The sequence below is a fragment of the Lytechinus pictus genome, chromosome 14 (genome assembly GCF_037042905.1).
Source record: "Lytechinus pictus isolate F3 Inbred chromosome 14, Lp3.0, whole genome shotgun sequence".
Classification (NCBI taxonomy): Eukaryota; Metazoa; Echinodermata; class Echinoidea; order Temnopleuroida; family Toxopneustidae; genus Lytechinus; species Lytechinus pictus.
In genome coordinates, this window is record NC_087258.1 from 16425520 (window position 1) to 16694419 (window position 268900).

Below are 268900 nucleotides of genomic sequence, written 5' to 3' on the forward strand. Positions count from 1 at the left end.
CTATGGTTGGGGTTCATTTTTGCACCCTGCGGGTTCAAAACTGCGCGGGGTTCAATTTAAAATTTAGGGGTTAAGGAATAATTAAGGAATACAAGAATGAATAAAATAGATAGATAACGGAATAATTAAATGATTACAGACAAATTGAAATGAAGAAATAATTATATGCGAACATAATGAAATAAAACAAAAGCATTCGAAATTTTAAAAGGGGCAAAAAGAGTGAAGAGGTGGATGTGCAGGGATATGAAATGATGTTTCTTCGAATTTAAAAGAAGTTTTTTTTATACGGCACAAATATATCTGCCCTTTTTTTTACTGAGCTGCTTGTCAAAATATTATTAGTAATGATCGAGCTGATCAAAGTGGTCCAGTAAACTATTGGGAGTGGCGACATAATATTGATGGAGTTTGCCCTATATCCGACTAGGCAGAAGCGCGCAAATTTGGCATTATCAATTCCCGGTATCAATTCAGTTTGAAAAAAAAAGAGAAAGACGTCTCGTTTATTTTTTTTTCTTTTGAGAAAAAAAAATAGGGGAAAATAACTTTTAGAGCTACGTACCTTTCTCCCTCCCTTAATCCTTTTTTCTCCCGCTTTTTTCCCCAGTTTCTAATCGATCATCTCCCCGTTTGTGCGGTCAGTATTTTTTTATCTGGGTGATGAAGTCGTGAGCTAAAAACTTCTGACATATGGGCCGGGGGGGGGGGAGAGGCATATGGGGAGAGGCCCTGAAAGAGCTAGATTTCAGGTGCGAACCGGTGCGAACCGGTGCGAACCTCTACTCGAGGATTGCGGTCTGAAATGATAGAACCCCGAAGTCTGAGGGCGCGGCGGATCCCTCGACGGAACAAGCTTTTAGAAAGAGCTATAGGGACTAATTCCGATCGACCAAAATGGTTTGACCCATATAGAGTTAAATACGCCATACAACTCTATGGTTTGACCCCAGTGGCGTAACTACGGGGGGCATGGGGGGGCACGTGCCCCCCCAATCGGCTGACCAAAAAAAAAAAAAAAAAAAACGGGGAAAGGAGAAAAAGAGGGAGAAAGGAAGAGAAACGTACTGGGGTAAGAAGAAATTATTGTTCATTATGATGTTATATTAAATTATAATTATGTTATATTACATTATATTACATAATAAATATTTTTTTCATAACTTTATGAAACATAATTCACTCAGGACCTATGTAGATCTTCATTGTTCCTGGTGCTCGCATTGACTGTTTAACGAGATATATAATCCTGTTGTACTGAAACCTCCCGTTTTCAAGTCAATATACACCAAATTTATTTCCTCGCACTTCGAGATATTATTGTTTTATGTACAAGAGTATGCTTCTTTTTCATGACTGCCCCATTTTAAGGTCTTAATATAAAACATTTCCTGTCCGTGCTAATGTTCGCATTAGAGGATTGGTGAGATATGTCTGCTCTCCATGAATTCCTAGAATCAGTCCTTAAAATGTCCCTTTTTCTGATCTGAATATCAAAAAATTTCAGCTGGCGCTTCGCGCTCGCATCATTTGGTTAGTGAAATACGTATGGTCTTAGTGAATTCCTACAAACAAGCCTTAGAATGCCCCTCTTCAGGACTGAATTTCCTAAATTTTAAGCTCGCGCTTCGCGCTCGCAATATTTGATTAGTGAGATGCGTATAATGATTATTACAATTACTCCAAGTGCTTAATGCGTTTAGATGTAATTCTAACAAAATCAGCAAGAGTTTGGCACTTGCATTAGATGACTATGGTGAGATATGTATACTCTTAATGGATTCCTAAATTATAGTCCTTAAAAATCTCCCTGTTTGAGGTCAATATATACAAAAATTTCAGCTCGCGCTTCGCACTCGCATTGTATAGTGAGAGAGGTACGTATCATGATTACAAAAATTTGATTATAATGTCCCTTTTTAGGTCTGAATATCAAAAATGTTCAGCTCGCGCTCGCATTATTTGATCAGTGAGATACATATCCGTTTAATGACACTGTCCTTAAAATGTCTCTATTAGGCCAGTATACCTGTCAACTTAGCGCGCTTCGCGCGCTCACTAAGTGGCTCAAAATTTTTGCTGGTGCCCCCCAATGCCGTGACCCACGGTACGCCACTGTTTGACCCAATCAGACGTGCCAGAACTTATTTCCTAATTCGCTAGCTCAACCGGAAATAAATATTTTCCTATTGAGCCTCTTTCTTTGCAAAAGAAACATATGTACTATACAGTGCGTCCCAAAAAAAACTATACACTTTTGAAATGGCTGCCAAATAAAAAATATATCACTTTGGGGGAAAACACTTACATATATGGAAGCCAATAAAGTCAACTTTCAAATGATACCAAAAAGTTGGAAAACTATTCATGCTTGAGCGAGCACTGCCCACTGAAACAAAGGGTATGAAAATTAGGGTGGGCAGGAATTAGCCTTCCAATTTCTTTAGTTTTTTTAGATGCGAGTCCCTTGGAACTTGCAAAGTTGAGGATGTTTTGATAAATCAATGATCAAGCATTATCAATTTAGGTTTTTAGAGCAAATTTTAAGAATTATTAAATTGAAATTTAATGTATGAGTGAACATGAAATACAATTTTTCACTTTTTAAGTGGATCTCAGCAATGTGTTCATGGAAGTCAGAATAGGGATAGGACTTAGGTGGGGGGAAGTAGGTTGACGGGATATGGGTCAACAGAACACTTAACCCCCCCCCCCCTCTCTCTCTCTCTACCCCTTTCACCCCTCCTGAGAGACTAGCCTTTGCTAGGGTGAGCAGGAATTAGCCTTAATTCCATTTTTTTTTAGAGGTGAGTCCTTTGGAACTTGCAAAGTTAAGAGTGTTATGCTAAATTACTGATAAATGGAGATCAGTTTTGGTTTCTTAAGCAAATTTCACGAGTTGCTAAATTGAAATGTAATGCATGAGTAAACAGGAATTGTAATTTTAGTGTAGCATTTTTCGTTTATTATGTGGATCTTAGCAAGTGTGCTTGTGAGAGTCAGAGTAATGTGATTCTACCTGTTACATGCAAGGGGGTGAGATAGGGTAAGACTGGGTTAAAGGGGCATTCTTCTTTGTGTTCTCTTACAAATTACATGTCATGTACTCACCCCCGCCCTCCACCCCTTTCTTTCTCTTGGTTGGTATTTAAAACTTAAAATGCCAAGTGACTGATGGTTGATGGGTCTTTCTTTTCCATTGAATGATTTATTAAGAACTTGACTAATTATGATAATTTATGAAATCATTTATTGAAAAAGCTGAATGTTTGATTGATAATTTATTGAAAAAGGTGAATATTTGATTGATGACATTGATTGAGTTTATTTACTAACAGATTGTTGATTGAATGATTGATAGATAAAAGTTGATGATCTAATTTTCAGAATTTATTATCAAATTGACAGTCCGCTTTGCACTTAATGCGTACATGTAATAGTAATCAGTCTCAATCTCAACAGGAGGGGGGAGGGACGGACCTGTAGGAGGGAGGCTAAACGTTCTGTTGACCCTTTTCCCATCAGCTTACTTCACCCACTGAAGTAATTTCTTACCCCTATTCTCCTGACTCCAATGAACACACTGCTGAGACCCACATTGTAAAGTTAAAATGCTTCACTAAAGATTGCAATTCATGCTCACTCATGCACGGAATTTCAATTTGATAATTCATGAAATTTGCTCTAACAATTTAAATTGATAATGAATGACCATCAATTCATCAGAACATCCTCAAGTTTGCAAGTTCCAAGGGACTCGCCTCTCAAAAACTGAAAGAAACCGAAAGGCTAATTCCTGCCCACCCTAATTTTCATACCCTTTGTTTAAGCGGGTAGTGCTCACTCAAGCATGAATAGTTTTCCAACATTTTGGTGTCATTTGAAAGATGACTTTATCGGCTTTCCATATATATAAGTCTTTCCCCCCAAAATGATATATTTTTTATTTGGCAGCCATTTCAAAAGTGTATAGTTTTTTTTGGGACGCACTGTATAATTAATAAATTAGAATTATATTACCTTGAGAGGCACCGTACTTCAGCTGCAGGGACAAGACATTTTCTCTGCTCTCTCTCTTTCTACTTTGACTTACATTTGTGATAAAACAGGAATCAGAAAAAGGAAGGTATATACCTGGATTGTCAAAATTGGTTAATTGATAGACATAAACTTATTAATGTTCTTGACATAAAAGTTAATATCCAATTATCTCAAACGAAGAAGTCATTCGACACAGTGTTTAGACTCGTTCATTTATCCACTATACTTTGTGGAAAATTGCATTTAAAGTTGATTTCAGCAGAATAAAAAACCACGTAACTGCAATTCATCAATGATCACTTAAACATTGTGAATTTCGTGTAAAAACTGAAGGGCAAATATAAATGAGTTTTTAGAAGCGTGACTTGTCCACTGCGTGCTGAAAACGGTCAATGATTCAAACGACTCTTACATGACTGCACACAGTTTAACTTTCCCGCCTTTCCAGCTGATTTGCATACTTGAAATGCAAAGCACGTAACCAACAATAGGAAACATCATTCCTGTTTTTTTTTTGGGAGGGGGCGGGGAGGAGGCGAAATTCAATTTTAATTGAACAGTTGGGGGCACAAATAACAGTGTGAGACCCGAGGTAGGGATATAAGACTATAAGAGTCGCCTTTACGGGCAAACTAGTAATATATCTCTATTGTTAAAAAAACTCACTGCGAAGGACCATTCATTTTACTCATTACGAGGACACTGGGGCACATTGAGCAGTTTTAAAAGAATAGAGGTTATTTTGGATTTTATTCAACAAAACTTGAACTATATCAAAATACAATCACAAGCAGTCAAAGACTGAAATGTGCATGTGACTGTTTACATGTACAAATAGCCCAAATAGGCCTATAGAAACATAACAAAATATAAAGTAAACATTATAAATAATTAAGTACAATACAGATTCATGCAGATGGAAAAGTAATGTATCATATAAGTAAATGCCAAAAGCCATAACATCATTACTACAATAGGTGTCACCAATGATAGGGGGAGTGAAAGATTAGGAAGAAAGAGGAGAGAGGGGAGGAGGATGAGAAAAGGGAAAGAAATAAGGATAGGTCAAAATAAAAGGGAAAGCTAGAGGTGGAAACTGGAAAAAGAATAAGAGGCAACCTTAAGAATAATAGTTTGAAAAAAGAAAATGATTTTAAGTCGCAACATGTTATGTGGACTACGAGTACAAAAAATTGTTTTTCCTTTTCAATTTGTTTCTTTTTTGCTTACCGTACGTTGGTCGATCGCACATTTCTAGGAAAATTGGTTTGTGCTGCGTGGTTGCTGTCGACTGTCGTGTCCTGTCGCAAACTTTTTGTTATAACTTATGATAAACCAATTTTAGAAGCACAAAAACTTCATCACTTCGTTTGGTAAGTTCTAAAGAAGTGATATTTTGTTGTTGCTGGGGGGGGGGGGGGGGGGGGGGGGGACAAACTCAGACGATTTGGTTGATCGTGTACGGTACCGGGCGGGTCGGTAGCTCTGCTCTGCGGGGGTACGGTACCGTACCCTACGCGGCCGCGGGCCGGCCAAGCCAGGCCAGGGGCAGGGGTCGGGTAGACCAAAAGCTTCAGTCTCTGTATTTTGGTTGTTCCGCTGAACTACGTTGGCTCCACTCACCAATACATAGACTGAAGAGCTTGGAGGCCCGTACGTACAGCCAACGTATTAAGTGAACTAACGTTTTATAGGTCGCGATTTAAAACTGTTTTTAAGCGAAATTTACAGTTTCATGATCAATTCATGGTTTCAATTATCAGGGAAATATAAATAACTTAAGTAATTGCGTACCTTGGACAGAAGTTATTGAAAAAAAATCCTCTGGATGATTGAGAAATCTTTCATCTAAGACATTTTCACCTGAGCTGAGGGTTTTTCTTGCAAGTTGCCATCTTGAATGACGTCATTATTGTTATTAACTTTTTAATGTCTCGATATATCGAATGTCGTCTGCTACCTGTGATGGTAGCGGTGTTTTGGTACGCTCGCCTATGGAGCAGATCGTATAATATCGAAAGCAATATATCGATATCATATTCGTGATTGTTGACGCCCTCTCCGTTCGTTTGTAAATATTTCATAGTTTGGCTGCCATTTTGACCATTTTTATCGTGTTCGACCCAATTAAACATCGGTAAAGTATAATTTTCATGCCTTTTTATCTATATCGTTTAAAGTATTTTAATAATGGAATATCAAGTTTTAAAAGTTTGTTGTTTATACATCCTTAGAGTCTAAATTCGATGTGTAAAATTACATCAAACTTTGGACTGAATTGACAAAAGGGAGGGAGTGAAAACACATGCGAGCCCACACGAACACTCTACCGTCGGTAAATGGGGATTACAGTAAAATGTCAGAAATTGTTGAATAAATCCCCAGAAACGACGGTTATTCCTCCACTCACCAATACATAAATGGGGTAAATGGGGATTACAGTAAAATGTCAGAAATTGTTGAATAAATCCCCAGAAACGACGGTTATTCCTGTCTAGGGTCGGGATGCGCCACGAAGTCAGCTCAGGAAGATGGCGGCGCTATAATAATGAGTGAAAACCAGATTTTGACTATCACTGATATCAGACTGGAGCAGGCTGCCAATGGCAAACTAAATTTGATAGTGCTGCATTATCGTGGTTTAAGTCACCAGTCCATTAATTTCGTCAGCGCTGGTCCCAAAATAAAGCCTTTAAAGGCAAAAAGCACGACCCCAAAAACATGTAAAACTAAGGATGTATTTTTCAAGATATGGCACGTTACGTACGTAACGTAATGAAAAAAGGGTATCTATTTCGCTAGGAAAGCACAGTGGCAAATTGTCCATAGACTGTGTACAACGGATAGACTCGGCTCAGCGATTCGGAGACCGCTGATTGGCCAATTACGCAGATCATGTCATGACTACGTGGTCGCCAAAATAATTCCTTTGGACTGCGTGCGAAAGTATCGATACAGACGATAGCGATAACGATATCCGGTCACATTGTCTACGCGGGAAATGGTCTTGGTTTGTGATCGGATCGCTACAGTATCGATCGAAAATTATTGACTCAGCAATTCCATGCATATTCACGCGACGCTCCGAATCGTGGAAATCAATTGACTTTGTACACGTTGCGATAGACTCTACAAACTCCAAAGAACACGATGCCATATCGACGCTAATTCGTAAGATTTTGACCGAAAAAGCAAGAAGTAATCGAAATTCGCTTACCTGTGCGGTATCGGTGAGAAAATAGATCCTCCGAAAATATCTTTCATAATTCATATGAAATATAGGAAATTGAAATTCTAGGTCGATTTTGGTACGAGGTGATAGAGAATCGCATACTTGTTTTGGTGGAATACTGTGTGGGGCAATGGAAGGCTTGCACTGCGCATGCTTACTATAATTTCATTCATAAATTGGCTCTCGGCAGTGGCTGGATGACGTCATGTAATAAGCAAAATGTACACGCCCGCTAGCGTTGAACGCACCGCTATCCGTTCTATACAATTTGCCACTGTGGAAAGCTGGTCGCATGTCATAAGAAGTTCAATTTCGCGAATGGTAAAAAAATGGTCAAAGTTATTTTTTATATGTAGGGTGTCTGAAGCCACACTGAAAAGTGTCAGCATAAAACAGGCTGATCTAGGGGAAAATTTGGCACATTTTTTCGGGAAATTCAGGCTGCTAGAAAAATGTGATCTGAATTGGTAATGATCTTGTGTTTGGCATGTATGGAAAGAGAAAATTCAGGGGCTTCTTTTGACAGGACAATTTTATAGGATTATTTGAAATAAGGATTTAGAGATAAATTGCAAACCCTTATTTGTGTGTGTGTTGAGATTGCCATTTCCTCATTCGTTTTCTATGGGAAAATGAAATTTCTGTTTTGCACAATTTTTTTCACTTTGTCGCAATTTTTCTGGTTTCCAAATCTTTATAAAAATCATACCATCTGAAAGAGCATAAAAAATCCTATTGGACTCTTTATGGACAAGTGTTTGGCATTAATAATAAATTTATAACAGCTCTCGGAAGCTAAAAATTTGGATTTGTGTGTGTCCATTTCTTAACTAACTGTTACACAGTCTATGGCAGAGAAATGCTTAAAATTGACCTAATTTCATTCTTCTTTTTTGCAGCCAATAATTTGATTTTTAGAATAAACGTTACATTTCTGTCAGTCTGAAGGTCATTTCTCTTCAAATTCACAAAGAAAATGTGATATTTTCTTGAAATAAGAAAAATATTTTTTTTTCTCCAGACATACTATTATATTGTATAGGTATTACCATTCTTCAAATAATGAAGGAGGATTTTATCCTAAAATACCTTTATTTTTTTCATAAAATGACTAATTTATATCTAATTAATACATTGACGTCGATGTAAATTTGAATTTTCAAATTCGTTTTTCTCAAATTGGACCTTCTGCACATAAAATGGTGTAAAACATTAATGCTACATTGGATCACCCTAGCATTTTGCAGTTGTATCATTTAATAATGCTTACATCCATAACAAAAAAAATTGTTATTGCATGCATATTAATTTTAATAACGATGTTTTATTTTACAATTTTTTCCAAAAAAGTGACTCTCACCCTTTATACATGCCTTGCAAATTCACTACACCATGAATAGATAAAAAGGTTTTTTGCAATGATACAAGACTTTAAACAAGGCTCCGCATTAACTTTGTTTAGTGGGCTAATATTAAAGTTTGGTGGCCCGAAAATATAAAGAAAAACATTAAAAATGAATAAAACAAACTTCTGAAATATTAATTCTGCAGCCACTACCACTAAGTTACATTCACTTGTACATCTTGTATATGAACCTTGTTTGCTGTTTTTTTACTTTGCAAATTGATTTGTGGTAAAATAGAAATTGTTCTATCATTGTAAATATGAATAATTGAAAGAGAATAAATGAATTGTATTGTTCCCAGGTTGTGTGGACTTTTTTAAATCTCCATATAGACACACACTCATAATGGTAAAGTAAGAAAGTTCTGCCCGATTTGATTCACCCCGATCAGGTAGCATTTATAAAGGACAGATTTATTGGAGAAGCTGTCGGGACAGTTAAAGATGCTCTTTTCTTTTCCGACTTGAAAAATATTCCCGGAATATTATTAAGTTTGGATTTCCAAAAGGCATTCGATTCACTACACCATTCTTTTTTGTTGAACGTCCTCCGATCATTCAATTTTGGAGAAGGATTTTGTAACTTTATTAAAGTTTTATATACCAATTTAGAAAGCGCGGTAATGAATCAGGGTCTGTCATCGGGTTATTTTCCTGTTGAAAGAGGTGTTTGGCAGGGAGACCCATTGAGTCCTTATTTATTTGTTTTAGCTATAGAGACATTTGCCATAAATATTCGTAAAAACAAGACAATACATGGTTTAAAAATATCGGACAATTTAGAATTGAAATTGTCGCTGTATGCGGACGACATAACGGTTTTCCTTTCAGACAATATTTCATTTAGACACCTTTTGAATACACTTCAGAATTTCCGAAAGGAATCATCACTCTCTATCAATATTTTCAAAACAAAGGCAATGTGGATAGGAGCCTGTAAAGATAATCAACATTCACTGGAGAATATCCAGTTTGAGAAGTCTTTGACAATTCTTGGGGTAGTTATAGCTTATTCACCCAATGTTTTTTCTTTACAATTGCAAAGAACACTTGATAAAATTAGAGTACAGTTGAATTTATGGAAATCTCGTCATTTATCTTTAATAGGCAAAATACAAATTGTCAAAACCTTTGCCTTTTCGCAATTACTTTACCTTGCAAGTTTGTCAAAAATCCCAGATTATTATATAAAAGAAGTTAATAAGTTAGTTTTTGGGTTCATTTGGAACGGCCCTGACAGGATCAAAAGGGAGATACTTGTTAAGCAGTATGAAGATGGGGGGCTCAAAATGATATGCTTAAAATCTCTTCTACAAGTGCAAAAAGTCAAGTGGATACAAAGAGTTTTTACATCCAATTCAAAGGGATGGAAGATTATCCTGTTGACACTGCTTCAAAATGTAGGTGGTGACTTTATATTCCATTGTAATTATGATCTTAATATTTTAAACCTGACAATTCCTGAATGGTATAAAGATGTCATGGTTAGTTGGAGCACAGTATTTCAAAAAAACATAAAAATATGTAACCAAATGCTATGGAATAATAGATGCATATTACAAAATGGAAAATCTCTTTATAAGCCAGAGATAAAAAACAAAGGTTTTGTTAAAGTGTCACATATGTTGGATGAGTATGGCAGACCATTAAGATGGAAAGATGCCAAAAATAGAGGCTTAACATTTGTTGAATACTTTTTGCTTCTTGACTGTTACAAGTTTATGCCATCAAAATGGAAAGTATTTTTTCTATCTCAAAACTTTCATCCCATTGTCGACAACATTTCATTGATTCCAACTTTAACTATTGATGGCATCACTAGAGAAGTAACGGGTGTACCAAAGTATATTTTTTACACATTTTTTATGAATGAAAATAACCCATCAATTTCGAATATATTTACACGTTTAAAAGACACTTATGGGTTTCAACAAGAAGAAGTAAGAGAACTCTTAAAACTACCTCTACGTACTACTATAGATATGAGACTTCGAGCTTTACATTTCAAGATTATTCATAATAATTTGATTCCTACCAAGGTTTGATTATTCCGTATTAACAAGGTAACTGATACACTTTGTACATTTTGTAAAGTATCACCAGAAACTCTAGTGCATCTTTTTTATTCTTGCCATGTCGTTAACCAATTTTGGAATAATGTTGGTACACTTTTTGCTTCACTAGATCTTCCTGATTTCCTCTCAGAAAGATATGTTCTTTTTGGTATCTGTAAGCCTCAAATTCCCAGAAATATATTTATATTGAACTTTCTGCTCCTGTCAGGTAAACAATATATTTTTAGATGTCGATGTGACGAAACAAAACCTACTCTCCCCCATTTTTGTAACTTTCTTTTTTCATTTGAAACTGTTGAACATACCATAGCACAAAGGAAATGCAAATTAGAAAAACATGATGGCAAGTGGGCTATCATTCTGAATACTTTAAAGAGGCGATAAAGCAGAAGGCTGTTTTTGTTAGGTTTATTTATTTTTTTATATAGGCCAAGTGCCTGATTTTTTTTTTGCGTTGTTGTAAACAAACATATATGTTTTTTTATTATATACTATTTTGTATGTTAGACATGTTATTTTATATGCGAATGTCATCTGAACTTTTATATGTGATCCATTATATCATGAATGTTTTGTTATGTATATTTTGATGAAAAGGATCAATAAAACATGAATTACCAAAAAAATAATGGTAAAGTTAATTCATTTTGCATAACAAACTCAGATGTACAAAACAATGATTTTTCCTTTCTTCCTCTTTGAATCCTAAAACCTAGATTATGCAGGCCCCTAATCCGGTTTATTTTTGTTTTCTCTTTTGCAGCATATTATAGGAGGAGGAAATCACAGAAAAATATGCTGCAAAATTAGAACAATGCATATAAAAGGGGAAACAAACGAAAATAGTTTTCAAAAAGTATATTACAAAAAGACAACAAAAATAATAAAAGAAAGAAGTGAAATAAAAATAAAACAAAAGAAAAAAATGAAAGAAAAAGAAAAGGAAAAAAAAGAAAAGAAAAAATTTAGAGAAAAAACAAAAAACAAAAGAACATGAAAGAAAAATGAATAAAACAAAATTAATATAGAAATGGGGAAAGGGGGAAAAATTAAGAAGCCAGTCATTACAAATATTTTTTTTTACAGCTGTGGCAACAGTCTATTCTGACTGGAATATAATTAAAAGCCAAGCAAATAATGTTCACTTACCTTTTGGGAATGGCGCATTTCTAGTTTTATATCCTTTAGTTTGTATTCTTTTTTTTTTCAGTAGAAACATATTCTTTAATCAGGCATATTCCATGGGAAGGGGTATAAATAGTTTAACCACTGTCAAAAAAATGACAGAAAAAAAAAAAAAAACTGCAAAATTTATATCTGGAAAAAAAAAGTGTGAGAAAAGTCATTTGTCAAATATGTTTGAAAAATTCACATTTCATATCAATGAAATACCTTCCCAAAGTATTTACTTTCTCAAGAGTGGTTTAAGAAGTCATTTATAAACAAGAAAGAAAGAAACTGTCTGTTTTTTTTTGGCTGGAAAAGACACAGCTTCGAAAATATAATAGCTACTGTATACTATAGCGGTACGTAATGTCATGACTATGCAAACTTTGTGTGTAGATCAGCGAATAGGGCACTTGACGAACTGGCTTGCAATTTGAACTGTAGAAAATTGATAAATGCATGCAAAATCGGGGGAAAAATTGCACTACTTTGAAAATTATTGGTTGCCCAATTTGGGCCACCAAAACTTAGCATTTTTTTAATAATGGTTGCCCGAGGTGAATTTCTGGTGGCCCCGGGCCACCGCCAATGTCGAGCCTTGCTTTAAAATAGCATTAATGAAGTTTACAAATTAAATGATCAACAATTTTTTTCTAAAATTTACTAATGAGATAGGTTGTGGATTAGAGCTAGCATGCACATGTAGCTAATTCCTGAATATTTTAAAGTTGTCAAATTTGAATAAAACTTAGTTGTTCTTAGCATTAAATCTGACAGTCAGTGTACATGTACATGTACACATTATGACATAATAGAATATATCATGGCATGTTTTAGTTGTTATTTAAGTTAATTGACTTAACATAATTTACCTGCATGCCTATATTACTATATTCATTCGTGCCTATTGTCTTTGAATAATTCTAAAGTGAAATTAGACCCAATCTGTATTGAAATTAAAAGAACTTGGGGAAAAAAGGTTGTTGAATGTATATATTGGCTAACTTTTTCCTACTTTTATCAAGTACCATATATTAATTAGGCAGATCATTAACAATTTAACTGTATAATCTAGTGACATTGAAATAGTTCCAAAAGTTTGTTTTTTACAAATAAATGAACTTTATTTTTTTTTAAGTAGTGTCATTTTACTCAAATGCTTCAATGAACAAAAATCACGAGTTAAGCATCACATTTCAACATACTATCATTCACCGCATCCACCGGCTCCACCACCCCTGTAACTTCAAACTTAATGTGCTGTAGTTTTTGTTGCTGATATTTTATTGCTCTAATTTATAGTAATATATTTAGCCTATAGTTCTAGCTTCGAAATGAAACCTTGCACACAAATTTGGCCATGGGGCTGTGATGTAGCTACAATTTATCCACAGCACTGCGTGGAAATTTGTTCATCCGCCACCCTTTTTGCATACCCAACTCATGAAATGCGACCAGCTATGTGTTTAGGGTCAAATTTGCGAGGGTATAAAGAAGACTAAAATGTTTTATAAAGGATGTACTTTTTGCCCCAACAGTGTTTGGAGTCTGGTTTGCGAGAGGTTGGGGCAGGAGGTGGAGCCGTACTAAACCCAATGATGTACATGTAGGTAAAGGTAAAACCCACGTCCGTGACATATAACATTTAAAATATCACTGTACTTGTTTAGGGGTTCAATTTGTTTCCAATACTTGTTAAGGGTAGGGTTTTACACGCCACTACTTGTTAATGGGTGCATTTTCAGAATATGGAAAATATTTATTTAGGGTGCTTTTCGAGACCCCATGGTCGTGCATGCCTGGGCGCTGGTCACTTGCTCACTGCAACCATCCTCCCTGTGGGGAATTTACAGCCTATGGTATACCAATGCAATACACAACACACACTTAAAAAAAAATCATTAAATAACACTATTGTGACCAAAAATACTATTTTCCATACATTTGCAAATTTATTTATCATTAGTAACATGGAAATAATGTTTGTATTCACCAGAGCGCTCTAAAACATGAATTTGGGGCATATTTTTGTGTACGCCCTCTATGGTGGAAAGTAATATGGCAAAAAAAATTCATATTTTAATCTATATTTTTAATTTAGAAAAAATAATTAAAAGAACTTAAGGACGTTCCACAGTTATGTTTGTGCGCATCATGATCTGCGCATATTTTACACTCTGCGCGCTGACGTCACAATGGATGAACTGGCGATTTAATCAGCTGTAGGTATTGTGAGCTGATTTTTTTCCTTATCTGCATGCACTAACTGCAGATCTGATGTGTTATTTTATGAAGCTAATAAACTGGAATTATTCCATGGACCATTTTTTTTTATTCCTCTACAATTTCAAAATAGTTTCTCTGTAGTGCTGCAAAGTAAGATGAATATGACCCTGAATAAATGGAAAAGTAGTTCGGAATTTTCCCTCACATAGATACTGCTTTTGGCGCGTTTTCGGGTGTTTTAAGAAGCAATTTTTTTCTAATAAGAGTGCTGATAGTTTGAAAACAAGCACATGAACCCATATTTTTTTAATGTTTGCCCCTCTTAGGTATACCTTCCTGTACAACTTTGCAAAGTTTGGTGAAAATGACATGGGTTTTGAATAAAGTGCAGCATTTCTTTTACTTCTCAAGTTTGTTATTGAAATTTGAAATTTTTGAGGTTGAGTATCTTTCCCGCAATTTATGTGAACTGAGAGTGTTGTTAGACTTAAATGAGCAAACAATTGACAGCAATATAGATAGATTATCCATCTTACGGATACAATTATTAAAGGAGAAATATATTGAAAATCGTAAAAATGGAGAATCATATATCAAATCAAAGGAGAAAATAAGGAGAACACGATGGTGTACATCATTTATCATGGAGACCGATGGAACTCAGTTAATTGATAGTTTAAAGTTCTCTCTCTGAATGCTTCAAACACGCAGAATTACGTCCGCGAAATTGGGGATTTTTTTATGACGTCACTTTCTGTACGAGAGGCGTGATTGGCTCTCCCACGTGAAGCTCCACTTGCATGCAAAACCTGTTGCGAGGGTACGTTTTCTCCACATTATCACTGAATACTTTGATCCCGATATGAAAGAAAACCAAGAATTTTATCTAGATTTGGATTTTCAAATTGATGATTTTGAAGATGAAGATAATGATGATGAAATGAACAACAAAGTGACGTAGTTGGGGGTTAATTGGGGGAATCGATGATGAGGAGTCGGACAATTCAACTTGCAACGTACACGATCACATGCCGATTCGCTACCAACTCATGCAGCTGCTAAGTGCTAGCTACACCGCGCGTGCCAAATTGAATTCACGAAAATGACTTACCACACTGTCCAGACAGAGTCTCTTACTTCTGTGACTATGAAGAAGGAAAATAATGATAAAACTGTACTTACAAATAAGTGAATGTAATCCGAACCTGAAGGCAAATCAACTCAACGAATAGCAGCAGACGATATGCACCGATGATAAACTTCATGTGGCTGGGATAGATTGTCACTCGTTCTGTTAGATGTAATTTTTATCTCATTAATTTGACAAAATTACGAAACTCGGGGAATTATTTATCTATATAAAAATATAGTAACATGTCATATAATTTTTAAATTACGATAAAATGTTTTTGGAAGGAAAACGTTGAGGTAATTAAATTAAAATTAGATGTAAAAGATCCCCAACATGCGTAGCTTGATTGAGAGCTGTGCAACACGTGCATAGATCTACTCTCTCAGCCAATACGGCATGTTTGTGATTTTGATTACGATCACATATACGAGCTTTTAAAAGGTTTTATCGTAATTTAAAAAATAATACGAGATGTTACTATATTTTTATATAGATAAATAATTCCCCGAGTTCCGTAATTTTGTCAAATTAATGAGATAAAAATTACATCTAACAGAACGAGTGACAATCTATCCCAGCCACATGAAGTTCATCGTCGGTGCATATCGTCTGCTGCTATTCGTTGAGTTGCCTTCAGGTTCGGATTACATTCACTTATTTTTAAATACAGTTTTATCATTATTTTCCTTCTTCATAGTCACAGAGGTAAGAGACTCTGTCTGGACAGTGTGGTAATTCATTTTCATGAATTCAATTTGGCCCGCGCGGTGTAGCTAGCACTTAGCAACTGCATGAGTTAGGTAGCGAATCGGCATGTGATCGTGTTGCAATTAGTTGAATTGTCCGACTCATCATCATCGGCGTAATTCCCCCAATTTACCTCCAACTACGTCACTTTGTTGTTCATTTCATCATCATTCTCTTCATCTTCAAAATCATCAATTTGAAAATCCAAATCTAGATAAAATTCTGGGTTTTCTTTCATTTCGTGATCGAAGTATTCAGTGAAAGTGTGGAGAAAACGTACCCTCGCAACAGGTTTTGCATGCAAGTGGAGCTTCACGTGGGAGAGCCAATCACGCATCTCGTACAGAAAGTGACGTCATCAAATTCAAGTCAATTCAGAGACCGATGCGAGGCATATTTCGGAGAGGCATTTTGAGCGTTTTTTAATCGGCGATTTTCACCCTATGTATTATTTTCGTTATTTCTGAATGACCCACTGATAATCCCCACATCATTACCTTTCCATTGACATATAATAAGACCACATTCATAATCAATATAGTTCTCCTTTAATCATATTGCAAATTTGATGAAATTTTCATGGATTTTGACTGACTAATAGGGCTTTAAACTCATTGTTGTGATCTCGTGAGGTCTAAAAATGCCAAATTCTTTTGGATGCGCAATTCTTAAGAACATCATCCATTTTGGGTAAGTTTGAAGCTCTATAGCAAAAAATCAAGCACATGGACCCATGTTAATTTTTGCATATTTGGAATATTCAGGTGCTAAAGTATCTATGTGCAAAGTATGATGAAAATGACATGGATTTTCAATGTTTGGGAGCTAGACTACGGAACCACTCGCATTTTAGACGGTATTAACAGACTTTTGCTTGTTTTCGGCGCATTTTGGGCTGTTTCAAGCCAACTCGCAACAGTTTCGACACTGATAGTTTAAAAACGAGCACATGGACCCCATGTTTTTAATATTTTAACGTCATCAGAATATATTCCTCTGCAAATCTAGAGAGTATAATGAAAATGACATGGATTTTGAGTGTTTGGGAGCAGCACTAAGGAATCATTCGTATTTTAGACATTTCGGACGGTATTATGAGACTTTTGCTTGTTTTTGGCGCATTTTGGGCTGTTTCAAGCCAACTCGCAACCGTTTAGACACTGGTAGTTTAAAAACGAGCACATGGACCCCATAGTTTAAATGTCTTAACTTCTTCAGAATATATTTCTCTACTAATCTAGAGAGTATGATGAAAATGACATGGATTTTGAGTGTTTGGGAGCAGCTAGCACTAAGGAATCATTCGTATTTTAGACATTTCGGACGATATTATGAGACTTTTGCTTGTTTTCGGCGCATTTGGGGCTGTTTCAAGCCAACTCGCAACCGTTTAGACACTAATAGTTAAAAAACGAGCACATGGGCCCCATATTTTTAATATTTTAATGCCTTTAGAATATATTCCTCTACAAATCTAGAGAGTATGATGAAAATGACATGGATTTTAAATGTTTGGGAGCGAAATATGGAACCATTTGCATTTTAGAGGGTATTAAGAGACTTTTGCATGTTTTCGGCGCTTTTTAGGCGATTTTCAAGCCAACTTGTCACACTTTGGACACCAATAGTTTAAAAACAAGCTCATGGACCCCATATTTTTAATATTTTAATGTCTTTAGAATATATTTTTCTACAAATCTGGAGAGTATGATGAAAATGACATGGATTTTGAATGTTTAGGGGCAAAACTACGGAACCATTCGTATTTTAGACGGCATTATTAGACTTTTGCACGTTTTGGGCGCATTTTGGGCGATTTTCATGCCAACTCGCATCACTTTGGACACTCATAGTTAAAAACGAGCACATGGGCCCCATATTTTTAAATTCCCTTCACCTTTGATATGCATTCCTCTACAATTTAGCCTAATTTGATGAAAATGACATGGATTTTGAAAAAAGTGCAGCTTACAAAATACTTTTTTAATTTTTGAGTAGATTCACGTTTTGAAGATTTGTTTTTTCCGAGTTTTTGCACCATTCTTGCCAAATGAGGGCGCTGCTGACTCCAAATGCATATAGCTTTACCAATTAAAAGACTTTTTCTTACTTTAGTATACACTTTGTTATATATCTTGAAAATTTGATGAAGTTTGATGCGGTATCCACTGAGTAAAGATGATTTAAACTCATTTGGTGAATTCGTGAGGTCTAAGAGAGGCATAATTCTCTTGATTGCGCAAGATTGCATATCATTCAAATACGGCGACTTTGAAGACCCGTAGAAAAAAAATAAGCCCATGAACCTATATTATTTTTTGCTATTTCATAATACATAGATACCAAAGTAACTCTCTGCAAAATTTGGTGAAAATGACATGGACTTCATTTTTACTGTGGAACGTCCTTAAGAGACAAGTTATATGGCAAGGCTCGACATTAGCGGTGGCCCGGGGCCACCAGAAATTCACCTCGGGCAACCATTATTGAAAAAATATTAAGTTTTGGTGGCCCAATAATTTTCAGAATAGCGCAATATTTCTCCCAATTTTGCACGCATTTATCAACTTTCTACAGTTCAAATTGCAAGCCATATCGTCATGCGCCCTTTTTGTTGATCTACATGTACACACAAACACACACACACAAAGTTGGCCTACCGCTATAACATTAAGTAGCTTTTATCCAGCCGGCCGGCTGGCGTGAGCTTTGCATGCTTGAGGCAGCTGTGCGTTAGCAGCCTATTCAGACTCGGGGAGCTGCAATACGAAATGTTGCTGCTAAGAAATCTTCCATAGAACTGTGAAAATCCAAGTCAAAGTCACATTTTACACCAATGTAATGCCCTTCTACAGACCTTTTTGCTAAAATCTGGTGTATCCTGATTATTTGCAAGCATTAAAAAGAGGAATCATGACCTCTCTTTTGACTAAAAAAGACCGATTTCCAAATGAAAATAATACACATAAAAACACATAGGTGAGTACATCACAGTCCCACATGTGCATTTGTATGTATGTTGTTACTTGGTTTCTTTCGAAGCTGTGTCTTTTCCGGTCTTTTCTAGCCAAAAATAAACAGACAGTTACTTTCTTTCTTGTTTATAAATGACTTCTTAAACAACTCTTGAGAAAGTAAATACTTTGGGAAGGCATTTAATTAATATGAAATGTGAATTTTTCCAACATTTTGGCAAATTTAGGGAAGGAATTTTCTCACACTTTTTTTGCCGTCTTATTATTTTCTTTCATTTCTTTGACAGTGGTTAAACCATTTATACCCGTTAATTCATTTTTAATGTTTTTCTTTATATTTTTCGGGCCACCAAACTTTAATATCGGGCCACCAAAAAAAATTATTTGAAGGTTTTGGTGGCCCGAACAGGCCACCACCAAAAAAAGTTAATGTGGAGCCTTGTATATGGTGATTAGCTGTAATGGCCTTGAGGAACCCGTGATGATGTCTTTTAATATAATTTGACAATTACTATACTTACATCACGGAGCCTTGACACCCTGCCCCTACGGTCCTCAGCGAGACATCAAAACAAAGATGGATTTCCCTAGGAAATCCGTCTTTGCCACAATAATTGATGGAAAAACATGTAATTTTTCCATTTCGTAAGCCTTTATACTCTAAATGCACGTGAGTGCCTTAAAAAAAAAGGACAAATAGATAAGGTGAAAATTCGAAATTTTCTTCCCAGAAGGTTTCCTCGTTTGCAGTTTCCACATGTTAGCACAATGACATGACCTTTGACTCGATAGTGATGACGTACGTACATGCAGGTAAATACAGAGACAATTGATGCGCATGGGTAGCTAATTGTGCTAGTACAAGATTCTAGGCCAACCTAGTGTATATTTTGGACGTTCTTATGTCAATGACAAGTTTAGAGTGCTAATGCAGTTTCGCACCGGCCGATCTGGCGATGCAAATAAAATAATTTCAGCTCAAATTTTGTCAGACTTTTTTGCCAAATATCTATCTTATCGATCCCTAAACCTGAATTTCAGCCATATCAGGGATCGGGATCGACATTAAATTTGAGTCCAGCTGCCGCATGCTTTGGAATGATCAGGGTTTTTTTTTTTCAATTTCAGAGTGGTTGGTGTGTCGAGTTCTTCACTTACAGGAAACCTCTATCAACGCCATGGCAGATGATGAACCTGAGAAAGGATATACGTGGGAGGGAGATTATGAGAGAACTTGGTAAGCTGAAAATTAAAAAGTTGATATAGGCCTAATAGATTGGAAATTATACTTGAAAATTTTGACAAAAATTATTTGTGTTCACTTGCTCTGATTCTATTTTTAAATTGTGATGAAGTCTATGATTTTTTTGTGTAAAATTCATGATACCGTGTGAGTAAAAAAAAACTTGACACCTCACAAATCTCCAATTTAAGAAAAAATATGTCATAAATGCATTATCATTATATAGGGCTGGAAAGAGTATTTTCTCCCAAATAATTTGATACCATATGTATGTAGTATGTCTTCTCGCTTGGATCATCAGGAGATATTCTTTGCAGTGATGTCAATTTTGATTTGCGTCAAAGTAAGGCGGGACTGCAATGAATGAATCCAGATGCCAATGATGTCATAATCCTACATGAGTTAGTAATCATATTTGCAAATCCCTTTTCAATGAAATTAAGTTGAGAATTGATACTAAAATGAGTTTGTTTAACAATTATAATGTAAATTAGTGAAAAGTTGTTTTGAAATTGACTTTAATGCAATCGTTGTAGGATTATGACATTATCGATCCTTGGTACAATTACAGGGAAGCACTCCAAGAGGATGAAGAAGGGTCGCTTCAGGCCACTGTGGATGACATCATCCAGAGAGCTAAGAGGAGGAGGCTGGAAGATAAACCCAGTAATGTCAGGCTTGGTATGGTAAGTCCAGAGGTCGTACAGTTTGTTTCACAGATTAATTTTGTTGTATCCTGTCAAGTTTCTGGTGGTGGTGGTTTTTTTGTATTGTTCATCATCTCTATTCTCGTCATGCTACTGTGAATGTCATCTATAGTGCATATGGAAATACTGGAAGTTAGGCCCAGTAATGTCAGGTTTGGTGTGGTGAGTCCAGAGGTCATAGAATTTGTTGCAGAGTCTGTTGGGTGTTTTATAAAGCTATTCGTAAGTTACGAATGACTTTACGCACGAATGGTGACCCTTTCTTGTGCTAAATGATGTCCCTATGTAGCAGACTTGGCTCTTAAGAACATGTTCCAGTCCTGGGTAAAGTCTTCATGAAGTACTCACCCGGTGGCTTTGATGTTGGAATTGTTTATCATCCCTACACCCTTCAGGCTACTTTGAATGATATCATCTAGAAAGCTAAGACAAAAATACTGGAAGATACTAGTACACCCTGTAATGTCTGACTCACCTTGGTAAAGCCTGGGGAATGTTTCACAAAGATTTAAGTATGACTAGATTCGCACTTAAATGCCTCGTTGCGTGCGGTATAAAAGGCATGAACACATTGGTCAGATCATGCGAAGAGGACGCGCACTACTACGTTTTGATCAATAAGATTGCGCGTTGCATATCTTGTACGCGTCGGTATTTAAGTGATACTTAAATCATACCAAGTCATACTTAAATCTTTGTGAAACACCCCCCAGAAGTCATACAGACTTTAGTTGTTTTGATGTACTGGTCATTCATTTTATGTGTGTTTATACTTGTAATAAGGAAATTCATTCTTATGTTATTCCATAATGATTTTTGTCTCACCTGCGAAGCAGAGTAAGACTATAGGCGCCACTTTTCCGACGGCGGTGGCGGCTTCAACACCAAATCTTAACCGAAGGTTAGGTTTTTGAAATGACAGCATAACTTAAAAAGTATATGGACCTAGTTCATGAAACTTGGCCATAAGGTTAATCAAGTATTACTGTACATCCTGTATGAGTTTCAGGTCACATGACCAAGGTCAAAGGTCTAGGGTCAATGAACTTTGGCCAAATTGGGGGTATCTGTTGAATTACCATCATAACTTTGAAAGTTTATGGATCTGATTCATGAAACTTGGACATAAGAGTCATCAAGTATCACTGAACATCTTGTGCGAGTTTCAGGTCACATGACGAAAGTCAAAGGTCATTGAACTTTGGCCATTTTAGAGGTAATTATTAGTGGATCGTCGAAGACTACGAAATAACAGAGGCTAGGAAAGCCGCTTTAAATTGGATAGTTAGGCAGGCTCACTACCGTGTATTTTTCAATCTGTATAAACATAAGAAAACGAAGTGGATCATAAATATATGTCCAATGCTTTGACAAAAATAAATGTTTTCATAATATTCCCAAAATTGTCATCTCTTTTAAACAATAAGGAATATAAATCTAATTATCATTCATATCAGGTGTATAGAACGAATATATATAAACAAATATCCGAGTTTTCCTCGATAGAAAAACCAGTTTAAAATTTGTCCATTTTCTTTAACGTCTTGAAAAAGACTAACTTAAATACATCCATACATATTTGCAATAAATCAAAGTGAACTGCTTAAATATATACCTTTAAATCAACTTTGCGTTCCCACTTAGTAATTTCTATATTCTGAACAAAATTACCTTAAAAGGTAAACAGACAGCAAACTTGTCTGCTAACTTCAGCTTATATCCAAATAAGTCCGGTAAGAAATAAATTACCAAGGTGTTTCATTATTATTTATCCCAATTTTGACATTATCAGAAAAATCTAAAATATAGACCGAAAGCTTTCTTTAGCTAGCGGTTGCACACTAAAATTGAATGTGCGAAAAACGGAACGAGTGACCCTGACATGACCTTGCACATAATTAAGCCTCGTTCGTATGAAAAACTTCTGACCAAAAATTGTCTTAACAAGTCAAAATTATTTTGGTTACAAACGCACAAATTCTTAAAGTGCTTTATAAATGTTTACTCAAATATATCTGACTGAATATAATTAAATGTAAACAAATCATGCAATTTAAAGACCACGCCCATACACGCACGATTCGTGCCCATCAAACTCCTAAAATTCACCTTTGTTCATTTCATAAGCTTAATTTTCCTTTAACTCATACTACTTTACTTTTCTTGAAATAATCTAACAAATCCATTAAAAGCTTTTATTTAGTTTCACAACTTCACTCTTCTCATAAAGTACAACTAACCTCCTAATTAAGTGTGCATAGCTAATCGCGTTCATTTCACATCCACTGATTGTACATTACACAATCTATGGCGTTCATTACACATACTGCGTGTTCATTACAGTTCAAGTATCTGCATACGATTTTTAATGCACTTTTTCTGCTCATTCACTGAAAAATATCTCTAGCTTTTAGCACCTCCAAAAAATATAACATTTCTGTCATCAAACTTACTTCTTGGGCGGCATTTCCCAGTCAACATCAAGTAAAACAAGATAATTTCATTTTCAAGCATCCCTTCTCCCTGTTCTCTGCAAACTAACAACGTGGCATCTGCGAAATGCATATTCATGAGCAGAATTACATTACTTACGAAAGCTTCAGGGTAGCACCAAAGTGACAAATTAAGCCTTGAAAATACATATAATAAAAATGTGAAAGAAAAAGACAAATTCATAATTTTAAGGTTTGTTCAGCAAACCATCCTCCCCCCGCCAACAGTAGCGGAAAAGAGCTAAAATTCTCCTGACTGAATGAATTCTGTAATTATTATTTTATTTTATTTTTGTTTACAGACCAGATGAAAAATATTCAAGTTTTGCACCGACATAAAATTCAGGAGTATCAAAAGCAACTTTCTTTCAAAAATTCAAATTTTGCACCGACATAAAATTCAGGAGTATCACAAGCAACTTTCTTTCCTCAATGGCATTGAAAAACCAAAACACAATTTATGAACTCCATATTGTCTACTCCTCATACCCTTCTGCCGGATATATTACAACAATCTTCGAAATCGGCCGCTTATAATCAGTACCTTTAGATTGTACTTTAACTGTTCGAACTTTCCCATCAGTCCCAGGATACACTTGGATAACTTTACCCAATGTCCACTTTCCTCGAACTGCATTAGGGTCAGAGAGTATAACCACGTCATCGATTCGGACGTTCCTTCTGTCACTGTTCCATTTTCGTCGTGGCACCAGTAGTGGAAAGACGTCACGCATCCAACTCTTCCAGTACGCGTCGACGATTCGCTGGACAAACTCAAAGCGATGTCTCGGGTTCTTCGTCTCTCTGAAGGGTCCTTGAGGGACTGCGCTCGAAGATCTACCAAGCAAAAGATCGTTTGGACACAGATATGCTCCATCATCGGGATCATTCGGAGTTCTTCCGATAGGGCGCTGGTTGACGAGATTTGCGACCTCTTGGAGACATGTATGCAACTCAAAGGGTGTGACCAGTTGATCCCCGACTGCTTTCTTCAAGGCGATCTTGCAACTTTTAACTAACGCTTCAGCACATCCATTGTGATGTGGTGCAGATGGAGTGGTGAACTTCCATGTCGTTCCTCTCTCGGCGCAGAAGTCCTTTAACTCCTCATAGCTCCAACCTCTCACCATCTCCCGTAACTCTCTTTCTGCCCCTACGAATTGTGTACCGTTGTCACTTAGCAGTAATGCAGGCTGACCCCGCACAGCAAAGAATCTTCGTAGTACCTGCATGAACTCCATGGATGAGCAATCAACGGCCACTTCAAGATGTACCGCTCTTGTATTCAGGCAGGTGAAGAGGACCCCATAGTGCTTGGCGGTCTTGTTCCTTCCAATTTTGACTGATATCGGTCCAAAATAGTCGACAGATGAGAAGTGAAACGGTGGTGTATATGGGGCAACTCTCTCATCTGGTAGATCAGACATGACTTGTGACTCAACCTGATGCTCCATGCGTCGGCAAATCACACACCTATACTTTACAGTCTTAGCCAGTTTATGAATTTTCAGGATCCAGTATTGACGTCGAACCTTCGCTGCAGTAGCTGCCACGCCTCCGTGTCCTAGCTGATGCATATGTCTCGTTATCAGCACTGATACCCAAGCTCCATGTGGCAGCAGAGCAGGGTGTTTGTGCTCATAAGAAATCAGAGCCTTGTCTAATCGCCCTCCAACTCTGATAATTCCCTCGTTGTCTATAAAAGGGCTGAGAGTCTTGAATTCTCCATTCTGTACACGTTGATACAAGGAACTCTGGGCTTCCTTAATTAGAAAGTGTTCAGCTTTCTGCAACTGAGTTGTCGATACGTTTCCATCTCCAAGATTGACATTAGACTTTGCCCGAAGTACAGCTTTGAGCTTGTCGATGAACTTTAAAACATAAGCCGTTACTCGGATCAGTTTTTTCCAGCTGGAGAATCTCTTGACATCGATCACATCATTGTTCTTGACTGAGATATGATTAACCCTTCGTCGTTCTGCTTCAATCTCAGTCTCTGCTTCTGGAATAGCCTTTTCTGACGGCCATTCCTCGTAAGATCTGTACAAGAACGCAGGTCCTTGTTTCCATCTTTCTGAGAGCTTCCTTACTGGCAGGCCCCTGGAGACGTCATCTGCTGGGTTCAGCTCTCCGGGAACATACTTCCATTGTGCAGGGTTGGTATAACTTTGGATTTCTCCAATCCTTGCTGCGACGAATGGCTTAAATCTCCTACCCTCACTTCGAATCCAGGAGAGGGCAATCATGCTATCAGTCATGAAGATGATCTTTTCAGGCTTCAGACTCAGTTCTTTCATCACTGTTGTGTAGACTCTTGAAGCCATTACTGCCGCCTGAAGTTCAAGTCTAGGCACAGTCATCTTTTTCAGGGGAGCAACTCGAGATTTGGCAACTACAAATCTAACAGCATATTTACCATTTTCCAGCTTCCACTGCAAATACACACAGACTCCAAATGCTACCTCAGATGCATCAGCAAATATGCACAGTGAAGGGTGACCAACAGCCATTGGTGGAGTCAGGCATCTCTCATATTTGATATCATTCAAGTCCTGCATCTCTTTCATGAATGTCACCCACCACTCCTGTAGATCGGGAGGCAGAAGTTCATCCCAATCATATCCTCTTTGCCACAACTGCTGCATTCCAATCTTTGCACGAACTAGAAAGGGGGCAGCAAATCCTATCGGATCAAATATTCGTGCAATTCTACTCAGAATCTTCCTTTTGGTAAGTACACTCGATTCTTCTTTTCCATCATTAGGAAAACTGCTGACTGTGTCCTTCAGTTTGTAGAAGAACATATCTTGCTGGTTGTCCCATGCTATTCCCAGCACTTTGTCTTCCAAGGCGGCTTCGAGGATTTTTGTTTTACCTTCCTTCTTACTTTCTCCTCTCAAAGCTTCGTTGCTGGTCCAGCCTTTAACTTTAAAGCCACCTTCCAAAAGTACTTGATCAATTTCACTTGTCAGCTGCTCTGCTTCGCCTACATCTCTCACCGAGTCACATATGTCGTCCATGTAGACACTCTCCTTCAGTACCTGTGCTGCTTTCGGATATCTAGCCTCTGCTGCTTCTGCTGTCATCCTGAGTGCCAACTGGGCCATAGCTGGTGCTGGCTTGTCGCCAAATGTAACAACTTTCATAATGTAAACATCTGGCTTTTTATCAGTCTCCATATCTCGCCACAGGTACCGATGTACATTCATATCTCTCTCAGGAATTGAGACCCTGTGATACATCTTAGAAATGTCACCACAAAATCCTACTTCATACATCCGGAATCTCAGCAATACTCCAAGCAGATCATTGAGAAGATCTGGACCCTTTAGCCAATAGTCATTTAAGCAATGACCCTGATATGATGAAGACGAATTGAAGACGATGCGTACAGGGGTACTTCTCTTCTCAGGCCGGAGAACAGCGTGGTGGGAAATGTAGTGAACAGGACCCTCGTACTGAGCTACTTCATTCTCTGTTAACTTTCGTGCAAATCCATTCTCTATCAGTTCCCTCATTTGTTTTCTATATGCATCTGCATGGTCTGGGTTTCGAGCTAGTCTTTTCTCAGTCGAACACAGTACCTTCTCTGCTTGTGCTCGATTGTTAGGAAGTAGGTTGGGATCCTTTCTCCATGGATAAGCAATCTCCCACTTGTTTCCAACCTTTCTACTAGACTCTCTGATAATCTGCTCCTCAACCTTCTCCTGCTTGCTCAAAGGGCTTGGCTCACAATGGCAGGAACTAGACTGCACCCCCATAGATTCTGAGCTCCAGAAATCGGTCAAGTCAATTGGGGATGTCAACTTCACATGCAGCACATTCATCCTATCATTCCTTCTTTTGGGAGCACCAAAGATGACCCAGCCCAGTGGGGATTTTCGGGCTGCTAACTGTCCCTTCTCTCTCGTTTCACCAAGATGCATCTTTGGGTAGTCAATACCTATGAGAAGATGAACTGACCCACTTCCTCTGCGTAGATCCTCAGACTTCAGATTAAACTGCTTGGAAATTTCATTCATCTTCACTTGTGCAATATTTTCACTGATACAGGGTAATGCCACTGCTGCTAAAGAATGAATGGCATTGGTAGAGAGGGACCTCACTTTTATCTGATACTGTTTGGTTTCCATCTGCTCTTGCTCTCCACCAACCTTAGTGATTGTGATATTTATGTTGCTTCCCTTCAGATTCATCTCCTTAGCAACAGACATCTTGATGAGGCTTACTTGAGCTCCAGAGTCTAAGAGCACATTTCCCTTACAGACTGCTCCTTGTTGCCCCAGGATCTCCGCTGTAACTACGGGTAACAGTGCCTCAGAGTTGCCCGCAAAGGCGACATCTACATTTCCACCTCGGACCTCTGTTGAAGCATGAAGGAGGGGGTGGTGGAAGTACTTGCATGGTTCTCCGGCAGTAGTTTCACTACATCGACGTTTCCGTTTACAGTTTGACATTCTGTGATCCTTACCAGCCTTCTTTAGACAGCTAAAACAGGCATGATGATCCTTGAGTAGCTTCAGTCTCTCGGATTGTGACATGGCTAAAAACTTACGACACTGATCAAGCCAATGTGATGATGTTTCACAGAGCCAGCATTTGTGAAATAACCTCTGGACTTTGTTTTCCTGGCTGGCTACTGTCTTCCCGACTAGATGTACACCACTTGACTTCGAATCACTTCGGACTGGGGCCGAAGCTCTCATCCTTGACTTCAGTTCAACTGTAAGCCATGTCAGAAACATTTCAAAGCTTGCCTTGCCACTTGCCTCTTGATGCCTAAACCACACCAGTCGGTCTTCCGGGCTTAGCTTCCTTTCCATTATGGCAAGCATATGGCTATTGTTCAAATTTCCTGGCTGGTTGATTTCCATGAGGGTATTGTAACTCCTCCGAACGAGATGCACAAACTCACAAAATCTTTCATCTTCTCCGCTTTTGAGTGGTTTGACTTTTGAGATGTCATTGATTATAGCGTCGGCAACAAAGCGCTCATCTCCATATATCATGTCCAACTGTTCCCATGCTGCTTGGTAGTTATGCCCAATTCCTTTAATCAACTGCAAGGGTTTGCTCTGTAAACATGACCTCAGAATCATTAGGGCATCTCTATCCTCATACTGTCTGCCAACAGCATGTAAAAAATCTGCCTTGAAAATGCAGTAATCACGGATGTTGCCATCAAAGGTGGGAAGTTTAGGCCTTTCCATCCTATAAACAGATCCTGACATTCTCCTTCCTGCTTCAGGAGGCTGATTTGTCTGTCTTGGTGACTGATCTTGCTGTTCATCTGCTGATAAAGTTGTTTCCATACTCTGATGCAACCAAAAAATTACTTTTTTTCTTTCCAGGGCTCTTTTTGGAGAAACTTAAAAATTTTCCAGGGCTACTTTTTCATTTTCCAGGGCTCTTTTTCCACTTTCCAGGGCTACAATTTCTACTTTCCAGGGCTACAATTTCTGGAGCTATTTCGCGGCTTTTTTGCGTTTGTGTGTGTGTGTGTGTATATATATATACACGGTAGCTAGCATATACCAGGGAAGTATAACACTTCCCTGGTTTGACCTTCGCATTGTTTCTTCGAAGTGATTGTTTATGATTTTAGTGTTGTGATGATAGATGGATTTTGATGCTTGAACGATATCTGAGTTGATTCATGGACCTAATACAGACCTATTCAGATTAAATCATGGAGGTAGAACCTCCATGAATTAATCCAAGTTTGAATGTTTGATACTTGGTTGACGTGAGCTTTGCGTGTTTACTATTTAGTGTTATAGCCCATTTGTCAAATTAATCTAGAAAGATCTGTATTCGTGTCTAAAGACAATGTAAAAGAAAAAGAAAGTTCTGAATTTGTACAATTCTGAGGTAATTTATTTTATCATACAATATAGGTACCTGCAAATGTTATGAAGTTGAACAAATATCCTTCGTACATATTTGACTGAAAGTTATTTAAATGACACTTTTTAAAAAAGACTTAAAATTATTCATACAAAATAATGATATAAGTCATAAAGGTCATTGAATTGTTGAGCGTTCGTATCAGTTACACAGATTCATGACAAAAAGGCCTACCAGAACGTAAACTGGCAATTTCCATCATCCATCATGAATGCCTAGCCTTGCACAGCCTCTAATTGAAATGAACTTATCCACGTCTTTGCAAATTTTACCTGACCTAATTTCTCCACACAGTGAGAGAGGCCATGTGGCAGCCAAACCAAAACAGAATGAAAAGGGCGGCAATCTCGTACCCCCCCCCCCCACCACCACCACAAGAATATCAGATTTCCAAACATGTGCTTCTCAAGATTGTGCAATACATGACGGAGACAAAGAAAGTTATGTAAACAAATTGCCGAGGGTTGATGTCCCTGAATTAAGGGGCTAGTCTACGTTTTCAGTCACTTAAGAAAATGGCGAACTGGCCAAAGGTGAAATACATCATTGAAAAAAAATGAATGTTTGGATTAGAATAACGAAGATTAAATGAAATATGACTGAAAAATATCCATAGTTGAATCTCTACTTTTATTACTGACAGAACAATAACATCATTTTTTTATTAACTTCTTGCCAATATTCCAATAAGGCAAGACTCCCATTTAAGACTAGAATGAAAGAAAAAAAATCAAAGCATGATTTTTTTTAAAGGGATAGACGAGACTCTTGTTTTGAACAGAGATATAAAAATATTTAAAAACAAACAAGAGGTGATAAACACTTCATTAAAATTATAATGAAGTTCGTAGTGAATTACAACTTGTAAAAGGAGAAATTAACAAGAATAATAGGGAAATAAAGTTTGGAAGAAAAGAAGGAATGAGGAGAGACAAGCTTTGGGGGGAAGGATCAAGATGGGTGGCTGCAGCTCGACATGGGGCTAGATAAATGGGAGGGGGGGGGCAATCATCTATCAAGTCGCCCAAAATCTTACACCTTCACCAAACTTCTCACACAATCCACACACAAATCCCAGTTCATGATACAATCACAAGTGTCGCTCAACACATGCGCACGTGGTCTCTACTGGCATTTTACAGTCACACACACAGAAATACACACTACACACAATGCACACGATGCATCCCCATACCACATGCAGTCACACTGAGCCTAAAGCACACAAGCAGAGAAACGTTCTGCTCGAAGTATATGACTCCTCGGCTCCAAATTCTACATTTATTTTATCTCAGTGCTTGGAGTCGGCGCTGGGGCCGATTTTCGTCCATGAATGAGAGAGCATGGCAAAGACTTGAGTCCCTTTATCTCAGAACCGCCGCCGCTTGGTACTCGAGTCTCCAGAGATCAGGGTCGACTCCCCGACTCTGGCATAGAGAATCGGGTAGACTCGATTACCCGGCGCTGGCTCCCAAGCCTAGTTGACGGGGGCGATTATGAGTTTTGCAGTCGCCCTTGTGTGAATGTTTTTAGCCCTTTTCCGGGGCTCTTTTTGGACTTTCCGGGGCGAATTCGCCCGCCGCCCCCGTGTAATTTTTTGGTTGCTCTGATGGCTTGTCGATGCTCTAAGATGATGCTCTTGGAGCTGCTGTGCTTCTCTGTGGCTCTCATTATCTTTGCAATAGTCTCTTTCAAGGATCTGCAGCTTCAAAAATGAATTGTGGCACTCTTCCATCCACAACTCTTCTCTTTCAAATTCCTCGTCATCCTCTAGCACTTCCGAATAACTGTCATGCTTATTTTGTAAATCCTCAAAAGCACCAGCATACTGTGCAAACGATTCCTGAACTTCTGGAACAGGTCGCTCTCCATCGATCAAGCTCTGAAGGGCCTTTCCAAACCTGGACAACTTGGCTTTTGCCCCTCTCCGCTGCAGGCGCAGATTCTTAACCTTCTCGGCTGACATATTTCTTAAAGACTTCTGATCCCTGATGTAAAGAGTCGTCAGATCCAGACAGCAGACTACTTGTGGTGACCATCAGACCTCTTCCCAGATGAAAGAAATTGAATTGTTGGATCGTCAAAGACTACGAAATAACAGAGGCTAGGAAAGCCGCTTTAAATTGGATAGTTAGGCAGGCTCACTACCGTGTATTTTTCAATCTGTATAAACATAAGAAAACGAAGTGGATCATAAATATATGTCCAATGCTTTGACAAAAATAAATGTTTTCATAATATTCCCAAAATTGTCATCTCTTTTAAACAATAAGGAATATAAATCTAATTATCATTCATATCAGGTGTATAGAACGAATATATATAAACAAATATCCGAGTTTTCCTCGATAGAAAAACCAGTTTAAAATTTGTCCATTTTCTTTAACGTCTTGAAAAAGACTAACTTAAATACATGCATACATATTTGCAATAAATCAAAGTGAACTGCTTAAATATATACCTTTAAATCAACTTTGCGTTCCCACTTAGTAATTTCTATATTCTGAACAAAATTACCTTAAAAGGTAAACAGACAGCAAACTTGTCTGCTAACTTCAGCTTATATCCAATTTAAAGCGGCTTTCCTAGCCTCTGTTATTTCGTAGTCTTCGACGATCCAATTAGATTACTGTCATAACTTTCAAAGTGTATAGATATAGTGTATAAAATGTGGATATAGGGGTAATCAAGTATCACTGACAAGTTTTAGGTCATATGATCAAGGTCAAATATCAATGAACGTAGTATTGTATCATTATATGAATAGTGTTTTTTGTGAAGAATTATTTTATAGTAGTTTTCAAAGTCAGCACTGCTGCGATATTGAATCGCGTCATGCAGGTGAGACCGCCAGAGGCATTCCACTTGTTAGTATACAGGTGCCAATCCCTTCTGTCGAAAGAGCAAATTCATGGTCTGAATTTACAGACTACTAGACTTGAATGTGAAATGTGTATTATAGCCTGAAAGTGGGATCCTGTCCTGGGCTGTCAACACCACTTGTTAATTCAATTGCCAATGACATTAGGGTCTTCACCTGAAGACCAGGGGCCCGTAACACAAAGCTTGGCAATGATCGTAGAACATTTTTATACGATTGATTGCATTGGCTACAATGTACAATCAATCGTGAAAATCAAGCGTACGATTAATCACTAACCTTTGTGTTACGGGACCCTGATAATTTGTACCTCATGGATAAAGTACTTTATATATGTTTTAAATCATTTTGATTATACGTTTGAAATGTTCCTTCTTTCAGATGCGTCATCTTTTCATCCTATTGGACAGCTCACGTTCTATGGAAGATCAGGATCTGAAACCTAACAGATTAGCTTGCTGTTCAAAGGTAGGTTACTTTCATGGAATTATTCAAATAATAATAATAATAACGGTTATTTATATGCGCTATACACAAAAAGTATCACAGCGCTTACAATTGTCAGAAATAAAATATAAATGTAAATCTTAAGTAACAAAAAAGTATAGAATTGTATACATTAAATTGTATACAATTAAACTATTGGTGTTCTCAACTGCGCCAGATGAGGCCTGGTGGCCTCTTGCTTGCTGCTTCGTTCACCAACAATTTAGGGGACAAGCCCGGTCAGCACATTCACAGAAGCTCTAGTATAGCACTTGAGGCCACCAGGCCCCAGATGGGTTAGCCAAGTCAAACCAAACAGTGATAGCAAAAATCATCAAAACAAATACATATTAAAGAAATGAAAATAGAAAAATAGCTATTTGGAAAAAGATATGACTTGATTTGTTGTTTGAAAGATGATATGGTACCCATCAGCATGAACTCCAAACCGAATATCTTTCAGTTGCTCTCTACAAAGAATATCAAAGCGATGGAGTCCCACTAATTTTACATCATATCAATGGTTCCATGTAAAGCCCCGTGCAAACTATGCATTAAGTTGTGATCTGTATTTCAAAGAAATTGTAGTAACAGCTGATATGGACATCCAAACCAATGAAATCTTGGCGATCGGAGTTCAGAATAGTGGTAGGACTACTGAAATCGAAATTCAGTCTAGTTCAAGCCTCCCTGTAGGAATAAAACAGGCCTGAGATTCTCCCGATATTTATCGGGTTCCCGATATTTTTTCACCAACATAGGTGGTCTCTGAGATCGATGTAAATCCGGTGTAAAATTAAGGGGAGTTAGGGTGTCTATTTTCAATGCCTTATTCGCAAAAATTGCTAGATAATGAAGGGCACATTGCGCCCAAATTCACACAAAGTTATAAGTTCTGGCAACTTGCTGTCGTTACTTTTCATGATTCGTGATTTTCATGGCATTCGTTAGCAATTATTGCAATCTGTAACAGTCTGTGGTAGCTTTTCTGTGCTCTTCACTTAACACAATGGGGGATTTCAAGTCCGGTGTTGGTGTTGGAAGCACAATTTGGATTGCGTTTTTCAGCTACAAAACCTATTCAGAGTTTACATAAATGATCCAGATCACAATATTGACAACTCAACACGTAGTGAGTGACTATCAGGCCCATCTTCATTTTATGTTTGGTGTTATACTCGTGTAAAAAATTGACCCAACACCAGCACCAAAAGGTCAACACTAAACTTTAAATCCCCTAATATTGCAATCTAAAGCAATTAGGATTGCGTTTCCTAGCTCCAAAACCTATTCTAAGTTCACACAAATGATACAGATCACAGTATTGACAACTCAACACCTAGTGAGTGACTTTTCAGGACCTACATCATTGTATATTTGGTGTTATACTCATGTAAAAATTGACCTAACACCAACACCGAAAGGTCAACACTGAACTTGAAATATTGTAATCTGAAGCTGATGGCATCCTGGAATAATCATTGCCATTGCATGAAAAAATATAATAATTTAATACTTACCCCTTCTAATCATGCCAATAATGAAATGTTTATCACTGACACTTTCCTACTTCTCCTAATGCATCTTTTTAAATTTCATTTTAGAAACCCCTGTCTTTAAAATCATATCCAATTTGATTTCATTAATGATTTATAACATTTGTTTGTTTATTTTCCAGTTGCTGGAGGATTTCATTGAGGAATATTTTGATCAGAACCCTATAAGTCAGGTAAGAGATGATATGGGTAATGAATGAAATGGAATGAAATCAATATTTGTGAAAAAAAATACAAATTGAACATTGTTATATCTTATTATTCTTATCTTATTGTGGAGGTGGTATGGTCTAGTGGTTGTGACTCTTGTCTTTCAATCTGAGGGGCGTGGGTTCGATTCCCAGCCATGGCTTGTTTTTCTTCAGCAAGAAATTTACCCACATTGTGCTGCACTCAACCCCGGTGAGGTGAATGGGTACCAGGTAGGAAGAAATTCCTCAATGCTTGAGGCGGGGTAATAATTGCAGCCCATTTGTATCCTCGGGCAATTAGCGCTTTATAAATCCAGATATTATTATTATTAGAATTCATACATGTGTATATGTCTTGTAATTAATATATATTGGCCACTAATTTGAAACAAAATGAGAGGTAATCATAGTACTTACGTGCAATTCTAGGCCATTTTTAAATTATTATCAGTTGGGAAAAGCTCTGAGGAAGCTCAATAGATATTTTACATGGAATTTATATTTCTTCCTCCCCCTTATAGGTTGGAATCATCACAACCAGTAATATGAGAGCAGAGAAATTGACGGAACTTGGAGGTAAGAAATAATTCCCTTCTCTTGTATAGTTTTGTCTTTTTTCACACTTTGCTGATAAAAACCTGACGAAGGTTCATGCTTATTATCTTTTTTTATTTCATGCCGTTTGATTATCTTTTATGTAGAGATTTTAAAGCTTTTTCTTATCCTAAATCCTTTTTTATGAAGCTGGTTATTTATTATTTTATCAATGACGTTTACACAACATTTGTGATAAGCTACCCAAATCCTGTTATTTGATTGGCTGAAAGCAAATTGGATAAAGAATAGCAGCTTTTGTTTGGGACAACAAGCTTCATGGAAAAGTAGCTAGATTTCTTACAAAACTTGAGTGATTGTTTAACTCTAATAGAGCTGGGTTATTTAGAGCTGTCTCATATCCGGATGGGGCAGATTCTGCCCCCCTCCCAAGGATTTTGGCTGTCCACAGTACATTTTCAATGAAAATGGCATGCCTGTCACTCATTACATAATACATTTTCTCAAAATAATGTCTCAACTAAATAATTATGCTAAAATGAAAAAAAGGGTTAAAACTGAATTCCTACAAACTTGTATGAGTTCATATATGCCATATGAAATGTTAGTATTGCATTGTTAACTGCATTTGGTACAAAGTAGATATTGTTGGACTTTCTTTCAGGGAATCCCCAGAGACATATCACTGCATTGGAGAAGTGTAGTGATAAACCATGTGTGAAAGAACCTTCTCTACAGAACGCATTGGAGTTGGCCGCTGCAACCCTAAGGTAAGTTACAAACACTCGTGGGAGAAATTTTGTCTGAAAAGTTTTTTTAGTTGCTGTTCTTCTAAACTTGTAGATTTTGTTTTATTGAAAGAGTCAGAAAGAAGCAAGTCTCTTTAATGAAATATACCTAAAAGCAAATTTGTAGCATGTTCAGATTCATGTTTTAACCCTTTTTGCCATTCGCTTGTTCATCAGGGTTTAACAGTAGCATAGTTTGAACATTTAAAAACATTAACAATTAAGATTCCTGGATTATGAGGAATCACAAAAAAGTCAACCTATTTACATGACGCACCAATTCGGTGGATTCACAATATGGTGCGCCATTTCTCGGTTGCAGTGAACAGGCCAAACTTCTAACTTCAGGGTCGACATCGCGCGCAGGTAAGACAATGTGCTAGTGTACTGTGATGCTTAAAAAATGAAAGTGATTTGGCAAAAGCGGAGGAAGAATCCAACGAAAATGGTCTGAATTATTCCAAAGAAATATGCAGCAAATTTCTCTCCCACCTGGACCCAAGTAAACAGCAAATGCAAGCCAGTTGAGCTGCGTCGGCCAGCACAGCATAATGGTATGAATGCACTAGCATGCAACGAATGCCAACTTTTTGCCATGAAACATTGCGGATATCGGCCTGTCCGCTGCAACTGATAGACGACGCACCGTATTGTGAATCCACTGAATTGTTTGAGTTTTACTACCTGGCCTGGAGATGGGATTCCTTTGCATTTAAAAAAATGAAAATATTAATTTCTTTTATTCTTTTCAGACACATGCCTGGTCATGCTAGCAGAGAGGTACTTGTTATCATGGGGAGTTTGACTACATGTGACCCTGGAAACATTCATGATACTATACAGGTATTAAACAACTGTTTAACCAATAAGTATTTGTTGAAATGCAATCCACATTGGTACAGGTCAGCTGTTCAACTATGCCCCAACAAAGTCAACTGCTATATTATATTTGCATAGGTTAAAGGTAGAATGGAGTATTGATCTGTTATATACTTGTGAAATAATGTTTTAACATACCCCAAAAATGGTTTTATTACTTGAAAAAAAAATAGCTGATGTGGGTATCTTATGCTATTTTTTAGGAGTCTGGAATGTCTGGCATGAATTTTCAGCGAAATCCTTCAGTTCATTTCATTATAATGTGTCTCTTTTTGACAATATTTCATATCATTCTCTTATTATATGAACACATTGCTATATTCTCTTTTCCACAATTTGTGAATATTTGATTTAAAAAATATTGTGATAAACCTGAGACACTGCATGATATCTATAATTTCCATTGTAATTCATGTGATTGAACCCTAGGCCATGAAGGATCATAGCATATGTTGTTCTGTCGTTGTTGTATGCTATTTTTTATTTCCATTGTAATTCATGTGATTAAACCCCTAGGCCATGAAGGATCATAGCATACGTTGTTCTGTCATTGGTCTAGCAGCCGATGTAAGAGTGTGTCGAAAACTAGCTACAGTTACACATGGTAAGTGATTCATGTTTATAATACCTGTTTCACAAAACATCTTGTAACCCTTATGGGGTGTTGCAAGATACCTGTGATCAATCGCAAGTCTATTTTGGTCCCTAAATCAATCATATGTCTTGAAGTTAATTGCACATTAGTGATTGATTGCTAATTTGCTCCTTGAAACAAGAAGTGTAATCTAATTTGCAACAGCTAACGTTGATCTATCAGTTGTAAAATTGCAACAGAATATTTGCAATTGATCGCAAATATTTTCTTGCAACACCCCCTAACTCCTTTTCGTGCTTTTTAAGATGAATGGCAGTTGTGGTAATGATTTTTAAAAATGAGTTCGTACTTAAAATGACCACACATGTGTCTGTTGACATGAATAAAATTTATGTGCCAAAGGATTCTGGAAGATGTGTAATTGCTGAGAAATTAGCAAAATAAGCATGGGATTTGAGCCAAATGCAGGGTATTTTTCCAATCAATAACAATACATTGTCACACATGCTTTTCTGTGTTGGTTATTTTCAGTGTGATCATTTTGGAGCTTAGATTACAATAAGTTCTACTAATGTAACTTAATCAGATCTAGAGTCTCCATGATAAAGTGACAACTTTGAACTCACTGACTTTCTCATGAAATCAGCGTTCACTACGACTACTTTCACTTATCATCATTAATACTATGAAACTATGCCTGTTTTATTACCAGAGTTACATTCCAACATTTGTCTACTTACATTTGTACTGTCGTAAACCTTCAGAACAGAATTTCTTGAAAATGGAGTCGTTTTCGTAGTTCAAAAATCTCTCAAATTGATCATGCATTACACAAATGCTGACTTCAGAAGTAGTATTAATATTTAAGTTTTGTTTGATTCAAAGATTAGGACCATTAATATGTTGGTGGTGTACGTTTTTACTTCAGTCATAAGTCTGAAGTGAGCTGTTTGTTTTTCTCATGTGGAATAATTTTATAAAACATGCTTTTGTCCTCTGCTCCTGAAGGAAGTAACCGCATTTTCTTTGATGTTGCAAACTACATGTACGGTTGTGTGAATGAAAGTGATTTCTTTCTTTTATTTGTTTCATTATCCTGATAGGTACATATGGTGTGATCCTTGATGAGACTCATTTCAAAGAACTTCTAATGGAACATACCATACCTCCCCCTGCAAGGGTAAATATCACATTTATCATAAAAATCATTAAAATCATCCTAACTTCTTGGTGGAAATTATGGTGAAGCATCTTCTGTTATCGATCAATAATATCACAATCACAAATCACATTTTGATTCATCTTGATATTTGTCATTTTTTCTGAAAATGTCTGTGCAAATCCTGACTTCAATTTTTAATCTATGATTACAAATAGCTCCGAGTGTAATACATACATGAACCCCTTAGTGCAGAATAATCCTTTATCTTCCCTATATTTGGAATACTATCAGGGATCAATTTTTAAATGTTGTTGGTGTAATAATAATATAGGATTTGTATAGCGCACGTATCCACCTTGCTAGGTGCTCAAGGCGCTCCTATATTACCCCGGCTAAGCTAGTCTACCGATTCCAGTGCGCACAGCTTTTTGAGGAATTACTTCCTGCCGGTACCCATTTACTCTACCTGGGTTGAGTGCAGCACAATGTGGGTAAATTTCTTGCTGAAGGAAAACATGTCATGGCTTGGAATTGAACCCACGTCCTTCAGATTGAAAGTCGAGAGCCTTGACCACAAGACCAAGACGCACCCACAGGTACCCCACCCCCAAAGAAACCATTTCGTAGACCCATATGGTCTTTCAGATTGACCTGCATTCTTGAGACATCAGTTCTGAATTTCAACTCTTGTTGAAGGATGTTAATATAGTTGGATGTATTTCTTATTCTTTATTTGAGTGTGAAAAGTAATTAAATGATATTTTATGTTTCTGAACACAGGCCAACACAGAGCCATCACCTATTAGAATGGGTAAGTACAGATGGATCTCTATTCTGCATTTTCTGATTCTCTTTGAGACAACAAAATTTGTTTGGCTAATCCAAAAGTCAACTTAAAAATGTTAATGATTACCATAACATTTTAATTAGATATGCTTTATATATTCTGGTGTGAAAAAACGCTTTGACTTACGCAAGTTTTTGACTTATAGAGGCTGACTATTGAAGACTTATTTGTATTTGTATTTGTATAATTATTGCTCTCTATCCTATGTTAAATTTTTAAGGACAATTTTGAAGATAAATCTTGAAATTTTAGTCACTAATATGCTTTTCACACTGCATTTCCTTAACCCCCGACTATCCTTAACCCCATACGATCTTTTTTGTTTGTTTCACACTGTCTTTCTAAACCCCATACTATCTGCTTAGCTGGGGTTAATGCCTTAACACCGGACTATCACACAGCTCACGAATATTGATGATTTTGCCTCACAGAGTGTGATTAACATGTAATTTTGACTTCTGTGATTGGCTAATGCTTAGCCCCACTTTTCTGTAGCCCACTTTCGTTTCACACTGCATCTCTTAGCACCGCAGTTGTGGTGCTAGAACCGCAATAAGCTGGCTAACCCTGCTTTTTTAAAGGGCCAGATAGTACCATACTATTTACCGTGCTAGCCCACTTTGCTAAAACATAGTGTGAAACCAAAGTGGGCTAAGCTTAACCCCTGGGAAATTGGTGGGCTAAGACCCAGCCCCTCCAATTTCCCAGGGTTAAGGAAAATATGTGCAGTGTGAAAAGCATATAAGTGCATTAGGAGTAGCAAATATCTTGAAGAAAATGAATGTGTGAATAAATTTTTATTGAGAGTGATGTTCAATTGACTTTTGATATATGAAATGGTAACTCCTATAAAACATAAATAAGATTAACTCCGGGGGGGGGGGGGGGGGGGCACTCAGTATATAATGCATAGTGGGTATGTGCCGCGGAGGGGACCCCCATTTTTACACTCAAATTTCCGTTCCGAGGCATAGCATTTTTGTCTTGTTGAGAAAAAGAACAAAGAAAGCCGCTCCAGAGCATAGCATTTTCTTCTTCTCGAGAAAAAAGAAGAAAAAAAATCCGCTCCAGGGCTTCGCATATTTTCCGTTACGCCGTTCCGGTCGCAATTTTGGTGAAAAGCGGCCGCAGCTCGCTGTCCGACCATCGCCTCTGCGCTAGCGCGCCCGTCAGTCGTGCCGCCGGGCTAGCTGCAAGTACGTTCCATAGGGATGCATACGCACTCGCACGCAGGCGACCCGTTCCAAGGACCCCCGTTTTCACAAACATTTTTAGTTCCGAAGCCCGTTCCGAGGACCCTCCTTTTTACAATGAGCCCGCTCCAAGGCCCCCGTTTTTTGTCTCGCCCGCGGCACACCCCTACCACTTTTTTTGTCGAGTGCCCCCCCCCGGGGATTAACTCCTACAAATTGTAGATGTTTATTTAAAACCTATTGTTCCAGGAACTTTTTTACCATTGTGTTAAAGATACATACCAGTTGTGGTAACGATCTCAAAATTATTTCGAACAGAATCCAATGAAATTACCTCCCAAAGTGTTTGTATGTATAAATAAAAAATGTTTGCCAAAACTCTGGAAGAAAACACGTAATTGCTGAGAAATGAGCAAAATAAGCACGGAATTCCATCAAATGTCAGGTATTTTTCAAAGCAATATTAATACACTGTCCCACATATGCTTTTCTGTGATAGCGATCATCAGAATTAACAATTTTGAGCTAAGATTTCATGATTTACAAAGATAAGTTTGCATTAATGTACCAGACCTAGATGTATGATAATATTTTGACTATTAACCTCGATTTAAAAGACTTCCTCATGAAATAATTGTTTGCTGCAACTACTATCTTTTACCTTTAAACTTAATTTAACCAGAAAATCTTGTATGGAATGGGCTCACAGTGATTCAATATTTTTGTTCCAAGGAAAGTTGAAATGAGAAGTCTAAGATGACATTTGTGTGCTCTCATTGTATGATATTCTTTCTGATTAACAGGAGTGCAGAAGAAATTTAAAAAAAAATAATTGACTCAAATGATTTCTTTTCTTCCCTTTTGAAATTATGTTATTTTATATCATTGTTTCGTTATTTTTAAAGAGTATTGGATAAAATCATCCTGAGATATGATATTTTTTTAAACAAAACAGCAATTATGTTTTTTGTATATAGGTTTTCCACAGCATGTGCTTCACACAGACAAAAGCAAAGTCAGTGCCCCATCTATGTGTATGTGGTATGTATTATGATTACTTACTAGTAGATCTCTCTTTATTATCTTTTATTAATTCATCTTCAATTTAAAAAAAAAGGATATATAGAATTCATTTATATATTTATTTAATTGAAAGCATTACTTAAATTCAACGTAATCACCTTAATCCTAATTCAAAAGTCTACTTCAATCTCAAATCATTCAGTTAAACATTAAATCAGATCAAATCATATTTGAAATTAGTTTTGCATATAATCAGCATGCTCTTCAAAAGTTAACTCTTCTCATTTACAGTTTACTAACATGTAGCAGCCTATCATATTAAGGCACTTATAAAAATACAATTCATTGTAAAATGCACATCAGGAATATTCATTGGTATGAGAATTGAAATATTTGTTTCCATTTTATTGGTTGACATTGTACTGAAAGCAAACATGTTTTCATTTCAGCCATCTTGATGGTAAAAACTCGGAGGGCTTTGGAACCGGTGGATATTTCTGTCCGCAATGTCAGAGCAAGTACTGTGAACTGCCGGTCGAATGTAGAGTGTGCGGTAAGTCAACATGAAATGCCATTCATTTTCATCACAATCATGTCAGCATCCAAATCGTTTCGGCCAAATTTTTTAATAAAAAGACTTACAAATTCTATTATGAATGTACTTTACATTTTAATAATAGACTTGTTACAGTGTAGATGAAATGTCTTGCTCAGCCAACGACTTTCAAGTCTCTAGCTAGGCATCAAGAGATAATTTTGTCACATTTTCACACGCCTTCCCCTCAATATTGATATAGTGTAGGTCCTGTATGTACTGCATATGAAGAATCCTTTGGCATTTATCTTTTTATTCATGTACATTCAGACACTTGGGTGGTTATTTCATTTTCTTGGATTCTGTACAAACTCCTTTGAAATTGTTACCACAACTGCTGTTTATCTTTATCTCCATCTGTTTCTCCTCCTCAGGGTTAACACTTGTCTCAGCCCCTCACCTTGCTCGTTCCTTTCATCATCTCTTCCCGCTGGACAGGTTTGAAGAATTTAAGAGAGAAGACCATGTTCATCCAGACTCCCTGTAAGTTCAAATAATTAAAGTTGGAACAACATCTCTGTGCTTAAAGGCCCCTGCACACTTTGTGATTGGTCCGCAACTTTTTTTTAGAATAAATCGTAACATTTCTGCTGGATCTCTAGATATGTAACAAGGTTTCTGTTGTAACCTTGACTTTTCTGCAGTCACTGTTTGTCAGTTCTATGAAGGAGTATAAAGTGTTAAGGTACTAGTATCTGTTGTAACCTTGATGTTCATCAGTCACTCTTGTTGGTTCAATGACAAGTGTCAAGGTGCTTGTTGTAACCTTAACGTTTCTTCAGTCTGTTCAATGATAAAGTGTCAAGGTATTTGTTGTAACCTTGACTATACTTCAGTCACTGTTTTTGTTTCAATGATAACGTGTCAAGGTATATGTTGTAACCTTGACTATTCTTCAGTCACTGTTAGTTCAATGATAGAGTGGAAAGTGTCAAGGTATCTGTTGTATCCTTGACGTTTCATCAGTCTCTGATGGCGGTTCAATGACAAGCGTCAAGGTATGTATTATTACTGACAAAATGATCGCTCATTGGTGAGTTTTCAGTTTTCAACATTGATGTTCTGTTAGTCAGTGGACAGCTTGTCCAAGACCAAGAAGAAAGCTGGAGACTCCACAAAGATATCTGTGAAGTCAGTATCGGAGTGGATGTTGACAAGTACTTAGAATTGCTCTCTTTCAAACAATCCAGACATGAGAAGGATTTGTTGGTCAGTGGCTTGCTTTCTCCACTGACCTACTGCATTGATTGACCAATGTAGTTTTGTTGGTTAGTGTTGAGCTTTCTACGCTCACCATCACTGGTTGCTTTTAGACCACTTCTTTTTAGCTCAAAGTTCACTGTTGCTGTTGTTTCCTCCCCATGTAGTAGAGTATGTGAACATGCATGCTGCTGTCCCAGCGAACTTGCATTGGCATCTTGGAGATATTGATTCAATGCAGTTGAGTTCAATTTATTTCCATTCTCAAAAAGGAATAGAAAAACAATAACAGATATACATAAAAAGATAAGAACAGAGCAGTGTCTAAACATAGAAAATATATTGTGAGAATGAGGGGTCAACAAAAACAAGTATATAGCCGGATAAAATGTTGACCATTTAATTCAGAGCATATAACCATACATACAATGAATCTTAAGTTAGATTGAGATTACCTTTAATCTGTTACATTGATTGATTGATTGATTGGTTGGGATTTTTTACCTGATTGTTAAGAAAGCATGAATGCTTGTAAGCAAGCAACCAGAGGACCGACGGCTTAAGGTCCTCTCCGAAGGACCTGGTAATGAGGATTAATGCCTTACCAAAGGGCAATAGCGCACCAAGTGTGAATCGAACCCGGGTCACCGGAATACGAATCCCCCGCTCTACCGACTGAGCTATCGCGCCTCCTTTACTGAGCTATCCATTACAACGCTTTTAAATAACAGGAGCTACCATTTCTTACAGCAGGGTACTTGATTTTGTTATTGAGTATGTGGTCCTCACTGTTTAAGAAATAAAAATAACCCATGAAGGCAATATCCTGTTTCAAGTTCTAAAGACCAAACATTGCAAGGATTTTTATTTTAAAAGTGTTGCCAAATTGACCTTGTTGTGATGTAGTTCAGATTCCTTGAAGGTATATTGTCTGCCGTGTTCAAGAAATAAAAATACCCAAGGAATTCTGTTTCCTGTTTTGTGTTGCGATCCAAGCTTGACAAGGATTGGGATTTTAGTGGTATTTCCAAAGTAATTTTGGTTCTTATAAGTTCATCTTCCCATATAAGATTCCTTGAAGGTATATTGTCTGCCGTGTTCAAGAAATAAAAATATCAGAGGAATGCCATATCCTGTTTGGAGTTGTACGATCCAAACATGCCAAGTATTTGAATTTTAAAGGTGTTGCCAAACTGACTTTGTTGTGATGGAGGTCATATACCCATATAAGATTCCCTGAAGGTATATTGTCTACCGTGTTAAAGAAATAAAAATATCCGAGGAATGCCGTATCCTGTTTTGAGTTGTAAGATGCGAACATGGTAAGGATTTTAATTTTAAAGGTGTCAATATGACTTTGGTATGATGTAGTTCAGATTCTTTGAAGGTATATTGTCTTCTGTGCTAGAGAAATTAAAAACCCAATCAATGCAATATCGTCTTTCGATTTGTACGATCCGAGCATTGTGGCTAGCCAGAGGGGACACCATAAAAAAAGCCATCTGAATCAAAACGTCTTAGAGCTAATTACTTGCCGTAGGCTCGAAAGGAGGGTTAGCTAAAGAGTTGAGGACCTCAGGAATACTCCACGATGGAGCAAGCTTATGACTAGGAGGGCATTTGAGAAAAAAAAATCTCAAGAGCTAGGTAAGTAAACTTGAGTTGGAGACAAACGAATCATTAGGGAAGCCTGCAAGTTTCGCAGCGAAAGCCGAGTGGTACCCCTGATGGTTGTTAAAGACTTGCCTTTTTCAAAATACCAAACCAGGAAGTCTGTGATTCTACCCATCGAAGCCTGTCTCAGCTCTTTTGAGCAATCGGGGCGCCACTCTAAGAATAAACCGAGTCTAAGAGTGACAGTCCACTGACTTTCGGCCACAAATTTGGTTGCCCGGTTGGAGAGACCTGGGGGCCGTTTCATAAAGTTGTTCCTAAGTTAAGAGCGACTTTAAGAACGACTGGTGAACCTTTCTTACGTGCTAAGCCATCGCCAATGGTTTATACCATTTACCAAAAGAAAGGATCACCAGTCGTTCTTAAAGTCGCTCTTATCTTACGAACAGCTTTATGAAACACCCACCTGGGCCCTGGCATTTTCCCCGGGAGTGGCTATGCAGTACCAGAGAGAGGCTGCGAGACTAGTATGTCTGGCCTCAAGTGGAAGTGGAAACGATAACCCGTCCAGCAAGGGGAACTATGGTTTTCTCAGCCACCTTGGGGCTATCAGGAGGACCCGTGCTCTGTCTTCCTTGCTATTCCATAAAGGTCCCCAATGAAGGGGGAAGGGATCCAGAGCAAAGGCCTCTGGCTTCCTCACCAGAGAGAAAAACCTTGGAAGCTTGTGATTGAGCGAAGGTGCAAACAGATATATCTCCAGCGGAGTCCACGCGGCAGGGAGAGATCGGAACATTTCTGGACGAAGAGACCATTCGGATAGAAGGCGTCATCCCCGAGAGAGGAAGTCGGCAAGCAGATTGTCCCTGCCCTGGATGTAAGAAGCAATGGGAACGATTGCTTTGCACCGACACCAATTGATTGTATTTCTAGGATATTGTCTTCTGTTCAGCAAGATACTTGATGGTTTAACTCAGTAGGTTGTCTTCCGTTTGGCAGGATACTTTATGGTATGATTCAATATATTTTCTTCCGTTCAGTTCAGCAGGATATTTAATAGTATACTTCAGTATAATGTCTTTGTTCAGCATTGTTCAGCAGGAGACACTATTGTGTAGTTAAGGATACTGTCTTCCATTCATCAGGATACTTAATGGTATAGTTCAGGATATTGTCTTCCATTCATCAGGACATTTGATGATATATTGTCTTCCATACAGCTGGGTACTTGATCGTATAATTCAGTATATTGTCTGAATTATCTTCTGTTTTCAAGAAATAAAGAATAAAGTATTTGTCTCTTTAGTTTCCACCATTTGTAGAAGAGTATCTGAATATACATAAATGCAGCTGTCCAAGCGAAGTCAAAAAGGTTTACCCTCTTGAGATATTACTTTATTTGATTACATTAATTTTCCATTCTAAAAAAAAAATACAGAAATACATAAAATATATAAACAGAGCAGTGTCATAAAATATGAAACTTAATTATTAGAATGAAGGGTCAACCCCCAAAAAAGGATGTCGCCTTATAAAATATTGACCCTAACATTTAGAACATACAAAATATATACATATTGATCAACTAAAGACGTATCACATTTATTAAACAAAAATTGAATACATGAATTTAAAAAAGTACATACTTGACATGTTTTACTTTTCACTTTCATTTCTTTCTCTTATGTTTCTTTTTTATTTTTGACTTCCCCAACTTGACACCAGTGCATAGCTATTCTGCACATCTTTCCTCTCTTTTCAATTGACTAATTTCAAACACTTATATGGGTCTTGCTATATGTGTAAATGAAAACTTCCTGTGTAAGTGCATTTATTATCATTACTGCATATTCTAATATGTATACCATTCTTTTAGTGTATGATACCCAAGACAAGCTATGTTGTATTAAAAGTTTGATTTTTTTTCCCTTTTAGATTCTGTCATGGCTGTCAATCTCACATCAAAGACCAAACGGTAAATATTTCATTTTAGGATATCATTAATTTGAAATGCCCAAATTCTCTATAGCACAATATTTCACTTTTATAAATCTAGGTTGAAGTATTTTTGCTCATTGAATATTATATTTATGTTTGATAGAAAAATAATTATAGATGATCTTTGTAGGTTTGCATGGTGGAGTTTATAATGTGGCGATGGTTTACGGTTCACCATGTGTAATAAGAAGGGAAGGAAATGCAGGCTGAAAGATTGAAATGGAAAGACGAGATAGGATGAAAAGAGAAAATTAGAAGTATTCTTTTCTTGAAAGTGAGTGAAGTCCTGAAAAGGACTGTAAACCAGATGAGATGAGCTGAATATGGCTTGAGTAGTGATGGTTTGAGTAGTAGCAGGATGAAGTGAAGAGAGGTTACTCTCTTCACTACCTTTTCAGGAAAACAGTACTTTCAAGAAAAGAATACTTCTAATTACCTCTTTTCATTTCAATCTTTCTGCCTGTATTTCCTTCCCTTCTTCATATTACACATGGTGAACCGTAAACCTTCTCCACGTTAATATAATTATAATTTCAAACAAATAAGTTGATTATTTTCTGGAATTCCCCATAAATGTATAAAGGGCATTTAAATGTGTTTCTTGACAAAAACTGACTCAAGAAACCAATCAATTAAATGTTTAAGAAAAAATGTTTAAGAAAGGGTAGTGCACATCGGTGCCAACTTGATATTTTCTATCAGGGAGTATTTCATGACAAATAGGGAGGCTCCCCCTATAAATCTAGACAATCAAGGTAGAACTCCATGCAAACAGTGAGAAATTGAATATTAATAGTTTACCAAGGTAAACTGTGGCCTACTGGAATCAGGTGGGGAGTTTTGTGTTTGTAAATTAACGCGTGACAGGTGATACTTTTCTTGTGCTTGAGCAGATACCATAACATTTCCGTTTTTACGTAAAAGCAGTGAACTTTCTAGGATTCTCATCAAATCCTGATAAGTAACAAACTTGGAATCCCAATGCTTGTTAACAAAGATAAATTCAACCTATAAAGATCAGAATTCAACTTATTTAGATTATGACTTCGCGCAAGAAAGGGTCATCAGTCACTCATGAAGTGGTTTGCAGCATATGAACAGCTCTGTGCAACACCCTCCTGGTACCTTGCCTATTAAAGAATTCGCTAATCTAGTCCTTGTGGAATTAGTGATTTAATTTTTTTCAGAAAAGTAAAAAATTGTTGATATAGTGTAGCTTTTTATTCTGTACTTGTATGTAGCCATGAAAATCTGGAACTGAAAACAATGAAAATGTTTGTAGTATGTTTCATCTATTCATCGTCTAGTCTCTACTACTAAAATAAGTGTTTTTGTGTAATTTGTCAACATTTCTTTCTTTCGTTTCTTTTCCAGGCATTTCGATGTCCCAAGTGCAGTAAGATATTTTGTCTCGACTGTGAGCTGTTCATACAAGAGTCTCTTCACTCCTGTCCTGGCTGCGCTAGTACCAGACCATCGCAATCTCTACACCACCAGACCAATGGAAACAGAATTCTGCACAGCTGATAAAGTTCAAGATTAAAACCTGGTGTGAACGCATCTGACTGACGATAGATGGAAATTGACATTATATTTTGCATCGCAGAAACAGTTCAAGGTTAAATCTTGGGTGGATGCATGTGTGATGGGCCATCAAAACATGGAAACTGTCTTTTCCTAAGCTGATAACGTTCAAGATTAAACCCGATGTGAACGCACATGTGACCAGCATTAGAAACTTTATTTGGAATCGCAGGAACAGTTAAATTTTCAATCTTGTGTTGTGTGGATGCATGTGGTGGTGATTTTTTTACCCGATTGCTAAGAAAGCATGAATGCTTGTACACAAGCAACCACAGGACTGACGGCTCAAGGTCCTCTCTGAAGGACCTGGTAATGAGGATTATGCCTTCCCAAAGGGCACTAGCGCACCAAGTGAGAATCGAATGCGTGATGGACCATCAAACCATGGAACCATTGCTGATACATTTTGGGATTAGACTTTGTGTGAACGCTCATCTAAAGGGTCATGAACGCAGTTCAGGATTTAAATCTTAAATGTGAATGCACTCTTAAGTGCTGAATCCAACTGACTGGCCAAGGTACCAGTGGAAACTGTATTTTACATTGCTGATACAATTAAAGATTAAATCATGTGTGAATGCACTCCTAGTGAAACTGATCGGCCATGGTACCAACGTAAACTGTACCATATTTTGCATTGCAGTCTTAGTTCAAGATTAAATCTTATGTGAACACATAATAATAATAATATAGGTATATTTACCCAGGGAAGCCACTTCAGTTCTGAAAACTGTTCTCCCAGCGGGCCCTGCCATTATTACCCCGGCTTTAGCTGGGCTGCCGAGGCGCTCAAGCATTCAAGGAATTTCTTCCTACCGGGTACCCATTCACCTCACCTGGGTTGATTGCAGCACAGTGTGGATAAATTTCTTGCTGAAGGAAATTACGCCATGGCTGGGAATCGAACGCACGACCCTCTGTTTCAAAGTCAGAAGACTAATCCACTGGGCCACAACATATCACCCAATTGCTTCAAGAACAGTAGGATAAACACAACAGGAGAGGAAATTAAATTGGATTATGTATGGGCTTGGAAACATTTCATGAAAGGAAATAAAATACTAGAATACAGTATTTTGGTTGTGTACAGTTCTTTATTTAACAGACAGTACTTCAATACAAAAAAACACAGACCACATAGAAGAAGCCACTCCCAGAACCACTTCCTCAGTACATTTTAATTACAAAAATGCAGGACAATAACTTCTTGTATCATTCTCTTTGCTGAAACCACGAGGTACATTTACTTCTATACCTGTTTGACCTTCCAGTTTATTTTTTTTCTAGTCCCCCCCCCCCCCCCCCCGAGACATATTCATACCAAAAGCACTCAACCATCAAGGGTTTCGTAACAAGAGCTTAGCCTTTGATCATGTGATCAGTTTTACAATTCATTACAGATTACGGTCAATAAAATCAACCATAAAATAATTATTCTACGATGATTGCTAAGCTTTACATGACAGGGCCCAGAGTTCAGGGTCCTGTTTCACAAGACTTGTTATAATAACAAATGCACTGTCATCCAATCAAATCAAATGATTTCAGTAGCTTAAAACTGTTGTTGCAAATTTTTTATTATAACAAGTTTTATGAAGTGGACCCCAGATCTTAAATACATGACCAACCTCGTAGAGACCTGTGTGGAACAGTTACTTGCGAAACCTGAACATGGTCATGATTCTATTCATAAATCATGAAGTAATTAATTCATGTAAGCTGAGCTGAAAGAACACAGGTTTGATCTTCAATATAATAATTATACCAGTACCAGCCGCACAGAAACGTTGTTAGCGCTAACAGAGCACTAACAGTAGGCCCGGTCGCATCTTTCAGATTGCGATGTCTTTAATTCAAGATGTAAAATACATGTTGTGACATTAGGCATCACTGCGATATTAACGGTTGTAACGGTGCCTCTGTTAGTGCATTGTTAGTACTAACAACAATTTCTCTGCGGGGCTGGTACTCGTAAGAACCTCCAATGTTAAATGCAGCCAATGAAGTTTAACCCCCCCCCCCCCTCCAACTAATCTTTGCATCTATCAACATAAATAATACACCCTACACAATAACTAACCCTTTATAAATAAATGAGTTTTCGTAATATCAGGTTATATATATTCCACAACGTGAATCAGCACCATAGATGTTATTTGCAGATGACAAAATCAATGAATCCTAGCAAGCTCAGTTCTCCTAGGGTGCCCTCACCTCACCGCGTCTTACATCACGAATCCCGTCTCTGGATTCCTACATGAAAGATGCGGCTCTGATTTCCGGTAAGGCACCTAATTACATTGTAAACAGTAGATGCTTTTTTTTTCCTCCAAATTCTAGACAGGAAAAGCTTTGAAGCATTAGGGGCAGTTTCACAAGCAAATACTGCCCTCTATCCCTACTACTTCTATTTTTTTATCTTGTCTACATTATTTAGGAGTGCAGCATTATCATGATCTGCTTTTAAAGTCATTTTAAAGTACAAGGCAAGTACTAGTAATACAATCCTACAAATTGCTATGCGCATACATTGTATCTTTGAACAAGCCAAGCTCTAGCAGACAAGATTATATCACCTAATATGCCTAATGTAAATATTTGTCAATATCCTACATGCAACTCTCTTTTCTTTCCATCATCACCTTCATATGTCAATAAATATATACATGTATTTAAGCTTCCGCTATTGCTTTGATGCGTGACAATTGCTTCTGATATCCACGCTCATTCGACCTAAAAACAAGTTAAACATTCAGAAGCCTGGTCAAAATGATTTGCTTGAATTCTGCCCTTTTCCTCTTCCTCAAAATATGTCAGAATGCCCAAAGTATATAAAGATAAATACATGCACCGTATCACAGAAGGATGAAGAAGTATTTATCTTGGCCCTGCCAGTTGCAACACTTCATTTGGACACAAGTAGTCACAGGCAAGATGCCATTCAACAAATATACCTCAACCGTACGTATCAAAATTTCCTAGTAAAAGTATTCCTGTTCTGGTCAGTGCATATTCCAAATACAACAATTAGGTGTTCTTTTATAAAATTATGCAGCATTTGTAATAAAACCTGAGGTGTCCTTTTCTGTTTTGTTAACCAGCATTTCAAATGCCAATGAGCGAATGTTGTGAGGTATGTAAGGCACCAATGGCGGCCAAGTTCTGGCATCGAATAGTAACGATATAAAAGACGAAGGCGATCACACATGGTAATAGTGCTTACACGATAATGAAACCACAGTGCAACTCGTTGCTACTTACGTCTAAAAGTATTGAACAAAATTTACATATATATATGATTATGTGGGAAGAACTTGGATTGTGAAAAGCATCTTTTGGTAGACAAAATAGGTTAATCTGGATTTGCAGCACCTCATAAATCTCAAGGCACTAAAATCTAAGGCAATTGGAGTGTGAACAGGGCAAAATCTGTTGTAGTGAACAATGAAGTTTATCATTCCACATTATTATTATTAAATATCTACCACCTTGCCCGCATTGTTCAAGAATTATCCAACTGCACACAAAATATATCTAGAATAATTCTTCTTTGATTAACCAATGACTCCTTCATTTTCAAGATTTTACCTACCTTCAGTGACTAACATAGTTAAATATTGATAAGCATTGCATCAGATTTAAAAAATAATTCAAGTATCTACAGCAACATCTAACAAAATTGTCAGTAGTCATCTTGATTTTGAATGCCTTGAGCTCCCCCCCCCCCCCCGACCGCTTCCCTCTTAAATTTCAACCATAATAATTCCCGCATACACACACATATAGTACTTAACGATAACAGAATATACAAAATACATACATTAAATAACAAGGCAAATATTCAAAGATGAAACACAGACGAGACGTGTATATATGTTTTGCAATCCATTTCTGCTTTGAATTTGTAAGAAAAACAACGTAGTAGTTGCTATATACATTGTACATAGAGTATAAAAAACATTCATATAAAGGACTTTCACATGTCAATCGTGATGGGTTTACGATAATAAATTATATAACAGCACCAGATTGTAAAAGGTTTTTGTTTTTAATCTAATGATACCCTTGCTACCTACTACAGCAAGTTGCAATCAACCATTTAGTACCTGGTATGAAGTCAAATCACTTATTACATATTTTGATCAAAGCAGCATGAAATTCGACTTTCGAGGGTTTCCACAAGCAGCAACGTTGGAGGATGAAAAAAAAAACCTGTGAATCAAACTGATCAATCATTGTTTTCTATGATCTAATGAACATGTTTCTAACATTTCAAGCATTAAATCAAACCTCCCATTATTAATTCCACGTTTAAAGTATAAAGGTATTTGCTTCTGCTTTCATAATGAGGTACTAAATGGTTGAGAAAGTACTTGCAGCACATGCAATATGAAGTCTTAAAAATCAGATAAAAAACACTTTTTTTTAAGAATGATATAAAAAAGGTCAAAGATTGAAATAATGCTGAATGTACCAAATTTGTACATTTTCAAGGTCAGGGCGAACATAAAATGCTGATATTAAAATCCATGCGGAAATAATTTTGAAAATGCTGATCACAATTTTTTTTTATATTAAAGAAATATTTTGATACAGTTTTTTTTTAAATAATAAGCCAACAAAAGTTGTATATCAAATCTGCAAAAGAATCATCAGAGGAGGGCAAATAAAGAGTATTCCTGAAAGAACACCTAACTTTGGCAGTCATTATCCTAAAACACGAAAATTTGATAATTTCCACATAGTTTTAACTTCAATAAATACGAGCCAATTAAAACCATGTCTACAAATATGTTCATGAAATTCATTATAAAATGGGTCGTACTTCAGGTTTAAAAAATATAAGAACTCCTACATATTCAGAAAGTTTCATATTTTCACATGAATAATGTGGGCAGTGTTTTAATAACATCAATCGATAACCCAATACATATAATCATAAGTTTTGCTATAAAAATGTTGTTCATACAATTTCATATTTTTAAATACACCATGATAAAAGCACCTTCTCAATATAATAGATGTCTCTATTTAAAAAAATGCAAATTTTTTGCCCCAAAATGATCTAAAATAACCATAGCTATAATTACATGTTAAAACACCTGGGACAAAGCTTACCCCAAGTATATAAATACATGATTGTTCGTTAATAAAAAAAAGGGAATTTAGTTTCTTTCAAAAAGCTTCTGGTAACATATAGAGAGGAGTATAAAAGATATCATCAAAATTCACAGTTTTCTACATTAACACCGTCTAGTGCTTGTTGATATAGGTTTATTACAGATGAAGGATTATCGTCTATTTGAATTTCTAGGTCTTTGACACACGCTTCTATTCCTTTGTTGTATTTGGTTCCAGTTAAGATCTCAACATCGGGTGGTGTACCTGTATGTTGAGTAAAAATTGAAACAAAAATAAAATGGATTGAGCGTAAATCTCCATCACCAAAACCAGGAAAGGTTCAATGTTGTCACTACTGTAATCACTAACCATCACAAACGTCATCATCATAGAGCTCTTTTAACATTCAAAATCATAAGAACACCACCATCATCATCAATCACCACCGTTGTCATCATCACCAACACCACCAACATGATCACCATCACAACCACTACCTTTACCATCATCACTAGCCACGGTAATCATCCCCCATTACCACAACCACCGTCACCATGACAATCATCTTCACCACCATCATCACCACCACCAAAGATCATTATCATCATTACCACCACCACCAAAGATCATTATCATCATTACCACCACCACGATCCCTACCCGGGTTGTAGTCCAAGCAGCTGCCGGCCTTGGCCTTGACCTCGGACAAAATTACTTCTACAAAGTCTGTGGGAATTACCAGACTCCACTGCATCCCTGATCTCTACCATCACCATCATCACCACCACCATCATCATCATAGATTCTCAATCTTCAATTTCTTACCTAAGAACAGAGCTCCTTTGACATTCAACATCCTAAGTACTCCAGCAGACTGGCCTATTACCACATCTTCATCATCTACTAGCAGTGTACCATCACGTCCTTGTCTACAAGAAAGAAATCAAAGAAATAATCACCGCTCTGTTTAGAATGAAAAACATCATTCCCTCTTTCAACCCATGAATCATTAACTTACTGATTACCATGAAACATTACATTACCAATATTTCTTATAAGTATCATAAAATGGATGAGATATCAATTGGAAGAAAATAAATGTTAATGTACCCAAATGAATTCAATCCAATTTTAACCGGTATATACCGCATATTTTTATTCAACTATGGTCATCCATGCCTTAAATTTCAATAATTTAGGGGAAGGTCAATTTTCTATAGATCTATTTCTATATTACAGCACAAATAGGAACAAATTGAAAAGATTACAAAAGATTTACAAGACCAATCTTGAGGGTTTTGATGCCAATTAATAGGGCATCCAAGACCTTGGATAAATTAAAGCCCTAGATTTCCATGCGAAGAATGGTCCAAGAACTTTGACATTGGATTAATCCATTTCTTATTGAAATGGGTCATCCTTATGTTAAAGCCTATGGAAATTACGGAGTTCAGGAGTCTAACAGGTTATCCCATTGCCTAGAAGAACTGGGTTGTCCCTATGCAAACCTCTTTAAGAATTACAGAACTTGGGGATTCGGCAGGTTATCCCATTGCCTGGTAGAACTGGGTTGTCCCTATGCAAAACCTCTAAGAATAACAGAACTTGGGGATTTGGCAGGTTAACCCATTGCCTACTGGCTCTGGGTTGTCCCTATGCAAAACCTCTAAGAATGACAGAACTTGGGGAGTCGACAGGTTAACTCATTGGCTAGTAGAACTGGTTTATCACTCATTACAGAGCTCAAAAGGTTAACCCATTTCCTACTGGCACTGTGTTGTCCCTGTACAAAGCCTATGGGGATAAAAGAATTCCGGAAGTCAATTGTTAATAAGTTTCTTCCTACCTTGTAATTGTAATATTATGTTCTGCACCGTCATCTATCCTGATAGTTGATGCTATGTTGGCTTCTCCGCTTCCAAGCTGATAGCTGTATCCAACAAAAAAAAAGCAGACGGCACTATTAAACAAACTGATGAAGACCCCACTGGAAATAAGCTTTCAAGCTATTGTGGGTTTTCCTGTTCAAACCTACTGATTTTACTGTTTGATGTATAAAACCCATTGTTATTTTTTGGTGACTTGGCAAATAAAATAAATCAATGATGAACTCAATAAAGAATCTATGAAACACCTCTGTTAATTCTTTCAATAGAATTAACACTTACTAAATAGGCATATATGGCTAATTTCAAGTTCAATGTTGTTGGTTTTAAAAGCAAAATTTAGATCGTTGTCCCAATATGTTCTCACATATTCTCTTTCACTTCTAATTTTTCAATCTATCCCACTCCCTTCTAAATCTTCTTCATCCTTGATTATGTGATTTGTGTGAGGTAAAACAGCAGATCTTACCTGAAAACAATGTATCCATCATGAAGACCAACAGCAATGAAATCTTGCCTCTCACCAGCAGATCCTTCAGGCTACAAAATGAAAAAAATAAAAAAATACCAGTAATATATCATCTCAACATCAATCTTGAAATACATTAATGTTAAACAATTGTAATTGATACGTAAATAAAAGCAACATTTCTTTTCAGCTATGGGGCAATTCCATTAGAATGTTCAACTACCTATAAGTGGGATCGTCCTCAAATTGTTAGTCAATGTTTTCAAGTTTATAAGGGGTGTAATGCTCTCAAGTTTTCAAGGCTTGGGCAATCGCTAAGTGAAGTAAGAATGAAGATGCGGGTCGGATGAGGTTCCATGACATATGGAAAATCTGCACGTTAAGACCAAAATTAAACCTGACCTCCAAAACTAAACAAACCCTAATCCTAACCCTTACATTGTTCTGAACCAAAAACTTTTGCCCTCTGAGATATTAAGACCTGAGCAAATGCCTTGTCACCGTCGGATGAACAAAAACGTTGATAGTTCCTATATGGGACTGCAATATGGATCATTTAAGAGTGTGGCTGCAATAGATTGATACATACCACTCCCTGCCACATAAGAAGGCCATCAGTTGAATCTGTTGCCATGCTGAAGTTAATTGTTTCGGTTATAGAACTGCTTCTGCAAAAGAAAAGAAATAAACAGCACTTGTTTAACTCTTTAAAGTGCAAGATGAATTGCAGCTAGATGGAATTTATAATTATGTAATACTTGGTGCCAAATGACAACAGCAGTATATTAACTGGTAAATTCAGCTATTACATTGTCCGTGTAACCTTTTCACTCAAAACACATCTTCCATTCTTTATGTCAAATATGAGAAACAAAGAAATGTGACATTTTGTGACGAAATCTAAAAAGGAAAAATCTGATTATTCCCCTCTTGGCCATATACATACTTTCTCTTTATTTTATACTTATTACTTGGTCTTTTGTTTATTTTAACTGCAACCAACACAGGAGCAACACTGTAATTCTTGTCTTTTTTCTCTGTGTGTGTATTGTGTGTGTTGTGTGAGGAGTGTATAGTAAGTGTATTTATGGGGGGGGGGGGGCAAAAAGCAATTTCAAATGCAGTAACTTTTCCCCTTGATTGATGCCATGAATTAATATGACATACCCTCTTCCTCGTGGTATAACTGTCTTTGGAAGCTTGATGTAACTAGAGTATCCAAGAGCAACGCTGTAGCTAAACCGTTCAACTGCGGGGATTAGAAAGATATAAAAATATGAATACATATTAGCAAGAAAATGAGAGAGAGAGGGGGAGGGGGTGTGAGATTGAGAGAAGAGGAGGGTGGAAGTATGAGAGTTGGGGGAATATACAAGAGAAAGGATAGATTATACAAAAATATAACCGAAAAATTCAACGAAGAGGGAAAAATTTATGTATATATATATGGATACAAACAAGTTCACATAAAACAAAAATTGATTAAATGCTGCAAATGAATAGCTCCCAGCAAATTTCAATGTTCATTATACAAATACCTTTATACAAAAACCTTAACGAAAATGTGTTTCAAACAGATATATGTCACCAAATAAATTACTATTAGTCATCTGCTTCATTCAAAGTGATCATTTGTAGTGGTAAGGTGATATTGAAGTAGATAGGTAGAAAGAAATTGTGCAACACTCACCATTTTCACACATATTTCCTGAGAAGCCTAGGGAACAGAGACAGATGTAACCCCCATCGACTGGCTCACAGCGACCTCCGTTCTGACACGGCTGGCCTACACTACAGGACCCAAGCTCGGATTCACAATGAATACCTGAAATTATCAGAAAGAAAACAAAAGAAACATTTGTCATCAGTTCAAACATCAGAAGAAGGTGGAGCCAATCTGCCAGGATCTTCGAACAGCAGCCGAAGCATATGCGAACTGGGAATCGTCAGAGTTCTGGCATTCAGAACATTGCATCTGTCTAAATGTCATATTTTTTTCTCAACGGGCAGCTGGCATCATATACAATGCACACATGTCCAACAGTGTCCTTGTGTATCCCGGGAATGTATACCTCTAAATGAATTGATAAACAAGATTTCAGTATCCTTACCTGTAAATCCAGAAGCACATGTACAAGTGTATTCCAAGTTATCGGGAGTAGGGGTACAGGTTGCTCCATTCTGACACTCTCCCTTCTGGCAGAGTAGATTCTCGCCACAGTCTTCAATGTGATGACTGGCGCTGGCCCCTTCTACCAAATCCAGAGGCTCTCCATCGATCTCAACCTAAAACAAGCGTTCACATTATTGGTGGAGGATTAGTCAATATATATACGAATGTCTCACTGAATTGTAATGATGACCCAGTAATTTCATCTACTAAAATTTATGTAATTGAAAAAATTATGAATTACTCACAGGTTATGGTATTACATACAGAGCAATGACAATTCTTATTGAGCACTCTGTATCGTGGATACGAGTGCTCTATCAGTTGCCTCCTCTTCCTTCTTCGTCCTCCTTTTCCTTCTCTTCCCCCTCCCCCCTCCTCCTCCTCCCCCTCCTCCTTCTTCTTCCATCATTATTGTTATTATTACTATTGTTATTATTATTTGTTATTGTTGTTGTTCATGTTATCATCATAAACAATATGACCTCCAGCAAGATTCCCCTCATAGAAGTGCATCAAGGCTTACCTCTGTAATGCATCCATCAAAACCTTTCGTGACACCAAGCCTCAGTGGTATCTCTTCATACTTGTTAATGCCACCGAGGTAGAGAGGAAGTCGGAGGTTCAAGCCTCGGCTGCTGCCAGGCGATCGTCCCTTGACAGCCTCCTCATTATCCACCTGTAGGGAGCCATCTTGGAGGTTGCGTTCAGCGACGATGGTGTACCATTGATCTGCTTCCATCGTCTTAGTGCTTTCGATGATTGCTGGACCTGTTGGAGAGGGTCAAGAATTATTGAGCAAGGTCAATGCACTTTATGATGAACTAGCAAGTCAAGCAGGAAGTGATACAGGTCATTGCACTTTTATTCTCTATAATGATGGCAAAGTTAGGCTTTAAATAAAACAGATGCCATGAATGCACTAACAGTGTTCATTATTCTACTTTAGCATTGTGCACCACCACCATTACCACCATTGCCATCACCAACATCATCATCATCACTATCATCATCATCATCACCACCACCATCATCATCACCACCATCACCACCATCACCACCATCATCATCATCACCATCATCATCACCATCATCATCATCACCATCATCATCATCATCATCACCATCATCACCATCATCGCCATCATCATCACCATCATCATCATCATCATCATCATCACCATCATCACCATCATCACCATCATCATCATCATCATCACCATCAACCATCATCATCACCATCAACCATCATCATCACCATTACCATCACCATCATCACCATCACCATCATCACAATCATCACCATCATCATCATTCATCTCATGAAATGAAATTCCAAGTAACCTACCACTTCCGCTATCATACTGGAATACTAGCTTTTGATCTTTCAAGAAGAGCGAGATGTAGTCTCCTTTCCCTCTCTGTCCCTGTCCGTTGAAGAGAAGCAGACTATCCTCGATAGACCTGGCCTTGAACATCATAGCGATCTGGATCTGACGATGATTGGACGTCAGTCCGGGGTACGAGAGGAACGAGTCTCCAAGGAATGATGGGTCCTCAACTGGGATACCTTTGAAATGAAATTAGTCAGGTAATGCATTAGGCTACGTAGTATCTCAATCATGTAATCTAATCATTTCTTTTGGGGATTTCTTTTTTTTTCTTCTCGTTATTTCCCTATTTTTTTCAATACACCTATTTGATTATTGTAAATGTTCTTTTACACATATTTGGCTATTGTAAATGTTCTTTCTTTTTATTTGATTTCCTTAATAAATTATAATAATTATTTTTTATATATTTCAAATTTTACAGGCTTCCAAAAATCTAAAAGAACAGAACTACAATAATTATGTTTTGAAATATCAAGAAGCAACATTTATTCTTATTTTTTTTCACTTCTGTCATTATTTCTTTCTTCATTTTTTATTTTATTTTTTTTAAGGGGGGAGGGGGGTAGAGGAGGGTTAAGCTTGTTTTTTAAACTAAACTTCCAACATATAAACTTCTAATAATGAATAAAGATATAAATGTCACAGCAGTGTATTTTTGGCATTTCATTTCACAGAGGACTGTGATGCAGAAAATAATTTCATGCAACTTTGCAAGTCCTTTTTTTCTTCTTCATAACAATAAATAATATTTTATTTAGATATGAATCTGCAGGAAAGTAATGACAATTTGAATCTTGTCTTATTAAGTTTACACTGCATGTATCACTTCTCCTTTTGAAAACAAGATGCATGGATGCTTGATAATGCTGAATGCCAAACTTCCAAATTTTTATATATCCGTAACCCAAGTCAGACTCTTTAAAAAAAGTATCAAAAATATTTCAGGATTTTAAATATGAAGAAAACGGATCGAAACTGTATCTCAAATTTCTTCCTTTGATCGCAGGAAATCACATAAATTTTTATTTATTGGGTAGTTGTGCTCTTTATCTTTATATCAGTGCTCTTATCTTTTTATCAGCATTTTTCTGGCATTTTATTTGAAAGATGAACATGAGAAGTACTTTACATCTCATCTTCATGAGTACAGGACTGCATCTCAGCAATGAGATTATCATTTTAATCTGAACTGGGATACAGTTAATATGATTAAAATGGAAGAAAACCACTGATACACCATTAAAACCAGCCAGTGAAGGTTTGTGAGAAAAAAAAATCCAGAATGAAACCCATCAGTGTGAATGAACCCATGTGACCGATCAAAGAATAAAGAATAACAATGTAAATTGTATTGCAGATAGTATTTACATTGTCTAACTGAAGGCTTATTCAGACTCAGGATAGTAAACAAAACGTTACACATACACAGTCTATAAGTTGATATTTTGGTATACTGATATTTCCACAGCTTTTTACTTATCCTGCATCCCAAATTAATAAGTTGTTGTATTATGGTCTTGTTTTCTTTAGCAGCAATTGCAGTTTATGCACAAAGGAGGAAAATGTTTGCATTGTTTAACTGGCAAAATCAAAACCATGTACAATATCGAAATAATAATTTAAATTGATGATCAATTTAAAAGAAATAAAACCAGTCATGTTTAATAAAACAGTTTTTCATATTTAACGCAAAATACCATACTGTGGCACTTCAGCTTTGAACGTCATGTACAGCCCTATGTATGACTAAGCCTTCATATGCAAAAGAATATTGTAAAATCAGAAATCATAAAAAAATACATAACATAAGAATGGTGTCGACATTATTTTGAAAAGTGAAAGCAGTAAATGAATGTCAAGGAAAGAGAAGATTCTGATTTTGATATTGGAAACAAAGAAAAACAAAATATTAGAGCTGCGTTGCTATGGCAGGCAGGCGGGCATGCACTCTGCGTGATAACATGTAGCTGGCTGTCTGCTGTTTTGGGGAAAATTATAAAGTACAAGTACGTCAAGAAACGAATAGGATGGGATGCTTTCAACTAAAACATACAAAAAGAAGATTGATAAAGAATATGAAACTAACACAACAGAAAAGAATTGTAAATGATCCTATATAAACAAAAGTAAGTTGTCATGGTTACATTTTCAAATAAAATGACAAACATTTCTTCCAATTCAGATCCATGAGAATTAAAGGCTGGGAGTTGGAATAGGTTTCCCTATCCCCCCTTTTTTGTTCCTTTATATTAATAAAGCATTATTATCAGGGAGATTGAGTGTTTTTGTAGATATAAGTTATCTGTTATTTTCATAATGTTTGTTACGTAAACCATGTCTTGTATAATACTCTTCTATTTACACTTCATGTAAAAAAAAAATTATAATGGAAAAAAAATTATATTTATATGGATAAAATTTTCAAAGTCATGGAACAATCTTGGTAGTTAAGAATAAAATAACAAATTAATCAATCATACAATAAAATTATCACAGAAATAGTTTAAACACCACAAGAGGTTTTGATGCTATTAGAAGCATACATGGATATATACATGTACATTTTTTTTACATACACAAATTATAACACAAACAAATATACGTTGAGGACCATCAATACTGACGACTTCAAATTATGATAAAACTACCAAATGTTCTTAGTTTATTATACATATTATTAGCTTTGGGGAATCTATGATTGTACTCTTTAGTTAGAACAGCAATTAATTCAATTTTTAATTATTTTTAAACAAGCATATAAATTTGGGGATTCAGAAGCATTTCAAAACAGGGAGGAATTATCAGAAATTAAATACATTTTGTCATTTTTATTGCTATTCATGCTGATTTAGTGCAATATTAGGGTTACAAATTATAATTTTGCATTGTTTGTAATAGTAAAAATTAATTGTTATCGCAAGTATATTACTCTTCCTTATGACCTTTTCTCCCTGGCTTTCATTTATTGAAGGTGTATTTTCATGTAAATGTTGAAACAGTGAAATGTTCAATTAAAAAAATAAAACTTTATGTAAAACTAAATAATATCTTATTACAAATTAATAAATAAACAAGAAAAGACCACATTTGTCTTCAAACAACACTGCAAAGAAGACAAATGAAAGCAAAATTAAAGAATAAACATACAGCAAAATATTAATTCTCAAGGTAACACACTAGAAAATAATTTTAATGACATGCAAACAAAATAAAATGAAAGGTAAACATCCAAACAATACCTGAATTACACTTCCACATATTTGACTATATATATATGGGCAATGGTAACAAAAACAACAAAACAAATAAAAAGGATAACGGTAATATATATTCTTAAAACAAACACATTAAAATAAAGTAATAACATGTATTAACACAACAATGTCAACAAATAGCCCATTTACAATTCATTATTATGTATTAAGTGTTTCATAAATATGTAGTTTGCTCAGTTTAAGGGTTTTAAAGTTACTTTCAACGAGGGAATGTTATGTATTAATTCAAGTTAAGTTACTGCTCAGGAAGATTAAGCCTTATAAGGACAAATTAGGGGTAAAATTAGTTAACAGGTACTTATATATGTGAAACTTCTTTTCAGTCACAATACAAATTCACACATTAATAGCAATAAAGTACAAACAGAGTCAACAAACTTCAAGAAAATAAAATCAACAAATAAGCTATCATCAATGTGTGTTTCCTTTTTAAAACATTGGTGAAAATTTTTAGAATGTGCAGATGTGTGTAAATGTGATAAATGTTTTACCAGTAAAATCAATTAAAATAAAGGTCAAATTGAATATACTCTGGAACCATGAACCAAATGAGTTGAGAGTTATTAAAACCATGGACCCGCTATATGGTTAGGAATTCTATTAATAAATGAATGACTGGATTTATGAGTTGTGAAATATCCTGGACAGGAATGAGAAGAATGTGGCTCCATTAAAAAAAAAGAATTAATAATGATAAAGGAAATAAAATGATGTAACAAAGTATGAAGGCTGAGCAAAAGAGTGGATTCTTTAAGAGGTAGAAATATATATATGCTTTCTAAGTGGATTTCAACTTAAAAGAAGCTTTCATCTACAAAATTTGAGGTGCGTTTCTATATATTGAATCCAAAGATATATGGGTTTTTTTTAAGACTAAAAAATCCTTTAAAAAATAATTTCATTTTTATGTGAGAATATGTGTAGAGAAATGTTTGAAAATGGGTGATGATTATAGAAGTACTGAGCGATTGGTTGAAACCACTGATCTCTAAAGCATGGATAGCATATCAGCCTGTCCATCCCAGATGAGGTGCATACAACACCGCCATCTTGCTACTCCCATTTCGCGAATGGCCAGATTAAGAAATGAAAGCTTGCAGAACACCACTTCAGTGACCCATGACCATTCACGATAGGCAGAGGCGTAACAACATGGCGGTGGAGGGCTTCATGTGCACAGAGCTGAGAGCCATCCATGCTTTTTTAATGGAGATCAGTGATTAACACACAAATGGGATAAGCCATTTTCAGTAAGGAGAGAGCAACGTAACAAAGTTATTGGCACACAGTGCAGGATACAAAACGCATCAGTTTGCAGCAAAGGAAAACAAAAACAAAATTCTGTCAAGAAGAGGTGCAAATAAAATCATATAAGTTTTATTCGTTTTGATTTCATCAGAAAGAGAAGTTAAGTAATACCATGATCAGCGTAGAGCTCGTCGTTGAAGTTGGACGCCGAATCGATACTGTCGCTCACTGGTTGGTGAAAGGTAAACATGAATATTCAATGACATTAACATGAATATCAGAAGAAATTAATATTCAATGACATTGACATAAATATCAGAAGTAATGATACACTGTACTAACCATATGTAACATTCTACATCTATCTATTAACTAAATTGTAGACTAAAGATTTATGAAAGAAGATCAATGATCCATTAACATTAAAAACAACCCGATGATTGATTATATGTAGATCATGCACAGATGAATTACAGTTAAAAATCTATACAAACTACTGAACATGACTTTCAATGTGACGTTAGTCATAGATGTGTTGATATATCACTCATAAACAGTCATGCCTTATTCATTTTTTCTAGGATCCTGTTGGATTGAAAACTTTAATGGACTCTTGAATTTCATTGGTTGTTGAAGATTGTTACCAGAGTTACCACTGGTTGGCCAAAGACATTATTGTGATACAATTTCATTGAGGAAAACCTACAGGACTATCAAGGGAAAACCCATTCCTTCTACAATGTTGATTCCTTTCATCAGGATTTATAAGTATGTGGCGACCTGGAATCTGTAACACAAAGATTAGCGATTAATCGCTAATTTCAACGAACAATTCTGACTGGTTCCTGGTCAGTCTACTGAGCAAAATGCGCATGCAACGATGATCTTGATAGGCCATTTCATTTAGCGATAACCTTTGTGTTACGGGGCCATGACTCTGTAACATAAATCTTAGTAATTGATCATGGAGCTGATTTGTACAGTTGATTCCATTGGTTATTTTTATAAATTCGATTGTTAAAATCAGCTCCACGATTAATCGCTAAGCTTTATGTCACAGGGCACGGAATCTAAAAAGGAGTACGCACGCAGAATCAGGTCCATGTAACCATATTTCAAACCGAATGAAATCAATCGCAGAAAGAATGCCTAAGTTCTAGTCATTCTTTTGCATACCAGAAGTATTTAATGATTGGTGTAAAAGATCTCTGCACAAAAGACGTAAATGATTCATTATAATTTTTCCTGAATCATGTATTTAAAACCTTTTAACAAGGCATACTATCACTACTATATTTCTTATTTCTGCTGCTGCTGCTACTACTACTACTACTACTACTACTACTTCTACTACTACTACTTCTACTGAAAATAATGTTGCTCCTCTTACTACTAGGTATACTACATCTAGTATCATCTACTTTTACTACAAATAAGAAATAATCATGCAGTTCTCAAGTTCATTCTAAGACTACTCTAATTTTCTAAACTTCAACGGAACAGACCACTTGAAGCATCCTTACCTATTTCACACCTAGTTCCTGTTCTACCAACTGGGCAAAAACAGACATAGCCTAAAAGACCAGACTTTTCTTGGCAGGTGCCTTCTCCGCAGATACCTACAAATAAAGAACAACAGAGAAACCAATTATCAAGACAAACATTAGGCAGTGGTCCTTGCTTTTTGATCCATTCATAATTGGAACAGGCTTCCTCCATCAGTATTTGAATTAACATCTACTAAAAAGATGTAATTCCCATACACTTTTGTACAGGGACCACCCACCGATAACCTGTTGATGTCTGAATTATGTAATTCCCATAGGCTTTACATAGGGTCCACAGTGTTCCAGGATGTGACAGGTACACTACCTACCTGGAGAACATCTGTAGTAGGCCACATCCCTGCAGTTTGTGCCAGTGAAGCCGTAGGGGCATTGGCAGCGGTATCCCTCTTCCGTCCTAGCCTCCTGGCAGATTCCTCCATTGAGACAGGGGTTGACTTCACATGTGGGGCACTGCTCAACGCCAACTCTTGTACGGGCGCTATCGAGCACAAGCTCTCTGTTGCCAATGATCAGCTGACTTACACAACCTAATAAAAAAGAAGCATGGAGATGTGATTACCAACAATGTAATGGAAACAGGTAAGACATTGTTCAATGCCATTTCTTGCATGGGTGCTATGAGCACGAGCTTTCTGTTGTCGACGATCCGCCAACTAAATACACAACCTGATAAAAAGAGAAGCATTTTTTGCCTAGCTTGTATTGGAAAGATGTCTTTTCAGCCTAGAAACTTGATTATGAAACACATTAAGTTGAAAATATGATTGCAATCAAACAGAGTTTTGAACCTCGCAAATGTGGAAATGTTCAACAATGCAATTGAAAAATGCTGAAGATGAAATCAAACATGCAGTAAATTCACATACTTCAGTTTACCAGATCAAATCAGAAGGAATAAGTTTACAAAATTTAGTTTATTATACAGACCTCCCAAGTCATGTAACTGGAAATATGGGTGATTTTTCTCAAAAATAGCGAAGACATTAATTTCTATAGGATTGCACAGTACAATTTACAAGAAAATATGAAATATCATATTGAAACAAGAGCTTACAATGGTCAAAATTTCACATTCTTTCCTCCAACTTAAGAATAGTTGAGAGGTCAGTATAATATAGAATGCAAGGTACTTCTCACCAATAAAGCCCGTTGTGAAACCTGCTGTGCTTGGGATCTCGTCAAAGTTTGGAACGCCACCGAGATACAAGTCCTGGACTAGGTCCAGGCCTTGGAAGTTCCCTGCAGCTCTGCCCTCTACCTCAGGCAAATCATCAACCTAGTAATCAATGTTATGTCCATAAATCAAATTCAATATACTTACATAAATGATAATTTCTTATACTCACATATTTAGTTCCCTTGTTCTTATGTAGGCTAAAAGGTAATTAAGACTGATCCTGATTTTCTTCTCTTTTTTTTACAGATAGACTGATTCACTGACTTTCAGTAAATCAAATTCAATATACTTACATAAATGACCATTTCTTATACTCACATATTTAGTTCCCTTGTTTTTATGTAGGCTAAAAAGTAAATTAAGACTGATCCTGATTTTTTTTTTACAGATAGACTGATTCACTGACTTTCAGAAAATATCACATGGTATATCCATATCCCCACTAGGCCTGGGACTTTCGGGTTTTGTTCTTTTCGGGTACCCGTGGTAATTTTCGGGCGGGTACCCAGGTACCCGAAAAATCTTGTCTTGAAATATGACTAGTGGAAAAACCCCATAGGCGACGTCATCAAGCCAATGCGACGCAAGCCAATTTATGAATGAAAATATAGTAAGCATGCGCATTGCAAGCCTCAGCCCCACGGAGTATTCCATCGAAACAAGTCTGCAATCCTCTGTCACCTCGTAACAAAATCGACCTAGAATTCCACTTTTCTATATTTCATATGAATTATAACAAGTATTCTCAGAGGATCTGTTTTCTCACCGATACCGCACAGGTAAGCAAATTTTTATTACTTCTTGCTTTTCCGTCAAAATCTTACGAAGTAGAATCTATCGCTACGTGAACAAAGTCAATTGATTTCCGGGTTTCGGAGCGTCAAATGCGCCAGCCAATCACGATCGTGTTACCATTTTTGGTTTATGATGAACTGTGCTGCAAAAGAAACATGGCGACGATTGAACGATCTCAGTCACATCATCATCATTTGAAAAACTAGTATATTTATGTATATCTCGAGGGTAATTGGTGAGATTTAAAATGAGACTTGTGTACTTTTGTGATGAATTACAATCATGTCTTACACTACGCAATACAAATCAAATACATGTACGTTATACTGGTGAGCAATTTTCGGGTATCGGGTATTGATTTTTCTACCCGGGTACCCGAGGCTTCCGGGCGGGACCCGGGTACCCGGATTTTAGTCCCAGCCCTAATCCCCACACACACCACTCTTGGCTTTTTACATGAACACTTCCATTATGGCTTATTGGTTGTGTATTACATTGATATGAAATGGATAATTCCATAAAATTATCATTTTTTACGTCCAACCCCCCATATTTCTTCATTTGTACTTCACTTCTTAATCCATAAATTGACAGCACTTTTCATATCAACTCGAAAACCGAGACATATCATTTCAAGAAATCCAACATGTAGGGGGTGGTTTGTATATACTCTTTGCAATTTCCCAATGGTAAAATCCCTGTTTAAACTGAAACTGATAAAGAGAAACTGAAAATGACTCATACCTGCAAGTACCCACGGGTCATATTCCTCCTGATATTGATCGTGTGCCATTGACCCAACTCCAGAGGGCGATCACTCCTAATGAGAGTGGTTCCAGCTCCAAGCTCATAACGGAACTCGCCGTACCCTCGGTGGAGCCCGAAGGAGAAGAAGTCCCCTGTCCCGTCGATGCTCTGACCGTTGTACAAAATAAGACCTACATGTATAACAAAATGATGATGATAATGAGGAAGGAGAAGGTGGCGAAGACAGCAATTCACTGCAAAACTGAAAATAATTGGCACTTGGTAATGGATTGCCAAACTAGCATTCCATAATAGTGTGATCTAAGTTTACCTAAAACAAAATATCCAATTGAGTTCAGTGTCTGGTTCTCATCCAGGGAAAAATAAAACCAACAAATCCTTTAAAGATGTGCAAACAAGGGAATGAAATGGCCGACCCATTAAGAGAATGTGAGAAAAGTAAAGGTGAAAACCAATTTTTACTTCAAAATCACCTATGAAATAAAAACATCCACATGCAATGTGAAAAAAAGACATATAAAAATAGAGTCAGCTCAGTAAACTATCATCTCATCTAGAGGGCGCTGCTCCGTGGTGACCGGTTCACACTTTACACTTGAATTCCAAGTTCCAAACAAAGTACAGCACCTGGGACGCGTTTCATGAAGTATCTTATTGGTCATTTTCACTGACTAACTTGCTCTCTGCCAATCAGATTCAAGGATTTCAGTAGCTTATAACAGTCATCACTGACAAATCTCTTCATGAAATGCTCCCGAGAACTCAGGCAGCTACTCTCACTCATAAAAAAGATTCCTACCTTCTGGGCTTTCAGGCTTGATTGAGAGTTGAACCTCAAATTCTCTGTAGGCGTTGGTGAGTCGAGGATAACCAATGTATGATTGTGGCATCTGCACGAAGTATGGGATCAACTCTGAAAGTAAAGTCAAAGGAGTCACACAGTTAAAGTTAGATCATCCTTTATCATAGACATGGCTTGATTCAAATGAAATTATAATCATGATTTATTTTTAGAAGAATTTTTTTTCATCTGTCTTCAGATGTAAATCACATAATCTAAATGCATGAACGAAGGCAATCTGTTTGATGAATAAAATTAAAGGGACCCAAATGATACCCATTTAATGAAGCCATATACGTATGCGGTATAAAGGGTTGCTACGGTAATGACATGTATTTCACACATTAAATAAATACTTACATTTTGTTTTGTTAAAAAAAAACACTCTTATTGCGATAAAGAAAATATCATAAAGCTCAGCAGTAGTAGGATCTTTCCTTAGGACAAAATGACATGATATTACACTGACATGTTATGAAAAAAAATTCTACTTGGGATCCAGTTTACACACATTTGTTGCTATGTTGAGAAGGTAGTAGCCATGTATTCCACTACCATGTTATGAAAGAATTTTATACTTGGAATCGAATTCACATAACACTTTTGTTGCTAGGTTGGGCAATACTAAGTCAACCATTTCACAAGACACTGATAGTCAGCTTTCTCACAGGTATTCACTGTCATACCTCCAACTACAAGCCTTGCCCGGTATTCCGTCGTCCCTCCTTGGTTGGTAGCTATACAGACATAGGTTCCCTCATCGGCCTCTTGAACGTTGGTGATCGTCAGGAGGCCATTGTCGATCTGGTAGTTATCGGGGAGTTCCCCTTCCTCTTTGTGCCATGTGATCTCAGGAGTGGGGAATCCCCCGGCCAGACAGCTGAACTCCAGGGTAGCACCCACCGGGGCGGTGCGTGTGGCCGGGACGACGGTCAGTTGTGGAGCAGCTGAGTCAGGATCAGAAGGAAGGGGAGTTTAGATCAAGATTACCGTTGCAATAGATTCAACGATTGTGTGATTTAGGAGAGGTTGGTGGTGTCAGACCAAGCGAATACGGTTCCAAATAACTACTTCTACTACAACACCAAACCAATGCCAAATAACACGAAATATACAATCAACCTTACAACTGATATCATTCGATAGGCTTGCAAATCATGTTTGATTTTACTGTTTTTATATCATATTTATATCATATCAATTGTACACTTCTTTTGCTAAGGGACAACAAACCCTAAAATTGGGAAAAAAGGAAGGTCCTGAGCTTCATAGACAATAGTGTGCAATCAATTACCGAATGACTATGGGCAATGAAGATCAATGCTGCTGTTAAAATGGCTGCCAATTAATCAATTACAGCATGATTCTGTTCCTTTCCATTTTGCAGTCAATTTCACATTTTAACACAATGATGGCATGATTAATGCAACACTAGAACTTGATCCATCCAATTATCCACATCTCACCTTGTACATAGAGGAAGACCTGAGACGTCCTAGATCCGACGATGTTGGTGGCCGTACATCGGTAGAAACCAGCATCGGACAAGGACACCTGCGGGATGGTCAACCTTGGACCCTGTACGACCACTGTTATGGGCAGCTCACTGTCCACCTTAGTCCAAGTGATCGTGGGTGTCGGGTCACCCTTGGCCAGACACTCAAAGGTTGTGGATTCACCAATGCGGATGTAGTGGACGGTTGTGTTGACGGTAATTTGGACAGTTGGTGCGGCTGCAAGAGGAATAAGTCAATAGATAACAAAGTCTGGTTATGCAAATGAGAATGAAAATGTATTTAATTAGTAATCAGTGTGATCTGGAAATATGTATAAATTTATGTTTTTTTTTTCATTTCATAAGCTCTATTGAAAGATTGCAAGTTAGAATAATACAAATACACACATGAAATAATCTACCTTTTTGGACGTCTGACCCACATTTTTTGCCATTTATACTTCATTTTATGATCTGCTCGAGCAATTACAATATGATAATATTACCTTTCATACGAATTAGAAAACAGAGACAAATCACTGCAGAAGGGCCACATACAAAGAGCCAGACATAGATACTTTATGGAATTCTCCATTTGTATAAACCAATGGGTTAATTGTATAGGCCTACTGTTCACACGTATATACATGTAAGTAGGGCTTAATACAATGTGTCTCAGTGTTGCATACCCTGGTTTTAGCATAGCTACATGTAACCTGACCAGGCACTCAAGCATTCAATGAATTATTTCCTACCAGGTATCCGTTTGCTACACCTGGGTAGAGAGTGGCAAATGTAGATAAACCGTTGCCAATAGACGCAAGTACTGCAGGGGATTTGAACCCTGGACCTTGTGATTCAAAGTCCAGGGACTTATCCACTGAGCCACTAAACCTCTACAGAATTATTGCTCTTGCAATACAATATTTTCAATTAGACAATCTGAAAGACTACATGTACATGCAGATTTTTAAATAGTTTTACAGTAGAATCTATTCTAAACTCACCGTGTAAGAAGAGCCTGACGTATGCCTTTGAGGAGCCAGCCTGGTTGACAGCTGTACATACATATCGACCTTCATCACCATCTTGAAGAGATATCAAACTGTTGATAGGGAACATTGATGTTATGATGATTAATATCTAATATGACAAAGGTCAGAATGATTAAGATATATTACACTGTTAATGATTTATGACAATCATGATCTTGAACATAATTACTGCAATATCACAATGACTATTAATATACTATTATCATCTTTATAAGCAGCAGCAGCACCAATGTCATTAAAATTTTCATCACGATCATCACAATCATCACCACAATCACCACCATTGTAATTATCATCATCACCATCATAATCATCATCATCATCACCATCCTTACCATCATCATCATCATCATCATTGTCGTCATCATCATCATTGTCGTCATCATCATCATCATTGTCGTCATCATCATCATCATTGTCATCGTCATCATCATCATTGTCATCATTATCATCATCATCATTATCATTGTCATCATCATCATAATCATCATCGTCATCATCGTCATCATCGTCATCATCATCTCTATCATCATCCCTATCATCATCGTCATTATCATCATCATTCTCACCATCATCACCACCATATCCAATCCTTACCTAAGAACACCATTGGTGATGCGGTGTTGGGCTGGCAGTACACCATTCTCCTTCTCCCAAATGATCTGAGGTGGGGGGCTACCGGTCGCTTGACAGGAGAATTCAACGGACCCTCCTATGGCCCTTGTCTCACGGGTCGGAAGAACTGTGACAGTTGGTATAACTTGAGGAGAAAGAACAAAATCATCAAAGCACAAAAAAAATTTAAGTCATGGAAAATAGAAACTGGTAAAATAATCAAGGACTCTCCAACAAAGTTGTGAGGAAAACCACAAAATGAAGACCCTCTGAATGTTTTAAGTCAATTATTGAGCATGGAATCATTATAGATGGGTATGACCTCATTCATACCAACAGGACAATGAATAACCTGGAACCTTATTTCACTTTAACTTCAAACTGGCAACAACATAGATTTTCCTTAAATACCTCTTTTTCTGTTGACGTATCTGAAACAATAAGAAATTGATGAGGAATATATCTTTAGATTAGAATTATGGTGATTAGCATAAAGAGACAGTGATTTCATTATTTCCATTGCATTGCAAATATGCATTTAAGAGATTCTCCTTTCAGTCTTTTTTATTTTTAATATTCTGATGCAATAAAAAATGATTACAGATTTTTCCTAAAATCTGTCTTACTCGATGCTTTTAATACAATTTTGAGAGCCTTGCCTCGAAGTTACTGAATAACAAAATTTGATAATTTTTGTCCCAAAAGGGCTAATAGGGAGTTTTCACTCCCACAGTGCACAACAGATTCAAGAACACAGAAAATGTAATGTCAAATGCCATTCAAGACAATGAACAACCAGGAATCAAAACAGCAGTTTTGCCCTGGACAAACACCATATTTGCAAGTTTTTGTTAGCTCCAAAACTTAGGACACACTTGCTGTTCCTGTTCATCAATTTAAGACAATTATCTCCCAGCTGTTCATTGCCATTTGACAGAATTTTCAATACATTTACTGAGTTCTCGAATTTGTTTCCATGGCAGTGCAAAAAAACTTGTTAATGGCATTATTCCATCACTTACCTTGTACCCTGACAGTCAGGTAGGAATCCCTTGATCCAGCTGAATTGGTGCAGACACACCGGTACTGGCCCGCATCGGCAGCCGTGGCCGGGGAGATGGTGAGGATGCCGCCAGATTGAGAAGCAGTGGGTGGAAGCGACCCACCATACTGTGAAAAACAAGGAATAATTTAGAAACTAAGGGAGGTAAAAGCAAATAGCACCACATCAAGTCCGGAATACTACACCTGTATTATCCGGCCGGGTTCTAACCCATACTGCAACATTCCAAGTAATAAGGTTGGTAAAAACAAGGAATAATTCAGAGATATGGTAGGTTAAAGCAAATGCAAACCAGCAGCCAGGTATACATGTAGCACCACCTCAAGTCCTGAACTACTGGCCAGGTTCTTACTCATAATGAAACATTCTGTGTACCCTAGTCTTGTAATATAGGCCCACTTAAATGATACCACACTAATTCACTACTTGATACATTCATACTGCAGTAATATGTTATCAAGTAGCAAGCAAGTACTTTTCATCTCAAAACATTTTAATTTCTCTATACAAAGCCAAATTATTAGCTAATGTATTATCCATATTGTTACCCAAAAGTCATATTTTAAGACTATATATTTTTAAGGAACAGTCAATTAGAGACCACATACAGTGTTGGCCAGTTACGTACACTTCACCTTTAAAAGATGAACTGGAGTTTTGGTCTTGACATTATTGAGCCAATTTTTTCTTTTCTTTAGAGAGAGAGAGAGAGAGAGAGCACAGCTTGTTATTGAATGTAATAATGTTCCCCAGACCATTATGTGTAATTAGAGTGAGAAAGGTGACAATAATGTTTTCATTACCATTACCAATATCATTATCATCATCATCACCATCATCATTATATTCACCGTAATCATCACCATAATAATTATCATCATCATCTTCTTCATCATCATCATCATCATCATCATCATCATCATCATCATCATCACCACCACCACCACCACCACCACCACCACCACCACCATCATCATCCTCATCGTCATTCCTATTATCATCGTCATCATTATCATCATCATAATCATCATTATCATCATCATCGTCACCATCCTTACCATCATCCCTATCATCATCATTATCATCATCATTATCATTGTCATCATCATCATTATGATCATCATCATCATCATTATCATCGTCATCATCATCATTATGATCATCATCATCATCATCATATTCATCATCATTACCATCATCGTCATCATCATCATCATATTCATCATCATTACCATCACCATCACCATTATCAATATCATCATCACTATTAATACCACCACCACTATTATCATCATCATCATCATCATATGACAATTGGAATTCTCATTAAAGATACCTATTATCACCAAGGATAAAATTAATGTTTCCTGAATGGGGCTTCTGATTATCCCAAATTACATTTTCATATTAAAAAATAATGCTCTATATGAATGGAACTTCTACACATATTTATATATGATAATTTCTAACTCATTATTTTATATTGTTAGTATTACCTTGGACCATTCACATGTGATAGGTTGGGTGCCTTCAGCAATGACTGACATGTAGATAGTCTCTCCTGCAGTAACTGTCTGTGTGGCTGGGCTGATTATCAGACTAGGGGGGACTGTAGACAAAACAACAACAAGTTATTTGATTAAATCACTCTGGAGAAAATGTTGTTATCAGTAAAATTAAATAAATTCACAACATTTCATGTCATTGCATGCCATCTTGCAATCAATAATAATGAATATTAATAAACCAAGAATTATTGATTTATTTTGTTTTATTACAGCAGGGTTTACATGCTTAAAAAAAATCACAAAGAAAAGGTCTTGAAATGTAAAAAAAAATCATGATGCCATGATTCGCCATGATTCCATTGCTTAACATCAATAGTTGGCCCATTTAACACTCGAGAGATCACTTTGCACAACAAAAATAGTTTTAATTTGTGCTGAACATTTCACAAAATTTGTTGCGCCAGGGGAGGGGGTCTTTCACAAAGATTTTGAGTGTTACTTAGAGTCATACTCAATGCCGACTCGCACAGTAATTATTGCGCAATCTCATTGAGAATTACCCAATAGCACAGATCCTCTGAATATGAATTTGTTGATGCGGTGATGCGTTTTATCAGAACACAAACTATTAACTTTAAGTCACAACCTTTAATCACACTTGAATATTTTTTTAAACACCCCCATGATTGAGTGTTTGAAGGCCACCGCACACCTTACGACTGATCCATGATCCGATTTTGGATTAAAACTTGTTTTGCCCATTTTCTGAAAATGTGAATGAAAGGTATCTTTTTATTTGAGGTTCAAATTAACTGAAAGAATACTAAAAAACAATTTGGATGATTGCAAGCCTTTAGTTTGGAGGCGATATTATGTTTCAAATCATAACCAATCGTATGATTGCTATGACGCCATTAGACTAGAAATTTAATTTCGCCTTTATTCTAATAAGGATGATTGCATAGTCACAGATTTGAACATAGGTATTCTTGAAATAACTTAGAACATTACATGTACTTAGTAAGATATTCCATGTTTCAATATTAGCATAAACTTCTACAATGTTTTATTCAAAAATCGGGTCGCAGAGCTATCGTAAGGTGTGATTGAGCATTTAAGCGATAAACATATCTCACCTAACACATAGAGGGTAACCAGATCCTGCGTATACCCATGCTCATTGCCCACTATGCAGTAGTACTGGCCACCATAATGAGCCCGTGTTTGTTGGATGGTCAAGAGACCGTTGTTAATGGACACGGTCGACGGCATCCTCTGACCGACTCGTCTCCAGGTGATCGTGTAACCCGCCGGGGTCCCCGGTGAGGTGCAGCTGAAGACGGCCGTTTCTCCCTCGATGACTTCCACTTCTCTTGGGGATACGTCGATGGATGGTGGCTGTGGCAGGTTGCCGTCGGTTACTGAATAGATGAGAAATAAACGTGCATAATAACATACATTTCACTGGTTACCTTATATGATAAGGAAAATGCTGCTCGCACTACCCACCATTTGTATACTCTATACTCTGGATAAAATGCATACCTGTAGCCCCCTCCCCCCCTTATTCTCAATCTACTCCGTAATTTATCTGACATAGCACTTACCTCTCACAAGCAATTCCTGTTCCACATATCCTGCACCATTCTCAGCCCTGTACATGTACCTGCCAGCATCATTCATTGATACACTTTTGATTAACGCATACTGGTAGCCACCCCCCCCCCCTTATTCTCAATCTGCTCCCTGATTAATCTGACATAGCACTTACCGCTCACAAGCAATTCCTGTTCAACGTATCCTGCACCATTTTCTGCCCTGCACATGTAGCTGCCAGCATCATTCATTGATACACTCTGGATATAATGCATAGCACTAGACTCCTCCTCCATGTTAAAAGCAGCAGCAATAGGTTGATACACCTTCAATACAGAATTATTTCATCAATAATTAAGGTATAAGAAATTATTATATACAATATATATACATGTATGTGTGAGATTATACATGTACAACAGCTTTGGCAACTCTTTTATATAAATATTTTTGTGAAAGAAATGGATAAAGAGAACAATGGTAGGCGTAGCTTAAATCAAGGTTCCCCAGAGCTATCTGCCCTTTGGAAAAATTGACAATGCCGAAAAAATGTCTCTGCCGGGAATCGAACCCAGGCCCCCAGCTTTGAACGCCGGTGCCTTAACCACTAGACCACAGAGACGGGTTAGTGGCTAGGGTGACCCAGATCCGATTGACCGTCAGATAGACAGATTTTCGACACTATACCAATTATAATTTCCTTTGTCGGGTGTAGGTGGGTTTTGAACAATGACATATATATATATATCTGTATTAATAATAATAATAAAATAATTATATTTTCCTGTTATACAGAATTTGATACATCAGAATGATGTCTCTACATGCTTAACATATATATTATTACCTCAGTCATCACATCTAAGGGCTTGATTTGCATAAAGTAAACTTGCAAGTGACAGAATTGCCTCCAACTAATCACGTACTAAGTAAACAGTCAAATGAAAACCTTAAAAAATAATTCCTTAGAATTATAAATCCAATTAACTCATCTATTTGCATAGATAGAATTTTTATAAATTGAGGCTTATGTGACAGGTCTCATTCGATTTCAGGTTTGTTCAGTGCTCAGAGTAGGAATTGAGTATGTATTTCCTCATTTCATTAAATAATAATTCATATTACTAGGTCAGGTATTTACAATCATCAACTGAAAATATGGAACAATCCTCCATGTGTGTTTGAACTGACAAATTCAAATTTAGGTAGATAAGTTTTTCCCAATGGCCCATTAAATACATCGATTAATGAAACTATTCATCATCTTCCATACTGAAACAGTCAGTCCATGCATTATAGACTGATCTAATTCTAGTAACAGGTGGTCGATATTTCTTTCCAATGCCCTTGGTAATATACTTTGTGTGTAATATACCTGTTGATTATTCATGACCATCCACTGGACAGTTGGAAGGGGTTCTCCTGTGGCAACACACTCCAAGACGGCTGTCTCACCAACCCGGAATTCAGCAGGACTCCTTGGTGTAATCGTCAGTTGAGGTAGACCTAGGATAGTAATTTTTAAATATATGTCACAGTCACATAAACAAGTTATTGATAATTTTTTTCTATGAGAACCATTTTGATAATCTCTTGATTATAGAATGTCATCATTCCTTTGCCCTTCATTTTGCAATCATCTGCTCATGCATACATACTTGCATTTCCGATACGCATAAAGAGGAACCGTTGAAAGATAGGACAATCGATATGTCAAGCTCTGTGGTGCTCGTTTGGAAGATGAGAAATCTGACATACTATGGGAGAATAGTTATTATAAAAATGTTACTTGTATCACAGTTAATATACTTAAGCACATGCTACATCATGCCCCAAAATTATATCAAAGAACTTAATAAAATAATTCATTCATTTTTATGGAATTCTAAAAGAGAAAAAGTGAAAAGAGCTTACATTATTAATTCACCCCATTATGGGGGTTTGGGTATGATTGATATAGATTCTAGATTGAAATCACTCACACTTTCTTGGTTACCAAAAATGTAAGAGGTGATGATCCACCATGGAAATATATTTGTGAGTTTTGGTTACATAAATTAGGTGGTATACCATTATCTATTCAATGTAACTGTTCTCCAGTAGACATGATCAAATTATGCAAAAAATATTCATTACCTACATTTTATACAGACCTACTTACTTCATGGGCTGAACTTCACTATCTTAATATATTCGAAGTAACTCAATTTGAAAATGAAATCATATGGAATAATTCAAATATAAAACATGAAAACAAGTTACTGTATTTCAGAAAATGGTACGATGAGGGTATAGTTAAAGTACACCATTTAATTGAAAATGGTTCATGGAAAAACTCTGAAAGTATTACAGACTTACTGTCGATGAATTCTCTTTGTATCTTATTTCAATATGCTAAAATTAAAACCGCTTTTCCAAAATATTGGTTCGGTAAGTTAAACACTGCTCAGCTTGAAAATCAAGATGATCAACGAACGCAAAACGATAAATTTATTCAAATTAAAACCGGTGACTCAACTGACATTACAATATAAAAAACAAAACAATTCTACACATATTTTGTAGATATAAAAAAGAATTTACACCCAACGGTGTTATATTTTTGGCAAGACAGTTTATCACTTGCAGAAGATTATGATTGGAGCAAATTGCTAAAATTTAAGTTTGGAAAATTATTTAATAACAGAGTTAAACAATATAATTTCAAATTGCTGCATCGGATTTTGCCGTATAAAGAGAATTTAGTTCGATGGAATATCACATCAGACATGACTTGTAACCATTGTAAACAAATTGAAACTCTAGATCATATTTTGTTGCATTGTCCACATGTGAATTTATTTTGGCAAAAACTACGGTATTTCATTAAGATCCAGTTTAATGTGAATATTCAGATTAATGAGAAAACATTATTGATTGGCCACGATGTTGAAAATGAAAACATGGCTTTTCTTAATGTAATTTTGGTTTTCGCACAATATACGATTTATAGAGTCTATATGTTGGCTCAGTTCACTTCAAAAAAATTCAGCTATTTTTCTATGTTGTCAGATTTCAAGAGAGAATTAGTCATTAATTTAAGATTTCTTGAAAAGAGTAATAAGATAAAACTAACAGAAAAACAGTACAACGAAATCAAAAGCCTGTGAAATGTGAAACTAATTGTATATATTGTTTGTGTTTGTTTATTGATTTCAATGTAAAAGAGTAACATGATAAAAATATCAGAAACACAGTATGATGAAATCAAAAGGTTGTGAAATATGAAACTAATTGTATATATTGTATGTGTTTGATTATTGATTTTAATGTAATAAATACCTCTTCTGAGGACAAAAAAAAAAAAAAAATACTTGCATTTCCGATACGCATAAAGAGGAACCGTTGAAAGATAGGACAATCGATATGTCGAGCTCTGGGGTGCATTTTCACAGTCCAAATATTTTCATTTTCACAGACCAACTGAATGATTCTTTTCAGAAATATGGCGCTACACAAATGCTGTTTACTATGATTATCATCATCATCATAGTCCAAATTGAGACACTGGAACATATTTTTTACTTTCTCAGAAAAACTGATAGCCAAATAGTGAAAGTTGACATACATGTACTTTCAATTTCACAGGGCAATAGACCTGTGAAATACTTTCAATTTCACAATGCATGTGACGTCATAATCTCACAGCGCCCTCCCTCAGAGGATATAGGAACACATGTAAACAGAGTTGTCAGAGTTGCACCAGCTGCAGATAAGCAATGCATACAAAGCAATGGTTTCAGCCTCTAAGATGGCAGTGCAATGACGACAATGCATATTAAAGGTCTATTGATAGTAAAAACTTGGAGAGTTTAGTGAAATTTTTGACTCCATGAAATGAAGAGATCAGTGGAACACATAAGGTCCATCACCAAAATCAATGTCCCATTCATTTCTACATATTTGACCAATCATGATAACAATAACAACATAACATTTACCAAGGGTAGCCATTTCAGTTCCGATAACTATTCAATTTAACATGATAATGTTATTATTACCCCGACTTAACATGCTACCCTGATCAGGCAGTCAAGTATTCACAGAATTTCTTCCTACCGGGTACCCATCCTACTACACCTGGGTGGAGAGTGCCAACTGTACATTAACAACTTGCCAAAGAATAAATCATCTTGAATGAGGAATATAACATTTAAATCATCAATGACCTCACCTAGATAGATGATATGTAGATTAACGCCTTGACAAAGGACGAATCATCCATCAGAATACTTAAAATGAAAACAATCAGTAAGGACCTCACCTTGTACCCTAATAGTGGCTGTAGCTGTAACAGATCCAGCGGTGTTTGTTCCTGTACAGATATAAGCCCCTTGATTCTCGGATGTTACCCCTATGATGCTCAGTACACCCATCTCATCCTAACAAAAACATACAAATTATGACAGTTGGCATGGCAACAGTTTGGAAAAGCTATATACAATGGTGTAAACATAATAAGTGGGTGATGCAAAAAGCTGTTCATAAGTTATGGATGACTTCACACATGGGGATTGTTTTTCGGGGAGCTAGAAATGAGCTACTTCTGAAAATGTGGGGTCTAATTAGAATATATCTCTATAATTTGGGATATATCATTTACCATAAGAAGGGATCACCAGTTGTATAGTCAAACAGCTTTGTGAAACCAGCCTCAGGGTCTATGTATAGTCTGAATATATGCTAAAAGAAAATAACATAGCTCACAAAATACCAAAATCTAACTTGTTTAAAAGTGTCTTGTGCTCCATTAAAAGCTATCCCTTTTTTTTCTCATGCATACTCTTTAATCACTGACCCACACTTTTACACCAGAGTCATTCTAGTTTGAGTCTTAACTTGTATAAATCATATTTCTGAGAGTGATACATGCTCAAGTCTTGAAAAAATGTTTTGATCAACACTTGCACTGGTACATATCTGATGTTAATGTAATATAAAAGCCTGCTCATTTTGAATTAATGATCTCTAATTCATTGTCTCTTTCATCTGGCGTTAAAGCATCCCTTTTTCATAATTCAGAATGAAGTCAGAATTTCAAAATTTATTCATGAAATGCTTATTCTAGTATTTCCAACACAACATAACAAGAATATATGACTGTCAGCTTGAGGGGAGATACCGAAAGATAGCACACACGTTACACTTGAGGTTTGTAATGCTCACATTTGTATTGTCTTCCAAGGGAGCTCCGTTAGCTCTGGACCATGAAACATTCGGCGTTGGGATACCAGAAATGATTCGACACTGGATCTGGATGTTGTCCCCATCGGTTGCTATGTAGGTGGTGCGTGGTAGGATCTCGATCACAGGAGCTTCCCTCCCTATCAATCAAGATAATTATAATGACTTCTTAGCACTTATTTAAAAGTTACAAAGCACTGTACAAAATGACAAAAAATTAAGATAAAACTGCACAAAATGAAACACTACTTACAGACTTGAGCATCATAAGCATTAATATAAATAAATTTTGGTTTAATTTTTCATTTTGTTCTATTTAATTGGCTGTTAACCTGGATTGTGTTTCACAAAGCCATTCATAAGTTATGAATGATTTACACACGACTGGTGATCCTTTCTTGTGCTGTATGATATATCCCTGTGTAGTTGACTAAGCACCTAAGAACATGTTCCAGTCATGCTTAAAGTCATGCGTAACTTTACGAAGAGCTTTATGAAACACCCATCAGGATAGAGTTTCATAAAGCTGCTCATAAAATTACAAGCGACGTTATGAAGGACTAGTGATTCTATTGTACAAGCTAAATCAAAACCAGTAAAAATTTGTAGTTATCACACATCACAGGAAAGGATCAGCAGTAGTTGCTCATAACTTACAAACTTATGAAACACTCAACTGGACGTTTTAGCTAGTGTATGCCGACAAACTGCATGAGTACTCTTCCCAATTTCACAAGAATGGAATTCAGTTTTCATTATTTCTGACTGTTTAACTTTATTCATTATGTCAGTATTTTATTATTAGTTAATGGGGTATTCAAACAACAAACACAAGCTTGAAACTATCAATTGGTAAAAAATAAATCATATCAGTGAATATCATGACCCTGGTGGGTGTTTCATAAAGCTGTTCGTAAGTTACGAGCGACTTTAAGGACGACTTGAAGAACGACTGGTGACCCTTTCTTAGGAACTGGAGCAACACCAATTGAAATCTGATGTGTATCACTTCATGATCACCAGTCGATCTTTAAGTCGCTCTTAACTTATGAACAGCTTTATGAAACTGATTCCGGATCTGGCAGACAGCACATTGTATAATCACATGAGTACTTGGTATATAATATCACAGGTTGAGAAACAGTAAGTAGAAGTTACAAATTGATTTGAGTTTCATAAAAAAAATCTTGACTTACTTTCTATTTCCACGTATGCAGTTGCTGTGTAGGAACCAGCACTGTTTGTAGCGGTACAGCTGTACATGTCTCGATCATCTATATCAGCATTAACGAAGCGTAGAACTCCATTTAAAGCCTAGAAGAAAGAAATATTTATGATTATATCCCCTCTATGAATATTCATGAACATTCATAAATCAATTCTATGAATATTCAGGAATATTCAATAATTGGTCAGTTGGTGCTCACATGATTGGAAAAAAAAATCGAGCTCGATCTGTTAGTTGTCAGTCAGACCGCAGGTCCCTATGCTAATGAGCAAAAAGGCCAGATTCATCCAAATCATCTCGTGGCTGAATCCTCCTCCTTGCAAAATCTCGTGATTCGTGAGATTTTCTTTCTCTAAGAATTTACCTGTTTTAACCTCAAGTTAAATGAAATATTATTGCACCATCAGATAGAGTAAAGGTTACTCTTTGATATTGGTCATTTCTTTTGTATACAATATTTTGTTAAATAAGTAAATTTCTGGCCTGAAAATGTGCCTCAAAACTGAATTTTCTTCCTCTGTTTTCTTTTGCAAATTGTGCAAAACTTTTTATTTTGAGCCTCAATGATATCTATATCAACATAAAGCTGAACTTCTGTACTTTCTCACAATGCCACTCTTGATATGCGGCACCTTTTAATCGGGTCAAGATCACACTTTTCCCACCAAGGTACAAGACGAGATTTCTGAAATTTTGTACTTGCATGAAATCCAGAGTTCTGATTGGCTGGATAAGGTTCACAGAACAGGCGCGGGGTATTTGAGGAGATTACCACATGGGAAGTGTGACCTTCCCATGAGCCCAGGCTCTAGAACCGTTGGAATTTGCCAGTGTGTGGTCTGTTTGACCAATCAGAGTGCAGTATTCTTGTTTTCAAGCTGCTTTATGTACTTGGCAAATGAAAAGTGTGATCTTGACCCGATTAAACCAATTCTTATTTTGAAACCTATATCATTTTAAAGCATACATATTCAGCTTTATCATGATCTAAAAATCATTTGGGCTCAAACAAAAATAAAGTGTGAAAATAGCAGCTTTTGTCAGGTGAAAATAATTATTTTGTAGCATATTTTAGATCAAAATTTTAACCTATATTACAAAATCTTTGAACAAATCTAAACACATGAGCTGAAAGAATGATTCTTCTTCTTTACAATGATACCAAATTTATGAAATTCGATGCACAATTAGAGCAGCAATGACCGAATGAAAAGAGGTGTTTAGGTCCGCATCAAGCTCATTATATATGCAAAACATCTCAAGTCATGAATATCACTTGGATGAAAGAAGCCACTTTCTTGGGACCTGCCGTCTGACTGTTGTCGCGTACATACAACATACGCTCTGCATGCAAACACGGGTGGTTTTACTTGTGTGGCCTGAAGTCTGCCTGCAGTCCGTCTTGGTGCGCGTGTGCAATGTACAAAATCATATGGATCCAAAATTGCACGATGAATGGATCCAAAATTGCACGGTCGATGACGTCATCGTAAATGGGCTGAATGATCGATATTGAACAACCGATCAAATGACAAGGATCTATCTAGGTGTCATGTAATATTTGCCAGTTTAACCCCAGATGAATAATTCCCCACTATTCTGTAAGCCTGGTATATCTGTATAATGATATTGACTCAATGTTGATTGTTGATTCAATTTACAGGCTAACTACACATGGGTCATACCATTTAGCTCACATGAAAAATGATGCACATGAGGAGAGTAATGTGTCATAAGAATATTTCTTTCTCTCAGATCTTCCAATTTGTGGTATCAAGTTTAAGAAAAAAATTAAAACACAGGTCATGATGTAAATTTTGATTTTGTAATTGCAGGTCGGCTCATGAATTTTACATTTTTCAGGAATCAACTAAATGTTTGTTTTCATAAACATAACTATGCTTGTAAAATCCAACATTTGGAGTGTCATATTGGAAAATAAGTGTACAATTTGAACATCTAACATCAGAATAATCATCATCATTGCCTTTAATTCCAATAAACTAATTATCATACATAGAGTATCATAGTGTGAAGTCACAAAATATTTTTTTGCATTTCTCCAGATTTTTTAATACCAGACCTTGGAGGGGCATGCTGAAATACACCCACAACCCAAAATTCAAGGGAATCTGTCCATGGGGGCCCAATATATGACCTCATTAATACATAATTAGCCCAACTGAAGTCAATGTATTCATATAGTCCTCATACCTTTAACCCCCAAGGACCAGTTCCCACCAAATTTGGGCAGTGGATGTTTTCAGCATGCCCTGCTTAAGTATGGTATAAAAAATGTTGAAATGCCAAAAAAATGTGACTTCATCGCTTGCTTCAGAACTCTTATCAACTGACCTGCTGATTAGGTGACAATGGTCCACTACTTCTTGTCCAGGTGATAGTAGGAGTAGGAACACCGGTGACCAAGCAACGAAGGACCTGGGTGGAACCCTGCGTGATCACGACCTCATCGGGCTCAATACGGGCAGTTGGGCTTCTGTGGCTATCTGTGTTGAGCAAACATCAGTTTCATTAGTTGGTAGGTAGAGAGTTTTCGCACAGAGAAGTACAGAGGGTTCAAGAAACGAGGAAATGTATTGTCAAATGCCCTTCATGACAAAGAAAAACCAAGAAGTCTTTGTCGACAATTGTTGAATCAAAAACAGCAGTTTCGTCTTTGACTCTGGACAAACGACATATATGCGATTTTTCGTCGGCTCCAAGCTTATGGCAAAACTGCTGTTGTGGTTCACTAGTTTTCAACAAAGACCTCCCAGCTGTTCTTTGTCATTTGACGGTCATTTTTCAATTCATTTACTGAGTTCTTGAATCCTCCGTACGTCGCGGAGCAAGAATTTCCCCATTGCTCCTATCATGACAGAATAAACCAGTGTACAGTCCCCAGTCTGTTTACATCATACCATGCTTGGTTGCTATCATGACTTAAAACTTCGCAATGCTAAGAATTTTGTACACTTGCACTCTGACATGGTCTTCTGAGCAAAATAATGTAGTGGAAACAATTATAGGCAATAGGATAAGGGTTTGTTTATGGAATAAGCTTAATTTAAATTTGGTTTTGTGAGTGCATATATTTCATCAAAGCAATGGTCATCAGAGCTAATGCCACAGAATCTAATAATCAATGGTAAATAGTGACAGGTTGTGAATATTACTATCAACAATTGAGTGGCTAATGACCTGTACTGATGGTGACCTGTCCATCGCTATAGTCTGTGCCATGGCTGTTGGTTGCCGTGCACCTGTACGTTCCCTCATCCAGGTAGGACACCGCTGAGATGACGAGGTAACCATTCTCTTGCCGGGAGTTGGCTGGCAATTCTCCACCAACCCGGGTCCACACCCTCTCGGGGGCGGGGTCACCGGTTGCCTGGCAATAGAAGATGACTCGCTCTCCTTCGTTGACCGACTCCGAGGTAGGGCTGATAGTCACAGATGGGACGCGGGAAGCTGCAAAGAGATGTCAAGCCATAAAGCCATCATTTGCTTGAAGGTATCCAATCACGTAACAGAAAATATTGCTTTAAAAATTATTTAATCAGTTTAGAGATGGCAAGAAGAAATGAGCTGTCAAATACATTTAGCAAATGGCACTAAAAAGCACAAATTCTGGAAAATCTTTCCGGAAATTCACTTCTGGTGACAGCGGTGGGATAAATAGTCTAATCACATTGTCCCTATTATCAAGTTACAATATCTCCAATAATGTAGGTGTAGTTTGGAGTGTTAAAGATGTCACTTTCTTTGCCTGCTAGCCACTAATATGTCATGAGGTAGGGAATGATTCTCCTGAAAACCTTGTCCATGATTCAACCGAATGGCATAAGTTCAGTTGTTCAATGAACTCCGAAAGAGTATCTACTTTAGTTGTTAACGCAAAACATCCATCATCTATTTGTTTTCTCTTGTAAATTGCATTTTCTGAAGTGCTAAATGAAATAATAACAACAACAACAACAATAATAATATTAAAACAGCACATCCCAATGCCTACAGAAGAGACATGCCATGTCCATTAAATGATATCGAAGGAATCATCAGGTACACTACTTACGACTGACATAGACCACCGTCCTGACAGTAGCCATTCCTGCAGAGTTGGTGGCCTCACAGTGGTACTCCGCCTCATCAGAGGCCCTGACCTTGGGGATGACAAAGAGACCATCTTGAAAGGTATGTTCAGGGTTCAATACCCCTCCTTGACCACCGGTCCAGCGAAGCGTCGGAGTGGGGTTGCCTGTCGCGATGCATCGGAGCTCGACGCGGTCTCCCTCCGTCAACCGGACGAAGCGGGGCTCGATGCGGACAGTGGGCACTTCAACAGAAGCTGTAAAGAAAGTCACTTTATGTAATCAGCAGAACATTGTGTACTGATAAACAGGTTACTACTGTAAAAAGTTTCTTTTGATTACTGCATGAAGTTGTCTATGGTATTACATAGGATGCAGGAATCATCAGGATTATGAAGAAAATAAAGTAAGAAACTGGTGAACATGGCAAAGGGGCAGCATCATCTTTTGGCCAAAATGCAATCTTTATGTATGCCCATTTCAATCAAAGTGTGACTGAGAAAGTGAACAAGCTCTCAATAATTCAACATAACCAATATTTTTCTTAATCTTAGATCACTTTACAAATAAAATATTACTGCAGGTATATGGGTTCGATAAACACTCAGTGTAACTTATCAAAATACTCATCAATACATAGATCTATGGTTCTTGCAAGGAAAAAACAATAAGCATACGATCTGCAACAAAAATTCAACAACTTAAGACCTTCATACCAAATGATTCACTTACATGTGACGATAAGAGTAGCATAGGCATTAGCAGTATCCAGTTGGTTTGATCCCATACACACATACTGTCCAGCATCCGTTAACCTGACAGAGTCTATCGTTAGAATGCCCATAAAGTCCCTGGCATTCGGTGGCAGACTGCCGTCTGATCGACTCCAGGCAATAGTGTAGGCCGGTGTCTATCAAAGCAAAGGGGAAAAAAGAGGAGTTGGTATATTATGTAAAGTTAGAATACCTGCTTCGAGCAACTATTAGAACTTCTCTCTTCAGGGGGATGGGGAGTGGAAGATTTCATTATCTGGCCCTACTCAGTGTTTACATCTAAACTAGTTATGACCTGGCAGTAGCCTTGACTGTGCTTTAAGAGCTGGTATATAGAGGCCTTGAAATTAGCTATGCTATTTTTTTTCACTTCATTTTTTAACATTGCAAATTTGAAAAAGATTTGTAGGACAATTTATTAATGAGTGGTAAATTTATTCAATATTTCTCATCGTTGATTGCAACTTTCTTTAATCACACATGCAAGGTTTCTATTTTAAAAGAAATCTATTCAAAAATTACAGAGTGCCATTTCAAAATATTACAGAGTAAGAAGTAACAGCCTTGTAGAGCAACACCTTGAGTCCTCAACTACTCAAATCTGGCCATGTTCCTAACCCATAAGGCATCATTCTGAGCAGTGCAGTCTTGCAATATGAAAATAAGCCCGATTGAATGCTAACTCCCAATTTACGACTCAATATATTCATATCACAATAATAATACTACATGTACCATGATGTCCTCTTGAAACTTTTCAGTTTCTCAATACAAAATAACATTACAGGGTAAATTCTTTATCAATAAAATATCTTTAATTTTAAGACTTGCTATCTACAACACATGGGCAATGAGAGACCGCACATGATGTTGGTACATGTAACTTTGCCCCCTCTTTGGCCCGTATTCTGAAGTCGGGTTTAACTTAAACTCAGGTTTAAAGTTGTGGTTTAAGTATGGGAACTCATTCGGCTCTCAAATCATTCATAATTGTGTAGGAAGTATAAATAGATGATTGTCTTCACCATCAAAGAATCAGGAAAGAGCAGAGTAAACATAAGAAACATACAACTTAATAAAAATTGTGATACTTTTGGCTTCCCATACTTAAACCACAACTTTAAACCTGAGTTTAAGTTAAACCCGACTTCAGAATACGGGCCTTTAAGTTTAATAGAGAGTGCCCAGTGTCAATCACGAAATTGTCCTCTTACCTGGCTAATTCCTCGGCAAACAAACTGAACAGTTTCTCCTTCAGGTACTTCTATGGTTTGGGGATCGTTGATGACTACTCTCATTGCTTGACCTGCAAAAAGGTAATAATAAGAATTAAATCAATGTCTTTCATATAATAAAACAAATAAAGACGAGAGAAATTTCACTGAAATGAGCTCAGTCGGTAGAGCGTGTTTTGTATTCTGGTGACAGGGGTTCGATTCCCAATTGGTATGCTAATTCCCTTTGGTAAGGCATTTAAATCCTCATTACCAGGGCCCTCGGAAAGGACCTTAAGCTGTTGGTCCTCTGGTCACTTGCTTACAAGCATTCATACTTTCTTAGCAATCAGTTAAAAAGCAACCACTACCATTTCCTAAAAAACATTCTTGCTAAAAATAAATAGTAGAAAGGAAACAGAATGAAAAATTTAAACTAAGACACACATTAACCAAATACAACGATATATTGATGGGAGTTGGTTTTTTTTTAATGTTAAGCTGACAGTTGAACACTAATACATCAAATATCTGAGCAAAATATGCAATGAATAGAGTAAATGATTACCTGAAAAAGAAAACATAACTGAATAAGATTATAACAAAATATTCCATGCAATGACATCATGTAATCTTCTATTCACACTCACCAACTACTTCTAGCCTGACCTCCGCTGTTCCAGATCCATATCTGTTTGTTACAATGAAGACGTAAACCCCTGCATCGTTAGGCCTGAGATTACGGATCTAGATTAAGAAGAAAATTATTAAGAATTAGTAGTGGTAGAGGTCCAGACCTAACAAGGATTAACCCTATACAGAAAAGCCATTGCATAATCCAGGGGAAGGGGGAGGATGTGAAGGGTAAAGAAGGTTTATAAGGATTCTTAGTTTAGTGAGGGAAAAATCCCTAAATTCATTGACCGTCCTGAAAAGAGAAATCTCAAAATTTTGATTGGATCTTCTGCAAAAACTGGTATATTGAATCCAGACCAAAAATATCTTATGAACCTTCATCTTCTTCTTAAACACTAACCGATGCCCCAGAGTTGGAGCAAACTGGACTGGATATGTACCGATGTAAGTGGTGTTAGTAGTGTGTTCTAGTTTTTGCATTACTTGAGCCTAATTACCATGGTAGTTGCCATAATGGCAAAGTTACAACAGTTGTAAGTCCTTTATGAAACAAGCACTTGAAGTTCTATTCTCTTGGTTTCCATAATTGGGAATGTAAGAGCGTCCAAGTCAGGGATGGTCCTTGGTAAAAACATTATTCATAACACTACTTTTTGTTGGTGGAGATCAGAATGAAGTCTGAGGAGTAAGATTTCCAGAACATCTCTTCATTACCTGTAGTCTGTAGGTTCCTGGTTCCACATAGGCGCTGGGAGAAAGCGGCTGTCCATCGGCCCTCCGCCAGAGTGCAGTAGTGTAGTTACCAGATATCCTGACAACAAAGACGATGGTTCCACCCAAGACGGCCGAAGCCTCGGCAGGTGAGATGACGACGCTTGGGATACGGTCAACTGCAGGTGAAAACACAAAGAATAATAGCAATAATGGACCTTATGCATTGACGTCATCGTGCCGCCATCTTAGAGAATGAAGCCATTGCCTGCCATGCATTGGTGATCTGTAGCAGGCACTTCTGTCTAAATGTATTCCTATATTATCTGAGGGAAGGTACTATGGGATTGATGACATATGCATTAGGTCTATTAACAGTTCTTGCATAGCACATAGCAAATTATGATACAACATCTCCATACACTTCCAAAGGACTAGGGTATTGTACCCCGGCTTTAGGCTGGCAGTCTTTTACAGCACACAAGCATTTCATTTACTTCACCTGGGTTGAGAGCAGCACATTATGGATCAATTTCATGCTGAAGGAAATTACACCATGGCTGGGATTTGAACCCACGACCATCTATTCAAAGTCCAGAGACTACACCATCGAGACACAATGCTCCAGAAAGCACACAGAAAAATGATTGATTCAGGGATGAACCAAGAGATTAAAGTTTTCAAGTCTTACCAGTGCTTCCTTGGTTACATGTCTGACCAGGAACTGTTGGGTTTCCCTCATAACCAGGGGCGCAACTGTTGGCAAGGAACAAAATCAAAGGATTTTATCATTTGAGAAAACTGTTTAAGAATAATTATGAAAAGGTTTTAATAGTGCACAAATACAATTACGTTTGCTGTAAAACAATTTTGACTGCATACACCTTGGTCTCTGCTAACATTGTACACTTCATTTCAAAATTAATGAATAGACTGAAAATAATTACAAGAACATTCTTTAGGTATACTCTCCTTTGCAAATTAACTTAAAATTTCCAAAACTATTTCATTACTTCCTGTAGATTTGACCCTCACCAGATTAATCATATTATGGCCTGAACTCGTGGTTAATTTAGCCTCTGGTCTAAAGTGGTGGCTTATCTATGGAAAGGTTCAAATCATCAGTTCACCTTGACACCCAAATAATTCATAACAGCCTGGGAATAGGAACTAAAATATTTTTCTTCACTGCTTAAACTATGAAGAAAGAGCATGGTAAATGTTAAAAACATACATGCACGATGTAATAATTTGTTGGTAAAATTTTTGGCTTCGCATAATTTCAATACAGAGAGTTAGGCCATAATTTGGGCCTCTGTATTTTTTTTAATCTGACCTTTCACATCTCCTGCCAGTGTATCCCTGCCGACATGCAGTACAGGTCAAACGTCCATCGCTATCCAGGATACAGGTTGGAGAAAATCTACAAGAATGATCAAAACAAACGGTGATGAGCAGTAGAAAATAATTATTGAATGAAGAGAATCCACAAGAATATATCACGAACTAAAAGTAATGGTGGCAAAAGACAATGAACAGTTATAAACATTTTATATTTGGGGGCGTCATGGTCTATCAGTTCCTCTACTAACCATTTTGTCTGAGTGACATTAAGACCATTCATCTTTTCTTCTAATTCCCATTTAGAGTGCACCAATTTCAATAACCCACTTGGTCTATAAACTTAGATTACGACAAAGAAATTAAAAAAAATAGCCAATTGTGGGCACCAGTCTAAATGATAGTTAGCCCAAAGTTTACACCAAGTGATGGTTAGACTAAATGGTAATTAGACAAATGGATAGTAGACCAAGTGGATATAGCCCATGTGGTATTAGACTAATTGAGGAGAAGGCCAACTGCTTGTAGTGGATATAACCAGGGTCCTGTAACACAAAGGTTAGCAATTAATCATACACTTGATTTTCATGATTAATTGTACATTGTAGTCAATGCAATCAATCATAAAAGAATATTCCACGATCATTGCTAAGATTTGTATTACAGGCCCCAGATATAACCAAATAAACATGGTATCTAGAATATTAAACTCACTGGTTTGATGGGACTGAGAGGGGACAGGCACACTGACGGCAATCACCAGGAGTTCCCGCTGTCGCATCGCCATAGAACCCACTAGCACACTGGTCACAATATGGACCAACGGTGTTATGGACACAGTTCTGAAGAAATCAGAATAACAGAATCAAAAGTAACATTTACAATTATAAGCAATAACACAATAATTATGAGAACATGAATGTTTATGGACAACAAACCTCTGTATCAAATGAGCTAAAAAATAAATTAAGGGAATAGAAGAACCCTGTAACTAAATCAAAATCCCTCATTTCTAAACATATTTAGATGGAATTTTATCAATTTCAAAATTTTCAACAACTGCAAGGTGAACAATTAATTTTTCATGTTTCAGAAAAGACAAAATAATTGAAGATGTAATACAGCTTTTCATAACAGTTGAGCAATATACTTATTCTTATTTTATTTTCATTTATTCATTTTCACATGTTGCTACATAAAATGTACTAGGTATAAAAAACGGGGTAGGATCTCAAGAAGCTTACGCTTGTCAAGCAATGTGCTCCCTTTCCAAATACTAAAACAAAGATAACAACATAAAATATTATAAAAAATATAAAATTGTAATGCTGATGAAAATATATTACAATATATAATCATCAATAAAATGCAGACATTGACATAATATTATGAGTGTACAACATAAAATATTATAAAAATATACAATTGTAATGCTGATGAAAATATATTACAATATATAATCAATAAAATGCAGACATTGACATAATTTTATGAGTGTATATTTCAATGTGAGAAATGACAGGAGAAATTAGAAGAAACTTACATAGCAGACTCCAGTTTCGGGGTCACATTGGTTAGAATGGCCGTTACATTCACAGGGTATACAGGTTCCAAGGTAAAGACCACCGCCTGATCGGGTGTAACCTGGGGCACAGTCCTGGAAGAAGTAAAAAAATATATATATATATTTCTTGATTTGAATCATTGGGATGCACTGTAAAATCATAATCATCATCATGCTCATCATCTTCATCATAATAAAAATCAAACTCAAACTCAAAATCAAACTCAATGTCAAAGTAAAAGTCAAAATCAAAAGTAAAAAGTAATTAGTCAAAGTCAAAGCCAAAATCAAAATCAAAAGCAAAATCAAAATCAAAATACGATCACAATCATAATCACCAACATCAACTACATAATAACCATGATCATTTTAATCACCAATTCCACCTTATCACCATACTATTCCACATCATGATAACCATCATCATCACCATCACAACCACTATCACATAAGGTTTTGCTTTATTAACTGATATTTGTGCTGTTTGTGCATTTAGCCACGGTCTACATGAATATCTGTGATTCTTTTTTCAGTTTTCCATAAATGCACAAAACTGGTTAGCAATGACACCACCAAAACCAATATCGCCATACCCATCACATTGTTATGACCATCAGCAAAATTATTGCTCTACTCACAAAACTTTGCACCTTACCTCACAAGAAAGACCAATGTAGCCTTGGGGACAGTCACATCTCTCTACCTCAACTGCCGAATTCTGGCCTGTATTTTGAGCAACTGTGTTGGTTAAACAATAAATGACATCATAAAGGTAAAACATATACAAAATAGTTGTCATATTTTATAAAGGATGTCAAGTGAAAATTATAGAGCAAAAGAATGAGGTAAAATGACAACTAGCAAACAAATAGTGATATTGAAGCCGTACCAAGTGAAGTTTCTTTTCATATTACTCATGATGATAGGTCAGACAGCTTTGCTCAAGTCTGCAGACAAGACTAACTGAATATAGGTATTTCTCATATGTAAATACAGATCTTTTATTTGCATCAAGCCAATAAACATAATCTTTACAAAATATTTCACAAAGATGGGTAGTTCTAAAACTACATCTCCCCCTTATATTTGTTCTGTTGGTTTTAGTCTAGTTAATTAATGGTCTAGCTTAGTGTTTACCCCTACTTGAACGACCAATATTAGCTTGGTCAGTCCCCTTTACACATTGGTTTTCTTCTCTGCAGTCATGTACGTAACCGCTCTCTTATCTTGTATATTTGGGCTCCATCTTAATAATGTCAGGTTTTTTTTTCAATTGGTAAATATAAAATTGAATATTGGCAATTTTACTGCATTATTTAAGGAAGTACCGTGCTGGCTTCACAAACTACAGGTGGGAAAGAAATTATATTACCTGCAATATCCAGTGCAATATCCCTGATACTGCTCTCCTGCATGTCGCTATGGTAGGAAGCACGGATGAGGATGTTACTAACGTCAGCCAGGGCCATGAGTAGGTGCTCCCTGGTCGCTGGGTTGCCGTCCGGACGGACAAAGTTATCCTGTAATCACGATATTGAAGACAAGGAATGAAAGGGAAAATATTCAACAACAATGACGATGACGACAATGAAGAGAGTGGCAAGAAGGGAATGAAAAAGAGAAAAGAAAGAAAGGAAAATGAAGGTAAAGAACAAAAAAGAAAGAGAAGGTGGTGCAGCATTTGATGGAGAAGAAAAATATGGCAAAGACACCAGCTAACAAAAACAAAAGACAAGTATTGTAGATGATGACAGTGACAAACTGGCATGCCAAAAAAAGAGGGAATATGAACCAAGCTATAAAAATAATCAAATTTTGACAGAGAATTGCAAGACGAATCAGGAAACCTGAGCATACCTCAACAATCTGGAATGCTACTGGACGAGCATCATCTGGCTCCAAACCGGTTGGCTGCCTGTACACCAGGACGATATCATTACCCTATGGAATAAAAAGAAAAATAAAGAAAAAGGACTCAAAGTAAAGAAATCCAACTGTAATACAGAACTGATAAAAACTTTTTTACATGTTGATCAAAACTTAAAAGTAAAGTAAGGTACAAATTATACTAGCTTTTAAGTGATTATTTTTTTTCTATAAACCTAAATATTCTTATCTTTTGGATGAATGAGTTACAAACTCTGAATTTACCTTCCAAATGGCATGAATACTTATTTCTAGATGAAAATTATGAAATATAACAGCTTTTGAGAGTTGGCTTGAACTACTGTATTATACACAACGATGAGATGCAGGAAATTTATGATCAATTATAAAATAAATTTCACATCTAAAAATTACTAGTAAGTTTTGTAATTAATTGTACGTGTAAAATAAATTGCTGGTCTGCTTCTTGTAAAGGAAAGTATCACTCCATTCTCTGAAGATAAAGTTGACCTTACTCTCAACTCCTATTTTGCAATTGATATTTGCAATCAATATTTGCAATTGATTCCACAATGTTTCTTATCAAACATTTAAGTGGCACACACAGTAAATGGTTTGGTCTTACAACTTTGCACTAGATGCACATGTACTTACAGTGATCTCGACATCGTTATCAGTGATAGCGTTGCCTCTTGCCTGGGATGTGGAGTAACTAACGGTGTACCTTAGATAGCCACCATACGCAGTGATCTACAGGGATAGGAAAGGAAACAAATGCCAATGATACTTGAAATATTAAAATGATAAGTTTTACCATGCAGTATAACTACATATGTATGCCAGGGAGGGGTCCTGGCACCCAGGAGGCCCTCCCCCCCTTGACGTTTTGTGAAAGTAACGTGAAAAGCTCTATTCCATGTTTAATGCCTTAGATGCTAGGAACACAAAAAATGGTTTCTACTAAAATGGGCAAATTTGGAGCTTTATTCAGTGAGTATGATTTCACATATTGATCATGCATAAGTTAGTGTTGTTATCTAACAATTTTCATGAAAAAAAAAATACTGCACAATTTTGTAGATTAGGTCGCAGGCGACGTGCACGCCAACTTTCGTAGCAATTGCATAGTCAGCGGCCAAGATCTCAGGATTTTTACTGGAGAGGGGAGGGGTAAGGATAAGGGCGGAGTCTTACCTGATTACCCCTAAACTTTGATGGAAGCTCCCAATAATAGACATCAATAGGCATCTGGTTAAACTGAGAGAACGCAATGCTGTTGGACGGGACATTGATCCCGAACCCTGAGGTTATCCGCTGTGTCTGTGCTCGATTGACCAGGGCGACATCACTTGAATCAGATGGCGACTGGAGTGTGACTCGAAGCTGAAAAGTAATAATAATGATAATAATAATAGCCAATTTTTATATAGAGCTTTTCCCAGAATGGCTCAACGCGCTTTATAGCATATTATTACCCCAGTCATTGGATTCATTTCAATCCGCATGAAAAGTGCACAATTTCCACTACCTGGGGAGCATTCCTTGCATTCATGGCAGCCTCATTATGGTGCTGGCAAATTCAAACATACAATATCTTTCGCATCTTACCGCGTACCCATTTAGCACCTGGGTCAAGAGTGGCCAAGTGTGGATTAACGCCTTGCCAAAGGACGCTAGACCGCGGTGGGATTCGAACACACGACCCTCTGTTTACAAGGCGAGAGTCACTACACCACGGCTCTTCCATAAGTAAACAGAGGAGGTAGCTAACTGTTAATAGTAAAATAACTCATTAAAAAAATCTTAATTTTGGTTAAAATTGACTTTAAACCAAAATAAGAGACCTAAATGATAATAATGATAATAAAAATTATAATAATGATGATGGTGTGCATCTATTGAACGCACACACCATCCAAATCATGGTACTAGCTCTGACATACATCTCTTGGATAACAAAAAGAAAATAAACTAAAGTTAAATAACAAGGGATTGATTAATATTTATGAAAATGACTTAACCCCCATTCCACAGAGAGCAAGACCTCTGAAAGACTGCTGTAAGACCATGAAACTTGCTTGACCTTTCAAGGGTCTTTCAACAAACTTTCAAAGATCTCGGAGGTCTTTCATGATTCCTGATGGATCTTTCAATGGTCTTCGTGGTCCTTGTGAGTCCCAAACCTTTCTGAAACGGTTCAAAACAGTCTTTCAGCGATCTTAGAGGAAAATTGTCTTTTGATGGTCTTACAGCAGTCTTTCAATGAATTTTCAAAGTTCTTATTAGTCTTTCCATGATCATTCAGCATTCTCTCAAGATTTTTGCGTAGATCACTGTAAGACTCATGAGAGATCATTGTACGATCATTGAAAGACCAGGGAGAGTCCATGGAAAGAATTCTGAAAGATCACTTGTTGCATAAAAGATATCTGAAAGACCATTGAAAGATCTATATAGGACTAGTCTAAGACCAGTAAGACAAGAAATACATGTATCCATCAGTCTTTCAGAGTTCTTTGAGGGGTCTTTCTGAGCCATTCCACAGAGATGACAAATTTCGGTGATCTTGGAGACTGCTGTAAGACCTTGCCAATTTTTGGTCTTTGAAAGGTCCTTCAAAGGTCTCCCCTCAACAGATCAAGACTAAACTGTACTGTGCTGTGCTGTGCTGAACTGAATTCTGTAGAAATCAAATTCATTGACCTATGCCACTGGCTTGCATTGCACCGTTTCAAACTGTTTCAACTAAAGGTGCTGAAGTGAAAGGCATGAAATCAACTTGAACAGAATTAAACTACATGTAAACTGTTCTGCATTTAAACCACATTGAATTGAAGTGAACTGAAACAAAATGGACTGAATTGACTACTACTGCTGCTGCTGCTACTACTATTCCTACTCCTACTCCTGCTCCTGCTCCTGCTCCTGCTCCTGCTCCTGCTCCTGCTCCTGCTGCTGCTGCTGCTGCTGCTGCTGCTGCTGCTGCTCCTACTACTACTACTACTACTACTACTACTACTACTACTACTGCTACTACTACTACTACTACTACTACTACTACTCCTACTCCTGCTACTACTACTACTACTACTACTCCTCCTGCTACTACTACTACTACTACTACTACTACTACTACTACTACTACTACTACTACTACTACTACTACTACTACTACTACTACTACTACTACTACTACTCCTACTCCTACTCCTACTCCTGCTACTACTCCTACTCCTGCTACTACTACTACACTTCGACTACTCCTCCTGCTACTACTACTACTAATACTACTACTACTACTACATAGAAGTGCTTCTAGAACCTCTCTATCAAGCATGGCTGTCCTCAGTTCATTAATGCTATCAAGGCCTGTGTCTTTCTTCAGAACACTGATATAAGTGGCCCGACATCTCCCCTCTTCTTGCTGTGCTCTGTCCAGGCTCCCAGAGGATGAGGGGATTTGCAGATAGTTCAGCACATCGGACACAATAACCTGCCAACCTCATCCTTCTTGCCACAAACTTTGACAGATACTTTTGGCAAACCACTGTACAGATTAACATTTTGTCCAAAATTGAACTATGATGGAACAAAACTGAAAATAAATTTCCTTGGCCCGTATTCTGAAGTCGGGTTTAACTTAAACTCAGGTTTAAAGTTGTGGTTTAAGTATGGATAGCCAATTCTTACATAAATCCCTAACAGTAGAGATTTCATATTTCACCTCATTTGGCTCTCAAATCATTCATAATTGTGTAGGAAGTATAAATAGATGATCGTCTTCACCATCGATGAATCAGGAAAGAGCACAGTAAACATAAGAAACATACAACTTAATAAAAATTATGACACTTTTGGCTTCCCATAATTTTAGCACAGAGTTAGACCATGGCCTAAGTTAAACCTGACTTCAGAATACGGTCCTTAATGTCTAACCTGTTGTCTGAAGTAGTTTGAGCTGGTGCATGGGACCGACAAACCAGAACAGAAACACCTGGTACATCCTTCAGGGTTCCGGGATGCGAGATTGAAGAAACCTGGCTGACAATAGTTACAGCTTTCTCCTCCAACGTTATCCTAAATTAACAAACAGTGAGAATATTATTATCATTTATTCATTTTTATTCAATTATTCATTTCTTTGCTTAATTTATTCTATTTTTATCATAATTTATAAGGGGGGCCTTCACCGTACAAGCTATGCATTTAACCCTTAACATGCCATGAACACATATCTGTGCATCCACTGGAGTGCCACAAACACATTTTTGTGCAATGGTCATACAGCTATTGTTATGCCTATTGCATTTTGAGGAGTGCATTGCATGCATGAGTGATTTCATCATTCAGTTCAGCTTATGGTCGAGAGGTCTAGCATTATTTTCTCAGGAGTGATTCCCTTTTTTTTATAAATAAAACTATTAAATATAGACCCTTTAAAAAAAAAATGGCACTCGCTGATTACAGTGAATGGCACATTAAGAGTTAATAGTAGTTTTCCTTCCCTCTTGATTTCATGCGGTTAATGCATTACACAATAGATTTAAATGTTATATATTGCACATGTTTAAATCGAACTATCATTGTAAATATGAAATAATTGAAAGAGAAAAAATAAGTGAATTGACTATGGAAGCTTTGACTTTTTAAAATTTCTTTAAAATCGTATGTTTTTTAGATCATTACTTATCTAAAAAGTAGTCACTTAAAAAACATTTATTCCAATTTAGGGCACAGCCTGGATTAAATTCCTTTAAATATGAAATCAATGACAAATCCATATCTCTATCATAGTACTTTTTGTTTAACCTTATTCTATTGAATTATTTTTTTTAATCAAATGGAATGGATAAATCTTGAATTCTAAACTTTAGTATTTGCAGTGATCAATCATATCCCAAGAAAATCTTTGATTCATACATCTAGATCTAGTAAATTCTTTCACAGTCTACATAATCCAAACATTTTCGAATGAGAGAAATTTCAATCATTTGGATATTCTTCAAAGAATTTAAAGGTGCATGATCTCACCTTGCAGTCACATCGGCCATCAAAGCACTGTGATGATCTAGTTCCTCTTCCATCACACTGGCATCCTCCTGAAAAACATAATAAAAGTTTGATTTGATATTTGATGTAGATTTAGGTTTGATTTGAAATTTGGTGTAGATTTAGGTTTGATTTGAAATTTGGTGTAGATTTAGGTTTGATTTGAAATTTGGTGTAGATTTAGGTTTGATTTGAAATTTGGTGTAGATTTAGGTTTGATTTGGAATTTGGTGTAGATTTAGGTTTGATTTGAAATTTGGTGTAGATTTAGCACCAAAGGATCACCAATAATTCATTAAGTCATTGAAAACTTTTGATCAGTTTAATGAAACACCCACCTGAGGGCCATTTCATAAAACTGTTCATAAATTACAATTGATGTTACACACGACTGGTGATCCTTTCTTCTACCAAAGGATATATCCATATATAGCTGACTTAGCACCTCAGAACAGGTTCCAGTCGCAAGGAAAATTGTGCGTAACAAGCAGCTTTGTGAAACACCAAGTATGATGATGTGACATTTGACCCTTGAAAGTAATCACTACTTTATACTTATGTGTACAGAAAAGAATTTTTATAAGAAAAGAAAGAATAATCTTTACCTTGAGATCTGCATGAGTCTCCTTCCCTTGCGGGATCTCCGATATAACCTGGTGCACAGCTTCAGAGGAATACAAGACACAAAACAATTATTTGTTAAATGTTTCACACTGATTTCTTAGCTATATACATGTAATTGATAATTCATGACAGTAACAATAACGAATATGTGGACTAGTGTGGATCAATGAAAGGAATCATAACGATACATAACAAATGAATTGGGCTTTCATCAGGCACAAAATTCAAACAAATTGCACAAGAATTTCTTTGCCTTGATCTAATCCACATAACTATAACTATAATTACAACAACATTATAATGATATAATATAGTTGAATTGAGTAGAATTTATTCACCTCCATTAAAATATACAAAATCCACAAATTACCACAAACATAAAGCATTAAAGCTACTATACAAAGTAAATTCATCATATCACAGTCAAAATCGTTATTGTGAAAAGGGAAATTGTAGACCCATCAAAGCAGTATGTTAGTGACGCTTGGGTCATTTAAGGAAGTATAATTTCAAAGACTGAACTGACCTTTCACATCTTCTTCCTATGTAACCTTCCGGGCAGGAGTCACAGGTCAAATCATTGTCAACATCAAGGAAACATGTCGGTGAAAATCTAACAAAGTAAAACAATAAAAGCAAGCATATTAGTAGCAAAGTTTTTTAATGACTGTAAAACAACCCAGGGAAAATTTTCCACTGAGAAAGGTGGCTTTTACAGACATGATCTATTACATTTGTTTAAAAAAGTAAACAATGTTATATGCCACTAAAGACAGATCTTAACTGTAGAAAAGTGGCCACCAAGACAGGTCTGACTGTAAGCAAGATGGCTTTAAAACATCTGCCATCCATGACAAAAGGAAGCAACTCTAATTTTTTTTTCAAAATTGACTATTTTCTTGCTTTAGGATATATTCTGTATGTTATGCATGATGGTAAATGAATTGGAGTCCAAAATTTCAGAAATATAGACATTTCAAAAGCGAGTAACCAAATATATTTCCACATAAAGCAATAACAGATTCTCCTCATTTACTAAGAAACTCATTCCTCAGAATTGCTTCCTTTTTGTCCAAAGACGGCAGAAATCCTAATGACTGTCAATTTGAGGAACAAACACTGATCAACTTAGACCTAAGGAACCTAGAAAATATCTGTCATGAAGCAAATTACAAAAAAGCTCTGTTTTTATTGACATCATCTGATATTCCTTACTGGTTAGATGGAATTGCAAGAGGGCAGGTACAAGGCAGACATCTTCCTCCCTGGCTTGGGTTGCCATAGAAACCAGGTGCACACTGGTCGCAGAAACGCCCATAGGTATTGTCTTGACAGTTCTGAAGAAAAAGGGTGACGGATTGCAATATGTCATTATTCCATCACCGTACATCCACTCCAAATACCTATTATAACTGGCACATGCATAACTCTAATGGCTAATCGAGATAGTTGTATTGTTTGGAAGCAAAATTCTAACTCTACAAATTTTTGTGGTTGTTCACAAATGCAAGGTATTACAAATTTTTCTTTTTTTAATTTCATTACGTAATCAGTCACATTTCCCATCAAACTGATCAAAAAAATATCATGGATTTTTCTTTGACAGTAAATAAAAAATTATAACCAGATACTGTTATCATAAAACAAGCACAGTAGAGTTAACATGTTGAATACTGAATTCTGAGAATCCCATAGGTTTGTATATAGACCATCCAGTTCCAGTAGACATAAGGTTACAAAGAATAATTACTTAATATAATATCTATACTGGAAATGATGTCTATACCATCCCCACCCCCTCCCCCACAAAAAAATAGCAGAAAACATCTTATTATTAAATCTGTCTCAGAATTCAAAATAATTTCATGCTCCGGCCTACTCACCCTGCACTCCCCCGTTTCAGGATGGCAATCAGTGGAATGACCATTGCATTCACAGCGAGCACAGAAGCCAAGGTAGATACCACTACCTGAACGGGTAAAGCCAACATCACAATCCTGGAGGGACAAGCATTAAACATACAACTCAGATTAAGCGGAAGTGATATGAAAGCGGATAAGGTCTCTCAAAGGGGAATCCAACCCAAATAAAGGGTTATTTTAGAGGAAAAAGACAAATCTGACAAGAAGATAAGTGACAGTAAGCCATAACTATCTTATTGCTTGTCCGATTCATTTCTGTTTTACTTATTTTTTCTCCTCTCTCTCTCTCTCAACATTCATGACTTAGGTTGGATTTCATTTTAAGAACGCAAATTATCACTTGGAATTTTGTTATCATTATAATCATGATCATCACAAATATTTTACTATCATTATATATGATTATGATCATCATAATCATTATCATTTAATTTACAATCATCATCATTTGTCATCAAAACCACCGTCTGCTTTATTATCAAATTCTTCATCATCATTACTATCATTATTACAATCATCTACAATACAATCAATACCACAATCTTTATCATCAATATCATCATAATCAATTCACAACACAACTAAAATACAAAAACATTGATTGATTTGAGGTTTAATGACACTACCAACGCAATGTATCTGAATATTAATCTGTAAAGTTATGTTGTATGGTAGGATTTGTTTTCTTAATATTATTTACATGATCTATGCATTGAATTACAAAGTAAATTGAGTTAATCAATAATGTTAACTACTTAAATTACAAAAAAAGAAGAAATTAAATATAACATTTGGAAAATAAATCATGCTGCAATTACATGACTGGGTAAAGACTAAACACATTACCTCACAGGAGAGGCCTCTGTAACCAAATGGACAGGTGCACTGTTCTACAGCGAATGCTCTACCCAGACCAGTGTTGCGGGTTTCAGCAATATCCATACTAATATCCCTGATACTGCATAACAAGGAAAGATATCAATTTATTACAAAATAAAATATGTTATTCAGTAATTAGAATATGGATCAAAACACATGATGGTGCTTGTTGTTTGAAATTGACAAGAGCAGTTGGTATATGGCAAGGCAGCATCACATCATATCAACAAACACACACTGTAATCAAAGCAATCATCAATACCATAGACATCATCACCAAAGTCATCATCATCATCATCATCACCATCATTATCATTATCATCATCATCATCACCATCATCATCATCATCACTATCATCATCATAATCATCATCATCGTCACCATCACCACAACCATCATCCTCTTTCTCCTCCTGATATCCAACATCATCCTTTCCTTGCTTCTAACAAATAGCATCAATACTTACGCTGCAACACTTGTGCGAGCATTGTACGTTGCCCTGATGATGATGTAATCTAAATCAGCTAGAGCCATCATCAGGTTCTCCCTATTAGCTGGCTCAAAATCAATGCGTGTCCAATATTGCTGAAAACAACAAACAAAGGATTAATATAAATTATACAACCCTTCGCTCATTTTAGACTTGCATACATTTAAAATAAGAATATGAATTATCATAATCACATACATGAATAACAATTTATATATTATCAACATTCCGTCAATGCGTAAATATTCTAAAATACTCAACCAAAAATATAAGCAACTTACTTTATACTGAAATATTTTTTATCATAATCTATAGTTTTGAATGTGTAAAATTTTATGTACATGTAAATAAAAAGACACACTATGCACACTTAGTAATACTTGATTATTTAGGTTCACAAAAAATTTGTTTCAAGTGTTACCTTTCACTGGTGTGGTGGTATCAGGGAGATATGAACTCACACAAATGAAATGACCAATGGCTCGAATCAGAGCCTTTATGAACTTCTGTGATTGAAGTTTTAATGTTTACTTGGGTGATGGCAGCAATGGGATATGAAGTCACACCATTGGAATGATTGATGGCTCAAACCAGACCTTTTATGAACTCACTCCATTGAAATGATGGATGGTCCATACCAGAGCATTTATGAACTACTGTGATTGAAGTGTTGTCTTTTATTGCTGTGGTGGCAGCACTGAGATATGAACTAGCACAGTTGAAATGACCGATGACCCAAACAAGAGCATTTATGAACTACTGTGATTACATTGCTTTCTTTCACTGGTGTGGTGGCAGCAGTTGGATATGAACTCACACCATTGAAATGACCAATGTCCCAAACTAGAGCCTTTATGAAATACGGAGACTGACGTGTTATCTTTTACTGGTATGATGGAAGCAACGGGATATGACCTAACAACATTGAATTGACCGATGGCTCCTACCAAAGCCTTTACTGTGATTGAAGTACTATCTTTTACTTGGGTGGTGGCAGCGGTGGGATATGAACTCACACCATCGAAATGATCTATGGCTCAGACCAAAGCCTTAATGAACTCACACCCGTGAAATGACCCATGGCTCAAACCAAAGCCTTTATGATCTCACACCAGTGAAATGACCAGTGGCTCAAACCGAAGCCGTTACTGTGATTGAAGTGCTACCTTTTACTTAGGTGGTGGCAGCGGTGGGATATAAACTCACATCAATGAAATGACAGATGGCTCAACCAAAACGCCTCTGTGAACTCACACCATTGAAATGACCGCTGGATCAAACTAGACCCTATACTGTGATTGAAATGATATGTTTTACTTGTGTGGTGGCAGCGGTGGGATGACCAAGCCCCACATTGAAAGATTGATTACTCAAACCAGAAGACTTACCTCAAGGAAAGGCACCCTGAATGGTGTCTCTGTTCTCGATGCTACCTGGGTACCTTGACTGTCTCGGTTGTAGATCAAGGTTATTCCATTACCCTGAAAGAGATTAATCAATTCAATTTCAGTTGATATCATTATCCTACAACAAATTAATCAATTCAATGTCGGTAGATGCATTCATCTATTCTTACCAAAGTTTCATACAATAGATCCATTGACTTTCAAAGTTTTAACATTTAAAAACATCACCTTGGTTAAGATTTCAATAATAAGTTAATTGACACTAAATGAACTTTGAAAAGCGCCTATATTCTTGTTCTGCTACGCAGGCGAAAAAAAAATTACACGACCAGGCCCCATTGCATAGAAGTAACTACTAAAGTGACTTTGCCATCCAATGGTTCATCCAATGGTTATTACCATGGTAACAGTGTTCAACAGCCAATCAAAATCAAGGATTTCATGGAAGTTACTATTGGATGGCAGAGCAACTTTTATGCAACAGGACCGTCATCTCAACCAGTCTACTCTACATGGACGTCACAAGTTTGAAAAGCTTACTGAGATTTCAACATCTGGTATGGGCTGCTGGCGTCGTCCCTCTTGGGCAGCACTGTCAACTACGATAGTGTACCTCAAGTAGCCACCATAAGATGAAACCTGATGGAACCAAATCAAGAAGTGAAAAGAAATCAAAGCTTGGAAGTCACTAAAATTTAAGAAAGTAGGATGTATATAGTTTACTGAATGAAAAGAGTACTAGATTCAAACTACTGGTAGATAGTTCTCTAAGCCTGTCGTGATCCAATCCTGAAACATTTGTTTTTTCTCTGTATCTATGAATGAATGACTGTTGCATTGTTCTATCTTGTGAATAAGAAAATAAATGGAAAACTACCAGCTTTAAGCTTTATTCAGATTTGGAGCAAAAAAGCTCAGTAACCTTCTTAAGATATAAAGATTTAAGATATAAAGTCAAAGTGCTTTATATATATCAATCAAACACATTAACAGTGTCATTGTCCAAAGTTGCCGAGAAAAATTCATGACATTATATTTATCTTATCCTTTCTTTACCATCTAATCCATATAATCAATGTTTTGGGAACTGCATTTGTACAAGGCCTCTTGACTTTATTTATTCAGTTCCAAATTTCATTTTAATTTTATTTCTTGCTTGTAAATAGTTTCTTATATCTTGTGTTATGTATATTTTAATCCAGTATTGAAATAAATTTCAAACTGAATTCAATTCGATTGAATTTAATCTAATTTAATCTTTGGAATCATTTTTAAAAAGAATCTGATTGATCCATTGCTCTTCATTGGAAGTCCTACCTTATTCCCCAGGAAGCGGTTGGGGAGAACCCAGAAGTACACATCAGCTGGGATGGTGTCGAAGGCCCCGTAGACAAGCTCCCTCTGTCGATAATTGACGGTCAGTTCCTGCGATGTGATGTTTTCTGTGAAGTCCCGATTGTTCAGGGTTAGCCCTTGACCATCACGAGAGAACTCAGCATTGACCTAGCAAGAGTAGGAAGGAATTCCTTGAATGCTCAAATACCCGATCAGGGTAGCCGTGCTATAGCTGGCGGTAATGCAGCACTTTAGAAACATTTGTATTGAGTGCAATATATAAGTGTTGCATATTACTATAATTAAAAGTGATATAACAATAGAATAGAAAGAGAAAAAATGATAAAAATTCTAGTTTTAACTGATTAGTATATAACTGGGTAGTGTGGTCTCCCTTCCAACAATAAGTTACAGCAATGATTATCTTACATATTTGATCAGTTGTCAATCCATTTTTTTTTTGCTATTGGTGGACAAACTTTGAATGAATAGGATTTTTCATATAATGAGGACTGTATCACCAAAATAATACAAAACATTGTTATTCATTGTCCAATTTTGATGAAATTTTCAGTGTTCTGTTTACGTATGATTTTTCTTTCTCTGTTCAACCAATATTATTTTCAGCCTTAAGTACCCCTTTTATTTATTCTGTTATGATCACTATCGCCGTGACACACTGTCCCCATGGTAACCACCGTCACAACCATAACAAGAGACCAACCTGCGATCTGTACTGAGTAGTGCTATCACAGTCTACAGTTATTCCCATACAGAAGCACCTGATGCAGCCGTACTGGTGATCTGGGGCCAGATTGAATGTTCCAACTTGACACTGGTCACAGAGAACACCTTCAGTGTTATCCTATCAACAACAAAAAAACACATAGATGGAACACCTTCAGTGTTAGCCTATCACGAAAAACACATGGAACACCTTCAGTGTTATCCTATAAAAACACACACACACATATAGAACACCTTCAGTGTTACCAGGGCCCACGGAATGGTTTTGAAAGTGGGGGAGCTGGGCCAAAAGTGGGGGGAAGAGGCTGACCATGCAAAAAATCACAATCAGATGGTCTTTTTTTACAATTTTGTACATGGTCTTGGAAAAAAAAAGTGGGAGGGGGGGGGGGCTGAAGCCCATCCAGCCCACCCATTTTCATGGTCCCTGGTTATCATATAACAAAACAACACAGAACACCTCCTATGAAAAAACACAAGGCAAAACACCTTCAGTTTTATCCTATGAAGAAATATACATTGAACATGTTCAGTGTAATCCTATCAAAACAAAACAGTACAATATCACCTTTGATTTGTTTTTAATATAATTTTGAGTACAATATCCCTCAATAAAACCATAATTCATAAGCACAAACATATAAAATAATATTCATACATCTTCACATTAGAATTTACTTACTTTACACATTATGTAAAAAAGGGGGAATGAGGTGAACAAAGCACACACAAGGCAAGTGAATAAATAATTTATAATAAAATCAAAACAATATGAGAACAGACTCATTTATGATTAGCCAGGAGTTCAACAAGAATGTACAAAGTCAAAACCTCAAACATCGGCAATTCCATAAAATATGTATGTCCAAATCATAAATGTGGGACCTTTCCAAAATATCTCTGAATTTTTTAGCTCGTTAGTAAACTTGTAATACTCTAAAACTATCATGGGTCTGAATCGTTCAGATAGTAAAATAAGATCATAGAAAATTGGGGGTCAGACAAGAAAAAAAATATTGATTACTTTACGGATCTGACAACATTTACTGCATAGAATTGGCATTCTAAAACAAAATAAGGAGTTTGAACAGCAGAAACAATGTGACAAGAACAAAAATAAAGAATGATTAGTTAATATCCTTACTTTACACAGGCATTCTGATCCGGTCCACGCTAGACTTCCATCAACATTACAGTCACCTAGACTATCAGGAACACAGGAATCACCAGGGACCGTTGGGTTGCCTACATAGTTAGCAGAGCATCTGGAGGAATGCAAGAAAATGAAACAAGTATGTTCTTTGAAAGGCAGCAGATTACATGATGTGTGTATGAAGAGCTTAACTCAACGAAATGGAGCAAATAATGATTTCATGAGGATCTTTAAATGCAAGGTTAATTATCACCATTTAATTGCAGAGCTAGATCTTACAACTTATGTATAAAAAGCAAGCGATCTGATGATTGCCAAATATATGAACATGTGGGAAGGTGTATTATTATTGCTTGGATAAAGACCTTTCATTATTATTATTATTTTATTTGGCAGAATATAAAACTAGTCAAACCTTACACCTGACAAGCATGCCATGCTTACTTGACTCCTGTCTCAGCAATTACACATTCCCGACCAGAATCATCAAGCAGATTAAAAAAAATTATACATACTAACACTTGAGTCGTCATTTCATTCGATTCAGTTTGAAATCATTCTTATGGGGTGTTGCAAGAAACTTCCAATTGATCGCAATTCAAATTTAGGTCCAAAAATTAGTTGAAATTTAAGCATTTAACTGCAAATTTGCCTTTAGTTCAAATTATCTATCACTTGTAAATTTGCATGTGAAATATTTTCATGCAACCCCCCCCCCTACAACTGGTATTTATGTGTAACTGGAGTGGGTTTCACAAAAAGACGTGTCTGTCATTTGCTCTGAACCAATCAGCTGTGAGGATTTTCAATAGCATACTGTATAATAGTAGTCAGTGAAAAGTATTGAACAATCTATGAATGAAATGCACTGCAGGTTAACTAGGTGATGCTACTTCTTACGTTTGGCATTGTCTTCCAGCATAGCCTTGTGGGCAGGCGTCACAGGTCACTCTACCATCGGTATCAAGGATACAGGTCGGTGAGAACCTACGGGGACAAAGACAATAAAACGATAGGATTCTGTTTTCAATTTCCACATAAAAAGACATCATAAATAACTGGAAATAGTTGAAAATTGCAAAGTAGAAACTCGCAATAATTGTGGCCACAATGTTTCACCAACTGCTGTTGGCTTCAATAGGCGAATGAACTAAAGAATGACATAACTTTCCACCTCTGGGGAAGCAAGCGATGCTACGGTCTTCTGACTTTGGTGGGAAGTTGCTTGGAAAGACATGACTAGCGTTCATTTGCCTGATGAAGCTGACAGCAGTTGATTAAAAGTTGAGACCACACTGTGAGTTTCTACGTTGCCATTTTGAACTACTTCCAGTCAAAGATTCATAACAGACAAATATTTTCAAGATTATTGGATGAATCATAATATTCATTGATTTATCATATAAGTCAATTGTTTTATATTGTGTGGAGGAGTCATCAAAACCCAGAGGCTAGACAAGGACGACTCCTCTTGTAAACAAAATAAATCAATACATCATCAGTTATGTGATATACAGTCCGACCTCTCTTATCCGGCCTCCCCTTATCCGGAACTCTCTATTATCCGGACGCACACTTGCCGAGATCTTTTTTTTTCAATTCAATCTAGTACGTGAGGAAATGAGATTTTGATCTAAACTCAATCCTATATGCAAACTCACTTTGATTACATATATTTTCCAATATAATCTACATACAACAACATTATTTTTCATGAAAATATCTCACCCAAAACACCGAAACATTTCATCACGTTCTCTTTTTGTTTCCAGGGAAAAACAACACATGTCTCGCTAGCTAACGCTAGGCCTCAATACGGACAGCGCCATCTATCATGTTTGAGCCTACAGAGAGTATAACAATGGCTGACATTGCGAAGCTGCAATACCCGCCGCAATGACCTAATTGTAAAACTTTGTTTCATTGAGTCATTCTCTTCCTTTCGAGGAATGCTCGATGTATACCTCAACCATTTTAGCAGGTAAATTATCCAACAGTTTTGGCCATCGATCGATTTCATTTCCGTAAAAATACCACTATAATTTGTACTAACACTGCAGTAAATACTGTCTGTACTTGCGCCCAATACAATAGATAACGTGTAGCTACCGCCGTTTAGGAGCTGAGGCAGCAGCTGCGTGTATTTAATATTGGGTCTCCCAGATCCGGATAAATCCCTTATCCGGATTGGTGCTGGTCCCAACGTGTCCGGATAAGAGAGGTCGGACTGTACATGTACACCATGCAAGTATGATACTGTTGAATTGGACTTACTGGTTTGGGCCATCAGTAAGAGGGCAGGGACAGGTAAGACAGGGTACACCGTTTGGTGGGTCTCCGAAGAAACCCTCAGCACATCGTTCACAGTACGGTCCGTCGGTGTTTCCTGTACACTAAAGGAAGACATCATACAAAGACAAAAGAATGGTTATAAAAAGCCCATAGCCTTATTTCTTGACACAAATTATTTTGTACTTTTTTTTCATTGGTTCCTGGATCTTCCTTAATTTTTTTCTTGTTGTGCACTCAGAAATATATATAATGCAATTTGAGCCCAGCACACACTATGCAATTCCATAAGCCACGATTTCTTAATAAATCACATTTCGCATTAAATATTGAAATTCCAAGAAGTAAAATTATTTCATTTGAAGTTTGGCATAATGTTAGGAATAATAATATCATGATTTTGCTTTACGGCAAGCCCTGTGGTAGGAGTAAAGTCCAAAGTGGCTTCATGTGGCAGCTGATGATGACATCATTATGATGTGGAATTGAATTTGCTTTATTCCTGGAGGGAGGCTTGAACTAGAATGAATTTTGTTTTAGGTATAAAAGTCCGACAACTATTCTGAACTCTGATCACTATTTTCTTAGTTGGAATGTTCATTGGGCATCAGTCAAACTTACCAGACATTCACCTGATAGTGGGTCACAAGTGTTTGAGGGTCCATTGCATTGACATGGCCGACAAATACCGCGAGCAACGGGATTAAAACCAAGCATATAGAAGAAACCTGGGGCACATCTCTAAAGATAAAAAAAGAATATAGATGTAAGCAATCTAGTATGTTTGATTATTTGAAATCCACAGATTTCACCATCATTGCAAGCAAGTTACATCCTTCATCATGACATCACTCCATTGCGTTAATCCTTCCCTAAAGGAAAGCGTTTCCTTTAGGAGACACTGTACCTGTTTAGTACATATAAATTTGAGTAGGGACCTTTTCTCACTTAAAACCAGAGATTTACTTCAATAATCGTGATGTATCCATCTACTGACGCTAGTTCATGTTTTATGAACTAGCCCTCGAATATATGTACACAAATTTAATGCACAACAGCGCCATCTCCCGGTGAACTAAAGCCATGCACTTCTGTGTATGCGAACCCCAAGTGATCCTCTTTGTTTTTTTCGCCCTCCAGAGGAAAGAAGTCTCTTCTTGAAAGAGCCAAGTACACTTCCAAAATATGTTTATTTTGCATGTTTATATGCATTTTCTTTGCACTAAATAAATACACTGATGCAATCTCTCACCTCACATGACAACCCTTCATATCCAATGGGACACCTGCATTCCTCCACCTCTACCGCTCGATCTCTACCAGTCTCCTCCGGTACGGCTGTATCTAAGACAACATCAGCAAGGCTGCAGGGAATAGAGTCATTGATGAAAGAAAGCATTAAGAAGGTACTACAGGGCCCCGTCTTACAAAGAGTTATGATTGCTCTGATCAATCGTAACTATGGAAAGCAATGTCAACCTCTTAAATACATGTTTGTTCAAAATATATCTATAAAAATGATGTATATTCACACATTCACTGTTTTCTTGACAATTCAGTATGCTTCTCTTTCTTTTCAAGGGACATCGAGCAAATTTCATACAGAGAAAATTATGACATTGATGGATTTCGATATACTTGAGATTGATTGGATCAATCGTAACTCTTTGTGAGACGGGGCCAGGCTATATCTAGGACAGTGTCAGCAGGGCTGTACCAAACAAAATCATTGATAGAAGAACAGGTTAAAATAATATAATTCAAGAGAAATGAAATAAGAAAACCTATACACTAAAAATCTTCTTCCAGGTAGAGTATTTTTCATGCTTTGAGCAGTGTTGTAAAACCGGTGTGCCATGCCGCAGTGTGGACCTTCAGCAATATACTCACGGGTGTATGTACATGTTAAAGGTAAAAGTGCTCCTTGTGGACACAACAAGTAAAAACTAACTCCTTTGCCATCTAAGCCGGGAGCAGTGTCATCCCTTACCACTTCCTCTGGACAAGAAATAACAAATTTATGACATTGGAAAGTTTTGCATCATTTTGCATACCTTCATGGATATGCAGTAGTGAGGGGATGTCATCTCCCTACTTATCCTTTCACATTTCATTAGAGTCGCTCTTAAAAGCCTATTTCCGTGTGGCATAGAAGGCATGACCGCATAGGTCAGATCACGCCAAGAGGACCCACACTATTGCGTATTGATCAATAAGATTGCGCGTTGCATATCATGTACGCATCGGCATTTAAGTGCAACTCTAAGTCATACTTAAATCTTTGTGAAACACTCTCATGAAGACGAACCTGGTTTGATACATGCTGTAGGAATACGTCGCCTTGATGAGGATGTATTCTACATTCTCTAATGCCATCATGAAATCTTCTCTTGTGGCGTCTTCGAGAAGTTCAGCACCGACATCGCCTCGTCCCCCTCCGCCAACTTGGATGACATTCTTCCAGCCAGTCTACATCAAGACAAAGGGTTAAACATAGACATGCTTTCAGGTATCTCCTTAAAATGTCTTTTGCATTTCACTGTTGGAGGCAGCAAAAGCTCATCTAAAAAAGTATTTATTTTCACACTGCTTTAACTGCTGTACACCCAAAAGGTTAATCTTGTGTACTCAATGAATATCATATATCTTTGAAAATTCTGTTATATTAAATCTACATTATTGGCAACATGAGTAATTGGTCTTGAAACCATGTCATCACATTTAAAAGAGGTTTATGTCATGAATAATTCATTTTTTGTTATTAATCATTTTTTATACATTTGTTTTTTGGTGCAATTTCCATCAGAATAATTTTCATTGTAAATGTATTTTGTAACAGTGTACATTGAAATTAATACCAATAAAACACATGTGCGATTCAGTTTTTAATTCAAAACATGTCTTTTTGATAAACCATAAATTGAATTGAATCGAGTCTTCACTTTAAAATGGTTGAGTTATTTTATGGGTTAAGATAGAGAGCTGTGATTCTAGTTTAGAAATACCTTGACAGGTTATCTAGTTTTTAAATCTACGAAACAAGGTCTTGCCGTGGCAGCCATATAATACAAAAAAGATCTGTTGTTTCATATAATTCTGTGTTTTCTGGGGGGCGGCAAACACCTCAGTTTGGAGTTTGAAAATCATGATGCATTTCTGCCAATGGTAATGCACTGATCCTCATCAGAAGGTCCCTCTGAGAGGACTTAATGCCATCAGTCCTTTTGTTGGTTATTTATACTCCATACTTTCTTGTCAGTCAGGGGAAAAACCAGCACTAACCAATAACCTTTCCCCTTTTTTCATACCAGTATGTTGATGATATGGAATATTTACCTCCGTCAATGGAACTTGTCGCAGCATTGGGATACCTGAGACAGGCTCATCTGGTAATTGATAAGACAAGGTCTTTCCACCACCCTGTGAGAGAGAAAAAGAATGAAAAAGAACTTTACCAATTATATACTTATGATATAATACTTGTTCATAGGTAGTTTCCATTGTCATATTTCATGTTCTATTTGTATTATATTGATGGTTTGTAAATTTAAATTGAACCATGTACATTGCTTAAGAATCTCAGAGTGAATTCCATTTAATTCTTAATATTCATTGACATAAACAACTATATCCACAATAAATCTAATAGCTTTCTTTTTAATAAAATCATTTATCAAGAATCTATTCATTCTATTTTTTTATACATTCATAAAATAAGCAGCATTTATCAGACACAAACATGATTCTAATTTTGAATTTTGATGGATGTAACATGAGGCCTACTCTATGCTAATCAATGCCATTATATTTTATCTTTTGAAGAATGGGTCCATATACATACAGGCTGGGATATACGGAAAATGTGAGCTACAGCATAATCAGCCAGTCACCAATGGATTTAAGTAAAGGCCACCGCACACCTTACGATTGGTCTCCGACCCGATTTTGGAATAAAACTTGATAAAAGTTGATGTGAATATTGAGACATGGAAAATCTTACTGTGTAAAGTTCTAAATCATTGTACAAATACTTTTGTCCAAATCTGTGACTATGCTACCATCCTCCGTTTCCGACCTGTTATCTTAATTATTACATATAATAAGTTTCTTTGTTTTATTGATTATATCAAGATGTATGTAACAAAACTTATTGTAAATGATTGTTGGAAATGGAAAAATAAATGAAATGAAATTATAGGAATAAAAAAGAAATGAATGTCTAGTCGTAATGACATCATATTAATCGTACAATTGGATAAGATTTTATACCAATTTGGCATTTACATGTACTCCAAAATAAAGGCTTGCAATCATCCAAATTGTTATATTAGTATTCTTACAGTTAATTTGAACCTCAAATAAGAAGATACTTTTTATTCACATTTTCAGAAAATAAGCAAAATGCCATTGGTTCCAAAATTGGATTGTGGACCATTTGTGAGGTGTGCGGATGCCTTAAGATATACAGTACTTACCTTGATATAAACATCAGCAACTTGAGCGGTGGATGCAATATGGATGAAATTGACCAGATAACGAAGGTTGCCTCCATAACTGGTTAGCTGAGAAGAAAAATAAAAGCAAATGTTATGGGTGACTTCCAACATATTGAGAATCACATCAATTGTATTGGTGGAATGTAGGATAATGGCTTGAATCATGTGTTGAATAGAAATGTACTGAACTTTTTCCTGAGATCCACTGCTATCAATACCAAGAGGATCATAATTGTCATTAATATCATCATTATCACCAATATCAAAGACACCATCATCATCATCCCCATCATTGTAATCATTTCATCATCACAATGATCATCGTCATCATCATTGTCATCATCATCACCACCATCTTCATCATCATCACCATCATTGTAATCATCATCATTATCATTGTCATCACCATCATCATCACCATCACCATCATCAACATCATCAACATCATCATCATCATCATCATCACCATCACAACCATCACCATCATCATAATCATTACCATTATCATCACCATCATCATCATCAATATCTTCATCATCAGCACCACAATAAACGCCATAATTACTACCATCAAAATCATATTCAAGTCATTGCCACTATTACTATTGATTGGATTACAATCATCACCATCACTATCACAGGGGAATGATTATCCTAACCTTCCTCACCATCACCCAAGCATGTCATCATCATAAACTAGAGATTGCAACCATCACTTAATAATCCATACAATCATATACCATCAATACATTTCAGTCAAACCTGTCTTAGCAGCCACATCTCTAGAGATGAAACCCATCAACAGGGGCCATCAAAAGTATATCCCATTTGAAAGCAACCTGTGTTATATATATACTAAAGAAGCTGTCTCTTAATGCCACCCTTCTCCAGTGGCCACTTTTTACAGTTTCCCTTAGGTGGCCGTAATAGAAAAGTTTGACTGTATATATTAAACGTCTTCTAATTCACCACCACATATGGACTGCACCTATTCGGTATATTCTCTATTTCTTTTATCTTCAAGAACTTGTCCAAAATCATAAAACAAAGCATAATCTCCATTCTGGTTCACAAAATCTTCTCTCTTAAATAACTGTCAAGACCAAATAATATGGGAATCAGGCTTTCCGGAAAGCTACACCAGCACAATGGAATTCTCTCCCACTGACTTTACAAGATATTACCCAGCATGAGCAATTCAAAGTACAATTAAAATCCCACCTCATTCAAATTTTTTTACTAAGTTAGGTTCAATCTTTGTTTAACATTCTTTGATGCTTATAAGGTATATATTTAATGTTTAATCTACAATTCTAACCACATTTCCCGCTTTCCTCAAGAGACCTCTACGTCTTATGCGTCTATTAAGAACTATACTATTATAATTATTTTACCTGGTTTCCTGTGAATTGTCCAGGAAGAACCCAGTAATACGTGGACACCGGCAGACGTCTATTGTAGTCACGCACGACCACCTCCCTCTGTGCTGGGTTGATTTCCATGTAGGTATCCTCAAGGACCCGTACATCTGCACTTGGAGACGACAGGTCAGCCAGACGCGTGCCCTCTAAGTTCCCAACCTCGCTGAAGGACAGAGAAGTCTGTTGAAGATAGAAGAGAAGAGTTGGACATTCATGGCTGAGGAATTTAATTGTTGCTGGCAAGCTTGTGAGGAACGAGCGTAAACCCGCGACGTCATGCTATTCAAGTGGGGGGATGGAACAATAGATCATCCCCCCAGAACAATAGGTGTGACGCAAGGATTTACGCCAGTGTTGTGAGCGATTATGTTAGCACTGTCCCATCCCTTCCCGTCAGAGCTTGCGTTTTGAGTTTGCCCGATGATTTAATTGATTATGTTCCATTTCTCAAAATGTTATGTTCTCTTCATCATTTTTGTCTTCAAGTTGATGTCGTGTCGTTCTTTTGGAAATTAATTAACGCTGAGAATTGACTTTAGAATGAATATATTGTTCCCCCACAGTTGTAATCTGATGATAAAGTGATGAGATTAAACATCTAATGTAAAGAGATTTGTGTCACGATGAAATGCTCAAAGGTATATCTTGAATCTTTAAGACTTAAGGCACAGTCACATCAGTGATCTTGACCCAAGATCTTACAAAGACTTGCAAAAGATCCAATCAACCTCAATTATGGAAAGCCAGCAACGGCATCATCGAGAATGCATGTTTGTTAAAAACATTTTCTACATATGATGTATATTAAAAAAATCATTGTTCTCTAGACAATTCAGTATACATTTCCCTGTTTACAAAAGGACATGTGCAAATTTCATGCAGAAAAAATTATGACATTGACAGACCTCCATATAGTTAAGGTTGATTGGATCCATCATAACTCTTTGTAAGACGGGGCCTAGATCAACAAAAGATGTTACCTCATCTCCAATGGCATACCATCGGTTTGTTTAGAGTCCATTTAATTGGTGAGAATGCAGCACTAAGGTAAAACCTTCATTTAGAACAAGGTTAACTGAACTGCAGTATTCGACTCACCTCAGCTCGGTTGTAGGTACTGCTATAACAGGTGGAAGAAACACCAAAACAGTAGCAAGGTATACACTCGGTAACGGTCAGGGCACCATCATTGAAAAACCCACCAGTACATATGCTAGGTCCAGCTGTCAAAGAGTGAAGGAAAAACATGAAGTAGATTATCAATAATGGAAAATGAGTCAAGAAATAATAATAATACAGAGGGAAGCAATGATATGGTAAGTACATTTGGTTCTTTATTGTAGAATTCTAACTATTTAAGATTCACTTGTGTAAAAAAATAAAATAATATAGGATTTACATATTTACAGCGCACGTTCCCACCTTGTTAGGTTCTCAAGGCGCTCCTATATTACCCCCGGCTATGCTAGTCTACCGATTCCAGGGCTCACAGCTTTTTGAGGAATTACTTTTTGCCGGTACCCATTTATCTCACCTGAGTGAGTGCAGCACAATGAGGGTAAATTTCTTGCTGAAAGAAAATACACTATGCTTGAGAATCGAATCCACGTCTCTCAGATTGAAAGACGAGAGTCTTAATAACTAGACCACGACGCTCCCAGTGTAACACTCAGATTTCCGTGAATTACCAGATGAAATACATCTTGTTGAAATGTAAATAACTATTCCTCCAGGATTCATCCTTGGTTTCAGCCCTTTGTCATCATGCAAATGGTACATACTTGTAAAGCTTTTGAATCAAAGTTCATTTTCTCAGAATGGGGAAAAAATCTTGATTTCAGCATTTATATGATGTTATTTGCCCATAGTTCTTAAATAGTCATCATTTTGTAGGTGTATTGCATTGTTATGAAATGTCAACAGGATCGAGTTGATTTTCAACCTGAAAACAAATATTTGTTGACTTACAGATGATGGTGACGATAGCATCTGGTTGAGCAAGGATGTACCCTTGGTTGTTCATGGCCTCACAGCTGTACGCTCCCTGGTCAGACTCCCGTACGTTCTCCAAGACTAGGGAACCACGTCCATTCTGACTGGTGATGATGGCCTGAGAAAGGGTTCAGAACAGAATGTAAAGAATAGTAACAATGGTAGATTGTGTGAGAAGAGGAAGGGAAATAGAAAGAGGAATAGAAAAGGGACTTGTCTCACAATGGATGTAAAAGAAGATGGCAGAGGCATGAGAAAACCTTCTTTTTTCCACAATCACAAACATTTACCTGTTTTTGGTAAGCTTTGGTAAGCTAAGATGGCAAAGGAGAAGGCAATGAAATAGAAAAAGAGGGCAAAGAAGAATAGAAAACAAAGAAGAGGAAGAAGACGACGACGATGAGAGACAATGACCACAGCGACAAAAGAATGCAAAAGAGGAGGACAAGGAGAAGAAGGAGAAGAATAAGAAGAACGATAAAAATAAGGGGGGAAAAAGAACACAACAACGATGATACTGAAGAAGAAAAAGAAAAGGAAGGAGAAGAAGAACAACAAGAAGAAAAAACGAACAAGAAGAACAAGAAGAAGAGGAGAGAATAATAGAATAACAAGAACAAGAATAAGACAAATAAAGATATGTCAAAGGGAGAAAGAGAAAAAGAGACAGAGGAAGAAACAGAGAAATGTAAAGAATAAGAATAACAAGAACAAGAAAAATAACACAGCAAAGAAGAATGTGAAGGAAAACTACAAAGCAAAAGCAATTAGAGAAAAGGACACAATGATGAGAAAAGTAGGAAGAAATAGATGGAATACATGACCTTACCCTTTCTGGGACTGGTCCCCAGTTAAGCCTCCAGGAGATTATCGGTGTAGGAACTCCTTGTGCTTCACAGATGATCTCTACCCTCTCACCTATCTGAACTTGGATGATCTCTACAGGAGCAAGCACTACCAATGGCTCAGCTGGATGGAGGAAGGAATTAAGAATATCAATTAGTTTAACAATCATTTCAATAATTAATAGATTTTTATACTTGCAATTGATTGCAAATGAGCCTCTGAAATACCCCCAAATACTCAGAAGACTTATTCGCATTTTGAGTTTGAGGTTGCTGTTCAGAGGGATAAAGGGGGCAACTGAAGAAGACGCGCAAGAAGCAAGTGGTGGAGAGAAGGATTGGGTTGAGGGAGAAGGATACACGTCGTAAAGTAATGGGGAGGGAAAGAGGGGGTGAGAGTGGGGTGCGAGATGAATCCAGCTGGATTTAAAACCTGGATGACTGCCTGACATAAGAACTTTCTTCGAAGAACTTACCACATGCGATTTCATCAGACCTATCTGTACAGTCGGTTTCTCCATCACACCGGAATCCAAGAGGTACACACTGGTCGGAGGAGATACACTGGAACTCACTGTGTCGGCATGGCGAGCCAGGAGCAGCAGTAGCTGGAAAATAAATGCACATGTCAAAGGGTGATTATCAGGACACATTGGCCAACATTCTGAACTTAAATATGTGGTCAATATCTTTGTCTTTACTATGGATAGCCATATATGACATAAATCTTGAACGCAAAATTTCAAATTGTATAGCACATCAGCTTATAACACACATACCATTTAAAACTGTCTGGGAATTGCAAAATGATAAGATTCTGAACATTATTCAAGCACGGGAAAGGAGACCAAGTAAACGTAAAAATACATGTATGGAAACATAGTTTTGCATTTTTTGTTTCCAATAACTTTAGTACTGACTTAAACCATGGGTCATTGGATATTTTAATGTTTGGAGCCCAATATTACAAAATTGTACATTATTAAAATTGACCTGAATTATGGACAGCCAACTATACCTAATTCGTCATCTTAAACAAATACGTCTAAACATACAATGATGTATTCTCATGCAAGCTTCATCAACTTCACCAATCAGTACGCCCTCTAACATCACTGGCTTTCCATAGTTTCATTGAATAAATCGTAAATGTATACATGGAATGCAGGATTTTGTCACCGAAAGCTAAAAAAGTCTCTTGTGACAATCTTATAATTTTCTGTATTATATGTAGCTTTTGATATGGATATAATATGACAATGTGCAAGTGTAACGTAAGTTGAGTATAAAATGAAAAGGGTGTGAGCTGCACGATTTTCCTGATTTACTGCAATAATGGGCCAAGTCCCATGTGTATCTATTACCCACAGACATTTTGTGTAAATGATGTATAAATCTCCACCAGCCACAAGTGGTAGCTAATAAATCAAGCTTGGCACACTGGGAGAACTTTGACAATTGTCAAAGGTCTCCATGAGGTCATACAAGATTCTTTATCCTATGCAGGTTGAGTTCAATGTAAATGCATACAAAGAAATGATGGAATGTGTGAACACCTTGCACAAAGAACTGCACAGAATGAGGCTAATTAAGTGTTAAAACCATTGGCTTGTCAAAAACGTGTTAACAATCAGAGGTACAAAAGTCAAAACCAAATGATTCACACACTTCTCAATGGAGACCCGTTTGTGTTTAGAAAGCTTTTGACACCTGCCAAAAGGAGGCCAGGATTGCAGCTTTGGAAATAAATCAATCCATCTTCTGCTAGAATGAAAATCATGGGTTCTAATCTTCAGTTGTCTCAGCAGAAGTGGAAATTATATAAGTTTTATTTCCACACCTTAAGAGCATTGCACTTGACCTATCGACTACTCTACTCTGTCTTTCCCTTAGGCTGTATACAGGGAGCTTCCTGTTCCATTACGCATCCAGTTAAAAATATACCTCTCGGAGAATTCCTGGGGTTCTTGCAACAAAATTGATCATAACATTCCCATCCAATGCACTAATCACATTTTGCTATTAATGCAAAACATTGGATTCTTCATTACAGTGGGTTAAATTTCAAAATTTTTAAGAACATTGATAGGTTTCAAACACCAAGATGGTTGTGGGAAAAAAAAAAAAATCTTGATTATACTCCAGTACTCCTGACAAGATATAATTTATCATATCGACATAAAATGAAAAACAGATGGATCAGGAAGTTGTCTTTTAATCAGAATGGTCTCAAAAATATTGTTTTCGAATACTCTTACATAAATCCCTGGGGGTAATATATATAAACAAGTAAATTTCCTTAGATTTTTTTTTTGAGGGGGGATGGTGGAACGAACGTTTCCACTACAAATCTAGTTTTACGGCAATGTCAAATAGACTGTTAAGTACCATGCAAACAACATATCCCAGATAGCAGCAGTAAATCATGTTACGGACTTACATTCCTTTCAATTTGTTCACTTAACCCATTTCCTCCTGGAATGGTATGGTTCCTGGACAAAGTCTATGGGATTTGCACAATTCAGTAGTCATCAGGCTTTGAGGTAGATAATCTCCTAATTAGAGCAACTAGCAAAAACGAAATAGCTGCAAATCCATGTTTTGTACTGGGAGCTATTAACTAAAACCTACAATCAATTTCCAGAAACCTGTAAACCAATAAAATGAACAGGATGGTAGTTTCAACTCAATTCATGTTAAAAATTGATTTTAGCTTTTAGTGAATCACTCCCTGATGTTGAGATACATGTACTTACGACAATCTCTTTCATCCGATCCGTCACCGCAGTCATCATCTCCATCACATCTCCAGATCTTTTGAGCGCAGAGGCGATTGGCACATTGGAACTCATTAGGTTCACACTTTCTGTGTTCTGCAATTAATAAAAAGGTGAACAAGGCAAAGCATTAAGTGATTGGTTCATCGAATCATGCAGATGAAAAATTAAGGATGAAGTGACTTCTTGAATAACATTCATTGCTGTCAGTATATCATCATCATCATCAACTTCATCGTTATTATCATAATCATCATCACCATTGTCATCATTACTACAGCGATCATCATCACAATCATAACCGTTGTTATCACAAACTTCATCTAATCTATAGACACCCGACAAGCTTATTATACTACTGCATCTATATTCAACTAAGCAATCATCACAGTCACTTTGCCCATTATAGAAGTCTTGAGCAACACACTTGATCCTACCATCACCATCACCTTCATCACCTCCATCAACATCACCACCACCACCAATATGATCACCACAACCATTATCATTTTCATCATCATCATCACCATACTCATAATCGAAAGAAACCTGACAAGCCTATCATTTGACTTACCACATCCGTACTCATCCGAGCCATCATCACAGTCACTCTGCCCATCACAGAGGAAGTCTCGAGGGACACACCTGATGCTACCGGACCTACAGTATGCTTCATTGGATCGACACTGTGTACCCGGTGTTCTTGGGGGCACGGGGTCGGTGACCACTGACGAGGTGGTAGTACGAGGAGTGGTGGGGGCGGCAGTCGTGGTTGGAGTGGTGGGCGGGGCAGCTGTGGTGGTGGCAGGAGGTGTTGGTGCAGCAGTTGATCTGTCTTCCGGGGCTGTGGATGAGAAGACAAGCAGATGGCATAAGCAAAATATTCTATCGATTTAGTACTGTCATCACCTTAGGTTTCACATAGACCAATTTGAAAAGTTCTGAAATCCATGTTTCATCATTCAAATGTCTCATTACCATACCTTAACAAAGGTTCTTGGTGATACAACATTTGTTCCAGCAACAACTGCTCCGGTCTTATTACCTCAGAGGGCACAGGATTAGCATTGGGATTGATATAGAGTTTTTGGTTCAGAATAATGTAAAGATAAGGATTAGAGTTTATTTAGTTTTGGAGGTTAGGTGTTATGTTTAGCTTAATAACGTGAAGATTTTCTAAAGGAGCAACTGCCGTCAGAGCAATTGTTGCCAGATCAATTGTTGCTGGAGCAAATGTCATGGAACCTGGTTCTCACCAAACTTTATTTTTAAAAGCTAATTAGCAATATGTTGCAAAATACATAGACTTGTCAAACTGAGTGTGCCAAAGAAACGTTTCTAGGCTTAATGGAAGACATTACCATCAGAATTTATATGTTTGACACGTATAGTAATAGTAAGTACCCAAATATATAATACTAACAGACAGATGTCTTGAAAAGGCAAGAATCATCTGACATAAATAATATCTGTGTCATCTGAACAGGTGGAGCTGTAATTAAACCTTATCAGGACTGAATTGACCTGGGAGTTGAATTACCCTAGTTGGACTATTCTAGTGAAAATGTCAAATTGTCTCTTATGGACCAACTCAGTGTGATGGACTGCACACATCAATGTATTGGTGTCATGTCTCATGCTGCAAAATTTAAGCCCAAACCCCAACACCATCCTCCAAATCTCACTCTCCCCCTCTCTCTTTCTCTTTCTCTCTCTTATCCCTTCTACTACACCAACCAACAAGGTCATTTGAGGTCAATGACCTCCCAGAGGTCATGTCTGTAATGCAGTATGTGGGTCAGTGTCTCTTGGCAGGCATGACACAGAAAGGCAGTGCCAGAAGACATGTCAGTTCACCTTGTCTCAATGGAGAGTCTAGCACGGAGGCTACATTAGATTAGAGAAGGAGAACTAGCCATGTTCACATAACTAGAACGCTTCTTTAACAGGGTCATATAAGTAATGTAGTTCATTCACTTTTGTGGTAACAAGGAGGAATGCTTCCCTAGGAAGTGGTGAATGTCCTTCATTCGCAAGTGCAGGCCAGCTAATTAAATGAGCACTTTCAAATATGATACATGTATATGGTCAAGATACAGTGTGCTAAAAAAGGCAAAATTTGTATTATTACTACTCTTACTCTGTAGTAGAAGTAGTGCAAGTAGTAGATGTGGTAGAAGTAGTAGTAGTAGTAGAAGTAGTAGTAGTAGTAGTAGTAGTAGTAGTAGTAGTAGTAGAAGTAGCAGTAGTAGTAGTAGTAGTAGTAGTAGTAGTAGTAGCAGAAGAAGTAGTAGTAGTATTTGTAGCACTAGTAGAGTCAGTAGTACTAGTTAGTAGTGGTAGTGGTGGTGGTGGTGGTGGTGGTGGTGGTGGTGGTGGTGGTGGTGGTGGTGGTGGTGGTGGTGGTGGTGGTGGTGGTGGTGGTGGTGGTGGTGGTGGTGGTAGTAGTAGTAGTAGTAGTAGTAGTAGTAGTAGTAGTAGTAGTAGTAGTAGTAGTAGTAGTAGTAGTAGTAGTAGTAGTAGTAGTAGTAGTAGTAGTAGTAGTAGTAGTAGTAGTAGTAGTAGTAGTAGTAGTAGTAGTAGTAGTAGTAGTAGTAGTAGTAGTAGTAGTAGTAGTAGTAGTAGTAGTAGTAGTAGTAGTAGTAGAAGTAGCAGTAGCAGTAGTAGTAGTAGTAGTAGTAGTAGTAGCAGAAGAAGTAGTAGTAGTATTTGTAGCACTAGTAGAGTCAGTAGTACTAGTTAGTAGTGGTAGTGGTGGTGGTGGTGGTGGTGGTGGTGGTGGTGGTGGTGGTGGTGGTGGTGGTGGTGGTGGTGGTGGTGGTAGTAGTAGTAGTAGTAGTAGTAGTAGTAGTAGTAGTAGTAGTAGTAGTAGTAGTAGTAGTAGTAGTAGTAGTAGTAGTAGTAGTAGTAGTAGTAGTAGTAGTAGTAGTAGTAGTAGTAGTAGTAGTAGTAGTAGTAGTAGTAGTAGTAGTAGTAGTAGCAATAGAAGTAAAAGAAACTTCTACTATTGCTGCTAATTCTACTACTAATAGGCAAACTAGTAACTACTACTGCTGCTGCTGCTACTACTACTACTACCACTACTACTACCGTCATTATAATCTACTTCCATCAAACAAAAAGAATACAATTGTACAGTTAAAGGAAATGCTCTAACAACTAACAAGACTAATATCATGACACAAATGACATGATATTTCATACAGATCTGCTTCTTATTATGCCACTGTCAAATTAGATTTAGAGTAGTTAAACTAAAATTAGATCAAACCACAAACCTTCATCACATTTTTATGAACTAAAAAACCATTGCCATTTCATTGCACTTTCATCCAGACAAGGGACTTCAGAATGGGAACATGAACTTGCCCCTCTATTGGAATAGAGGGTCGGATTACCTAATCCTTTGGGATAATCCTTGCACCTTGCAGAGGTCTTAAATTACTCTACCCTCCCTCTGGAATATACGTCTACATACCTGTCATGTCTGAGTTGGTATGCTTTCGTTTTGACATTTCAATAGAATTTAGGAGAGAATGCTAAAACGTTTTGAAGATATTTAGTTAATTTCCACAAAACAAAACTAGTAATTCTTACATGATATACTCTTGGAAAATGTTATACATGTCATGTTGATTCATACTTGAGGAAGGGAGAAATTTCAAACCCCCATCCCTCAACTTTTTAGTCCCCTTTTCATTCCCATCAAACTATATACAGTTGTGCTAATGAGTTAGTGAACCCCGCCACAAAATGCACTGCTTCAAGCTGAATGCTGAATGTAGACAACAACATTACAACACTTGGCGATCCCAGACAAACAAACTTTCTTGAATATATTATTAATTACCTGACTTCACAATTGAATATCTAAACATGGCGAACGTGAACACTTTAGATATGTTCACTTTCTGGAGGAGTTCACTAACTTTTGCGCACCACTGTATAATAGCTAGCAAAGGAAGAATTTTCCTGTTAGCAGTTAACAGTTTGCTCCACATTCTTCTTAAAGAAAGCTACACACGCAGTCTTTTGTGTAGTAGATTTTGATTAATCGAATACTTTTATGACCAAAACTGCTAATGTGGAAGGCAACATTATCCCTGGCTAGTCTGAGAACATATCCTTCAGTTCTACTAAAAGTGCAAGAAGAGACAGAACAAGTATTTTGCTTGACATTAAGTAAATAGGTCACACTAATAGCTGGTAGCATCTACAAACAATAACCTTTGATCTGATGGCATGAACTCGGAATTTGCTGGATTTTTGTCAGGTTTCAAATTCAGACATTGTGACTATGACGGTGAAACATTATATGATAATTTAGAGTACATTTGAATGAAATTTTGCCCCCAGACGTAAACGCCTGAATATTTTCATGTGCTCATTTTCAGGATTGTTACAAACAAGTAATGTTGGCTTCTATCATTTTATTTCCCAAGCAAAATCAACTTCACTTTTCTTCCAGTAAATATCAAATTCACTTTCAAACCAAATATCAAATTGTATCCTGAAAGATGCTGAACAAATTGAATGTTGAAAAGTAACAAAGTATTGAAGGGAAAATGAAGGAGTGCATACTTATATTCATTAGATTAGAATCTTTATAAGATAATACACGTATTCTGAACAGATTTACAATCAATTCAGTGAAATACTAGATAAAATCAATCAAGGTTGATTTCAAATTTAATTTAATTGAAATATTGATAAGATTTTAGAAAATCACAATCCAGTGAAACAATTTGCTGAATAGGAGTATACTTTTACAAAACAATATGACTGTAAGAACCATGAGATCTTGGGTCTGTTTCTAACTCGTCATGGTAACTACCATAGTAACAGATTCCAGCAGTCAATCAAAATCAGGGTTTATCTGGTAGTTGTCATAATGACCTTCCATATGTGACAAATGTTACTAGATCATCAAATGAAGGCACAATTACATACTTGAAAAACATTGTTAAAATTTTAAAAATGTTAAGATTAAAATCAAGTCATTCCAATTTGATAAAATCATAAATGTAATATAGTAATTCATTAATTAAGCAGGTTTTATTTCTCAAATAAAAGTAAAAGCAAAACTCTCACTAATAGGATGGATTTGGCTTAACAAGTATATTAAGAAATTAAGCCATTCTCTGATGAAGCAATACAAAAACAACAACAAACATAAGGCAAAAACAAATTAAGCAAAGAAGTTAATCATTCATTCATAAAAAAAAAAACAATCCCTGTGAAAAAAACAATTAAAAAAGGAATGTCGTAAAATGCTGTTGAAATAGTCACACAATGCTGATGAAATTGACAGCTTACATAAGTGTTCAAGACCTTATACAACAAAGTTTTTTTTATCAATTTCCAATAAATTTCCAATAACAGTAAACAACAGAGTATAACATTTCAAATGGTAATTTTACTATGAAACATTTAGTAGTGTTTGCATATGTGCATACTATAATTTGAAATATAGAGGGATATGTTGTGTGCATGTAAGATACATAGTAATGTTTCCTCTTTTCTCTTCATTTGCAAATTTATTCCATCATTTGCAATGTTTGGCATGAAAACAAGGTGAGACCTGTGTACAATGACATGTAGATACAAAATGAAGATGCTCATAATACTTTGTATGCATGGGTGAATGAAGGAGGCATTTGACTCCAGAAGGGATTTTCAAATAGAATGAACCTGGTAGATATATCATGGATTGTTCATGTTGGCATTTACAAGCAACTGCTTTTTTAACTAATTAGTATAAACTCAAAGATCATTCGACTCCAAACCAAGATAAAAGCAGTCTGAATCTTGATTAGATCCAAAAATTCAAAATGAAAAGTTCCACATTCCAAATTCTTCTTTCCAAAATCCAAGCTAAAACAAATTCAACTATTCCTAATTCCAAAATTCCAAATTCAGAAATACAAATTTAATTTCTTACAATTTCAAAATGTCAAAAGTTCAAAATTAGAAAATAAAAAATGCAAATGGAAAAAACAATACATGTTAAAATCAAAATTCTAATTCAAATCAAAACTAAAAAAACATCAAAATTCAATTCTTAATTCAATTCAATTCAATCCAATCCATTTCAATTCAATTCAAAGAAGCATCACCTCCATGCGTGTGTATGAAGACATTGCTTGCTCTCCTTGAGACTGCAAGATGCAATGAATGGGTATATGCATAAAAGATAATTTCAAAAATCTTTAAAATGTGCAAATATACAAATGATCATTCATATTTATTGATATCTATATTATAGGAACAGTGACATGATACATTGTAGGGTGACTTTGGTGCTATAAAGCTGTGAAAAGGTGAACACTCTTTCACGAAGACAACGACATGATATTTGTTTGAGCTGGTAAGTTGTAACAGAGAAATATCTCATGTTCAACAGAATTGCACAGTAAGCTGACTTGCACAGTTGAAATATCCGAGTATGTAGATTAGTAGTTTAACTGAAATTTTTCTAATACTTTCTTTCATCACAGCTGGGAATAAACTGTTTGAAAGTCTAGGGTATCATTGGTTGTTCATTAGATTAAACTTTCAAGGATTTTATTTCCCTTTCTTTTGTTTTTAAGAGTAATTTATCGTTTTCCTCACCCCATGAAAGTGACACTCAAGGGACCGCCCCCCCCCCCCATACTGCTACATGTATATACACTAATATGAATAAATGCAATGACTATAATGAAGTGCTGTTTGTGCTGAAATGGTGTGTGGTACATGGTAAACTTGTGGTTGTGCGTAATTCTGGCAAATAGGACTGGGTCTTGTAACAATGAGATCAATCGGAAATGTGGAATGTGAGCTGTAAAACACACAGTGGGTGGAATTTTAAAATATAACGTCCTTGAGCGAGGAGTACTTACTACAAAATAATTCGTCGGTTTGATCAGCGCAGTCAAAAAGGCTATCACAGACGAGCTCATCGAGAATGCATTTAGTACCACCGTCACATTCAAACTGACCTAAATCACACAGGACTGCGGGACAACAGAGGGCGACAAATAAAATGAGCTGGCAACATGTTCTTTTGGTCAGCCGTGGTGCTTCAAGTCAAAATGCCAAGCCATGAATTCGTGTTAAGACATCTGTTGCCATTGATTAAAAAGCTTTTACGTAGTAAACTGTTTTAAAAATGCAAAATGTGCAACATTTAATACAGCCAAGCTTGTTAACATTAGCAATTAGTGCATTTTACAACAACCAGTTTCTTCCCAGACAAACCAATGATATATTCAGTTTTATTCACAGATATAAACTGAATGTTAGTTTCAGATCAACAAGAACAGAACACCACATAAAACATTTAACATAAAACATTTAACACAAAACAATTATCATGCATATCATTGTACCTCAATTTTTCACACCACACATTTCATCAGGAACTATGCATCACTTGGTTATTTCCTTGTTATTTGGAACAAATCAGAATTTACCATCTTTTTAGACAGTCAAGTTGCTTATTAACGAACAGTGAATGATGTTATGTTATATGTGTGGGTTTTCTTTATAGTTTTTAACTTATTAATTTGTTCAGTTATGGGGGAGGCTGTTAATTTACTGCAATGACATCAATGTAACACATTGGTAAATGGGTGCAAGACCATTTTAATCAAAGTTCCAAATACAAACTGGCATCAATACAGAATGATGGACACATATATCTCAGATAGCAGAAAACACAGGATACATGCACATACTGCATACACTCACATGATCTGCAATTTAATTTGTTAAATAATACATTTTTGACAAACAGGAAAATGTCAAATATGAGTGTCAGAGCAATACAAATTAACATTTTGGGAGGGGTAACAATGGGCAAGGGTGTCTTTCCAAACAACATTTCAGACTAGAGTCTCGATAGCTTCATGCTATTTCAGTAGAGCATGCTACGAGTAACCTGACAAAGAAGTCTTGAGCAAGAGCGCTCGATTGGGGTATCCCTGATTCTAGTGAGGACTCAAAGATGTCAAGCTTTAATTCTTATCGAAAGGAAGAATGCAAGGCGCATGCAAACATCCTCCTGTAACACCCATTAGCTTTAAAGAGCATGTTCACACTTGATAATGGCATATAGAACTTGCACAATGAAAGGTGAAGATATTCATATTGAATCGCACAAGGTGAGTTCAGATTGAGTAACCATATCGCATGAAGAGACAGTTCTTTACATAAAACACATGTTGGAGAACTTCACTTACACAAAAGTCACCAGTCCATTTGTACATGCAGACAGTTGAACCTATCTATCCATGACTTACAAAAGGCTGATTAGACTCTGAATATTTGTTACCAAGCTTTGTAATTATATGAAAATAAAATAATGATACTCAAAATAATACTCTCGTCTTGTAACCAACCCATATTCTGATAAAACTCATTATGTAAAATAATCTGTAACAGAAAGACCTACTTATCTAATCGAAGAGCCAATGAAAAGGGTCTTCACTACCCCCTACCATACCAATGGTGAGGGGCAGGTGAGAATGAGCTTAAGAGCTTTTGACTGGGCACGCGAGACCGTGACCAAATAGAGGAATTGACCGCTAAGTCTAGATGCCTTCCGACATCTCCTGGGTGAAACTGTACCTGCTGATTGTCAGTCTTCATTACCGACCAGCTACAAGTTTTGAGAAGATTTAGATCAAACCAGGGATGGAGATGAACTCCGATCTTCCTGATCTTACGGACTAAGAGAACTCAGGAAGCATGGAAGCACAATTCACCCTGGGATCCAAACACACATTCATATTGAGAAAAAAAATGGTAAAGAATTACATATACAGAATTTGACAACAATGAAAACTTCAGAATAAAGGGAGATAATTTCAGTATCAATATTGCAAATATTTGGCTTCTTTAAAACGATATCTCTGCAGCAACCGGTGCACAGGACACATGCTGTCAAAGCACCATTATCTGCTACAACAGTGTGACCATAACAGGTTTTTGGTGAAGAGACGATTCTCTTTACTAGCCAAGCATGAACATATATATGTCCTACTTCTGATGATATTTATACTGACATGATAAACATGAATATTCTTTTATTCTCTACCTTACTGCGCATGTTCATGTCTCACTAAATCCCTAGCATCAAAGAGATCACCAAAATCATCTACGCATCGTTAATGATAGCATACAAGGTCCCATTAAATGGAAAGACGATCTATCTTCTTCAGGCTAGATGATTAAAATCAATGATGGACTAGTCAATTAAAGTGGGCCGTTAAAATGCTGGCCAGTTTAATGGCATCACATTCTTGCTCTTAAGGTTTGGAATTGTGTGATCTTGAACATTTAATGGGATGTCCTCGAGACATCTTTGTTCTCAATGTTCAAAAGAGGATGATCTTGAACATTAAATTGATGTCCCAAGACTCCTCAGTCAATATAAAGAATTATAAACCTCTCTTTAAGAATCTCGAATAATCCGTTCCTCTGATTGGTCAAAATTGAGGTCATGTAAACGACCATGCCTTCAAAACAACAAACTAAGGTGGTAACCAAGGGCAACGGGCATAGTTAACAAGATTTCTGCCCGTTGCCCCCTGATCCGCCCCTTAACGACGGGCATAGCAAAATTTAGCTGAAATCCTTATTTGATTGCATGCAAAATGTTGCTTTCTGCGGTGATTGCGGATACCATAAATATCCGCGCGATTTGATCGAAAGTTTTAGACAATTCGCGCATTTACGCGCTTATTGCGCAAGTGCGCGCAACGGATATGACATATCGATGGAACAATGCCGATCTTTGACTTTTGCTTGTTAATTCCTGTTAAAATATATGGCATTTATTGAAAAGAAAACTAATTTATTAAGGACATAACGGATGTATCAATCATCAAGTCTTGTCGCAGTTCGCCCAAATGCATGCTCGCAAAAGGTGAGTCGGGTGAAAAGATTAGACGGTCACTGCACTTTCTAACAATAAACGTTATTCGTTCAAATTAACGTTAGGACAGATAGGTATGACAAACGACAGCGTTAGGACGGGTAGATCTAATGTTAATGGTCGTTAGTTAGCGTAGAAGTTAAGTGTAGACTCTAGATCTAACGTTACTAACGTTTTCAGGGCGTACGTAGGTTTAGTCGACTAGATCTAACGTTAGATTACACTCTAATGGAGATTTAAGACTTAACTTTAGATCTAGCCTAGAATCACCCTATTCAGAATCAGAGCCTAATTTGGTAACTAAAATAAAAATATCTAGCCTAGGCCTAGACTAGAGAGTAGGGCCTATCGGTATGAACTGCTTTGATATTCGATTTTGAGATCAAACTTCAGGGTCAGGGCTAAGTTAAGGCCTAGACCTAACGTTAGCTTGGGGCCTAGGACTGGGCCCTGGCAGGCTTTTAGATCTAGACCTAGACTAGGCCCTAACGTTAGATCTAATGTTTAATAATTCGGTTCATAAAATATATATGGACTGCTTTTATATTCGAGACATGGTTGTTTCAATTCGGCTCGCGGGTACCGCATCGGCCAGACCATGCCCTCGGGCAAAGCCCTCGGGCATAGTCGCGTTGCGGTCCCCTTGAGCCTCTAGAAACAACCATGCCTCTCAAAGCAGTCCATATATCTATACTATGTCCCACTATCACTTAGCTTAACTCAATTTAGGATCTTTTCAAGGCTAGAGGATAAAATAAGAAGTAAGCCCTTTAATGATTGATACTAACATCTCATTCTTGGTCTTAAGGCTTGAAAAAGAGTGATCTTAAATATTTAATGGATCGTACCAAGACTTCTTGGTCAATATAAAGAACTAATTCATTTAAGAGATAAAGCTGTCTGGGACAGGGATCTCAACGAGCTCCTCAACTGATTATTTGTACTCATCAATCATGGAAAGTTATTAGAATCAATGAGGATAAGATATCACTGATGATAGTCTTTGTAATTCATATTGGTTCACATGAATCAGACGGATCTTGAATCGGTAAAAACATATTTAAACCCTGACATTTATTTTTCTGAGGAATAAACAAGGGTATATCCTAATCTTGTTTGGGATGAAATCACTAAAATCTAATTGCAATGTCTTAAAACAAAATTATTCAAATTTTATACGCCAACCTGATGAACTAGAAAATTTACCAGATTATTGCATCTTCTTATCATCATTTTACTAATATATTCTAGTTATGTTCATAGGATTAGTTTAGGTCAACTCAAAATAGCAGCAAAATGTTTTAAACTGGATGCTAAAATATTAGTTTAACCAAGTAACCATGGTAACAGTTACTTATAAAAAAAATATTTGAAAATCACAGAATTGAGCCAAACCAACTCTAACCATGCACTACAAATGCATATGAAAAATCCAATTCACAAAATGGACTGTCAAACTGGGATACCTTTGGGTCAAAGGACAAATGAGGTCATCTGATGGGTCAGTTCTCATTGCCTCAAGGTGACATTGATATCATGAGCTCCATTAGTGACTAATGCCAGAGGGAGAAAATCTCATTTGAAAAGCAATGCTAGGAAAAGTTCTTTCAATGCTTCCCGTACAGTGGAAATGGACTGGTCAAAAATTCTTGTCACACTCAACTTATCAAAAATTAACTGGAGCATTTGTTGTGAGCCACAAATGTGTATTTACACAAAACAAAAAAGAACTTTCAGGATTCAAACTACAGTACCGGAGTAGCATGAATATCATTTAAAATATCTAGGCCTTAGCAACGAGAGAACATATCGAATAAAGAATTACTTTCCTAAAAAATCAGAGACAAATTCTTATTTTTGGCTCAACTCCCCAGGGAGGTTTATCTTAGGGAGATGTGAAACAAGTAACAATACGAAATATCCTGAAATATACACTGTTAAAAGGCTGTTTAAGCACTTCACTCTTACAACTATTGATTAAACTTTTAGACAATTGTTTGAACTTTTATTAAACAATGTGTTTAAAAGATTTAGCAATAGTTGTTCAAGTGATGGGCTTAAAAAACGGTGCTTGTAATTCTAAACAGGATTTTTACAGTGAGAGAAAAAAAATAATGTTCTTCTGAATGGACATACAACCCAGATACTTGGGGAAATAATAAATGTAAGAATTCAAAGCATCTGAAAGTTGTAATAGACGGAGGATTTGTTGGGAGGGGGATTCCTACAAGATGAGTAATAGACTGTTGTCTGTTTGTTGACAGATGCAGTTGTGTTGGAATGATGAATGTTCGGTGGCGTTGTTTCGCTAGCGTCCCGTGGGAATGACTCAGTTGAGAGAAGCAAGGGGAGGTTTGCAGGAGGTATGTATCATGGATGGCTACCAATTACGATGTACATCTTTCTAGAAGTCAAATGTTCTCAGAGGCAGATCAAAGTTTAAGGGGGCATAAAAAGTTGGTTGAATTTGTCATAATTCAGGACAATCCCCCCCCCCCTGCACCCTCAAAAACAATCCAAGTTACAGAATTTGTCTAAATTCAAATGGGCACTTCAAAAAAGGGAAGGTAAATTGCCAACTTCGGGAGAAAGGGGCAAAAGTCCTTGAGCCCTCTCTTGTCCCATCAATGCCAGAATGTAGCCTGCTCCACCAAGTAATCCATAGAAATTTCACGCCAACTTTAAATTGGGGATGGTGGTTCAAATCTAGGACTGAAGTCGACACCAAATACCAGTAACTTTCAAAATAAATGGTGACTACACAAAGTAATGGTATAATTTGAAGGGTAAAAAATTAGATATGCTTTTAGGGTTTACTCCAAAGACTGTGAAGGTAGCAATAGCACACATAAAACACTTTTGGCACATAGTTTAAGCGTGTCACTCTAAAAACAAGCTGTTTTAACTTGTGAACAATTGTTTTAAAAAAATTTTAAATTGTTTAAACTTTTAAACAACTTGTTTAAAACTTTGAACAATAGTTGTCAGAGTGATGGGCTTAAACAACATGCTACAAGTTTTAAACAGCGTTTTTACAGTGCATTGAGTCGGTAGCAACGGCAATAACACAAACTCTCCAACCTAGCGTCCTTTTGGCGCTACACATGTCAGCCTTCAGGTGATGAATAGTATGATGGGGCCAATGATGACAGAAGGACTTACATTGGAATGATAAAACTCTTGTTCATGCCTCCCCCTTGAGGTATGTAATCAGATACAGAGAGTGACAGACAATTATGTATCTGTCGCAGGTGCCCCCTTTAAAACAAGCAATCATGTTGTCTACGGAAGATTTGCATTACATTCAAGGGAAATGCTACAGATTTGCCTGGAAAAAGAAAGATATACCATGCTCCATGTTCAGAGAGCAGGACTTCAACCAATACACACCCTAGCAATGGCATGTTTTTCTTCAACAAGAAATTTTCCCAAATTGTGCTGCACTCAACCCAGGTGAGATGAATGGGTACCAAGTAGGGGGAAATTCCATGAATGCTTGAGCGCCTATAGGTAGCCAAGCTGAAGCCGGAGCAATAATAATAGCAGGGCCCATTGGGAGAACAGTTTTTGGAACTGCAGTGGCTATCCTTGGGTAAATATGAAATAATTACTATCATTATTGTATAGTCCATAAATTAATATTCGAAGTTGAGTACTACATTGAGATAACAGCCTTTAACGAGAAGACAACAAGAGCAAAACAAATACCAGTAATGGATTTGATGTTTTATAACTCAATCCTCATCAAAATTCAAACTTCATTGCATGTATATTGACAACTGTCAAACATCAAACGTATCACAAATACTACTTTTGGCTAACTTCCTGATAATATGCATCTAGAACAGAATATATGTAGTCCTAAACAAAGTATAGGGCGTAGATAAACACCACCGGATATTTTGGCCGTGCCTTCCCCCCCCCCCCCCCCCCATCCCCCTTCACTCCCTAACAAAAACAAAATGCTTTCACAGAAACATCAAGAATTCCCACAACATGACAATACTGCCAAAATCTTCTTGTAAGAAGCTCTTTGGAATCAAATTTCTTGCGTTCTTCTGCCAGGGGTTGTGAGGGCTGCAGCTGATACAACCAGGACACTGTTCTCCGTATTTGTACGCCTGGTGACCCTTGACCCTAGAAACAAACATAATTCTGTGTGCATGCCTCCCATCCAATAAATACCCCTAGTTTCAGTCCAGGGAAGGGAGTCACCATCATCATATGAAGAACCAACTTGGATTTTATGCAAGATTGAGAAGTCATACATTCGAACTTGGACAGAAAGGACAGGCTAGCCTTTCATGAATACCGTCCCGTTTCCAAATGGGGACTTGACTTTTTGAGTCTTTGGTATGCCAAATATGGCCTATGTTGTTCCCTTAATGTCAATGTGACTTTGGAAGTTTGATGTGACATATGATTTTCAGCAGGAAGCAGGCATGTTTCATATCTATTTCAAGCTCCAAAAGCTAATTTTTATAGCATGTCCAAACATTCCAATTCCAACTTCAACTGTGCATATCACTATTCCATTTCAATACTAGATTTTATAAATTCATGCAAACATGTGCCCTATAACAGTTATGTGATGGGAAAAAAGTAGTTCATTCATTTAAATAGCTAATAATAATAAAAATAATAATATGCAACATTTATAATTATAGTGCTTAATACAAATGATTTTAAGTGCTGCATACTATTACCCCGGCTTTAGCATGGCTACCCTGATTGGACGCTCGAGCATTCAAGGAACTCCTTCCAAACGGGTACCCAGTTACTACACCTGGGTGGAGAGTGGCAAATGTAGATAAACGCCTTGCCAAAGGACGCAGGTGCTGCGGTGGGATTTAAATCCCGGACTTGTGGTTCAAAGTCCGGAGACTAATCCACTGAGCCACAACACCTCTACAATGATTTTCTCATGTTCATCATTTGATTTATAAAATGAAGCAATATTAATTCACTGCTATTGATGTCTCCAAAAAAATATAAATGGAGAAAAAAAACCAGGACCAGATGAAAATTATCCCCCACAGCAGAGTGGCCCCTCTATCTCTTGGTTTCCATAACAATAAGCTGAATTAAAAATATAAAGCAGATCAAAGATATCTTCTATTGTTACATACATCAAGAGACCGAGGGTGGAGGTCCAGGTATCAAATAGGTACTAATCCTGTAAACAACTTTTTGCACTCTTTCTAAGAAATAAAACATAAAATCCAGACATTCTCACCCAATTCAACCCAATTCGATACAATTGTATCCACATCTGGTCATTTCTCTTTGACACGACATGCTTTGATGGTGCTGTCAGTATTTCATTTTATAAGGCCATATACTTGACAAGTGGAAAATAAATCACCAATTTGTCTGTTTGGTGATACTGCACTTTTGGAATAATTCTGGTATATGAATTGCATTCAGTGTGATGATAAACAGATGAGAAAATGAACTTGAAAGCTTGAATTTTAAGGTGGGCCATAGTACTACTACTAGTATTCAATCATTATTACTGAGATGCCTCTTGACTGGTATCGTTTTGTGCATGAAATCTTTTATACTTGCATCTTTACAGGTAAAATTGAATTTAAAAGCTTTTGAATTACACATGAAAGGTTGGAAATGGCAAAACACAATGGCACTGCATGAGTGACAAGGAGTACACATTTGGCATGTTTTATGAAAAGCGAGCTCAAAGTCAGAACACATAACTATTTTAGGAATTACTACATGTATCTATACTGCAAGTAATAGTAACGACAACATATTTAACAACAACAACTGATGGCTACATCTACAGCTCCTTATGGTTTCCTGTATGAAGCTTTCCTCGTCCTTCCAGTAAACCAAGGTTTATTCTTTAAATCCTTCTTTTTTCGGAAGTACAACCATAACAAAAACATCCAGATATTCTATCCAGCTTCCCCAGCTGCAAGTTCAAGATGGCAATGCTGAGTGAAATGCAAGAAGCCAGCTGACAAATTTCAATTTTGACCACCTTTCTTCGGTTCTGTAGATGGATTGACCTCCCCGACCAATGAAATTTGAAATGTAAATAAAAATAGGATTCAAGAATTCCCCCATGATAACAGGTTGATATTTCATGGCTAGAAAATCTATGAATTGCATAAAATAAGTTGGATTGTCCATTTCAATGGACATGCTTGTTTGTGGCATGTTTGACCAAGAACTGTCTGAAAATTCTGTATTTGAAAGACAATTTACTTCTGGCATATAAACAGTTTTGAAAAGGCAGTTATGAGTATTATCAATGAAGTAGCCATTTTCTTTCCATATTTAAAGGGAATTTGTTTAATTTGGGGTCCCATTTCATAAATTTGTTACAATAACAAATTGGCAATAATATTTTAAAGCCACTGAAATCATTCAATTTGACTGGATGATAGAAAACTTGTTATAGAATCGGGCATTTGTTATTAAAGCAAATCTCTATGAAAAGGTGTTCAACAAATTGTTCACTACATGTTTTCTCTCCTTTTGAAGAACCATATCTATTAATAATAATAGCTTTATTTATATGAAGCTTTTTTTTCAGAGGATACAAAGGGCGATTATCACCCCGCTATCCCTGCTTCATCAGCAGCACTCGGTACATTCGAGGAATTAATCCTGCTGGGTAGTACGGGTACACATTCACCTCACCTGGGTAGAGTGCAACACAGTGTGGTTAAGGAAAATGCGTCATGGCTGGGATTGGAACACAAGACCCTCTATTTGAAAGACAAGAGACAGAACCACTAAACCATGACATGCCCACATGCAATCACCAATAATAAGAATTCTCTCACTTCGAAAAGATTTTCAACAAGAATATTCAGATTTACTTTACGCATTTATTCCTATTCCCAAAGTTGTCCACCCTTTCACATCTTAACTAATTTTTTATTATACCTCAAGCGAGAAAAGAAATGAATAGACTACATAATTCCAAAATATGCTCTGAATGGGTCTGGCTTTACTGAAAATTTATACTTTGATAAAAACACCCATGAACCTTTAACACTTGTTGTACTCTGGAGTCCTACTCCAACTAAATCTGTAAATCGGTTGGCAACTCAATTACATCTCATTTTTCTCTCTTCCCCTCATCCCTTCTGTATCACAATTTCCTATAAGTTCATTTCGACAGCTTCATTGCACTTTCTCTGCACCCATTTCTCAATTTGTAACCGGAGTCCCATTGGGGTGTTGGTAGGGTATTGGTATAAGCCCCTAATCGGATTCCCTTCACCATCCCCATCAGTTATAGGTGCACAGGAGCAAGATGATGGGGTAATGGAGAGTTTTAGGAGCAGTGAACGAGAACGACGTAGCAGTCGTCTGATCGTATGAGTCAACGTCGTCGTCTGCCCTTGTTCACTACAATTGCAAATACTTTATATTTCACTCGACTTGTACGTGTGTACGTCCACGTGAAACAGCGCGATAACCAGCGGGTCATGACACGCTGCCCGTCCCGGAAGATCTGGCGTACCATCGCCTGGCGACCCGGTCGGGTGATGCGAAAGTGCAACTTGTGCACACATGCCCTTTCACTTGCTTTGATTCCTTTTTAATCGAGTTAGGATATATATCGATATAAATTTTGGAGGTCAGAGAGCAATTCCAAATATGATAAACATAATGCATCGTACAACTTACATTAATTTTGTGAAAAGTCATTGAAAACTGTGTTTTAAAAGGGAAAGGTTGATCTTCATGCTGGGCTTGAACAGTCAAAATGACGTCACTCACGTACACGTCCACTATGATTTAGGAGAACCGCAAAATGGATGTGGCGAGGTTCTCAAGTCTGATAGTGGATGTGTGTGAGGACCTGAGGCATATGGAACGCCAAAAAATGACGTCATCTTGTACCAGTCCACTATGTGGACGTACATTTCTAAAAGTGCTCAATAAGATTCACATTACAGGGGGGAGGAGTTGCTTTACCAACAGAACTGCTAGACCAAACTACAAGTGGAAAAGGCCTTTAAAACTTGAGAAAGGCCTACTTCAGTAACATCTCTGATGGGAGACGGACATCAAACAATGAAAAATGTTCAATAAATATATACCAAAAATTTGGTCCTTTTGAGGTCAGTATTGGTTGACTCTGACAGCAGCGTGGCAAGGATAAAAGAAATCTAAAAAGCAACAAAAAATACATACAGATGAAATAATAAGTATGTCCTTGACTTCAATATGCATCATTCTTCTTATACACCCTCCAAAATTAGCCTCTTTTTCACATAAAGGAACGGTTTCAAAACTACTCTTGATCCCACATCATATAATGTCCATGGTACAAAACTTTTTTATATACCACTTGGGAAATTATGTTTTATTACTTGTGGGCACTCCATTAATCAGAGAGCCTAGGGACCGGTATTGAAAAAGAAAAAGATGAAATAAATTCTTGATAGAGATTTACAAATTAGTTCAGCATTTGTGGTTCTAAATGGTCAGAAGTATATGAACTATTTTCCATTTCATTTGGCTCTAATATTTGCTTTTCATCATATCCAGTTATAAATCAAGAAATCATCATCTGCTATCTCAACTGGAAAATTGGGTCACTTTTCTAAACTAGATTCTGGTTGTAAAAGATGCTGACATTATAATGAAACACCTTAATATTCAATCCAAATTCTAAAACTGTCAACCAATGTAATACCAATTTTATTCTCCATTTTTCATTTTTTTTATTGTAATAATACTACCTGGGATTACAGTGTACTAGTATTTATTCTTCCACAATTAATATTTGTTCATCTATTGAATCATTGTTTCCATGGTGATTTATCATTTTCTGTAATATAGGTAGAAAATAGTCTGGTATAAATAGAAAAAGTGAATCATGACACATAAATCTCTCAGGCTCAATCGAACTGTGAAAGGTGAAAAGCGAAAGTGTGTTTTTCATCAAGTACTCTTGTTTTATTCTCCAGCTATATTGATGTCAGAAGTCAAACACATAAAAAAATCTTGACCATGTGTTAAAAGATGAGAAAGGGGTACTTTCAGAAAAAATTATGTGAGTTAGGGACTTTCTGGTGCTGTGAGATGGCAAAAAAATTGTGGGCTCCTCTCAATCCTCAAAATAAGGTCACATAATACTATTAAGGAAATACAGGTAGGAACATACGATTTCTAGGAGTATCAAAACAAACGCTAAACCAGTCGCAGATCCATGGGGACAGTTATGAACTGATGCAGAGGTTTGAGGTCCATGGTTCAAGTCCAAAGTCATGTCTTTCGGTTGATGATGTGAAAGGTCAGTCCCAAATGAACAAAATCATAAATGATTATGAATACACACCTGCATGAACTCTTATACACAAACACACACACTCACGCACATGGCCATTTATATTAGTTGGAATGGCATATTGGTGCAGATGTCTTTCCTTCGAGCACAAAACTTCAAATATAACCTTTGAATTCAATTCATTTGGTGTTAACAGTTACCTCATAATATTACATATCATTTTTTTCTAAATGATCCTCTCTTAATTCCATAAAATGCAATAAAGACAAGAAGTCTTTCAGATTTGTTTATTTTCTTACATCTTTATTCCATTTCTGAACCTCGAGGCATAATCGTAATTAAATAATTAACTTTATGACTGAATGAGGGTTTGGGACTGGTTGGTCAAACTGAAAAGTCAAAGAAAATAAAACCCCTAGATTACAGACTAAGACTGCATTTATCAACTCTTTGCTGAAGCAGAATTAAGGTTTTAAAACATGATGTGGGGGGGGGGGTGAAAACGATAAACGAAAACATGTTTTGATCATGTAGTTCAAATGACTTTTTGAATCACAAAAAAAAATATGCAATCCATATGAGCCAGAAATACAGATCTGCAGGGGAAATAAACACAAACCTGTTTTGAAACATGTTCATACCTAAAACCAGTGGCGGACCGTGACCCTGAGGAGACGAAGCATTGGGGGGGGCACAGCATTGTTCACAAACAATACAGTGCCCCTCCAACGCTTTGTCTCCTCCGGGTCACGGTCCGCTACTGCCTAAAAACACTTCCATCTCTTCCCAGTTTGGGGGAAAAAAGCCCCCCCCCAAAAAAAAAAAAAAAAAAAAAAAAAACTGGATACAAAACACCTAATCCTTGCATCAAACGGCACCAAGCAGCTGTACTGATACAATGTTTTCATGACTGTATGAGAAGTCAATAAACAGAACCCTAGAGGCGTTAAGGTGCATTTGGAAATGCATTTTAACCTGCTACTAACTGGGAAAAGTTGATAAACGCGGCCGAATACTCACAACAAAACGTAGGTTTAGCCGGTAGATCAGGAGGTGAAGAAGTACATTCACATTTGTCACCGTTACGGAAACATGCCTCTGCAACAGGTGCCTTAGTAATAGTGGGGCTTGCTGTTGTTACGGTGGGGCTTGCTGTAGTTACGGTAGGGCAAGCAAAAATATATAAACTTCACAAATTACCTTATTTCTATGGGTGACTTCAAGTTTGGTGTTCACCTATTGGTGTGGGTGTTAGGTCAATTTTAATGTCAGCATTGCACCAAACATCAAATGCAGCTAGTACAGGGATGAATTCCACTAGATGCTAAGATGTCAATAATATCATTTGGGTAATTTTTATAAACTCAGAATAGGTATCGGAGTTTGTGGAAGAAATGTAAATTGTGCTATTGACACCAACACCAAACTTGAAATCACCCAGGTCACGGTCTTGAATACATACAGTAGTATTCATAGACCATAATCTTAATTACATCTCTCTGCCTACTTAGTACAGCCCATGATCTATCTAAATGTGGATTTGCTTATTTCATAATGCCAAGCGAGCATAGCGAGTGAGCAAACAAACAAAAATCTCTTTTTGATGATGCATGCAATTTGAGCATGATTCGTGCTGCTGGGCAGAACTGAAACATATTTCCCTAGCTGGTGGGGGGAGAAAACATCTTCTATATGTGCAGAGGCTATTTCCAAAGTGGGAATAAAAAGTTTCATCATTGCCAATTCACTTTCCTAAAAATTGATATGAAAATTTCAGCTAAAACTATTTTTAAAACAAAACCAACCCTTGTAATCTGTTTTAGCATATTTTTTTAAGGGGGGCAAGGCAAGGGAGTCCTAGTCCCTATGCCCAGTAAATTGCTGATTCGTCTAATGCCAACTCGTTCACTCCCCACATGGTCTACCTTCATTTAGTCTAATGCCTTTCCATCCATCAACACTTCATCTAACAACCATTTGGTCCAATAACCATGTAGTGCAATCATCACTTTGTCTAATCGCCAGTTCGTCTATGACCATTTCGTCTTATTATCAGTTGGTCTAATATCCATTTTATTTTCATTCATTTCGCCCAATTTACACTTAGTCCAATTAGACCAGATGGTATATGGACTAACTGGCTATTGGACCAACTGGTTATTAGACGAAATGGTGAGTGGACGACATGGCAATTATACCATGTGGATCGTGGATGAACTGATGGAAGACCAAATGATAGTAGATGAGTTGGCAATTGGACGAATTGGCAGTAGACCAATTGAAAACAAATTGAAAATAAACTCCTATGCCCCCCTCCCCCTATCTTGGAGCTTGCATTGGGCTCAAAACATTAATCATAACTGATCTTAGAGGTGAGACAGGGTCATGATGACATTTCAAAAGATGTCATCTGACTTAATATGTTTCATACAAGAAATTTATTTGCAAATCCTATCTACTTGCAAAGAAAATAAATCTAATTTAATAAAGGTGAAAGCTAGCACAAAATGTTCAAGATTTTGATAGGCAACTTTTAATGATCTGGAATGTGTACATGACAGAGCTCAGTATCCTCACCTTATATGAAATTGAGAATGAAATGAAGATCGAGTTCTAAATCTATATTCATCGTAAACATACTGTATATGAAAACAAAACAGTTCTAACACTGTATTCAAATGTGAGATATGATAAAAATTAAAACAATAACCTAAGAGAATTGGTGATGCAAGAACTTCAAAACTCCCTTTAAAATTTCTACAAAGACAAAGTATGAGATTTGGAAGTTGTCAGACAAGCTATTTACTTTATTTCAAGGTATCTACGCAAATGGAGTGATGATTGAAAAAGAGTCGAATTCAATGCAATATGGCATCATCTTTCAGTAGCCGCTAATGGATGAAATATGATGAAGTCACTGGAACCATAATAAAATGACCACACAAGTCAATCTTTTACGATTCTTTATATCTCAATTTTTGTTGCCATGTTCAAAACTTTTTAAGCATCTCACAAAACAAGGATTTTAATAGTTGCCTTTTTAATCAAGCATGGGCTTTTGTTCTTTTACGTAAACCACATATATTGCCAAAAGCTTAGTCGGACTTGCTTGAAAATTTCCAAGATAGGTAGGCATTTTGAGAGAAATACTAGGCTAATTAAGAAGAGTATACTGCTCAGATCAAGTTTGTGCAATTATCAACTTTCCAAAGAATGTTTGGATGTAGCAAAGACCATCACAATTATTTGTGATAAACTTTTTCTTTCTCTGTACTTGCTTTTATATTTATCAATGATTTGTTATGAAGACTTATCGGGATATTTTGGGAAAAAATCATGAGATTTTAAACCGGAATGATGTGGTACATTATAAATTATGCAGATAATTTGTAAGTGATGCCAAACTCTGGTTTTGATTCTGGATAATTTATTCATGATATTATTCCATCATATGCTATTTGAACCTGAAACTCAGAAGAGTACATGCTCTAAATCTTGAGCTCAAGCAAGAGTCAGGGGAGGTGGGTCACTGCCTTTGAAGAGTGGACAACACCCATGAAAATTGTATTGAAAAAAGAAACCTAAACAAAGATTCAAGGGCAGGCCACTAAGACACTACAAATGGATTTTGTGCAGTTGTCCCTGATTTGACACTCTAAACAGGTATTTCATTAATTTTTTGTGTTTTTTACACTCCATTAGCGTTCTGCCTACAGTCCAAGCAGGATGTATATATGCGAGCACTCAGCTAGTTAAAGGCGAACAGTTTCATTGGATAAAATTTTTTTTTCAGTGTGCACGGTGGTCTAACTCTCGTTCAATGTCTGGACTGGGGAGTGGCAATGGAGGGGGGGGGGGCAAATACTGCTGTGTTTTATTTTGTTTTGTGTTTGGTATAGTTGGTGTTGGGGATTGAGGGGGGGCTGGATAGGCTTATCATACCATGAATCTGAGTGATATCTACATTTTTGAAAAGAAGAATAGTTCCTTTGGCAATTTATGCCATTCAGGGTGGTAGAGAAAAAGCAATCTAATACTCGATCAATCATTCTTCATATTGGGCCTATATAATGAAGAGCAAGTAAAATGCTATTCATAAACAGGTATCGACAAATATTTTTCAAAAAAAATATAGGTGCGTTGGTATGCTAAGGACCAATCTAGTTTCATCTAATTTGCAGGTGCTTTTTTATTTTTCATATCAAATCAGTTCCACGGAATAATTACAAGGATTTCTGGTTTTATATGGCCAATGACAAAAGACACTGACATCAGTAGAAAGCCCAACCCATAGAAAACAGCTCAGCTGAAACCATTCTGTTCTTTGCAAAGCAAACACATCAAATTTCAGCTCTCTTCTGGATTAATCCTCGCTTTCAAAGTCAAGTCTCAAAATTCTTTTTGCCAACCAACCATATCAAACAGTTATAGAGTGAAACTATACAATCTAATGCAACGCAAACAGACCATAAGTAAGGCTTTTCGAGGTTAAAACCTTGCTTTTAGTCCCGAGCCTTGACTCGATTTTGTGGGGCATGAAATGGCTGCTCTTATAACATATGTCGATGCATGGTTTCTATGGGGGTCGACGCAAAAAAAGAAAGCTTTATTGTAACTTTGTGACATAGATGGATTATTCTCTTATGGTGAAAAGACAGGTGCCAATAAACTGGTGCAGTGGTATAAGGACGCACAAAATTTAGGAGGCTGGTGTACGGAAGTGGTGCACTGCTTTGGGAAATTTTTAAGAGAGTGAAGCGAGCAAGCAAATAAAGATCCATTCTTTTTTGTATAGAACTTAATCTTTCTGTCATTAATTTGGTATGTGAGAAGTTAAATTGGTCAGATATTCAAGGAAACCGGGAATTAGATTGCATTGATTGAATCTAATGACATTATAAAACATATCATTTTTTAAATAAAATATAAGGCTGCCATCCCATCCCTCCACCGCCATCACCCCCCCCCCCCCCAACGCCATCACCCCCACTCAATACACCAGTTCATTTGTCATTGAGGCTGTGACAAATTTACACGGCCAAATATCTCGTCAAGCATTCATTCAGTAGACATACTTAAACTGAATACCTGAAAAAATGGAGCACATTCACCTAGCACAACATTTAAGAATAATCATGCCAAATGACTTTGGAATGGACCTAATCAATCCAATAGTCATTTGATCTAGCACCATTTCCTATTGGTTACAAAGTGCTGCGCACACACTAAAAGGATAAGCTGAACTTTCTATGGGCTGGATTCTAGACAGAAAACTCATTCATATCGGAGCCTACACAAATATTTGTAGGTGGGACAGAGAGTTATGTCATTATGAATATATTATCAGCCGATGTTCTACTCATGCTCTCTCAGAAACTATGTTTTTGAAGAAACATCTGTCAGGCATCACCTTTGTGAATTTGAAATGAGCATTTCAAATTGGTACTTAAGCAAAAATAAGAAAAAGATTTAAGACTTGAGAGTGTAACTGTAGTCTGAATTATAAATGTTTATTAATTGCCTATTCTGGGCCTTTATTCTTAATTTTGCCAGCAGCAATACAGCCTTCTTGCACTCAATTTCCCTGAAACTCCACTGAGAGGTAAACACAGGTAAAGAAAGATGCACTCAACATGAATGCTACACGAGGGCCCATATTCTGAAGTCTGGTTTAACTTAAACTCAGGTTTAAAGTTGTGGTGTAAGTATGGATAGCCAATTGTTACATAAATCACTAACAGTAGAGATATCATATTTCACCTCATTTGGTTCTCAAATCATTCATTATTGTGTAGGAAGTATAAATTGATTATTGTCTACACCATTGATGAATCAGGAAAGAGCACAGTAAACATGTTTCAAACATACAACTTGATTAAAAAAAAATTAACACTTTTGGCTTTCCATAATTTTAGCAGAGTTAGACCATGGTCTAAGTTAAACCTGACTTCAGAATATAAGCCTAGATGTTTAATCTTTCTCTTAATCATTTCCTAAACTTTAATAGATACAACATGTCTATTCATCCTGTCTAGACTTATCAGTGATTTGAAAATGTAAGGAAAAATTAATCTCCTCCTGGGCAATTCCATAAAATATGTATGTCCGACCCCCTAGATGTGGGACCTTCATGAAATTTTCTGTCTCTAATTTCTTGTTCTTTTGGCAGTTTGTAATGTTCTCAAATGACCATGACTTGGTCAGTTTATGGAGTGAAGTAAGACTTGAGAAAAATGGGGGTCGGACGTACAAAAAGTTGATCATTTCATGGAATTGCCCTCTGTCATAAAGCACTATATCGCCTGGAATTACACAGGTCAAAATTTAGATTCAAATTTGTATGTACCATTATTTTTAGAAAGGATTTTTCAATATATTATTCTCGTTTTTTAAAGCATTATGTTGTCTTCAAAAATATGGTCACAAAAATAATCATGATGCATTTATGGTGGATATCAACACTCATTATTCATTCCACATAGATTTATCCATTTTAATTAAAACAACTGGAATTATTAGCAGTGAAACATTTTCTTTTTAAACTTAAAATGCTTTCATTCTTAGTAAATACCTACTTACTACAAATCTCCTAGTAGAAATCAGTCAATCTAGTGTACTATAATTACAGTGAGGGTAAATGCAATTGACATGCATTATTCTTCAAAATATGTGAGAAATAAAAGGTGCAATTGCATCGCTTCTGATTCCTCCTCCCCCCCCCCCCCCTCCCCCATTCTGAGCCAAATTCAAATCCACTCCACAAATTTCTCCTTCTCAATCTCACATTTAATTTCTTCATTCACAAAACACCCTTCTAAGCTTTCATTTTCCAATTGCCTCCTTTCTCCTATTTCGTCTCCTCAATCATTCAACTAGGAAATTGTTACCCATGATTCAACTGTGTTTCCCAATCTTTCTAGACTAGCCACATGGCAAAGGAAAAAATATACCCTTAAAATTCAATTTAATTCCAGCATGTATATCGGAAGTACAAGTCACCAACATTTAGCACAAAATTCAGATTAAAAATACCTGTTCATATACATCTTATACATGTCAACATTACCATATCACTAGATCACTCAATTACACCATAAGTTTGGCTCTACAAAACCTTATACATAGACTTGATGCTATGTCAGGTATACCTAAGAATCAAATCTAAATCAATCAAATTGATTTAGAACAAAAATTATTTGAAGGTCATAGCAACATGATACTCAAATGCACTGGTCTACCAAAACATCTCTCTCTCTCTCTCTCGCTGTCTCTTGTATTCTCCCTCCTCCCCCCCCCCCAAATAAGTTGGGAGATCATCAGCATCATTGAAAGGGCTGTAGTATCTTTTTTTTACATTATATTACACAATCATAACTTATTTGCTGCTATAAACATTCTCGCACTTTCATTCCCAAATGCTTTTTTACATTCCGTTCTGACATTCCAACAATCACTCTACTCTACATTTTGTATGTTCAGGAGAACATTAACCCGAGTTTGGGGATAGCCTGTTCTGGAATAACCTTACACATAAAACATGGGTCATTCTTGCCCTGTGAATGTACAATAGTTGTTTGTGTCAGTACATTTTCTACATTTATGATCAAGACTTAATAAAAACTGCTCAGATGATTCAATTTCTCAAGTACCCCTGAAAATTTTGAGTTAACAAAAACAAGTTCTCCCCCTTTGCATCGGTTTAAATGAATGAAGTTTCACGGGTTGAGAGAGGTTTTTCCTACATGAATAATTGCATTGGGTATCAGGTAATACTCATTACATGGCACTTAGTCTGCAGTCACAGACCCTGATTGAAACTTTAATCAGCAAGTGTGTCTCCACGCAAAGATTAGCACTTACAAAACTTGCTGTTTCAATTCCTGAGCGAGAGGGCCTTCAGTGCGCAAGGCATGAGTAGGCTGCACATTCAGACCTTTAACTCGAGTAAAGGGTTTGCACAGCAGACTACATGGCACTATCGATTCCCAGTTAACCTATAGTCCCAAAAATCAGATGACCAACAGAAAATTAATGCAGCAATTGCTCATAAGAGATATATTGATCACTTTGCTAGCAAAGCATCAAGCATGAATTTAAAAAAGATTGTGAAATCAAGGTAAAGCAAATGCTTTTTAAAAATTGATTTTTGCTGGTGGTAAAAAAAAAATTATCTGCACACTTGGAAATGCTTGTCTTTACAGAAAGAATATTGTGAAGCTGATTGCGGCAGCAAGGATCTTTTGTATTTCATTTACGAACTAAACACCGCAAGTTATTTTGTCCAAAAAAAAACACAGAGGAAAATGCTTTTATGAATGAATATATGTGATTATAAGCTGAAAGCAACACACATTGTGGGCACTTGCTTGACTTTCTAAAAAGCCCATATATTTAAAAAGTATATATTTTCTTTCATGTTTAAAAGGAGTTTACATTGCATTTTAAAAAATGGTAAGAATGCCAACATCATAGATTACTGATGAAGAACACAGATTATCATCAAATATATAATTGCATTTTTTTTTATTTACACAAAAAATATCAAGAAACTGCTACATCACTTGGTTTGGTTCCATGAAATAAATATAGTCAGAAGGAAGTGAAGGTCCAATAGTTTACATTTGAATATTACTTTTGATTATACGACCAAAACCTCTGGCAATGTAATACAGTATTCCACGGGCCCGTCTTACAAAGAGTTTCGATTGATCGGATCAATTGCAACTATGGAAAGCCAGCAAAGTCAACATATAAAATGCATGTTTGTTCAAAAGATTTTCTAGATATGAATGTATATCCATGAATCCATTGATTTCTTGACAATTTGGTGCATTCTCCTTTGTTTACAAATGACATTTTGCAAATTTCCTGTAGAAAAAATTATGACACTGATGGATTTCCGTAGAGTTACGATTGATTGGATCAATCGTAACTCTTTGTAAGACGGGGGGGCCCTGATCACTTGTACTTTGCAACTTGAACTCTGCAACTAGCCCCAATAAGAAACATAGCATCCAATAAGCATTTATTTTCAGAAACCCAAGTCTCCATGGGTCGTTGTAAATAACTCAGTCTTTGCTTCAATCATTCCTATTTTGGAATTCAGGAATCACATTTCCTGGGGGCAATTCATGCTATTATACCTGACCTACTTACCTACTTATTTTTGACAAACATTTTCCAACAACTTATACTTCTCCGAAAAAGCACCACAGATGCCAATTGTCAAAATCATGCAATATCTCAAAGAGTATATTCTTTTTATGAAAACAATAAACAATTTGATGGATTTTTCTTTTCTGCAGGGGGTTCTAAGAATAGTAATATCATTGTTTAATTGACATATTAATTAATTAATTAACGATGATATTCAAAATACAATCTGTATACCCTTTCCCCATCAACATCACAACTTTAGCCAGCCAATAGATGTTTTTATCAGCCAAAATCTATTCAGTAGGCATATTCGGACCAACTCGAAGTTTGTGAATACTAGATATTCTCTGAAATTTACCCAGATCTACCCCGATCATAAAGTTCCAGGTATTTTTGGGTTAGCCATAAACGAAAGCTTCTATTGATGACAAAATAGAGAAAGAAGTTGATCCTAAGTCAATTTATTCATCATTTAGGGCACTGACCCGACCACCATAGAATAAAGAAATATCATATCTATTTTGCTACGAATAATTCTTTAATAACAAGTTTGTTGAAAATATAGCGTTTACTTTTTCCCTTACAAGAAGCTAGAAATCCACCAAATAGCCTTAAGTTTCTGTTGAAAATATAGCGTTTACTTTTTCCTTTACAAGAAGCTAGAAATCCACCAAATAGCCATAAGTTTCTGCATAACAGCTGAAAATTATGAGAAAACATTGTTTTTTTTCCAAAATCATGAAATTTCACCAATTAGCTGATAATATGGTCATCAATAGCCATCTATTCTTTTTGGCTCCTGGCTCGGAAAAAAAAACTAATGCAAGGAACACTTCATGTTCAAGGGCAGGCTATCAGCATATTGACACGTCCATCAATAAAGCTAGTAACAAATGATCACTTACCAGAGTCAAATTTCAATATTCTTTACTTTATTTTCCCTTCTTTGCTTTATTTTCCCTTGGCAGTATGTATCAACATAGTGTCCCAGAAAGGAACCCGAAAACAAACAAAAAGGATAATCTGGATTCTGGAGACAACCATTAAATCCTCAGCCAGACCTCCCAGACTAATAGCTCACCTCAACGGTTACCTGGGTATATTCAGACCGACTCCACCACCCGAGGACCCGTTAAATTACGAGAAATTGTTCAGGCCTCGAAATAACCAATAATTATTTTCTGTATTCGCGCCCACCCGACGCTTTCGCATTCGGAGTAAGTTCTTGAAGCTACAAGCATGTGTAGTATGGTCTGATTAGCAGGCGAGGCGCGAGCAGCCCACAGCGCCCGCACCCAACTTGTTTTAGCAGGTGAGGCGCGAGCAGCCCACAGCGCCCGAATCCAAATTGTTTTAGCAGGTCACACCGGCCTAACTACAACTGGCAGGCCAAAGATATTCATTCGAGCCAACCCATTGCTCAATTTTGAAATTTGATATTGCTGATTGACAAAACTGAATGAATATGATTGACAATCTAACACTGATTATAGGGAGGGTACCTACTGAACTTCCTTTTTCCAAATTGGAAAGATATATCACTACTTTGGAACTATTTTTTTACTGGCGGAAGAATTAGGGCCATTTTACTCCCTCAAGTGATGAATTTGATCCTGTCAGGTGTAGTCTTCATAAATGCCAATTTATTTTTAAAATGAGCCGGTCGAGGTACCCTTTTCTGGTCAGATATAGAATGTCAGACATATATCCTGTCCACTGGTAGTAAACATTCAACCCTCGAATTTCCTCCTTTTTTTAATGAATTTTTTTTAAGTGCCACTTTAACACACAAGTCTATGGGAAATGAATTAGGCCTGTGATACCAGCAGGTGAGGCGCGAGCAGCCCACAGCGCCCGAATCCAACTTGTTTTAGCAGTTGAGGCGCAAGCAGCCCACAGCGCCCGCACCCAACTTGTTTTAGCAGGTGAGGCGCGAGCAGCCCACAGCGCCCGAATCCAACTTGTTTTAGCAGATGAGGCGCAAGCAGCCCACAGCGCCCGCACCCAACTTGTTTTAGCAGGTGAGGCGCGAGCAGCCCACAGCGCCCGCATCCAACTTGTTTTAGCACGTGAGGCGCGAGCAGCCCACAGCGCCCGCACCCAACTTGTTTTAGCAGGTGAGGCGCGAGCAGCCCACGGCGCCCGCACCTGACTTGCTTGGTTGGGAAAGTTTTCGTAATTTGCTTACACACTGCAAGAATACCTGCAACAATGGAAAAATCCCTGCGAACGTTCTCATAATTTTGAAAAATTTTGAAAATTACCTACTAAATGTATATAGCAGGTATTTTCTTTCACGAATATCACAAGTATTTTGCTTTCAAATTGGCAAAAATGGCTGGTATTTTCTGATCAGGGTAGATCAAGGCAAATTTCCCGATCAGAGAAAACCTTGCATTCTCAAACTTGGAGGCGGTCTGAACATGCCAATTGATACACTTCAGCTATATGACATGCTCAGGTGACATACCCTATTCATAATTATATAGATTGATTAATGTAAGGTTCAAAGTCAAAAGATGTACAATTCTATTGTATCCAATCTTATTGCATGTAGTTCACATGGTAGCCTCAAAATAAGAAATATTTATGTTTTCAAAGTTGAATTTATGTCAATAATCAGAATGTGGCAGGCTTTTGAACTATATTTACACACAAGCTCATATCTAACCTCAGCTTGGGAGATGATCTAGAGTGCAAGTGAGAAGTTTGTACTTTCCCACATTTATCACTGCAGAGTTACACTGGTAAATGTCAAAACTACATAAAAAATAAACATGCATTACTTGAATTTGGGATCATTACATGTGGACATTATTATCTTCAACAACTGTGGAGCTACACTGCAAGCTGGCTCCTATGAATATATTTGATGTAGATATATGTCAGGCAAGCCATGTCACATAAATTGTCACAGTAAATTTGGAGCACAGCATGAATATAGATTGCTTTACCAAGAACAAGCAAAATTTTGAGATTGTGAATGAAGATTATTTTCTAATAAATGTAGATTTATTCATGAAATCAGATTTTATGGAGAGTCTACTCTGATATATGAGCAGAAAACGGATAGATACAGAGATATCAACAGAAATTAGGAACATTACAAGCCCTAAACATTAAAACCATATAGTACATCAAATATTGCAGCATGAACATGAAATAATAATAATTCTAATAATAATATACAACATATAGCACTTATTACAATGTTTCTAAGCGCTGCCCCGGCTTTAACCAAGCTTTAGAATGGCTACTCTTATCGGGCGCTCAAGCTTTTAATTAATTTCTTCCTACCGTGTACCCATTTACTACACCTGGGTGGAGACTGGCAAACGTAGATAAGCACCTTTCTAAAGGTTGTGGATGCTGCAGTGGGATTTGAACCCTGACCTTGTGGTTCAAAATCTGGAGACTTATCCACTGAGCCACAAAACTTCTACAAAGATAGTTACTCAGTTCAATGACTGATTGGGTCCATATTCTCTGAAGTTCGGCCTAACTTAGGTCATGGTCTAACTCTGTGCTAAAATTATGGAAAGCCAAAAATGTCAAACTGTGTTAACAACATGTTTCTTATGTTTACTGCACGCTTTCCTCATGCTGCAATGGCGGAGAAAACTGATTCAGTTATTACATGTATTAATAGACTGTTACGAATGACCGGAGTAACAGATGAGCTGATAAATCAAACCTGTACTGTTTACAAAAAATTGCTGTCAGGCCAGTAACTTTTCAGAAATAGCCAGATTTACTGGTCCGACATGACCAGTAAAAAATATATCAAACTGATACAAATGATATTTTCTCCTCTTTAATTTGTGAAATTAAAAATGGCTCTGTTATCTTAAAGAATGGCTCTTCAAAATTGTGAAATATATTGTGTGAGTGTACTATTCATCGTATGTTTTTTTTTGGGGGGGGGCAATAAATTAAGACAGCTAAATAAACTCAAGTCTCTTTTATGTTTTTCTTTATTTTGGGAGACCAGTATAAATTTAGGTTCGGACCAGTAATAAAATTGAAAAACTGGGTAACTACTGGTCCGACATGAACTAGTTGGACCAGTAGAAAAAAGGGTTAGTGTGGAGCCCTGGTTTGACCACAACTTAAGACCAGAGTTTAAATTAAGCTCGAGTTCAGAATAGGGCACATAGAGATTTGTGTCACAATTGGCTATCCATAGTTAAACAACAACTTTAGACCAAAGTTTAAATGAAGCCTGAGTTCAGAATACGGTACATAGAGATTTGTGTCACAATTGGCTATCCATAGTTAAACCACAACTTAAGACCAGAATTAAGCTCGAGTTCAGAATAGAGCACATTGAGTATAAAAATCCATATTCAGTCCAAAAGATATAAAAAGTGGTCACTCATTTGTAGATCATATCTTATCCACAATGTAACCCCAAGAGGCCAATTCTGTGCACAATATCATATTTTAATAATCTTTGATTTGATTTGATTTAACAGTACTGTTCTTCTGCATTCATACAATTCATATAATACATTTCCCATTACATAACAGAGATAATATATTGATTACTGTCTTTTTGGCATAAATCATACAGAAAAGAAAATGGACAAAAAATAAAATCATTTGGAACAATATGATCTACTACCAAATTATTATAATATACACAATTTTGCAGAAGAAGGATTAATATTAGCAGATTGTTTGAAAAACAAATGACAAACCAGAATTAAAATTTATCTTCACTGAGTAATTCATCTCAAACTTTTTCATTTTTTTTTTCTTTTTAACTACACTTTTTTAGAAAGAAGGATGAAAAGAGATGTATATCAGGCAAAAATAATGTGTATTTATCATATCCACGTCAATCTGTCTCCTAGCTTGTTCATTTACCTATTGAGGCATTGAGTTCTAAAAGTATTTTAATCTGTCATAATTTGGAAAAAAAATATGGCAAATCACTTTTAAATTGCGCTTTGATTCTAGGCTGGCCTTGAATAATGAATCACAAATCATCCTGAAAAAATAATGATATAAAAGAAATAATACATCTTATATGAGCAAGCAAGCTGAAAGCCCTCTTTAGAATTTCGTTTTCAATAGAAAAAAGATTTGCCTTAAAAAATTAAGCAAATGCGTTGCTTTGAAACCAGTGGAGCTCAAAATTTTGGCCTTGAGGCTTCGGTCATATAAAAAGAGGAATCAAAGAGAATTCTTTTTCCTCATAAAAAGGTATCTCCCTCGGCGTATTCACACCTGGTCAAGATCAGGCTTGTAAACTATGGAAAAACTGTTTAAAGGAGTGCTTCATGAACAGTTTTGCCACAACAGATAACATAAACAATGTGAGCCTTCCCTTTTTTGCTTTCCATAATTGATATTTAGATTATTTCATGTTGATTAGATAATGATTTTGTATCACCCATATATTATTTACTTTGAAGGGAATTGTGGGTAACGACTTCAGAATATAAAAGGGAAAACAATTGCTTGTTTCACTGAAATTGATAAGCCTATTCATAATTCTACACTGATTGGAATACAAAATTATAATAAAAAAATATTCATTCGATTAGATGATATTATTTTATGAGTCTAGACATGCATAACAACACAATCATCCTGATTATGATGCACTTTATGTACAGGCCTACAGTAATGTAATTAAAAATTATATCTGGATGAACTCCAAAGAAAAACAAATATGTCTCATTCTACAGCCAAAAACAACAGTCTGACATAAACAGACAATTTCATAATATGTTCTATATTTAAAGGACAAGTCCACCCCAACAAAAAGTTGATTTGAATAAAAAGAGAAAAATCCAACAAGCATAACACTGAAAATTTCATCAAAATCGGATTTAAAATAAAAAAGTTATGACATTTCAGTGTTTGGCTTAATTTCATGGGTGTTTCATTCAGCTGTTCGTAAGTTAAGAGCGATTTTAAGAACGACTGGTGATCCTTTCTTGTGGTAAATGGTATACATATACCAAAATATTCATTGGCAATGGTTTAGCACGTAAGAAGGGATCACCAGTCGTTCTTAAAGTCGCTCTTAACTTCCGATCAGCTTTATGAAACAGCCCCCTGGTCTGTATGCAAATGAGGGGACTGATCACTCACCATTTCCTTTGTATTTTATTATATATGAAATATGAAGTATTCTAACTTTCTCCTCATTGTTCTGTGAAATAAAGTTTTATTCCTCCCTAAACATGTGGGATTACCATTGTTTTAACATGTTTTGGTTTGGTCAAGTTGGTCTTTATTGCCAAATCTGTATAAAAAAAAATTGTATAATTCAAAAAATAAAAAAACAAAAGAAATAGTGAGTGAAGGACATCATCAACTTTGTCATTTGCATATCACTGAGTTGGGCATATCACTGTTTTGTGAAAAATAAGCGAAACTTTAAAATGTCATAACTTTCTTATTTTACATCAGATTGTGATGAAATTTTCAGTGTTATGCTTGTTTGATTTCTTTCTATTGACTCAAATCAACATTTTTCTGGGATGGACTCGACCTTCCAGATAGGGTTCAATAATATTACCTTATTTTTTCACAAGCCCATATCAAAGTGTAACAGGACAAAACAAGACCAACATGTAATAGAAAGGGGATTTTTATATCTTGTAAATAATAATAATGGTCAATTGGCCACAAGTTTATATTTAAAATATAGGTAGAAAAACAGTGATATTCAGTGGCAGACAGATAGAAGATATGAACGGAAATACAGAAATACTGGAGGATCAGACCATGGGATGATATGTAATTAAAAAATGAGATGAGAAATAAAAAATGAGATTGACAGCAAAGTGGATGGAGAGAAGGGCAAAAATAAAAGACATATGACTGAATAAAATAAGTTCAAACGTAAGTGGACATATTAAGCATACTAGCATTGGTAGAAGAAAAATTCCTGGCAAAAAAAAAAACAGACATGGCAAAAAAAAATGCAGACTGGATCAACACAATAGTGATATTATTATTTGCCTAAAGCAAACAAAAATACCATGAACCACCCCTGGGCATTTTAATTTCCTTTGCCAACCCGATTTACTTTTTGCTGAGCCGAAACCAATTTTATGTCAAAACAGCACAAAAATTTATGCAAGGCTATTGAGTCATATAATTGCAGATAATTATCAACCGGCATTAATGCATTAGGATAATCATCGGTACGTCTTTGATCTTCCGGCGACCCGATAAGGCCATTAAATACTACTGTAACAATTAGAAACACTCTTAAAATTCTCTCCGACTCCTTGTCAAACATTTAAGGGGAAATATTCGAAGCACAATACTCATTTCAGGAAAGAACAAAATATATGTAGGCCTATATATAAATTGATGACTAAAGAGTATAAAATGAAACAGAATCTGTTTTTCTAACTGACATTGATAAGCCTATCCATAATTTTACAGCGATGAGAATAAGAATTTTTCGGAGGCAACTGATTTTCATCATCAAAAGGATCCACTCTTGTGAGCCAAATTGTTTGCGGGCTTATGTTGTTTACATACAACATACATCTTTGCCTGCTGATGCCTGTAAAAAATGACTTTGTACTCATTTTGACAATACCTGTCAAAGCAAACAACATGAAGGTGCCAATTCAAAACATCTTTATGCATGTAGACCTGCTGTGATCGTGAAGCAGCTCGGCATTGTCATTATTAGGCATATTCAGACTGCCTCAAAAGTTAAAACATACCAGGTATTCTCCGATGGGGAAATTTCCCCTGATCTACTCTGATCAGAGAGCACCAGGTATATTTGCCAATGTGAGAATAAAAAACTTGTAATATTCCTGAAGAAAACACCTGCTAAATAGTAGGTCCTGATAATTCTTGCAGGGATTTTTCCAAGGTCGCAGGTATTTTGGCAGTGTGAAAGCTAATAATGAGAACTTTCTCATCCCAGGAAGTGTTTAGGCGTGGACCCCGTACGGCAGCCGAGCTGGCGATTTTATATATCGCGCCATATCTGCTCACCAGACCATACTGCGCAGGTAATTTTGAGGACTTTAAACCAAAAGAATCTGCATCCGGTCAGTGTGAATGCAAAGAAATAATCAACAGGTATTTCAAGTCCTGAACAAGTTCTTGTAATTTAACAGGTACTCTGGAAATCAGGCCAGTCTGAACACACCAATCGTCATTATTGTCGGCAGAGCTCATTTGGTGAAAACAGGAAGATTCAGTGTTTAAAGCACGCAACCACAGACGTTTCCTAAATCACGCTTTATGAGAGGAAGCAATCATCATGCTTAACTCGTATGTTTCAAGGATACCATACAAAAAAGTGTCAAGTATATGCAGATGATATAGCCGTTGCATGTTTTCTTTTATCCATCAATTCAGCAGATTTTTCCACCTGTATTGATTTCTGTTTTTCTAACCTTCCCTCTGATACATATGCACCTCAATAGGCCTACACATCACAATATCTTCTTCTTTTTTCTAAATTTGAAGCGCAATTGAAACAATATTATAAATTTAGCAAGACTTGAAGTTGCTTAACTCAAAAATACTTTTAGTCATGAAGTCATAGTGAATTATGTTATGGACACAACAGTAATCCTTTTGTACATATATACATGTATGAGTGCCCAGAATTAAAATTTTAAACAAGTTGTTTAAAAATGTTTAAACAAATTTCAGAAAAGTTTAAACTTGTTAGTGGGACAGCTTAAATAATGTCCTATTTTTTTACTGTGTAAAGCAATTTATAATCAGTTGGCAGAAAAGTTTGATGTACTTTAAGGTAATAGGTTTCCTGTTTTATTGATAGCTGTCCAAAGAGCCAAAATGCACTTTCATTACTTTGCACAAAACGAACAAAATGCTGCCCTCTTCACAGTTAGAATGTTGTTTAATATATTCATACACAACACTGTTTACTATTTGAACCTTACACTAGTAGGTAAACAGTTTAAAGTAAACAAGTAAATATAATTTTGAATACAAAAGTTTGATTTTTTTATATTCAATCTTCAATAAATTAAGCTTGGTTGTTTAAACTGTTAAACAGCTACTGTGAGGTTCACTCAGAAAACTGCACTTGTATAAAATTTTGAACAACTGCCTACATTTCAATCAAGTTACAGTACAAAAATTAGAAATTTACACTGAAAAGATATGTTTTTTACATTGTAACAACATAAAGCAGTAAATTGGCAACAAATTAGTTAATCAATTGTTGGAAATAAAATGCCTTTAATAAAGCAGTATTCCATTCCATTGTGCAACGGGAAGGTATCAAAATCAAAATCCATAATTCTGTTGAAATATTGAAATCAGTGCAAAAAATCTGTGCATTTGAACATTAAGAGCATTGTCTGTCCAATTCAAAGCTAGACACATTCCAACATAATTATATGGTGAAAATGAATGTATAATGTATGTATACATCGTAAAATGTCTTCATAAATCATAAAATCTGTCTGCACGAACTCCATTAACTGGCAGAGTGACATTTCCATTTCTATGGCCTCCACTTTGTCATCTGCAAACAAGACATTCTTTTGTATTTTCTTCCTGATAGAATGTCATCCGCTTCAAAAACTCGGAGAAGAGGTAATGAAAATTGGTCTCAAAATTAATACTGTCGGCAAGATCTACTTCAAGTTCACCAAAATGTGATTAGCACACTCTTTATATATTGTCTTTTAAATTAAAATGGATATATGTAGTGTTCTTTCAATCACAGAAACCGTTCAATTGAATAATGCTTGTCGAAGGGAAATAGTGAACCTGATCATAACACATTTATCATGTTCTTAAAGCTTAACGCAAATTGTCATAGTGGGCAATAGTTTCGAGACAAGGAAAATGAGGAAAAGGTTTTCAAAACCATGGGTTAGCTGTTCTGCTGTTCAACTCATTGATAAATGATAAGCCTGAAAAACAGAGTGCATCGAAAATCACCAACACAGATAAGTAAATTGGTACAAAAGACCTAAGTATGCAAATTCTCCTTATTGCATATAGCCAATACTTAGCGATATCAATTATCGAGGTCAAAATTTTTCTAGCATGTCCCAATACGATTACCCTTGTTGTTCATATTGATAGCCGATATCGCTCAATATCGATAAAGAGAGTTGGAGAAAGAATGTAAGCCAAGAGAATTCCATGCTTGTATTCCTAAGCATTCAATCGCTTTCTTCCAAAATGATTTGGCATAAAATTTAGATAGATACAAAGACCCACTTGGGTGATTATTTTGTTGGATTGTGTTCTATTCGTTTTATGATATTCAAAAAACGTGAATTTATGTTTAGACTTTTCAGGAAGTTCAATCTGAATACAGGAAGAAATTAAATTTAGCTACCCGGATTCATGCTTTAGTTTACGACTCCAAAACTGTTATTTTTCTCTTTCATATCATAGGCCAATATTTAAATGCAAAAAATAATTAATTTCCTCATGGAAAATGTTGGTGGAACAATACTTTAAAGATCACACCTATTCTTAGTAGCAAACTAATATTGCTTTGAGCGCAGACATTTTAATATACACCACCTATTTTTGTTCTTTACTCATCTCGGTGAGGTAGAAAATAACATCATCTTTATAGTTGTTGTATGCGGTTTGGGGGCTACTTACTAGCTAAAAGCAACACTCACATTTAGGTCTTATTCAAACTGAACTTGATGTTTGAAGGATAAAGGACAGAATAATAAAGGAAATATTTGATGGACAAAGGAAAGCAGGAACAGATGAGAATGTGAAAACCATTGCATCTTCTTGAAACAGAAAACAACCACACAAGTAACAAGTTGTTAGAAAATATACAAGCAGATGAAAACCTACAATGTTGGACACCATTCTCACTACCATCCTAAAACTAGTTTACTGGAAACTAGTTTAACGTGTAATGAGAACGGTCGAAGCGGTTTTGGAAGCGATCTTCCAAACCGGTTTCGAAAACCACCTCGCGATGTAGTTTTGAAGATCGCTTTGCCTCGTTAAACTGGTTTTAGCGCAAGTGAGGACACAACCGTTCTTCGGGAAGCAATCTTCGCAACTTTTGAGCGCACTACTCCTCACACTGTGTGTAGAATGTCTATGCTGCGGTTTCAAATTTCTCGCGAAACATGTCACCCCCACTGAGGGCGCTCCAATAGCAACAAGGCCACTTTACGTGAAGTGGTTTTGAAAACCACTTTCGACTGATCAAATGGGAACGCTAGCAAAGCAATCTTCCAAACTGGTTTCCTGAACCGATTTCCAGTAAACTAGTTTTAGAAAGTATAATAAGAACGGTGTCTTATACACTTCCTCCAGTCACACCTGTGAAACTGATTCCAAACCGACCAATGATTCGTCATTGGTAATAACGTACACTGTAAAAACTGTGGTGTTAAAACTGACACCAATCGGTGTTAATAGAGGACCACACCCTGAGGTGTTAAAATAACACCCTAGAGATTGAACATAACACCAAAGAGTGTAAATGTAACAACCATAGGTGTTGTAATAACACCTAAAGGTGTAAAACTAACACCACCAATTTAACACCGGTGTAAACTAAGTGGTGTGGTCCTCTATGTACACCGGTTAACACCACAGTTTTTGCTGTGTAATTATAGCTTTGATCGGTCTGGAGTCAGCTCCATTGGTATGACTGTAGCAATAGTGAGCAAGGCCCTGTCTTACAAAGAGTTACGATCGATCCAATCAATCGTAACTCTATGGAAATCCATCAGTGTCTTATTTTTCCCACAGGAAATTTGTAAAATGTCCTTTGTAAACAAAGGAGAACACACTAATTTGTCAAGAAATCAATGAATTTATGGATATGCATTCGTATCTAGAATTTTTTTTGAACAAACATGCATTTTATATGTTGACATTGCTGGATTACCATAGTTGCGGATTGATCGGATCAATCGCAACTCTTTGTAAGATGGGCCCCAGATGATGACATTAAAACTCATAATTACATGCATCGCTTCACAGAAGCAGTTATGACAGCCAAAATAACCTCCCAAACAATACACAATACCAATAAAAACAGTCATTAGCACCATTCCACATGCCTCATTACGTCAGTGATAGCTATTATCGCAACAGGTAAATGATTTCTCAACTTTTCACCCAGTCTTAAAGCAGAAGTTAGTAAAGTTGATTTTAGTGGAAATGCGCAAAGGGATGTGCAGAGGAAAGGTCACATGACTAAACAATTGGGGAGAAGAGTTGCTGAACCCCTCAACCCCCCTCCCCTACCCATGGAAAACAATGGAAAAATGTTGAATAATGAGGTAACATGTTCTCATCAATGACATAAACCCCTTACATCACCAATGAGACTTTTTTAACATCAAAACAGCACTTTTAAAGAATGAAAGGGGATAATCTTTCAACATGAATTCACTGCCCTTTAAATTTTCAACATTAATGTGATAAAAGTAAAACGCCTTTTTGATGAGAGGATTGAACTCAAGCAGTAACCTTCCATAAAAACTAATTGCCCCACACAGACATCCTATCCAATTAAAGGGGAAGTTCACTCAAAAATCAAATTGGTTTTATAAAAAGAGAAGAGATAATAAACTCATTAATGAAAGTTACCAGAAAATCCACAACAAAGCTGTGGAATCTAAACTATTTGTATTTTGTGACGTCACATGCATGGAGCTACCCAATAAAATATAATATTTTATCAAAAGAAAATTATTTCTCATGTGCACTGACTTAATACATCATCAGATATATCATTTCATGTAGGGCCTACATGCTTTTGAGCGAGAAAATATTTCCAGTCATGAACCATTCAAAACTTCATAGGTTTCTTTTACTTTTCTAATATTTGGATATACTTTTTTTAATCTAAACTGACATAATACAAAGATGATTCCCCCACACCTTTAAAGGGGATTATAACTAACACAGTAGGCCTAATCTCTGTAACCTACATACAGTGAAAAGTAAAAAGGTACACTGAATCATCTAAATCATCATCTATTATTTACCTATACAATAAAATTTATGACTAGTCTATATTATCATAAGTTGGTTTTTGTAGTCACAGAAAGGATTCAAGGAACGTTGTGAAGCTTTGATTTATATTACCACTTTGAACCTGGGGGAAGGAATGGGACCTTGGCAGGATAATAAAACCTTTTCCTAGTTAATACTATTTGGATACATGATGACCTGATACTGTGAGTATGGGATACTTCCAAGGTAGTGGTTGTATGCTGGGCCCTACACTGTAAAAATGTTGTTTAAAATGTTAGCGTTGTTTTGATAAGCCTGTCACTCTAACAACTATTGATCAAATTTTTGAACAGATTAAGAAAGGTTTAAACAATAGTTATTGGAGTGACAAGCTTAAAATGTTTAAACAGCAATTTTACCGCATATATCTTTTTAACGGTGCATAAATGAATCTAGCGGCTGGGATTATATAGGCGTATGTGTGGTTAAGTGCTTCATAATTTGTTTGTTATTTCATATATAGCGCTACACCAACCCAGACTACTGCTATTAACAAATGGATACTCAACTAACACAACTTCACACAAAAAACATTCACAACGAGCATTAAAACGAGCATTAGAATAAGCAATTAGTTAACACTCAGCTGCTCAACAAAGCATTGCAAAGCAACATTCTTAATTTCAAATGACTGATTAATCATGAATTAAAAATGGTTAAAAATAAAGTCAAATTATCACATGGCAGACAAATGCATTAAAACAAAGAAAACATCATATAAACATTTACATACAATTACAAACAAAGTACAAATTATTATTTATTTTATCAAAATTTTATATAATGCATCAATGACATTTCTTTTCAAGTTGATTTTTTTTAAACAGAAAGAGATTTTCAATGCAAATATATTCAATCAGCCTTCATGGAGCAAGAGAAATTCATGCATAAGAATATATTCAAAACTATGTATAAGTAACAAATATCCTAGATTTAGGCCTAATGTATCATTCATTGCAGCATAATATCTAGATACAAGAAACAGTGCCAAAAAAAAATTTCATGCATATGTGGTGAGCCAAACTTTATTCTCAAAAGAATATTTAAGAAAATAAACAGAAGCAGACTTAAACAACTAATAAAATGCTTGCATGTCTATAAAATGAATATTAGAAATCAATCAAATTGCTGGTTTAGAGTAGACACAAAGCTGTTTATGCAGTATAATGAAAAATAATTTCTAGCCGCTAACAATGCTCAACATAATCGCAACAGAAATTGACAATGGGGTGCTTTAAGGTGTGTCCTAGAACCTATATCTGCAACAAAAGACTACTATCAACAGCATAGGAGTGGCTAGGACTAGTTCCCGTTGTTACTAGATTTCTTAAATATCAGAGTGTGATCTGTTTCCTTAAGTGCTAACAGGTACAGATGGGATTAAGTAATGGTTGTACTTACAGCATCCAAGTTCATCAGATCTATCGGCGCAATCGTAGTAACCGTCGCATATTTGGGTGGTATCAAGGCAGCTTCCGTCAGGACATCTATCCTGGCCAAACGCACACCTTGGTGGGCATCCTTCCTCCTCGGACGGCTCCGGACAGTGCAAGACACCGTCGCAACGGAGGTTAAGGGACATGCAGATCCCGTAGTAAGAGCAGTAAAACTCTCGACTGAGATCGCATTCCGGTCCTGGTTGGGTGATCGCTTGCGTCGAGACGAAAGGCGTGGTAGAGGTCCCTAGAATAACTGCACAGAAAACAATAGAAATCATGGAGGGCATCAAATGAGTATTCTGATCCATGGTTGGTTGGTTTAATTCTCTTTAACAAAATTCTTTGAGTCTCCTTAATCAAGTAAAAAGGCAACACATGCGCAACTACTGACAAGTTGTTCCACGTTGCGTGTTCATTCTGTTGCCATCACCAAAACAGACCAGTGATGCAAGGGATTCCTTCGGAGCAGCAGATGACAAAACAAGAATAAATCGTGAGGTTTTCCTGGATCAGAAAATGGAAACTGACGTGGATAATCCCGGGGAAATCCGCAAGGTTTCGGTTCACCAACTTGACTTTGAGCTGGAGGTCTGGACGGAACCTAGAAGCTCCCAAGCCAACATTCCAAAGGCTTGGCCGTCTGAGCCCGAGGTATGTATCCTAATCCTCTTTAACTGATAAATGTATCAGTCAATGTTCCATTAAGCATCAGACCATGAAATACTGCCTCCACGGCTCAACAGAGGAGAGAGACCGAGAGAGATGGCGAAAATCAGTATCACTTAATTTTCTTCCAAATCAGCCTCAGTCAGGAAATCATCATCTACAATCTTTTTAGAATAAAATCCACTCTATGTCCATCAACTCCAGTGCTACCCCTCTTTCTCTCCAACTATCCTCCTTCCCTACTGTTCAATCCAGCACCCTCTTCACTCCACGGCGCTGTGCAGTGTACTCCAAAAAAAGTTTTGGCACCAAACTAAACCCCTCGGATCCACAGAAGATTCTACTTTTCCAGACCCATTTCCTCAACTTTGTTCACCATTGTGAATTACTAGCATTTTATGATCTAAGAAGTTGTAAGCGTGGGTAAGAATCACTTCACTGATAATGATTGCCATTATTACAAATACTTGTATACTGCAATTCCTCATGGATATTGAGTTAGAAATATACTCAGAGAAGTGTAGCGAAAGTATTCAGACAATAGAAGGAATGGGTCTGAATAACAAGACTAGCTTAGAGTTAAATTTCAGAGGAAAGAGGGCAGGCTTTCTCTTTGACAAGTTCATAGACCATGGGGTAATGCCTGTCATGCAACTTAGCGACAAGAGAATGGACATGAATGGAATAAATATTTCTTTGCCTAGAAAAAAGTGAGGATGTGGCTTGATGTAAACATGGCGTGAAATAAACTAATTTGACTTGGAGGATGGAGGGTGAGTGGTAGCAAGGGGTGAGTGGTAGCAAAGGTGGAGAGGGAGTGGTAGCAAAGGTGGAGAGGGAGTGGTAGCAGGGTGGTGGGTGAGGGGTAGCAAGGGTGGAGGGTGAGTGGTAGCAAGGGTGGTGGGCGAGTGGTAGCAAGGATGGTTGAAGAATGGAAGCAAAAGGGGAAGGGTGAGCGGTAGCAAGGGTGGAGGATGAGTGGTAGCCAGGGTGGAGGATGACCAGTGGCACTAGCAGGGAGGGACTTAGGGGGAAAATCCTCAGGAGGGGACTGGAAAGAGTAAATAGATAGCTAGATCTAAATAAGGGGTAAAAGAAAGAGGATTTAAATTGGAGGGGAGGGGTGACTTAAAGCAAGGGTGCACATGATTTGTAGGGCCATTTGAGGGCGGTGTAGGGTTCACTCAAGCCAACAAAGTCGCCATAGACGAGACAGGGGTGTAGATAAATAACAACAGGAGAGAGAAAGAATTGTCTTTAGTTCAAGGTGACTGAAAGAAAAGGAGTCTGGTAGGGAAAAAGGGGATCTAGTGTTGGGGTGCCCTTGACCAGTCATCTTTCAAAAATCTATTGACTAAGTTAGCAAGCAAATTCTATGGGCGTATGAGAACTTTTGAAAGAAAATACATTAATATGAAAAAAATATTGTAAATTACAAACCCCCTCCCCTCTCCTCCCTTCCAGCCCAGTTTAAAATCATTCAGGTTTGTCAAAATCCTTTACAGCCCCCATCACACTTATTCGGAATCAGCAGGAATCAAGCAGAAGCTGGAAAGAAAAAAATATTCAAAAAATTTAGAAATTTTTGGGAGGAACTTATGAATTCACCAAACTGGAGTTGAAATTCAGTAAATTGACCAGGTGTATCATCATACACTAGTCAAAATGAACCACAATAGAGTCAGATTGATAATTCGTGCTACGTTCTTGGACATTCTAGGGGCATTCTAAATATCCTGACTGCATTCTGAGTGCATTCGAAATATTTTTGTCATTTCTTTTGGCCGTCCCAAAGGTTTTGGTCATGTTCAAAACATTCGAGGGATATTTTCGAACGGTGTTCGAAGTAGATTTAAATGACCAACTGGTGGTCAAACAATAGTCCTTTCATTCAGGCCAATTCTGCTTGATTCGGAGTAAGTGTGATGGGGGCTTACCGTTTGGAATTAGGTCGGACCTGAACCAACTCTGCCCAGCCAAATTTTTTTGACACAACAGACATTGTGGATGGTCAACACCCTATCACATCTAACTTTTGGCCAACCAAAATATCCATTTGGCTAATCAAAACTCTTTGCCAGCCTAAAGGCTCTAGATTTGAAGTGGGTAGGTCTACAATAACAGTTCATTGAACTACACGGCCCAGGTGTAGAAAGGTGGCAGTGGATATTGGTATTAAATCAAGTCCTGCCCTGGTGTGGTCCCCTGTTTAGTCAGGTGTACCTTCGGTATCTGGTGTACAACTGAAGTATTACAAAGAGTTGCAATTGATCCGATCAAACACAAATACGGAAAGCCAGCAATGCCAACATCAAAAATGAATGTTGTTTAAAATGTTTTCTAGACATGAGGTACATGATACATATTACAATTATCACTGTCTTGACAATTCAGTGTTTCCTCTTTGTTTATAAAAGGATATTGGAAACATTGGAAAAGGAAAAATTATGACAATGATGGATTTCCATATACATGAAGTTGAGGTTGAATGAATGAATGAATCAATCGCAACTCTTTGTAAGACAGGGCCCATGTATCCTTCAGCAGTCTGAAGATGGAATTCCATGTTAACATAATGGATATGATAACACTTTCGGATGCAAACAGAGTTTTAACAGACACAAAGGCCAGAATTCAAAAAGGTGGTTTTGAAATCCATCGGTTTAACCCATGGTTTAAGCAGATTTCCTGTATAAATTACGCTTATTTACCGCGTATATTATAAAATGTCCAATGCTGAAGCACGCTTTTGTCACAGTGAGCAAATCTGACACATGTTGCCATTGTTAAGTACGCTATTTTATTCACGAGTCCACTGTTTGAAGAGTGGACTCATTAATTCAAAACAGTGGACTCATGAATAAAATAGCATACTTAACCATGGCAAGATGCGTCAATTTGGCGCACTGTGACAAAAGCGCGCATCAGTATTTGACGCTTTTCAATAAACGTGGTAAATAAGTATAATTTATACAGGAAATCTGCATAAACCATGGGTTCAACCGATGGTTTTCAAAACCACCTTTGTGAATTTGGGCCAAAGAATATGTTAATTAAAACTATGTTCGTAATACTCTATACTTTTAGTAAGTATCTGTTTAATGATGCTCATTTCAGCAGTATCATAGTCCCATGATACCTACAGAGACCCTAACTACACCCTAACATTAAACCAACATTACAGGTTATTTGAAGTCTCGAAGTCTAGAAGTCTTAGAAAAGTTTGATCATATATATAATAAGTTCTGATTGAGAGACAAAGGATCGTACAGAGAAACAACTTACAAACATGATTTTTAAAAGCCGATTCACAGGTTTTCTATAAAACCAGGGTTGGCCAGAGTGGAAAATACAAGGTGGTTAATACCGGTAAATAATGCTTAATTACCTAAGATAATGTGAAATAGTTTCAAATGCAGGGAAATACTACAAAATATACTTCTTGGATATTTTCAAGTATTGCCCACTGGTGTTTCTCAAGCATATTCTAGCCTTTCTCTCTATACCTCCCTGTACATCTGAAGTACTTCCAAGCATTTACAAGTATTTTCCAGTATTTTCCACCAGGGGGGTGTTTCACAAAGATCTAAGTATGACTTAAGTCGCACTTAAATGTCGACACGTACATGATATGCAACGTGCAAACTTATTGATCAATACGCAGTAGTGCACGTCCTCTTCGCTTGATCTGACCAATACGGTCATGCCTTTTATACTGCGCGCAACTAGACCTTTAAGTGCGACTCTAAGTCATACTTAAATCTTTGTGAAACACCCCCGTGGTGGGAAATCCTGGGAAATTGCCCATCCCGTATAAAACTAAATTTTTACATCAATGTAAAAATTATGAACGCCAAGTTATGAATTACAATTGTAATTCATAATTTGGCATTAACAGTATCTGAATTCATTCCCTGCTAAGATCCATCCATCCACCCTACCCTTTCCTCTTATCCAAATGTGAAAACGGAAAACTAAATCATCCTCTGATCCCAAACTCGACTCATGTTGAAAGTCAGGGATATTATTTTCATAAGCAAGGGAGTATATATGCACGGGGTCACTTGTTCGTCACCTAAACAACAAGGCCCGGAGCTACGGGGACAATTGGGGTCTAGATGGTTCAACATCACGAGGAATGCTACACCATCGGCGCAGACCTTGTTCCTCTCGTGCATGCCTCCGCAAAGACCATAGAACCAAAAGATACCACACTCGAAAGTACGATGTAATTTCATTTTGAGGGTGCAAGGATTCAACTTTGTGCCCAAAATAACAGCAATATTCAACATTTACATAACACTTTCTACAAATGTTTCAAAGTGTTGCAAATCATTACCCCAGCTTTAGCACAGCTACACTGATCAGACCTTTGAACATTTTAATAATTTTATTCCTGCAGGGTAACTTAATTGTTCACTACACCAGGGTGGAGAGTGGCAAGTGTAGATAAATGCCTTAGGGTCATTTGTTGGCTCTATGCAATGTAACTCAGAGCTACAATGTAATGCCACGATCAAACAACATGATGCCGGCATAATTCATTTTGAAAGTGCTTTCTGGGAATCGTATGTGACAGGTGCAACAGGTACATTACACTTAAAATGAGTTTTTAGAGAATCACATTCTTACACCCTACATTTATACCTCTTTCTGATCATAATAACTTTGAATGCAGCCCTTGTGTCCTTTGGCAAGGCATTTATCTATACATCTGCCACTCTCCACACAAATGTACTAAGTAGGTACCCGGTAAGAAGCAATTTCTTAAATGTTTAAGCGCCTGATCAGGGTAGCCATGCTATAAGCAGGGTAATGATATGCCGTGCTTTGAAACATTGTGTATAAGCACTATGTAAATCTTGCATATCATTATATCAAAATTTGGGAAGGCCAAAATCTTCCTGTCAGAGGTTTTTCATATTTGCAAGATTTGCATGGGCTGGCTATGACCTCTATATCTTTTTTCCACCAGTTAGGTCAATCCCGGTCAGATCTGAACCACCTCTTTACCTGGCCCAAATGCATTCTCACCAAGATTTTGACAGACCAAAATATCATGGACAGAGAAAAGAATCTATGGGAAAGAGCTATGAGAAATGGAAATACTAGTATTATAGGCCTATACCATTACTTGCCTTCTTGAGAGAAATGATTTCTAATACACAAACTAATTCCTTCTCGGTGCATAAATGAATAAAAATAACATGCCATGTAATGCACTTATTCAACAAATAAAAATTGTTTTCTTTACAAAAAAAAATTTCCACACACAACTGTTTCCTCACAACAAAAAAGAATGTTTCTTCACATAAATATTTTCTTCCAAAACAATTATCCCAGGTTATACCCCTCTACCCTTTCGACCTTTTGAAAAATCATTTCCATGAGTGAGATATGGATCTTGACATCCAAACAATGATTTAGCCCGAAGGGTTATGTTAACAGTGAAATATGGATGCCAAATGACTTTTCTTCTTCAAAGGCTTAATGCATGTAGCGGCAAAGGAGCAATAACCAAAAAGGAATAAGATGGATCATATATACTGGCTTATGTGTTGAATTTGAACCATCCACGTTCTTGTTACGTTCATTTTTTTTTTCTCTCTTGAAATTTTACAATTCTTCTTATCACATAAATGCACATAAAACTTACCATCCAAATATAAATAATTCAATGCAATTAAAAATATAACAAGTGTAATTAATTTGAATTCAAATTTCAATTTCAACACTTTAACAAATTTAATCAATGAAAAATATTAGCACCTGATGACCATTAAATTAAACAGATCTAATGTAAAAACCTTGGATAAACCTTGGCAGGGTTAATTTCACTGTTTGCTCCATGCACAAGCTAAACATATATGCATGGGTTGACAGGTTTTTTTTTTTCTCCAACTACAGTTTTATTGATTGATTTATGTACAAGCCTTGAATTTTCCCTTTAACTCATAAGAGAGGCAATGGACTTCATTTGTAACTCTGCCTTGTCTTCTTCTCATGCCAATGCCAACATTGCTCAATGTTGGAAAACTTTCAACTGCAAGCATATAAGCTAAGAATAAGAAAATAACTAAGAAATGATAATTGAAATATTCTAGTTCTCAAAGATTTAAAAAAAATTGTATTCAGCTTCTGTGATGGGAAGAAGTAAAGCTGATAAAATCTCTAAAAAATCAATAAGAATAAAGGAAAACTCATTACCAGAAGAAATCAAGTTTACAGAAGATATCTCATAGGAAACTAATTATGTTTATAATGAATATAAATTAGATATAATTATATATATATAATATAAATTATCTGTATATATAACTCCCTCCTCAGGCCCCCCTCCTGCACCCTTACATTACGATGGTATAATTAAATATAATTTGTAATTGTTTTCCGGGAGGGGGGTGCCACAAAGTCAAGCTAAGCTTATATAAAGTGGCAACCCCTGCAACCCTGTCAAACTGTTATGTTAGAAAATACAACCTTGTTTATATAATTTTTATTGTTAACTATTTTAGTATATGCATTTATTTTCTTTGTTTCTTTATAAATTAAAAGTTGCAGAAACAATAAATGAAATGAAATATAGGGATAGTTGAACACTTATTGCAAAGAACACAGCTTCTACCCATTCTTTGCCATCAGAAGAAAAATGCCAAGACCGAGAACAAATACTCCAATTCTTTCTCCTTACTAACTGCAATACTGCCCTCTCTTGTCAACTGTCAGCACAGTGTTCACTTCGGAAAAAGTTGAGGACTGTGGTGTTGTTTATTGGACTTAAATATCACTGAGAACTTTATATATGTGATTTTCTCTTAAAAGGGTGTTTGGGGCTGAAAATAATTATATCTGAATAAATAGAGTGAAATCCACAGAGCAAAGCACTGAACATTTTATCAAAATCTGATGACAAATAACAGAGTTACTGAATTTTAATATTTAACAATAGTTTGTTAAAACAGTTGTATGCAAAGCCATCATGAACATGAAATAGGTGAGCCAATAATGTCATGCCCCCACTTTGTCTTTTCCAATGTTATTACTTGAAATCATACTTATTTCATATTTTCATAAATATATTTACATGTCTCACTTGTAACAATATAAGTTGCAGCAATAATTTGAATAAATACAATTTCATATAACAAAATACAAAAGAATAAATGGGGATATGGCATCATCAGCTTGCTCATTGCATATTCAGGATAAGACTCATAACTGTTCTCACAAAATATTGCCAGAACTTTAAAATTCATAACTTTTTTATTTGTTTTCGGATCTAAATGAAATTTTCAGCGCTCTGCTTAGTGAATTTTACTACCGTATATTGTATAGATATATTTATTTTCAGCCCAGAGTACACCGATTAATGAAAGGAAGCCCAGAGCAATCATCAAGCGACCAACTGTGGACCCCCCCCCCTCTCTCTCTCTCTCTCTCTCTCCATCATAAGAGTTTCCTTGTTCTTTTTGTGCCCATGTGGAGCTACTTGGTAGATTCCTATAAATAGAGTGAGATATACAACGGTCCTACTCCTGGCATTGAAACTTATTTGGTATTTTGAAGGAACTACCTATGGTGTAAGACACATCTGGTTAACATACACCATCAGAAACTGGAAGCCAGACCCGGAATGCTATAGAAAAGTACTACATATTTGTAGAAATCTGTGAAATGTGCCTCGTACTTCCAATGCCATTGCCAGTTTGGATGATCTCTTAAAAACGATATTAAACCATTGCCTTCTGGCAACCTTTACCAAGTCTACTGGGGCTTAAAAAAGTCAGGAGTTAATCAGTGTCTTTTTTTAATGATTCAGTCGCAATACAATGATAAAATAAGATGCAGCAAGGTTTTCCCCTCCATATCAAAATTAATCTCCATGCACAGTATTGGAGGTGAATACATTAATGTTTTATCACTATCATATAAATGGAATATCACTAAATCTGTAAAATCTCTCAGTCAATATTCCCCTTATTGTCAATAGTTTTTGCCATTCCCTTTCTTCTCCCCATTTCTAATCCTCCATCTCTCACTCTTTCCCTCTTAAAATGAACCTTCCTCCCTTCTCCATCTTCCCTATGCTTCTCTATTCTTCCTTGAGCCATCCTTTTCTTCCCTCCATCCCTTTTAATTCTAATCCTCCATCTCTGACTCTTTTCCTCTTGAAAGAACTTTCCCACTTTTTTTGCATTCTCCCTATCCTCCCAAAAATTCCTTGAACCATTGCATTCTTCCCTCCATCACTTTTAATCCTAATAATCTTCCATCTCTCGTTCTTTCCCTCTCAAAATGAACCTTCCTTCCCATTTCCATTCTCCTATCCTTCCCATCATCCTCCTTTTCCCTCTATCGAATCAAATCAAATCCACCCTTTCATCAGCCGCATTCAGTCAAATTATCGGCAACAGTTGCACAGCAACGCTGACAAAATCTGTCACAATTCTCCCCCAATTTTCTAGATCCTCGCAAATCCCCTCACATCAGCAGCTCTCAATATTTTCAGAAGGGAAGACAGGGGAGACCCCCACGTGCTCGCGACTGTCTGTCTCACAAAAGTGCATCCGTGTTGACGAAGGTGAATTCGTTGCAGACGGACCTCACAGCTTGGGAGGTAGATGACTACAGCTGGGAGGAGTAAGGTACATTACAAGTCCTGGATCCACGTAACGAACATTACGCCAGTGACTGAAGTCAAGTCTTGCTCAATATATAAAGATATGAATTAAAATAAAGTATCAAACATCAAGAATGTGATATGAAAGAAATCATACAATGGCAGCCATCCACCAATGATGCAAATACAGATTTCCTCAAAAGGTGGGCTACTTATCAATTTCTCTCATCCATCATTCAAAAACATGGAGAATCAATTTATGTGACAAGAATGAAGCATTCCCAAAAGAGTCACGGTTGTACAAAATAATGTAAGTCGAAAACACAAGGCTTCCATGTAAATTCGTAGGATCATAATTGTAAACACAAACACAGAACTTATGTTACTGCTACAATTATATTTGCAAGAATAACTTAACACAGCAGATTTCTCAATCAGGTTTTTTACGCATTACAACACGTGCCGGGAAGTTAACCACTGGTTGACCTGTATTCTCAAGGTAAAGATGCACTGCGACCAAAGACGAGTGAGAATTATGCAGACAATGACTGAAAAGAGGTTATGCAGAGAACATGGCAAATATATTCACTGCTGAATGATACGTGCCATTAAGCTAAAACAACAACAAACTTGAATCATGGATTCATGCCCATGTTTATGAGATCAAACTTAGAGTGAATGCAACCAAAGACTGGTTCAATAACCTTTTTCTCGCCCTCATCCACCAACCAAATGAAAACAGTATGGTTCTGAGAAGAGGCATCAGTCTTCCAGAATCTCACCGCCATGGGGAGTTCCCCAAAGACTTCAAAGAATGTTGAAAAGAATGTTATTTATCGGCTCAACATTAGCACACATCAAGGAAAATAAAGAGACCTGAACCATGATTAAGTTCTGTCTGGCAACTGAGATCTGGGGGCCTATTTCATAAAACTTGTTATCATAACAAAGTTTTCAAGAACAGTTTAAAGCTACTGAAATCCTCCAATCTGATTGGCTGATAGTAAACCTGTGATAGAATTTGTGCATTTGTTATTAAAACAATTCTTTATGAAAATATAATCCAGTTCTTTTCTTCGTATGCTGCAAAAACACCGGTGTTGATTTAACACCAGCCTGGTATCTATATCGGAACACACCAGAGAGGTGTTGAAACAACACCAGTTTGGTGTTAGGCTAACACCAATTTGGCATTTAAGCAACACTAATTAGTTTTAAGCCAACATTGGTTTGATTCTTAACTGGTGCTATTTCAACACTTCTCTGGTGAGTTTCAATATAAATACCAGACTGGTGTAAATTAACACTGGCATTTTTGCAGTGTAATTTGATGCATAATTTTACAAACAACTTAATGAGACCCCCCGCCCTCTAACCCAGGTTCCGATACCCAGTTGATGCACAAGTGCATTTGTTAAGGTATTTATCCTTATTACCAGGTCCCTCAGAGAGGACCTTAAGCAGTCTGCCCTCTGGTTGCTTGCGTACAAGTACTCATGTTTTCTAAGCAATCAGGGAAAATATATCACCACCAGCCAGCAACACCAATTCCACCTCACAGCGAAATTATATGGACCCAGTACTTTAACAAGATGCGAGAAATACGCTATCAAGATCAATACAATGCTTAGAAAGCCAACAAAAACATGAATGAAAATAAACAAAGAATAACTGTTTTAGAACATTAATTTGAGAGACTTTTTTCAACAACTTTATTCAGACTTGTGACATAAATGCAGGAGGAATTTTCAATAGATCAAAAACATAGTGGGTTTTGAACCCTGGGACTCATGGTTCAAAGTTCACACATGTATCCACTGATCCATAACATTTTCTTCATCACTTTGTCTGAAAACAAGGTTGAATGCAAAAACCGAAAATATTGAGAAAATTCTTCAGCTCAACTTTAGGAGATACAAAGGAACATTATGTCTGAAAATAAATGTGAAGTTCTCATAAAATGTAAAAAAGGGTACTTTTCAAGATATGACGATCCTAGAAAAGTCGAGTGAATGAGTCAAGCCCAGGGGGGGGGGCCAGTCAAATATATTGCTGTACACATGCGTGACCAAAAAAACGTGTTTAAAGAGTGTTTTTTCAGTTTTGGACGCGGGCCGCGCGTGCACTCTTTAAAGGTATCAAAAACACTGATTTTTAAAAAAAGGGGTAGTTTTGAAACACTGGTCAATGGTCATTCGCGGGGTCAAACATATTTAGGGTATGTTTTTTTTCCAAAGCTTTTTTTTAAGACTAGCCAAATGTGTTTAGGGTATGTTTTTCCCTCGGGCTATTATTCTGGCGACAACTTGTTTAGGGGCCAAAATGTGTAAATAAAGTCCATGAAAAACTTGTTTAGGGGGGTATTTTGCACACAGAGAAAAACTTGTTTAGGGAGTGTTTGGAAATCATTTGGTCATTATTGATGTGTACAGCAAAAGATTTGACTGGCCCCCCGGGGAGTCAAGTAGACAAGAAGACAAGACAAGATACCAAGTATTGTCAAGTTTGTCAAATCTAAATCAGACGACCAAAAACGACCATGAGATGGGAATACTCAGGAGATAAGAAAATGTGTCACGACTAGAAGACAAGACACAAAGTCTCATCGAGTTGACTTGGTCAGGACATAAAGACAACAAGACAGGATTCACTGCACCACAGCACAATTACTGTCGGCATGACAAATCTACTGTGTTTGACTGTTATGAACTCTTGGGGTCAATAGAGGAATAAACAATATCCTATTTAGAGGTGTTACTTTCTTGATAAACAAGACAAGGATGTCAAAATAAAGTTATGACATGTTGCACCTGCGAACAAATTGTACTGCCAGGGCTTCGGCAATTACAGTTCTTCAAAATCCAAATGACTTTGCAGAGCAGAAGAATGCAGGTCTCCATAACTCATCACAGGTACAGGGTCGAACAAAGTACAAATTGTCTGCTGAAGGATGTTGATTCCATAAATTGATTAAATTCATTTAAAGATATCTTAAATCAATGATTTCCAATAACTTTCAATTCAAATATTTCTAAATTTCAAAAAAAAATTCCAGGACTTTGCATCTGAAAGATGAATTTTCAAATTCCCATGCTTCCCAGAAATTGATTGGCAAATACGAGCCTTGTAATATTTCAATATATAACCTTGGCTTCATACCACATAGATTAACAATAAATTGCCACTTTCAAACAATGATTCTGATTGGTTGATAATGATCATGTTCTTAACATGCACCTGGTACAGCGATCAAGATTGGCCAGTTTACTGCAAACTTTGCATAACAGGTCCTCTGTGTATTGTAACATGGGTGCTTTTCAAAGCAGTATAAGTAAAAGAGGAAGGAGAAGAATTGAAGTGGAAAAGGAGAAGATGGAGGAAAACATAAAGCGAGGATCATGAAGATAGGTCTATGAAAACACTCCCCATCTTCTACCCCCCCCTACCAACTACCCAAGAGCTGCCCATTCTAAGATAAACATCAATTTTTCAGTCAGTTTCTTTTAATAATTCTGAATATTTTGAAATAAACATAATCCTGAAATCTGTTGCAATTACTGAAATGGAACAAGTTTTATCTCTTGAAAGTATTTTGTTCCCATTTGTAATGTACCCCATCCTCCTTGCAAGTTATGCTTCTCTTGGGGTCCTTCCGATATCTATTTGTAAATTTTGTAATTATTTGTTTTACTTTACTTTTTTAATGGAAAATGAATGTATTGAATAGAAGGCATTATCAACCAATTGCGTGCTTGCTGGAAAAAGATGATCTATGTGTAATGCCTATGGTAATTACAAATTCAGTATTCCATGGGGTATGAGCAAAGTAGAATTTAAGTACTTTTTGTTTCATTTTTTGAATTGATACTTACCTGGAAGGGGTGCGAAATCCAGTTCATCGGGATTAACGGTGAACGATCCAACTTGAGCGCTGTTGACGGCTGTATCTAATACCCTATAGAGGGCGATCTCACTGTAGAACCCGGCACTGCCTAAATCAAACTGTATTACCGTATCACCAGTCCGGTTTCTGTTGGATTAAAAAGAAGAATTGAATGACAATTATGAGAAGATTTTGGAACACCCTTACAATATATTGGATATTTCAGTTAAGAAAACCCATAAAATTTTTGTTTGCCTTCTATTGAAAACACCCTAAAGTACATAAAAGATGACAAATTTATTTTTAACAGATAATTTATCAGACAAGAGTTACACAACTCTTCTGTCTCAGGGTTGTTTTTTTTTCAGGGGAATAATTGTATTTATAATTGATTGCTGAATTGTATAAAATAGGAAAAGTATAATATATTTGCATTTACTTCATATTTATGATTATTATAATACATATTATCTTCAGTTTTTATTCAATTAGGGAGAGCCAGGCATAATTAAAACAAATAAAATATGGTATACAATGCAAATAATGCTATCATTGTGGGTACAAATTACTTTAACAAGTGAAAATTAATAATTTATGCATTTATGCAAATTATCTTATATAAAAGAGATGATACAGGTACTTAAAGTGTGATAATCAGAAAATCTATCCAGTTTATAATTCTATAAGTGTATTCTACAGTATAAATTACTCACACACCAAATTTTAATGCAGATGACACAAGTTTCCATTAACCCAAACCCAAGTTACTACAGCCAAAGATTTTAGTGGTTTAAGAATGGAAAATAAAGTCATATCAACTTTTCATATAGTCATATCTCGCTTTTTTTTTCTTCATTGTTTTACTGCTCATGCTTTATAACTTAGGTCAACTCTATCATTGTAAGGTCAAGAGCGCAAAGTGTTTTAAAGTCCTGAAAACCTAGAATCAAATTACATCACCCATAAACTCAGTGAATACATCATCACCCTTTCTTGTCCCAAAATTACTTTGGAAGCAATTTAGACTCCAAGATTTAACCTCTGTGACCTTTTGGAACATTTTTCAACTCCCACTCACAATGGGGGCTTGTCAAGAGTGATTCTTTACACTCATATTTCTGCAGAATAAAACTTCTTTTTTTTTCATTTTATTTGTTGATTACAAACCCACATAGTCATATACCTCTTTTGAAACAATCCCATAACCCAGATAAAAAAAGGGTTGATCCTTCCATGTGATATCCACGAGCCTAACCTATCCATCCCCACCCCATTCTTGTCTTTAAACCCATTAAGCCTAACCTCAATTTCATCTCAAATCAGCATACATTTAGTCCACCCCCTCCCCACTTCACAGGCATGAACTATCCCTTAACCCCACTTACATCATCTCCAAATCATTTACCCTCATTTTATTCATTTCCCAAACCCCAGCCCCTTGCACAATCCCCTTACTTAACCTTAATGCAAACCCTAGTCAAGACCAGAATTCCCTAGCCTCTTCCACATTTCACTATTTCATTCAGTTTTACTCTTAAAATTATTTTCTGAACAGCACAGTTCACTTCAAAATCAGATGTAGATACCAACTGCCAAAGAAGATAGAAGATAGTTTCAAAAAAGGCCTTAATTTCTTGAAGATAACAACACCAATTAATCAACACATCAATTTATCCACATCCCTCCTCCTGCACCATCCTTAAATGCCTCCTAATTCAGCTGGTAATCCTAAACCCACTTGATACTCTTAAGCCTACTTAAAAAGTTTTACCCATCTCTCAATTTTAGGTCTCCAACATCACACTCCATTTTCTCAGTCATGTAACCCTAGGCCAATCTTAATATAAGTCACTTAACTTAGCTACCTTTACCCCACTGAATTCATCCCCTTAACATTATATAAGTCACTTAAATCATATATCTTTATCCTAGTGACTTCATATCTTTATCCTAATATGAGTCACTTTTAACTTATCTTCTTTTACCCAACAGAATTCATCTCCTTAACCTAATTTAAGTCACTTAACTTATCTTCCTTTACCCACTGAATTCATCTCCTTAACCTTATACAAGTCACATAAATCATATATCTTTATCCTAGTGACTTCATCTCTTTATCCTAATATAAGTCACTTTTAACATATCTTCCTTTACCCAACGGAATTCATCTCCTTAACCTAATTTAAGTCACTTAACTTATCTTCCTTTACCCACTGAATTCATCTCCTTAACCTTATATAAGTCACATAAATCATATATCTTTATCCTAGTGACTTCATCTCTTTATCCTAATATAAGTCACTTTTAACATATCTTCCTTTACCAACATAATTAATCTCCTTAACCTAATTTAAGTCACTTAACATATCTTCCTTTACCCACAGAATTCATCTCCTTAACCTTATATAAGTCACATAAATCATATATCTTTATCCTAGTGACTTCATCTCTTTATCCTAATATAAGTCACTTTTAACATATCTTCCTTTACCCAACAGAATTTATCTCCTTAACCTGATTTAAGTCACTTAACTTATCTTCCTTTACCCACTGAATTCATCTCCTATATAAGTCACATAAATCATACATCTTTATCCTAGTGACTTCATCTCTTTATCCTAATATAAGTCACTTTTAACATTTCTTCCTTTACCCAACAGAATTCATCTCCTTAACCTAATTTAAGTCACTTAACTTATCTTCCTTTACCCACAGAATTCATCTCCTTAACGTAATATAAGTCACTTAACTTATTTTTCTTTATTCTACTGAATTCAACTTCTTATCCTGATATAAGTCACTTTTTCACACAAAATTCCCCTCATACCTATATAAGTCACTTAACTTATTTTTCTTTATCCTACTGAATTCAACTTCTTATCCTGATATAAGTCACTTAACTTATCTTCCTTTACCCTAAGAATTCCTATCCAGAACCTAATATCAGTCACTTCACTTTACTTATCTTCCTTTACCCCACAGAATTCATCTCCTTAACATAAACCACATGTACCATCACTTATCCTCACTTATCTTCCAGTATATTATTCATTCTCAAAGCCTTAGCACAATCCATTAACCCAATTATTCTTCTGTAATATTGACTCCACGTCACTTTGCCACAATTCCTGCATAGCATTATATTGTCTTGCATTTGAAGTGTAAATAACAAGAACTCCATGAAGCCCAATTGTTAGAATAACTTTCTGACCTATTATGACCTATTTCAGACCAGTGGCATATTCACTGCGGATAGATAGGATCAGTGAAGCCCGGATTACGTGAATGATATCAATGATCTTATGTTGATATAAATCTTATCGCCTCATTACGCGGTGAGTGAAGCACAGTGAAATACGAAATACACAGATTAATAACTTAATTCAATCTATTCCTTTACATTATTCTATTCAATTTATCCTCTAAGTGTTGTTCCCATGATATTTTTTGTATGCTGTTTCATATTATTTTCTTTAAAAATCTGTTAACTATAGATGGTAAATATCAAATATAATACTCCTATTTTATACAACATTTTTATCGGATCAATGGCTCTAAGTGTTAGGAGGGTTCTTAAAGAGATATATAAATTTCCAAAACTATTATGAAAATAACCCTCTACTACTGGCTTATTATTCCACTTCCCCCACAGTAAATGTAAAGATGCAGGGAATAATTTTTCCTGGTATTATCGTAATTTGTTCCACATTTTGTATGACTGCTTCACAAAACAAATTTTGATAAGCATTTTTTTACATAGGACTGTACATAATAGAGTTGAGAGATTTTTCTCTCACAACCAGAAATGCTAATCAAATTTAAAGATGAAATAAATATTCCCTGCAATGTATTTCACTATAATAAACTCTCAAGAAACAGTATTAAAATGCATTTATAGTGCTCAAGCAATTTTTGAATTTGTTATCATGTCAAATACGAGCAGAAAATTACTCGAATATAATTGTGTTTACATCGAGCAGGAAAATAAAATTGACACTGCATGTTTTTCTCATGATCGTACTGTCTTATTTGACCAGGGGAATGACAGAGCCATAATGAAAAACAATTATACCAAACGACAGAACGCACAACACAGATTATCTTGTCCGACAAATAGCTTTATGAATAGATAAGAAAAGCTGTTTGCTCTTGCAAATCGATTTGCAACAACGGTTTACGAGCTACAATAAACTTGATTTTGATACTCTCTTTTGATAATTTTTTTTAGATAATATTTCATGGATTCCTGTTAAGGGATTATGAATGGGTACCAATTTCAAGAAATATGAAAATTTCATTTCTAAAATCCTCCCAAACCTCATTACATTGCCTTGATCACGCTCTACCGATCACAAATACCAGATTCAATTGAATTACTCTTTTTCTTTCAAACAGTTATCTGTCGATTTATAGAATTCAGTATTAAATAGCAAGATTTGTGGGAGCTTTCGGTGAGATGAACAGAAAAGAAATTGAGCATGAAACTAGTATTTGAGATAGTGTTAATGTTTTTGAAAGTTTTATTTGAGAGAGCTTGTATATTTTCAATTACATGCATACTACCGTTGATGTGTAGACTTAAGTCAGGTGGAAATCTTTTTTAATCCTTTATAATACATTTTCCATCTTTTTATCCTTATTTTTCCTCATTGTTTCCTAATTTTTGTTCTGTTTGATGAATCTCACATAATCTCACGTAAAAAATAGGAATCAGTTCATTGGGTTAGATAATCAAGCTGAATCATAGGATTATCTGAAATAGAACAGAACAGAAGGATTTTAATAATAATATACAGTTCTTGTATAGCGCATATCACATTATGAATAATGTCTCTATGCGCTTCCAAAGGACTTGGATATTATTACCCCAGCTGTAGCTTGGCAGCCGTAATTACTAAGATTACAGCGATTTTGTAACTTGAGATGACGTGAACAGGTGGTTGTTCAATGCTGTCGTGGAATACTTACAAAAATTGCAAGACTGTTACAAATTGATCACCGGGAAGATCTGCATATAAGGCCTCGACCTATTAGGGATGAAGAATAAAAAAAATAGATCATTTCACCATTCAATAAATAATAATATAGGATTTGTATAGCGCACGTATCCACCTTGCTAGGTGCTCAAGGCGCGCCTATATTACCCCGGCTAAGCTAGTCTACCGATTCCGGTGCGCACAGCTTTTTGAGAAATTACTTCCTGCCGGTACCCATTTACCTCACCTGGGTTGAGTGCACCACAATGTGGGTAAATTTCTTGCTGAAGGAAAACACGTCTTGGCTTTGAATCAAACCCACGTCCTTCAGAGTGAAAGACGAGAGTCTTAACCACTATGCCACGACGCCCCCACGTCGTGTGGGCTTGCTTTTGTATGATGCAAATAAAAGAATTTGAAACCATTCGATCGAGTGCATATCCACTAGTATATCCCATTCTCAGTGGCCACTGTGTTTTTTTTTTTCATATTTATGCTTCAATAATACTTTGTAATGAAACAATATCAACAATTTTCAGTGATATAATTTTGCATCTATATTGGCAGTTTTTAATAGACAGCCCATATTGACCAATTTAAAAAATAAGAGGTGGGTACCCCCTTCCCATGGATTTTCCCTCACAATGTATTTATGGACTACTCACAGTTCATCATTAACACTTTAAAAGATGATTTGATAAATTCAGCATCAAGAGTGTTTTAAACATCCTTTAAAAAAAAATAATATGCAACATTTAAATAGCGCTTAATATTAATGTTTCTAAGCGCTGCATACTATTACCCCGGCGTCAGCACAGCTACCCTGATCAAACACTCGAGCATTCAAGGAATTCCTTCCTACCGGGTACCAATTTACTACACCTGGGTTGAGAGTAGCAAATGCAGATAAACGCCTTGCCAAAGGACGCGAGTACTGTGGTGGGATTCTAACCCCAGACTTTGTGGTTCAAAGTCCGGACACTTACAATATCCACTGAGCCACAACACCTCGCAGATCATCAGAGGACCTCTAGGAAGAACAGATCCATTATATCAATGGCTCTGAATAGAGTGAGCCATCTGTATCTCTTTAAAGTATTTTATATAATGATAACATTTGTAGTTTATTTTTCATATTTGTAAAATATTTTTTGGATTTTTATGAGGTAAATAAGACGAAACCAAACCAAAGTGGTGATTAGCTCCCCCTCCCCCTGAAAACTCTGATCATGGGTACTTACCGCTAACCTAACGCTTTCTGAAACATCCTGAAATTTGGTTGAATTCCTTTGCTGCAGCTCTGGAACAAACTGCACATTTGTGAGGGTGAATCCTGATCTATAGTAAATGACTGAAAGGAAAGGAAATATATCGTGAACGTCAATATCTCCTTATGTATTTTAGAATTTTGTGTCCAAATCATCTTCATTGGCCAAGTCCATCCAATCTAAAATACATTTTTCATATGACTATCTTTATTATGTATATCTAACTTGAATCATAACATAACAGATCTCCATCTAAAGATATAACAGCAAACAACAATTTTTTTTTACTTTACGACATACATTATTTGTTATAAAAGTCCTTTAGATGCTTCACAACTCCAACTTTCTTAACTACATAGTAACATCTTGTTATAAGGGTTATTTACATAGAAAATTATCAGAATTGCAAAATTGTATATTGTTCTAGCTGAAAACAAAACTGAATAGAATTTTTGCATTCGATATAGATCACAAGTTTTATGAAACCAGTGTTCCGTAAAACAGAGGTTAGAGTTTAATCGTACGCATGATTTTCATGATTAGTTGTACATTGCAGTCAATGCAATTAATCGTTGAAAAAAATCTATATAATGATTACTAAGCTTTGTGTTAGTGGCTCCAAGGTCCCATAACACAAAGGTTAGCGATTAATTGTACGCTTGATTTTTACGATTAATTGTACGTTGTAGCCAATGGAATCAATCGTAGAAAAATGTACGACGATCATTGCTAAGCTTTGTATTACGGGCCACAGGTGAGTGTATCTCATGAAGATGTGGACTTACCAGAAACGGGTGGTAGCCCACTCCCGGACCCCTCCACAAGATCCTCATCGTCCGTCGGTGTCACCTGCGTGAACACCAGCCGCGGCGACGTGATGGAGTTGGGATTGGCCGACGTGATGCCACCGGGACCGTCGTTCAACGTTTCGGGTGGGTTTCCCCCGCCGCTGCTACTTGGTTGGTCTGCTTGGTTTGAATTTGGTGGTGGTGGCGCCCCCGTTGCCGACTTGGCCTCTGCGTCACCACTAGAGGGCATCGTGTCCATGTAGAAGTCTTGTTCTCCACCGGTAAGGGGGAGGTAGCCATTGGCTGGTAGGAATCCATCATCCTGGAGCAACGATAAAAAAGATTAAAATGAGGATTAAACTCAAATTGAAAATTCATGGATTTTGCCTTCTTCTCCTTTGAGCATCTTGTAATAATAATAATAATAATATACAGTTGTTGTATAGCGCATATCACATTATGAATAATGTCTCTATGCGCTTCCAAAGGACTTGGATATTATTAACCCAGCTGTAGCTTGCAGTCAATCTAGTGAATTTTCTTCAGGTTAAATCACAAACTTTGAACCACAAATCAATGTACATGTATGCAAAGTCCCAGTTCTGTCTCTTCAGCTAGCTATCGAGTTATATTTTTGATCAACATACAGTGCACACGCATTTCAAGGAATAAATTCCTGCCAGGTACCCATTCACCTCATCTGGGTTGAGTGCAGCACAATGTGGATGGATTACTTGCTGAAGGAAACTACACCATGGCTGGGATTTGAACCCACGACCCTCTGTTTCAAAGTCCAGAGACTAATCCACTCGGCCACAACGCTCTTGTAAGAGTAATGGTAAAACTGTGAAGTGATTTTCAATCAATTTCTTCAATAGATTTGGTCTGTACAAATCATTCAACAGATCTGACAGATTACTACTAGTATAGTAACTGAAAATAGAACGCTCTAGAGAAAATATAATGCAATGTCACTTCCGCCGAGTGGCAGTGAACATGAATATTTGGGGTAATAATCACTGTTTTCACTTTTTAGTCAAATGATTCAGAAAATGTTTTGATCTTTTCAGCTATATGAGTCAAGTTTGCAATCACATTAATCACTCCTAAATTCCCCGGTGGTGCATCCTCTATTCAGGCCGGTGATGGATACCAGGGCCCCTCGTCTTACAAAGAGTTACAATTAATCCGATCAACCTCAAGTATATGAAAATCTATCAATGTCATAATTTCTCTTCAGGAAATTTGCGCAATGTCCTTTGTAAACAAAGAGAGGCACACTGAATTTTCAACCAAAATATGAATACGGTACAGGAATATAAATCATATCTCGAAAATATCTAAACAAACACATATTCTATAGGTTGACGTTGCTGGCTTTCCATAGTTGTGGTTGATTGGATCAATCGTAACTCTTTGTAAGACAGGGCCCAGCCCATTCAACATCAAAGAATGATAAATACTTCACTGACACTGATGCATCACATTCCATAAATAATCTCCAGGTAAATATCACAGCAGAGGCGGACCCTGATTGAGCCATTTATGCCAATTAGCGCTAAACACTGCTGCTGCATCCATGTATTGTAAAAGAGATTGAAAAGCTACGAAGGTCGGTTGTAGGTCGGCCAAATGACCCATGTCTCTCATTTACCCTCCCCCATCGGTCGCCCACAGGTCAACCGCGCCTCGGTAGACAAACCCAATTTAGGATGCAAGACGAGGAACAGAACCTCGCTTGAGGGATATCTGCATTTGGTAACCATTCATAAAATGGCTGAGTGAAATTTGAAATAAACTACTGTCAGAACTTTAACCCTTGTCCAATGATTCATACTCTAGCTGATATAAACACTAGACTGCATGACCAAGTTGTATATTTACGTTGTTCCACATTTATTTCTCAACTTCTAAAATCAGTTTCAAGGTGCTCTTTGCCTGAAACTAGAATAGGGCATCTTCTGAGGTATTGTTCATTTATTCAAATTATTGATTATTTCTTAAATTCATTTGTATCAAACAAAAAACAGATCCAATTGAGTGCTAGTGTAATCTCTACGATTCTAACATTTATTTTTGCAACCAATCTATTCTTCTATCTGTTATACATTATCATGAAACTTCAATGGGAATTCACTGTTGGTTAAAATCAATTTCAAGTGAGATAATATATATTGTAATAGATTAGAATGGTGTAATGCTTTTTCAAAAAGAGATTTTATTTGTTTCCGAAGCACCTCCCAACATCGGAATGATAACGTCCAGATAGATTCATATATAAAAAATAAATAGATTAGGCCTATTGCATTTCAATCAAATACGCATTATCTGGGGGAATATACCAAAACAATTTTTGTAAGCAATCCCTATAATATCACTCAATTGAAAATCCCCTCGGAGCGAAATTTAATTGCTGTGAAATGATTTCCGTTATTTAGTCATAACGTCACTCATCACAATCATTGGGACTAGATGGTCATCAAAAACCAACAATATTCTGGGTCCTGTAACACAAAGGTTAGTGATTAATCACACACTTGATTTTTACGAAAAATTTTACATTGTAGTCAATGCAATCAATCATAGAAAGATGATTGCTAAGTTTTGTGTTACAGACCCCCATTTCATTGTTTGTTTTTTTTCACCCCGAAAGTGCTTCAAATACTATGAAATCTAAGCATAAATGCAACCTAAATATATCACATCTCTTTTTTCAAAATTTACAAGTAATGAGAAATACACAAGTCTGGATCTTATACAAATGGATACAACACTGGAACAATTCCAATAAATGCATAATTTCCTTAAATAACAATCCTATAAAATCTGCAAAAATGTGATATTGTTAGACCATAAGAGTCTCTTTGAAGTTTTGTAATAACTTTCAGTACATTTGGATCTCTAAATGTTTGTTACAGATAATTTGCTAAAATTTTAGTTGAGTTTCTTTTCGTGTACACATAAAGGAGTTTGCAACTTTGGTATTCTGATTTAATAAGTACCTTACAGCATTCAACACTATAATTAGGCCTATATTCATTAGTTGTTTCTTTGATTCGGAAAATATCTGATTTCTGACAGTTCAAAATTCACAGCTCTCAATGATGCACTACCTTTGTGCCCCCCCCCCCCTCCCTCCATGGGAATCTAAAAACCATTATCTGTCACATAAATGAGTGTAATGTACCATGAAATAACATGTAGCATGTTTTTATAGGTACATAAAAACACATTGTAGGATGACAATGATCCATTTCTATCAGCAGGTTCCTCCATTCATTGCACCATGGACCCAGGATTCATACAGATCTCAATTCAAGACAGTTAAATAGCATTTACAAAGGAAGAGCCACAGAGAAACATATTCATTCATCCAACTAAGAGTATGATGGAACAAATGAAAGAAGCATAAATATGCATGTTTAAATAGTAACTTCAAGGATTAATAGATAAAATAATAGTATTCAACATACATCAGGACAACAACTGTAAGTGGCGTTTTACAGATGCAGTCATCGGATTTTGGCATGCACGCACACAATGTATGCACTTTCTCCACTCCCTAGGGAGCATTCCAACAAGAGTTCCAAGACTCTACAGTGCGTCCCAAAAAAACTATACACTTTTGAAATGGCTGCCAAACAAAAAATATAGCACTTTGGGGGAAATAACTTATAGATATGGAAAGCCAATAAAGTCAACTTTCAAGTGACACCAAAAAGTTGGAAAACTATTCATGCTTGAGCGAGCACTGCCCATTGAAACAAAGGGTATGAAAATTAGGGTGGGCCGGAATTAGCCTTCCAATTTCTTTCAGGTTTTTTGTTTGGTACTTGCAAAGTTGAGGGTTATTTGGTGAATTAAAGATCAGTTGTGATCAGTTTGTTGTTTGTGAAAATTTAATGCGTTATTAAATTGAATTTATTACATTGAAATTTAATGCATGAGTGATCGTGAATTGCAATTTTTAGTGCAGCATTTTGTCTTTTTTCATGTGGATCTCAACAATGTGTTTATGAAAGTCAGGAGAAGAGGGGGTAATATGACTTAGGTAGGTGAAGAACGTTGATGGGAGAAAGGTCAACAGAACATTTAGCAACCCCTCCCTCCATCCATTTCCCAGCCCCCCTCTCTGTCTCCCTTCCTGGATGGTAGCCTATTCAAAACTTAGCTGCCAAGTGACCGGTGGCTGATGGTCATTTTTTATTGAATTATTACCAAGAAATTTAATGATTATGATGATTAATGAAATAATTTATTGAAAAAAAAACTGAATGTTTGATTGATCACATTGCACATTGAATGAGTTGATTTACTGATAAATTGTTGATGAAATGATTGATAGGAAAAAGTTGATGCCCCAATTCAGAATTAATCATTAAATCAACATTCCGCTCTGGACTTCACGCGTACATGAAAATAGCCATCAGTCTCTCAACAGGAGGGGAGGGCGGGAAAGAGGGAGGGGGCGGGGGCTGAATGTTCTGTTGACCCTTATTCCATCAACCTACTTCTCCCACTTAAATCCTATCTCACCCCCTATTCTCCCGACTCCCATGAACACACTGCTGAGATCCACATGATAAAGTTGAAATGCTGCCCAAAAAGAGATCCATATGATAAAGTTGAAATGCTGCCCAAAAAGTGTAATTTGTGTTCACTCATGCATTAAAGTTAAATTTAATAATTTATAAAAATTTGCATAAGCAACCAAAACTGGTCACGGTTGATCATTAATTTATCACAACGCCCTTAACTTTGCAAGTTCGTAAGGATTTGCCTCTTAAAACTGACATAAATTGAAAGGCTAATTCCAGCCCACCCTAATTTTCATACCCTTTGTTTCAGTGGGCAGTGCTCGCTCAAGCATGAACAGTTTTCCAACTTTTGGTGTCATTTGAAAGTTGACTTTATTGGCTTTCCATATATGTAAGTCTTTTTCCCCAAACTGCTATATTTTTTATTTGGCAGCCATTTCAAAAGTGTATAGTTTTTTGGGGGGATGCACTGTATAGCGAGGCATACTATGCTTTCGCATCCTACCCGGTAACCCTTTAAACACCTGGGTGGAGATTGGCAAAGAGTGGAATAAGTATGGAGTGACGCCTTGCCAAAGGACGCTGGGCAATGGTGAGATTCGAACATATGACCTTCTGCAGGGAAGAGTCATTTGGTGAAATGCTACACTATGGTGCTTCCATATGATATAAATGTATGATGATAAAAACATTTAAAAATGATAAAAAATAATTTTAAAAAATTATAAAAGCATGATAAAAACATGATATAATAAGTACTGGAGTTGTACAGATAGCTATGGATTGTTTGTGAAATATACACTATTTTACACAATTGCACAAGAACAGTTAATGGGATATCTATGTTTTTTGTTATCCAAATATCTTGTAATAGATCCCAACTAGAAGCAAATAAAAAGGTTAGTAAGCCTATCCAGCTATTAACTCTGAAAATGCAGACAAATTAAATGATCTTCATTGCCATATTAAGGATTACAAAATCAAGCAATTCTCTTGTGCTTTGATCTAACCGATAATTCATTCATGTAACCTACAACAGACCAACATTCGAAAATAAATCTGGGTTTTTTCAAGTAAAGATCTTCACATAATGTACTTGCAACAACAGTAACAGTCAACAAAGATACTTGAAAAGGGATTAAATAAGAATTAATGACTCAATTCTATTATAAACTACATTTGTCCTTCACATAACAATATTCTTATTAAATGAAAAGGTAAATTGTTGATCTTTCAATAAAAGACAACAATAATGATAACAACATGATCACAGCAGACAGATTACAGCTCTACTTTTCTATCTATTGATTCTGGGACAGAGTTATTGAAGGTTGTTATTTGTCTGTTGAATATTTGATGGACAAGAATGAATTTTGTCCAACTATTGTGAAGAACATTAGACTACTGGCGGGGAATTTTAAAGGTTGAATTGCCATGAGGTCTTGAAGGACAATAAATTGATCAGATTCTAGATAAAGTAAATAAAGTTACATAAGTGAAAATGAGATTGAAAAATGAACATCTAGCAACAAACTGAAAAAAAAATGGTATTAACTCAGGATTACATTTAAAACTACCAAATAACCAATATTCTCCCGATTTTTTCCTAAATTTTAGGGCCTTCATCAATCTGGAGCCGGTTGCAGACAGAATCGTGATCAAACGTATCTCCAAAAATCAAATAAAATTTGATTTTCAACCAATGAAACATGTGTATTGGGGACTTGCGCTTGATTTTTTTTTTTGTTGCAATGAGCTCCAGGGCCCCGTCTTACAAAGAGTTGCGATTGATCCGATCAACCACAACTATGGACGGCAAGCAACGCCAACATCTAAAATGTAAATTTTTTCAAAATATTTTCTAGATATCATGTATATTCATACATTTCATCATTGTCTCGAAGATTCAGTGTGATTCCCTTTGTTTGCTATGAAGGAGAATGTGCAAATTTCGGGAAGAAAAAATTATGGTATGGATGGATTTCCATATAGTTCAGATTGATTGGATCAATTGTAACTCTATGGAAATCCATCAGTGTCATAATTTTTTCTACAGGAAATTTGAACAATGTCCCTTGTAAGCAAAGAGAAGCACACTGAATTTTCAAGAAAACAATAAATGTATGAATATACATCATAGTCAAAAAATATTTTGAACAAACATGCATAATATACATTGACATTGCTGGCCGTCCATAGCTGTGATTGATCGGATCAATCGTAACTCTTTGTAAGACGGGGCCCTGATCAACACTATTACTGCTTTAGTCACACCTTAGAAACCAACTAACATCCAAAAGACTGATGGTGTGACTGCAACACAAGGTAGAATTGAGATTGATTTCATTTCAAGGTACTAAAACAGGATAAACAAAGGCTTAACAAATACACAATTCTGATTGACAATGAAAATAATCATCTGCGAAGAGCATGTGTGACTTTTCAATATTTGATATTTTGGTATATTAATATCAAATATACAACAAGATATGGGCAAAAATTGTTTGTTTTTTTTGTCTGAGTGTAGGTGCCTGCTCAACTGCCCCTCCTCCTCTTTTTTGAAGCAATGGCCATGACTTCAAAAGTAAGTAATTAACAGAGTATGCTGTCACTTTGACTTCAGCCTTTCTCTATTATCAAGCTATCAGAGATTGACCTTAGCAAGGTTATGTCAAGAATGCATTTCAATTACTGCAGTTTAATCCTTTAAAATAACCCTCTGATCCATTTCTCTCAATTCACATATCTAAGCCATCAAATCTTTTAAATTGGTAAAGACAACCTAATTGTTCGATATCTCATCTTCCTTGCGGTCCTTGGAGGAAAGATCTTGATTTCCTAGATGGAGATCTTTCCTGGTCTTCCGAAACTCAATCCCCAAGAATGACCGTACATGTAGGTGCCTGGTGACCAGTGACAAGAGGTTTCATGAAGCATCTTGTCATCAAATTTCACTGACAAATTTGCTCTGAGCCAATCAGATGCAAGGATTTCAGTAGCTCATAACAAAAAATCAGTCAAAATCACTGACCATTTGTTAGGTGAAATGCTCCCCGTTTGCGATTGACAGTGACCAGGAGATGTTTCACTGGATTCGAACTGGAGAAGCTTGAATGGACATAGTAGAAATACTGCACATAGCATTGTAGATACAGTGATGATAGTATCAACTCATCTAATTTACAATTTATATCATCACCTGGAAGCCAGGGCCCGTTTCCACCAGTCAAACTCTGAAGTCCATTATTTGGTTTAATCACTCTACTACATTTGGTTGAATGATTTCCTGGGTTAGTAAAAGTGGCAACATAACTCAATGACATGAACTTGAGCTCTATCTTCAGCAGATTAAGCTGGAACAATCCTCTAATTAAAGATCAAATAAAATGGATGGGCCATGTCTATCACCTAGACTTTGAGGTGCATTAGAAAGATGTAGCCAGATAGCCCCTACAGTAACATGAACTTCAGCCAGTATGTCTTCTACAGCTCACAGGTTTGTTTGAATATGGAGATTAATCTTGAAGATTATTATGATAGTTTTCATTTTGAGTATGCATAAATAGTAGCAATTGCTTTTTCTAGGCTTTTGCTTGATTCCGTATCCAAAAAAAATGAGCTAGCAAATGCTTTTGCTAGTAAGTTCAAGGTGTACCATAGCCTAAAGTGTACATGTTTTCAGCCTAAAGTGTACATGTTTTCATCTTAATAAGTGCAAACCAAATGCAAAATATATAAATTTATCAAAAAGAAACAAGTTAGTTAGACACCACATCTGAGGAAAAGATGTTATATGAAAGAAGCAGTAATTTGCACTGCCAGACCTTTGCGTTTGAGTCCTGCCTTTTCTGTGAATCGTGTACGTACCAGCGTGCCATCACTATTGTTCAAACCGCTAGCAATTGCTTTCTGAAGGCAAGAAAAGGGTTCAAGCAATATAGCAAAGGATTATGCATATGAAATAAAGCAATTGCTGAAGTATGGTATATTGCTTGGCTAGCTATTGCTTGTGCTTGAAGCAATTGCTTATACCCAGCTTTGGAGGATGGAAGGGACAAAATACCAGCACTTGCTCCAAGTGCTTTTCCCCCTAGATATGCCACTGGGCTGATGCAGGCGCGTAGCCAGGGGGGGGGGCGGTGGGGGCGGTTGCCCCCCCCAAAACGTCCCCAAAAAGAAAAAAAAAGAAGGGAAAAAAAGAGAGGAGAAAAGGAAAAGGGAAGGGAGGAAAGGGAAGAAAAGAAGCTTTGTGTTTTTTTATTCTTTATTTTTTTCTCAAAAGAGAAACTCCTTCACTCTTGCTCTAAATTTGTATATGAATTTTTCATTTTGAATGACACTTAAGTTTCTTTATAATTCAAAATGAAGCGCTTCAGGATAAGTCAAAGAAATTAGGCATCCTTTTTTATATAATTTCAAATTCACAGAAGTTTCAACTTTTTGCGCACTATTTTCCTTGTAATGAAATTCAATAATCTTAGAAAATCAATTGAATTAGAGCCGATGGGGTATTAGAGATATCTGCATTGGATGAAACGTCCGCTCTTTGAAATTCCAGAGTTTCATTGCTCTGCGCGGGGAGGAATATCTTCCTCCCGGCATATACACTTCTTCTCCTCTGTTTTGCGAGTTAAAGATATGCACTGTCGCTAAATTGTTTGTAATCAAATCTGATCTTTCCAAGGGAAGTATTGAATATATCATTGAGAATACCCTTTTCTCGGGACCCTTTTCATGGCAAAAAAAATTGATAAAACGCTTCAACTCCCGCGCAAACGCGGGGTTATTATTAGGCTCCATTGTATTCCTTTTTTGTGCGTTCACAATCACTTTTGAAAACAAGGTTCATGAAAACAAGGTTCAAAATCACAATATAGTCAACTGAATTGGAGCTGATATAGGTACTAGAGACAAGAGAGACGGCTCCTTTTCATTTTAATTTATGAAACACCAAAAGCTTTGCGCTTCGCGCCCCCAAGGGAGCGCGCTTCGCGCGCTCTGTAAGTGTTTGCACGCTTTGCGTGCATTTACCGCCCCCTCCAAAATGAAATCCTGGCTACGCGGTTGGGCTGATGGGGAGCATCTTTCTTGCTACTGGTATGATAATCTGGACAGCCCACTAGGCCTTACCTTGAGTGACCAGATTAAGACCTGGAAGTATTCCGCTTGACCTAAAAATGTAGCTGAACTGACCTTGAACATGAATGAAATCTAGGCTAGGATTGTGATTAGTAAGATAGACTCCGTGTTCAGACTGTTGTATGAAGGGAAGTGACAGTCTCTCCCAATCTTGCGTTTTTTATAAACTGGCCATTCACACTTGCAAGTACAAAAGGCCCACGTCAAAGCTGAAATAGGCTTTGTGATCAGCAGAATGTGAATGACTCTTTAGGTGGTTTCAGACCGCCTCGAAGTTCGTCAGTTCCAGGTATTCTCTGATCGGGAAATTTACCCCGATCAGAAAATACCAGGTATTTTGGTAATGTGAAAGCAAACTACGCGTAATTTCCCCGAAAGAAAATACCCGCTAAATAGTAGGTACTTGGCGAAATTACGAGAACTTTCGCGGGGATTTTTCCAAGGTCGCAGGTATTTTGGCGATGTGGAAGCAAATTATGGGAACTTTTAGCCCAGCGTGTCGTTGGGTGCGGCGCCGTGGGTGGCTGCTGGGCTAGTAGTTTTGAATCTCGCGCCTTGCCTGCTTATTAGACCATACTGCGCATGCTCCTAACTTCAGGAATTTATCCCGAAGTGTATGTTTCGGGGCGGTCTGAATGCAGGAATAATTAATGGGTATTTTTTAGCCTAAAAATGTTCTCGTAATTTACGGGAATTCTTGTGATCGAGGCGGTTTGAAACCACCTAATGTTCAGACTGTTGTCCAAGGGGAAGGGATGGTCTCACGACTCTCTTCTAATCTAATCTTTTATTAACTGGCCATTCACACTTGGAAGTACAGTAGGCCCACGTCAAAGCTGAAATAGGCTTTGTGATCAGCAGAATGTGAATGACTCCTTGTTCAGACAGATGTCCAAGGGGAAGGGATGGTCTCCTGACTCTCTTCTTATCTAATCTGCTATTAACTGGCCATTCACACTTGCAAATAGGCCTACATGATGCTACAGCTAAACCCAGGCCAAGTTCCAAGAAGGCCCATGGCAAAATAATTTAACCAAGTTTATTATCACCTATGAATCTGTTAACATAACATTTTTTTTTGCTCTATTTGAGAACCATTTCAATGATATTTGCAGCTATTGATAAAAAATAAATAAATTGGGAGAGTTTTGGACAAGGATGCTATATCCCCTTCCCCAATTTCTCATGCTATGTGTGAGAGCAAGCATTTGTAGTTATATTTTAATATCATTGACAGCAATCATGGCCTGTAAACATGTTTTCTTTTCATATGAAAATTTTATTCATGAAAGTCAAAGCATTAAAGAGGAAGATGATGGGTGGTGCACGGAATCGAAAAAAGGGTTCGCTTGGGCCTTCAAACATTTCTTTTTCAAAAGTACAATTTCATCACTGAAAATCAAAGCATCGCATTAAAGATTAAGATTCTACAAGATGATGGGATTGAATGTTATTTCACCTCAGTTGAAATTTAAGGGCAGTCTGCACCAGCCCAAGTTTTTAAATAATCGCGCTATTTCTGATCTGGCAAATTATCCCAATCTCAACAATCACAAGATTATTTGTAATGGAGACGCAATCATCACGATAGTTCGCTGGATTAATCTCGGGATTGCAATCCTAAGTCAAGGATCATTTGCAAAATAGTGTGCTATTTACGAATTATCCCGCTAATTCGCAGGTGCAGACGCACTCGAGATTTAACTCGGGATTATTCATTCACTGCGTCGGATCATAATGCATTGATGCTTCCCTCTAGCACGAATTACTCTTCTTGCGCTGGTGGAGATGAGGTTTCTTGAATCTCGAGATTAATCGCAAAGAGGGCTGATCGGGCCAAAATCTTGAGATTGAGCAAAACTTGGGCTGGTGCAGCACCGCCTACTGTTCCTCGCAGTCAGCAAGAAGTACTAAAGGTCAGAAGTAATAGAGAATTAATTCCTTTAATAGGAGATTCACAACTGTTGACTCACAGCAGAGACAGCGGGATTGATAAACATGACACTGCGAGGGAGAAGATGTTCTCTCTTTTTGAGGTGTCTGCTGGGATTGGAGTTGGCAGATGTCTGCATGCTGTTGCTAGGCAACGAAAGCGACATTAAACATTCATCCTTCTCTGGAGTATTTGGGTCAATGGAGTTCATTGGGAGGTCGTCATGGGAATGACTCATTCCCTGGTCTGGCAGAGGCATCCTCAAGACTTGAAAGACAGTATTACCATGAAGCTATTAAGAGAATGCAGGAACAGTAATGTTCTTAGTGGTGTACAGGGATGACAACTCATATGTTGGTGATGCCATTGGCAGTATTGATGGTGGTGACTGAGATGTTGGTGATAGTGAACAAAATGGTAATGTTTGTGGGTCTGTGAACATTGGGCATTCATTGATGAACAAGTGGTGGTGTTTGTTGGTAGTAATGGTGATGGTTGTGATAGTTGTGTTAAAGGTTGTGGTGTTGATGGTGGAGGAGGAGGGGTGGTGGTGGTGGCAATGGTGAAGCTGTTTGTGGTGTATTTATGGTGGTCCATCATGCTGATTAATTACTTATCAATGTGATGATACTGGTGACTAGATGACAATGAGTGCATAATAGTAGTTGTAGCAGCAGTGATAATGATGGTGACAATAATTTATATAGCGCCATTTATCTAGAAATATTTTATTCCGAGGCGCGTTATTATTATCATTACCCAGGCTTTAGCTCGAGCTGCCATTCAGTGCTCACGCATTCAAGGAATTATCCTGCCGGGTACCCATTCACCTCACCTGGGTTGAGTGCAGCACAATGTGGATAAATTTCTTGCTGAAGGAAATTACGCCATAGCTGGGATTCGAACCCACGACCCTCTGTTTCAAAGTCAGAAGACTAATCCACTGGGCCACAACGCTCCACAATGGTGATAATGGTGATAGTGGTGGTGGTGATGTGGTAGTGATGATGTCAGTGTGTGAGTTAAGATGTATATTATTATTGTGATTTCTATGATGGACTATTGGTCATGATGATGAAGATAAAAATGATGGTGAAGTAATAAAATACAAGCAGTATGAATGATGGTAGTTAGGATGGTATATTTGGTACTAATCAAATTACTTTAATGAAATAAAGATAATAAACCTAATCATGAACACCAGAAGTACAAATTATTACTCCATGATTTCTCTCCCTTTCTTTATAATTTGATCAACAATAACCTTTACTGCAAGTTCATAAGGCCCAACTGAAATATGTACTTATTGTCGAAATATAAATAAAGTTTACTACTTAAAATAAATTATACCATCATAAGAGTGTATAAAAATGAATGATCTTACAGTACGGAGAAAGACGGTACATAAAGATATCAGCACCTGTTCATTCTTTCAGAGAGCATCTTTTGGTACCGATATTTTTTGTGAAATTAATGAGAGGAAATAGGGATTAATGATGAAGGGGTACATGAATAAAGAACTGTATTTTAGTCTGCAAAATAACATAACGCTCCTCAAATTTGCAGCGATTATCTCTTTCCTCTTATACACAGTCTAGACAAAATTAGAATGTCACATGAATAAAATTTAATTAAGACCATCTTAGGACCTGAATCTGGTAAAAAAAAATAATCTGCAGTGAAAACAAAATATAGAGGCGATGAACACATAATCATATTCCTGATTTGTTCCTGCTCCAACATACTTTTTCAATGTTTTAAAACAATTATAATCACATCTGTGTTTTATCAAGAGGAATTCATTAAGTTAAAAATGTCTTTAATTGCTTATCAAACATTAAAGGAGAATGAAACTCTTGGAGCAAGTTAGCTTTTGTGAAAGCAGAAAAATCAAAGAATAAGATCAACAAAACTTTGAGTAAAATAGGACTAGCAATAAAAGAGTTATGAGCATTTGAATGTCGAGATCACTAATGCTATGGAGATCCTCCCATTGGCAATGCGACCAAGATCTGTGATGTCACACACGTACAACTCTCCCATTCGGACACTGAAAATATACCCCAAAACATCTCTTTTTGCTCATTCTAATCATATGACAAACGATTCATCAATGATATAATGTTGTGAAACCTCTGTACTTGTCATCTCATAAAGAAAACACATAACCTTGTGATAGACTCTATAAAAGTGAGAATATAAGTGAAATAAGTACTAAAGTAATGAGGGAGTTGTACGTGTGTGATATCACAGATCTTGGTCGCATTGCCGATGGGAGGATCTACATGGCACTAGTGATCTCAATATTCAAATGCTCATAACTTTCTTATTATTCATTCAATTTTCCTCAAACTTTCAACAATATGTTTCTTTGATTTTTCTCTTTGATATGGATTCAGCTAGTTTCAAGGGTTTCATTCTCCTTAAAAGGATTACTTGATAGGAAATGTAAGTGTGTTTGGGGATGGATTGATTAATTGATAGAGGTTTAGCAACACTACCAACATAATTGTGTTATATAGGCCTTGGTGTCTACACATAAATCTGTAAATTTACATTAAATGGTAAGATTCATTTTTTCAATGTTATTTTATCTAATCTATCCATGGATTGATTTACAAGTAAATGGAGTAAATGAAAAGTGTTAACTAGTGACTATTTCACAGGGGGGAAATCCATACTTTTTTCGAACAGAGAAGTAGGTTCTCTTCAACATGCAAATGGTGTAACTTACCCTTACATGGGATTGGCAATTTTAAGTCTCCTTCAAAAGACTGGACAATTTAAAAAAGTAAAATACCTTGCCCAAGAGCAGAGGTTTTGTGAATGGAACAGTTTGTAACCTAAATGGGAAGTTCAGCCTGAAGAAAAGTTTGTTGTAAAAATAGCAGAAAATATAATAAAAAATATTGGCGAAGGTTTGAGGAAACCCAATAAAGATTAAGAAAGTTATTAGAATTTTAAGTCTGGGATTGTGACGTCACTAACGAGCAGCTGCCCAATTTGTTATGTAATATAAAATGCATAAATTTCAATTTTTTAATGATTTGTGATGACTTATTTTTGTTTTCTTTTTAGGAATAGGTGTGAAATGATTTGTCTATTGATATACTTAAGGTACAGTAAAATCCATTTTCAATTTTTTGAGGATATGGCATTTCTTTTAGTTTTTACCATTCCATATGTAAGAAAGCTGTTCGAATATGACGTCACAAATCAAATAATTAAAATTCTAATAACTTTTTTATTCTTCGATGGATTTTTCTAAAACCTTTGGCAATAATTTTTCATTATTTTTTTGCTATCTTTACAATAAACTTTTTATCAGGGTGAACATCCCCTTTAAAGTCTAATGAAAAGATGGAACAAAGATTAAATTCCTGTCGGATATTTTGTTATATTTCCCTTTTCCCATTGCACATTTCTTCCTGTCTCCCTCGGCCGGCCAAGCTGTGCAGAACCGGTCTCATTCACATCTTTGAAACTCATCACGACGAGAAGGAGGCGTGAGGAGGAGCTGTCAATGGCAGAAATTTAACCAACATCCTAATCTTCAATCTGATTAATTTAACCAATCACTCCAATGGGAGTTTCGGAACAAAAGAGAACAGAGACCGAGTTGTCTCCTGGGGTCAGAGTGGCGTTGCGATGATGAGGGAAGATGCGAATAACAGAAAGATGGACAATGATGTTGTGGAAAAGAGAAAGTGAAAGATTATGGAATGGACATCAAAGAGAGGACCAAAGTTCATCGCACCTTGTAAATTACATGATTACACTTTGGAAGTGCTGGTTAAGTTTTGTGTGCTTTGTGTCACATAATGATAAAAGGATGCCGCAGCGCAATGAAGTGGGCTAATGTGATTTGATTTGGACCAATTAAGACTATTTTGATAACAGGTTGATGTCCATAACAACTGCATTTATGTTTGAGAGCATGTTAAATTTTCAATATGTGAAACATCTTAATTTCAGTCATCACATTGAATTGTTGGGATTAATTTTTTTTTCAAGAAAATTTCTTTTCTGAAACAGCTACCAGGGGTCCATTTCATATAGACTTACACTTTGCTACACTTTAAAAATGCTGTTTATGAATGCAAAGTTTTAAACAAGTTGTTACAGGTTGCTATTAGAGTGAAAAGCTTAAACAATGTGCTTGAAATTTTAAACAATGTTTTTACAGTGCATTAGTGTAAACTCTGATTTTGATTGGCTGCTGAGCCCTGTGCTGGCAAAGTTTGAACCAATAAAATGTCCCTCTTAATTGTGTCTCCATTACAAAATAATCTTAAGATTTTTTTTATCAAGATGAATATCAGAATTATTTCAAAACTTGGAATGGTGGCAACCCGGGGGGGGGGGGGGGGTACTCGACCTAAAACGTGGTAGGTATGTGCCGCGGGCGAGACAAAAAGCAGGGGCCATGGAGCTGACTTATTGTAAAAAGGAGGGTCCTCTGAACGGGCTTCGGAACTACAAATGTTTGTGAAAACGGGGGTCCTTGGAATGGGTCGCCTGCGTGTGCATCCCTATGGAACGGGCATACATGGATGCTGCTAGCCCAGCGGCACGGGCGGCAGGTGCGCTCGCGCAGAGGCAATGGTCGGACAGCGCTCTGACGCCGCTTTTCACCAAAATTGCAGCTCATTGTGGCAGATCAATGCGACCGGAAAGGCGTAACGAAAAATATGCGAAGCTTTGGAGCAGATATCTTTCTTCTTTTCTCTCGATAAGAAAATGCTTCGGAGCGGCTTTCTTAGTTCTTTTTCTCAATAAGACAAAAATTGGAACAGAAATTTTAGTGTAAAAATGGGGGTCCCCTCCGCGGCACATACCCACTATGCATTATATACTGAGTGACCCCCCCCCCCCCCCCCCCCCCCCGGGTGGCAATGAACATGGCCTAGTTTCATCTTTAAATCTAAAGGATACTTTCTATTTCTTTCGCATGCAAGAGCTACAGATGGCTTGTAAAGCAACCCTAATAAGGTCAACAAGTGACCTGAACATAGGGGAACAACTCAGGTGCAGACAGCTATATTAATCGATTCCAACAGGACCTATCACTGTTGCCCACAACTGGAAACTTCTGTACTACACATTTTGTGGAGAGAAAAATCCACTGCAGGATATGGTTGAATCAATCATTCAATACACAAATTCTATCAATTTTCACTCCATACTTGAAAGAAAATCCTGTGAAATGGTTTTAATTTTTGATCAAACCCACTGACCTAATCGACTCCACTGGTACTTTCAGAAATGCCCCCCCCCCCCCAATGAAAAATACAATTTTCAAGCCATCCCTAGCCAACAGTTCCGACCAGAAAACAACTACATTGTACTAACACACATAAGTTCCGGCACTGTTTTGCTATGGAACGCTATGTCAAGGTCAATTTAATAGGAAATTCAACATGTGTAGGCCTATGTGAGAATGGTAAACAGAACCTTTCCCTCCAAAACAAATTAATTTCAATAGGTTCCGACCAATACTATGACATAAACAGATTCTGTTTATGATGTATGTAAGATATAGGCCTACTACTGACCTTGTGTATGACATTCACCATCTCTTAGGAGTAAGAAAACACAAAGTGTTAAGACTACTAACAAATATTTGAACCAAAATAACCCAAAAATATAGTTTATTTCATTGCTGTATAAGTAAAAATAATCATTGAAGAGAACATAAAATCGTCATGTTGGTGCAAGAACACCCTTAACACCACACTTTCGTGCATCACGTGCGTGCAAAATCGCCCTTAGAAGCATACATGTACATAAGTGCATTGTGTAAGGGCATTTCTGCACCAATGCAGTGCACGAAAATGTTTTGCTAAGGGCGTTCTTGCACCGACACAACAAAATGATGGATCCTATGGTCTTTGAAAATGTAAAGATGGGCAACTTTCTATGACATTGTGAAAAATAGATGTATTATCTAATAGCACCAACTCCTTCCAACACCCATCCCCAACCTAATTTAGAAAACAGAAGGAATGGAATATTTATAAAATAAAAATATAGGCCAATATCAGCAAAAAGCAATGTTTACTTGTTAATTTAAATTATGTGTTGGAAAATTTGTATCTGAATACCTCTCATCCTATATCAAATGAGAAATATGATTTACCCGGTATCTTGCCCAGGCCTGATCTTGCCGGAAATTTGGTCTGTCGCCCATATATTCTTTTAAAACTTAAAACGGGCAAAGACATGAGTAACATCACTTTTCTGATAAACCAAGAGTAATCCTTTGCATGATCATGTGCCAAGATAAAGGATAGTCTGCTGAGCATACCCTTCACTTGAGTTAAGGGTCTGAATGTGCAGCCTATAATGCCTTGTGTACTGAAGGCCCTCTCGCTGAATTGAAACAGCAAGTTTTGTATGTGCTAGTCTTTGCGTGGAGACCCACTTGTTGATCAATGTTTCAATGAGTGTCTGTGCCTGCAGACTAGAGAAAGGATGCCTGGTAGATGTTTCATAAAACTGTTCATAAGTTACTTACGATGACTTTATGAATGATTGGTGATCCTTTCTTTAGTGCTAATCGATCAACATCAATGGAAATTGTGTGTACATGTATATCACTTACCACTAGAAAGGATTACCAGTCGTTCGTAAAGTTGCTCTTAACTTAACTGTACGATCAGCTTTATGATACACCCACCTGGTGACTTTTCTTGAGCAAAGCCAATAGACCTACACTCAGCATGAGTAGATGCAAGCCTTCATAATACTTTCTGTGAACTTTGAATGACAGCTGGGCTTGAGGCTTGTGTATTTATAGAGCTTGGCTAATGATTCTGATTATTTCATACATCCACACTTAAAGGCTCAAGTTAACATTTCCTTCAAATTAATGTCAAGAAATCAATGAAAAGGCAGGTTGATAGGTTGCAAGATCATCCAAAGCGAAAAGAAAAATGTTGAAATATCAACTTGTGTATGGCTATGAACAGTATGTGAATTTCTGTTTTTAAATGACATAATCAGCTGGCTTTTTCACAGTCGATGACAGATTTTCACAAAACCATCCTCGGCGTTATTGATCACATCAACTGGGAACCGTTTCAGAAAACAATAACATGACATGTGGGGGCATTGTGGTCTAGTGGTTACGACTCTTGTCTTTCAATCAGAGGGACATGGGTTCAAATCTCAGTCATGGCTTGTTTTTCCTTCAGCATGATATTTATCCACATTGTGCTGCACTCAACCCGGGTGAGGTGAATGGGTACCCGGCAAGATTAATTCCTTGAAAGCACCAAGCTACTTAAGCAGCTGGAGCCACAGCTGGGGTAACAAATAGTCACCATTGAATAGGAAACTAGATAATTGGCGCCTGCCTCATACATGTAAATGCTATATATTTTTATTAACAAATTTACATTCATAATAACAAATTTGCAGTAACAGTTAGAAGCACCTGAAATCAGGTAATTTGCTTGGTTGATAGAAAACTTAAAATTGTGTATTTGTTATTTCAACAAGTCTTCATGAAACAGGACCCTGATCAAGAATGAGATCTAGTTCGAAAATTTTAGTTCAGTATCAACATCTCACCTTGGCCTAAACTGAATTTCTGCACCAGCCCAAGTTTTGCAAATTAGCGCGCTATTTCTGATCCAGCAAATTATCCCGATCTGAACAATCTCGAGATTATTTGCAATGGAGACGCAATTATCGCGCTAGTTCGTAGGATTAATCTCGAGATTGCAATCCCAAGTCAACTTGGGATTATTTGCAAAATAGCACGCTATTTTACGAATTATCGCGCTAATTCGTAGGTGCAGACGCACTCGGGATTATTTATACACGGCGTCAGACCATAATGCATCGATGCCTCGCTCGAGCAGGAATCGCTCTTCTTGCGATGGTGGAGACGGGGTTTCTTGTATCTCGAGATTAATCGCGAAGAGGGCCGATCAGGCTAAAATCTCGAGATTGAGCAAACTCGGGATGGTGCAGCACCGCCTTACAATAACATCTCACCTTGGAATTAACTTAATTTAGACTAAGTCTACCTAGTTAGGCTTATAGGCTAATCAAGACTAATACTGATCACTTTTGGTCCAGTCTCCATCTAAGTCCATTGTAATTCCCTATTCAATTTGTTTGTGATGGGGTTTGTCTACTTCAATCTATTTGTGATGAATTTGTCTCCACCCATTGTCGTTTTGGTCAACAATCGAATGTTTCATTTACTTGATGAATTGGGGTTTGCGATTCTGAACAAAAGGGGGGCCATTGTAAGTGGGGGAAATTGGTCTATTGGTAGACTACCCAAACATAACTCACTCAATTCAAACAGGTCTGCTTCTATCGCAAACAAATTACCACCAAAAGGAAGTACTGCAGTCCCACATAATACACTTTTATGTCGGCTTCAAAAGGTAAGGCCATTAGCTTTGTTGCTACTGGCATGCAATGGTAAGAACACAATGGTTCTTCCTCTAATATTTCATTAACAAAGAAAGAGATAAGATACATGTACCATACGAAACATTTAAGAGTGTGAATGAATGGACATGTACGTTTGAGGACCAATTTTTCACATTATCTAGACGGCAAAGAAAGTATATTGCAATTTTAAAAAACTTTTTTACTGTTTGTTTTTTCTTGGAGGGAATTATCTGCGGCCTGAATATGCCTAATTATTCTTATCAGCTTTTGCCATTTTATTACTGATTGCCAGTTCAGAGCACCTATGAATGTCATACCATATAATGATGATGATGGATACCAATAACACAGCAGCAGTAAAAACATGATCAACAGCAGAAATATAATTAGGGCCTAACATTTCTAATGATTACATTTTTTTATGCAACTGTTATGGGAAAAAAAGGTGCAAGTTTTAAACAACCTTTTAAACTTGATGTATAAAAAAACAATAAATAAGGCACCTATGTACTTAAGTATAGATAATTAGGGAATATCGGATGGCCTTGAGAGGGATGCGAAGAAATATTGTACGAGCTGAAGAACAATATTGGATGAGTCGAAGAAAATATATATCTAATAATGTTCTTCAGCGAGAAACAATATTTCTACTCATCCCACGAAAACTGGTCATCCAATATTAATATCATTATTTAGATACCCCCACAAAGCTAAACATAAAGTAATGAAGCAAAAAGCAAAAAAAAATTGTTTTTAGTTACCATCATTTATGGCAATCCTGTAAATCATGAGTATGGCGCCTGAAAGTAAAGATGCGCTAGCGTATAGTGCAAGCGCATTTGAATTCAATACATTGACGCCCCTTTACCACACCTGGCAACTAATACGCAATGCAATTTCATTGTGACGTAACAATATCTTCAGGCGCGCAATCATTTATAAACCAATGATAATCTTGTGGGCGGGGCAAAATATTCATTTCGTCCAATATTTTCAATATTGGATGGTTTTCATGGGAAGGAACGCTAAAAATAAGTTTTAATATTTTGTCTCTTTGAAACAACCTCGCCAAACGTCAAAAAATATCTGCGCCTCTAAAACCCTACATCTAAATAATAATATGGCATATTTGGGGCCTGTTTCATAAAGACTAGCAATTATGTAATCTTTGCCATAATGGCATTTACCATGGTAACGGGGATCAGCAGCCAATCAACATCAAGGATTCCATAGAAGTTGCCGTACCAAAAAAGCTACCAATAAATCTGGCGGAATAGTGCCCCGATACTCAAAATGTCTGTAATCTCAGAACGCCAATATTTCGGGTATTATCACAGAATAGGAGATATGCAACGCTAGTCATGCGTGTAAGCAGTCATTAGCAGTTTTCTCCTTTACTTAAACGGTGTGTTTTGTGGCTTTGTTACAATTGCACAAAACAGGGATTTTATATCCAATTAAATCATTGAAGAAATGGCAGTTGAAAAGATTATCCCTTCCAGCCATTTCTGAGCGGCAAAAAATATTGAATTAAAATCATAATTCAATGGATCTGTTCTACACTATCCGGTATTCATACAGCACCAATATTTCATAACCACATAAATCATAAACAAGGGCCCATTTCATAATGATAATAAATGATAGCAAATTTGCAATAACAGTTTGAAGCTACTGAAATCATTCTGTTTGATAGGCTAATAGTGAACCTGTTACAGATATTGTCCAGTTGTTATTATAACAATCCTCCTTTATGAAATGGGATGGACCCACAAGTGCAGAGAAAATGGGGTATGAGACATGTCATCACATAAAGTATTTTAAAAAAGTGAAGATAACCAATAGCCACATCCCTAGCAAGAATTATAAGGCATAATTCAACATCTTAAGATTATCATAGTTTCCTTAACTTACTGTACAGATTTTGGGATGTTAAGCTCTAAAAAACAATGTTCAGAGCAAATACTGTTGCCGTGCCCCCTTTACCTAGAGCATGTTATGACATCTCATGATGTAAAAAAAAGGCTTCTGTTCATGTTGATCAAATAAAATGTTTACAAAATCATGACCAATATAACTGCAACCAAGTTTGCTGTTCGTTTCTGTTCAATAATTCTATCAAAAATACATAGTACAACATACCTTGCAGGGAGCTAAAAGGTAGAGAATACAAATTTCTAAACATAAATATTTTACAAAAGAATGTTGCTTACCTGTTTGCATAGGTGGCAGGAATAGGTTGAGAGAGCATGAAACAAAAAGAAAAAGATTAAGTATTATTAATATGAACAATTATGCTTTAAATTTCACCAAAACAACATGAAAATAGAGAGTAACACAAGTGGAACTATTCTTGTATCATACAAGGATAAATGGGAAGAATTATTTGTAATAATCAAATATGAAAACAAAAAAGAGAAATTGGGGAGGTTGGTCATAGTAATGTTGATGGTTGTGGCAGTGGTCGTTGTGGCGATGGTGGTGGTGGTGATGGTAGTGGTGATGATGGTGGTGGTGGTGAAAGTGGTGAAAGTGGTGAAAGTGGTGGTGGTGGTGGGGGTGATGTGGTGGTGATGATGAAAGCTACGACAATGATTTCAAGATGATAAGTGTTATCACAGTGTTGATTGCCTAAAGAGAAACACAAATTCTTAAGAATTTCCACCAAAAATTTCCCATTGATATGATATACTGTGCTAGAATATGTATCAACCACACGTTCCACACATCAATATGAAATTCATAGACTTGCAGAATCAAGCCTCCCCCCCCCCCCCCCCCCAATAGTGCTTTAAACTCTTTCCACAGTTCAGGACAAAAAGGGGGTAATTTGCACCCACATCTGGACCTTATCACCCCATAATTGCTTGGATGAGGAAGCTTAGGGGTGCATGCTGGTTACCATATGTTTAGGAATTTGATTTCATAATTTTCAACTAGAAAATGAATTTCATGAGGTTTTCACAAAGAGTTAAATCTCATAGTGAAGATCTCATAATGCTGCCTACAAAAGTAGTACTGCATGCTATCTCCTGCAATATAAAAAAACAAACAGATGCATTCATATCGTTTTCTAAACAAGATAATTGTCAATATACCAAATGCAGATCGTGGGGGGGGGCAAATGGGCTTCGAAAAAGTTGTAGTGACCTTTAACCTCTGTTTTATTTTCTTCTTTTTTTTTGCTTGTCACAAATCCCCCCCCCCCTGGTAATTCCTGGACCCATCCCTGATCAAGATGAATTCCTCTAAAAAACAAACGACTATTGTTTGGCACGTGGCAGGTAACAGGTGCCCCTTCCCCCACCCTGTGTTTTTGAAACATAAAATGGTGGTCTCAATTTTCAGACTACTTGTTGCTCAAACCAGAAGTTACGCCTTGTGCACTCTACCTCCATGCTTCTACCAGGACCATCTTTGTGATTAAAAGGGTCTGCACCTGGGGACCATTTTTCTATTCCCATTTTTACACTTGTGTTACTTGAGTATGAACAGCAAGCTTCTCCTATCTTTAGCATTGTATTTCCACCATATTCTGAATATGTGATCGGTATTGCAACCAGTGGATTAAACCCAAACCCTTCCGAAACCTCTCACGATGGGGCAGAATGCAGCGCCCCACAAAATGGAATACTTGAAGGGATATATAATCCTGGAGAAATTTTTGCTAAACTTTCACTGCACACATGCTCTAGCATGCCAGTGAGGACTTTCAGCAGGCAGAATTCGGGAATAGATCTTGGGAGAGATTTCACGAAGTGCCTTGTCACTGATTTTTTACTGGCAAATCTGCTCTCGGCCTATCAGATGCAAGGATTTCAGTAGCTTGTAACATTTCAAGCCACTTCGCAGAAAGCTCCAATCGTGAAAGTTGGTAGACATCAATGCAATGGAGAAAGCAGATCTTTGACAGTAATCTATATTTTGTGGTTCTGAAAAATGTTGATGAAACAGACGAAGAAGCCGTCTTGGCAGAACTGGGTCACTTTTTAAATCACTCCACCAATTCAGATCACTACATGACAGAAATCATAGTTCGAGAAAACCATTTTTTTTTTCAAAAGAAATTCTACATAAGTTGAAGGGAATCAAACACAAATGAGCTTCATATTTCAAGACGAATTGTATGGTAATCGAATGTCAAAGGGTTGGTATTCTTCATAAGTTTTCAAAGGGTATAATACTATCATTTACAATACTACTCTACCCTGGAGAAATCTCCAGCACATTATACTTTGCAAACATATAGGCTTATATGTGGGCATGTGTACATTTAATATTCCAGGATAGACAACCTGTTATAGAAGAAGATAAAAATATGTTTGGAAGAGAGGGGAAATAACCTGCTATTACGGAAGGAAAGAGGTTAGACACAGCTAAACATGGGTGAGATTAATAGCAGGTATATCAGATCCTGTCATAATAAATAATGGCTGACATTAGGTACGTTCACATTTGAACAATACAAGAGGCCTTGTTCATACTGCATGGAAAGTTCTTAATCGTATTCATCTGGGATCTTCTGGTGGTGATGATGATAAAGGCCAGAAAATATGGATAAAAACTTGCAGAGAAGAACAAATGACAACTCTGAATCGACACCAATGAAAATATAAGCAAGTACAGAATTCTTGGTATAATGAAAACCTACCTATAAAAAAATCTATTAGTCATTAGAATAACATGATGATGAAAGTGACAACAATGATGAAGATAATGATGGTGGTAATAAATGTTATCAAAGTTGTTGCTGCTGCCAATGAAGTTCTATTATTTCTGTTCTTTATTTGTTATGATTTTTTAACTTTTCGGCCCTTATATTCATTCAGATCACCTTGTCCATTTCCAATACCCGCACTTTGGAGTTAGACCAAAACATTTTATACTTGAATGTGGCAGCTCTGGGGCCCATCTTATAAAGATTTGCGATTGATCGGATCAATCGCAACTATGGACGGCCAGCAAAGTCAACATATGAAATGCATGTTTGTTAAAAAAATTCTAAATATGAATGCATATCCATAAATTCATTGATTTCTTGACAATTTGGGGTGTTCTCCTTTGTTTACAAAGGACATTTTGCAAATTTCCTGTAGAAAAAAATATGACACTGATGGATTTCCATAGAGTTACGATTGATTGGATCAATCGCAACTCTTTGTTAGACGGGGCTCTGGAGAGAATTTCATAAGAGTAGTAACAGACCACAAGAGCAAAAACGCTTAATTAATGTTCTCTTGCAGGCCAAGCATATATTACACTAATTTACAACCCTTCCCCACTTGATAAACCCAGACATTATCATTAATATTACCCTTGATACAATTAATTAAGAGAGCATGAACGAAAAATGCAGGAAAAATTTGGTCGATCTTTAAAAAACATAGTTGAAAGAAAAATATACTTTAAAAAAGTACATATGTTGTGTGACTGCACCTATCCATATGAACACGCTGTAAATTCATTACAGTATTTTGACACACTGATCACTTATACTTTTTATAGGTCATGTACAAATAAGGATCATGAAAGAAAAATATACAGATGCACGCGAGTGAAAGTTGAATCACAATTAGATAGCCTTCTTTGAATTTATTTCCTAATTCACCTTGATATTGAAATCATTATCAGCTATTATCAAAAGTGAAAAAAGGGAACATCAACAGAAGTAATCAACAAAACATTTCCTGTCAATGTGAGCCCATCTGTGTTTGCTGAATCACTTAAAATGGATTTAATATGTTTCTCTAAATCAATGTTGTTAATACATGGCTGAATGTATAGTGGACCACCCCCCCCCCCCATTTCTACATGTATACATACTGTCTTGATACATATCAATTTACAATGTATGCCATGCTTGTTTATTAAATTAGAATATCATTTCACCTGGGTTTTTTTTTTCTTACCACATGATATGAGGATTTTGAATATTTGTTTCTGTCATAAATCTATAAGTACAAATTTTGGAAATTAAAAGAGAAAATGTACCAAAATATTACCGACTGATGAAACTTTTGACTGAAAGAAATTCAGATCTAAAAAGAATATATAAATGTTCAAAAAGTTATTAAGATCAAGATCAGATCTGTTATGCGAAGATTGCTATCTTCTACCTGTTGTCCAATAAATTCCATTCATAAACTGATTCACAAATATCTCACACTACACATCTCTTTTTCAACAAACAAAGCCCAATTTTCCGACCTTCGATCAACAAGAACTTGACAAAAGTGACACGGACAGGATGAAAAGAGAGGGAAATATGGTGGTCGGTTCGCTGCCCCTGAAAGAGCTTGTTATTATGGTTCATCACGGTGAAAGACGGGACGCAAACCGTAAATAATTTTCGTAAAAATGATCGCTGTTTGACCTAGGAATAAGTATTGTAGCCAAATACATTCCAATGAAACTTGTTAACATTACATGGCATGAAGACCCACACTCCGTACATTTACATATATAGGTAGCCTACTGCCGTTTCATAAAAAATATCAACAAACATACTTTACTTGTGAGAGAAACTTCTAAATTGTAAATCATGACTCCCTTGTATTGTAATTTAGAAAATCCTTGTTGTGAAAATGAATCACAACCACTACACTACAAAACATATTTTGCTTGATCAAAAATGTTATTACTCTAAGTCTAAACCCTGGGGCTGAAGACCTATTTGATGAAAAGGTGTGGCCTATATTTAAAACTGAACAGAATAGAAAAGGCATACATTCAGACCACATTACTACAAAACCAATCATCAGTTCAGTTTTTACTTGTTTTATCCACTGATGATTCAACCAATACAAATTATAACTTTTCTAGTAATTATTTTTGTTCTAGTCTACGCTTGGTTAGCACCTGGTCCATGTCACCATGTGTTTACCAATATTTTTCTCTAACCTTTCTGACCATTTCAGTAATTCAAATTTTACAACTGAGCATGGACCCAACCAGAGTGAATAAGTGATTTACTTTATGGAGAATCATTCTACGAACTGAAGATAGAATGGATGTTGAGAAAAAATGTTTGAACTTTTAGTCCATCTCCATGGATTTTAGCAGTGGCCATGGATAGGAAGAGTCAGGCTTACAGAGAGTCACAGACACTGCCAAGTCATTTTCCACTAATCCATCATCTAGTGGCTGTTTTTATTTGTCTTCTTGGCTCCATACATCATTTCTTCATATCTCTGACCTATTCAGCACTGCCTGAGAACAAGGGATTTTCAGTCAATTCATAAAGTTTGATGTCTGATCTCGATCACATTCCAGACAGATGACATCATCAAAACAACAGCTTCTATGGGTGTCCCCAGAGGAACCCAAGATGGTTTCCATGGTGATTCCATGATTACCATCCTCTGTAGTTTATTGCTGGCCATCCATCATTATCAAAATGTCAATTTAAAATAAAGAAGGTTAAACACAATCAATCAGATATTGTAACATAAAATGGAACAATACCCCCCCCCCATCCCATTTATTGACTGTTGATGAGTGATTAAACCAATAAATGTTAACAAATTCAAATACTAGATATTTTCTGACACGTCACCAGATTCTAGGGCAACAGAGCTTGCAAAAAATGTTGGTGATGGACTGAAGCTTTACAAATCTGAAGCCAAAACTATAGCCTTATAAAGTATAGCAGGGTTTTTTTTCATTTTTTTCATACATGTTACCGGTTTCTAGCAGAATTAACCCTACTAAAAGAAAAGAATGAGCTTTCAAAACTGTGTCTCCATCAGCCACAATTGTAAGAAACCTTGAGCAACAAAGCTTGCTAATGGTAGTTAATTTTGTAAATTTTTTACCTGAATTTTTGCAAGGATATTTTTCTTCATTTTTTTTATTTATCAGGAGCCAAACCATATGTGATTTTTTTTAATGAATTGGTAAAACAGCTACATTTTACACAACAAAAATACATATTGGCTATGGCTTGGTATCTCCTAAAAACTTCTATTTAGAATTATCTCACACTTTGTCTAATCAGGAGGAGGTTTTGCAAAGATCTAAGTCTGACTAAAAGTCACACTTAAATTCTAAGTAAGGTACGGTATGAGACATATCACTGCTTTGGTCATATCATGCTCAGGGGACACAAACTTTGATATATGTAAAACAATGAGACATACTGAAATCTTTTGTGAAACATATCCCGTGTTGGGTTGCCAGGTCAGAAATAGCAAAGATATTTTGACAACTAAATGCTAATGAGAACTGGCTCACAGAAAGTCTTGTTAACATACTATTTATAGGCAACTGGGTCATAATATCCCTGTTCCGACCCAGTTTGGGTTAAGTCCCTATAATCTTCCACCTGCCATCAAGACATTTCCTTTGAAAAACTCAAGAGACTCCACTTCAAGTCAATGACAAATCCACTAAAAGAAATCATGCATAATTATGGTGCCCTAAGCCCAGCGCACTATGCGATTGCATAAGGATCCGATTGCAAAAAGTTGCCAATCGCATCTAGTGCAATCGCATCGATGGCCAGCACACACATTGCAACAGCTCTGCAGCACGCTACATTTCATGGAGCCTTTTATTTTGCATGTATGTTGTCTGCACTGCAGCAGCGCAGCAAACTGGCCATGACATCATCGTCTAGGACAAATCTGATTGGCTGAAATAAGCAAAATCACAGAAAATCGCAGAAAGACTGAGATTTGGTCTGAGATCCTACTGCAACAGAGCGGGTAGCAGTTGCGCGCGTTGCAGGTTGGCGGACATTCTGTGATTTTGTTGCAATCTGATCTTGGTGCGATCACGGCGCATAGTGTGCACTGGGCTTTATGAGCAAAAGAGATCATGCAAGACTCCATTCATAATTTGGGAGATATTCATCTGCACCCGACCCAGGAGAGGTCCATAGGATTTATTCTGTGAATGCTTAGCACCTATATGGCAGCTCAGCTATTACATACAATATACACTCTAAAATGACAGGGATTTTATCATAAATCCATTACGGTTGAGAATAGTGACCAGATGATATTAGGATTCGAAATTAATCCCTAAAGATTTAAATGTAAATCTTACAGATTTATTTTTAAATCCAAATTTATCATTATTTAAATCCTAAAATCGACTGGTCACTATTAATAGCCGTAATGGATTTATTTAAAATCCTTGTAATTTAGAGTGTAATGTGCATCATGCCCGATATTAGGATCTCATCTCCCCCCCCCCTCACTAAACTGCATGTGACAACAAGAATTTCTACTTTAATCAGGTTTTAGATCTGTAAAATTATAACATTGCTCCATACAAAACAATGGACATGAATTGTTGAATTTTGATTGTTGAATTTTTCATATTTTCAGAGAAATTGTCAGTTGTTGTCCTACTGGCCTTGCTAACGATCAACCAAAACTGAACGCTAAGAAATGAAAACTAAGAAATCATGAAAGATGAACTCCTGAAGGCCTACCAAAAGTGCATTAAAACCTTTAACATAATGTTAAGTGTAATTTTAACCTCCTAAATACATGTGATGACCTATTCCAGTTCCTTGAAAGAATCTCCATAAATTTCTTTGAACAAGTTTTGCAAGAATTCCCTCTGGGCTGACCAGACTTTTTAATCTATGAGAGGCACTTTGGATTTAATTGGGCAAAAATAAGTTTGATAGGGGCCAGTGTATGAATCAGCTCTAAAATTAATCATGGATGGTGGTAACAATTACTATGGGTTCTCTCTCAAGGGGGAATAGATTATTCCAATTATACCTAAATCTTGTACAAAGGAATAGCATTTAGAGGATCGTTTTAAAATAGTGTATTCACTGCACAAAAAGTATAAAGAAATTATGTATTAAGCAATTATTATTGACGAGTTCAGTCGAATGGCCAATCATTATCTGTACCCAAATACAGTCATGATTTTGTCATTTATATCCAATTTATCCAACACTTTAGACTAGAGTAAGACAGTGATGCATTTCAAGATTTAATTTAAAATAACGATGAAGTCTTCAGTTCTCCTAGCATTTCATATTAAGAGATGCTCCGGGCAGAGAATAATATGATTTAAATAGATTAAGAAAAATCAGACAAACGAAACCCTGAAAATTTGATCAAAATCAGACTAGGAATAACAAAGTTATGTCATTTCAAAGATTTGCATTATTCTGATGAAACAGTTCTTCATGAATATTCAATGAGCAACTTGATGTCATATCCCCACTTGTTCATTTGTATTTTGTTATATGAAATTAGGTTAATTCAAATTTTTTCTACCAAGAAACAAAAAAATTGGATTGACAACTTAAACTTTTTTCATTATATAAAGGAGACACATTATTCACATATGTATGAACAAATGAAACAATTATGATTTCATGTAATAACACAAGTAAAAGGAAAGTGGGGATGTGACATCATCAGCCCATCTAATGAATATTCATGACGATGTACATTTAACTGTTTTAAAAATTATTGCTAAACTTTGAAATTCAATAACTTCGTTATTTGTTATCCGACTTTGATAAAATTTTCAGCATTTTGCTCTGTGAATTGTACTGTATTCATTTAGATATGAATATTTTCAGCCCGGAGTACCCCTTTAAAAATATACCAGAGCCCTACGGCAGAAAGCTAAAGTCCCTGTCACATACAGCCCAACGAATGGCCAGCGCATTGAAATTCAGCCCAAAGTGGAAAAAATTATCAGTGTGTCGTCGTGCGATCAACTCCTGTCAAGATTCGGGAAAGGTGCTAGCAAGCTTGCAACAAATGCACAACCCGTTGCTGACGTGCTACGCATATAAGTGGGCACATAGATACCATACATAGATCTCATATATATTAAACCTCAATCACAGAGAATCACCAAGCTTTGTGCTACAGGCTCTAAGGCTGTTTCATAGTTTGCTTTTTATATATAATTAAGTATTTTATTGCTTTCATGATCAATGTAACAAACAAAAATATGCTTACTTTCACAGTAAAAAGTCACTAATTAATATTTAACTCAAAAACATGCAAAGGTCTATGGGACCACCCTTTTAACGTTTTTCACAAGTGTGAACGAGGGGGTAGGTCCGCAGCAGAGTTGGATCATAATGAAACCTATAGATCCCACCCTTTTAACGTTTTCACAAGTGTGAACGAGGGGGTAGGTCCACCCTTTAACATTTTTCACAAGTGAGAACGGGGAGGTAGGTCCGCAGCAGAGTTAGATCATAATGAAACCGACCAGGATCCTAGACAGGTGCAGGTAGGGGGTTAATAAGAATGGGGTACCTGGGGGTTCGTAGACCCGGTCCTGTGCCAGGAACCGTCCTTGCTCAAGGCAGACTCCCTATAATTACCACCCCATTATGAGGAGCTAAAAGGAGGATATGTTTCAGAACGGAGCTAAAGGTTAATTCATTGTCAGTTCTTGCCTGAAGTTTCTTGGCATTAGTTTTCTCACTTATGAAATAATTTGCATGATTTTCTATTGTATTTCTATAATTTACAGCAATGTCTAAGTTTCTGATTTATATTCCATTCTAACTGGAAATCACCTGTATGCAAGTGTAAAGTAAATTATAAGAAGTACCATACATTCATGACTTAATTTATTAAATGTCTATAATCTCACAAAATATATCAGAACCTCACTTGATTCCTTGGATATTCTGATGGATGGTATTAATTAAATCCAATCAAACATGGCTAACTCTCACAAAAAGCATTTTAACTCATTCATTGCCAAATAATTCATTCATTCTTTAAAATTCATATTGCGGTTCCTGAAAAGGGTGATGACATCAATATTAGATTCATTTCATTGTGTAGCAAAAACTCAGAGCTTCTCAGCTCAACTGACAATTGTATCAAAGGATGCTTTTAATTTCACAACATAAAATCTGTCACTTTGTCTCATTTCTAAAGGTTTAAAAATCGGAAAATAATTCATAAAATTGTAAGAATATAGGTTATTATTCTCACCAGTGTAAATGATCAGTAACCTACTGGTATAAGCCATAAAATATTAACTGTTTCTTGATCTCAATTTGGTTTCAAGGTCAATAGCAGCTGGAGCCCATTTCATGCCTAAATCATTTAAATCTTGACCTTTAACCTAAATATTACATACTGATGTTCTAAGGTCAAAGATTTCCACTTTCTACCTGTAAATGGCCCATTTACAACAGGGTATTTTACCAGCATGGTGGTCCAAGAAGATTTATTAATTGTCCTTATATTGGGCTTTCTTGTGTATGTCTATTCTTTGTAATCTTTTTTATTCAATTTCTCTTCTTTCATGTCATCACTTTAAACCAAACTACATAAACAAAGAATGAAGGCATATAGCCTATACATGTAGGCCTATATACCAGTGGCAGCTAACTTTTTTAGTTTATAATGTAGAAAAAAAAATCATATCTGATATTCATACTGTTACATTATGCATTGCAATAAACAATCTTATTAAATAAAAAAAAAAACAGAATAATGGCTAAATTCAAAGTTTTTTTTTTTTTTCCTGAGCAAATTTTCAATTCAAAAAGCACCTTTTCAACTGTATATAATGATGTTCCACGTGATTTATGACATTTCGTTTAATTTCTTGACAACCTTTGAAACTGCGGATGCCAATCACCCACATCGAATGACTGGAATAATTCTGGGATAGAATATCAACCTGTTCTTAAACCTGTGAAAGTACAAGACATACAATAAACTGTGGACTGATTTGTGCCGTATCGATGGCACGGTAAAATATCTCAATGAGTGATCGATGGCAGATGAAACTTAACCAGATATTCCAGACATCTGAATTTAGTCCAGTAGTGTATTTTCATTCCATCTCGTGCATCAAATCTATTTATGTTTAACACTGACAAATATACAGATTTAAACAAGGAATTCCCAGTGTATGACTCATATAAAGCTATTATGACTCAGAAGTTAGGGCATTTTGAGCTTGAGACTTGAGGTCCTACAAATTAACTTGGCAGAAACAATTTATATGCAAGAGTAAAATTACAACCGTGGCCTTCAAGGCATGTAAAACTTTCCAAACTTTTTTCTCTTTAGAAGTGACTTTTGTTTATACCTTTCACCTCCCACCAAGAAGAATTGAGCTAACTGCATGATCCAGTCAATACTATCTATTAAGACTTTAATAGGGCTCATCAAATTTCATTAAAGAAACGGGTTAATCACTTGTAAAGAAAATTCATTTCATTTATTCATTTTTTTTTGCTCATTAAAATACAGAGATGGTGCTTTGGTTTAACTTACTAGTCTAATACTAGAACTATCAATTGAATTGTGACTAAATGATATGACTAGATGACTAACAAAATTCAAGAGTCAATCAACATCCTACAAATAATGTTTTACACCAAAAATTTGTGCTCTTTTCTTAACAAAGGCCTACCACAGGGGAAGGGGGTGGACACTTTTTATAAACAGAGTGTTCTGCTTCAAACATGTCATGTGCATTGCCATGCTTTTTATGAGGTTTTTTGCTCATGATTGCCAGTATATCCAAGTCTCCTTCCCCCCCCCAAAAAAAATTATAATAATAATTCAACTGATTTGTCCATCTACTTCTAGACGACTTTGTCTTTTGAGTCCTCAGAATACCCTGTTTTTCTCTTTAAAAGAACAGGATCATTCTTAAAGAAATCCCCAGACCCTGAAAATATCCAGAGATGTCATTTTTCGCCAGACACCACATTTGATTAGGATTTGGCAGACGAGGACAAGCTTGAAATTCCATCATCCTGACTCACGTACCTCACCTGTCCTGGGGTATACCCACAAAGACCAGCTCTGTTTCACAAGACTTCCTTGAATACCCTCGGAACAACAACATGTGGTTTGATTCTTGATTCCAGCCTAAACAGTAGCCATTTCAATCAATGTCATGAGTGGTGAATGGTAAATCGCTGTGGTTTGTCAAGGCACTGGTGGCATAAGAATACATGTTGAGTTCTTGAGAGTCACTGGCTTCTTACCCATAATGCAACAGTTGACAAGTTTGATTCTTGATTTCAAACGAAACAGTAGCTATTTCGATCCATGTCAAGAGTGGTAAATGGTAGAGCAACATTTGATTTGTTGATTCTTGAATTTATCTTCATAGTAGTCACTTTAATCAATGTAAAGAGTGGTAACTGGTGGTTCATCAATGTATAGTTGGCTCAAGGATCAATATGGGTTGCCACGCAGTAAAGCTTAGCTTATAGTGGCAACCCCTGCAACCTTCTAACAATCGATATATATTAATAGAAAATGCAATTATGTTCAATGTTTTGCTTGTTAGTTATACGTATATTATTATTGTATTTTCTTTGTTCATGTGTTTATGAAAAAGTGTTACAGAAACCAATAAATGAAATGAAATGAATAGTCACTAGTCACTGGCCTCTTACCCATAATGCCACTGTTGACAAGTTTGATTCTTGATTTCAACCAAAACAGTAGCTATTTCAATCAATGTCAAGAGTGGTAAATGGTAAATTGCTGTGGTTTCTCAATACCCTGTTTTAAATACAATGTGTCAGAGTTCCGTTAAATAGAATCAACAAAAGACCATGCAATTGCCTGGTTTTTTACCCATAAAGTAATATTTGAATTGCTGATTCTTGCTGAGTGGTAACTGGTAAAAATTGTCTTAAGGCCCTCTCAACTAGATTCCTGACAGTTATTGGTTTCTTACCGATAATGCAACATTTTGCTTACATAAAAACATGTGGACAATATACACTCATTAGAATAACAAATTTATCAAAATGTAGTCCATGATATATTCCCGTTCCCTAATGAAGATCACAGGGCGATTGTAATTTCAATCAAATATTACAATAAATTTTCCAATGTTTGATCAAAAGTTATAGGTCCACTATCAAGACTACAATAAAGTACAGGGCCCCGTCTTCCAAAGAGTTGCGATTGATCCGATCAACCACAACTATGGACGGCCAGCAACATCAACATCTAAAATGCAAATTTGGTTTAAATATTTTTTAGATATGATTCATATATTCATCATTCGCTTGAAGATTCAGTGTGATTTGATTTTCTTTGTTTGTAAAGGAGATTGTCCAAATTTCCTGTAGAAAATTGTGGTATAGATGGATTTCCATAGAGTTGAGATTGATTGAATCAACTGTAACTCTTTGTAAGACGGGGCCCAGAAGTCCATTAGGCTCCACCTTAACCCAACACCCCTATTTCAGACCCAGGGGCACTTTAAAAACCTCCCAAATTATAAACCATTTGATTTGTACCACTCCTAAGTCTTTAACCTCAGGATTTTGTCACATCACATGTAAAAAAAATCTGACGTTTGGCATTCATGTTCGACACTGAATGTAATAATATCTGAACATTCCTGATTGCGGCTATTTTTTTCAACGGGAACATGCTACAACATTGATTCCTCCCACTCACGATGGAATTCAGCAAACTTTCAAAAGCACTTTCAAATGTCAGTTTGGCTATTCTCTGTTCAAGGGAAAGCATACCCTAAAGCTAATTTGACTAAAATCAGGAAAAGGTTAAACATATCAGTGAAAGTTTGTCCGATTTCATTCAAAGAATAACAGTAAAAGTGATGTTACAGGAAAACAGCTTCTCCTATATCATGTGATGAAATTGGAATTCCACATGTCACATTCTCAGAACGTTTATTTGGATTTATTGATTTCAATCAAATCAAATTATCATTAGCAAGAACTTCAGAATGAATAAAACCATAGATTGAGATAATGAACAGCATTTTTAAAATATGCAATTTGGAAAGCCACTTTGAGCAAATTGCGGAAAATGAATGGAACGAGTACCAAAACGGATTTTTGAAATACCGAGCAAGTTAACTGAAAATTACTTTGTTGAAATGTGTATATGTAACAGCTGATAAAATGGTTTCATGTCTTCATCAGTTACGTCCCCATCCCTTTCAATTTTTCAATTGTTCCACCTCTTAACAGCTCCAGCTAACTCAACAAGGCAGGCCCAATTGGTATGTAATGCAGAGCCGACCAGGGACCCGTAACACAAAGCTTAGCAATGACCGTAGGAGAATATCTTTACGATTGATTGCATTGACTACACTGTATGATCCATCATGAAAATCAAATGAACGATCAATTGCTAACTTTTGTTTTAACGGGACCCAGGTGAACTTTCTCTCGAGAAGTCCAAGGCAACAGAGTCCATTGGTAGAATTCATCTAGAATCCATCGCACCAATGGGGGGAAACCATTTTTAATCTAATTGTCCATAATGTGGTAACTGTATTAGGCAGTTATAGGTTCTCCAGCCCACACAAATGATGGCCGGATACTTTAGAAGAGATGGAGGACATTGAAACTAGACCTTGTTTCACTGAAACATGTGCCTTCAAAAACATAACATTGAATCATAAACATACTCGTGTATTAGGCAAAGTGTGAATGGTATCAAACAAGGAAATTCACCAAGATGTAGAGTTACCTTTAATGAAAGTAGAAAATTTAAAATATAAAAATGTATTAATGAAGTTTTGGTGAAAAATCCATCAACAAATTACAAAGATATCCATGCAAGCAGCTTCCTCATATGTCAATCAATGAATATATAAAAAGCCTTTTTCAACAAAACTGAAAATGATTTTACTTGTGTATTTAATATTAATGTAAGACTGGGCCCAAGTCATTACGTTTAACATGAAAATAAAGATTTTCAAAGGCCATCGGTAAGCAGGCGGTTACATTACCGCCCATTTATGTAAAATATTTTTGCCCCACATGTAGGTCTGCCTACATGTAGACTTTCATGAAGGTAGATGAGTGTGACATCAATGAAAACAATCTATCGGGGTCAAAAAGAAGGGAATTCTTCATTTCCTTGATAGTTTCCAACTAAATCAAACAAATTTCAAGGAAATAGACAAATGGCTTGGTCGTATAAAAGATGTGAAATTTGAAAATTCAGCAACTTTTTTGAGATTATTTTCTCCATACCGGTCCAATGGTTGTCAAAACAGGAAAACGTTATAATGACTGTTTGAATGGTATTTAAAGCTTTGACTCAGCCCATCAAAAGAATTTTTCAGTATATTTCTGTTACAAAACCAAACTTAAGACAGCAACACCATAATACTTCTCAAATTGGATTTGATTTGGCTCATTGACGGAGGTCAGTCCTATACACGCAGTCAGTGACATTGTTGGGATTCCAAGTTGTACAGGACAGAGGCGGGTTTGTTTCAATCAATCCATGATGATGATGATGACGATGATGAACTCCTGACCGACAATGGGAGGGGTTTTAGGATTTGTTCAAGCAGTTTTCTGCACCCAGAATGAAAAATGTGTATCATCATGATACTTTAATGATACTTTTACAGGGATCATTCACAAAAATTAAACATTTTTTTACGAATTCTAACTTTTGTAATGTACAGAACACTTCTAGTAATCCTCCACTAGATAAGTATGATACTTTTACCAAACAAACCAAACAAACATTCAAAGATTATTAATGAAACAAGGGTTTAAACCTCAAAAATTTCAGATAACAGGCCAAATGCCAGCCTTCTTCATTACACTATTACACACGACAAAGACAGCTTGATCCCTTGGTCATAATAAGGAGTTGAAAATCACCCATCAAACTATCTAAATACTGCATAAAGACACTATGTCAACAAAGGCGCATTCAAAGAGCACTTTAGGAAACAATAAATGATATCCTTATCTCTGGTTGCAATGGGGTCAGATAAATATTATGTCTGTAATTTGCTCTGAGAGAACCCTTGTTTGGGCAAAAGGGCCTACATGCATGTGAACTTTTAACTCCACAGTATGGAGCAAAATGTACATACAAGTTCCCCTATAAAGTTCAACCACCATAACACATACCAGGGTCCTGTAACACAAAGGTTAGCGATTAATCTCACGCTTGATTTTTAAAACTGACGCCTGATTTTCAAAATTGACTGTACATTGTAGTCAATGCAGTCAATCATGAAAAAAATGTTCTACGATCATTGCGAAGCTCTGTGTTACGGGCCCCAGGTGGGTGTTTCACAAAGCTGTTTGCACGTTTCGAACAATTTTATGAACTGGTGAATCTTTTCTTAAGAACTAAAGCAAGGTTTCCACTTTGGCGAGTTAACATCGCGAGTTATAGCGAGTTATAGCGAGTTGCCAAAATGAGGCACTCGCGATAACTCGCATAAAGCTCACCATGAAACTCGGGATAACTCGCGACAACTCGGCGGAGCTCGGCGGAGCTCATTCAAGCTCGGGACAACTCTCCTTGAAGTCGTGAGCTGTTTCAAAATTTTTGAACATGTTCAAAAATTTTGCTAACTCGCTGTAACTCGTGCTGAACTCACCTAAACTCGTTATATACTCGCAGTACTCGCAATAACTCGTAAGTAGCTCGAGATAAACTCACAATAACTCGTAATAACTCGCCACATCTGAGTATACGCGAGTGCGTTCCGAGTTTTCAAGAGCGATATACGAGCATTGCGATCGTTTTACGAGTCAAATGGAGGTGCCCACGAGATTAGCGCGACTTTAGATCGAGCACCCCGAGTTACAGCGAGTTTCGTATGAGTTTATTCCGAGTGCGTTGCAATTGCTCAGAGGCATGCCAGCTGAATGATAAATGTCCAGTGATCTATATTTTCCCCACATATAAACCCCTCAAAAAAAGTTTGGAAATCTGAGTTTGGCCATTAATTTCTCCCAACTCCAAAATGTACACATTGCATATTTGACATCATTTAAAAGGTCATTCAATTTTCTTTACAATGATACAATGCTTGTTATGATCATGCCATCACGAAAAGAGCAGGATTCAAAAGTGTTGGATAAAGTCTGAATTGAAAAGCTGCAAAACGAGCAAAAAAGTTTGGAAATCTGAGTTTGGCCATTAATTTATCCCGACTCCAAATTTTACACAATGCATATTTGATATATTTCAAAAGATCATTTGATTCTCTTTAAAATGATCCCATGCTTGTTATGATCATGCCATCAAAAAAGAGCAAAATTAATAAGTGTTGGATGAGGTCTGAAGTAAAAAGCTGCAAAACGAGCAGAAGTAATCATGAAGGGTCAATACAGAACATGATTTTTTTGTCTGTGTCAATAAAGATGAAAATCCATTCAAATCAAACCCCTGCTTTTTCATTTCATAATGTTTTGTTGTGGTTTATGTTTGTTTGTTGTGTGTTTGCTTGTGCAGAGGTGTGTTTGATTCCATTTGAATGTTGATGTTAAGGTGCATGAAAACAATTGCTGAGAATCTCACTCATCATCATGGAAGAAAAGAACAGTGACTTTCAATATTGTGTCATTTTGCAAATTTTGAATTTTGACCTTGCCCCGCATTTCAAGGCCCTGCATCTCCATGTGAGCCAAAATCATATCATGGAAAGTATCTTTTTAAAGAAAATTAAATGATCTATTCATTGATATTAATTCAACATTGATATTTACTAAAACCGAGGCGGGATTACCGATCAAACTCAAAAGAAACCGCTTAAAATACTTACTCATCACCACGGAAAAAGGAACAGTGACTTTCAATATTGTGTCTCTTTGCAACTTAATTTTGAATTTTGACCTTGCCCTACATTTCAAGGCACTGCACCTCCATGTGAACCATAATCATATCATGTAGGGTATCATTTTAAAGACACTTAAATGATCTATTCATTGATATTAATAACAATTGATATTTACTAAAACTGAGGAGGGAGTTTTGATTAAAGTCGGATTTCCAAACTTTTTTTGAGGAGTTTATTTTAAAGTGAGAGCACATTTTAACTGACCCACGCAATGTACACGTACTTTTAAAAAGGCTGTTTCCACTGCATTATTACAACTTTCAACAAATAAGGAGAGAAATATGCCTCGATCCAAAAGATCCAAGAGTTGTGGCCATTCAGATAGGGAAACAGCGAAAGAAGATGACATTCAAACAAGGGTAGAAGAAGTGCAGGAAGAGACAATTGAAACGGAAGAGGAGGTCAATGACGAGCAGAGCCAAGGTAAAAGAACAAGACATCAAACTAGACAATTAAGGTCCAAGTGGAGCGCCTCTGGCAGTCTCACCTGCATCACGCTATCCAATATAGAAGTAGTGCTGACTCTGAAAACTATTATAAAATAATTATTCATAAAAACACCATTCATACATTGATACAATACTACGTTCATTGACAATAAATGACATTTGACCTTTATCATGTGACCTAAGACTTGTCAGTGATACTAGATTACCCCTATATCCACATTTTATAAACTGTATCTAAACTTTGAAAGTTATGACAGCAATATAGTATTAATCTCCAAAATGGCCAAAGTTCAATAACCTTAAATGACCTTTGACTTTGGTCATGTGACCTGAAACTGGCATGAAATGTTCGGTGATACTTGACTACTCTAATATCCAAGTTGATGAATCATATCCATAAGCTTTCAAAGTTATGATGGTAATTCAACAAATACCCCCAACATGGCCAAAGTTTATTGACCTTAAATGACCTTTGACCTTCGTCATGTGACCTGAAACTCGCACAGGATGTTCAGGAATACTTGATTACTCTTATATCCAAGATTCATGAATCAGATCTATAAACTTTTAAAGTTATGATGGTAATTCAACAGATCACCCGAACATCACTAAAGTTCATTGACATTTGACCTTGGACATGTGACCTGATATCCGCACAGGATGTTTAGTGATACCTGATTACTCTTATGTTCAAGTTTCATGAATCAGATTCATAAACTTTCAAAGTTATAATGTTAATTTAACAAATACCCCAATTGGCCAAAGTCCATTGACCCTAATTGACCTTTGACCTTAGTCATGTGACTTGAAACTCAAGCAGGATGTTTATATACTTTAATAACCTTATGTCCACGTTTCATGAACTAGGTTCATATATTCTTTAAGTTATGATGCCATTTCAAAAACTTAACCTTCGGTTAAGATTTGGTGTTGACGCCGCCTCCGCCGGCATCCATCTTTGAGTGCCAAAAATGTGCATTTCCCGCCCCTTGGTCGTATGAAACTCTTATCACTCGTAACAAAATCTTTATAACTCGTTCATAGCTCGCTTTAAGTCGTATAAAGGTCACCGCAACTCATACTAAGCTCGGCCTGACTCGTTTCGCGCTCGGTTCACTCGTACAACGAGCGTAGTGAACTCGATGTTGAGTCGTTTGTCACTCAAGCAAATTCCAGGGGAAAATGTAAATTTCACGCGAGCTTGTGCGAGCTAAGGCGAGTTAGAGCTCGCGCAGCTCGCGTATGACTCGCAACTCCAACTCGCCAAAGTGGAAACCTTGCTTTAATCAACACGAATGCTAATCTAACGAAGAGCATTTACCACAAGAAAGGGTCACCAGTTGTTTGTAAAGTTGATCGTAACTTACGAACAGCTTTATGAAACAACCCACCTGGTATGCAAACTGCAGTATGTAAGCTGGATAAAATATTTGCTGTTTTATTATAGGATTCAACTGGTATACCAGGCCTGGGTATACTTGACATATTAATTTGGTCATCATAACTTTGCAGAAAGTTGCTGGCCTATATGATTTCCATCTTGTGTCCACAATCCAAAAATTGAGGAATTTTTAAACTTTTGAAGAGAGAAAAACTTGTCTTCCTCTGAATCCTTTTTATCAGTAGGCTATAGCCTCGGCAAAGTACAAATTGGAATTTAAGGAATGACAAGCCTGCAACCATACTTTATTATAGAATTTATAATACTAATAATCCGCTTTTATATAGCACTTAATACATCGGAACAACGTGTCTAAGCCCTTTACAGATATAGATTATTACCCCGGTCATCGGATTCAATCAGTCATTTCCGCACACAATGTGTGCACATCCTCGACTCCCTGGGGAGTATTCCAGTCAGTCACTAGAGAAGCATACACAATACTGGACAAGATACAATGACTTTCACATCCTACTGGGTACCTATTTAGCACCTGGGTCGAGAGTGGCAAAGTGTGGATTAACGCCTTGCCAAAGGATGCCAAACCGCGGTGGGATTCAAACACACGACCCTCTGTTTACAAGGCGAGAGTCAGAACCACTACACCACGGCTCCTCCATAATAGAGTTTGCACTACATACACAGCTCAACCAGAATATATCGGCATCAAGGGACAGCATAGAATATTTAATACAAAGTGCATGCAAACATAACGATAACTGCCTTTGAACCTTTTAAAGTCAAATAAAAATAAATACTAGATCTAAATTCCATCCAAATTCCAGCAAAACCAATATTAGCTTAATCATATCACTAAACCACAATATAAAAGTGAAAAAAAATGAATATAAATATGCTTAGTATATTCCCCAAAGGGATTTAGATGACCCAGTCTAAATAGTAGTTTCTGCCAGTATTTGCGTGGCCAATATAAAGGTAGCATAAGAACCTTCTAACTAATCACCAGTTTGATAAATACTGTATTTTATATATATTGCATGATACCTTCTTTTTTATAAGAATATGAAGTGAAGAAGGATATTATAGAAAAATATAAAGATAGAGAGATAAAGAGAATAAAAGAATAGGTGACTTCAAGTCCAGAACTCCAATTCAGAAATCTTGTCACTGCCATGTTCTACAAGGGAATAGTGGCATACCCATAGATACATATATAATACATGTATACATCGCAACATACTCCAGATATCTACAGGACACTTCATTATTACTGGACATCTCAAGGGCAGAATTACCCCCCTTTTTCCTTCTCTTTTTCCCCCACTCATTGGGGGGTGGGGGCTGCTCCACCTATTACAGAAAAAAGCATTCTGAATTTTCAATTTAGTTCTATCAAAGAAAGGGCAGTCTCCCAACCTCCCCACTTACAATGTACCAACCAAAAGGTATACCGCAGCAAGATGGACTTGTACCAAGGAGGTGATATCTCCTAGCTTGTACCATGGATCCATTCTTGTACTAATATTCAAAATTTTCATTACACAGGGACAAGAAGACCTGTAGGTTTTATAAAACCATGTTTTTATGGTGGTACAGAGGGTGCTGGGGTCATTGTTTGTGTATTATTGCGTGGGATTTACAGGCCTGGCGCAAGACAAATACAAGACCATCTTCTCAAGCCAGCCCCATCTTCCAATTGTTGTCGGAGAAAATATAAACCAGGGATCCATTCACATCAGAAACTTTGGAGACCACCAAAGCCTTGAGTAACTTAGTCTTGAGCAATCTGTTTCCACCGCAATTGACATTAAACTATGGTTTGACAATGACTCATATGTAATAAACAATTTGATCATCATTCGGCAAGTAAAATGGCAATATGACATCGATTGCAAATAAATGATTCAAAACAGTATATCACCAAATGTAATAAAACAAGAAATGACATTTTTTTATAAAATTGGTCAGCAATATTGCCCTTTTACTTGCCAAACGACAATTAATACTTAGGATTCACTTTTTTTCTTAAAAAAAGAAATAAATAAAACTTTGCATATTATGTAAAGTTATTAGATATATAGTCCTAAAAAATTTAAAATTGTAGTTCTGATCAAAATGTTAAAACAAATCAATCTATTACAAAGGAGTAACTGTATCTTTGGCTGTTTTCAGTCCTCTAATAGGTTTATAGATTATTCTTCCTTTAACTATAAATGAAAATGTAATCCATTATATACATTAAAACAAAATAAAATATATATAACTGCATAAAGCCATGAATTGAGATAAATTCTTGTATAGAATATCTGAAGCACGATCTCATTCAAACTCAAAATCATCTAGACATCTGCGCTTAATGAGTTGATATCTTCTGAAGATAAGACAGCCAAGTGTGAACAGCACCACATGGCTGATGAGTAGAGTTGTCATTGACAGTTGGGGGTAAGGAATTCACACATGGTTCATGGTGAGTGAATGTCCTATTAGCTATGTCCACTCTGCATAGTCAATTTAGATGATAGATGTGTGATCGCCAACAGAGGCTGAGCGAGAAGTGTAGGCCTATTAGATGTACAGAATATGTACTGTGTCATGGACTTGGAAACAGTATAGCTGCATATAATAGACCCATGTACATGTACCATTGGTCAATTTACACTCTAAAAATCAAGGATTTAAACTAAATCCTGATCAGCTGTGAATAGTGACCAGCCGAATATTAGATTTAGTTTTAAACCTTGTAGATTTAAATATAAATCTAAAAGAATTGAATTTAAATCTTTTGAGATTTGAAAGTTAATCCTAAAGATTTGAAATAAATCCAACATTCGGCTGGTCACTATCCACAGCTGATCTGTATCTATTTTATATCCTTGACTTTTAGCGTGAACTGTACATGCAGTATATACTCCATACACCAATGACCAATGTGCATTTATTTACTTTAAAAAAAAACAATGAAAAGAAAAATGTTTAACTATGTGCTTGCTTATCCTAGTTTGGGGTGAAATTTGTGTTGCCATTAAAAATAACATAAGTCAATAGATGATTTTCAAAAAAAGAAAGAAAAAAAACCTCAGCTTAAGCATACAAGATGTGAACAAAATAAACAATGACGTCTCATGTGGATATGCTTGGCCACTAAAATGCCTGTTAAGTACCCATTGTGAGAGATTTGACCATCTCCATGTATAATATGGACAGAAAATTTTGAAGTGTTAAAAAGTACATGATGCAACCTGTACCTCAAAGGAATATTATCGAAACTAAATATAGCCTTGAAAATAATCAGCTTCGGAAGATTTCAAAATTTGTTCATATCCAGATCCTCAGGGGAAAATGCATTTTCCAACAATGTTCCCACAAATAAATCCATGTCTACAGGATTAAAAAAGAATTGTCTAAATGCACAGGGGGGCTTAGAGAGTTCTATGTAAACATGCTTTGTGACAATGTTACATTCATGTCTCTGTAAAAAATAAAAAGGGGAGGGATTACTACAACATCAGGTGCTCACCTAGACTGCACTAATCCCAGGGGGTTATATAAATGTGAAACACCAAGGTAAACATACAATTAATTCTGCATTGTTAAATCCCTTGGGATAAGTCTACTATTCACCACTAATGTGTCTACCTTTAAATACCTATATTCACTAATCCATGCCACTCTTCAAATAAGTTTTAACTATACTACAATGAGGAGAGCCAACCCTCCCTCCCCCTAAAAAAATCATAAATTGCAGAAGTAAAATAAGAAAGTTGGAGTATTTCAAAGTTTCACAAAACACTGATAAAGTATTTGTTGAAGCAGACTTGGATTTAACATCACAGAAATACAGGAAAGTCAAGACAGATTACAGACCATTAGTACTAGCAAGTTTTAAACAATGGACACAGCAGATGAAATGGCATTTTTAAACTCCCACAGGCTACATTACACATTTTAAGAATAAGGATGCCAGTCATTTTTACTCACTGGGCCTCACAGAAGCCATAACATATATTATCAAGAGCTGTAAAATATAACCCTGAAAAGCCTATGTAGGAGAAGTTTTTTGGACCTGGAATCGGGCAAAAGCCTGGACATGATGGCATTTTCGGAATCAAGATTAATTAGCTTCAGGATTTCCTACAAGCAAGGTTAATCTTGGTGATATAGAGGATGAAATACAAAGGACCTACTGTGCTACCGGTATTAGATGATGACCCAGACTAGATCCTGCTAAGATGTTGATGTAGGGGTATTATCCAAACAGCAACAAAGGGTAATTTGTGATGCCATAACAATTTCATGAGATATATGAAAATTTATTTGGGATTTCAAGTGTCCCACCCAACGTGATTTCTTCTTTCCATGGATGCAACACGAAGGTGAAATGCATGTATTACCCTAATTCTTCCCAATGTTCGTGAGGTTTGGATTGAAACAGTCCAAATGGTATGTAATTTCACAAGCAATTATGTTATTCTGATGCATGAAATGGCAAAGTCAAAGGGCTACAGTACTGAAGCCATCCAATTTTAAATGGTAGTAGAATTATTCTTATTTTACCTATTGTAGCTAATCTTCCAGTGGACCCTGGGTAGTATTATCATTTTCAGTAACTTATGATTGTTTGCTCCGCACCAGACCCCCACTAAAAATAGTCCGCACCATTGCGTTCAGAAACTATATAGCAGAGCTGGGGGTACTTATACAATCAACAATCTAAAAAAACTTGGGCATGCGGGCCTGGCACTGGTCTGGTGCTGATAAAAGCAGCGTCAAAATAGCCCAGGCCGAAATAGCCTGCGACATTCATAAACTCATTTTACGACTTAGCCTGAGACTGGTCCAGATCAACGAGTTACTGAAAGCGGTATAAGTTATCAATCCTATTCCCCAGTTCGCTGAACACCGGACAAGAATGCGGAAGGTCCCATTTTTCTAAACTCTTGGTATGAGTATGACCCAGTCTGGGACATCATACATATGTAAGTGAATAATTTGCGGCCTACTAATATAATAATTGTCTGGATAAGGTTAAAAAGTTTTGAGGCTTCAGAACCGACCATTGAGCTCTCCCCAAAAGCCGAAGGTGACAGCGGATCACATTGCACCCCTTTGTGTGCGCACCCCTCCAATCCTTGTACTGGGGTGTAATCCATGGATTCAGTACTGGTGGGGGTATCGTATTACCCCTCCACACCCAACTCCTAACACTCCCCGGGAACCTCTGACACCCCTGTCCAACAAACCGGTGTTCATTGACCCCAGAGCTTATGGAGTTGGGATGGGCGTACAGAAGAATGGCTTTGCGAGGTTGGTAGTGGGTCTAAACACTAAAGCATAAACTTAACTCCACTGTACTCCACTGAATCCAAAACCAAGTTTCGTAAACAGATCTTTCGCTATAAGGAACATTCGTCCTATTACCAATTTATTATGATACAAGCCATACCTTGTAATGCAGTTTATAACCTGCATTTTATCCATGTAACTACTCAAATTATGTGGAATACCGTTTCAGATGGCTTTATGTAAACCTGAAATAACTACCAAAATTATTCAATCCTACCTATGACATCATTGTCACGACCCAGATCTGTAAATTGCAGGTGATTGAAAAGTGAATTTGGCCTATTTGTCAAGAGATTTATAATGAATTGCAAACAAGTGTCTCATACATCTTGTCATAAATCGACAATCAAAATGATAGTCTGTACAAAGATCCCTCTCACAGAAACTGGGCCCAGAAAAGGACTGTAATACTTGCTCCTAATTGCTCCTGATTGTTCCATTCATATCTTCCTGGACCTACTATGGACCTACAATGGTTCTACAACCACCCACTCACACACTACCTGTACCCAGCAAACACACCAAGGCAAATAGAGACATGGTCAAGTGTAATAAAAAGGTCTTATCCCTAAAAACAAACACAAACATACAAGAGTAGCTAGGCAAACCAAGTTTTTGAATGTCAAGGGAGGTTAATTCTACAGGACCCATGGTACAGAAATTACTTCACTGGTTCAGAGCAATGACCATTGACATTAAGCATGTTCATGCTAAATATTTCTGACCCATACAGAACGCAAGATTTCACGCTTTCAAATCTTATTAGTTACACTTGAAAACAGTAGAAAAGCCTAGTGCACTCTACATGTATATGATTCATTGTGATCAGATTTTCATAGATATTACTCTTGATATGAACATTCCAACCTATAAATTTTTAGCGATCAGAGTTCAGAATAGATGTAGGATTATTGAAATCAAAATTTAGTCTATTTCGAGCCTCTCTGTAGGGATAAAAAGCAATATCAATTCCAAATCGTAATGAAACATAAGGCTTACTCTTTTCAACTCAAACAAGTCGACCAATATCCTCATTTGAATAAAAAGATTTCTTAGACATGCTGTGAGCTGTGCAGGGTGCTGACATGAAAAGAACATACAAAAACTGCACACAAGGATGTGTACATTGCACATCAGTACATTCAGTAAAGGTACTTGGCTTTTATCAAGATTTCAAGGCTTCCTGTCAAAATCAAGGTAAGACTTCTTCTATTCTAATTATTAAAAGAGAATATGATCACAAACATCATTCATCACATGAATGTAGACATATAGCACTACAAAGGCCTACAAAGCAGTCTCTCAACAAAAGATCCATCGATCCATCCAATCGTCAGAAACAGGTCGGTATTTGCTCAAAGGCACAATGCACACAACTTGAATAAAGTGTGCCTATTTGATCAGCATAGACAGTCTGATGGATAAAAAAATATTAATCACATAACAATGATTGAAATCAAGTACAAAGTTTCTTCTCATTATTTCTTTTGAAAAGGGATGTTTTTGTCTATATATCCACAATAAGCTCCAAGAACATTCTAAGGAGCAGAGTCCAATACAACATATAAGTTCATATGTAGGTCAACATTACAACATACAGGTCCACTATCAACCATATAGGCCTATATACTTCTTTATATTTTTTTCCGTTTTAAAATGGGTTGGATTGTACGAGGGAATATTCGAGAAACTTTAAAAAAGGATCATCTACTAGGAAATTATCAACAGTCTACGACCTCGACCAATATCATCAGTATTCTAAGAAGAGACACTACAACACTGAAGTTGGCCCAGTGTCTGGATTTCTTTGGTGCCTGTGTACACGAAGAGAAAGACATTTTCAGACAGAGACTGGTCTTTGAACTTGAAGATCTCTGGCAGGAAGTTGGGTTCAAGATCATGTCCAAAACCTATAGGTAATGTAATTACCTACAGGTAATGTAATTACCTTCAGGTATATTGTCCTACTGTACATCACCAAACTCCTGCACAGATATCTAAGCCATAGGTCCCCTACTTTCTCTGGATCAGATGCAGTGGTGAGAAATTGGAAAGATGGTAACTGAATGCCCTTCAAGATAATTTGACAAACTCTAATTCCAGTAGCACTAAGCGGTCAAGTCATTTTATGTTTATGTGTAATAATAATAATATAGGATATTTGTATGTGCACATATTGGTGTTATTATAGCGTTTATGAATGGATACAAAAGTATGATTTGTCATACAGTAGGGTTTCTATACAGTCAAATAAAATATAAGACCTGGGGTGGTGTTTCATAAACTGTTCGTAAAGTTACGCACAACTTTACTCACGTCTGGAACCTGTTCTTAGGCACTAAATCAGATATCATTTAGAACAAGAAATGGTCACCAGTCGTGCATAAAGCCATTCGTAACTTACGAACAGCTTTATGAAACGGGCCAATCGGAAACAATAAGAATAAAGTTCTGTTTTGTAAAAATATAGCGCTTTATATATCAGAATGATTGCTTTATCAACAGATTCTGGCTTGCTTGCACACAATATATCAACTTCCTCCACTCCCTAAAGGAGCATTCACCAACCAATCTTCAAGCTCCTGTGTACATAAGGGTCTGAAATCTGAGACCATGATGGTCCCAGCCAAAGCATGTATCATAGATACGTTTGTCACTCCCTAGGGAGCATTCACCAAACATTCTTCAAGCTTCTGGATGTATAGGGGTCTGAAATCAGAGACCATGATGGTCCCAGCCAAAGCATGTATCATAGATACGTTTGGCACTCCCTGGGGAGCATTCACCAAACATTCTACAAGCTTCTGGATGTATAGGGGTCTGATATCTGAGACCATGACGGAGCCAGTCAAAGCATGTATCATAGATACTTTTTTCACTCCATGGGGAGCATTCACCAAACATTCTTCAAGCTCCTGGGAGTATAGGGGTCTGAAATCTAAGACCATGATGGAGCCAGTCAAATCATACTCTTGTCACTCCCTGAGGAGTATTCATCAAACATTCTTCAAGCTTCTGGGTGTATAGGGGTCTGAAATCTTAGACCATGATGGAGCCAGCCAAAGCATTATCATATATACTTTTTTCACTCCCTGGGGAGCATTCACCAAACATTCGTCAAGTTTCTGGATGTATAGGGGTCTGAAATCTGAGACCATGATGGAGCCAGTCAAATCATACTTTTGTCACTCCCTGGGGAGCATTCACCAAACGATCTTCAAGCTTCTGGATGTATAGGGGTCTGCAATCTGAGACCATGAAGGAGCCAGTCAGAGCATGTACCAGTATCATATTTCCATCCCTGGTATCAGGTGATCAAGTACCACTTCTCACATTAATGACATAGGTCACATGACCTAGTGTATTGTCAAACATTCAAGGGAACATGATGAGAGTACTCAATGGGCGCTGACTCCGCTTCAAAGCCGCTTTTGAAGCCTTGCCAAGTGTGTAGTGAGCCACTGAAAGGATTGATTCAAAGACCATATGAGTTGTGGTAAAATAAAGATTATGGAATAAAATGTCATAGTGGGCTTTCTTCGTGTTTCTAATTCAAAAGTAGAAATTTCTCAAAGAAATAGTCATTCTTCAAATCTCATCATTTCATTATCCAAATTAGAAGAAATTCTCATAAGTTTGCAAACTCAGGCATCGTTTTGACCATTCCCAAAACATTTATCATGGTCTTACCCAATGAATTATCAATGCAAAAGATAATGTTAATTTCAAGTATAAAAAGGAGAGAATATTGAATAGGTTATTGATTTGAATAAAAAAAATATAAGTATGGTAATCAAAACGAAATAGATTTGTAACATCTTTTTCTACTAAATATCAAGAAACCCCAAGAAAAAAAAAGATCAAGCAAGTTGACAGTATCCATTTGCTATTTGCAAATGATATGTATACAGTATACCTTTAGGTAAATATATTTTTCTCCAATTTTTATCAAACATTTTCTTGCTCGTAAATTTAGTTATATAATTGTATCAAAACTGGCTTCAGTTAAGCAGACTTTGTGCGGAATTCTAAGGAGAGTACACTACTTGTATATAGACTTGGTAATTCTAGTAAAGGTTCCATTTAGACTCGACCAGCCATTGTTAGCCCCCACAATTCAAAATTTAAGACTTTCACCCTTATGCCCTTTCCGCTTCAAAAGTTAAAACACTAAAATGCCTGAATGAACAGTAGAAATTTAAAATAAAGATTTGGATTTGTCTGCATCCCTTCTTTCATCCTAATCACCATGTGTGTCTGTACATATTCATACCAGAAACTGCATGAGTAAAACATTAAAGGGGAAGTTCACCCTGAAGAAAAGTTTTTTGTAAAAATAGCAGAAAAAATAATTAAAAATATTGGTGAAGATTTACAGAAAATCCATTTAAAGATTAAAAAAGTTATAAGAATTATAAGTTTTGGATTTGTAACGTCATAAATGAGCAGCTGCCCCATATGTTATGTAATATGAAATGCATCAATTTCATTTTTTTATGGTTCCTGATTACTTAGTTTTGTTTCCTTTTCATGATCAGGTGTGAAATGATTTGTCTATTGATATACAAAAGGTACAGTACAAACCATTTTCAATTTTCTGAGGAAATTATATTTTATTGATTTTTTGCCATTCCCTATGTAGGAATGCTGCTTGCATATGACGCCACAAATCAAATAATTAAACTTCTAATAACTTTTTATTCTTTGACGAATTTTTTTCAAACCTTCCGCAATATTGTTTATTTTTTTCTGCTATATTTACAATAAAGTTTTTGTCAGGGTGAACTCCCCCTTTAAAGTAAGAAAAGGATAGCACTTTACATTTATGAATTTGTTTTTTGCCACAATGATATTGCCAATGGTATTAACCAGACTGAAGATAGTATGATTTGAATAAATACAGAATATACAAGAAGCAAAAAGCTGAAGATGTCCTCAAGGCATGGGTAAAAATAACTAATTCTAAATTGAATCTTTAAGTATTACCATTTATTCAAGGAAGATAAATATTTGTTGTAATGAATATGCAACAAGTAGGTTCATGATTTCATATCCCTATTTTCCATTTTTATATTATTATATGGAATCATAATGAATTATAATTATGCTGCACAACTCAAAACATAAGACACATTTCTCTGTGAAGTGGATGTTAATTTTAGCACAAAAGCATCCATTTATAGGCTCAATTTGACAATTCCAAAACCTCAACACACAATAAATAGTTTGCACACCAATTCTAGGCTGAATTAGACTTAACTTAACAAATGTGTTTTTAGTTAACTAGTACTTCGTTACCTTTCTACTTCCTTTCTTTTCTTTTCCAGAGAGGTAGATTTCCGAGTCAAGATTAAGGCTGTTACAAGCTGAAAAGCATACATACATGTATCACAGGGTTTGTTGATACTATTGGAAAACAATCCATGACCGATTGTCCAATTCTGTTTCTATGCAATAACAAATGGCAACAGACACAAGTGCAAAGTTGCACATACTTTAGATTGTGGAGGTAACTTTTTGGGTTTGTTGAAACAGGGAATTGTTAGTGAAATTAACTAGTCGAAACATGCTAAGTGATATTAAATTGTACATTAATTCATTTTACATTCAATAAAACCAAGAACAAATCTTTGTAGAAATTAACACATTGTGAATCTCAAATTCAATTTCTTATAAAATTAATAATCATTAGTGATATCTAAAAAAAGAATGAAAATTTCCCATTCTTAATTTTCTTTAGCATTTTGTTTAATATCATTTTCATTTTCTTTCTTTTAAGTTGGCATAATGAAAATATAAAGTATCTGATCAATTTCCTATACCTTTAAGAATGCATCTACCTGCAATATGCCGGCAATTCAACGCACCCTTCCATTTATTACTGAAGAACGCCTGCCTATTTGGCATCTCACCAGGCCTACGTTTGGTTTCCTCGCTACTAAGATGCTAGCTACAACAAACCCAGCATCCAGTGAACGAGCTTTGGGTCAAAAGTACAAATGGCATTTACATCTCTAAAACACCCCCATTCAGATCAGCAGAAACTTGTATAACAATACAGAGCAGAACTACACTGCAAAAACGCTGTTTAAAATTTGAAGCATGTTGTTTAATTTAAGCCAGTCACTCTAACAACTGCTGTTTAAACTTTTAAGCAATTGCTTAAACTTTTTAAAACAACTTGTTTGAAAGTTTAATAGTTGTGTTAAACGTGCATTTTTACAGTGTCAAAGCATCATATAGTAGTGGGTTTTCGCCCAGCGTCGTACGACGTAGAACGTACGTGTGCAAAAATCGCCAACTTTCATGGAAACAGAGGCCCGAGCGTTCTTGAGCTCAAATCACGGACGGTTCTTCCGCAAATTAGCGGGCGTCCGCATTAGAACGTAGGATTTGTCAACAGCCGTCAACAGCCAATCAGATCGCTTGTAGAGCGAGCAAGCTGAGCCGATCGATGTAAACACATTCGCCCATCGCGTGCATGCACATGTTGTACTCTACTCTGACTACACTGATAGCTGAAAGCTTCAAAACATGGACTCGAATGCGAGTTTTTCGGTGAGTACCATTTCAATTATACTAAAATCAAGCTAAGTATAATTTCAAAATGTTACAGTAGAAGTTTAAACGAGTATGATTATTGAAATATGATTGAAAAGCCGTTGCATGGCTCGGTCGACGACGCGACTGCAAGACACATGGCACTGCCAGTTGTGTGCACATAGTAGGAACATATACAATGCACATGTTGGCGTGTCAACATTACATGCCAACCATGCCAGCCGGTCGATCCGGCCGCGTTCAGCGATTTGCGAAACTGCTTACAAGCGAGAGTTGAGCGCGACGGACGCACGAACAAAGAGATCGTTCTACGTCGTAGATAGCGTCGTACGACGCTGGGCGAAAACCCACTAGTGACTCACGACACCAGGGCCTTACAAAGAGTTACGATTGATCTAACACAACTATGGAAAGCCAGCAACGTCATCATCTAAAAAGCATGTTAGTTCCACATGTTTTCTAGATAATGTTCTAAATTCATACATTCACTATTTTCTTAAAAGTTCAGTGTGATCCTCTTTGTTTGCACATGTCATGGTGCAAATTTTCTGTGAGAAAAATTGTGACAGATATGGATTTCCATATAGAGATTGAAGCATAACTTTTTAAATGGGGCCCAGGCCCTGCTTCATAAAACTTATTATCAATTTTGCAAGTAAACTGCTACTGTACATGGTAATGTCAAAACTAGATATACAAATGTAGCAATTTTGATTGGCTGATACATTGTATAACCAATTTGTAATAGAATCCTATTCCTTGTCATCGATAAAGACTTCTATGCCGTGGCAAATCAAAGGGGGGGGCACATCCCGCCTGTGCCCCCCCCCCCCCCTTTGAGAGTCATAGTTGATATTTTTAATGTAAATATGTTATTACACAAGTGTGTATCTCTTCTCACTGATGTGAAAGGGGCCAAAATCCAACCCTACATACTGTATGTTGTGGGTAAAGGCACTTGACAGGCTGCGGTATTGATACGCAGATGCCTGTCAAATCTCTATCCAAATTCACTGACAGCATGACTGGACACATGCCGTAACGGTCGGGTCCTGATCCGTTGGAAGAAGGAATAAGAAAGAAGGGCGTGTGATGTAGGTCATCTCAACGCATACAGATGGACATGCCATACCAAATCAAATTTTAAAAACCTATTTTGTTTAATATTTAACTTTTGCTATATTTATTCAAATTTGAAATACAATGAAAATGGCATAACTCAACAATATTTTCTCCTAAACCAAGCATATTTTTGTGATTCCAAGATATTTGACCTCAGGGCCCCATCTTACAAAGAGAAAGAGATATGATTGATCACATCAATCATAACTCTTTGGAAATCCATCAGTGTCATAATTTCTTCTACATGAAATTTGCAAAATGTCCTTTGTAAACAAAGATAAACACAAATTGTCAAGGAAACAATGATTTTATGTAATATACATCATATATAGAAAATGTTTTGAACAAACATGCATGTGGGCGTTGCTGGCTTTCCATAGTTGAGGTTGATCACATCAATCGCAACTTTTTGTAAGACGGGGCCCTGATCTTTTAACACTGGTATTTCTCAACCAAAGTCCGTTTTTGTAGTTACTGATACATGTGGTCCATTTTTTTAATACTTTTTTTCTTTTACATTCACTGAAATAGTCTGGTACTAAGTGCTATTAAGTATAAACCAAGTCCTAGGAAAATGGTATCTGCTTTAATTTGCATGTTCTTTACCTCATATTATTTTCAAAATACATGTAAGAATATAAACTGCCATTTGTTCAATTTGAATAATAAATACAACCTTACATGAGTTTAATGATAATCCTTTTTTCACCAAGAAAAATAATTTGTTCTGATAATCACTGAAATCTTAAAAACTTAGGGCCTAAGTCTGGGAAGGTAAAAAGTTTTTATTGACTCTTTTACACATAATGTACAGCAGCAAGAATGTATTTCCAGGAAAGGTACATTTTTCTGGGAGTATCTTCCAACGCAGGCATCGGAATATTCTGTTTACGCTACATGTATATTTTAATTTCCTGTTTGAAAATATTATGCTGACCAGAAAGGTATTTTGATTGATAATCTGCAAGAGGAGGTTGACGAACCTCTCATTATCTGCACAAAGATCAATTGCAGGCAACTGTTTAATACATTAGGGAGATGTCCCTCTGCCACAGTGATGTGATTGGTATGTGTGTACATCTGCTCACAGTGGATCCAGATCTAAGGGAGATAGCACTACCAGTATAGCTTGATCAATGGCTTGAGCACTATACATACATGCACTGTATAATGTATACATATTAAAGGGATGGTCCAGGCTGGAGATATTTCTATCTTAATAAATAGAGTAAAATTCACAGAGCAATATGCTGAAAATTTGATCAAAACCGGATAACAAATAGCGATGTTATTGAATTTAAAAGATTTGCATTATTCCCATGAAACAGTTCTAGGCACGTCGTCATGAATATGCATTAGGTGGGCTGATGATGTCCACTTGTTTATTATATGAAATTAGGTTTATTCAAAATGTTTCTACCAAGAACTAAAACAATTGGATTGACAACTGATTAAATGCATTAGTTATTTATTGCCGCAACTTATTTCATCATAACGGAGACACATAATTTACACATGTATGAAAAAATGAAACATTTATGATTTCATGTAATAACATAATAAAAAAGAAAGTGGGGATTTGACATCATCAGCCCACCTAATAAATATTCATGACGATGTGCATATAACTGTTTTCACAAAATATTTATAAACTTTAAAATTCAATAACTTCGTTATTTGTTATCCGATTTTGATGAAATTTCCAGCATTTTGCTCTGTGAATTTTACTCTATTTATTTAAATATAAAAATTTTCAGCCCGGACCATCCCTTTAAGGAAAGGGATGATACAAGTCCCAATGTGCATAAAGACTGCAAAAACAACAGTGTTAATTTAACACCAGCCTGGTATCTATAACGGTCCACACCAGAGGTGTTGTAACAACACCGGTTTGGCATTGAGCTAACACCAATTGGCATTTAAGCAACACCAATTAGTGTTAAACCAATATCGGTTTCATTCTTTAATAACTGGAGTTGTTTCAACGCTTCTCTGGTGTGGACCAATATAGATACCAGGCTGGAGTAAAATTAACACTGGCATTTTTGCAAGAAAGTGTCTTACAAGATGATGATGATGATGAAGAGGAACAGCATTTGTATAGCAATTGCCATTTATCTATGAAAAAATTTGTTTTTCTTAACAATCCTCAGCTCCTTATCAGTCCACCTCATTTCATATTGTACTTATTTTATTCACTTTGCATTTTCATTGGTTAGGTAAAATGAACTTGAAATATTCAGAGGGTCTTACATGAAGTAAATGAAATAGTACAATCTTAGCCCCAACCCCCTACATGTATGTACATGTAACAACATTTCTACTCATGGCTGGTGTATTTAGATTGAAAAGGGGTGTATTAACCCCCCCCCCCCCCTTTCAATAAATGGATTTGGGTAGAGCTCTGAAAGGGCACGTTTGCTAGGTTAATTTTGTAGCCCACCTAAAAATAAAACTGTTAATTCTTACAACTGGAATCAGACGAAAGCTGCTGGCTACAAGAATTGTTATAATGTGTAGGATTACCTGTATATTAGAACCTTCTCAGCTGACAGTTTAAAATTGGGTGGAAAATCATGTCAAAGGAAAGATCACCAACTATTTCTCTGGCCTGTCGGCTTGCGATCGATGTGAGAAGGAACAAATCAGTATTTCATTCTGCACTTCGGAGTTCCTGCTATAGTCATCAGGTCTTGATTTGATAATCATTTCAACGTTTCAGAAATTTGCACTTTCTTGAAGAGTTTGGGGGTGAAATCGGAGAAATCATTACGGTATGTTTTGGACTCTCCTATCAATCGGGAGTTAAAACTTAATTTTGCTCCAAACTAGCGAGAACGAACTTATGACCTCTTGTTTACCATCAACAGCATAGACTAGTTTTGATACAGTATGTTATATATTGCAGAAAGATTACGCATACCCTTCTTTGGATAAGGCACTCAATTTCATTGCCGTTTTAAAATGTTGATTCACGTGATTGTCAAACCTTTCTATCTCATTTTTTTTTTCAATATAACCACTAATCTTTTCATTTAATTGCTAATGAATTCTATTTGATATATGATTACACAAATGTGTGCTCAAAAAGACTGTTCAAGTTTTGTTTGCACTAGTTATCTTTACACCTATACAATGTAAGTTTATGAACTGCCTTCAACTCTGAAGTACATTTTCTTCAATATATAAACAATGAGCTCAGACTGATGCAAAGTCTTTAGATTAAATTTCAAAAGCTCAACAAATAGTATTATCAATCTCAGTCATCATTATACCAATAATCAAATGATTACTGGGTGCCTCCTTAAACCTCAGATCTTGATTTACAAACTTGATTGTCAGACTCCCCTCTTATTTGCTTGAAAAATATAAAGTCTATTAAGATGTAGTAAGTATTCAAAGACAAGTTCACCCCAACATGAAATTGGTTTGAATAAAAAGAGAAAAATCCAACAAGCATAACACTGAAAATTTCATCAAAATCGGATGTAAAATAAGAAAGTTATGACAATTTAAAGTTTCGCTTCACTTCACAAAATAGTTACATACACATCCTGGTCGGTATGCAAATGAGACTGATGACATCAACTCATTCTTTCTTTTGTATTTCATTACAAGGAATATTAAGTATTCTAATGTTCTCCTCATTGCCATATGGAATGAAGTTTTATTCCTCTGTGATCAAATGTAATTACGATTGTTTTAACATTTTGTGGTTTAAACAAGAGGGTCCTTATTGTGAAATCTCTACAAAATTATATATTGTATAATTCAAACAATAAAACACAAAAGAAATAGTGAGTGAGGGACATCATCGACTCCCTCATTTGCATATCACTAAGTTGTGCATATAACTGTTTTGTGAAAAAAAAGCGAAATTTTAAAATGTCATCATTTTCTTATTTTACACCCAATTTTGATGAAATTTTCAGTGTTAATCATGTTGGATTTTTTCTCTTTTTATTCAAATCAAATTTTTGTTGGGGTGGACTTGACCTCTAAGTATTCTGAAATCCGAGGCCCCATCTTACAAAGAGTTACGATTGATCCAATCAATCACAACTATGGAAAGCCAGCAACGTCAACATCTAAAATACATGTTTCTTCAAAATATTTTCTAGTTATGAGGTACATTCATACATTAACTGTTTTCTTGACAATTCAGTATGCATCTCTCTGTTTTCAAAGGACATTGTGCAAATTTTTTGAAGAAAAAATTATGACACTGATGGATTTCCATAGAGTTACGATCGACTGGATCAATCATAACGCTTTGTAAGACGAGGCCCAGGAAAGGCCTACATTGGTAAATATTGCACAGCCTCATAAGAAAGGCTGTCAATAATAATGTATGCACACATTTAATTTCTTTACGGCAAAAAAGGGTCTGAATGTTGTAGACTAACTTCACTTTTGTATCATGTTCAATTGTCGCTAGCTGTGACAATATTTACATATCACACTGTCTCGGAATTCGCAGACATTTAATACCCCCATCTTGCTGGAGTTCAAAGATTCCATAATATTTTCTTTAACAATAGTAATAATCACACCACTTTATTTTTCAACTATCCCAATCATTTTGATCTTTTATGATTATTATTATTATAGCAATAAATGTCATAATAAATAAATGACTTGGCTCCTAGTGTGTAGGTTTTATTTCTTAAATGATACAGCAATAAATGAAATTATAAACAAATTTCCATGTGAATACATAAACCTCAGATTCTTGTTGCAAACTGTGACAGGGAGAGGGCCATATACGATCTACCTAACATCTTGTATGTATGTCACTTTTTATCCAATATTTATTGACGTCTAAAGTAGTTGGCCTCAATGAGTAATGGTTTCAAGAGAAAGTTTTAAATCAAAATCAAGGCAAACAGTTTAATCGCAGTAATATCTGATACAGATACACTGTACATAAAGCCAAGCACTAAAAATTACACTATAAAAACGCTGTTTAAAATTTTAAGCACGTTGTTTAAGCCCGTCACTCAAACAACAATTGTTTAAACTTTTTAAACAACTGTTTTAACTGTTTTAACTTTTAAACAAGTTGTTTAAAAAGTTTAAACAACTTGTTGTTAGAGTGACAGGCTTTAACAATGTGCTATTTTTTTACCGTGTAGCTAAAAATAAGCTTAACAAGAAGGCCTGAACTGTATACTGAAACTTGCTAACAAATGACAAATATACAAATCGACAAGATAATTTATTACATTGAAGAAAAATGCATCTAATGGCAGAACAACTTGCTTGTGGGTTTTTTATCTCTAATTTTTTTAATAATAATAATAATAACGGTTATTGATATGCGCTATACACGAAAAGTATCACAGCGCTTACAATTGTCAGAAGTAAAATATAAATATAAATCTTAAGTAACAAAAGTATAGAATTGTATACATTAAATTGCATCAACTATTGGTGTTCTCAACGGCGCCAGATGAGGCCTGGTGGCCTCTTGCTTGCTGCTTCGTTCACCAACAATTTAAGGGACAAGCCCGGTCAGCACATCATTCACAGAAGCTCTAGTATAGCACTTGAGGCCACCAGGCCCCAGATGGGTTAGCCAAGTCAAACCAAACAGTGATAGCAAAAATCATCAAAACAAATACATATTAAATAAATGAAAATAGAAAACTAGATATTTGGAAAAAGATATGACTTGAGTTTTCTAGAATCATTGGCACATTCATATTGTACAAACCCTACATCTTCGTGATGTCTGTATGATTCTGTCCGAATTAATTTTGTGATTGCCTTTGAAGGTTTTAAAAAAACAATTGAGTTACAACTTATTCTTCTTCTGCTAAATGACTTTTGAAAAAGTAATACATATCCAGGTTGAATTAAATAACAGCTTCTGTGAATTCATCTTTATGTAAAGGCCTAGAATGTAATGCGGAGAGAATCATAACCTGATAAAGGTCATAAATGTTCTTGTTTCATTAGCAATTGTGAAACCTCGTTCTGGACAACTTGATGAAAATATCTTCACACAGTTCATGGTTAAACGGTACAGAGGAACCATTATAAGGGGCCTGGAAAGAATTAGAAGTTTCTCACATCTATGGTGTCATTGATGGACATGAGCTCCTACGGTAGTCTTCAAGCACAAACACTGGTTGATAGATTGGATAAAAGAAAGGACGGAACTTAGAAGGAAGTTCTAGCTGCTTCTGCAACTATAGCAGAGAAAGGGATAGAAATTTGCATGACAGCCGACGGTTTTACAAAGAAAATGAAATAAATGACTTGAAAAATATGAGAGCTAGTGTAGAAGTGTTGTTGAGAAACTGTAGGTCCATATACCTTACTAGCTCAAGTATACATATATATTGGCCTTGCTCTGTCAAACGTAAAAGGGTCCCCTCTTCTACATGTATTGCAGGCCTATATGACACTGTTCTCACTACCTTCCTAAAACTAGTTTACTGGAAACTAGTTTAACGTGTAATGAGAACGGTCAAAGCGATCTTCAAACTGGTTTAGAAAACCACCTCGCGATGTAGTTTTCAAGATCGCTTTGCCTCGTAAGTGAGGACACAACCGTTCTTCGGGAAGTGATCTTCACACATTTTGAGCGCGCTACTCCGCACAACAGGTGTACATGTAGAATGCCTATGCTGCGGTTTCAAATTTCGCACGAAACGTGTCACCCCATTGAGAGCGTTTCCATAGCAACAAGATCGCTTTACGTGAAGTGATTTTGAAACCACTTTTGTGTGATCAAATGGGAACGCTAGCAAAGAGATCTTCAAAACTGGTTAAAACGATTGTTTATAAGTTAAGACAACTGTTTGCAAGTTTCAACAATGGTTATTGGAGTGACAGGCTTGAACAACATTGCTTAAAACTTCAAATAGGGTTTTACAGTGCAAACTGTAGTAACAGAAAAAGGTCTGAATTTATTTTTATGAACTAGACTAGGCAAATTATGAAAATGTGTAATTATAACGGCCTAGTTCAGGCCATGAGCTACAATGTTGCGGTTTACCTGCTGACCACTTCCTACGGCTACACTGCCAGGATGACTTCCTTTCTCACACAAAGACCTGGTCAAGGGGAGTCCACACTTTAAAAAATTGATGACAAATTATCCCTGAAACCCAGCTACTGTGTAACTTTTCACAATTATAAAGAGATTATGATCTTTCAAGGTTGTTTGCCATTGAAATAAGGCTTTCCAAATAAATTAGTTTCTGTTCCATCTGCACTTGTTGACTCTTACATGTGTGCATTTAGTATTGAGCTTACGACAGGTATCAGTCAATTATTAAACAGAAATAGGAAATTTCATACTTCATAAAATTTGATATATAAAGAATGATAGATGAAAATCACTGACAAATATTAGGGTTGCAAATCCTATAGACTAATAAAAACACCTTTGAATTTGATAAATCAAGGACCCGCAATCCATACCAGTAACCAGGTAAAAGTTCTTTATTTTGTGGGACTACTTCTCACAATCTACTCCCAAAATCTGTGACACTGCAATAGATATTTAAAATTGCAGTGAACTGATTCGTTTTCCAGGACTCTTTAGGCGATGCTGCATCAGCCCAAGTTTGCTTAATCTTGAGATTTTAGCCCGATCGCCCCTCTTCGCGATTAATCTCGAGATTCAAGAAACCCTGTCTCCACCATCGCAAGAAGAGTGATTCCTGCTCGAGCGAGGCATCGATGCATTATGGTCTGACGCCGTGCATAAATAATCCCGAGTGCGTCTGCACCTGGGAAATAGCGGAATAATTTGTTAAATAACACGCTATTTTGCAAATAATTCCAAGTTGACTTAGGATTGCAATCTCGAAATTAATCCAGCGAACTAGCGCGATAATTGCGTCTCCATAACAAATAATCTTGAGATTGTTCAGATCGAGATAATTTGCCAGATCAGATTTAACGCTCTAATTTGAAAACTCAGGCTGGTGCACTTGGCCCTATTGAATTATTTCGGCCGGGGGCAAATAGCCGACAGCCCCCATGTACATATAATTTTTACCCTGATGCACGTGCCACTTAAAGGTGAAAAGGTATTTCTATACTAGGGCACAAATTGATCCATGGCTACTATGGGACATGGCCTACGCATCACTTTGATTGGCATCAATGTTCCGCTCATTGGCCTTAATCCTCATTATTTCTTTTTAATTAATCTGGTATTTTAACTCTTTTATAACTTTTTGCTGTATTTATACAGTAATATACCCTATGGAAATAGCAATACAATTCAATGGCAGCCAATTGTCTGCAGTCTTGCGACCTTCAGTTTTCATCACTTCCAACCAACCGATAAAAATTTCAGGACCATCATACAGGAAATACCCAACTATTCATTTCAGAAACAGACAGATTTATTAGTGCTTCAGAGGACCATCCATGTCCTGATTGATGGACACATCATCCATTTTTTTAAAGACACTTTTTGGCTAAAAGTTGAGTTTCAACATGTAAATAGAACACACAAAGTTTGTGACTTGCACAATAATAGTTCAAATCTTGCATTTTTCCTTTGAACTTACTTTGTATGCATTGAATAAATTAAAAGTCTGTATAGGTCTTCAATACATAAACAGACTGTATGTTCCTATACAAATTCCTCTGTTTTTTTCCAATTGTACATTATCCCAACAGTGTTTTCCATTATTTTCTAGTCTAGCACTTGTTCAAACTTCAAAGTGAGAAGAGAAATGGCAAAATGAATAAATCGTTTTACAGCCAATCAATCAAATTGAATGAACCACATTATGTATCACTCAAACCATAGGGCAAAGGTTATGTATCCATTCATTCATTGTGGACTGAAAACTGTTCTATTTGTGCTTTCTGCATTGGCAAATTTTTTGCTTAGTCCCATACATGTAGGACTACAGTCAGTATTAGGTTAGTCCTTTTAACAGCACGGTGCACCATCCAATTCCAGTGCCATTTCATATTTAAAAGGACAAGTCCAACCCAACAAAAAGTTGATCTGAATAAAACGAGAAAAATCCAACAAACATAACACTGAAAATTTCATCAAAATCGGATGTGAAATAAGAAAGTTATGACATTTTAAAGTTTCGCTTAATTTCACAAAACAGTTATATGCATATCCTGGCTGGTATGCAAATGAGGAGACTATGACGTCATCCACTCACTATTTCTTTTGTATTTTATTATATGAAATGTGAAATATTATAATTTTCTCCTCATTGTCAAGTGATACAACGATTAATTCCTCCCTGAACATGTGGAATTAGCATTGTTTGATACTATATGGTTCATTCAAGTTGGTCCTTATTGTCAAATCTATAAAAAATGAAATATTGTATAATTCAAACAATAAAAAACAAAAGAAATAGTGAGTGATGGACATCATCGACTGACTCACCTAGTTGTGCATATCACTGTTTTGTGAAAAATAAGTGAAACTTTAAAATGTCATAACTTTCTTATTTTACTTCCGATTTTGATGAAATTTTCAGCACTATGTTAGTTTGATTTTTCTCTATTTATTCAAGTCAGCATTTTCCTTGGGTGGACTTGACCTTTAAGAAAAGGACAAAGTGTGGGTCAGCCTCCATCTCACCAGTAGCCTATGGACAAGGCCTCTTGACTTGGCTATTTCTCGCCAAGAAGTGGCTGAGCACGAGACGAGACAAGCGAAACGATGCAATCGATTCACTTGCGGATTGGCCGCTACCTCTCAGGTAGCGATCACAAGCGGAAACAATGGTCAACGTAAGAAATCCAAGTTAGGTCCCAAAAGGGACTGTGGCCAGGCTTGCATTCATTAAACCTTTTGCAATTAGTATTTTTTCAGTCGGTAGGCATTTGATATTATAATATCACAATTGACATGAACCTTGTCTAAAGGCCATATTACCGGCTGAATAATGGACATGTACATTGTACTAGGCTACACTGTACATCAATGTAAACGCCCATCATACATCAAGAATGAACCTGATGCATCAAGTAAAAGAAGACCTGAGCATGTTTCACAGGTGCAGGGTTTGACTCCTTAGGAGGTCTTCAGACTCCCTGATGGGACATCCCCAAAGGAACTCACCATATCCTATGGTCTCAAACTCAGACCCTCACAATATTCCAAGATGACTCGTATAGTACACTCTTACAATATACCTAATGGCAGAAGGATGTTGCATCAAACGCATCATCCATGTTTCATGGAGTTCTTTCAAAGACAACCAGCAATGTTCAAGTGGCTACTGAAATCGTGGTGTTGAATTGTCAAGACACCTGTAACACAACAACTGATCGTATGACTCATTTTCATTGTTGATTGTATCGATCGTTGAGTGCGATCAATTAATCAACTGTCTGATCGATCGAAAAAACTCTGTGTTTTGGAGTTCGAGATAAAACAAAAATATCTGATTACTGAACATGTAGAATTGAGCATTTTTCATTGACTACATTTTGCATACATACCCTGATCCAAATCCAATGCAAATGGCTACTCTTTATGCTAACCCCTTACTCACATCAGAACATTGTCTCTGGTGAATTCTCAGTTTATAGCCTTATTTCCCTGCAAAAGTATGACTACTCTGGTACATGCTACTGCCCCTTTTCACTTTCAATTCAATCAACCAACTGATATAACACCCTACAGTCAGAAAAACCCAAATGCAGGCCTATGAGTACATATAAAATGTATGGTAACCTTTTTTCCAGTCTGACAGATTCACTTTCTTCATGTAATTGAAATAGAATTTATATCAGAATGGGATAACTTATGCCTTTTGTGCAAAGACATTCATTTGTATCGGAAATCAGTGTAGGATTGCGAGATATCCCTGCACCAATGCTATTGAGGCAAAGGGTTACCCTCAGGTTAATTTCAAGAGCTTTCAATTGCAGACTATGCAACATTTCATGTACTCACTTAAACTTTACCCTAGGAAAAAAAAATCATTTAAAGTATGTGATGAGGTTCTTGCAAAGGTTAGCACCACAGGCTAATTGGACGTCTCTATATTTGGCCTTCATTCAGACCATTAACATTTTTTTTTCATAAACCATTTAGAAGTTGGGTAATGTTCAATTTCAAAATTTGTAACATATATATAATGTGCAATGTACATGTAGATGGGCAGGCGAGCGGGCCTTGGTGTGGTATGAGTTTGGCACACAGAATAATTTCAAATGTTGATTGGCAGAGTAGAATTCAATGTCCTTTGTTCGCAGAGATAAGCCTAGCTGGGCCATGATCATTACAATCCTTGAAGAAAAAATACAAGAGTGTGGAAAGAGGCTATCATCATGACAAAAGTTCACTTGTAAGGTGCACTCATATGGCATGGATTAATGGAGGCTGCATATTTTGATCAAAAACAGATATTTTACGTGATGTGGCTACCCACCAAAAAATACTGAAATATCTGAAGACTAGAGGCAAATGAACTATCGCCCCAGAAATTCTTTGCAATGTTAGATAATTCATGTTGAGTTTCCGGAAAGAATTTTATACAACCATGGGTACATAAAGATTTACATTTATGTTCATGTTGGTCTATAACTGTGTTGTTTAAAATTCTGATGTGGAATAAATATTGTCTCAAGAATTCCTCTGTAGGTTCCAACAGAACTAAATAAAAGTCTACAACATTGCTGCTGGTAAAAAGGGCCTGCCTGCATGTATGTACATAGATGGAAAGGTGAGCATAAAATGTAAGAAAATATAAAACAACAGTCAGACTTTTATCGGTGTGAAACCTGAATACTTAAGCAGTCCATATGAGCAGGTGGTCTTTTAATACCCCTTTCATAAACCCAATAAAACCTATCTTCCAATTAGCCGCCTAAGAGTAATGCGGATAATTCAATAAAAATTGCGTTCACAAACTCCGAAAATTATCCGCATTATTTTTACGAGCGCCCGTCCTGAAAAAGGCGGATAATCGTCATGACAACTGGACATGCCCCCTCCGATGCGGTTTTGTTGGAAAAGGGTGACCTTGTGACCGCAACATGGCAATTATCTGCATTATTTGGAAATACGTTCATAAACTCAAAATCTTGTCCCGATGCCGCTATTATGCGGATAATAGCAGCATCAGAATAATGCGGATAACTCTTGTCCTCCTCTGATTTTACGACCAAATTATGCTGCTATTAGCCGCGCATAATTGGGTTTTATTGGGTTTATGAAAGGGGTATAAGACAGGTTCTTTGAATCCATTCTCATTTAGGAGTTACTATCGAAGGGAAGCCCAATTGTAGTCTTTAATACAGACAAGTGGCCCGTCTATACAGGTGGTTAGTACTGGTCACTACATCAGGTTTGACTGTACAATGAGAGTAATTTGAGTGAACTTTGGTAACCCCCACCAACAGAACGTGTACAAGGAATCTTGAGGGCATTCACCTAGCTCAATCAAAGGCAGGTTGTTACCCCTCCCCTCGCCCCGCCCCGCCCTCCCCTCTCAGTTACAAAGCTATTGATTTGCTTTCCTTGAGCCAATCCCTCGTAGTAGCATCACATAAAGGCTTTATTGAACCATCTTAATGATTGTATTGATTACATCATTGAAAAGCTCTGGTGGAGCGTACAAGTACCGGTTTTTGGACACTTGAAAAACACAGGCTCATGGAACATTTGAAAAATATATGAATGTTTCACCAAAAACCTAATTGATCACGTTGATTGCATAATGGTACATGTATAGACTTAATTAAGAGCAATGCAATTCAACTGAATAGAGACCCTATTTCTGACTGTTCAGAAAAAACACCTGTATCATTTTGGCAGGGACATTAAACCACACACCTACATGTAGTGAATATGTAGGCCTATAAATTGAAAGGTAAAACTATTTATGATAAAGTGACACATGCACTTGGTCTCTAACATTATGACAGCTTGGTTTCATTGTTTGTTAGTTTGTTTTTTCTTTATTCTTTCAATATACTATATCTGATTTTCATTAAAGATATGCTTTATTACCCAAAGATCAACACATTGGCTACGGTACTACATGTATAATAGGCCTACATTGCCACAGTTCACATATAGAATTGAGAATCACCTGGTTTCTAAAACACACTGGTATTTGGTAAGTAAACTTTTTTTCAAAAAGCCCATCAAAAAGCTAAATATCTGGGAGATTTCAGACCCCATTCGAAACCCAATTTGAGAAACAAAACCAAGCAAGTTTCTATATCTGCAAGATTTGAAACTCATTCAAAAACCCAACTTATAAAACAAAAAGTTCAGTAAGTGACTACATGTAGGCTATATCGTAAATAGTATCTTCTTATTGATTATTTACAAGCATTGAAACTGATTAGCTCAACTTAGAAAAGGAAAACAGTAAATAGATGGTTACCACTAAGGCCATGCTGACTGATTGAACCTTCTGATCAATAAGCCTGTTCACGGTTGTAAACTGCGCACGAGCAGTAAAGGGTCATTTGAGATAAACCATGAAGGTGGCTTTCAAATTCACTGACATAGGCATTTGTGATTTGATGATTATTCATGTATTCCTTTCAAAATATTCATTTTATCACATCCAAGCTGAAGAGTAATAAATAGAGCCTTCATAATCACTGGTATTTGACAGTAGCCTAAACAATAGTCAAATGTGCCGAAGGCAGACAATAAAACAGATTTCCAAACTTTATCCCTGATGTACTATTCTAGTCACCTGGTCTATACAATGCCTTTTGTTCTTAGAATTTGAATACTCTACGGTAAAGGTTACCTAACATCTACATTTGAAAATGATAGTGCTTATCCTAATGAAAAATCACAGAGGTCATTTGAGGAAAGTTGATCATGAGCTAACCGTGAACTGGCTTATTAATTCAAAAAGGTGACAGGAAAGAAGCAAGCCTATATACCAATTCTCCCAATACAAGACAAAACACAAATTACACCCTTCATATACTTTTCAAAACCAAGTCTTTGGTTTAAGAATGAAGAGCAATGTTGTTTGTACACTCAATCTAAAGTCTATTCATAGCTGTACACATATCTATTCCCACACCTCCAAAATGTTGTTGGCACTTGAAAGAAAGAAGGTTGAGGAAATCCCCTGTCTAAAGGACACCTAGAAGCTAATCTAGGATGAGTCTCCCATTGATCATAGGGAAGTTCTACAAGTAGATCCCTTTCATATCTGGGTCTCTCTGAAAAAGGGGGATTGCCTTTCACGGCTTAAGAAGGGGGAGATGAATGGGACATTAAAACCCTCTTTTAATCCCTGTACACCTATAGATCTTTGTCCAAGCATGGAACTATTATATAGCGAGATGGTCAAAGCAAGATGACAGCCAGGATGACCCTTTGACTTTGTAGGGTACTTGTCTGTTCTGAGCATCTCTCACACCTGGTTTCACTTGTACTGTAGAATGATAGGCTTGCAGATACCTACTACTAGTTCTTGTAATTCTTCAAGTGTCTTTATTACAATGATTTCACTACACCACATTCAATGCCCCCCCCCCCCTCCCCTCCCTGCTCATGCTCCATATATCTTTTTTTTTCTCTCTCTCTTTCTCTCAACTCCCTGTCTCCTTCAAAGTTTTATCAATCTCCCCAGCCTCACTTTACCCAAGGCAACTCACTTCTTCATGTATATTCCTGTTATTCATTGTGACTAGAGACAGAGTTTTGGATAATTCGCCTCCTAATCTTTTCTTGAATTTTCTAGGATTTTACTTTTTTTCATTACTTAGACCAAGAAATTCTGTAATGACACTGGTCATGCAAATGGATCAAGAATAATATCTGATTTCATTATCTGTGTGGAAGTTAATGATAAGATATTATTAATAACATGACAAAGACGTTGTTCTGTGGATATATAATAATAAGCTCAACATTTTATAAAATAATATTATATAACAAGCCATGCATACATGAGCAAAATTAAAATAATGGAAACTTACCACAGCAGCAGAAGCAAGCAGCCCCTCGAGTAAAATAACAACCAGGCCCACGGTGGCAGCCTGGCGACCGAGGCGAACCGTAGCTTTCATCGCCCCCATGTTACCCGGCGTCTGGGTTTGGCCGCGTTCCGGTAGCCAAGATCAACCAGAGAGTTGGATTAGATTACTGAATATATACCTGTTGCCTCGAAATCTAATATTGTAAGGATTCCAATGGACAAATCAACTTCATCGGTGCTGAATGATCACACGTTCGGTCAATCAATGAATTGCTTTTCCTCCTTCGACAACGACAGTGAACTGATCGAATATTTATCTAAATTCTACCTCCACTTTCCTCCAGATTCAACTCCAACAAGGGTCCAGCGGATCTGAGTGGTCCTTACCATTCGTCGGGTCGAATTCGACAAAATGTCAAATATCTTTGCCGAATGTGGAACTAACTGTTAAATTCGCTAGCTCCAAGGGGACACAGGAAGAGGAGTAGACGGGCTATTTACTGACAACCATAGAAAGTCGGTAGACTAAATCCCCAAACTCAAATCCCTTTATTTTCGGGACGAAATTGGAACATAAAAACACCCAGTTTACTGCCAGTTTAGTCCCGAAGCCAATGCACATGTGAGTCGCATTGAAGATGCAGACAAGTGCACATGCAATTTGACTCCACTTGATCGCCGGGTATACGGTCTGGAGTTTGTGCTCTAATCTTGATAAAGTTTGGACTACTCCATTTTTTAATAGGGATTCATGACTCATATACAAAGCGGGAAGAAACTATCGCGTCATTTTATTACTTATTATTCATATTTCATCATACAAAAGCTAAGCTAGTTATAATAACATGTGTTTCAAATAATTTAATTTCACATCATCAATAATCAATACAAAATTTTACATGTGATGTTCATCTTATCATGTGATGTGTCTTATATGTCCCAAAAGTAGTCCCCCATAAATAAATCAACTCTACCTAGGATTCATTGAAGTAAACAAATGACCTTTTTGTTACCCATGTGTGCACAAACGTCAATTTTGTTGTGGATCCCTTGATGTAAATATAACAGAGGTACAAAGTTTAGTGTAGCAGAGTTTACACACACTTGCTATTTCAAGAGGCATATTTATCTCTCATTTATTTTAAAGAAAGATTTAGTCCAGGCATATAAGTGGCTTACCCCCTATTCTACGTTCACTCTCATTTCAACAACTTACCACCAATCACAATCAACTAATTTCTTACCAGTAATACCACCATCACACATCTACTCTCTATCATATTATTGAAGATGTATTCATATTTTTTACTTTAATGTTAACGAATAATGATAATAATAATAATAATAATGCAATTTCAATCTCCCTTGATCACTCTGTATAGGCCTATGATATAGAATATATATCTTAGGAATATATGATATTCTATGATATAGAATATATATTCTAGATATATAATATATATTATTGAATATTTATTCCATGATATAGAATATATATCATAGAATATTATCATAAAATTTATTTATTTCAACGAGTGGTGATTGTAGGTCATTGCATTAAAAAAAGGCACTGTATGTCAGTTAAATCAATTAATTACTCCTTTGAACAAGCAAAGCTGATTAATATAAATAATAAACTCCCCCAAAATAAACTGAAATAGATAAACGACTTAATTTCTTTCCCATACCAGCTTATCGAAATGTTATCAGTAGATCGGAGTGATTCTTCAAATTCGAATACAGAAATTTATTTTCTTTTTCTTATCCAGCTTAGTGAGTTCTCTCATTATAAAGTAAATATCCAGATTAATGACATTTACATAATAAAGTCAATGACAATTCTTCACGAAATTCGAAAATATTATAAGATTGTTTCATAAGAATAAGTGCGTGGGCTAGATAGTAGATTGGACAAAGTGAAGGACAAACAATGACAAGACCAAATTAAGCGATAACTTCAGCAAAGTTTGGATGATGAAGGTAAATTTATCAGGTAAGAAAACAAGATATTGGTCAAATCAAACATAAAACCTGCAAAGGGGTGAGTCACTATTGATATAAGAGGCCTATACTCTAAAAACAATCTATTGAAATTTAGATACTGTCAGAGGGGCACGTAATATAGAATATAAATTGTGCTACAAATATTGGAATAAAACTATTTATCAGTGTAAAAATTAATAAACTGCATTCGTTTGTTTGGCAAGATTAAAGCAAGTGTCCATCTCATTAGAGGGGCATTTAATATAAAGTCTTATAAATTGTGTTACAAGAATTAGAATTAAATTATGAATGTCAGGATTGATAGAATGTATTCATTTCAATGGCCCCTCTGATCAGGGGCGGATCCAGGATTTTCCAAAGGGGGGGGGGCATGACAAGCACAAAACAAAAAGTTTTGAACCCAATATTAAGAATATTTCGTCCCCGAAAAAAATTGACACGCAAAAAAAAAGTCTTAACTTTCAAAAGGAGGGGCACACCTCTACACTTCTGTTTTGACGGCATTTTTAAATTACAAATTTTAATTTTGCTTCTCAAAAAGGGGGGGCATGGGCCGGCTGTGCCCCCCCCCCCCCCAGATCCGCCAGTGCCTCTGATGTATTTTATATTCAAAATTGAGTAGCGTGTGTTTTTATAGTGTAGGCCTACATGACAAAAGTTCGTTTGTTAGTGTACTGGAATGGTTTGAAGATGCAGTTGCATGGAAAATGTAGCTCATCTGTCGCCATATATCATTCCCTTTTTCATATCCATATGACCTATAAGTTTCAGAAATACATGATGATTATACAAAAATGAATAAAACAATAATTGACTACGAGAATGGTTCTGACGTGTGTGTTTTTGTTAATGAATTGTGATTTTCTCTTGATTTTTTATTTAAAAAATACTCTTAAATTGCCTTCATATATAGCTACAGTGCACGACAGGTAGTGGCGTAATGAGCCCCCCCCCCCCCCCACACACACACATGCATGGGGACGCAATCGTGACTTATGGGGCAAACTTTCTCAATTTCGCCATCTAGCGGAAATAATGGCCATTTAAAATGAAATATATATATTTAATCCTTTTCATTTCCTTTGCTTTATTTTTTGTCCTTGGTCGTAGAACGGTGCCCGCCCCCTTCCATATATGCCAGTGATGGTGGTGTATAAGTGCTAGACCACACTACATCTCTTCATATTCATACCACAAGACGTTAATACTTTGAAAGAAAGTTTGAGAGTCGTTCCCCTGTTGAATAAAAGATGTATGAGATCAATTTCCGGTTATTGGGTAACCGAACGGATAGACCCAACAGAACATGACCAACTTCAAAGGAAATTACAACGAAGCGAAGACAAAATCGATAATGAAGACAAGAATACCACTGTAACCCCCAATTTAGTCCCGGTGTTTCATTGTAGCCTTTAATCGCTTAAGTGATCAACCATGATTAAGTATATTGTCTGGTCGGGGAAACAATTTATTGATCTTCTTTCGACTCAAAAATTGCGCCTTAAATGCCAATTAATAGGCCTCTGTAATTATTTTCCTATATACGTAATGGAGAAGGTAAACTGCCAATTCGTCTATTCCCAACTCGTCCACTCATCACATGGTCTACTTTCATTTAGTCTAATGTAATTCTGTCCATCAAAATTTCGTATAACAATCATTTTGGTCCAATTATCTCTTTGTCTAAACACCAGTTCGTCTATGACCATTTCGTCTCATAACCAGTTGATCTAATGACCATTTCATTTTCATTCATTTTACAGAGACCCAAATGGAAATGGCATTTGGACCAACTGGTTATTAGACGAAATGTAGAGTGAACGAAATGACAATTAGACCATGTGGATAGAGGACGAACTGATGGTAGACCAAATGATAGTAGACGGATTGGCAATTGGCATTAGACCAATTTTTATTGAAAATGGAAAACACATTGGAATGAACCCCGAAATACACGTAAATTCTTGGCTGTACAGATAATTTACAAAAAAATGAAACGGTCGTGGATTTCGCCCCAGCAGGTGCTTAGTGTATAGGGGCGTCGGTAAGTTGTGGAGCGTTGTGGCCCAGTGGAATTGTCTTCGGACTTTGAAACAGAGGGTCGTGGGTTCGAATCCCAGCCATGGCGTAATTTCCTTCGGCAAGAAACTGATCCACAATGTGCTGCACTCAACCCAGGTGAGGTAAATGGGTACCGGTAGGAAGTAATTCCTTAAAAAGATGTGTGCGCTATGAACGCCTAGCTTAACCGGGTATTATAGGAGCGCCTTGAGCACCTAACAAGGTGCGCAATATAAATATGCGCAATATAAATACCCTATATTATTATTATATTATTATTAAGTTTTAGATTGCCGAAATATTATAATAATGAATAATAATAACTCTCATCTACCCTGGGTAGAAGCCACTCTCAGCTGTAAGCTATTCTTCCAGCGGGCCCTGCATAACATCATGTTATTATCACCCTTCTCCATTCTCATTCGTCGACAAGAAGGCAATTTTTAAAAAGTCTTTGGTCTGACTCGAGCGGGGATCGAACCCACGACCTCCCGATCATGAGGCGGGCGCTCTACCAATGTGCTACCATGTCCGGTTCATTCACGAAAAAGAGAGATTTGTCTATTAATGGAGCTAGTTTGGTTAAAAATACAAAATAATAATAATAAATGGGGGAAACGGGCCTTTAATTAAGCAAGGCCACCTAGCCAATGGTCTTGGATGGCCTATTGATCGGCATCGACGCCCCTCTTATTGGCCTTAAAGATTTTGGTGCCCTTTTAAATCTTTCACATAAATTATATGTAGAAATGTGCTTTATACACGCAAAGGAAAGGGGTCTTGTATTAATCTAAATCATAGAAATAATCTAGGCAATTGCATGGTATCACCCACCTCTCAATGGCCTTTGATATTCGAAGTCCTTTTAATTTTCTCCATGTGCTATAGGATGTAGAAATGTACCGTTTAAGGAAATGGGTCTTATCCTATTAAAGTCTGGAAAATGTTTGAACTGCATCACCTGTAGTTAGTGCATTTTTCTCAATATTTTGCATTAAAAGTGACTCATTTCCTCCTGTCATTATTCAAAATCATGAGCGGATATTTTAAAGGAAGAAGATAAAAACACTTTGAAAGATAAATGAAGTATAGGTTTGTCTGCTTGCATCTTCGAACAAAAATTATTATCATAACATGTAGGTCACATCCCTAGATGAGCGGCGACAAGGGGATGGGCAAGGAGCGACAACCCCTATGATTTTTCAAGAGGTAAAAAAGGGTAAAACGATGGGAAAGAGGGAGTAAGTGGAATAAAGAAGGAAGAAAGTAATAAAAAAGGAGTAGTCTGGTCCGTGTAACTATAATTATGAGCAAAAGAAATGATGACGTCACACAGGTGATTTCCCCCCCCCCCCACAACACACAAAATATCATCGTGCCGCCTCTGATTATAGAGAATATATGCCTATAATCATACATGCAATCATTTCCAGTACATACAAATTGTTCCTACATTATATAGACCAGTGATGGATCTAAAATTAAAATTTTGGAAAAAAATTCAATCATATATAAAATGTTTCTTTAAAAAAAGTCGTTGGACTCCCTATTGTCTAAGGGTGTGAATGGAGTGTGGTTTCTTTTTCACGAAACTGAACCCCTCCCCGGTGTTTGTGCACGTACGAATTTTGGGGAAAATACAATTTTAAATGAATTGAAAAAAAAAGAGTCGGTAGAGGGTGTCACGATGAATGGAATGGATGAGGTTAACTTTTCACGAAACTGGCACCCCCCCCCCCCCCCGTAGGTCTCCTGGTCGATCCTGTTTGCGCCACTGGTATGATATAAACATGGAGCTATTATAGCTCCATGATATAGACCTCTATTCTGTTGTAATTTGTAGTATATATATACAGGTGCTCGTCATGGTGGTTTTGAAAGAAACCACAAATCCATCTGGAAGATGGCGGGGGATGAACTATGAATAGATTTATCGAATAGAATGACTCATGCACCAGACAAATATTGTTTACAAGTGACGCAAATAATTATATTTACAATTTCACAAGTTGTTTTTGCAAAGTGAGATATATCTTCTATCAGCAGTCAAAGACTACACACCCATCTTTTTCCAATGTAAATTATGTACCGTCCTCCTAAGTACTGGCAGATGCTTATTACATGCGTTTAATGTCATAAAACAAACAGAAGATATTATTCACAGTGTATAAACGGTGTTTGATTTTTTTTCAAACAACTCTGCTTGCTACATGAACATAATTATTTCGAATCTTAAACAACAAAGTTTAATTTTTACAATGATTTTTTTTTCAAGCTTGATGATAAAAAAAGAGAAATTATTTCACCAGTGTCGCACAACTGGTAGCAATCGAATGGTGTCACATTCCCCCATGGGTGAGAGAGGAAGATCTTTGAAACTCGGAAAAAGGGCCGACGATGTGAGGTAAATAAGCATTGGATTGACCCCTAAGCACCTGAAAACAAACGAACTTCAAATCGTAAGCGTAGATCTGAAGCAATAATTTGGATCATCTGAACAAACCTTCCTTTTTATTTAAAGGTATCGTTGCACTGATTTCATTACTACAAATTTGATCAAATTTCTGTGCTTTTCGACCAATCAACATCAACATGATAAAGGAAAGTTGTGAGAAGACAAATTTCGATGAAAAACTCTTCTCTCGCAATTTTGAAGCTGATTCAATATGTCATTTTACAATTTCAGATGATGTTGATTCCATACACTGAATAATTTGTTTTGGTATGATTTTATTCATATTTATTCATTTATTTCCACAAAAAAGGCATGTAATTGTCATTTCATTTTCATCAAGTTTTCACAAAAAAATTATTGTTCCAGCAATTCTCCGAGTCCAGCAACATGGTAAACATTTCTGTTTTGTAAACATCGTTTATTCTCAGTTATGGTAATGAATATATGCTTAATTTACATAAATTAGCACAATTGAGAATAAAATACATGTACAAAACATAAATTATGTTCACCATGCTGTCGGGGAATGGCTGGAACAATCATTTTGATGAAAAATTTGTTAAAAATGAAATGACATTTATATGATTTTTTTAATGAAATGCATCCAAAACTATTAATAAAATGAATCTTGGTGTATCCTTTGTTATGAAGCATGCATATAAATTTACTTTGATTCGTGTTGCTTTAAAAAAAAAACTTCTTAGGTTCAATCTTCCAAGTTCAGTGAAGTTATGGTTTCCAGACTAGATTGATCTTCATCGCAAACGTCGACACCCTCACCAGTTGTCCCTCACCTTGAACATCATCATGAAATGAATGACTTTGGTTGGTTAATGTGTTAGGTCTCTTGTGGTGATGAGATCAACTCCATTAACCCTCTGAATCCCGCTGGGACTACTTCTCACCGACCCAACAGGTGAATGGAACGACGTCAGAAGATAGCATCTCCCTCTCTCAGACGTCATCGACTCCCCGACATTCTTGTCATCGTCTCCTTCACAATCATGATAATGTTGGTCTATATGATCATAGTAAAAAAATCCTTTCATATTGAGATGTATTCTCCCTTTTACCCGCCATCCATTGCCCATTTTTTCTTATCTCTATGTTTTACACGGTAAAACTCCACCCGGGAGGGCATTTTTGCATTCTCTCTCTTTTTTATAAAAAAAGAAAAACGATATATATCAGCTTTACGATTACAAAGACAGAGGCCACGCCCACCCCACCCCCTTCCCCCCATCCCTTCTCTTCTATCCACTGGCGTACAGATGGGGGGGGGGAACTTGGGGCCATGGACCAGTTTGGACCCCTCCCCCCTACAAAAAAACAAAAACAAATCACGACTACGAAAAAAAAAAAGATGAAAACAAAGAAAATGAAAGATAAAAGTGTGAAATATGATACTTTTTCTTGAATATTATGTCAAAATCTATTTTTTTTTCTTTACGCCATGTCTGGCCCCAATTTTTTTTTTCGGGGGCTCATTGCGCTACTGCTTTTATCTATCTCTCTCTCTGTCGTCATCTTTCCTGTTATTCCTCTTTATTGGCATCGTTTTTAACAATATCTTTCAAGAAAAAATGTAAATATTAAGTAACGTTCTTCATTGATTTCTTTGATTGAATTCGTAAGGGACTGTTGTTACCCTAAAAGCCTGAAAGAAGCTCTTCATTGATAAAGTCCACTAGCATATATGAAGGGGGGGGGGGGCAGAGTGTCCCTATCAAAGTTTTGTCAGAAGGCTGAGAAGGATGGTTGGTGTCAGAAATTGCTGGTGACCTTTACCTCTTTTTAGTTGTCCCCCAAAAAACTTGCCTCTTCATCTGACGAGATTTTCCAGCTACGCCACTGATATGGTTTATCCTGTCCACCGAAATGTCAACAGTTTCACCCGTTCCTGGGACCATGCACTGATGGCGTCAATTTTTAACAACTTTGTATCAAATTTGATTCCTCATAACTCGACTTTTACTTTAATATTGTCTTTTGGGGGGATTTTCGGGAGCTAAACAAAGGGTCAGTCTGATCTGTCAAGCCTACATAGCAGAAGGCTGACTCATCGTGGTCTTTCTTTATAGTCCAGTCCCCCGTCTGATGGTAAGTCTAGGGGCTATTCCTGGAGTCTGGTAAACAAAGTAACCCAACTTTTACGATAAACAAGGGAGGGGGTGTAAACAAAGGGAGTGTAATTGAATCATGAGTCAGTAAATGAATGAATGAATGAATGAATGAATGAATGGATGGAATGAATGAATGACGTACATGTATGTTTAAAGGTCAAGTCCACCCCAGGAAAATGCTGACTTGAATAAATAGAGAAAAATCAAACTAGCATAGTGCTGAAAATTTCATCAAAATCGGATGTAAAATAAGAAAGTTATGACATTTAAAGTTTTGCTTATTTTTCACTAAACAGTGATATGCACAACTAGGTGAGTCAGTCGATGATGTCCATCACTCACTATTTCTTTTGTTTTTTATTGTTTGAATGATACAATATTTCATTTTTTATAGATTTGACAATAAGGACCAACTTGACTGAACCATATAGTATTAAACAATGCTAATTCCACATGTTCAGGGAGGAATTAATCGTTGTATCACTTGACAATGAGGAGAAAATTAGAATATTTCATATTCATATAATAAAATACAAAAGAAATAGTGAGTGGATGACATCACAGTCTCCTCATTTGCATACCAGCCAGGATGTGCATATAACTGTTTTGTGAAATTAAGACTGGGCGTTGTGGCGTGCGCCTGTAATCCAAGCTATGTGGGGAAGTTACAAATTGATGCAGAGGTTAGAGGTTCGAGCCCCGGTCACGTCTTTCGGATGATGACGTTAAAGGTCGGTCCCAGACGTAAATAATCATATCTGATTGATACACGTCTGACAAAACTCAAATACACACACACAAGCGAAACATTAAAATGTCATAACTTTCTTATTTTACATCCGATTTTGATGAAATTTTCAGTGTTATGCTTGTTGGATTTTTCTCTTTTTATTCAAATCAACTTTTTGTTGGGGTGGACTTGTCCTTTAAAAGAACGAACGAATGTATGTGAATGAATGAATTATATATATATATATTTTATTCATTACAAAACGTTAAAAAGGTTAGCCCAATCAGCAGAAACACTGGTTTTCATTGCGTGTTTCTGCTGATTGGGCTAACCTTTTTAAATATTTGTAATAAAAAAATAAAAAATATATAATTAATTCATTCACATAAAACATGAACGAAGAAAAGAATGTATTGAGAAATGGATGAATGAATGAATTAATGGATGGATGGATGGAAGGATGGATAGACAATTTGACTGAATTTATAAGTAAATGGATGAATAAATGGATGGATTTTTAGAATAGATAGGTGAAAGGATGAGTAAATTGGTGAACTGATATATATAGATGAATGTGTAGATAGATAGATATATAGATGAATGTGTAGATAGATAGATAGATGAATGAACGGCAAATTAAAGAATGAATGAATGTTAGAAGATGGATAGATTAGTATGATAAATGATGGATGATTGTCTTAATGACAGTGGTTAGTTATAAACGAGAAGACATTGAGATTATTAAGAATCAAAGGAAATAGAGTTGTGTGGTTGCTAAGCAACTGTTCGTTGATGACGATGGAAACCAGTAATGGGATTCTTTATGCTGTTTCAGTTGATTTGTACTTGTAAATAAATAAGGATATGAATCGGTCAATCAATAACAATGCCCCCCCCCCCTAAAAAAAAGGCAAAAAAGCCTTTATATGGAATCTTTTTCATATGGGTGCGTCGTGGTCTATAGTGGTTCTGACTCTCGCCTTTTAAACAGAGGGTCGTGGGTTCGAATCCTAGCCATGGTGTTTTTTCCTTCAGCAAGAAATTTGTCCACACTGTGCTGCACTCGACCCAGGTGAGGTAAATGGGTACCGGCAGGAAGTAATTCCTCAAAAAGCTGTGCGCACCAGAATCGGTAGACTAGCTTAGCCGGGGTAATATAGGAGCGTCTTGAGCACCTAGCAAGGTAGATACGTGCGCTATACAAATCCTGTATTATTTATTTATTTTTATAGGCCTAGACCTGAGTAGAATAGAAAATGGACCATCAATTTTTCAGTCAGCAATTGGTTTTACAGAGTTTTTTTTAAATAACATTGAATTTTAAAAGTTACCCTCAGCCTTTGTCTGCATCTCCCCTACAAAAATAAAAAAAAATTCACAGTCTTTTTTCTGTAAATAAAGTAGATATTTTTTCGCCCAGATTTTGCCGACCTATTAGCCTCTAATACACCTTCTATAATTAAATTTATTGGTTTGGAAGTGGTTGGCTAAAATACCGAAGTAAAGCATTTTGGCAGCCCGTATAACGTGCGCACCTGGTGTGCGCAAGAGATTTTCGGATCGAGAGTAATTATTTAAAAAATGGAGACCGCTCATATCTCAAGCATGGTTAATTGATATGAAACTAAGTTTGTAGATAAGGAGATGGAAAGATGAGGACATTTATCAGTTCTATTTGACCCCAAATGTTAGTATTTCCATGATGAAACACACGGGGATCAAAAACATTTATTGGATGAATAAATCATTAGCAGGAATTGAGATAAAGGAAAACGATAAATCTTGCGATTTTGAAAGAGGACTTCGTCTAGACGATCGAGACCGCCACGGTTTCTCCTTTTTTCCCCAAAGTGATGAAAAGAAAATAATGGTGATGGATATGAATAAGAACGTGGGGGGGGGGGGGTCTGGAATATAAACGTAGGGGAATTGGGTTTTAATTTGGCTATAAGCTTTAGCCATATATGTTTTTCTCTATCTTTATATATTAAAAAAAAAATATGTACCTCGTCAAATCAACTATTTATAGATAAAAAAGGTAAGTATGATTATTTATTTAGGACTTTTGGCAACAAACGGAATTTACATTGGCTTCGTACAGGAACCCTTGTTTTTGAGCAATTAATCCAAATTTTTTTTTCTTCAAATGATCGAAATCGTATATAGGCAAACACAATGTTGTATTCTGAGGTGGATAGACAATTCCATTACTTGTGGGTGCCCCCCCAAAAAAAATATTGAACATCAATAAGTCCTATATTATAACAACTAAAAATAAATCGAAGGGTTTATACTTTATACCTTATTGGAAAAAAAATTTCCTCCACACAAGGAGGCACGGTGCCAAATTTCTGCATTCTATCCTCGCCTGATTGTAATGATTTTTTTTTCTAAATGTGAACAGATGTAAAATGACAGTTAATTGTCAGTTCTCGTGCAAGTTAGAGGACAGAAAAGGGATATGACACTACTTTGTACTTTGGTGGTGTGAATATTGGTTGTATAGCTTGTTTTATTCAAGAAAATGATTTAAATAATAAACGGAGACGTTGGCAAACCCTTGTAAAACATTTTGTTTTCCGCTTTACACGTTTGTTGTACTTTATGACCCCAGGTTCGGCTTCATATTTTCCGCCGGAATTTGTGTATATACTTTCTATAATTGTATGTACTTTCTTGTTTGGTATTGTTGACCACAGACTCGATAGCCACATTTAAACTATTTTTAAACCGCTTGCTCTACGTTTTGCCCCGATCTGCTACCCCTAATTTTTTCTGGTAACGATGTACAGTATTTACCTTGTTACACTGGCGTAAATCCGTGTTGATGGGTGGGGGGGATGACTGAAATATTTTGGCTTTTTTTGCAATCATGTTTTTAGATATGCAAGGAATTGTCATTGATATGTCCACAGTGGCGTACCGTGGGTCACGGCATTGGGGGGGGGGGGGGCACCAGCAAAATTTTTGAATGACTGAGTGAGTGACCTAATAGAGACATTTTAAGGACAATGTCATTAAACGGATATGTATCTCACTCATCAAATAATGCGAGCGCGAAGCGCGAGCTGAAATTTTTTTATATTCACACCTCAAAAGGGACATTATAATCAAATTTGTGTAATCATGATAGGTACCAGTCTCGCTTAACAATGCGAGCGCGAAGCGCGAGCTGAAAACTTAGATAATTCAGACCTGAAGTGGGGCATTCTAAGTTTTCTTTGTAGGAATTAACCAGGACCATACGTATTTCATTAACCAAATGATGCGAGTGCGAAGCGCGAGCTGAAAATTTTTGATATTCAGATCAGAAGAAGGGACATTTTAAGGACTGATTTTAGGAATTCATGAAGAGTAGACATATCTCACCAATCCATGAAAAATGCGAACGTAATCACGGACAGGAAATGTTTCATATATACGAAGACCTTAACATGGGGCAATCACTTTTGAGTCATGAAAAAAAAGCATATGTCACTACATAAAACAATGATAACTCAAGTGCTAGGAAATATATTTGGTTTATATTGACTTGAAAACGGGATGTTTTGGTACAACAGGATTATATATCTCGTTAAACAGACAATGCGAGCACCAGGAACAATTGAGACGTAGGCCCTGGGCAAATTATGTTTCATAAAGTTATGATAAAAATGTTTCTTATGTAATGTAACTTAACATAATTATAATATAATATAACATTATAATGAATAATATTTCCTTCTTTCCCACTACGTTTCTCTTCCTTTCTCCCTCTTTTCTCCTTTTCCCCCTTTCCCCGTTTTTTTTTTGGTCAGCCGATGGGTGGGATGTGCCCCCCATGTCCCCCGTAGTTACGCCACTGTATGTCCATATGGCAAATACCCCTCCAATATTATTATCTTTTTTACCCAATGATGGTTTAATGGTTTATTAGAGATTACATTCAAAATTTTTTGACATTCCATCTTAATCCCTTCCCAAAGACCCCAACATTGATGAATTGGAAGTATTTCGTTTGGAAATGGTGAACTGGCTCTTTATTTGAATTTTATGATTCAATAATATTATTTTATTTGTTAAGCGGTATTTTTGGAAGAATGTTCACCTATAAAACAATTATCTCTTGTGATTTTTTTTTCATTTCTTTCGTAAAAAGTGGGGGGGATGTTTGTACAGGCCATCCCCCCCTCCTCGAAAAGTGGGGGGGGGTATATCCCCCCCACCCCCCCCGGGATTTACGCCAGTGCCTTGTTACATTTAAATCAATATTGGAGTAAGGTTTGTGAGTGGGGTTTCACGACATAACCCGTACAATCTCAAGGATAAAATAAGTGAAACTATTTGGAACTTCTTCCAGATTAAAGAGAAAGAAAGAAACATACGCAATCGCCACCGTCATCATCATCATCTCCACCACCACCACCACCACCACAACCACCACCACCATCATCATCATCATCATCACCGGCATCATCATCATCATCATCATCATCACCACCACCACCACCACCATCATCATCATCAT

The 268900-nt window shown here is 36.6% G+C and overlaps 3 protein-coding genes across 3 annotated transcripts; 1 reads left to right on the forward strand and 2 right to left on the reverse strand.

The window, feature by feature from the left end:
• The first annotated feature begins 20127 nt into the window (after positions 1-20127).
• On the forward strand, positions 20128-51455 carry LOC129276554 (general transcription factor IIH subunit 2-like). Its single transcript, XM_064109880.1, has 16 exons — positions 20128-20237; positions 20815-20929; positions 24083-26172; positions 32612-32698; positions 34395-34445; positions 34985-35039; positions 35683-35788; positions 36559-36649; positions 37202-37289; positions 38384-38460; positions 39223-39253; positions 41460-41523; positions 41955-42058; positions 42475-42583; positions 46850-46889; positions 48287-51455. Exons 3-16 carry the CDS (start codon positions 26008-26010, stop codon positions 48437-48439), a joined length of 1221 nt encoding a protein of 406 aa, XP_063965950.1. The 5' UTR covers positions 20128-20237; positions 20815-20929; positions 24083-26007; the 3' UTR covers positions 48440-51455.
• Positions 49571-166539, reverse strand: LOC129275781 (basement membrane-specific heparan sulfate proteoglycan core protein-like). The gene is made up of 75 exons (XM_064109134.1): positions 166474-166539; positions 165990-166092; positions 165381-165671; positions 129516-129629; positions 123209-123478; positions 122614-122730; positions 120334-120465; positions 119842-119981; positions 118989-119130; positions 118119-118243; positions 116994-117200; positions 115579-115665; positions 114440-114523; positions 113412-113572; positions 112356-112467; positions 111725-111844; positions 111089-111207; positions 109715-109801; positions 108806-108926; positions 107639-107779; positions 106897-107082; positions 106120-106218; positions 105562-105654; positions 104150-104268; positions 103650-103761; positions 102765-102878; positions 102097-102218; positions 101408-101494; positions 100863-100921; positions 100240-100307; positions 99145-99285; positions 96403-96591; positions 95863-95958; positions 95179-95262; positions 94694-94841; positions 93977-94059; positions 93301-93414; positions 92472-92599; positions 91753-91839; positions 91108-91172; positions 90420-90595; positions 89720-89816; positions 89070-89161; positions 87815-87992; positions 87067-87339; positions 86193-86462; positions 85347-85498; positions 82960-83077; positions 81746-81903; positions 80844-80961; positions 77916-78046; positions 76716-76866; positions 76081-76365; positions 74933-75045; positions 73396-73543; positions 72356-72518; positions 71711-71808; positions 70675-70941; positions 69895-70155; positions 69167-69280; positions 68344-68537; positions 66765-66903; positions 65936-66154; positions 65583-65678; positions 64231-64287; positions 59491-59712; positions 58669-58913; positions 58084-58258; positions 57663-57797; positions 57140-57221; positions 56562-56640; positions 55973-56043; positions 55464-55547; positions 54443-54546; positions 49571-53881 (listed from the first exon to the last, which is right to left on the reverse strand). The coding sequence occupies exons 1-75, from the start codon at positions 166537-166539 to the stop codon at positions 53718-53720; spliced, it is 10362 nt and encodes a 3453-aa protein (XP_063965204.1). The 3' UTR covers positions 49571-53717.
• A 10217-nt stretch (positions 166540-176756) lies between these two features.
• LOC129275788 (basement membrane-specific heparan sulfate proteoglycan core protein-like) lies at positions 176757-186295 on the reverse strand. The gene is made up of 4 exons (XM_064109450.1): positions 185617-186295; positions 184805-184914; positions 183556-183614; positions 176757-178734 (listed from the first exon to the last, which is right to left on the reverse strand). Exons 1-4 carry the CDS (start codon positions 185876-185878, stop codon positions 178554-178556), a joined length of 612 nt encoding a protein of 203 aa, XP_063965520.1. The 5' UTR covers positions 185879-186295; the 3' UTR covers positions 176757-178553.
• Positions 186296-268900: the final 82605 nt, after the last annotated feature.

Coding starts and splice junctions, on each gene's coding strand:
- LOC129276554 (XM_064109880.1), top strand. CDS start 26,008: ATGAATGTCACCCACCACTCCTGTAGATCGGGAGGCAGAAGTTCATCC. Junction 35,789..36,558: donor TTGGCCGCTGCAACCCTAAG/GTAAGTTACAAA, acceptor TATTCTTTTCAG/ACACATGCCTGGTCATGCTA. Junction 39,254..41,459: donor GCCATCACCTATTAGAATGG/GTAAGTACAGAT, acceptor TTTTGTATATAG/GTTTTCCACAGCATGTGCTT.
- LOC129275781 (XM_064109134.1), bottom strand. CDS start 166,539: ATGGCAATCATTATCAGTGAAGTGATTCTTACCCACGCTTACAACTTC. Junction 95,959..96,402: donor CAAAGTTTAGGGGTAATCAG/GTAAGACTCCGC, acceptor CTATCCCTGTAG/ATCACTGCGTATGGTGGCTA. Junction 57,222..57,662: donor AGGAAATATGTGTGAAAATG/GTGAGTGTTGCA, acceptor TAATCCCCGCAG/TTGAACGGTTTAGCTACAGC.
- LOC129275788 (XM_064109450.1), bottom strand. CDS start 185,878: ATGGACACGATGCCCTCTAGTGGTGACGCAGAGGCCAAGTCGGCAACG. Junction 184,915..185,616: donor TGGGCTACCACCCGTTTCTG/GTAAGTCCACAT, acceptor CTTTCCTTTCAG/TCATTTACTATAGATCAGGA. Junction 183,615..184,804: donor CAGAAAGCGTTAGGTTAGCG/GTAAGTACCCAT, acceptor CATCCCTAATAG/GTCGAGGCCTTATATGCAGA.